Below are 288,358 nucleotides of genomic sequence, written 5' to 3'. Positions count from 1 at the left end.
CCAAATGGAGACTTTTAATTCCAAGCCCAAGTTAAAACAGTTCTGAAAATAGAAAAAAAGAGACAAACAACGGAGCAAAGTTTTCAAAAATTTTGGAGGAGAGACTTTCCAACATATCTCATAAGAACTAAGAGCAGTTGTTCTCTAAAACGACACCCAGAAGAGTAATTCAGAAACAACTACTTTCAGAAAAAGTCAAAAGATATATAGCTCTTGTTTTGTTAGAAATTCCATAGAGTCGTAACTTCCTAACAAAGAAGAAAATGCTTCATCAGAAAGCTAGCTCAAGATAAGCTGAGACTAGTCTTAAAAGAGCAAATGAAGTTTTTTTTCCCTTTTTCAAGACTTGTTTTGAAAATATAATGGAGAACTGTAGGTTTAACTGTTGGTCTTTTTAATTTGCCACGTGGATCCAAAAAAGCTATTACATTTGGCATACCCCTCCCCTTAATTAAGATTTGCGCAAGTCATTGAATTTTGGAATAGAAATATATCTGAAGAACGAAAAAGACGCAGATCAAAAAATTTTAGGAATTACTGACCATAATCGTGAAACACCAGCAATTTTTACAGTAACATCTATCTTATCTTAAAACTATCTTGCTTATCTTAAAAGATATCTATCTTAAAAACCACTAGATTTAATTGTATGAACTATGCACCAAAATGGATCAAAAGTATCTAAATACTATACTAAAGACATACTAGAATTTCGATTGAATTTTCTAAATTTAAATTCAAGACCAAATTACTGTAACAGCAAACATTACTTCGTTTATATTCAATGTTTATGACCCACAGGCATGAATGCAGAAATCTATTATTGGAAACAACCAATCTATTTCTAAGAGAGGATGGTGGTTAAAAAACGCAAGAACACCAAAACGTATAAGAAATTAGGGAAACTATTTTAAAGCCTTGAGATTTTGAAGGGAGGAATGAACTCAAATCTCCTTTTCCTCCTTGCACAAGGGCTCTATAACACAAGTGACACTGGTGATTACACCAGTACTACAAACAAAAAAAATCCTATCACATATTCATTGAGAAAACTTTATTGCTCCTATCTATTACTCCATCGCAAATACTTACTGGCCAATGGAAAATCTACTAGTTGCGTCAAAAATATTAGTGCATACTACCCGATAGTAACATTTAGAATAAAAAGAAAAGCAAGACTGGTTATCTATATTAAAAAAAAAAATCCAAAAAATAGATGTTAAACAAGTCGAAAGCAGGAGCCAAAAGGATATCATTCTGACGAGAATAGAACCAAATGATCTCTTTTTTTCGTAGAGTTTATTTTCTCCTCGCAATCAGATCGAATCGCTTATCTGAACATGCTAATTTCTCAGACATATTCGAGACTCTATTTAAACAACAAGTCCACAAAAGGTTTCGAGTCGTAAAATTCAAAATGAATCACGTTATTTCATTACAAAAAGCGTTTAATTGGTTAAGAGGAGGGAATCAGCACCAAGAATTAACAAAATGTCTTAATAATGTTCCAGATTCGTATATCCCTTTTAGAGAACGTCTTTGTGGATTCCAACTGGGTCTATATATCTTCACCATCATCACTGGTTACATAACAACTACTTAACTATTAACTTAACTGCCTAAATATCAATTTAGATGATCAAAGACAAATTTTCCAATGAACTTTAAAAAATCCATGTTCGTTTTATGAAAGCGAATTGGTACTTGTATGATATACCACCAATCTAATATTCTTCTAATACATTTCTCTGACGCTCAATCCTAATGAAATATACCTAAGTATGATAAAAATGTAATGCTTTAGGCTATATATTTGCAGATTAGATAGGGGGTAAATCATAGTGGGATCTATATGTCTAATGTGTTAGGTACAATTATTCTGCATCTTATGTAGTAGGAATTGTTTCCTTCACACTGTCCAACTACTTTACCTCCAACCCCCCTAATGTGCAAATACATAGCCCAAATTACATATTTTCCATCTATTCTGCCACTTCTCTTCGTCTTGTCTCACGCTAATGAAAGAAACTAACTAAAAAAGAAAACGGTTCTATAATGCATCAATGAATGAAAAACTTTAGCGGTAGTGGGTATATCACACAAGAACCAGCGAGATTTCTATTCATTAGTTGGCATTAATTTCATTAAGACATTGGAACAAAATGTTACAAGCTTGCATACCCATATGAGTCCAGAGTTATGGGCTGGATAGACGGAGCGTTTTTCAGGTTAACAGCCATAATTATCATTCAATATAGGCGTACTATATGCCAGCTTTTAAACAAAGATGTCAAAGATTTCTTTCTAGATTCGTGCTCATTTTCACCGTTTTAAGCTGACTTTTAAATCCAAGAAAGCTTTCCAGTACATTAAAATATTTCCAATATAAAATTTCTTGAGTTGCTTAGTAGCTCACTCAATATTCTTTTGATGGATTAGCCAAGCAAATCGTCTTCATTGAGTGTCTATAATTTAGATATTGTAAAATTATTTGCCAAGAACACCTATTTTTTCTGTGATAAAGCCAGTCGCATGTGTGCGTTCTTAAACGCTGGAACAAAACGCTATGTCTAACAAACCCTTAGCCGGTCTTTTCAAAAGCATCAAAGCCATAGACTAAATTTGAATTTTCAACGTCTAATTTATCCAATAGATTTTTTCGAGTGTAAGTGTGTTGAAATTTTGAGAATATAAATTATTCCTTTTTTTGTTTCCTTAATTTTCAGGTGATTACTTGAATAAATTAACTAAAGTTTAAGTGGGATAAAAGTTGAATCTGAAAATTACTTTACTCTATCTGGATATCTCAGTGGAAAAAAAAAAGGATCAAAAAGAGAATAATGGGTTGCAACCCAAAACATATACGTAAATATAAGAGCACGTTGTTTTTCAATCCTTCAAATGTATGAAATTTCTTCATTTTTGGAAAAAAAGAAGTCCAGCTGTAGACTGTAATGGATTTATAGTACATGATGTAGTTACAGAAAGTTTTGCGCAGGCGAAACAATCCAAAATTTAAGTAATATACTCAAAAAACACGAAACACTGTACATGCAGAAATAAAACGTGAAAAAAAGTCTTGTTTTCAACTCATCATGGTTGCAGTGGTAGCTGCAACCTAGTAATAGACGAACCACGACCCTTAGCAACCAAAAACCAAAAAATGTGTGTGAAAAAACAGGCAAGTGACAAAAAAAAAAATCCATTTCTAGCTAATTCAGGAATGGTAGCCAATATCTAAATAAGACTTAATAGTAGAATGTTATGTTAAAAAAGAAACTTAAGGAATTTCGGAAAATAGCCCGAAACCCCTTAAAATGGCGTCGGATCGAAACAAAAAGTACACCATTGGGATCACCATGGCCGAAAACCCAATTCAGGGAACAGTTCAACAAGGAAAAATACTTTTTAGCACGGGTGGCACTGATGTGTCTTTTTTGCTTCTCTTTTCCTTCTTCACTGCTAGCAGGCAACTGATGCATCATGTTCTTGTACTAAAAACTTGACTTAAGTAATGGTGAAGTCAGATTATGTTAATTTTAGGATATTAATAATGGTTATAAGACTGAAAATTGAAAATTGACGGTTCGGCTGCATCCATTCAAAAGGCGTTACATTACTAGATGTCAGTTTTGCAGGAGAGCACAGAAAGTTTTTAAGTTTTCCGTTATTATTAACAAGCATTCATTTGTACAGCAGCTTTTTTTTGTAAAAAATACGGCAAAACAACTTGATATCAAAAGCTTAATTTTTCAACTATTTCTATGAGTGAGAAAGGGGGATGAAATTTATTTTGGAAAAAACAAACTTCTAAGTATCTTTAGAACCGAATCAGTGAATTTTAAAATTGTAGGCTAGAATTCTAACCTATTATCAATTGAAGCTTTTGAATTATTGTAGCCGCACTGGCAAGCATACAATCAAAATTTTCAGAGGTTTGTTGGGGTTTTTTCCGTTCCCCTGTCTTGGAGATACTGACTCAGGTTCTTACTGCGTTTTCATTTCTTCAATTATAATTCTATACCAAAATTTTCAGATTTTTAATAGCAGTGAGAAAATGGGAGGAGGGGCAAATCTAAAAAAAAGAGCAAGCAGCAGGGATCTTGCCTGGAGTTACTTCATTCGTAATCGGGAAGAATTGTTTCCTAGTTTTTATAAATGCCGGCTCAGTGAGCGACGTCATATCTTGCACCACACCGATCGTATCCTGCAGTAGCTTTTGCAATTAAACATAAAAATACGACTGCTGAATCAGTTAAAAACGCTTTAAGTTGTTAGGTTATAACGTCATCGTTGCTTATAGTTACTGAGCAGTCCTTCTCCATTTTCGCTCTCTCAATTCTTTATACCAAATATCCTCTTTCCCAGATAAGAATTGGAATAAAAACAAACGCTAACTTATAACACAATGAAAAAGGGTTCACTCTCATCTGACAAAACAAAATAATTAGATAGATGGCAGTAAGAGCATACGTAACTTCTTAACTAATTCAAGATTCCTACGATACTTGGCCTTCATTTTATAACTTCACTTATATACTAAAGGAACACCAGAAAACAACAACAAAAACGATTTCCGATTAAAAAAGTAAGATAGCTTTCCGAAAAGCTGGTAAAAAAAAAAAACAATGAATCAAACAACGCTGAAATTAGACCTCAGACCAAGAAAAAACTTTAAAAAATCAGCTAATATCGAACCTTTCAATGATAGCCTTGTCTTCTGGTGTTCTAATCACGATTGAATCAATTCTTGTGGTTTTTATTGATTTTTATATGTCGTTGGATTACAACAAAGTTGTATCAATTCTATAGTACGAAGCTGAATAATCAGAACCAGGTACTGGAAAAAAGAATCCTTTCATTCGAAAATGCTTGCCATCGAAGAATCTTGAACATACAACACGTACAGAAGATGTAAATAACGACAGAGACTGCACTGCCTTCCCATAATACAAACACCAAAAGGTAAAACAAATAGGAATTATTCTAAGATAGAGGAAATTTTTTTTAAGTGAATACTTCGGCTCTTTCTAAAAGAGTCCTATTAAAAAAACTAAATCTTAAAATAAAGATTAGGAAAAATATTCACTAAACGCGTTATACGGAAATTTAATTAAAAATGATTATCAAATTACATTGCAAACCAATAGTTGATATCAATGAACCTGTATCAAAGAGACCTCTTGGGTTAGTTGCCTAATAGGCAAGGATCCCATTTTTTGAACAAGTTGCCAGGCTTGCTATTATTCCTTCAGTCCTTGTTGAATTTCTTTAAAGTGATGATTCTAGGACTGTTCTAATCTTTAATTCTAGCTCTAATAGTTAAGTATTGCAGTATAAGTCTCATTTTCTATTGATCTTTGCTGATAAAGGCTATTACATGTGGAGCCGAAATATTCGTTTAGAAAATTTTTCACTAGCTTAGAATAATTCCTCATTGTTTTACCTTTAGTTGTTCGTACAGGAGATAGTCGACCCAACCACCCGCGAGAAAATAGGCTAATCTCTAATGACATATATCACAGAAGACTGCCGATGGAAGTACTTGGGACATGTTCTAAGAATGGATGACCGCAGTCCCAAATGCAGCATTACATAGGCAATCACAAGGACTCTGTCGTATATGTAGACAGAGAAATCGGAACATCGATCACACTGGTTTGCAAAAACAAAAAACCATCCCTTTCAGTCTCAATGGGAAGACATTGTCGCAAAGGCAATCAGAAAATGATCGGTAGCTATTTCTTAATGCCCTGGGTGCCTCCAAAGGCACAGGTCGAACTAAGGTCTAACGAAGGCCATTACTTTTGCAGATCATCCAAGACTTTAGTATCATTTAAAGTATATTTGCTGTAGCATTAACAAGGAAGACAAAAGTCATTCCAGGTACAAGGATCTACTCGGAGGAAGGGGTCTGAGGGTAAAAAAGGGACATACAAAAAAAGCATATTACATGGAAAATATGAAATAAAATTCTACCCAAAATACATACTAAGCTCCTCCTTTGGCTCCTTTATTGATGAAATGTTCAACTTCTTTTTACTATTTCTTATTGCATTTTTTTTCAATCATCCTCTGATAATATACAAAAGCTTTATTTATTAATCTTCTTGCAATAGAGTATCCTAAGAAGCTTTCATATTTGAAGCAGTTAAAAGCTATATTAGTATGAGGATTGACTGCGATAACTTAAAAAGCTTTACGCTCCAGAATATAAATTTCACAGGAGCGGAGAATAGAAAAACCTGAACTAAGTATTCGACTGTTGCAGATGAATTTTGAGTACTGACGTACGTGTGATTACCAAATCAATCACAGAGGAACCGAAAGTCCGGAAGAGCCGGATATATATATATATATATATATATATATATATAATATATATATATATATATATATATATATATATATATATATATATATATATATATATATATATATATATATATATATATATATATATATATATATATATATATAATATATAGGAGTTTTTTGTCCCTCCACCTGAACAATTAAAAGTTGGTGGGGGCGCTTCGCGCCCCCCCCAAGCCCCCCCGCGCGCGTAAGTCGTTACGCGCCATAATAGTTACGCGCCATTGTAGTTGTGTCCCTATGTCCTACCTGTGAATATAGATATATATATATATATATGGTTTTAACTACGTAAAACTTGCGAATATACAACATTCTTTGCTGTCCCATTGTCTTTGCATATAAATAGATTGTCAGGTTTACCGACTCTTGAACATGCAACATATAATGGTCCATGGGAAAACAATCTGTATTCAGATCTATACCTCATGATTCTAATGATTGCCCTTGAGCTTTGTTGATGGTGATTGCTAATCGACCATTCCCTGTCCCGGTGTCCCGGTCGTCATTTACATCCCCCTGTTTCCCCCGGTGTCCCGTTGTAGTTGTGTCCCTGTGTCCCGGTCGTCATTTATATTCCCTGTGTCCCGGGTCCCGGTCATCATTTGTATCCCGGTGTCCCGGTCTGTATATACATTCGTTTTTTAGTTTTGTTTTTCTCCTTTATTTTTTTCCTTTTTTTTTCTTTTTTAGCTTATTTAGATTTTTAGATTTTTTAGTTTTTTTTATTAGTTTTTAGTTTTTATTTCTTTTTAGTTTTTTTGTCCCGGTCGTCATTTATATCCCCCTGTTTCCCCCGGTGTCCCCGTTGTAGTTGTGTCCCTGTGTCCCGGTCGTTATTTATATTCCCTGTGTCCCGGTCGTCATTTGTATCCCGGTGTACCGGTCTGTATATACATTCGTTTTTTAGTTTTGTTTTTCTCCTTTATTTTTTTCCTTTTTTTTTCTTTTTTAGTTTATTTAGATTTTTAGATTTTTTAGTTTTTTTATTAGTTTTTAGTTTTTTTTTCTTTTTAGTTTTTTTGTAGTTTTTACCTTCTTTTTAGTTTTGTTAATTTTTTTTTTACTTGTGTCCTGGTCGTCATTTATACTCCCTGTGTCCCGGTGCTTTGTTGATTGCTAATCGAACATTCCTTTTGTCCTGGTCGCTTTCTCTTTGAGTGTCGTCATTTATTTTTTCTTTTTTAGTTCTTTTAGTTTTTACCTTTTTTAGTTTTTTTTTAGTTTTTAGTTTTTTTAGTTTTTTACCTTTTTTTAGTTTTTTTAGTTTTTTTAGTTTTTTAGCTTTTTTTTTTTTTATTAGTTTTTAGTTTTTTTGTAGTTTTTGCCTTTTTTTAGTTTTTTTAGTTTTTTAGCTTTTTTATTAGTTTTTAGTTTTTTTTGTAGTTTTTTGCCTTTTTTTAGTTTTTTTAGTTTTTTAGCTTTTTTATTTTTTTTATTAGTTTTTAGTTTTTTTTGTAGTTTTTGCCTTTTTTTAGTTTTTTCAGTTTTGACGTCACCTGATCCAGTTTTTTCAGGTGACGTCACCTGATCCACGATCCACAGATCCACAGACAACTTATTTTTATATATATAGATAGTTTTTTTTTTTTACTTATGTCCTGGTCGTCATTTATACTCCCTGTGTCCCGGTGCTTTGTTGATTGCTAATCGAACATTCCTTTTGTCCTGGTCGCTTTCTCTTTGAGTGTCGTCATTTATTAGTTTTTTCCTTTTTTTTTAGTTTTTTATTGGTTTTTTACCTTTATTTTAGCTTATTTTTCAGTTTTTTCCTTTTTTTTAGTTTTTTTTTATTTTTTATTTTTTTTAGTTTTTTACCTTTTTTTAGTTTTTTTAGTTTTTTTAGTTTTTTAGCTTTTTTACTTTTTTTATTAGTTTTTAGTTTTTTTTTGTAGTTTTTTTGCCTTTTTTTAGTTTTTTCAGTTTTTTTTTTAGTTTTTTATTGGTTTTTACCTTTATAGTTTTTTTAGTTTTTTAGCTTTTTTATTTTTTTTATTAGTTTTTAGTTTTTTTTGTAGTTTTTGCCTTTTTTTAGTTTTTTCAGTTTTGACGTCACCTAATCCAGTTTTTTCAGGTGACGTCACCTGACACATCCATCCATCCATCCACAGACAGACAACTTATTTTTATATATATAGATATATATATATATATATATATATATATATATATATATATATATATATATATATATATAGGAGTTTTTGTCCCTCCACCTGAACAATTAAAAGAAACAAAGGTTGGGCGATATGCCTTCCACAATGACAAAGGATTACATCTGATATATATATACAGATTATATATATATATATATATATATATATATATAAGGGTTGTATCTGACACCTAGGAGCCTAGAAGTTCATTTGAAAATATATATATAAATATTCATATATATATATATATATATATATATATATATATATATATATATATATATATATATATATATATATATATATATATATATATATATATATATATATATATATATATATATATATATATATATATATATATATATATATATATATATATATATATATATATATATATATATATATATATATGTATATATATATCCAGAGTCTGAATCTGAATCTTTTTCCTACCCTATTTTCTATGAAACAAAAATATAGGGAATCAGCAGTCTTATGGACCTTGTCGCCTAAATTTTGGTAGTGGTTCATCTTATTGTAATAAGGACACTGGAGCGCAACCACTTTATAGTCAAGCAAAAAGTTGGTCGAACCACATGTTTGACTCAAAGCCAAATAGTTTTGCTCTTTTGTTTCATATTTAATGGAATGAATGTCCAATATGATTTGATATGTCTGTAAAAGGATGTATATTGAACTATCTGTTCATCCACCGTAATCCATGCCGAACTATAAAAGGTCGGTGATTTAACAAACAGATAAGGGAATGCAGTGATTTAATAGTTCCAAATAAAGAATGATATGCTCAAGAACATTCATCCTAAACAATTGAAGACATCTGTTATGTTTTCATTTAAATGGCAAGTTTCATCCTAATAAAAAAAAAACATTCAAAAGTGTGTGGCTTAATTTGTGTTTTTTCGTAGCCCATTTGCTGGCACTAAGTTGTGATACACTTTGTTCGTGTCGTCAAAGAGAAATTGCTTCAAAATTTCAATCAAAATTAGTCGAGTCTCCGTGGCAAAGAGCAACAAAACAGGGTGCCAAGAAAAAGGAAGTATTATTCTATTACCAGAATGACAATGACCAAGTTGTGACAATGACCACCCTCGACATGCACGCTTTAAAAGCAAAACCGTTATGTCATCTAAGAAAAGAAATTTTTTACCTAATTTTATCTTTGAGGCTTTAGGAAAAATAAATTAATTTCTTGTTTGTCAAATTTATGCATATTTTTGGCGCATTACATCATTTATGTATAATTTCTGCTATATCATTTATTTCCGTGGAAGAGGAAGGGAAGCAAGAGAACTTGCTCAAATTACAAAAGGATTACCCTCCCCTCAGTTGCTCGAAAAACTCCTAGAACTGACTTTCCGACGAAGGGAGAAGAATCCAACAGGCCGGACTTATACCTTAGAAGTTCAACAAATTTTTATAGTGTCGCATTTGGTGGACAATTCAAGAGATTTTCGAAAGAAAGCTTGTAGCCTCCGTGGACTGTGGACAAGACCGCCTTTGGTTCTGCCGACCGTAAATCCCTATGGCTCAAGCACCACTCCCTGGACTGACAGGCAAACACTGTCTACTGTTTGCAAAGCTGTACGAAGAAACCGAGAACGGTAAACGAAAAGCATAGCACTGCATTTGCTATCAAAGTTAATACGCAACAAGTTTGTGATATCACCCCTGAGCTGTGCAACTGCGTTACAGATCACGTTATAATATAAGAACATGGTTGCTTGCCTTTCGGCCTCCAATTTAGAGATCGAATCCAGACCAATACTGATTGTTGAATTTGTTGTCAACTACATACAACAGCTGACATATGCTCTCAATGTCCAGCAGGAAGAAGCTGCAAAAGTCAGCCTAAAATAAACTTGAAAAAGGAAAGATAATGGCAGTTAAACCACCATGATCGGTCATGTCCCATGACCCCATTACGGTTTGTGGAGCCCATGTTGAAGTTGTCTATCCTGGCTCAGTGATTTTTAATAATGGCTCCGTGGAAGCGGAATTGGTTAGCTGATCTGAAAAAGCTTCATCTGTTGTCAGAAGACTCAACACCGTTTGTAGAGTGCACCATATTTGTAGGTGCATGAGGATGCGCAAAAATAGCTCATCTGTGACCTCAGTCCTGTTCTACGTATCCTAGACAGCGCCCCACCATCGTTGGCATGATAGACGACAGTCAGAAAAGAAAACATAAATTGAATCTAAGGGATTTGGTGGGACGAATTTGTGAGTAACAGAAGGTTCTTGCCTTTACTCTACAAGTATCATGCTCAACTCGGATTGCCAAGCGAACCCTCAGGTGGTTCAGGCACCTTCTCCGGATACCAGGACAGCTTCTATTCGAATTATATACGGACCAACTTCAACCCTGCATCGCATAGTTAGTTGCGCCCGAGGGACAGACCTCGAAAAAGGAGAAGGTCACCAAAATAGTTATTATTACCGTTGACCGGGCCCTACTCAAAGCAGTAGATCGGTCCACCCGAAGGCTTAAAGTTGTGACTCTCTATGCCACCCACCATAAAGCAGGAATCTCAAGCTATGTAAGTTAAGTTGTTTGGAGGCAAATAGCGTAATTATTGGCAATGATATTTCTTTAACTATACTTGTTTAAAGGTTTTACCAATTTGAATTATAAAAGCGTTATTCGCTTTTACATTTCTGAACAGCAGAATCGTGTCTTGCAAAACACCGTTAATGTCGTGAAAATAATAGACACCGTACCACAATAGAATGCTATCACGCACTCTACTAAACTACTTAGATATTTTTTTTTTTGGGGGGGGGGCTAGTTGCCCTTGGATCTTTTTTTACTCTTAAAAAGTGAACTAGAACTTTCAATCTCCAATCAAATGAGCCCCTTCCGAAGTTTATATGAGCGTTCCTTCCGTAAGAGCCATATATGCTCACAGAGCATAACTTACAACGCCTGCCCCCGGGCCCTGAGGAGTTCCGTTGACACCGGAGTTTTTCTTATCTGACCTTCGAACTATTTTTAACAAAATGGCTATCTTAAAATCTTTATCGGATGGGTTTGTGGAAAACAGGGCTTGGAGGGGCTAGTTGCCCTTGGATATCTTTTGACTCTTAAAAGTGAACTAGAATTTTTAGTTTCCAATCAAATGAGCCCTCTCTGAGGTTTATATGAGTATCCCTTTCATAAGAACCATATATGCCCTATGGACATAATTTACCACTCCTACCCCGGAACCTGGGGGGTCGTGTCGACACCAGAGTTTTTGTTATCTGACCTTTGAACTATTTAAAAAAAAATGGTTATCTCAAAATTTGTATAAGATGTTCTTGGGGAAAAAAAGCATTGGGGGACTAGCTGCCCTACGATCTCTTTTTACTCTTAAAAAGTGAACTAGAAATTTCAATTTCCATTCGAATGAGCCCTCTATGAAGTTTATACGAGAATCCCTTCCGTAAGAACAATATATATCCCCAGGGCAAAACTTGCGACACATGCCCCCGGGTCCTGGAGGGTTGTATCAACACCGTAGTTTTTCCTATCTGCCCTTTGAACTATTTTTAACAAAACACCTATCTCAAAATTTTTATTGGATGGATTTGGGGGAAAAAGGGGTGGGGGGCTAGTCGCCATCTTATCTTTTTTGACTCTTAAAAAGTGAACTAGACTTTTCAATTTCCAATCCAATGAGCCCTCTCTGAAGTTTATACTAGAATACCTTCCATAAGAACAATATATGCCCCCAGGGCGTGACTTACAACGCCTGCCCCTGGACCCTGGGGGATTGTGTCGACACCGGAGTTTTTATTATCTGACCTTTGAACTGTTTTTTAACAAAAAGGGGTATGTCAAAATTATTATCGAATGTATTTGGAGAAAAGGGACGTGGGGGCGGGGCTAGTTGCCCTCCAATCTCTTTTGACTCTCAAAATTGAACTAGAACTTTCAATTTTCAATCAAATGAGCTCTCTTTGAAGTTTATACGAGCATCCCTTCTATAACAACCATATACGCCCCCAAGGCGTAACTTAAAACGCCTGCCCCCGGGCCCTGAGGGATTCTGTCGACCCTGAAGTTTTATTATACGATCTTTTTTATCGATTGGGTTTGAGAACAATAGGGCATTGAGGGACGAGGGGGGCTAATTGCCCTCCGATCTCTTTTGATTCTTAAAAAGTGAACTAAAACTTTCAATTTTCAATCAAATGAGCCTTCTCCAAAGTTTATAACCATATATGCTCCCAGAATATCACTTACAACGCCTGCCCTCGGGCCCTGGGGGGTCGAGTCGAAACAGGAATTTTTTTATATGACCTTTGAACTATTTTTAACAAAATGGCTATCTTAAAAATTTTATCTGATGCATTTGGGGGGGGGCGTTGAGGGGGGGGGGGCTAGTTACCCTTGAGTATGTTGACTCTTAAAATTAGATCTAGAACTTTCAATTTCCAATCAAACGAGGCCTCTATTAAGTTTATACGAGTATCTCTTTCATAAGAACCATATACACCCCAGGACATAACTTACAAGGCCTCTCCTCGAGGCATCTGGGGGTCGTGTCGACACCGGAGTTTTTATTATCTAATTTTTGAACTATTTTTTTTAAAAATGGCTATCGCAAAATTTGTATCGGATGGGTTCGGGGGGAAAAGGCGTGGGGGGGGCTAGTAGTTCTCCGATCTCTTTTGACTTTTAAAAAGTGAACTAGAACTTTCAATTTTAAATCAAATGAGCACTATGAATTTCATACTAGCATCTCTTCCATAAGAACTATATATACCCCCAGGGCATAACTTAGAACGCCTGTCCCAGGGTCTTGGGGGGTTGTATCGACACTGGGGTTTTATTTATCTGACCTTTGAACTATTTTTAACAAAATGGCTATCTCAAAATTTTTATCAAATGAATTCTTAGTCAACCTCCCTGAGACTAGGTGGTCGTGCGTTTCTAAAAAGTAACAAACAAGAATTTGTCCAATAAGTCATACTTACTCCCGCCGATTACCCATGCCACTTAACCAAACACTTGGAAAACTATAAATTTCACCATTCGCCTGCGAGTCAAGATGACTTGTTGGTCATGTGTTTTCCGCCTTTAGATTATCAGCGGCTAAGACAATTAGGCTTAGATTTCATTCGTTCACCTGTGAGTTAAAGCGAATTCAGTCCCAGACTTTGCATACAAGTCCAATGGACATTGCCTCTCACTCACTTGGACTATCTGTCTTGGCTTTTCTATAATTAGCCATGGTTTGATGCCCACAAATACTTGATTTTAATTCGAAATCCGTTGATTTTGAATGGGGGGGGGGTGTCTAGCTGCCCTTCGATCATTTTTGACTCTTAAAAAGGGCACCAGAACTTGCGATTTCCAATTGCAATAGCCCCCTTTGAAGTTTATACGACGACTTCCTCCACATGAAGTGCCTCTGGGAAAAAATAATAAATAATATGACATTGGAGTCGTATGGCCTTTACTATAGACAACGCTACAGCGATGCCTCTGATTACATCACAAAATTTTCAAAATATCCACAACTTCGCGGTAGATGCTTTGAAGTTTTCTATTGAATCATACATTCTCTGTTTCATTTTCAATCTAAATCCTTCGCCTCAGATAGTGTTTTTTGGCAGAAAGGATACAGCATATAATTCGACAAGAGTAGCAACCATGTCCCTCAACGAATAGCACTTTTTAGGGGATAGAAATCTCTAGGCCAGGGATAGCAGCATTGCTGAAATCAAAAGCAACATTTTCATCAAGATCGATACACTACAAGATTAAGATGCTTCCCTTCTTCCCTATGCTTCTTACATTTAGAATTGTCAAGGCCAACTTTGGAAAAGAATTCCCATTCTGCGTGAAAAACTAAGCATGTCTGGCAGCATACAACCTCTCCTTGGTTGCATCAATGCAAATTCTAACCGCTCGATCATGTGTATTCCTGCAAGTTAATAGAGTATGAGGATTAAATATACCCTCCCCCTGGACGGATCTGATTCTAAGATTTTCCCACAAAAGGCTAGGAAGTTCGAGGAAAGGGACAACGAGCTTTGCTTAAGAAGTAGACTTTTAAAACTTTAGACCATTAGCCCATCTACCTCGCCCAAAAATATCCTCTGTAACAAAACCTTTGTTATGAGGTCATGACGCAACTGTGATATAATTTTAGTCGAAATTGCGACCCTTTATGAGGATATTTTCCTTTTTTTCAAAAATTGTGCATAAAATCCCATAAGCTAAAAACTTTTTAAGCATAATCTGAGCATTAAAATAACAACACATTTGTAATCAATATATTTAGCAAACACTTTAATGTATATGTTGTTTCCAACTTTCAATTTTTTAGTTTTGCTTACTTAGGACAAGGGTCACTCTTTACAAAAAAGTCACTGTCATGGACAGTGCTTATCCTCCAATACTACGAACAGACCGATTAGTGTGAATTATAATAGAGCTAGTAATATTACATATAAAAAAAGAAACAAAGAATCAATTCTGACAGCTTAGCAATCCCATTAGCCAATCACGCAAGATTGGGCTAATTTTCACATTGTGTTAACGTAATGCTCTACCTTGGCTGCCAAACATGATAAAAATTCATCGTGTCAAAGCATTAGTTTGGTTTCGTAGTTTTGGACATAGCAACAGGCAAACACATGCCCAACCTTAGCTGCGGGAGAGGGGGTCCTTTGAACCAACCCAGTGGACAAATATAGATGCAACCTTATTCAAAATTCGCCAGCTAATATATATATATATATATATATATATATATATATATATATATATATATATATATATATATATATATATATATATATATATATATATATATATATATATATATATATATATATATATATATATATATATATATATATATATATATATATATATATATATATATATATATATTTGTATATATATATATATATATATATATATATATATATATATATATATATATATATTTGTATATGTATATATATATATATATATATATATATATATATATATATATATATATATATATATATATATATATATATATATATGCATATATATATATGCATATATATATGCATATATATACATGCTTATATATACATATATATATATATATATACATATATATATATATATATATATATATATATATATATATATATATATATATATATATATATATATATATATATATATATATTATATGTGGGCAAAGTTGATTTCGGATACGTTAGTTTTAGAGATTTTAGTTAGTAGTAAAAAGAATATTTGGTATTTTCCCCAAGGGTCATTACTTCTCGACAATGCCGTTAGGTTGAGAGAAAAACTACGGATGAAAATTCTTGTGCGTTAGTTTCCCGTCTCTCAACTCTTAAATTTAAAAAAAGAATCGGAATGCTGTTTCGTATGAAGGGATATTAAAACTATAAAAAAAACTTCCCTCAAGTAAATAGGATTCCCCTCGGGCCATCGCTGTTTATACCAAAGTTCAACCTGTACTTTATAGGAAAGAATGTACTTATTTAAAGGTTTATTATTCTTTAAATTATTTAAAAAAAAATTGAGACACCCATCAAACAGTAGAAAGTTAATCATCAACAGACAGCGGTTTGGAAAAAATAAGTCATGATCACTGTAGCAGAACACTTCAAAATCACATGACCAAACACAGTATTTAAATTTTGTTACATGAGAAAAACCCAACTGAGACGCCAAAATCTGAAATTTGTGGCTCATTGATAGACCCATAAGTGACAAAAATTGGAATTTTTTGACAAATTTTCTTCGCATAATAAGAGAAAATTTCCGCAGATAAAGATTAAATTGTTTTATCACGTTTTTCCAGTTCACATCGGAAGAAACTTAAGTTTTACTATTTTTGATGAATAGCAAAAATGTAATCCTGCATTTGGTTCAAACAAAACCTTGAAAGCGACTTTCATTTATTTGACTATGGTAACAGCGGATATAGGACATTTTGAACGTGGTAGTAAAAAATGACCTACGTTTCTGGGTAATAGTGGAGTCAGGTACGTCCGTAGGGGGGAGGGAGCTTTGGGCTCGTTCATCCTTAAAACTCCTTTGTGATGTTCCCCCTAATTATATCTTGCACAAAATTGGTGTTTTTAACATATTCTATAATTTGAGCCTCCTCCCAATCAAGTCTTTTTGGCCAAGACTTCAGTTTGAAGGAGGGCGGTAAGCATAAGAGACGTGGTTCGATTTTCTGTGAGGGTTAAAGCCCTCTTTACACCCATAATCGCGCCCTAAAGTTTTTGTCTTGCTTTTGTTTTTTATTTGTAAAAGGTTTCGGAGCATTAACGCATAGGTCAAAATTCAACGAGGTTAGAAGTCTTTTTAATGTTTATTATTTATTTTTTTTAACGACAGAGAGATGTCCATCAAAAAGAGTTTCAGCTTACCTGCAAAGCTTTTGAGTAATTTTTCTGAGAAAAGGGTATTAATACATTCATGAAAGAGATTATGCAGAAATCCCAAAGTGCTTAGATACTAAAATAACAAAAAAAAAACTGGATACAATAAATTTTGAGTCAGGGAGTGCAAAAAGAAATCGGTTTGGTTGTTTACAGTTCCTATTTTAAACTAATTCTATCTCCCTAACATCAAATGAGTTAGGTGGTTTTTGCACAGCACCAATCAATCCATTTAATATTTTTCTTCCGAGGATTGAAGAATATCCAAACGCATGAATAAAATTATTTTTTATGAATGAAAACCAAATGAAGAATTGTGCAATACTGAAAAAAAAGCCCATAAAAAAAAACAGCATAATAAAGCCATTAAAAATGAAGATGACCCAGAAGTCATTTCCATGTTTGCCCAGTTGTTCAAGGAGAGAAAACGACAGACAACCAGTTTTCTACTGAAACTGAAGCTGTAAAATGGCTAACCTGTTTTTGGCAGAAATACTTAAAAGTCAGAGAATGTCAGAGGATTCGGTACCTTTGAAGCGATTCTTGGAAAAGTAGGACTCCTGTGATAAGACATTCCATTCAAATGACTATACAAAGATTAAATAGGTCAATTCTATTGACTAAATTCTTAGAAGATAACCACATCAAGCTGTAGTTTTGACACGACCGTAAAGTGCAACGCAAGATTTTATAAAAGGGTAAAAAACAACGGGATATATGATTTTGATGGATGTCTAGTACTAGTTTGATCAGGGAAGTGTTGTCTAGTTGGTTTTATCATTATTATTATTATTAAAGGAACTTTTACTTTCTTGGGTTAATTTTTTAGTACTCATCCACAAGAGAGAAGACATTATATATTGTTGAAAAACCTCAAAGTAAATTGACAATCATGATAACCATAAAATGCTGAACAGGAAAACATCAGTTGATTTGGTTCATGGAGTAACTTTTAAGAAACAACAGTCTAGATTAACTCGAGCAATTGGTGTTCACTCGATTGAAAAATAAATGCCCAATATTTGTTCCATCAATGGACTCAGCCTTTTCAGTTAGGAGGGGGTGGGTCTAAATTTGACAAAATTTCTCCTAGTAATATCTGATATGGTGAGACCGATATTTACTCAGTCAACTCATATTTACTCACTCGGAATTTACTTAGCGAACGAAGCGGATTAATCAGCTCGATTTTTTTCAGTTAAGGGGTATGATATCATAAACTTAATTCCAAGAAATTTCACTGAACAGCTCTTGAAAAACTACGACCATTTTTACACTACCTTTTAAGAAGTCAAATAAAGGGGAAATGACAAGTTTCGCTTATATTCAATTTATGTGTTAGAAAATTATAATTCTTTATAATGATTGTTCGTTGAAACATATCTTCTTTTCGTATCTTTATCCAGTTAATGGCCAAAGATTACTTTGGCAGTATGACTGTAATGCTATCTATCGACATAACTTCCTGTAGTGCTTCAGTATTTTCAATAGCTTCAAAAGGTATGCTCGGTTATTTTCATAAAATATTGGGTCAAAAGGTTTAACGTGACAATCATTAGTTTCTTTTTTTATTTGCCATTATACATTCAGTCACCACAAATGCCCTTGCAACTACTTGAACCAAAAAAACCTTGAAAGACTTGAATTCATATATAAAATTTTATTTTGAATCCCTCGTCTACCTTACTTTTTCCGTTTGGAAAAGCTAGTCAAAATAAAAAGGAAGTGAAAAAACATGTAAAAACTTGCTTTATTCTACGAATGACTGGTCAAGAGTTTAAAACGAAATATACAACTATAATAATCACTGAGACCAGCAGGTGACGAAATATGCACTGATGAAATTAAATATTTGCAATAAATTAGGACAATTAAATAAGTCATGAATATGGTAAGACTCACGTTCACTGTTATACAGCACAGGTTTTTTCATCAAGTGAGCGTACCTAATATAGACGTGGCCTTTGGTTTAAAAGGGCCTCTGTTCATTCTATGGAAACTATTAATCATTAGTTTGGTAAAAAAAAGAGGATGTCAGTAGTCAAAAATCCGGCATGTCTAATGAGAGGGGCTAAATTAGCATTCCTCAGTAACACAAATTAAACCAATGCTAATTTTTAGTAATCCACGTTTCTCTTAATATATTATCTGGATGTAAATTTTATTGAATATCCTACATTTGACAGAAAAATGTCATCGTTTATTTTACCAGCCGGCTTTCCACGCACAACATCCACGTCTTCCAGAACTTTCCCTACAAATCGACCAGCTCCTTCGCCGATTCTGGGAATAGCGTGAGGCTTGTCTCTTTTCCACGCCACCGTTACAATATTATCCCCACTATTGCTTGTTTCTGCTGAAGAGCTAGGAGATGGGGTTGTTGTTGTACTTTTCTTTCTTTTGATCTTTGGATCAGTTTTGGAAGAGGATCTCAACTTTTTCACTTTTTCTCTTTTTGAAATGAGCCTAGGGTTTACACTTTCCTGAGATGAAACCATCGGACCAGCAGATGATCGTCCTTGAGCTGGTAGATCACCTTTCTCTAGGATAAAAATATCCCTTTTTCTTTCTGTCACTTTTTCACTTTTACTTTTTGACACTTTATTTGGATTTGTTTCTCTTTTTGATTCTGGAGAGAAATCAGCAACATTTCTATTGAGTTGACTCAGAGTAGATGGGCTGTATTGACCTCCATTAGATTGACTACTAAATGCAGCATGATCGACGTTGGACGGAATTTCAGGGATATCTGGGACAAGTCCACTAAAAACATCATTGAAGTTCAAATCCTGTAAATCTGCGTCAGATATTCCATCCGTCTGTGCGAAATTATCACTAGCATTAGGGGCAGATGTCTGTGTTTCAACAGGGCCTTTTGGAATAGGGGTCCATTCACTGTACTGTACCTTTTGTGGTGCTTCAGTTGGGCTATACTGTCTAACTGGATGCTCAATATTAAAAACTTGACCAGCGTGATAGACTGGATTTTGTGAAGCAACAGACTGAGGAGCATGTTTGGAATGATAATAATCTGAATTGAAATTAATATTTTTCACTTTTTGAACGTGCTGGTAGACTGGTTGTTTAGGCTGCTCATGATGCTGTTGTTGCGCAACTGGATAAGCTTTAGGCAATTGTTGGTAAGAATAGCTGGGAATGGAATGACTTGTTTGCTGGGAGGGGTAAGAAGACACTTCTGCTTGTTGTGCAGGTTGAGCAGGGGCACCACGATAAACATTTACATCCTGAGGAGTAGCTTGGGATTGGAAGCTTTGTTTTTGCAAAGAGTAGGCAGTAGGAAAATTAGACTGTAACTGAACAGGTGAGGTTTGCTGATACTCTGGTGTATTGATTAAAAAGCTTGTTCCTGCGAGAGGCACAGCATTTGGCAATTTCGCATATGCTGCTTGTGAATGGGGCAAAGCAGCGGATGTTTGAAACTGAGCTGGAGACTGTGCCTGGTATGTTTGCTGTTGTCCATAATTGTAAGCAGCTCCTTGCTGGATTGACAAGACTTGCTGACCTCCTTGGTTCGGCTGCAGAGGTTGGTATCTAAGAGAAGGCTTTTGTTGACTTCTATAACTTGCGTACTGCTGATGAGAGGGAAAGGAGCCAGACGAAGAATGTGGATAAGACTGTTGATTGAAAGGGGGAGCCTGTGCAGTAGGTCTTTGTTGATAGGCAGGCCTAGAAGGAAATGAAGATGAGGCGACACCAGGTGGCCGAGGAAGATTTTTCAATGGAACTGCGATGGGACCTGCAACAATTTGAGCACCAGAGTATCCAGCAGCAGCTAATTGAGGACCAAGAATTTGCTGGTGAAGCAAGGCATCAGGTAACAACTGTTCAGCAGTAACATAGTTTTGTCGATCATTGCTCATGAAAAAACCTTGATTACTGCTCGGGTTCCATCTAGCATAAAGTCCATTTAAACGATCAATAAATCCAGCACTAACAGTGCAGACAGTAGTCAATGTTAAAATCAGCTTCATTCTCATGCTATCGAAAACATAAAATGCTATGTACTTGCAAAATACTTAATAGCTGGCCTTAGGTTGTTTAAAGCTTAACTAGTTTGGCAAATCTATACTAATAGCTACCCCGATTAAAATCCTCAACATGTACTTAGAAGTATTGACCGAGCTTTCATACCAGGGATGTATTATGTATACAATCTAAGGTAAATATGATATAGATGAGAGAAATAACTGCCTATAATCAGACATAGTATATATGTCTATGCAAATTTCTGGGTATTGAAAATACAGATGCATCTAATTTATTCCATATTTAGTTTATATACTTTAAAATGCCATAATATTCCTTCAGTCGTAAACACTACTAATAGCACGTCGCTGGTTCATACCTCATGGTGAACAAAAACCAAGATCGGACATGGAAATATAACTAATTATATTACAGTTGATGGACAATACTACTTAAGACAAAATTGGTTTCATGGGTCTGAGAAGCACCAATTAACATTTTTGAGAAGCTGAATTATTCTTTGAGATGCTAAACTAGTATTTCAAAAATTTCGAGAAGAAGGAATTCTTATAATTCATACGAATTCCTATTATAATCTATCCCTATCATAATTCCTAATTATAACTTAATATTTAACCATTAGCTCTAAATTTAATGGAAATGTGTTTGAATAAAAAAAAAATGAACATTTTTGAGAAACTGAATTATTCTCAGGATAGCCGAATTATTCTCAGAATAGCCGAATTATTCTCATCATAAGCATGTTATAAAAACCAAATTTCAGAAGTGTACTAGGTTTCCGTTTTCTGTTTAAAAATGAAAACGTTAATTTCGTTTTTAAGAAACAAAATAAATGAACATATCGATAAATTTGAAATCTCGAATTTAATGCTCCAGCGATAATTACAATTGCTGAACTTTTTTTCTACTTTTTTAACTGAACTTTTTTTTAATTATGGAAAAGGATTATTAATTCAGCAGAACTTATAATTTCCAGTCATTACCATTAATATCACTTTGATACTTGGTCAGGGATATACATAGTTGGTTCCCAAATGTATTTGACCTGTTTCATTTTTACCCACAGAAAAGATCAAGTCCTGTTATTGAATTATCTGTCTTCACAAACGAAAAGACATAGAAACAGTTTTACCCCATCTTCAAAAATGAAATTGGTTGGCGAATTCATATGCCGGCCAGTTTGCAAATGGTTTTTTTTTACCCCTTTTAGTATTTATGATTTGATACGTATACATTTTTTTTTTTACTTTACTGATGTTTACAAAGATATTTTTAATTAGCCAATTGATATTCTTTTACTGTTCTTATTGAAATTATAAAGGTCAATAAGCATTTTACGAAAAATGCTAGCTCCACGAGGTTCTAACAATTTTAGGAGTAGAACTACCTTGCTACCTACCATTTCAGTAGTAGACCTCTAATACCGCTGGTTGGATTACGGGTAAATTTGTTTCTTGAGTTATATTCTTAGTGCAGGCAATTGGGAAACTATGGTGACGTAAAATATGATTTTCTAATTCTTTTATTATAATAGCAAAAAAAAATGCAAACTTTTCCTATTTGTTTTGTTTACTATTTTTCGATTTTGCTTGTAAATCACCACTTAAGTGCCCCTCTAGTACCGTTGGTTGGATTGTGGGTAAATCTTTTTTTTTTTTTTTTTTTTTTTGTAATTCTTAATATAAGCAATTGGGAACCTACGGTGTCCCGAAACCCTTTTTCTTATGCTTTCATAATAATTATCCAAATTTCCCAAAAAAATGTTTTTGCTTACTTTTCTCATTATTTCTTTACTATTTTCTATTTTGCTTGTAAAAACCATTTTAGGAGTAGCATAATGTTACTACCTACCATTTCAGGAGTAGTCCTCTACTACCGCTGGTTGTATTACAGGCAAATCTATTCTTGTGGGAATTTTTTATGTTAGCAATTGGAAAACTATGGGAGCAGAAAGCTACTTTTTTCTAATCTTTCATACCAAACTTTCAAAAAATTTGAACTTCTCATTTATTTCTTTACAATTTTTCAGGAAAGCCTTTATTTCCTGTAAGCAACCTCCTGTAAGCTAAATATCAATTCCTTAAGTCTTTAGGCTCTGGCACGTACGTGGAGGGGGGCTTTACTCGAGTTTCCGCCAAAAATATCACGATTTTAGGAACTCTTACTAAATTTACATTAAATCCGTCTAGGTTGTGCTCCACCTCCCTGAAATAAAACCCTATGTGTATGAATCCCGCACTGTGGCGTGAAAGATAGGGATGATATACACGTAGTTTGTTTATGAATTTCACTTAACTAATGGTTTTATATATAGAAAATTGTCAGAAAAAAGCCTGAAAATTTTCCAAACTTCTAGAGAATTTGGATTAGTGAACTGAGCGGAAAAAAGAAGGTTCCTTGCGTGACATGGATCGTAACTCGCGACAAATAGGGCATTGATGAGAAAATGACTCAGAGGTAGCTGTGTCCACTTTAAGAACAATAGACATGCATAGATATCCATTTAAAAATTCCCTTGCTTATTGAACACGGCATATTTACTGTCAAATTACGTCAATACCTAAGTCCCCAAATCCACTGAAGCATAATTTGAGAGACAAAGAACTAAGAGAGAACTATTGAACTATTCCCAAACAATCGCAAGTCATATCAATACAGAAACAAATGCAATTATTTAAGCAAGTTTCACCTTAATTTTGTACATTGGACAACCCGTATATTCTTCCAACATAGAGGAAAAGAGTAAAGACAAGCCTGAACGTCCAAGAATCTTGTGTGGGCGCTTTTACTCTTAGCCAAGTCAGCAACTTCAGCTATCTATGACAAATCGTAGCCATATTTGAATACGATAACAATTTTCAAGTTTCCTCTTGTTTAGTTACAAAAGCATATATAAACTAATCTCAAAAAGGATGATGGCCGACTTGGCAAAGGCAGTTCATCCGGCCCTTTACAATTATCTAAAAGCAATATATATATATATATATATATATATATATATATATAGTTACGAGATCCCAAAAGTTGCATCTTTGTTTAAATTATTCACATCATATCAGCGTACTTCATACATAGCGATGCTTATCCAGAGTTATGAAAACTACTTTTTACATGAAAACCCAAGTTAGCGTGTCATTCGTTTTTTTATTTGTTTTTTTTCGTGGGTTCACGCGTTGTTAAAGGTGGGTAAAATGATTTTTACAAAGTCATTAAAAAAAAAAGAATTCCAAAATCCGGTAGAGACTTAATGTCAGATCTTTGTATTCATTCTATGAATAAAGTTTCCGTGGCAAATTACAGAACAACCTGTTAAATACGCAATTTTCCTTTATTTATACGTTTGCAAAGTCAAATTTAAGCACTTTTTAAGCTCTTAAAAATGATGAATTTTCAATTAGAGTATGAGTTATTGGTCGTTTCCGACAAAATAATACTACATTTTCTTAGTGCTAAAATTATTTATAATAAGATTAGTTTAGTTTAGGTTAGGTTGAGTTATGCTAGGTCAAAAAGTGCTTAAATTTGAATTTGCAATAGAAGCGATTACTATATTCATAAAGAGCATAAAAAAGTCACCGAGTGGTATGTTCACTTTATTGGTAAGTCAATAATATGAACTGTGATATATTTACCGAAAAAATATGGTTGGACAACTTCAAAGACGCCGAAAAACTTCAAAAAAGACAGCTTGACACAAACGAATTGAATTATAATTGTTAGCTAGTTTCACTATCCGCTAGGAACGTAAGATGGTTCACTTCCCAAGCTTTTTTATACTTTTACCTTTTGTCCAACTTAACATTTCATAAATACGAACAGGATAATCTAAAACTGAAATACAGCTTTCAGATAATGTAATACTGGCTTGAATTTATAATGTTTTGAAAATAACTGAATAATAAAAATCAAGGATATTAAATACTGTTGAAACCATAAAAAATGTAATTGATAAAATAAAAATCAATTTTGCTTATTCATATACATGGTAGTTATTACGGTTTTTTTCTGCATGGTCCAGATTTTGGCTTTAGCCTTTTTTGCAATAATGTTTTGCTTGCGTCATAGTATGTTTTTCGAAATCCGGCATGTTGACTTTTCAAGCCACGATTAGGTCTTCTATTATAAGTAATGAAACCACAGTTCTAATAATGAAAATCACGGTGTTTACACCCACCAACAGGGGAGGGGAGATAACCGATGAAACTGATAGAAGTACATCCTCTTCCCCTCCCGAGGAAAATTTTATGAAAAAAGGTCAGTATATTCTAGGCTCTAGAATGCATTCAATCAGTAGGTCCATAATTTGGCCCTGAAAAATATCCTCAATAGCAGTCGACCAGGAAAGCCCGTCTCTGAAATACTAAAAACAATAATATAAAAACAAATTTAACCTTACAAAAAAAATAAGATTTGTGAGAGCCAAAGCATGACTGCACACAACAATCACATCCATTTTTTATTGTATCATAATAAGAATTGCCAAGTCGCTCCTTTGGGAAAAGGGGTCAGGTATTGCTTGTTCTACTTATGTCAAATTTTACCCCTTACCAAGATAATGCTTGTTCTAATAATATCCGAGAAGCATGACTTGTGGAGCCTGCGCACAGGATTTGGCCAAAATTTCATGACGTAAAAAACATTACTGAAAAAAGGGTTTAAATTTAAAATCCGACGATGCAAGAAAACCACAGTAACTACCATTCATAAGAATAGGCTAAATGGAATTAATTAGTGTTTCAATCACATTTTTTATGGTTTCAACTTCATTATACCAAATACCCTTGATTTTTTTTTTCTCAAGTTGTAGTGAAAATTTAAAATAATTACAGTTTAAAACAGTTATTTTAACATTGGTTTATCCTGGCTCATATCTATCAATTACTAAGTTAATAAAAGCCGAAATATAAGGAAATTCAAAAATAATCCCTCACTGATTAACTCATAATCAGTTCCAATCATAAAGAAATTCCAACATTAAAAATTCTCAACCGAATAAATATAATGTTATTTATGTAGACAGTTTGGCAAAAAGGAACCCCAAAAAAAGTAAGACCCGAAAGGCTATTCCAACTATTCATGTTTCTCTTTCACTAATATACACCTATGGATTAAGCCGAGTTTTCCCTGTTGGGAAGCTTGTTTCCCACATTGTCTTCGCCGGCTCCTTTTAAGCTGGAAAGATCATGTCAGCAGCGACAAAATGAAGACCCACAATGGCTAGCCAGCCATCGCCTCCGTTGTGGGACAACAGAAATGGCGATAACCTGGATATATCCTATATCGTCCCACGTCACAGAATTCAAAAAATGCTCCTCTACTGGGAACTAGAAGGCATCCATCACAGAAGAATACCAAAGAACACGCTCCGTAGGACGTACGAACATGATAAAAGAGCCCTTCAGACAAGCGTTGCCAGAAAGCGGTTTTGCCGAAAATAATAATTTTAGTCGAAAGTGAGTTACAAAAGTTATCTAGTGTATTAAAAAAAAAACTGTCTTGAATGGTCTAATTGACATTGTACTTCATTTGCGTAACGCTGATTGTACCAGAGGCTAGCCCAAGGAGGCCATTGGCCAATGTGTCAGCAGTGTGTCGTGGAAAGTTGTTGCCTCCTGTACCTTCTAGCACAGTAGTCAAGATGCCAAAAGCAAAAATAAAAGACGTAGAATCGCTTTCCCATTTCAGGCCAGCAGTAGATGTGGTATATGTGAAGTTTTATTAGAAGTTGCAAGAGCTGAGGTACCTAGTATTTAAGCTGAAGTCACAGCGTGTACCCGAAGCAGCTTCCGAAGGTTAAAACCTGAAATTCCCAGGACCTTCTAAAATTTCCAAGTGAGACATCCCACTGACATTTTGTTACATTTTATTGTAAACTCCCAGTTAATTGCCGAAACTAAAATTTGTCTATAAGATGAAATACGTTTTGCCGTTTGTTACATTTTATTGTAAACTCCCAGTTAATTGCCGAAACTAAAATTTGTCTATAAGATGAAATACGTTTTGCCGAAAGTCACATCTCTAATTCGTGTTGAGCCATTTCCTATATTCCGTTGGCGGTTTTGCCGAAATTGACATTCATTCCGTTTTATCTCAGGAACGGCTTACCTTAGGCCAATAAAAATGAGCATGACAATATAAGCGATTTTTCTTCTTGGTTTTGAAAGAAAATCAACGCTCCGGCTATAGCAGATTCTAAGGCACAAAACGTCAAAATTTTCAAACTAATTTTTCTTGGGTTTTTGGAAGAAGAGATTCGGCAAAACCGCTTTCAAGCGATGAGGTCTCATCCCAGAGTGGGAGAATAAGTTCTAATGTCAGTCTTCCATTGTGGATGTCTACGACAACAGTTACTGCTGCTTCTACCATATTAATAGGAATTGTTTTTATACAGCAGACCCTACCTCAAAGAAAATAAACCTAATTCAATTCAATATTATCGTGTTGTTTAAGCTAATTAAAACCAATATCGTCTATATAGAATTGAATTTTGTCATTCAGTATTTGAAATAGGTAAAAGTGGAAGAGAAAACCACGATATTCTCAAGAAGACCACAGCATAAAGAGTCCGTTAACTGGCATAGTAACTTCATTGTAATGCGGTTGTGATTGACAATTGATTTAGTAACAAGATGATCAGCCGACCATAGAAAAGTAGAAGCAGGTCAAGTATATTTTTTTCTCTTAAAAATGGGGAAAGTTTGGTTATTATCTTTACACAAGGTACGCAAAAGTAAGATTCATCAAGTTTACACAATTTCGCAAGACTTTATTTGACAGTTGTTGCAGAAACGTCATTTAGATGATGGCCCTAGGGCGCTGGCTCTACCCCCTCTCCCAACAAAAGAGATTTCCACGGGTTTTCCAATAATTTCTTCCTTTAACAAATAATCTTTCCAATAATCACATTTTTCTCAAATTGTTGCCCTCTCCCTCCCAAAAGGAACAAATGCATTCAGAAGTGACTGCCAAGAAGCCATGCCTTCATTTTGTAATGCAGAGAAGCATCAACAACTCAAATCTCAAAAGAGCTCGATATAAATATCGAGTGAACAAGTAATTCGATATTTCCGAACTTTGAATTACCCCGGCAATGTATCCAGCTACTCAAATATAGAAAAGCAAATCTTCCCTTACGCTATTTCAAGCTATTTGCAGATGAAAAAAAACTAATACTTTTCACCAACTAACACAAACACACAAACACACTTTTGTGGCTGCTAATTTTTCCTGATAACAGAAAACTAAAGGGAGGTTTTGTCAGTTGTTCCACTAGATTTGCAAAATTCAATATTTAAAAAAATAAAAAAAACATTCAATGCTTCCTTGTCATATAGCACACAATCATAATGAAATATACCAAAATATGATGAAAATGTAAGTTGAGAAACAAAATTATGGAAACTACAACAAAGAATTATGGAGGGGGCCGCCCAGACCGAATAATATTAAGTACGTAAGCTTAACTAATCCAGCCTAACCAAAATAACAACTAGATATTTAATTAAAATATAGCTAAAGTCTAGTTTCCCACCGAGCCGAAGCTAATTGTCTGGTATAAAGACCATGAAAAACCGGTTATTGTCTCATGTTCGCGATATAAATTCTCGAATATGTGCTATAAAACAAGTACCAAACATTCATATCAAAGGGATTTTCTGATGCCATAATAGTCTTACGATTACTGATACATATCCGTAACGTTAAAACGCCACATGAAATCTTTATTTTTGCCTTTTTTCCTTTTTTTAATTGACCATTATTTCTTTTTATTTAACCCCGAGTGTGCGAATCTATACAAACAAAACAATTCATCCGTCACTATTTGAACAGGCCATTAGACAAAGATGTAATAGCCTACGATAAAACTTGTAAATGACCCCACAATTGAATTCTCCATAGGCTATTGATGCTATCAGTAACAAATTCAAACAAAATTTTTATGATAAAACATTTAGGATTTTATTATACGGGGATGTTATGGGAAAAAAGTAATATACCATTAGATCCCCACTTCAATGCTCTTTACAGATATAACAATCGCTGTCGTCATAATTACGTACCAGCCCTTCCTAACTAGATCAGATATAGTCTAAGGCTATACACAAAAGTTTGCTGATTGTATAGCTACTTCTTTTCAAATTGGCTTTATTTTGGTATCAACCAAGTTGTGACGAGAAATAAGTGCAAATATAAGGGCAAGCCCATAAAATTAACATATTTTTGTAAAAAAGTCTAGGGCTATATCTAGCCACCATAAGGAGGGGCGATTGGCTCAGACTCAATTGCGACGGCAGCGATTACCAGATTTGAGAAGAGCATTAAATGGTGACCTAGTGATATATTCTTTTTTCTATCTAATTTCTTCCCTACAATAGCCTTCATCGTAAATCAGCCACTGCTAGAACAGAATTGGCGTAATCAGAGGGTATCAACTACTTTAGAAGTAAAACAAGTTGTTTTTCTTCCTGGAAAAATTCTGCTTACGAACTAATAGCCTTTGCCAAAAAAAACTTTTCATTTCGTTTCTAAGAACAAATTAGAATTATTAACGAGAAACAAGCTAGATCCAACATGTCTTAAAACCTAATTGGTGTTTTGCAAGTACATAGCCAAAGTTTTCTTATTCCTATTGGGAATGTATAATCACACCTGATGACAAACAATCCAAAAGTCAACAAACAATTTGCACTATGGGTATTTTCTTAACTTTGTCTTAAACTATCATCACAATTATTGAAACTGACTAAGGACTAATAATCAAGATTCTTCAGAAGAAATACCCGCGGCGAGACTGCCCGGATACTCATGACGTCTATACTATGGTTACTTTCATTCATGTTCATAGTATGCGTATAAACAATTAAAAAAAAAAAAAACTTTTCCTACAGACAGAATCCATAGACGTGAAGGAGCATAGCCCCCATCAGTCAAAGATTTCTGCTTCAATTTTTGTATTTTGTAGCAATTTAAATATTTCCACTAAATGGGAGAGGCGGGGAGGGTAGGAAGTTTATACAAGAATTGGGAAAAGTAGCATCAAGCAGTAGCTGTTTTTTTTTTTTTTTGTTACTATTAGATGAAGCCTTCCTAGTTAATTTTAATTTTGACTGAACAAAGTAGTATTATATAGTTATTTAATTTGAATCCCATTAGCAATGATGAATTTCAATTTGAGCAATGAATGAATTTCAATTTAGACTCATTAGCAATGAGTCCAAAGGCGCATTCAGGATTTTGTTCGCAACGGGATAACAATAAATCTTTTAAAAACGACAAAATTTTTTGTTTATATGCATTTTCTTACGTTTTAGGAGTTGGAAAAAACTTCGGAGGGAGGGGTTTAAACCCCGTAGCTCATTTCACCTGACTATGGTCTTGTTCCTGTTTTTACAGCCTACATAGTATTCCCAAAACGGGTGTAGATTCGCCAGGAGGATTTAATTAAGGGAGGAGGGTAGAAATTAAGAAAATATATATGATTTACAAGGTATTATTTCTATCTTTGACTACAACGCCTCGTACTGTTACCTTTTATCCTATGAAACACTTCCCAATCTTATGCAAGCTGCACTACAGAGATGGCTCGAGATGCAATAGTTTAAAGAGTTTCTTGGGCAAGTAACCTGAGAAGACAACCCCATACCCCCAAAAAATCTTGAGAATTTCGTCCTATAATTTCTTATATTATCCATTCAATTCCCCAGTACTTTACTCTTATTTTTAAGGCGTTTCCCCTAAAGCCAAATCTTGTGTACCCACCCCCTCCCAACCCATATTTCCATGAGCACCCAAGCCAGAAAGAACCTAAGAAGTTTCGACTAAATAGAAAGAAAGTCTCTTTACTAAATTCTTAAAATAAATAAATAACGAATTGTGATGAATCGTGAATTAAAGCGACAAGTGGTACCAAAAAATTGGAAATTGGGGGTTACCAAAGGTTTTATGAAGGTAGTACCGTTCTCTAAATGTGTTTTGTGAAAACAAAAAATGAGTTAAGCAGCCCATTCCTGGCCCCGCCACCAGATATTTAGGCATCTACTTTAGGGGGCGGGATATGACTTTACCAGAAAACTTCGGACACCATAGGAGGTCATATCACCTATATATTATCTCCTTTGATTGACTTGTCAGCGGTTAGTAGAATATCAACAGGAATGGATAAACTAGGTTCATACAGCCTTGGAATCAAACGTAGATCACAGGAAATATGCGCCTACTTTTCCAATTAGACCAATTATCCGACTTGCGCTATCTGAGTCGAGCCGCGCTTTCCCTGACCATACACCTGTCATTCCCATCCACAAAAGGAAATTCAGGATGACTCAAAAATAAACAACCATGAAATATAAGAGATGGCAAACTAGACTAAAAATCTCTCAAGGTTATGCTGTGACGGATGACGGATGGCATTCAAATCCATACCCCGGCGAAAATCATTAGCGCACAAGTAGAGTAGCGAGATGGTCACACTGCAAAAGATATGCCCAAATATGTTGCTAACAAATAAAAGCTATATTTCAGGATTTGTAGAATTGTATAATCCAAATTAACGTGCAAATGCAGGTGGACGGTGCCGTACCAAAAGATAGCAGGTGCGGAATAGTTCTTTCTCAGTTTTTGTTAATCAAATTCCTTTCACCTTCACTTGATGAACTCTGAGGTTTCGTGGGAATCTAGGCCGACATTGACACGTTAATGAAAGGAGGTAGCCCCACGCACTTAGAAAACCATTTGACTTTATTTTTTACGTATATAGGCTATATATTTTAGCCAAATCGCTTGATTAGACACTAAACCTTGCAATTTCAAATGGATATTCCCTAGACAAGGATCAATGCATAAGCGACAGAAGAAAGATTTGCCTACCGAATATTAAGTGTTTTCGGGAGATAATCGGACAATGTCATGGGCGTAGGCAGCATCTTGTCTAGGGAGGGGAGCCGATTCTGTGATGGAAGGGGGACAGAAGTTATATAGGCACTCCAAAAGACCTCACATCGCCAGCAAGTTCTATCTTACCTTTTGATACCTTTATTCGTCAAAAATCACCAAAATCCAAAATCATAAATAATGAATTAGCTTCGACATTAATCTTCTAGGATTAAAATAATTTTATTATTTTCTTGTAATACTATAACATAATACACCCACTATCCTACTTCCAATTTCCAGAACACCTAAACACGAAAAAAACGATTTGACATAAATCACAAAACGGTTAGATAACTGCTTCTTGTTCTAGGAATTCAATTCAAAAGTTTAAATTTGGACGATATAAAATTTCGAAATTGATGTGTCTATATATCGGATCAAAAATCAATATTAATTATCGAAACATAAATATTAATATCGGAAACGATATTTGGAAATTTCTGCTTATTTCAAGCTTTTTCAACCATCTAGCAGTGAACATCCAACAGAAAAATTCCAACATACGAAAAGTTCTCGTTAATATCTAATGCAAACTTGAAGTTCTAGGGAAGACAGCGGCCCCCGAACCCCCATTCCCTACGCCCATGGACAATATGCATAACAAAAAGGAAATGAAACCTATTATTCTATCATATCAGCCAACATCAAAGAATGCTGGAAACTTCCCAACGAAGGAACTGATACATAAAAATCAGAATTAGCAATCCATCTTATTTTATAACTTTCTGTCATTTTTCTCTTTTTACTTAATCAATTTCACCTATGATGTGACCATAGTATGATGAAATATTAACTGTTTACAGATTGAACAAAATCGAGACATCTTCAAGTAATGCCATTCTCTAACGTCTCTTACAGAACACTGAACAAGACAAAACAGTTTAATATCCCTAGGAAGACGATGGATTCTATTTTCTTGAAAATCTTGGGACATGTATATAAATATCAGCTTTTTTCCCCAAAGTAAGGCATTTTATTTTAAGCAAAAACTCCAAATCCAGCTGTTTGGTAGCCAGCTAACTGAATAGTGCTTCTTCCGCACATGATTCTGACCTAGAGTAAAGGATTTCTAGACAGCTAGAAAAGGACAGTCTTTACATGACAGATCCATCCCCGTATGAAAAATTATATAGAAAATGCTTCTTTTTTCTTCTTTTTTTGTGAAACTCTCCTAGTAATATAGTTTTGAAAGGAAAATTGATATATTTCATCAAAATAAACTTTAGAAATTCTCACTAAAATCATGTCCTTTCATCTTCCAGAAGCTCTATTTACACGAGTCTTATTCAAGGCCAGAAACTGGAATATAATGTGCCCGCGTCTTTACTTGACCAGCAGGAATATCAATTTTAAAAACAAACAAATTCCGTATCAGCAATAAGGAGCCATTGTTTCTTTTAAATAGGCAATTCTCTATGAATAGGCCTACTTTAAGATCTGGGTGTTATTATTTAAAGTAACCAAACGGATGAACTTATAGATAGATTCTTTTTAAGATAAAAAAAAAGTCCCGCTTTGAACATCAGATAAAGCAAGTTGTTAATCTTGCAAAAGCATTCTCCTTCTAAATTAGCAACAATAAAAACAAAACTTTGATCTTCAATAACTATTATTATTTTGGGACGGAATCGCTGAAATGAGTCGAAACTAAGACCGTAAACAGGATTTTTGCTCGGGGGGGGGGATAAAAGCTTTTAAAAAGCATCAATATTTGTTTATATGCATTTTTTTACGATTTTACAAGTCTGAGAAAATTTTCATGGGGGAGGGTCACTTCCCTCCGGATACAGCCTTGGTCAAATCACAGGTTAAAATGGTTCATTGCCTCCAATCTTGGATTATCAAACTAACTCCATTTAAAGATGCCCAGATAGTGCTTTGAGATTCAACTTTGTTTAGTTGTTTAAAAAATAGGTTTCAAAATTAATTTTTTAATTTACTTCCAGGTTTTCGTTTTCTGATGGACGTATATACGAGATTTTGCAGTAAAAATGTGTCCGAACTAGGTTTTGGCTGTGGATACCGGTGAAATCAGTTTTCACCATAGATCAGATACAAAATTCTGACAGCACAACTTGACCCACCATACAGAGATTAGGGGAGGTTCAGTAACTGATATGTGACAAAATATAATTCAAAAAAAAAATCGCATTAATGGTTACATTTTGAATGTTGACCCGATTTAGAACTATATAATAGTATCCTAATGGACACTTTTCTGTGTCATTAAAAATAAGACAAAAAAAGCTGAAAAATGAAGACTAACTTTCTCTTTTAAAGCCTCGCCAGTCATATCACTTAGACGCAAGATAAATCTCAAAGCTAGACTCTCAGAAGGTCTGCATTATAGTAGACCCTCATTAACTAAATAGTAGATCATTAACAATTCAAATCTGAAAAACTGAATGGCATACCAACCAACCTTGTAATGCCTCTGAGTCATTTCGGCAATCATGAATAAATTAATTAATGTAGAAGGATAACACAATAAATCATTTCGATAGAGCCATTCTTATTTGGTAGGTTTAATGTTGGTTGCTTTTATTTTGTTGAAGGCATTAATCAACATTTAATTCATGACAAAGCAATTTTCATCCACCACGTGTGCCCGCTTGGCGTTTATAGTCAAGTTCGAAAAGCTCTTGGCCCTTTTTAGGGAAAAAATTATTTTTTATGGCACACAGTGGCATTAGACGTCACTCTGTTGAGGTTTTTCAAGATGTAGGGCTCAAAATTTACCATATTAAGAGTTCGGTCCTAGAAATTCGATCGGCTTTCTTAGAATTTCCATCTTCCAGCAGATTGACCCTCTTTGGCCGAATTTTGATGTTTTGAGACACAAAATGGCAGTAAACACCACATTGTTGATGTTTTCAAGATGGGGGGAGGCTCAAAACTTCCCGTATAAAGTTAAGCCCTGAAAAATCGATTAGTTATCTTAAAATTTCAATCCTAAGCAGATTTACCCTCTTTGCCCCAATTTTGATATTTTGTGAAAAAAATGGCACAAAACGTCACGCAGCTGTGACACGATCTCTCGTTGTTTAAAAACGCACTAGATATTGCGATTTTCTTTTAAATGACCTCTCCTCCATCATTTTACGACCAACGGTTCGACATGATCACTTTGTGATTAAAAAAAAGAAAAAAAAAGGGAGACACGTCAGTGCTTCTAACGCAGGAAAGTGATCTTTATTATTGCTGAAGGTGGTGCGATTGCAGTTCCCCTCCATAAGATTTCTAGCCATGGTGGTCCCAATCGTGTACTTTTCACTGTGATCCGATGCTAATTTCGAGGGGTTTCAGGTTCATTTTAAAAATTTCAACAAAATCGTGTCACAATAAACTTTTACAACTGAAATCGATCGAAATAGTTGACTTCCTGAATCAGCTTCAAATTGCAATTTTTCTCACTATATTAATTTTTTTAGACCCATTTTTAAATTTTAGGCAACTATGGGCCGTGGCCCTTTACTAGGTTGCAGCTTCCGGTACAACCATGATTACGTCTGAGGCACATGTGGTAGGAAAAATTATAGGCTACATTCCCCACCCCAATGGTTAACCGACAATACCAGCAACCTATTTTCTGTTGGCCCATAGAAATAAGTGTTGAGAAACAAAAAATTTTAGCTAGCAACTCTCAAAACTGTACTAATCGAAGACACACACGCACACAAACTAAGATCGAAAAAAGCATAGCCAACAAGGCTAGCATGTTCCTGCATTAAAAATAAAATGACGAATGGACTCTATCAACATTTCTAGCATTGAAACTGGCAATGCTGCTTAGCTGGATTATAAGTTTGCAGAAAACTAACAGTGCAATGCAACTGAAATTTTGGATATAATAGATAGATATTTGAATGCAACGATGTATGAATTTTGTTGCTTAGTTAAAAAGGGATTATTGAATCAAGATCGACGAAAGTACTAAAGCAATTGCTGCAATAAACACGTATAATCTTCCTTTGTCAACAAACAAGGTATGTAAGACGAAAAGCCTGTCTCTTAAAAATGATACCACCCCCCCACTCATACCACCAACAAAAGTTGAAGAGATCTCTAGCTACAAATATGGTCAGAAGTTGAATTGAAAGAAAAACTAAACAACATTTTAAGAATAGCCCAACGTAAGAAATAAACATGGATAATCCTATGTGCATATAGAACGTCGGTTATAAATTTGGGTAGCATTATTTGTAATAGAGAGCTTGCAGAGAGAAGATAGCTTAAAGAACTTAGTCAAGGGCGCTAAGCTTCGTTTTATTTTGAAAGTTGGGATTTACATAAACATCAAGCTCGGAAAAAATCAACATCGTCTTTTAGGCTAGACTGTCTGTAGGTATTTTTAAGAAACCAAAAAAGGATTATGCCTTTAGCCATGCCTCTATTATTTTCCAGTAGCCTGCTAGTGCAACAAAACAAAAAAGCATAGAGCATTGCTATCCATGCAAAAACAACCGTCTTTATTTTTCATGGCGAGGGACAGTCAATGACTCATCAACGGGTTTACGATGATGGCGGATTAAATGCGGTACTTTTTAATTGGATTTGGCAACATCATATTTAAAGATTTTGGACTCTTTTTGAAATTCTCCAATTTTGTTTCCATAACTACAATCACTGTCCTGTTGAATGCCTGCAATAATCTTAGGCAGCGCTATTTATAGTGATCGTATAAACTTCGGAAGAGGATCTTTGGATAGGTAATCAAAATTTCTAGTGCCCTTCTTAAGATTCAGAATGAACAGAGGGCGGATACCCCCCCCCTCCATACTTCAAATTTTCCCGAAGTACATCTGATAAAAATTTTGAGATGGTCATTTGTTATCTTAGAAACTTCGAAAAAAGCTCATCCGATTGGAAATTGAAAGGGCTAGAGCCCTTTTTAATAGTCAAAAGTGATTGGAGGGCAAGTAACCCCCCTCTGACGCCAACCATTTCCTCAAACATATCCAATCCAAATTTTTAGATACCCATGTTGTTCAACGTAATTGAAAGGTCCGGAAATTATGTCTCAGGGCAAGGGTTGTAAGTTATGACCTGGGGCAAATAAGGTATATATATATATATATATATATATATGTATATATATATATATATATATATATATATATATATATATATATATATATATATATATATGTATATATGTATATATATATATATATATATATATATATATACATATAATATATATATACATATAATATATATATATATAATATATATAATATATATATATATAATATATATATATATATATATATATATATATATATATATATATATATATATATATATAGAAAAGGTGATCGTATAAACTTCGGAGAGGGCTTATTGGATTGGTAATCAGAAGTTCTAGTGCCCTTTTAAGATTCAAAGTGATCAGAGGGTTTATTGAATTGTGCGCTTTACTGAATGAAATACGTTTGGAATGTTTTCACCTTTCTTACTTTCACAAATGAAAAATTATCAAAAACTTAAGGAAGAAATTTCAGTATATGCCAATTAAACTGACAATCCATGGTAATTTGCTTGTTTTTTTCTTCAGTAAAGCGCAAATTGTGTTCTGGTCTTGAGAAGGCATAGGGGTTATCAGCCCTACTCATGTCAATTTTTGCTCTTTTTGAGTTTGAATCGGCTTTTTATTTTAATTTCTGTTCGTTTTGAGTCTCATTTATTTATTGATAGTGATTTGTGGTAGTTTTATGCTTGGACGATTATTTGACTTCACGTCTGCTCATTCTTGGCTTAATGGAGCTCTTTACTTTTCTTTGAAAAACTTGTATGTTGGAAAGAGTTTTCTAAATTAAATTCTACTAGAAATGACCGCCAATCGGATTTTTTTTTCTCAACAGCTTGTTGAAAATGCGTCTAAAAAATAATTCGGATATTATGGGTCACGGTTCACTTTTTACAAGACTGCTACTACTGCTACAACCATGAGGGAGACCATAAACCTCCAGTTATATTTTTTAACGATGGTATTAACAACTGAGCAATTTTTAGATATCCTAACCCTCTCCAGCCTGGAAATGGCAGCAAAAGTTTTTGGTGGGGTATGGCACTTCACATTAGTGCTATCGAATAATGAAAAACCCGTAGACACGATTATTAGCTTTCAAATGAACTATTATCTATCTCTCAATGGTCTTCTAGTAACATTGTAGTGTCGGCGGGAAAAGAGGACATATCAATGGTACTCAAGCAAAAAAAATGCGATTTTTGTTGTTTCTTACGATGAAGAACAGTTAGTCTATTTCCTAGGATTTCCAATGATAGTGAATTAGGCTGTAGTTTTTATTCCTGATTTGACGCCATGTTTGAGGGGTTTCGGATTCTTGTTTTTATTAATTCCGACGAAAATGTAACATTAATACTAATTATCATTACAAAATTTAAATAATAGTTAATATTTTCGAAGAAGTTTTAATCAGAAAATCTCTCTCACAAGCCAGTTTTCTTGAAATGTGTTATTCAGTTTTCTTTCACTAAGAGCCACGGTTCGCTCTTTTCTAATATCGTTCCCAACTAATAACTATATTTACAATTAACATAGTATAATTTTTAAAGTTATATAGGATGGAATTTAAAATCTATATTTTATTATCATATCATAAAATTTACACTTTAACGGTGAACAAAAAGTTATCAGTAATCGCATAAACCGACAAATAAATAGTTAAAAAGACAAAAATCCGTAAATTGGATGAAAATGGCCTTTACACTCGGCAATCCGAGCGAAGAAGAATATTATAGCCGAAATGGATGAGTTTGACCCATTCGAAGTCTAAAACCTATTCCTTATGTCGGATAAAACGAATTTGATTTATTTTCAGTCTGTCTTTTTTCTTGTGTTGAATTGAATATTATTGTTCAAATACAGTATAAACCAGTTTTAATATAACCCTGAGAATACTAGAACAATAATAAAAACAAAATCGGCACATGAAATCGATCATCCATAAATATGCTGGGCCCATTCAATTAAGTAACGTGTAAAACCCAACTGGGTCAAAACCCTTCTCGGCTGAATAGATTGAGCTAATCTGCGGTGGAAACGGTGGCGGCAATAAAAACACAACAATTGAATACCGCTCAATTCTATTTTTACCTATAAAGCCAATATAATGGATATTTATTCACATCAATGTTAACTTGATTTTTGTAAACTGGCGGTGTGCGCATGATTTGTTTTTTCTTTCAATGAAAACAAAAAATTACTTAAGAGACACGAAGCTATTTTGATTAAAAAAAAAAGATGAAGACATCGAGATAAAGATTTAACATTACTTGGTACAAAACTACTAAAAGTTGTAAATAGACATCCCCCACCTCTTGTACACTCCCCTTCCCGGCCGCTTTATTAAGTGAAAAGTAAAAAAAACGCAAAAAAAAACGAATAAAACAGTTATATTTTCATGCAAGTAATTGTTCTTTATTAAGTGTAACTTCTCAAAGATGGCGGTGATAATTTAGTTGCACAAATATCGTAGGATAGTTGAAGGCGGTAGGAAATAAAACCAATATTAAATGCTGTATCTTAACCAAAACTCAGGCTGACTTCTTCAGTTTCATCGCCTAAGTTACACTAAGATATTTTTGTAAGATTTACTATCTGTATAAAATAATAAAAAAAAACTAATTTGAAAAAGAAGGTTTTACTTATGGAAGTAAAGAAGCAAGTTGAAACTTAAAACAAAAAAAATTAGTACTCGGCAGAAAACACAAGAAACGTGTTCGAATAAACTGACGCCTGATACTTCCCAATTTTGTAGAATTCAAAAATTTAGCGCTTTACTGAAAACTGGGCTTGGTCGATTTTTTTTTTTTTTTTTTTTAAGAGAATTATATAACAAAATTCAAGGCTTCGCAGTCTATGCAACCTATTTTTGAAAAACATTTTCAAATAAATTGGGTCGTGATATTTCTCTATATTTTCAGGATTCTGATAAACTAGCGCTTTACTGAAATTTAAGTTTGCTGAGTTTTTCAGAGAATCAAAATTGTATAGCAAAATTTATTGACTTCGTGGTCGGTGTATAAGACTGTTGAGAGCTTTATAAATTGGTCTTTAATTTTCTGCAGGCTAGTGAAGGATTTTATACTTCTAACTCTGTTTTTCTGCGTCAGTTTTGTGTTTTCAGTAAAGCGCTGGTTTTTCAGACCTTTACAAATACAGGGGAATATCACGAACCAGTTTATCTGAAATAGTTTTTTTTTAAACATGTTGCATAAACTACATGGCGGCAATGTGTGTTCATTGTAAGTTTCAACTTCGCTCTTCACTTTTATCTGGAAGTTTTTTTAATTTATTATTTTTAAATGAATTTGGTCATTAGGATAGCTTTATTGTAGCAAAGCTGCAGTATCAGATTGGAACCTTATTGCCACTGAGCAGCAAACCGAAAAGTTCAGGAGTTCAACAGGTAACCTGGTTTTTCGCAGCACGTAAAAGAAGAAAATCTGGAACAGGAATTTTCCAAGCTTCAAGTAGTGAAACTACGATACAGGATTAGAAATTAATCGATATACAAAAACAGGAAAGATAAAAAAGTCTAGTTTTCATAATAAATTAAAGGCTTTTTTCTATTCCTTGTTTTTAACGTGAAAAATAAGGATAAAAGGAACCGATAGGAGATTCAAACGAAATAGGAAAACAATTACAAGATTTGGCAAAATTTAGAAGAAAGAGCTTTCTGACAAAAACACCTTTTTAGTCTTGTACGAAATTGCATTAAAATTGTTCTTCGAAGTACCAAGGCCATTAAAATAAAAAAATAATAATAAAAAAGACAAATAATAAAAAACAAAATAAAAATAAAATTATTTCTCGTCTATGGATGTATCTTTGGCCTATTCATCCCTGAAAGCCGTGATTTCTACGACTTTTCCTTTGCTTGTTTTAATATTGTAAAGTTTTAAGGGCAGTGCCATATTTTCCTCAGTGTTGCCACGTTAACCGTCAAAATAAATAAGCAATCTAATTAGTTAAATTTGACGTTCTTCGGTGTATAAAATTAAAACACCTACTGGTTCCCAAAGACATCTACACCTTCAAAGGAAAGCCCGACTTTCTTGGGCTGTTTGCTCAATATGGCCTTACCTTATTTGTCGCTGATTTTTCACCCATTGTTCTTTTCAAACTTCATGTCTGATATTACCAACAAAAGCTAAGAGCTCATATGGCACTTGTGACAGGGTCGGAAGAGCCAAAGAGCCAAGAGCACATATGGCATGAGCTCTAGCAAAATTCTAAGAATCAATAGATTAATTTAAAAGGAAAATCAGAGGCTTAATGCCGGTCAGGATTTAAAATGAGAGCTCTGAGACACGAGGTCCTTCTAAATATGAAATTTCATTAAGATCCGATCACTTCTTCGTAAGTTAAAAATACCTCATTTCTTCGAATTTTCAGAATTAACCCTCTCCCCAACTCCCCCAAAGAGAGGGAATCCGTTTCGGTTCTGTCTATTATGTATCTAGGACTTGTGTTTATTTTTCTCATCGAGTTTCATCCCGATCCCTCCACTCTAAGCGTTTTCCAAGATTTTGGGTTCCCCCCTCCAACCCCTCATTGTCACCGGATGCGGTCGGAATTTAAAATATGACCTCTGAGACACGATATACTTCTAAATATCAAATTTCATTAAGATCCGGTTATCCTTTCGTAAGTTAAAAATGCCTCATTTTTTTCTATTTTTCAGAATTAACATTACCCCCACTCCCCCCAGATGGTCCAATTGGGGAAATGACTATTTCTAATTTAATCTGGTCTGGTCCCTGATACGCCTGTCAAATTTCATCATCCTAGCTTATCTGGAAGTGCCTAAACTAGCAAAACCTGGACCGACAAACCGACAGAATTTGCAATCGCTATATGGCACTTGGTATTTACCAAGTGCCATAAAAACTGTAAAACTGCACGTAGATGCCTTTTCATTAAAAACTGATGTACCAATTTCTTCTTTTTTTAGATGTAAAGGGTCTTATAAGTTTTATATGTAACAAAAAAAAAAATAAATAAAAAAAAAATCAGATTTCATTTCCACTATCCTTGGTACTTCAAATATTTAGATTGTTTCTAACCAGTCTAGGTTCACAATTATGCGAAAATCAAATTTTAAAAATTACTACCCAAAACTCAGATTGTATTAAAAAACTTTGAATACATTTTCGGATTATGTGAATAGTTATGTTGTTTAGAATCATACAGTAACGTAATCAACAATACTTTCGAAGCCAGGCTCTGCTCCCCAATGCAAAAAACTTTTCTTTTCTAATATTATTCATGTAGCCTAACACGCCTTTTTCAACCATGATAATTTATTTCAGAAGGCTGGGGGACACAAAAAAAAGAAATATCGCAAATAATTCAGGAAACCCAAATCCACAAGTATTCCGGAAAGCAGGTTAAGGCTTCCCCTGACTTAAATTCCTTCTTTTTAACCCAAAAACTAGTTCAAGTATGGTAGAACAAAGCAAAAAAAAAATCAAGCCTGTTCTTTGGAAGATAACCTTAAGTAAGAAGCACAAACTATTTGCATTCCCTTCAGTAACCCAATGTTCAAAAATTCCTGAATTAATGAAGACACGAAAAAAGAGGGAAAACCTGATTTTAAAGCTTATGAGAGCATCTTTCCCCAAACTGGTTTCCAACTATGCAACCGTCTTTACAGACTATCTTTTTACTTTCATTTGAATAGTGAATTTTAATTAGACACAGCTCTTTTAAAACAATATAACCTACCAAATGGATTCAAAATTCTTTGCTTTTTTATTGTTTCTAGTTGGAGCATTATGGTTTTTTCTGGAGAAGAAGGGAAGGAGTCTTGAAAGGACAAGAAATATGATTTGGGCCGCAGTTCTTATAAGGGAGTTCCTTAAGACCAATCTTGAAATTTAGAATTTTCCCTTCCAAAAACGTCCGATTTCTTCAGGTGTAAGTTGCAGCCTCTGTTGCCACAAGAGTTTAGCTAAAACACTGTCTATCATCTAAATTCCAAAGCTTCAAAGAACACACATTTTTGGAGATAAGATTTAAATTACTAACAAATTTTAAAATATTAAAGCAAAGAAACCATTGATTTGAATCAGGACAAAATTAAATTTGATAAAACACGAAGTTTTATAATTTATGTTAGTGTCATAATGCTTTTGTGCTCCTTAACTAGCGCAAGCTCTCATATTTACTTATTTCTAATAGAATATATCTATATGCATGTTGGGTCAAAATTTTTAATCTGATAATCTTAATCAACATTTTGCCATATTCGTTTCGTAAGGAAAAAATTTTCATTTTCAACTTAAAATCAAACCCGCCTTAATTTGGCGTGTTACAACTGTTTTAGTATTATTCTTAGAGTCTTGATGTTATAAAAGCTTCCAGGGTTGATTCTAAGACAGAAGTGCTCTAAAGCATAAGCGGCGCTAATATCCATCAGCAATATTCAGTGATTTCACGTTGCCATTTGAGAAAATGAGCAGCCTAATGTACCCTCATTTATTAATGGTCGGCTCAAAAAGTCCACAAATCACAAACCAGTTTACATACAAGGAATTAGATAATACATAGCAATATAAAAGCCCTTTGTTTACAATTTCCTAGTCAAGATGCCGTGCATGTTAACGATTAAATAAAAAAAAACAAGTTTTTTTAACGGGAAGTAAGGAGCGACATTAAAACTTAAAAACGAACAGAAGAAGGGGCTGCTTCCTCATCAACGCCCCGCTCTTTACGCTAAAGTTTGACTCTTTCTCTTAACTCTACTTTTTAAAACAGTAAAAACTTTAGCATAAAGAGCGGGGCGTTGATAAGCACCTAAGGCACCCCCCCCCTTACCCCAGATCAAAACTAAGGAAATCAAAACTTAAAAAAAAAGAAGATTACTTAGCAGATTAAGCATACATTAAAAGACATTCTTGTATCAAAGAAACTTCATTAGAGCACTCAAACTTCATTAGAGCTCACGATTGAAGGCATTTTCCTCTTTTATTCTTCCCGTACATTGAATTCGCTCAATGATTGTAATTTGTACTCTTATTAAGTAATTATTAGCATGATTTTGTTTATCAACAAAAAATGAGTCTTACTGCAGATTAGTTCTTAAACAAGCAAAAGAAAAAAAAAATCATATCAGACAATAACAAGTCAAGAGTCTAAATGATTTGATAAGTTTCCAAAGGATTTACTTGTCAAGTGAATGTAACCACAAGAACAAATTAAATTACGTTCTCAGCAAGAATCCATCTTTAATCTTCTTTACTCATTACTTTTATTTTTACAAATCCTTCCACATCTTAACAGTGAAAGTGCCTTCCGGTGTAGACTAAAGTTCAAGAGTCATACAATACAGTAATTTTAAGGGTTGATGATGAATACGGCGGATTTTTAATCATTTATGACTAAATTAAATTTCACTCTCGTCGTCAGTATAATCTGCTGACGATAGGCGTTTTTGTAAAAAAAAAAAAAAAATAATGCGTGACCACTCTCGGGAGAATCTCTAAAAGTGAAAAACACACGACAAAAGGGCAGAGTTCAAGATCACAGGATTGTGTAGTTTCTTTAACAACGACGGCGTTTACGTAAAGCACCAATCTAAACACCGAAATCTATGCAATCACCATTCTCTTTATTCTCTTTTCCCATATGCTCTCTTTATTTTCCTTCAATTTAGCACAGCCTCGCTTATGTTGTGCTATTGATTAAGAAATGTATAAAATTGTTCTACTACTACTACAACAAAACTGGTCAACTTGGCTAATTAAAAAAAAAAAAGTCCTCTATGCTGCAACCACGAATTCCCAGCTAAGGTTACGTTTGCAAAAAAATTGTTGTAGTGAATTATAATCAGTTCAACCGACTCCTGTCCAGAGGAACTTCACAAACCCTTCCTCGCCAAATAAAATGACTAGCACGGTGTTCACCATAATGTCTTTCCTTTTTTTTTATGCAACCTACCCATCCTTCAAATCCCCCTCACTGGCAGAATAAGTTCCTGCATACCCGCAGGCACTTCTACGCCTGTTTTGAATTGTTTTCTTAGTTTATATACTTACTAACGATCGAAAAAAGTACTCCTTGTTTAAAAGGAATCGCATATAAAATACTTAAGAAACTTGAAATAAGCAGGAATCAGAGCTGGAAGATGTGCCAAACCAAGTAGACAGACAGTAAGAAATAAGGGGATGGATATGTACTCAATCTATCTATATATATAAAAATAAGTTGTCTGTCTGTGTGTCTGTCTGTCAGGTGACGTCATGTTTCTGTGTCGACTGACGTCATGAAGTTAGTTGTCGTCATTTTTGCTATGACGGTGACGTCATTAACGGTATTTAAGACATTTGTTCACGGAAAAATGTTTAATTGTAAAATGACTGAAGAACCTACAATGGCAACAGCCGAGGAAGCTTCTCAAAGAGTTTATGCCAAAAAACTTGCTGCTGATAGAGAAAGTAAGAAAAGAAAGCGTTCCGAGGAATCACAAGAACAGCAAGAAAACAGGCTTGTAGCTGATAGAAAAAGTAAGAAAAGAAAGCGTGCCGGGGAATCACAAGAACAGCAAGAAAACAGGCTTGCGGCTAAAGAACGCAAAACCGCGCAGTTAGATGAAAATCCACCTGGACAGCGAGAGTCAAAACATATCAAAACTGAAAATGATAGCGATGATGATTGGGTTTGGGATTTTGACTTGGATAAGGTCATCAATGCCTACCAGATTTAAGTTAAAAAAACCAAGGTTCGTCGATATGTACTTCATAGTGACGCTGAAAAATAAAGAAGAAAAAGAAAACTGAAAAAAGAAAAAAGGTAAAAAACTAAAAAAAAAACTAAAAAGAAAAAACACTCAAAGAGAAATTACAGACCGGGACACAAATGACGACCGAGACAGAGGGAATATAAGTGACGACCGGGAACCTCAAAGAGAAATTACAGACTGGAACACACGGACACAAATCACGACCGGGACACAGGGAATATAAATGACGACCGGGACACAGGGACACAACTACAACGGGGACGCCGGGGGCACAGGCGGGATATATAAATGACGACCGGGACACAGGGATTGTTCGAATAGAAATTACAGACCGGGACACCGGGACACAAATGACGACCGGGACACCGGGACACAGGGAATATCAATGACGACCGGGACACTCAAAGGGAAATTACAGACCGGGATACCAGGACACAAATTACGACCGGGACAGAGGGAATATAAATGAAGACCGGGACACAGGGACACATCATTAGAATAATGAGGTATAGATCTGAATACGGATTGTTTTTCCCATGGACAATTATAAGTTGCATGTTCAACAGTCAGTAAACCTGACAATCTATTTATATGCACAGACAATGGGACAGCGAAGAATGTTGTATATTCGCATGTTTTACGTAGTTAAAAACATATATTTATATCTATCTCTATTCACAGGTTGGACACAGGGACACAACTACAATGGCGCGTAACGACTTACGCGCGCGGGGGGGCTTGGGGGGCGCGAAGCGCCCCACCAACTAGGTGTTGGGGTGGCGCGAAGCGCCACCCCAACAGCTAGTAAAGAATAATAATATGTGAATACCATTAAAATGGGAAAGCAAATATGATCGAGACTTGCATTCAGACAAGAGATATTTTCAAAATAAAAGCCGTGAATACAAAAGCTAAAATAGGAACAGATGCTTCACAAACTAATTCAAATACGTTTTTATTATGCTACTTCCATAAACTTCGGCATACAAGTTTTTAAATAGGCAAAATAAACTAAAAAGAAAAGCTTATTAAATGCCTGGACGTATAGGGTACCTGTCTGGAGGCTCTATAAGCATAGAGGCCCATTAGAAACATAGAAAGAAATTATTTCTGCAGGGATCACATTTTGAGAGGAAGGGAAAAATTGGTAAAAACTACAAAAGTACATGCAAATTATAGAGGCAACCGTAAAAACAACGAATTTCGATGGTGGGCGTGTACCATGGGAGCATGCTAATTTGTGACACTTGAGTAACTTCAACAAGTACCTTGTCAACCGCCTTTCTTCAAATGTTTTATTTCAAGGATAAACTACATTTTCCCTCGGTAATTGTGCTATTTTCCAATATTGATAAATTAATTTCCTTTCAACTCTAAAGTCAATATAAAGCGCCAACAGAAATAGCCTATTGTGATGAAATTCGTACATATAATATATATATATATATATATATATATATATATATATATATATATATATATATATATATATATATATATAAATAAGTTGTCTGTGTGTGTGTGTGTGTGTCTGTCGAGTGACGTCATGTTTGTGTGTCGACTGACGTCATGTTTTCGACTGACGAAATTACAGACCGGGACATCGGGACACAAATGACGACCGGGACACTCAAAGAGAAAGCGACCGGGACACAAGGAATGTTCGATTAGCAATCACCATCAACAAAGTACCGGGACACAAATGACGACCAAGGGACACAGGGAGTATAAATGACGACCAGGACATAAGTAAAAAAAAAAACTAAAAAAAAACTTTAAAAAAAAGGTAAAAACTACAAAAAAATTAAAAACTAATAAAAAAACTAAAAAAGCTAAAAAACTAAAAAAAAAAAATGAAAAATAAAGTAGAAAAATAAAACTAAAAAAAATAAAAAAAACTAAAAAGAAAAAAGAAAAAAAAACTAAAAAAAAGTAAAAACCAAAAAAAAACTAAAAAGAAAAAAAAGGGGAAAAATACAAAAATTTATTTCATCATATACCATTTCAAAAACGAATGTATATACAGACCGGGACACAAATGACGACCGGGACACAGGGAATATAAGTGACGACCGGGACACAACTACAACGGGGATGCCGGGGGGCACAGGGGGATATATAAATGACGACGGGATACAGGGAATGTTCGATTAGCAATCACCATCAACAAAGCTCAAGGGCAATCATTAGAATCATAAGGTATAATTAAAAAAACTAAAAAAAGGTAAAAAACTAAAAACTAAAAAAAAAGACCAATTCAAAAACGAATGTATATACAGACCGGGACACCGGGACACAAATGACGACCGGGACACAAAGAATATAAATGACGCCCGGGACACTCAAAGAGAAATCACAGACTGGAACACCGGGACACAAATGACGACCGGGACACAGGGAATATAAATGACGACCGGGACACAATACAACGGGGACGCCGGGGGGCACAGGGGGATATATAAATGACGACGGCGACACAGGGAATGGTCGATTAGCAATCACCATCAACAAAGCTCAAGGGCAATCATTAGAATCATGAGGTATAGATCTGAATACGGATTGTTTTCCCATGGACCATTATATGTTGCATGTTCAAGAGTCGGTAAACCTGACAATCTATTTATATGCACAGACAATGGGACAGCAAAGAATGTTGTATATTCGCAAGCTTTACGTGGTTAAAAACATATATATACATATATATATATATATATATATATATATATATATATATATATATACATATATATATATATATATATATATATATATATATATATTCACAGGTGGGACATAGGGACACAACTACAATGGCGCGTAACTAATATGGCGCGTAACGACTTACGCGAGCGGGGGGGGGGGGCTTGAGGGGGCGCGAACTAGGTGTTGGGGTGGCGCGAAGCGCCACCCAAATAGCTAGTGTATATATATATATATATATATATATATATATATATATATATATATATATATATATATATATTCTCCTGAAAAAAAATTAATTCATGTGCATGTTCTTGATTATTCCCCTCGCCCTAATTAGTCGGTGATACCACACAAAACGTAGACCAAAATAAAACTAATCAGGAAGCATTGCAATCAACGCTAGGCTTCAAAAACGTCTACCTTCAATTTTTTAAATTAAGGTGTGGTATTCAAATGAAAGGATCAGTAATTTCCACCTCATCAATTATAGCGAAACTCGCACACAAATTTAATTACATAATCTGTCAGTCGTAGCCGGTTGACCCGCATCATGGCCCATTCTTTAATACGAATCGGATTAGTCAAACCCGACGGGATTTCAGGCGCGAAAACTCAAGGGACTTCCCATCTTCCGCGTAGGTGCACCCTATTTTCTAAGTCTGACCATGCCTTTAATCCTGCCTATAATCCTGTATGTGGTTTCAGCTTTTCCTGGTGTTGTAAACTGAACATCACGTCTATCAAGATAATATTTTTATTTGGGACATTTCTGCAAATCAAAATTTGCAGCTAGACTTGATTATACCAAAAAAACGTATAAATTTAACATAATTTAAAAATAGAGACTTATCTCAAAAACAAAACATTAATCATGTGTAAGTTTCACTGAAATATTCCTTTTTATATCTAACATATTGTCTTTTCCTCTGACGGACCTTTATTATGCCTTACATTAATTTCAGTTAAGTAAGCGAAAATCGTCTACAAGATCAGGAAACCAACAGCAACTATTCTAGCCGCGTTAGAAATAGTTTCCAAACATTTATGCAACCCTGTTCTTCACATAAATGCATATTGAGTCACCAAGTGCGCAGCCCCTTACGAGAACCATCATCTGTCATACCAGAAATCTTTTCAATCTCAAGCACCAATGGATAGAATGCTGGGAGATCTACCTGCTGAAGAACAGGTGATAAACCACCGGTCCTTGGCAAAGGAGAAAGTATTTAATGTCCATCTCTTGACGAATCTATTGACACAAACCCGTGAACCGAAATGGATGGATCTACAACAGAGAGATAACCTACAATTTACTGTGACGAAATCTACTTTTAATAATACTGTGGCATTATTCATACGCAGGTTACTTATTTAAACTTTTATTTTAGTTTTAAAGAAACATCGTGGGAAATTCACGTTTATGAGAAAAAAAATCTAAAAGTAGCATTTTCTAAATAGTTACCACCTTGCACTTTCAAAGACAAGTAATGACGATACTGAGAGGAAAGCAAATGATTAAATCTAAAATAATTCACAATTAGGGAAACTTGTTAAAGTTAAATTCATTTTATTCCAATAATTTATTTCCATCTTTATAGCTATTGGAGCCTTTTATTCTACAGACAAAACATGTTCTATCAAAATAATCGGCACAAAAATATGTGTTGCCTAACCTGTTGTTCGAGCTAAGAAAATACATTTGAACCTTTCAAATTAGAAAAAAATGTCTTCCAATAGGACAATAATCGATTCGCCATGTTCCTTTAGGAAACCCCTCTAAGTTAAGCTTTGCCAATACAACTTGAACGCTTATTTGGCAAACCTCTGTAAGATTCAACACTAGCCACACATTCATCTAAATTGAAAGCAGAGCGTGCAATCGCTCCAATGGAGTCAAACTATAAAAGGCTATTTTTGCCATTTATCCCTTAGAAGTTCGATAGAACAGTGGAAAGCTACAAGAGAGATTGGAACACACCTGCCGGGCTTTAAAAGCTAGTCCAAGTCGGTAGAAAAAACTTAGCTAGTGCCACATCATTCTTACCAGACGGATTCGCGTCCCGATTATACTTACATGGATTAATTTCTTACGAACTAAAAACGGGGTAACCCGCGAAAATTATCCTTAGTAACAAGTTCAGACATATTGGGAAAACGGTCTCGTGTTGTATAAGCGGATATTTTTCCTACAAAAATATTACTCTGAAATTTATAGACGCAGAAAGTAAATTTAAGAAAAAAGTTTTTTTTTCAACAGGAAGTAAGGAGCAACTTTAAAACTTAAAACGAACAGAAATTATTCCGTGTATGAAAGGAACTGACCCGTTCAAAAAGCTTCTCATTCTAATTAAATGGCCCTTGTGTTTCAGGGTCATTCTTTAAAGATTGGGACAAAAGGTAAAAAATTAACGTAAAGAGCGGGGTATTAAGGAGGGGCAGTTTTGATCGTTTCTCAAGTCATGTCAGAAACAACTCGTACGTGAAGAATTTTCCCTTAACCCCTCCCCCCAAAAAAAATTAAAAATTTCTTCCGTGGAAAAATTTCCCCAAACGAAATTCTGCTGGTGATAATTCCCCTATAAAGATTTCCTTCAGTGGACCCTCCGCCGCCCCATGGAAAAATTCCCAAGAGAATTCCAACCCCTCTGAAAATTTCCCTGGACAATTCCAGGAGCATATCCACATGTAAAATGAAATCACCAAAGAGAAAGTAAGACAAAACAAATTTCGAACATGAATTATGGCAAATTTAGTGGAAAAAAGCAGCTCAAACTAATAGAAACGAAAAGCACAACATAGTGCTATCAGAGGTCATATCTGCAGAACAAATGCGTTTATGATACTTCCCATTTTGATTTCAAATATCCCATCACTATAGCCTGAGAACGACATCGTTTTTCCATTATTCTTACAGGTTAAGAGACCGTTTCACAAGTATGTCTGAACTTACCAAGGGACAATTATTACCCCTTAATTTAAGTAGGTAGCACACATAATTTATGCATCAAATGGAAGAAAAGGAAATCCAGGAAACACAATAAAGGAAACACGAAAAACACAAATTCAGGAAATTCTATATGATAAAAATCATATTGGCATCACCTGATAATATAATGACTAAAGTTGAATGAATCCTGAAGCCCTTTATGCCCCCCCTCCCACAGCAACGCATTCCATGGGAATCAATAGTCCAATGAAAACTCAAAATGGAACTCAAAATAAAAATTCTCACAACCTAAACCTTTAACAAAAATAAATACTGAAAATAGAAATCTTGAAATAACAGGAAGTAAAACCTTGGTGTCTCTTCAAAAGACACCGTCATTGATCCTGAATTTACTTCAACTTTATGGGAATCCGGTTCATCCAGCTAATTAGCTTTAAAAATATCTAGTCATGGATTTGTTTCAAAACACAGTCGTTTTGAAAAATAAGCGAAGTAGTAAAAAAAGAAAAATATAAACTACAACTTCCCATACAATGGTCCACTGTAATTCCAATTATTATAATATGACAATGCATAAAAACAAATCTCTTTCCCTTTCCCCATTATTAGTTGCGCTAGAACAAGAAACCAAGACTTGTGGTTGTTACAAACTCACCATGCACAAGAAAGAACATTGTCGTTACTGCAGTTATTATGCACAAGACATACACGTATAATAAAAAATTGCATTTATGCATATAAAAATAACAAGTTATTTAATGAATGGGTTTTTAGAGTTAATGAGACCCCCTCCCACAGGACAAAGAGGTCCCTAGAGGCATTACATATCTTAAAGAGCACAAATGCGTTACATTATTAATTTTTGGAGGTGATTTTAGGATGTATAATATAATTTGCAGCAAATTAAAAACATAAGCATAAATTAGTGTTCAAGGTGAAATCCAATTTTGAAAACTTTTAAGTGGGTATAACATCCGAGTCCATATAGAAAGATTGAGTACAGAATTCATATATACGAAGAACTTTCCTCGAAGAGGCGATATACTCAAAATAAAAGAAAGAGCACACACAATAAACTGCAAGATAAAATTTCAGTTGCAGATAATTTGTCACTTATTCTTCCTCCAGCTCCTGATTGGGTATTCAATTAAAATAAATGCCAAAGTTAAGGGAAACGAGCTATTACCAATATGACTGAAAAGGTTAAGACATAAATGTAACTTTTAAATCCACCCGTCCCTCTCATACTTCAAGATTGGCCTCCTTGTCTAAGTCGCATTTTAACCTTAAAAGTGTAGAAACTTAAGTGCTTAGTACTTAAAAGAGACTTAGGACTTGAAAGTGTAGAGCTAAATGGGGTAATTAACCACAGAATACATCTCAAGCATCAGCTAGCCCACTTAACCTGCCAAAGGTTCCCCAATCTAGCTAACCTATGCCCAATTTGGTCAGATGGATTTGAATTCCTAACGGGATTTTATCTTCTTAAAAGAGAAGAAAAATCCTTTTACGTATTTACTGATAAATTTCAGTTTAATTCTATGAAAATGTTAATAATATTCTCGATGATTCAATTTCTCTTGAATTTCCGATTTTTTTAGCGATAGCGCTATACAGTTTTTTTTTTCAATATTTCCATGGTAAATCACCTACTTACCAGTTTGGCATACTCTTTAATCTGGTAAATGAACTAATTCAGACTGTTACTTCACTCAACCAACACTTAGACCCAGTGGTGCCAACTAGGGAAAGACATTCCCCCTCCCGTAGATTTTGAAAAATACCCTTTTTGGTATTCTCACTGAAGAATGTCTTTGATTATATTAGCATTTTCATTGAAGAAATTGAAAAACCAAAAGCTGAAAAACCTTGATTCTGAAAAATTCAGCCCCTCCCTTTACCTTAATTTTGAAAAACTGACGCTGCTGCTCAGATCCACCCCTTAGATGCTGCCACTGGGGGAAGGGACAAAGATCGACATTGTAAGGGATCCTCGTTGGAGTTTTTGGCAGACGTAAGAGAGCTGACCAAACCTTCAACAAATGCACTAAACAGCATGAATTGCAAGTGGCAAATGGGCAAAAAAAGGACTCAGTTGCTCATTCCAGATATATAAAAAAAACTCCTTCTCTTCAAATTTGTGTAGGCACTAAATCCGAAATGTATTCAAGCAATATTGTCCTATATAGATATATATATATATATATATATATATATATATATATATATATATATATATCATATATATATGTACATATATATACAAAATGATCAAGAGTTAGCAACCCCTTAATCTGACTCGAAACATCAGGAGAATTCGTTGATCAGAGAAGTAGGTCAAACAAGAAACCTTTTATCGCAACAATATATTTCAACAATCACTGTCAAAAGCAAGCCAAAGACAATCTTTTGTTTTGGATTATTTCATCGTTATAGTCATTGTCTAATATATTTAAACAAGTCAATGAAAGCTTTTGCTTGTTTATGGGATCATGATATCAACAACTTAAAAGCAATTACCCTTTATCTAAGCAGATAATAGGCTATATTTTAAATTCAGCCAATACTGATCGAGAACTAGTGTGATTCAAGCTAACGGAAAATAAATATTCTTTATAATAAACAAGATAAGGGGAAAGTAATAGTAAGAGCTGTTAATTCTTAAACTAACCTTTTCAAGTATTTTCTTGGATTAAAACTAGGTCTATCTTTTGTAGGCGGTGTCTAGTGATTAAGGAGTCGGGCTAAATCTTTCGAATTGGGCTAGTAAAATTATGCTTTGCCTGCTAAATTTGGCAAAACTGAACCAGACGAAAACACTATCATTTTCTTATTAATCAAACACATGTTGATTTTCAAAAAGTTATGTAGCAAAATTGGAATTTTGCTGACACAATTGGAAGAAAAGTGATAGATTTTTCCAGGGCTAGTGGCAAACCTGCCGTAGAGTGATTCGTCAGAAAACAGACGGTTTTTAAATACACCAACGTAAAAAAAACATTTGTTTTTACAATCATTCACTAATAATCATATAAAAACTCATAATAGAAACACCATCATTTGAACCCGAGCAAAAACAGCGCAAACATATTACGCAAATAAAACTTCGTTCATTCCTTAAATTTTCCCAAAATACTGATATATGTCTTGAAACGATTCCATTTTGAGTATTATAATACGAGAGGTCACCCTCTTTCCACCACCTGGCGTACACCTCGGAGCATCAGGTATGCCGCACAGTTCCGCCACGCTTAGCAGGAGCCACCTTGATAAGGTATTCTAATGATAGATAAACTGGTGTTGTTTTTCGCCTTGGAAAAATTGGTTCGGGACTCATTTCGCCCAGAACGTAAATAAGTCTTAGAGCAAATAGAAACTCCAGTATTATTATAATGCTACTTTAAAAGCCTGGAATCAATACAGGTTAAGTTCAAATGTAATGTTATTATTTAAAGTTGCGTTATTGTAGGTAGAATGAGGAGAAATATTGTCTTTTGGATCGGGACATAGAACGAAGAGAGATGTGTATCAGTCAAGAACCATATAAAAGAAGATGTTCCCATCCGGAGCACCTGGGTAGAATCCGATATAAGGGTACACAATAGTATGGATTTTTGCATCTAGACTTCCGCCCTACGTCTATTACCCATTATGTTCACATTTTGAACGAATTATCTACGTTATCGATAGTATAATATAGGACTTTGGCACACAGTCGAAAATCAATGGCGTTGTAGGTGTTCTATCGCAGAGCGCACATATGTTGTCTTTAGAAAAACCTACGTTTTCATTCCCAGTTCACCGATTTCAGCAATGAGAATCGAAATGAATAATTAACTAACTGTAAGAGGTCAATTTAAAACTAGCTTATTTTAACTATAAATAACTCACATGTTACCAGTTTCCTAAGAATACGTGTATTACGGCTCCAAAATTAACTGAAAACAGGTTCTTTTCTAAACGCGTAAAAGTGTACGGATTTTATACTATTAAAATAAGCCATTTGTTCTTGAACGATGAAAAGAATGGGGTTTTTTTTCTTATAAACTTTGATAGAAAAGATTAAACATAACTGATAATCAAGTTTATATAAGGAAGGTGGTACCACAATGCAAAGGAAAAACTCGTCGCCATATTAACCCCGTACAAACCCTAAAGAAACTGCCTTTCAGCATTTACTAATGTTAATTCAGAACCTGACTTGAGTTGAGAGCCATCAACGATATGACTGACAATTTTTGCATTACGTTCAATTCTTGTTGACGAAGAGATTCGAGAGTAAATGAATATGCAGTGAGCCAAATGAACCGGAATTCTTTTCGACACAATTTCCTCTTTTCTGACACCAACAAATTTAGAGTGTGTATCCTTTCAAGCAGCGACCAGGAAATGACTACTAGCTTAACCATCATAAATATACAAAATTCGATTTGACTTTGGGACAAGGACGGATAGAGACTGAGCTATTACAAAGCTCAAGGTACCTTCATTTATCCTTTTAGGGGGGTTGGTGGTGGATTTGATAAGCAACAAGAGTCAAAGATAGACTGAACTATAAAGCGATATAAACAAGAATGGCAGGAAGAACACGTAACCTAGCGAATATAGAAAGCAAAAATAGCCTCGCTAAGAAACAGTGGGCACTACTAGCATTGAAAAAGAAGAAAATTTACAAAATATTCAACATATACGATATGACACAAACTTTCTTACGCAATACTAAGTTCTATCTTAATGCAGGAAAGTTCAGAGAAGGACTCAATCGACTATATCCACTAGCTATTGACAGGAATGGTTCTTGGACATATTGTATTATAAATTCATTGTTCCCGTGTGGATAGTATAAGTAAAATTTGATTCTCCTTTAAACACATGGTGAATGATTCTAAGTTGCGCAAACATAGATGTCTCCCCTTGTCATCTAAAGAATCGAATTATTCCCAGCGCCGAAGGTGGCTAAGAAGCGTGTTCTTATTGGATTTTTCCACCGAGGAGGCTTCACCAAGAAAGAGTTAAGGCAACAGATGCTCTTGGAGAGAACCGAAGACTGCAAATTTTGCAGGGAAAAAATTTGCAAAAGTCAATAATTAATAACCACATATGGCTCAGTTCTCCATATTAAGAATATTCGACCTTTTGTATGTACTGGAATTACGACACGTTGCCATATAGTTCCTTTTGATATTCAGCTTTGCCCCTCCCCATGCCCAAATACCAAGTTCAGGGAGCTTGCAGTTTAAATAAATACTTAATTTACTTTTGGAAAGTGCTATCCTTCTCTGAGCTTTAGTGCACTAGTCTCCTTGACCGTCGATTTTCTGCCACTTAAAAGAAAAAGAAAAAAAGATAGAAAATTTACCTCGTTACCTTCCTCCTCTATATTTTCCGACTCTTATAAAGTTAAAAAAAAATTCCAAAAATATACCTTTTCAATTACCTCCAGTATTAATAAAACGTTGAAAAATTCAAACAATTAAGAAAACAAATTTTAAAAAGAATACCATATTTGTGGCTCAGCCACCAAAAGTGTCATCAAATGTCACAATTACCTCAGTCACTGACGAACATGTCATTGCGCGTCCAAGCTTTTGCAGCGGTTAAAAGTGATAAAAATACTCAAGAACAGCATAAATCTGAATGGTCCTTTCCGCCTATTCATAAACAAAAAAAAAATAAAGTTTAGAAAAATGGAACAGATTTTGAATAAGGGTCTGGCCCAAATACTCGCGTCAGTGAGTTCTGGGCTAAAGTAATGAAGCAACAAACCCCAAAGCTTATATAACTCCGCAACGAAGCCCCACTGAATATTCGTTTTGGTCTCTCCATTCGAGCCGGACCCCATCGACCCCCAATGGTTTCTACACGAATATCCCTTTTCCAGACTGTGCCAAAAATTTCGACTTGGGGGGGGGTTGAAAAAAGGCACCTAATTTAAATAAATTTTCACTTTCAGAAAGCGACTCGGATCCAGAATTCCTCTTCTGGTCTTCAAAGAAGTGATATTTTCTATGTAATAGAACTGCTATTCAAACGAGTTTCAACTAATTTTAGCAATATATTTTTCTTTTTAAATCAAAGGTTATATCTCTAGGCTACTTCCTTTTTTACTGTGTGGGTCGCCGTTCTATCTATTACCAACGTTTATTTCTAATCATTTTTTATCTTTTTTTCTGATTGCCGTTGCAAATCTTATTTTAATTACTCTCGAAGGCTTTTCCATGTCTGAATCCTTTTCAACATATATTTTCCAGTTACTTTTTATTTTAATCTATCTTTTCTAATCTTAAAATTAACATTCCATAGCATAGTAGTAAATGCTTGATCTTTTTTCTTAGCAATAATTTCCATCGAGACAAACAAACCAACATAATAAATATGCCACATGCAGCCATGATAGGCACTGTCTTTTGATGACACTTTTGATGGCTATTTCGACGCAATGTCCAGTACCGATTGGTGGATACACACAGACAAGGAGAATAGTGCACTAACCTGTCAGAGGCTTCGATGGTGACGAATTTCAACGGTCTATTCATCTCCAACTGGCGAATCCAAGATGGTGCTGATGACCAAGATGAAGTTCAAACCTATCAAAGCCTGCAACAATCTTTCCAAAAAAGTTAAGTTTAACAACTGATTTGTATTTACTATAAATGAGTCCGAAACTGGCAAGTTAGGGAAATCAATAAATTTTCTGTATGCTAAAACATAAATTGTGGAAGAAAATCATTCGGGCAAAAGGAAAACAAATATAAACCAGAATTTCGAACAATTCAGAAGAGAAGGACATTCCCCGTCTAAAATATACAGAAGCACCAAAGTATACTAAAGTCAGTATATCATTTTGTATGCTAAATGTTATAAAAAGTATATAAAAAATTACGAAATGCGCCAATATGAATAAAGCGGGTATTTGATTACATGTTATAAGTACAAGGAGTCTTGATCATGAACAGGAGCCATCTGCAGGATAAGTGGAATCTTCTAGAGAACCTCCTAATTTTCATTTTTCCAGAGAAAAGAGATTGTCGAAGATTTCTTTAGCGAAACTCAAAACTTTCAAAAGGAGGAAGCGAGATGGAAGCAACTGCTTGGAGCCCCATTACTCACAATTACTCACAATGCTATTCAGATATGTCTTCTTCTGGTGTTTTATCAATATTTTTAAGTTTCTAAGAGTAATCACTACTTTAGATATTTTCCTTACATTAATGTCAGAGCTTACGAAATAAAAATTGTTGATTTGCGTAATTGTTTTTTTTTTTTTTTTTTTGATATAAAATTACTCTGAAAAAACATAAAACGTATAAAAAGATTATGTACAATTATAAGAGCTACTCCTACCATAGTTGAGCCACAAATAAAGAAACTAACTTGAAAGGCTTCCCATTACACTGATAAAAAAAATATTTCAGATTTTGTTGTCAGTCTATATGGTCTTTCTTTACTTTAAGACTTTATAAAAATTCTAAGGACACAACTAATAAAAAAAAATATAGAAAGGACTTAAACCGAAATAAGAAATTAACACCACTTTTATTTATATTTCAAGATGACGATCATCATTTATCAAAAAAAGTAATTACGTTTCCAGGTCAAAAAAATATGTATACATCGATAAACATATAAAGTATTGGGGGGGGGGTGTATGCAGGACACTTAAAAACTAATCAGTGTTATTGTTTCAGAAAAACCGCTAAGAACTTGAACGAAAATCACTTATAAAGCTCATTACAAAATACTGTCTACAGAGCTGAGCGCCATCTAAACTAAGAAAAAGCATCAGCACGCTTAGCTATTTAGACCCCAAAATAAGCAACCCTCAAAATGAAATTCAAGCAAGAAAACATACACTTTTTACCATAATCTTTCGAATCAGGGGTAACTCGGACCTCCCTTAAAGAGGGGCGGGGGAGTCCCATCCTTATAATTTATTTGTTACCTGGGAGTAGTATTACATTCAACTGCCCTTCAGTGTTGATTTTGCTGTAGACTATGCTTTATCTACAGATTTATATTAATAGAAAATTTTACCAAGAAGGTTTTGCCAAGAACAGAATTTTTAGGCAAATCAATCTGCACACTTCTACTGACTAGATATACTTAGATGCAATGACTAGATATACTAACTTTTAATTAATTCAATTTTTAAAGATAGTGTGTCCTTTCTATTTCTTATGGGCCCCTTTCATTAGATTATACAGACATTAAAGGGAGATTTTCTGTGTGAAGCATGATAAGAGTAAAAAATGTTGGCATGAAACATTCAAAAATGTTCACATCAATAAAAGTTTTTGGACCAAAATTATTGGACCGTCATTGCACAAACACTAAGAAAGGAAGGTGACAACAGAGGGAAAACCTAAGCGACATTCAGGCACAAGCTAACAGTAATTGATTAGGACGGGCTCGAAAGATTTTAAGGGTTTTCTCCACCTATGCAAAAAGAATATGAGTGTATCTCCAAATCCAAGCACTATTTTTTTTTTCTAGTTCACATATGACCTGTGTCTTCAATCAATATTGAAGAACTATGGCTCCATGGACAGTTTCCAGTTTTATTCCTTTATCTTTCTAAAGTATACTTGATCACAAAAGAGGTCAATACCTGAATACCTAAAGATCTAAATTAAAAACATACCTCTTGAATAATCTTACATCCTTTAACAGGTCCAATCTGTCCAAATAGAACTAGAATCAGCTCTTCAGTCACACTTGGGTCAAGGTTTCCAACATACCTATAAACAAAAAGAGTAACATTGTGAAATCTGTAATATTGTGCAAAATTAAATAATATTATTCAAAATACCAAGAAAATTTTGTGGTGTCTAGAAGAAGGAAAACAAATATAGCAAGACAAAATTAAAAGCTTTATATAATTATTTAAAGAGCCAAAAGAAAATTTTCCCATCCTACCTGAAAAAGTTGATTTTTTTATTTTTCATACTAAAAATGAAAACATGTGGTGTCCATACTATATTTTGGAAATCGTAACCAGTTTTTACATCAAAAGTGCTCCTTGCTTTCACTTCTACTATGTAAATGTTCCATTTTTCTGTGAAGCATTGAAAAAAACATTTTCAATACATTTGTAGATTAAAGCATGTTTTGAAAGTTTTTTTATGTTATTTTACTAAAACTTAATCTTTTTCACCCTTCATACTCAAACAATCTTTTTTGGCAATTATGTAGAGCAAGATGAGATTGGTGATACAAGCCGTTTAATTTTACACCAATATTAGTTTTATACATTACACTATCTATGGTATGTTCTTTTAGAAGGGAGGGGGTGGCTGCTCCATCATATAAATGAAAATAATGTTTGTTTTAAGTTATAAAATAGTTCTATACTTAGATTTGAAAGTTTTGTTTTGTCTAATTTTCATCCTAAATTACAAACTTCATTAAAAACTGACAACCCAAAAACCAGCCTTATTGACATATGGCTTTTTGTTAAGTATAGTTGTAGAAGTAATAAAGAAACCTATTATGCTGGTTGATATTCAAGAAACAATATGTTGACTGAACCTACAAAACAAAAACTGATACTTACAAAGTACGAGGAGTGTCTTCACTTCCGGATAAATTCTGAAAAAAAGAAGGAAAAATTTACAAAAATAATTTAATATTGTTCTTTCAGCTGTTAATATATGTTAATATTTAAGTATATATATATATATATATATATATATATATATATATATATATATATATATATATATATATATATATATATATATATATATATATATATATATATATATATATATTCTCACCCAAAAGGCCAGCTATATGGGCCTCTTGATTAGAAAAAAGCTCACTCTGGAGTTTTTTGTCATATGAAGCTCTGCTTTGCTCAGGCAGGGTTTTAACAAGGAGCCTTGATTAGGTAGTGCTCCTACTTATTATCCTTGTAAATGAGGCTTTGCTTAACTAGGGTCTTTTGGCCTTTGCAAGAATTCTTTTTTTGTTATGCATTTTTGACATCAACTTTTCTTCCATTTTCCTTTGCAGTTTAAAAAAAAATAGTTTACATTATATATGCAACTTGTGTAAGGCGGTTTTAAGGGCACAGTAAAGCTGAACAAACAACCTAGAAAAACATTGCCAACTTTTCAAACTATAAAACATTAAGCTCTTCCTTTTTCTTTTTTTGTACAGCTTTTAGTTTGTTTTTTTTCCAAGAATTTACTGGTGTTCATTTTCCAATTTCTATGTTTGTATACTGTTACTTATCTTTAAGAGATTGTTTCTCACCAAACTACTTGCTGTAATCAGTGAGTGGGAGCTCAGAACCCAATAATCAGAAATGCATCAAATGTAATTGTATTAATTACACATTAAGGAATAATCCTTATTACCCTACATTTCACTTGCCAGTAATAAAGATATATGATTTTGATCACCTCTCTCTGATGATAAAGGCTCAGCTAAAATAATACATCCCAGGCTGTGACACACCCTTGTTGCATCACTACTTGCTGATGGATGACTTAAAAGCTTCAGCACTAGGAGATAAAACTGCTGTCACAATATAAAAAAAACTTCACAGGCCAACTTTACAGTATGAGAAGAATTTTTTATGCAGCCTAGTGTAGGAATGCTTCCATCAGAATCTCAGGGCCTATGTTCTAAAGGAGCAGTCAAACTGGAATAAATTTGAGATGATATTTTGAAAAAAATTCTCTTCTATTTCATCAAACAGGTTCTTTCCTCCTTAGATAAGACTAATTGGTTTATAGCTGCTTGCATGATCTCTATTCCCAACTTTGTGTATTGATTCATTGAAAATATAATCTTGATTCTTTTTAAACATTTTCATATCCTTTACCAGACAGAATACATGTAATTGGAAGCCTTTAAGGTGATTAAAGTAACGTGATTTGCTAGCTGCAAGAATTCAGAAGACTACAATTTTTACAACTTTTGATTCTTTGACAATATTTTCATATCCTTTGCCAGACAGAATATATATATAATAAATGTAATTGGAAGCCTTTAAGGTGAATAAAGTAACATGATTCACCAGCTTTGTATCAGCTGTGGCAATCCCAAAGGTATGGTTTGACATCTTTTTTAATATTTAGATTTACTGCCAATATCCTCTAATCAAGCAAGCTCTTTGAAAAGGTGTAGTCTGTTTTCTACTATTTCATGTAATTGTCAGTGTTTTCAAATAATTGATTGCTCTTTTCAAAAGCATGCTGTATCCCCTTCTCTCACTTAGATAAATGGCTAGGATATGAAGCTTTTGATATTAATTTTTTTTTGCTGTATCTTGGGTAGCTACACAATTCTTTAATGTACAAGCAATTGGTCCTTACAACAATCATAAAGCCCAGACCACATTTTTCAGATATTTTGCTCTCCTCTTAATTAGGGTCATATAAAATAATGTCTTTTGAGTTATAGCTGCCAAAATGCCAATCATTGGAGTTCATTATTAGTTCAGATTATTATGATAAACAGTACAAAATACTTGAGATCTGATCAATAATGATCTGCTTTATTTCTTCATTTTTCTTTTCCATATTTAAGCTTTTGCATCAAACTGTGAGTCTACTTTTACAGATAAAACTGGTAATCTACCTGATATTAAACAGGAATTTTTACAATACTTTATTAATTATATAAAACCCTATGCTACAGAACATTGTATAGATTTTGAACTGTCATATTTGCTAAACAGCAAAAATGATTGTTCTACAATTGGCTGGAAGGAAATGACAAACAAAAGGGGCAATATAATTAAGCATGCTTTTTCTTATGGTATTTTGTAAAGATGGCAATACTGTCACCTACTATCACACAGATCTTTGGGAGCCTCCCTACTGGATTGAGGCTAAAAAATGCAATATAATTGAAACTCCAGAATTAGATGAAAAAATCTCAGGGAATATACTTTCTCATGAATTTTACCAGTGAAAAAAAAAATGTGTAATACATTACCAACAGTTTCAAAATTTTATTAACTACCATGAGTATTCCTATTAAATACATTATCTTAACAACACTATATATTATTTTTCTGTACTTGTTCTATATCTCATCTGAAACTCAGTAAAAAAAAAAAAAGTAGAATGTAACCTATGTTAAGCCTTTTTTATGTCAAAATTTACTTCTTTAAGACTTATTCTTCTGTTAATAGTTGTCTTTGCACAGCTTTCTTTTGATGAAAAAAAATTGTAGCAGATTATTAATCACTTTAAGAGTTGTTGTGCTTCAAGGAATGTATCTACAGCCCAAACATGGGTTTGCAAAGGTGTTTTTAACCTTATGTGTCAGGTTTGCAAGGTTCTATGAAAATGGGGCCTGATTAAAAAAAAAAAAAAAAAAAAAAAAAAAAAAAAAAAAAAAAAAAAAAAAAAAAAAAAAAAAAACAACATACATTTGGTTTTGTATTTGACCAATGGGAACTACCTATTCAGTATAAAGAATTTCTGAGCCATAGGAAGTTGTGAGAGAGCAGGCATGAAAAAAAAACTTCCTGGACACCAATTAGATATTTACAGTAAATTACCTTTAATTGCATTACCAGCAAGATAAGTTGATAATCTAAATTACCAGTGTAATTGGCAAATTAACAATTTTTGCATGTCTGCATTCTGATGCAAGTACAACAACTCTAGACCACAATTAAAAGCTTTTTGGCAGGATTGGTAAAAATGATAAGACTACATTTGGTAAAATTCTACATGATGGGTTTTTTGCTATCTTATTGGTTGAGCCATGTAATAGATTCTATGTGACTTGCATTCAACACCTTCTAAAAAAACTGCATGGCAAAGTTGAGAGAGTCTATTTTTTATCAAATTTTGATTTGAGTATATTTGATGATTTTGGTTACTACCAAGATGTTTCTGAACTCAAACTGACTCCTTCAATTTCTCAGGCTTTTATCTCACTTCTTCAGGAATTTTTTTTTTTTTTATGCTCTATTTTTATAGACAAAAAACTTTAGAGTTACCAAAAAGGATGCAATGCCCTAATTTAATATCTCTCTTTTACTTGGAGAAACAAAGAGGAACAATTAGCAGGGAAATTTCATAGACTATCATAGGCTACACAAAAGAAATCAAGGTCAATAAATAAATAGGGGTATAGAGAGTAACAGAGCAGTTTATGCCCTTTTCTGATTAAGCTGAATTTCTAACTTTGTTTCTTGTTTCACTAGATCTCTACCCTCCCAATGCCTGGACATGGCCCAAGGCTATATCCTAATGTGCTGGTTTACTGAAACCATTAAACTTTTGGACATCATATATGGGTATATATACTTACAGAATACCATAAGCTACATAAAAGAAATCAGGGTTATCAAATGAAAAAAGTATAAAAAGTAACAGTGCAATTTACATCATCTTCTGGCAAAGTGGTCATAAGGGCCAGCTATCCTTCAGCTGGGATGAAACTGTATTGGTAGTGGATATCAACTTAACACTATGATTTTAATGCAACTAAACAAGGATTTTGTCATCTTCTAAGAACAAACCAAGTGGCAGATTTGGAAGAACAAACCACCTAAACTTCATTCTGTGAAATATGGGTAAATTGTCTTGTAACACAAATGCAAGATAGTCTAGCAAAAAAAGGAATTAAACTCCCTATTCAAAGCTCCTTTCAAATACGGCAAAATTCAAGCAGAAGAATTTTCCAAAATCTTAGAAAATAGTTGCATGAAGAAAATGACATGGATTAAATTATCACCAAGAAAGGCAAAAAGAATATATTCCTTCTCTATTTCAAAGTGTTAAAAGAAAGCACTGAATGACTAATCTAACAGCATTTATTTTCCTAGCTGATTTTTGTTCCATGAATAGCCTTAACCCCAAAAATTTTTCCTATGGCATGGTTTGGGTGCATAGGAAACATTACTGGAAGTTTTAGTCAGCTAAATCAACTACTTTCCCAGAAAGCAAGAAGCCCTTCACCTGGAATCTTACCCTAAATACGATGATTATTACTGTTGTGTCTATGTCCAAGCTTCCTCTTGCCCTTATGCCAAGAAATAGCCCAAGATTATACATAAGAAGTCCTGCTGATTTGCTTAAACCATGGTGTTGGTCTATTTCATTGCTACTTCTAAATGTAATGCTATAAAATTCTAAAAAACTACTTTAAGAACATTCAATTAATATTTAGAGGTTGGTCATTTCTAAAGGAAATATACTAAACAAATATAATTAGTAGCAATAGATTTCTTATTTTGACACTGTCAAATACCATGGTTACTTTTCTGATCAATAGAGACATCCTGCCTATTATACACCAAAGATTTTATTGTTTCCTTTTAGGTCTAGCTTTTTAAATATTCCTAGTGCTATATCTGAGTCCATCAGGGGGGGGGGGCTGTGCATTGTCAGAAAGATGGCCAACAGCTAAACATTTTTGGTAAGTTTTTTTTATTAATGGAATATTGAGATAGCTAAGAAATAGATATATCTTTAGAATCAGAATTTCATTTGGGATCCAACTTTAGCCTACTGTTCATTTGCATTGGAAATGGGTTTTATCTATAATGATTACCTATCCCCTAATTATGAAAAATACCATGAATTGTATATACCCTTTGCAATAAATTTTTCAATGCATCAACAAACAATTAAAAAGGTTTGAAGAAAAGACCAAACCTCCAGTACACAAATACAATTACCTTAATTTGCACTTTAGAGCAAATTTAATGTCTATAGGCCAACTGGATCTGTTGTCCTCCATGTTAAGGATGGTGAATCTTTGTCACTGTGGTAGGGCCCAGTGACATGTGGTAAGAGGTCTGCTAGAAGGATACAATTTAATCCTACTCAGTAAAGGTGAACACAGGGCAGGTATGGTCTTTCCCAGTTCCAAAAATTGTAGTGAGGTATATGGACTAACAACAAGTCCTTTCACCTCTTTGACTTCTTCTTCAGAAAAACTAGCCACTGGAAGCACTATTCTCCTCCAGTCAGAAAACAATGAATACATGCAATTATGTACAATAATACACTGTTATTGATTGTGGGAAGTGCAAGTACCTGAGCTACCTGTCCCCAGCAGTTTAAGGCCACTAGACTGGCTGGTACCAATATGGCTCTTCCTACTCATTCCCGCTCTATTCTGCACAATCAAAAACTATAGATAAATCACACCCTTTTAAAATTGACTTCTTCAAGCTTTAATTGCTACTAAACAATATTTCTCTTCTTTAAGATATCAATTGATACCTTAAATATCTTAGATCAATATCCCAGGACAGGTTAGAATCCAGGATAGCTGTATAAGCATTTGGAATCTTAGCCAAGGAGCAGAAACACTTTAGAGCAATAGTCTCCTCACTCTGAGCCTGGCAATCAAACAATACATGCTGGATTGTTTCATCTGCTGAAAAGCAGACTCGGCATAAAGGGGAATGATGTAGTTTCCAATTGAATAACAAGCTATTTAGAAGTAGGGCACCTGGTTTCAGTGAGTTATATAGCACTGTATTTAATCTTGTATGAAACGGAGATAAAATTAATTTACTGTGATTAACAATGGATCTTTGCCTGCTAATATCTTGTGAATTGAGGTCAGAGGAAGGACTAGGAATTAACATGGAAGCCTTTGCTGCTAGAGAATCAGCCATACCATTATATTTGATGTCTTTATGACTTGAAACATGTTGAAAATAAACCTCATTTCCTTTGATCTTAAGATTAAGAAGCTGTCTTCTAATATTTTGTAAATCCTTGTCATTAATATTTTGGATCAATAGTTATGCTGATTTGGAGTCAGAGAGACAGAGTATATTTTCAGATTCCATGTTATAATTTATAAATGCATCCAAGGCCAGGCAGATGGCACATAATTCAGCAGACAAGATAGAAGATCCCAATGGGAGAGGAGAATAGATGTTCAGATTCAGGGATGGGACACATGCTCCTGCTCCAGCTCTTTCCCTCTGGACAGATCCATCTGTATATATTTTCCTATAGTATATATTTTCATTGGAATAAACTGAAAGATTCAACTGTCAGCACTCCATCCAGTCCTTCCAAAACCAACTTGACAAAGGGTGGGAGAAGAAGCAGTAGAGGTTCAACTGCCAGTCATCAACTCAAGAGCACTACAGGTCTGGAAGACCTTAAAGCTCTCAGATGGATTAAGGTAAGGTAATAAGTTCTACTTGACAACCTGGTGGACTCATTTCCCATGGAGAGGACTCAGTAAAGGGATATGCATAAGGGGAGTGTTGATTCCAGTTTGGGACCTCCAATTGAAACTTATTCCATGATGAATGGGCACTGGGACAGGCTGATTTCCAAGCAAAGGTATGTGCATATACAGCATGCTTGGTTCCATAAGCCTGGATTTGCAAGAAATATTTAATCCTTAGACTGGATGCTCTTTCACTTAGAGATGCCAATCCCAACAGTATTTTTAACTTAGACAGAGGAGTATGCTTATGCACACCCAAAGCTATTTGAATAGCAGAATTTTGTAAAGATTCAAAGATTTTGAATGAGGATAGAGGACAAGCTGAAAAAATTTGAATCCCATATTCTATATTTGAATGAACATATAATTCGTAAAAATCCAAAATAATTTTTGGGTGACATTCCCATTTACTTCCAGCAAATCTCTTTAGAATACAAAGCCTCTGAATAATCAGATTTTAAAGAATCAATATGTTCATGCCACTGCATTTTAGAATCCATAAATAAACCAATTAACTTCACTGAATTGCAATATGGGATCTCCCTTGAGAAAATTGTTAGTGGATTAGGAGAATCTGTAGTACCATTAGTAAATATAATGACTTTAGTTTTACTGATTGAGATTGGGAAGCCAAATGCTAAAGAGAATCTCTGGACTAATCTTACATCCTGTGGAATAAGACTTTGAAGAAGGCCAATACCCCTTCCCAACTTCCAAATAATCAAATCATCTGCATAAAGGCAAAATGATGCATGAGATACTTGAAATTCACAAACATACAAGTTGAATAGAAGAGGGCTCAATATTGCACCTTGAGGAAGGCCTCTTCTAATGGAACATAACTCACCTCTAGAGTGATTTACTTGAACATAAAAACATCTATCAGTTAGAAAGGACTCCATAAAAGGTCTTTGATGACTGTTCTCTAGTTATTCAAAATCAACACCACCACACAACAACAACTTCAGATAACCTTAAATTGCACATAGGAGCAATCTAAGGATTTATCCTAATAGAGCTCCAGAATGATGACTAAAGTTGTATACAAAGCTCAGTAGTGACAAGGTGTTGTTCCATGTTTGGTAGCATCCCAATTGAGTGTTCACTCTCTGGAGGACCACCAATAGATTCAACAGCAACTGCTTCATTAGATAGTTTGATCCAACTGTTGACAATGCATGATGAAAAGAATTGAGTGCAGACTACACATAGTAGGCTGCTTGACAAGTTTCAGGTGATGATCTCTATCTCTAGAGTTGGCACCAATGGTAGGGAATAAGGGAATAATCCTGGGAGAGTATTAGCCCTTGATAGCTTGTAGGCTAAAATGGCATCCCCTCTATTTCTCCTGTAAACTAGTGTAAGGATATTCAGCTTTGATAGTCTAACAGGGCAGGAAAGCTCTCACATACCAGATATCATTTTAGTGGCATGTCCCTGCAAATCTTCAAGAGCTTTTTTGTCTCTTAAAATATGAGGAGGCAAAAACAATTCCAGCTTCAAGCTTAGAATGCACAAGTCTCTTATATGAAAGAAAGATGACTTTAGGGGAACAAGTGGAAATAGCATGCTTAATCAGTCCCATGGGTGAACTAGTTCATTATCAATAGTGACACCTAGATCCTGCTCATTATTTACAGAGGAGAGTGGGTGTCATAAGAAAAAATAGAGCAGCAGTTAAAGATTATTTTGTAGCAGGACATGATCTTCACCAGACAAAGCAGGTCCAAGATTCACTTTCAATGTGTCAAAATGTCATGTTTTACACTTTGGGCACAAGAATATCAATACAACTTACTCTCTTTACAGTCAGTCCCTTTCTCCAGTGTTGGAAGAATGTGACCTAGGAGTAATCGTTGACAATCATTTTGAATTTAGCACTCATGCAAAGAAGGCAGCAGCATCAGCTAGCTCATCATTAGGGCTCATAAAAAGAACAATTTCCTCCTGTTCTCCTAAAATTCTGAGCCTTTTGTATAAAGGACTTTTTGGCGAATGCTTGAGACAGGAATGGTCCTTGCATCCCTCTTTTTCAAAAAAGATGTTAGAATTCTTGAAGATGTCCATTGAAGAGCCACTAAGATGGTGAGTGGACTGCATGAGCTCCCTTACCCTACAAGGCTATGCAAGCTGAAACTCCTATAAACTCTGGTTAATAGAAGAAAACAGGGTGATGCCATTCTGGTTCATAAACTTATTAATTCAAAGGCACTTCCTGATCTTCTTCCTCTGATGTCTCAGGACTCTTATACAAGGGGACATAACTTCCAGTTATCCAGGCATTTCTTCTCAAAGCAGCAATGTGCCCATTTTCTTACCAACCTCTGAAACAAATTACTGCCAGATACCATTGCTGCCCAAACCACCAACAGCTTTAAGAACCATCTTGACAATGAATGGTCAACAAAAGAATGGAAGTATCACTGGGAAGCACTTGAATCAGCAACATCAAACCACTAGTCAAGTGTATGTATTCAACTACATGTCATGGATTATCAACTCTGGAGTTTCTACAAGGAAAAATCCTTAGATTGCTCCAAGCTGCCAATTAAGGTTAAGGTAAGAAGCTTCAGGTTGTCTGCATAAAGAGTTGATTTACTGATGATAATTGAAGGAGCATCATTGATGATGATATTAAATTGTTTAGGACCCAAAACACTTCCCTGAGAAACTCCACTCAGAACATGCATACAGGAAGAAAGAATACAATTACCAGAGTCATCAAATAACTGAACACATTGAGATCACAAATAAAGAAAATAAAGTATCCAGAGCAGGAATTTCTGTTCAAGGTTGACTGCACATAATTTAATTGCAAGTTGCCAGTGACACACTTTGTCAAAAGCTTTAGAAAAGTCAAGTAGAATCATGTCAGCAGGCACCCTCTTATCAAGCAACTTTGTGATGAGATCATAGAATTCAAGGAGATTTGAGTCAACAGATCTTCCTGAACAAAAGCCTCATTGTGAACTGTATAAAACATTAGTTGCTTCAAGGTGTTTAGCTACTACAGAATTAATTATTCTTTCAAGAACCTTAACAACAGCTGATGTCATGTCAATGGGTTGATAATTTTCAGCAAGGTTCTTTCTACCTTTTTTTAAACATAGAGATGATATGTGCAGTTTTCCAATTCAGAGATAATCTGGAAAGATTTAATGATAACTTGAACAGCAGGGAAAGAGGCTGACACAAAAACTGTACAAAATTCATATAGGATACATGGGTGAATGCCATCTGGACTGGCAGATTTATTCTGTTTGAGGGATGTAAGTCACTTAATGTAATTTCCAGATGAAGTCTGCAAGGTGATTGGGTATAAGAAGCAACTTCAGTGTCCTAGCAAGAGACTTGTATGATGAAGTTGGCATTGGTGGGTAATTGAACAGGACAGACAGTCCCACTCAAATTTTCACCAATTGTTAATACTATTTCTTGGCAAGTCTCTACTTAAAGGATACAGCTGTGGCATAATCAGAATTTTAGCTTGAACATTAAGGGGTGATTGGCATCCAATTATAATTATGGCAATTGAATCTACTAAATTTGGAGGACATTAGAAAAGGGAATTAAATCGCATGTGTTTCTTCTTTTGGGAAATATTTTGATTAATGAAGAAAGATAAAAAAACAGTATCCAACTGACCAAAATTATGTAAAACAGAAACCTTTATATCTTGTTACCAAAAAGGAATTGAGAAGAATTGAGTATATCTATGAATAGCTAAAAACCTAAGCTATGCATCAATATGATTGTTATTAAAATTATTTATGATCAAATAATTGAAATTATTAGTTTTTTGGCTTATCTGAAGGAACTCTTTTTGGAAATGTATCTTTTATTACTTGATATTTATTCTACAGATTGTAAATATTAAACATAGTTTTTCCTTTTCAATTGCTTGTCAAAACAGAGACCATGTTTTTAATTTATGCTGATAAATTATTGGTGAAAAATTCACCAAGAAGGAATAAGGATAAAAGGATTTTGTTACTACCCTCATTTTGCACCATAATTTAGTAAAATATGGGTGGTACAAAATTCATCTCAGTAAAATTCTAGTTAATTGACTTCTTGGTATCTCAGAAAGGGCTTAGGTTAGGAAAATGAAACTTTCAGGGATGGGTCTAAAGGCTAAAGTATGTCCCAGGAAGGTATTTTGAAGTACCTACCTCTACTTCTTCTCCCTCTAGAAGGCCCTGACCTTTAAAAATATGTGTGTCATAAAAGTGAAACCTTGCAAAATAGATCTTCTCCTTAAATGAAGTATATCAAAATATGAAGTATTGAAATTGAAATGAAGTATATCAAAATTATTTTCAGCTTCATAACTTTGCTCAATCCCAATTTATAAGGTTTTAAAGATATGCAAATACATTTCCTAAATTTAAAAAAAAACATTGATATGGCTCAGAATTTCACTCAAATAACAGGAATTGAATTTTTCAGAGCTAAAGGCAGAGAAAAAGCAACTGGTAACTGAAAATTAATGTAAAATGTTGTTTTATCAAAATTTTAATAGGTCATGTAGATAGGCTAGCTAAGAAACAAACTTACCTCTAGAATCAGAATTTCACCCAGAATCCAAATATGACATTTATTTCCTTTGCAAATTCAATTTTAAACCATTTCCAGGTCCAGAAATACCATACCTTTTCCTCTTACTTTTGATAGCCTACAGCTTATATACCTATGTTAGAATACATCTTGTTAAAACCAGTTTATCTATACATTGCAACAAAATCAACAATCAATAAATGCATGGGAAATATGTAACATAGGTTTAAAGTTGGGTGAGGCTAGAAAGGATATGTTGGGTTAAGTTACATTAAAATTGAACTTCCTATGGAAACAAACATCAAAATGTGATTCAGAATGAAATTATTATAGTAAAGGGTAATTTTACTTTTCAGCTAACAGTGCCCTTCTTTTTTTGCAGGCATAAGTAGGGTATCTCATTTATGTGATAGCCTAGGCTAGGCCTATAAAACAATAAAAAAGGGCTTAAAAAAAAAGGAAAAACAAGATAAAACCGGAAATAGTTTGCAATTTTGGTATCCAGGCGTCTACTTGAACACAAGGATTAACAGGCTGTAACTCAGGTGAGGTATCCTAACTTAGGTTAGTGCAACATAGATTCACTAGCCTAGGCAACAAGTTGAAAGCTCCTAAACAAGGAACTAAAGTTTTATATACTTACATGCATTCTAAAAAAAGCTTAAAATTGCTAATAAAACTTCGAATTTAGAGAGTAACTAGGAATATCTCCCTTAATTGTGTGAATAATAAATTCAAGCAATGCAACACCGGCTGTGGTCTTTTCTTCAGTAAACTCACATGTTGAGAAAGAGCACTAGCCACAGAGTAACTACGAAAGCCCGTTTTTAGTTTGAACCTAATTAGTTTCAATCTATCATCATTTGAGGATGGATGATTCATGGAAAACCTTGCCTTTAAATAAAAGACGTGAACTTTTAGATAAGTTCAAACTTTTAGAGAAGCATTCAAGTTTGGTAGGTATTCAATTTCTTACCATTCTAAACTTTTCGCTGCGACCATAGGTATTTGTTTACAAAGCCTTTTTCTCCCAAAAGCAGTGGAAGTCGTCGGTGGCTTTTGAGTCCTACCATATAATACCATACATACCATACCAACACCAAGTATTGGTAAGGTTCTTAAGTACATTTTCAAGTACTTAAATACACCGTTTTAAGAGTACCTTGAGTCCATATTTAACTACGTTTTTCGCATGCCTATTCAAGACCTTTCCACTAATTCCCGGATGTCTCTGAAATTCACTGTTAATCTTTGAGACAAAACGTAATTCGTCTTGATCTATAATTTGAAAATAACTACCTGTCAGTGATTAAGGAATATGACTATTATTCTTCCAAAAAAAAACTAAAGTTTGTTCAGTAAGATTCAATTTAATTAGAATCTAAATCGGAACTTTCCGGGCGTTTCGTAGCTAGATTTCAGTGTATTTTACATTCTGAAAAATCCTGATGAATGCCCTGACGAGGATGGGCCGGGTATAAAAGGTTGGAGCTGTTCTGGTGCTGTAAGATGGTTTGGGATCTCAGCTCCGGCATACCTTACTTTTTCCGTCCCTACACCTGACAGGGAAATTCTCTCTTGCGTGGCATCAAGGTGGTCCTTTCTCTAGTTTTCCTGATCAAAATTATGACTGCTAACGCTGCTGGGGGTGACCATGAGGAGCAACACCCTCGAGGAAATTATAGCCTAGTCAACGAAACAGTATTTGCACTGGACTCTGGCCAAAAGATAATTCTTCTAGGTTTGGTCTGTTTTGGTAGCCTTTTTTGGGCCGAAAAACCTCTTCCTAGCTAATTTCTCTATTATGGGCTGCCTCCCCGTAGTAGAATAACATTTATAGGTATGCATATATAATAAATAAGAGGTAATAGGCTTGGGATTATCTGTACACGATTTTGACTCTTGTTGATAGAAAAGCATCGCTAAGTGTGTAAAACCATTTTGTAACCAAGATTGGCCCAGAATTATACAAAGATCCCATTCAACTGTAGGTTCCGGGGACTTCTTGCTGTGCAGTTCCAAGTTTAAGGGCTTCTTGTAGACTTGAAAAAATGTGTTAGTATCCTTCCTGCACTGATTCTGGGACCATTAATGTTAAAAAATAACTATCTTATCAAAATCTGACTGACGAATTTAGACGTTTTGAACTAGGCTTAATATGAGTTTCGGAAACTCATATCCCAGGGGTAGGAATTAGGAAGCATGGAATTAAGTTATATAGACTTTATTTACTCAGTCAAGGAGGATGGGGTGCATAAACAGGGAATAGGACTCATGATGAATACGAAAGTTTCTAAGTCTTGTTTGGGTTGGGAAGGTATTAATAGTCGAATTCTAGTCGCTCACTTTATGACTAAAAAATGCAGGGTATCAGTCATAGTATTATACACCCGTGTAGAACATGACTCGCATGAATTTTACTTACAGCTACAGGAACAAATAGATAGTGTCTCAGATAGAAGTACGGCAATTTTATTAGAAGATTTTAACGCCCTGGTCGGTAGAAATATAAACAGATGGGATCCTAGCCTAGGTAAATTCGGGGCAGGAAAAGAAACAGCAATGGTTATGGACATGATGGAATTTTGAAGCTATAATAATCTAGTTATAACGAATATAGTATTTGGACGTAAAACGTCTATAATTTAGCATGGTATTTATGTGATGGGAAGACAGGTAATCTTATTGATTATATTATTGTAAGCCGAAGACTGGCAGGATCAATACAAGATGCTAGGGTACATAGGAGTGCTCTTATTGATGTTATTAGTAAAGGCTACCATCTAGTAGTGTCTAGGGTTAATTTGAAGCTGAAATTCAGGAAGGGTAACTAATTTCCGAGAAGCATTTACTTTGTTAGACTCTAGGATGTGAATTTGAAAGAAAGTCTCCAGGAACAGTTGAATACTAAACTGGAGAGTTTGAAATTTGATAATATAGAAGATGGATGGAATAATTTTAGAAAATACTTTGTAAAGTTTCTGATAGTGTCTTAGGGAAGAATGTTGGGAATGCAGCTAGGAATGTTAGTGAAAATGCTTTATGTTTGATAGAGAGGAGGAGGGGCTTATATAAGAGTTATTTACTTGAAGGGTCATATGAAAATAAGAGGAATGTAAAGAAAGTGGAGAAAGCACTACAATACGAACTAAAAAGGTGTGAAGTGGAGGATACGGATAAAATTGCCGAAGACCTGGAAGATGCAGCCAGACACCATAATTGTATAATATTGAATTAAAATAAATTTTATTAAAAACCCGTCTTACAATGAACAAGAAAAAACGGAACACAAACAAGAAAAAGAAAGAAAAGCAATTACAATTGCCACCAACACTAGAAAACTGCACAAAAAACCTACTTGAGAAGGTGGACCCAGTAATGGGGCGAAACTCTAGCCTTTCCCCATGAGTCGGGATGGCCTCTTCAACGGCTAAATAATACCGTACTTAGCGACAATATGGCGATTTCTAAAGTAAGGTGGTACTTGTAGCAGATTCCGCTCATACTTAAAATCAATGTCCTGATATCTTTCTTGCTACGGGAAATCAAAATCTTCCAAGAGGGAGAGAAAAACAATACGTTAGGCAAGGCAACTGCATTATAAAGATGAGCCATATACTTGCGGCTTAATTTTATCCGACTAGTAACAACTCAAGCACATTCAACGCGTACTTTTTTCGAAGTATGTTCAAGAAGCAAACTCTGAATCTCTCGAAGAATACGACCAATCGGTAGGTCAAGGTACATGATATAGTCAGATGGTGTTGAATTAATTTCACCTAGCCTCACTGTAGAAACTTTTTCTGAGCAATTAAAAAGCAAAACAGCTGACTTATCAATATTAAATTACAAACCAGTTTTTCAAGCCGGCAGAAATTATTTTCTAAGGGCTTCAGCAATCCAGACAAATTTAGCAGGTCATCCTCAAAACCTGGGAGTGACACATCAGTATGTTTAAAAGTGTAACTTGATGATACAAACTTCTGTGCATCATTGACTCTATTGTTATACGAAGTCGGAGAAGCTATAGCCCCCTGCTTAATTCTTACCTCGTCTCTTGCTTATAAGAGACGGTGAAAGTGAACAATCATCAAAATTATCAGACATTATTGAATCTAACTCTTCTTCATAACGTAACTCTAAGACTACGTCAGGTACTGTGAACTCTGAGCCAAAATAAGCAATCCACTCGCTAGTTGAAATATTAGAGGCATGCTCAATTCTTTCCCACTTAGACGGAAGTGACCAAATGAGGTTCTGATTTTTACCAAGGTTTTGGAGAACATATTCTTTGAGTGCTGCACAGTGGGCGTTTGACATTTTTTGAATCTCGGTTTACTATGGATTCTAATTTGTTTCACTATTCCATTTCAAAGCTTCCTATTTTCGTGCCATATTTTCAGCCACTTCATCATGGATGGACAAGCAGCCACTAGATCCGGTTTGCTAGAACACCCTTTCATCTGCAACTTATTGCACGTGCGCCTCACCGGAACTGCCACACTCAAGGCATGAGATATTTCAGCACAATACATATTTATTGGAGCCATGTTTTGTTCTCACTGCAAAAAGAATTTGCATTTCTCTAAAAACCCTTAAATACCAGCTTCTCTGAAAATAAAACAACAATCGTGAAATATACGCTTACTACGCCTTGTTTTGGATTTTTACATTGCAATTTTAGCCTCGTGAAATAGCAGATGGTGTATTAGGGAGAAGAGCTAGAAAAGCAGCTAGGAGTATAAGTGAAAACGCTTTAAAATGTAGCAGAAAAGAGGAGGAGGCTGCACAAGAAATATTTGAGTGGTAGATAAGGAAAATATAGAAAATATAAGGAAAAATGAGGAAGAAAAAGATGATTCAGAAAAAAATGAGGAATGTAAGGAAAGTAGAGAAAGTATTATGAATTAAGGAGGTGTGAAGTGGAGGCCATGGGTAAAATTGCTGAAGATATGGAAGATGCAGCCAAACGGTATAACAGTAAAATGCTGTACTGCCATGCTAAGAATTCAAAGGGAATAGTCAATCTGGACTTGACCCAGTGAAAGATATAACGGGGCCACAATTAGTGATGAGGAAAGAGTTAAATTTGCAGAACATTTCGAGAATGTGTTAAACCACGATAAAGTTACAGGAAATAATAAGGATAAGAATGAAAACATTCATAAAATTTGGAAATTGAAGGAAGGTTTATTTTGTAAGGAAGAATTAGAGGCAATACTAAAGAGACTAAAAAACAAAATTGCCCCAGGCTCTGAGAGTGTGGTAAATGAGTTTTTAAATATGATGGTTGTGAAGCTAGAGATAAATTCCTAAAGATTATGAAAATTTTTTGATAGAGGCGAAATATTTTCTAATCTAATCCCAATAAAAGAAAGATGATAAGAGTGATTGTGGTAATTATAGAGGCGTTAGCTTAGTTTCTCTAGGAAGCAAATTACTTAGTATGATTATAATTTTTAGACTGAGAGATGCTAATGGTAAAGTATTAAGAGAAGAACAGTGTGGTTTCGGGAAGGGAAGAAGATGGGTCGAACAAATTTTCACTCTTAGATTAATAACTAAGAAGTGCTTAGACCGTCAGACTGCTTTAGTCCTCAGTTTTATAGATTATGAGCAAGCTTTTGATTCAAGCCGATAGAAGAGCTTTAGCGAAGGTCTCATCCTTTTATAGTATACCAGATGTATATATTAAAATGATTTGTCCGAGAGTTACATTTTTCGATTAAGGTAGGAAATGAGGTTAGTAGCTGGTTTTGTATTCAATCAGGAGCAACTCAAGGCTGCGTTCTATGCTCATTTATATGAATCGTCTTAATGGACTTTATCCTAAGGAACATGGCAAAGGCCATGGGGGAGCATGGAATCAAATGAGTAAGTAGAACCCTGCTAGAAATAGACTATGATGTTGATATGTTTTAGGGGTTTTGAGAGTTTGGCGTGTAAGAATAGGTTTGAAAACTTATGTTAAGATGACTAAGTCGCTTAGACTGAGAATACGTAAAGGTGGAGAGGTTATGTTCGGTAACGAGAAGATCTACCAAGTGAATAACTTCACCTACAAAGATAGTGTTATTAGTACAGATGGTGGATGTGGTGATAAAGTTAAAAGTAGAGTAACCAAGGCCTGGAGTTTTTTTCTCACAGTTGAAAGAAGTTTGGAAGAATAGGAAGATAATTCTGCGAACCAAGATTAAAGAATTGGAAGCCACAGTGATGACAGTGCTCAAGTATGGTTTGAAATGTGGGCGTTCTGAAAGACAGAGGAGGACTTGTTAGATGTTTCCGAGAGGAACTGACTACGGATTCTTTTGGGCGCTTGTCTGACTGACCGTATTTATAACAATAAGCTGTAAGGGAAATGTGGTTCTATTCTGCTGTGTATGGCTGTAATGAGAAAAAAGTTGAGATAGTTAGGACACGTACTGCGGATGAAGGATGACAGATTGTCAAAAATATTCCTTTAAGATCAACCATCTAGGGCCAAGCGAAAAGCAGGTCGTGTCTGAATTGATTATGGAGAGGTCGTAAGGAAGGATTTAAGGGAAATTGAAACTTCTTGGGAGGGTGGTAAGAGGGGGGCTTTGGATATATTGGGATGAAGGAAGAGTATGCGTAGCTGTGTTTGCCTCATGCTGTAAGGTGAGATTTGTTTTGTTTTTAGAACGCTAATGTTGGAAATGTAATCTCAGATTTCGAAAACAGTGAGTTTAAATACCCCTTAATATCGTTTTTGTTGAAAATCAAACACTGTTTGTGAAATAGATTGAATTTGTTATTCCATATTTTAATGTTTGCTTTGGATTAAACAGCTGTGAAATTCTTGGTTAGAAACTGTGTTGGTAATAGAAAGCCATTTTGAAAAATTTGAGGAAGTATACACCTTTTGGTCGAACATGTATGCTGGGGAATGTGCTTTGATTTATGATACTTAAAGCGCAGTTTCAGTCATTTGTGAATCATGTAAGATTTATTCTGTGTGTCTTCTTTTTTTTTCTTTTTTTTTACTTCGGATGTTCTCATTGCAGTTTTAGATTCCTATTTACAGTTAGTGACTTCAACAGTTTTGTGAAAATCAAACTTCATTTTTACTTGCCAATCTTCGATTTTGAACATCCATTTTGAACACACATTCGATTTTGAACATCATACAAGCCTTGTAGTCGACCAATGTGCAGCATAGAAATCCTTGAATGCAAACTATGGGCATTTATTCGTTCTTTACTAAGTTTCTCCTAAGGAGGTAACCATGACGTAGTAGAAATATTCCTACTTCGTACTATGATAGGAAGTGGTTACTCCATACTGCCTTTTATTTTAGGATATTCATATTGAAATTGTAGCTTCATATTTGTATTTAATAAGTTAAAACCCTTAAGTATCAATTCTAGTGAAAGCCAAACGCCATTTGAGAAATATGAGCTTATAGTTTTTTGGGTTTTAGACTTTTATGTTGTGACATTAACCTCAGATTTGTAGTTAACAGGCTCAGATTTGTTCGATGAGAACAGTGTTGGAAATTGAAACGAAATCTTTGGTGGAAACATGTATTTCCCGTGGTTTGTTTTAGGGTAGAAATACTACTACTACTACTACTACTAATAACTCACTGCAGCACCAAGCCGCCTGAGGCCAACACATTCACGCACGCTCCCCCTCCAATCTAATCTATTTAAAGCCTCCCTCTTTACACCCTCCCAGGAAGTTCCCATTTCCTTTAAATATTTATTTATGACATCCTCCCAACCCAGACAAGGACGACCTGCTTTCCGTGTAGCCCTAGACGGTTGGCCAAGAAGGACAATCTTCGGTAATCTGTCATCCATCATCCGTAGAACGTGGCCTAGCCATCTCAACCTTTCTTTCATTATAGCCCCAGAAAGCGGGATTGAACCACACTTTTCGTACAACCTACTGTTTGAAATACGGTCAGTCAGCCGGGTACCCAGAACAATCCGTAGGCAATTTCTCTGGAAAACATCTAGTAAATTTTCATCTGCTTTTCGGAGTGCCCATGCTTCAGAGCCATATTTGACCACTGTCATCAATGTAGCTTCCAATATTCTAATCTTGGTATGTAGACTTATCTTTCTATTCTTCCAAACTTTTTTTAACTGTGAAAAAACACCCTGAGCTTTAGCTATTCTACTGTTAACATCTTCACTGCTCCCACCATCTTTACTAATAATACTACCAAGGTAACTGAAGCTCCCAACCTGATCAATCTTTTCGTTACCTAATGTCACCTGTTCATCTTCACTTATTACTAGCCTTAGTGACTTAGTCTTCTTAACATTAAATTTCAAGCCTATTTTAGCACCCTGAACTCGTAAAACCTCTAAAAATTCATTCATTTTGCTCACACTTTCATCTAATATGCTTAAATCATCAGCATAATCTAAGTCCAGGAGCGTTCTTCCTCCCCATTTGATTCCATGGTCTCCAATTGCCTTTCCTGTGCTCCTTAAGACGAAGTCCATCAAAATGATCCATATAAAGGGGGATAGAACACAACCCTGCTTAACTCCTGATTTAATACAAAACCAGTTGCTAACCTCATTTCCTACCTTAACCGCAGCAGTATTATTCTCGTACATAGCGCAAATCACTTTAATGTATTTTTCTGGTACACCATATAACGATAAGACCTTTGTTAACGCTGTTCTATCAACAGAATCGAAAGCTTGCTCATAATCGATAAAACTAAGGACCAAAGGTGTTTGACAACGAAGGGACTTCTCAATTATTAACCTAAGAGTGAAAACATGGTCGACACATCCTCTACCTTTTCTAAAACCGCATTGTTCTTCCCTTAAAACTTTGTCTACAGAATGTCTCAGTCTAAAAAGTATCATATTACTCAGTAATTTGCTACCTACAGAGACCAGACTAATGCCTCGATAATTACGACACTCACTCTTGTCACCTTTCTTATACAGTGGTTTAATTAAGGTTTTCCTAAAATAATTGGGTACTTCCCCTTTTTCAAAAATCATGTTCATAATCTTCAGTAGCTTATTCCTAACCTCAGAGCCACCATATTTAAGAAACTCATTAATCATACTATCAACACCTGGGGCCTTATTATTTTTTAATCCTTTTAGTACTGTCGCTAATTCTTCCTCACTAAACAAATCTTTCTTCACATTCAAGGTATCACAAACTTTTTCATTTTCATCTATATCTTTTCCTGCAACTGTATCTCGGTTTAGCAATGTTCCACCCATCTTTCTTTAACTTTTTCCTTATCACTAATTGTGACCCCATTTCTATCTTTAACTGGGACTAGTCCGGATTGACTACTCCCTTTCAATTTATTAACATGCCAGTATAATATTTTACTATTATGCCGTCTAGCCGCATCTTCCAGATCCTCAGCAATTTTATCCATATATGGCCGTTCCTGGATAGTTCCTGAATGATCACGGACTGAACAATGGTACAATATGCCTTCGTATGTGTATGAAATTGACACGAGGAGACTGGGGATTTTCTGATCAGGATCAGGCCCAAAGAGCCCATTCTGGGCTTTCTTATCATAGACATTCAACTATCATTTCATCTCTCTGATTTAAATAGGGTGTAACGTGTCCTCCATTCTAATTAAAGAATAAGACAATAAAGAACAATACAGAACGTAAAGAACAATATTTGAGTAGAATTTCAAAGTAAGTTCAACAAAAACCTAAAATTTACAGGGTTTTACAAGGTTGCCAGCCATATGAACATTTTACGCCACATGTATTTCTAATAGATCACTTATCATGCTATTTTCCTCTCTAAGAGAATAAAATTGCTTGCAAAATTGACTGTGTAATTACGTTCTATATAAAACACATCTTACCTGGTTTTAACTAATTTATAATTATGTAAAAAAAAGTATTAATTTCAATTCTCTGTCTAGCTATAAAAAAAATTGTCCCCCCACGTACCAAAAACAAAGAAAGTGAAACGATGACGTCTCTACGAAACAACCTTTGGTTCATATCGCTGTTTTTACAATTGTTAAAACCGACAAGAGAAATGGATTTTGTAACATAGCTAAAAAAAAAAAAAACACCTATCGACTAAAATCGTATTAGTGGTGCTCAAAAATGTGTCTTGCAGCGCAGTTTGCTTTCGAATTTCAATACTAATTCATAAGATATAGAGTTATTCCAGTTTTATTGGAATAAATCAGTGAAAACAACAAACAACGGGTCCATTGCTACAAAGAATTTTCACAGGTGCTTGTCAAAAGTCAGCGGGACTTGGGATTCGTAGTCAACTTCTTCCCTCAGTCCTGGCCATTTCTTGTAAAATAGGGGGCAGCAGATTTATTGGACCTGTGAGCACAGAAAGTGTAGTCCGGGCTATTTACAATGAAATAAAGATATGCAGCAGAATATAAACAGCATTTCTAAATGAAAAAAAAAACCTAAATTGAACGAGTCTTCTCTATGCTCTGCTTAGCTCATAATTGTCTTTTAAATGAATTTAAATTTAAAAGCAAAGATTTTCTGTTTGAAGTAAAGAGCGAAATTGAAACGTAAAATGAGCTGAAATTACTGCTTCACAGTTTACATAACCCATATTTATAAAGCTAGCTAAATTAAAATGTCCCGTGATAATGCCTATGTTTGTAAAATTCAGAAAAACGGGTACAATATCTCAGTAATTTCAGTAGCGCTTTACTGAAAACACAATACAATACACGGTTTTAGTGTAGTAGAAACATAAAGCGCGTCTGGATATATTTTACAGTAGAAAACAAGCAGTTTTAATAGGATTTGAAACCACTTAACTTGGCGTGACTTCTGCAAAATGTGTCCATGTAAATGATAGGGCTGTAGACTAACTTCAAAAATTCATATCACAGCTTAAAATTCTTTATACTCCAAGTAGGAATAACTGGATGTCTGGAGTTTATATTATTTTTTCTGGATTAAAAAAAAACCACTAAATCGTATTTTCAGAATTTTAAATGTTATTTTACCAGCTCATCACCTTATTATATTACCACAGTCCGCTTTTGACCTACGCATCTTCTACATTTTAGCACTTTGGTCCAGAAGAATAAAACATGCATGTAAAGTAGCAAAGTCAATTTTTTCATTCAAAGTGGTGAAGGAGGCTTTAATTTCCTTCTGAGGCGCTTGAATTTGACATTGCTCCACTATTTCCTGTTGTCAAATGGTATCAAGCTAGCGCCAAAAAGGGCTGAAGAGCACACGAGCATGGATCTGTAGCTGTTTTGTGTGTGTGGGGGGGTCCTTTTAAATAGCTAGAAATTTGTAAAACTATGAAAATAGACAAAGCATGTACAGTATTAAGAAATATAGGAAAAATCTCGAGATTTGACATTTATGCTCGATTGGTCTATACGCTTAACATACTCATTTTCTGTCATTAATTTCTTCTTTTTTTTAATTAATTTTTAATCCCACTTCCTCTCCTCCAAGTTGCATCAATATTTCAAAACAAAAAACGATTTTCACATTTTCAAATACTAAATGCCACCTATACTTTATTTACTTAAAGATAACAGCCGAAGAATGGTTTTTCGCATTGTTGTACTATTACCTATAGACAACATTATAAAAAATGCTTTCCCGCAGAGAAGACGTCCTCTCGGTACAGGAAGTCCCCGTTTACAGTGCCACCTTTAAAACATCAAACAACAAACTTTCTTTAATTCCAGTTCTGCGAAGAACTGGGATTAAACTTGTCCTTTTAGACTTAAAATCAAAAACCAAACTGAACCCTGATATTCCACTAGTCGGCTTCCGAATCAGTTGCTATAGAATGCTTAAGTTTTCAAGGATCTACTTATTGTTTCCGGCTGGCTAAATCACTAATTACTGAAATTCGTCAAGACAGCGGTAGATATTCTGCCAGTATTATCATCAATTTTTGTTAATTCTATCATTTGTTTATTTCATTCATTTTAACTAACTTAGAAATGGACGTGGTAAATAGCTGCATTTACCGACTGAGACTGAGATTGTGTAGTTGTCATCTCGGCATTTTATTTCCTTATTAATTTGATTAACTTATTAATTTTATTTATTATTTAAGAATTAAGAGAGAGAGAGAGAGAGAGAGAGAGAGAGAGAGAGAGAGAGAGAGAGAGAGAGAGAGAGAGAGAGAGAGAGAGAGAGAGAGAGATAGGTTTATTTAAACAACATCGTAGCTAACAGCTAATTTGCGTTGCTTCACTATGCTAAATAACAAACTAACACAAAAAAAACAGAAGAAAATATCACTCGGCTAGCGTGGCGGTTCGTGCGTAGAAGTAGCTCTACTGTGAACAGTGCTGACATCTAAAAAAAGGGACGGTAGCAGCATCTGGTGGCTTTGTCAGAAGATTAAAAGTCACCAAATTCGAAAAAGTAGATGGCGCCACCGTATATAGCGGTGAAGAAAGGTCAAATAAAGTATCTTTCCTGTACTTAATTTGCATATTGATGGCACAGAAAACTGTCAGGATAGTCACTGCTTTAACTGGTGACACCATTGACGAACCAGCACACATATATTGGGCACTATTGAGCTAAACTTGGTAGATGGGCTCTGCAGCTGTGCTAGCGCAACAATCTAACAAAAAAAAAAAAAAAAAAAAAAAAAAAAAAAAAAAAAAAAAAAAAAAAAAAACGCTTCTTGACTACTAAGGTCCCTGCGTCGGCCCTGCAGTGCATTCCTGCAGCGTGATTCGATCTCTGGGTCCCTTATTACCAAGCTAAGGTCAAATCCACTGCGCCACCACAGGACTTATTAATTTTATTCTTCTAATTTAATGGATTCAAATAATAAGCCAGTAAAACCACCACACTTCACAACAAGGTTTTAGCAACTCAGTCTCTTTTTACAAAATCACTAAAAAATTACGGGGGTGTGTAACCCTCTCCTTATACTTGATGCTTCTGTTCATAGAACGCTTTTCTTTATTTTACAGAAAGATACTCAAGGACTTGAAAAACTGACCAGCAAATGGAAAGAAGCATGTAAAGCGGCATTCGCGGATCTGTACACATTAGCAAAGGATAAGAATCCCGACCAAAAACTGTCAATGCCAGATTTAGCTCGACATCTTGGAATAGACAAAGATATACTTGACATTGAGGACAGCGATGAAGAATGAACCTGATTTTAAGTTTAAGTTACACGAGCTATGCAAAGTTGTTTCCTATTAAGGAAAAAATAAACACGTTCTTCAGTAAAAGTTTTTATTTCAGGGATACAAACGGAGTCACGAAGGAGATGGGTGTCAGTATCATTGTTTTATATAATTCGCTTTTTTGGATAAGTCTAAGCCTTCCCACTTAAATACGTTTCCAGATACGAGGCTTATTTATTTTATTAATAATTTTGATATGGACATTTAAAAGTAAAAAAAAAATCAGTCTGTGTCTTTTTTTTTCATTTTATCCAGGTCATTCTAATTTATTTTAGCCACATCGGCTCGCTTCTAAATCTTAATGGTTAATTATCCCTTGTATTTTTTTTTTTTTTATTGAATGACTTCACAAATAAAATTGATGAATAAAAGAGAATCTCTCTCTATTGTCATCACATAGTAATATGATACATTTTGTAAACCAATCATACACATAAAATAGGACTACAACGGCAAACTTTTTAAAAATGACACAATTATAAAAAAAAACACATTTTTCAAAAAGGTAGAAAACTATTTTGGCCAACAATGCAGAATTGGAATTACCAGATTAAAAAAAAAGAGAGACAAGTCTTATTAGATAGTTTAGAATCCTACTCGACCAAGCCTATAAAAAGATAATTTAAACACAAAATTCATTGCTGGTTTTCATGCAACGGTCATATGGATGACCCTCGACGTAACTACAGGTTGAACCAAAGACAAATCCATAAAGAAAAGTGCACAGTTCTCATAAGATACTTTTTCAATAAGAGAGTGGAAGAAAAAGCTCTGGGCTGACCTCCCCTTTGGTTCAGAATTTTTTTTAAGGTGCAATAAAGCAAACAGTTTTTTATTTGGCCTTGAAGATCGTCAAACGGGCCAGTATAATTTTCTCTTTTTTTAATAATTAAGATTTCAACGTTGAAAGAGGCTGTGAAGAAATATTACTCTCCATACTGTCGTGTTAAAAAGTGCACTTTCTTTGGTTTATTTTCGTGACGTATTTATGCAAGCCAATCACGTCATCTATTATTTCTGGAGAGACAAATAGCCCTAAATTACTCTTTTTGATACACCAGTCACACGGAAGTCAACGTGCTGGGAATTTTTACTTGACCCATCAATCAAAACAAATTGGATTGAAATCTAATAAGGGATACTTTTTCCTGAGATAATTCGCTCTTCAAAAGAATGAGTAAGCCCTAACGCAAAATATAATAAATTAAAACTTGGATAAATCAAGATTAATTTTTTTTTATCTCCATTGACAATCTTTAGCTCCATCTTTAATAGTTCCATTTGACAACATACTATCTGTGACAATATTAGTTTTAATTCTTAGGAATGTCATGTTACAACACCTTAGGACCAATTCATTTCAAAATCCTCCTATTAAAGTTCTTCCTTACAACTACTGTCTGCCTTTCGTTTCACAAATTCAAAATTCACACAGTTCTAAATATAAGAAGTGTGTCTTATATACACTTATCGTGATCAGATGAATAAACTGCATTAAATTGCAAAACTTTTCTCTTTGTGGCTTACTTGATAAAACTGGCACAACCCAAAACGTTGTATATTCTAAGATCGCAGTTCGTATCGCATCCTGAAATCGAAATTGTGTCGTATCTTTTCTATTTAATTACAAAATAATTTATAAAACCATGATAATATGAAGTTTTTGAAGTAAACCCGTTATTTTTGCTATTTTTCAGTAAGGCTTATCTGTTGTATATAATCGTAAAATATCCCTTTTTTCACCGGGGGTGATGAGATCAAGTCTGGGGTCTTAGACTATCAGAAAAGTTTTCCTTTAATCGGAAGGTTAAAGTATAAGTTAATTATAACTTAATTATAACTTTAGTATAATTAAAGTTAATTAAAATATTATACTATTATGCAAAGCCTCCTTTACTATCCACTGAGACAGAACCCCCTTCAGAAGGACAGAGTTTGACAGAGAATCAAAAGAGTAATCATTTCACAATAAAAATTTCCTCTGCTTGTTTAGATAACACAATGTCCTATTTAACTGAGAGAAACGAAATATAAAATCACAAAAATCAATACTTCTCGGAGCACGGGCTCTCAAAAGATGAAAGCTCAATCAAAATGAATTAGTTATAAAAAAAAACTTTAAACTTGATTTACACCATTACCTGAAATAATCCTATAGATATTATATAGAAAATCCGGATATATACAAATTTTGAGGATTTTCTGGTATGTTGAATATGATGGTGTGATCTTAATTACGATTCCTTGGATTTTAGGGGGTGTTTCCCGCTATTTCAAAAACAGGCAAAAATTCTCAGGCTCGTAACTTTTGATGGGTAACCCTAAACTTGATGAGACTCATATATTTGGAATCAGCATAATAAGCTGATTCTTTCGATATATATACTGATATTATTGCCATTGAAAGTACTAAACACACTAAAGTGCGTTTAGTACTTTCAAAAGTGCTATTTATTCTAATTAAACGGCCTTTGTAATTCAGGCGTCATTCTTAAAGAATTTGAACGAATTTCGAACTTTAGCGTAAAGAGCGAGGTATTGACGATGGAGCGAACCCCCTCATATAACGTAATAATATCTGTTCGTTATAAGTTTTAATGCTAATCCTTACTTTCAGTTGAAAAAACTTGTTTTTTTTTTTACTTTAATGCATAAAGACACGAAAACGCAGTTTAAAAGTCGCAGTCCTTCCAAAAACCTTAAACAATATAATTAGTGAAAACACCATAAATTTTATTTTTAGATTCAAAGTTAATAAAAACTTAATCTTCGTTTAGGATATAACACTTAAAGCTACTAGAACCTGTGAGGGCGAAGTGGTCTATTCACGTCAAAAAGTTGTGGATCTCTAATATATTCTGGGTGTTTTCGGTTCTCTGGCATCAACCCTGAAAAAAAGAATAATGTATAATGACTAGTATGTGTATTTTCCTGTACCTGACTGTGGGGATGATAATAACTTGATTCTCTAACATGACTGGCTAAGACAAACTGACCATGTACAAATTTTTACTGATGGCTCCAAGTCGGACAAGGGTGATGGCTGTGCAGTGGTGGTCCCCAGTATGTCAGTTTCATGTAACTTTAAGTTACCAGGCAGCCTGTCTATTTTTTCAATTGAGATCATTGCTATATATAAGGCATTGGAATTTATTAAGTCATATGGGTATGCCCGGAGTTGGATGATATACTCTGACTCAGCATCAGCCCTTAAGTACCTGATGAATGAATATGAACCTAGTTGCGAATTAGTTTGTAATATCCACCAAATAGTTAGGTCATTAGAGCTTGTGGGAAATCATAGACTTCTGGTCTGGGTCCCAGCACACATGGGAATTACTGGAAATGAATCTACTACAACTACTAATAATAATAATAACTCACTGCAGCACCAAGCCACCCGAGGCCAACACAACTACGCACGCTCCTCCTCCAACCTAACCTATTCAAGGCCTCCCTTTTTACATACTCCCAGGAAGTTCCCATTTCCTTTAAATCTTTATTTATCACATCCTCCCAAACCAGAACGGGATGAAATGCTTTCCGTTTAGCCCCAGACGGTTGGCCAAAAACGACAATCTTCGGCAATCTGTCATCCGCAGAACGTGGCCTAGCCATCTCAACCTTTCTTTCATTATATAGCCCTAAAAAGCGGGATTGAACCACATTTTTCGCACAACCTACTGTTTGAAATACGGTCAGTCAGCCGGGCACCCAGAACAATACGTAAGCAATTTCTCTGGAAAACAACTAGTAAATTTTCGTCTGCTTTTCGGAGCACCCATGCTTCAGAGCCATATTTGATCACTGTCATCACTGTAGCTGAAAAAACACTCTGAGTCTTAGCTATTTTACTTTTAACATCTTCACTGCTCCCACCGTCTTTACTAATAATACTACCAAGGTAAGTGAAGCTGCCAACCTGTTCAATCTTTTCATTAGCCAACGTCACCTTTTCATCTTCACTTATTCCTAGCCTTAATGACTTAGTCTTCTTAACATTAATTTTCAAGCCTATTCTAGCACCCTGAACTCGCAAAACCTCTAAAAATTCATTGATTTTGCTCACACTTTCATCTAATATGCTTAAATCATCGGCATAATCTAAGTCCAGGAGCGTCCAGGACTCCCCATTTGATTCCGTGGTCTCCAATTGCCTTTCCTGTGCTCCTTAAGAGGAAGTCCGTCAAAATGACCCATATAAAGGGGGATAGAACACAACCCTGCTTAACTCCTGATTTAATACAAAACCAGTTGCTAACCTCATTTCCTACCTTAACCGCAGCAGTATTATTCTCGTACATAGCACAAATCACTTTAATGTATTTTTTCTGGTATACCATATAAGGCTGAGACCTTTGCTATCGCTCTTCTATCAACAGAATCGAACGCTTGCTCATAATCGATAAAACTGAAGACCAAAGGTGTTTGACAAAGAGGGCACTTCTCAATTATTAACCTAAGAGTGAAAACTTGGTCGACACATCCTCTATCTTTTCTAAAACCACACTGCTCTTCCCTTAAAACTTTGTCTACAGCATCTCTCAGTCTACAAAGTATCATACTACTAAGTAATTTGCAACCTACAGAGACCAGACTAATGCCTCGATGATTACGACAGTCACTCTTGTCACCTTTCTTATACAGTGGTTTAATTAAGGTTTTCCTGCCAAAACCCGTTTAGTTTTACATAAATAGGGGAGAGTTAGCTCGCCCTTTTGTGATATTTGTAATGGGTATGATGATGCTAGACATATTCTCATGAAGTGCACAAAATATGAAGTACAAAGAAATGTGTTTAGAAACCAAATTATAAAGTATTTTGGTGCATTTACAATGAGAGCGGTCCTAGGTCAGGCATCCCCTAAGTGGGTCCATAGAAAGACTATGTTGTTGTTGACTAGGTATATAAAGAGATGTAATCCGCATAACATTCTCTGTTGTTTTTTTAAAAGTTATAATGTATTGACTTTTATATTCATTATATTGACCTTTTTATTTCGTATTTACGTTTCCTTCTATAGATGTTTTAATTGTAGTAACTGTATTAACTTCTATTTTTACTGTATTGACTTTTTATTTATTTATTTTTTTCTAGTATTTTAGCCTTATTTAAATCTGAGTAAAATCTTTTCGCAGATATTTTAAGCAATAATAGCAGAGTAGGGATGTGATATACATATTAGTGCCAGTGACTTGAGCAAGAACACTGTACAACGTCCTAGTACTCTCCCAAGATATCTTAAGTGTTAATGTGGCCCATGCCAAAATTTTATTTGTGTGTTTCTAAAAGTGACGTGGCCTCATAAGCCCAAGTTTTAAAAAGAGGATCGCACGTATACGAGTGGTTGATTCGCTCAAACTTCAACTAAACAACAACAACGACATGACCTGTAAAATTCAGCTTTAGATATGATTTACACCCAAACTAGTCTGTAATTTGCTACAGATAAACTCAAATTTGGCGGTCGAGTTTTGAAAATTCTACTGGTAAATATATTATTTCATGGTTGTTTACTTATGGCCATTAAGATTTTGAGAAATGTTACAGAATCAAAACCTTGCAAGTGAATTATGGAAATCTGCTCAACCTGACACACAGTATAACAAAATATGAACTGCGTTAGTGTTTAAAATTCATAAAAAAAATAAATGATACAACTAACTGTCTATTTGTTTGTTTTGACAGCATTTGATTGATAATTCAGGCTGCCGAATTATTATGGCAAACGATTCACTAAATCTGGGCAGTGTAACGGAAGCACCAAAACTCATAAAAGCAGTTGTTATCATTCTGATGAACCCCGTTTGATAGCTTATAATCATTTAAAGGTTTTTAATCCATTATTGTTTCGCTCAGTCTGTATAGATTTTTATTTGATAGACTAAAGTAATCCTCCTGTATGGGGTGTTATATGTTGTTTTCCGACATTACATAATCCTAATCACAGCCTAGTCACCCTTATGGGTTTCTAAAATCTTAGTTTGAATTTCGACTAATTTTGTCTGATGCTTGGCAATCGTGTAAGAGTATAACCTTATTCAGGCGCCAATTTATCGTAGCATCAATAAAGATCTTTTTCATGTCTTTTCTCCACTAATGACACTGTTTCACCCTTTTGATCTTTTTTCTCAATTTTAATGTCCACAATATATTTAATTGCTTTTCATATCTTGACAATCACTTTCAAATAAAATTGACTTTAATTCATGATCAGGCTGAAAATGATATTTGCCAAACTGCGAGTTTTTTGCTTTCCGATTTTTTCCATCCGTTTTAGCTAATTTTTCTTATTTGTTGTCTTTCTTTTTATGAATTTAATTCGATATTTTGAAAAAGATGAAGAAAAACGTGTGTGCTCTATCACATTCGTAATCAGCGTAAAAATTGATATGAAAAATATCATCAAATCATCAGGGTCCTATGCTAATTATGAATTTTATACATTCTTGTTTCTATTCTTGTTTATATTCTATGTTTCCTTTCGTCAACTTTCAAGAAGGAAGAAACCAGCTGCAAATGAATTGAGACCACATCATTTGTAGCCGTTTTCGTACCAAACCTGAAGCCCGATGATTTCCCAGTATTTGGTGACTTCAACACATTAGATCCGACACCACAGAATAGTCAGAAAGGACGCACAGATTCAACCATTAAGACGGAAGTGTGGAATTTTCCCTTAGAAAGGGAAAGGATGGATAAAAAGCAAATTTTTTAACATCATCATTTTTAATTTATTCAAAACTGAAATCTCCATATTTATGCGTGTGGATCACACCTCAAGAACTGGGTTTGTGGTTAAAATTAAATTTATAATAAAAAATCTCGAGAGGATATTGAAATGAACCCGATATTGAAAAGCAATGGCAAATGCGGTAAAAATATAATTTGTTAAGATGTTAAAGAGTCCTTTCATTATGGAAGAAGATTCCCAGATTTGTCGCAACTCTTTTTGTTCAACTTTCAGCAAAATAACGTTGAACAAGAAGTAACATGGATGTATATTAATTTTAAATGCTGCTAATAATACATATAAGCGTACTAAAGCATGTCTAACATTAAGACACTTGTTTTCTTTTCATAGCATATGAAAAGTAAATCCCAAGTCAAAACCTCAGTCATATCTGTTGATGAAAAAAAAACAACAACATTTAAGAATAAAGTACTTTTCTTTGATTCTAAGGTCACACATGCGCAACAGAATGGGGGAATTGAAATGCCAAGGAATCGACTATGCCAATCTATATTACCATTAATTTGTCCTCACATATCTTCTACCAATACTACCTCCTGGTATCTTCTTCCAGATTCATCATTTAGGTAAGCAAACCGTTGTTACAAGCCTCCATCTTTTCTAATTTCAAAGAAATTAGATCTTTACTCTGATTGGTCGATCATAAAAATTACGCTTGGAAGTTGAACATAACTCAGCTCAATAAAATATGAATGGGATACAATGTTGGGGATGTGCATAATTTTGATTTTATCCACAATTATACTAGGTCATTAAAGAATACAATATAATCCATACAGGCGTTACTGGCCTAAATTTCCAAGCCTTTTCCTTCTATATTCTCAATTTATCAGGTTTTACTTCGTCGTCCACATATTTTCCACAGAAAGCCTGGTTGACCAACTCTTTACTAAGAGCACTGAAGTCGAAGTATTCAACTTGATAATTCAGCGTCTAGAATCCAAAGAGCTAAAGATTTCTAAAACTGAAGCAATAAATTTTGCTATAACTCTCAACAGCAAGACAGACAAACAAAAAGAGAACTAGACAACTGCGACTGGAAAGCCCATAATTCCCAATACAATAAAAAAAAAAACTTCAGAAAAAGCACAACATAATAATAATGATACTTATGGCCATAATAGCACACAGCTAGCAGCGGATGTCTATAACGCACTACAAAATGATAAATATAAAAAATGAAGAATCCAAACTTTACACAACATTTTCAAGAAGTTCCTCACTGTAGTGCTTCACGGAATACGGAAGAACTTCCGTATTCCGGAATACGGAACAGAATACGGAATACGGACGATAGGTGCCGTTTCGATGCCTGGCGGGTGGAGGACAAAGGAATTGGCATGACGAAATGAGGACTCCTCTAAGTGTTCTTGGACGATTGTTTTGTGGTTCTCGAAAATCCGAAAAAGTTTCTTAATGGGCATCAGAGTTTAGGGATTTTTCTTCCGAAACGGATTTTAAGATGACTGCGCCTTTCAGACAGTTTTTGAATCCTCACTGTCTGTAGACTGTCCTCGTAGGAAGTTTCATTTGCCCTATGGCGCGCCAGCTTCTGAATCTTTTAAGCTTTTCAGTTTGGATAGCAGTTAGACCTGGATGCCAAACAGGACATATTTTTTGTACAAAACAAACTTGTATTTGATGTGAACTTTTCAAGAGAAAACTATATGCTGAAAAAAAATGTGTAATTATCCTATTTCTTCTGCGTTCCGTAGAACAACTTACTTTGTGAGAACTTGTAACAAAATTTTGGGCAATTCGCTCAAAAAATTCAATGAGTGTTTGCGACTGCTGCAAAAAAAGTTTCTCTAAAATAAGAATAACATAAATATAAAGCGGTTGACATTTAAAGATATAAAACAAAAATAGATCAAATGGGTTGAACTCAAAACCTGCTCTTTGTAAGAAATGTGTTTTAATTTTGCACAGCAATGCTATCCAATGAAGATATGGAGATATACACCATGAATGTTAATCAATGATCTTAAAAATAAGCAAATTTTAAACAAATAAGAGTCCATATTAATGTTCTTGCTTAGGAGGGGGGAGGGGGGGGGTCCAAAAAAACTGTCAAACAGATTGTTAACAAGAAAAATTTGGTCTTAGAAATGCACCTTTTGATGGATCAGACATGTTGCCTCCCTTTATGAATATTATCTTGACCCCTTAAATAGACAGGCATCAATTAAGTTGAAATATTTGTATCATAAAGAAAAATAAACATAATTAGTAGAACTTACGCATTCGTCTAGACTGTAAAATTGCTTTTTCCACGATAATTTGTTGTCTTTCACAAAGACCAGTGATATGGCGACCATAAATTCGTCCAGTAAAAGGCGATACAAATTGGGATAAGAACCTGACATTCTTGTAATCAACAGGTACGTCGTATTTACATAGTAAACACACAGGCTTCTCTACTTCATATGGATTTACATCCTCTGGCAACAACTAAAAAATATAATCTGTTTGCATCAAGACCATTTTCAAGGGGGGGATAGGGGTTTGATTTTTTTTGGGAAATAAATCTCAGAAATAAGACAAGGGTACTAGAGTACAGGGCGCATCAGGGAGGGAGGGGAAGGTGACATCAGCTAAAACTAAGAGTAGTTAAGAACTTGCTAGCGACAAAGCCAATTAATGTAACACTGCCTTTGTTTACGAGCATTTGGTCATAAAGTTGTTACAAAGCTTACTCAAGTTGTGTTTCCAGACCACCAGAGATTATATTCCCTTTTGGTCCACGCCTCCGTAGTGCCCTCCATAGCTGCAGGATATCCCCAAAGCAACATGCTTGGACATGACGAATGACCTGCAGCGCCAACTACTGAGGGCGACTCAATAGGTGGAATAGAAGGTGACTAAACACTAGATACTTTTATGTGCTACACACCGTAATCCAGTCACATTATTCAGTAATGCATGTATAATCTCTACAATTTTTTTTCTCCACAAAACCCTTATAAAAAAAACGTTCATATTTCCCAATACAATTTTGTTTTGTGGGCGTGCCTCTACAAATGCTAACACACAAGTATTTGTCCAATTTGAGAGTCATAGCTACTCCCGCCGTTTGTCCGTGCCGTTTCCCAAAACACTTGGAAAACTATAGGACTCCCCATTTGCCTGCCAGTCTAGGGGACTTGTCTGTCATATGTCAATCCTAAATTATGGTTGTCCACCTGAGACTTTCAGCGGGCAAGCCTATTAGGCTTAGGTCACTTGTTCGTCTGTGAGTCCAAGCAAATTCAACCCCCCTCCTTTTGCATACAAGTCCAGTTGACATTATTCGTTATGAGTCAAACCAAAAATCTCAATCATCCCTTAGTTCTATGGCTATCTACCCTAGTTCTGCCCTAGGATGGATGGATTAAAAACAATATCTAACAACAAGTGAAAATGACATCATTTTTATACAGTCCTGAAAAAGATTTATGCTAGCTCTGCTTCTCACTCAGGCCATCTGTCTTGGCTTTGTCTCCAATTGGTCAATGGCTTGATGGTGCCTTGATTTTAAATCAAAAATCAAGCCCAATACAATTTTGTTTTGGGATTTTGGGAATAGCACTGAATTTCAAAAGTCAGGACACCAATGCCCAGTTTTTGGTTCATCCTCTGCTTAAATGAATTAAAAAGTGGTATTTTATTTGAGCTGCATTTTACAGAAGAGTAGAGAAACTGGAAAACATGCATTAAGCCCATGCGATACCTTAAAACCATTTTCCAGGTCTTAGGCTTCCTGTCTAGTCGGCTGACCCTCTTAAAGACAAAGGGTTCATTATTGAATTCTACCAGCGGACTAGCCATCTTCGAGTGATATTGATAATCTGTGATTCGACTTCTGTGATGAAATTTGATTATAAAGACCTGCCGTGCAAAAACTGGGGAGCAAAGTAGCAATACTACTTGGCAGTTTTCATATTTGTTGGCAGATATTGTCTGAAAATACCATCTTTACATATAAAAATACTTTTTTCTCAAAGAAAAGCTGTCAAAACACTAGTTGTGTTGCTGAATTGTCGGCAGCTTTTGGACTTTTGAAATTCTGTTACTGGCAGCTTTGGAACTTTTTCCATACCTGGTAAAGACAATTCCTTTTGTCGGCAAGCTTGTCAATCAAAGCAGGTAGCACAACAATGAACTCCCAAAGCTGCGAAATTTCTCAAATGATATTTCCTTTGAGTTGATTTTTAGCGATTTCCAAGCCGGTATGCTCTATTATTTTTAGGGACTACCCTTTCCTAAGCTTCAAAAAGAAAATTCTGCTCCATTTAAGGAAAAACAAAAAATTCACACTTTCTGATGATAAAACTGAATATCTCTATTTGTAACACAAAATGAAATAAAATTATTTTTCAAAGAATTCCGGGATATTAGTTATCGGTTTTTAGTTTTCTGTCATTTATTTGGGTCTATTATCCAATCTCTACAAGTTATGGCAAGACTGCACATTCATTTCTAAATAGTTTGACCACACAAACTAAAAAAGTTTATAATAAACGAGATAGGGCGATCCTTAAAGGTACTGCATAACCTTGAGGATTTTGAAAGTTACTGAAAAAAATTTCTGTTTATCAACAGCTACTTAATTTTAATTTTACTTAACATTAATGCCAATAAGATACTTGAATACATTGGTAAACTTGGATCAGGTGGGAACTCATAAGGGATTATCTTGTTATAGGATGGTGCATTTCTTACGTTCAGTTTTATAAGAAATCCTTATTCAGTAAATTATTTTTTCTAGGCAAATGTTCGCTTCTGAAATACTATTTTTTGCAATATTACAATATCTGCATCACTACGCCTGTAATACTGCAAGACTATTTTCGAACTGATTTCTGCAAATACCACCGTTTCCTATATGCCTTTTTGCAAAATACAATGCAGATTTTACATATAATTTTATTTTAGGTTTTTGCAACTTCCGTTGCAACTGAATTCCAAATAAAAATTGTCTGCTAAAAAGGAAACCCTTATCAATTTGTAAGCAAGGTAGCAAGAAGACATGAAACGCTGAATGCAAAAGCTGGAAACAAAATAAACAAAAAAACAAAATAAACAAAATGAATTGCAGGTGAATATTCACCATATTAATATACAGTAATTTCGAGAAATAACTTTCAAATACAGTTTTTAATAGATAGGTCGTCAATACACAACACTCAATATTTATTTTTTACACCCCTGTATTCAACACTCAAGGACTCTGCAGGACAAATAGGTATAAAATGTCACAACAATTTTTCATTGGAAGCAAACTCATGTGTGCAGTCTTGTCTAAAGGCTCTTAATACAGTAAAAAATGTAAAATAAACTCACGTCTAGTTCATTATTCTTTCCAGAGGCTGCTACATCACTATTTAATCTTATGCCTTGTCCCTGAATAGGTACTCTTGGGATGGAAACAATTGCTCTAAGTGAATTACCTGGAATAATAGAAGAGCCTAGAAAAACTGTTCTGGCAATGACACATTGATATTCGTGTATTTTAATCGTAATTTTGTGCATTTGTATTCTTTTTCATGAATTTTATCCCCCTCCCCCATGAAATATAATATCCAAGAAAACTTACAATTCTCCGTATGAGCAGGACACACTGTGGTGTTGTTTTATTTCTTTCACTTTATTCCTGTTCATGAATAATGCATTGCTCCAATCAAATAGTAATTCTTTTTGATGACTTTATCTCTGGCCATTTCAAAGATACATTATTATAACGCGGTTTATGAAAAAGATTCCTTTCTTAAGGATCTTTAATTTCTCTGTTCAGTTAGTTCATCCTTTCATCTATTTGACCAGGTAAAAAAAAAAGATCCCAGATTATAACAGCAATGATGAATTTTTTCTTATGTGCTTGTAAGAAACACATAAATATTAATTATTTCATAGAACACTGCCAACGTAACCCTCAGTAGGGGACGGGGCCACGGGACACGCTTTAAACAATATTTAATTTAATTGTTTAAACAATATTAATTAAAACAATATTTAATTAATATTGTTAACTTTAAACAATATTCAATTTTCACTATCTTATAGTAGAATCGAGTGCACACATTTTTTTTTCTTTCTTCAAAAATGTTAATTTATAGAACCCTAAGTATATCCTTTGGCATTAAAAAAAAAAAAAAAAAAAAAAAAAAAAAAAAAGAAAGAAAAAAAAAAGAAAATAGACAGAAGCCAAACTTGCTTGTATTTTAATAAAATATCAGTAGCCTACATTCAAAGAGTCAAAAGTGATCAGAGGGTAACAAGCCCCTCAACGCCCTTTTTCCCCAACTAAATCCGATAAAAATTTTGAAATAGCCGTTTTGTTGAGAATAATTCAAAAATTATATAACAAAAACTCCAGGGTCGACACAGCCACCCAAGGCCCGGGGGTCAGGCGTTGTAAATTATGCCCTGGGGCATATATGGTTCTTATAGAAGGGATGCTCGTATAAACTTCAGAAAGGGCTCATTTGATTGGAAATTGAAAGTTCTAGTTCACTTTTTAAGAGTTAAAAGTGATCAGAGGGCAAATAGCCCTCCCCCTTCCATGCCGTTTTTCCCCAAATACATCCGATAAAAACTTAGAGATAGCCATTTTTCTAAAAATAGTTCAAAGATCATATAAAAAAAACTCCGGGGTAAACACAGCCCCCCAGGGCACAGAACCAAAAAAAGATCAGAGGGTAAATGGTATTTGATCAGAAATTGAAGTTCTAGTCCACTTTTAAAGAGTCAAAAGAGACCAAAGGGCAACTGCCCCCTACGCCCTTTTTCCCCAAACCCATCCAAAAAAAATTTGAGATAGTCATTTTGTTAAAAATAGTCCAAAGTCAGACAATAAAAACTCCAATGTCGACACAAACCCCCAGAGCCCAAGAGAAAGTGTTTTATAAGCTACGCCCCCAGGGCATATAAGGTTTTTATGTAAGGGGGTGGGGTCATACAAACCTCAGAGGTGGCTCATTTAATTGGAAATTGGAAGTTCTAGTTAACTTTTTGAGTCAAAAGAGATCGAACAATAGCTACCTCCCTTCCCCCCACATACCCTCTTTTCCGCAAATGCATCCAATCAAAAGTTTGAGATTGCCAGTTTGTTTGAAATAGTCCAGCTGTCAGATAACAAAACTTCGGGGTCAACATAACCCTCTTCTAGAGCCCGGGAGAAGGGTTTTAACTTATGCCCTGGGGGCATATAAAGTTTTTATAGAAGAGGTGGTCGTATAAACCTCGTAGAGGACTCAAATGGTTCGAAATTGAGTTCCAATTCCCTTTTTAAGAGTCAAAAGTGATCCAATTGCAACTAGCCCCCCCCCCCACCAACCCTCTTTCCCCAAATGCGCCCGATTGATTTTTTATATAGCCATTTTATTCAAAATTCGATCAAAGATCATATAACAAAGACTCCAAGGATAATATAGCCCACTAAAACCTGGGGGAAAGTGTTGTAAATTATGCCACGGAGACATAAAAAGTTTTTTATGGAAGGGATGGTAGTAGGCTAAACTTCCGGGGGAAGTGTTGTAAGTTATGTCCCGGGGGCAGTTAAGGTTTTTTGTGTAAGGAGTGGTCGTATAAACATCAAAGGTGGCTAATTTGATTGGAAACTGAAATTGCTATTTACTTTTTTAAGAGTTATCAAAAGTGATCAGCGAGCATATATCCCCCAACCCTCTTTTCCCCAAATCCATCAGATCAAATTTTGAGATAGCCATTTTATTTTAAATATTCCAATGATCAGACGACAAAATTTCGGTGTCCAAAAACCCCCCTTCCCTCAATCTCAGGCAAGGGTTGTAACTTATGCCCCAGGGGCACACACAGTTTTTAAAGAAAGGTGATCATAAAAATTTCAGAGGAGACTCAAATGATTAGAAATTGAAAGTTCTAGTTCCCTTTTGAACAGTCAAAAGTTATTCCCTCACCAATTCACCAACCCAAAGGCCATAAGGCTTCATTTTGTTTTCTCCAGAGGTACTTAATATACAGAAGGTGGTGCTATAAACTTCGGAGGGGGCTCGTTCAATTGGGAATAATAATTTCTAGTGCTCTTTTTAAGAGTCAAATGTGATTGGAGGGCGTTAAGCCTCCCCTTTCCATGCCCACTTTTTCCCAAACATATCCACTCAAAATTTTGAGATTGTCATTATGTAGTCAAAAATAGTCAAGAGGTAAAGTAATTAAAGTTATCATTCCTCGGGGGTTGCCAAAAGCTTCCACTGCCCCCAGGGCAAGGGCTGTATGTTATGCAAGCTGTTCATATATAAAGTTTTTATTGAAGGGGTAATCGTATAGACTTCGGAAAAAACTCATTCGATTTAAGTTGAAAGTTCTGGCTCCATTTTTAAAAGTCAAGAGTAATCAGACGGTATGCAATCCCCCCCCCCCTTCAAGCCTTTCTTTTCTAAATGCTGTTGATCAAAATTTTGAGTTAGCCATTTTTTTCAAAATTGTCCTTTTTAGGACAATATATTTCCCCTCACCAAAAATGGGGGGGCTGCAAGTTATACTAGCAGGAAGGGCTGCAAGTTATACTAGCAGCCCATCGTAAACATAAAAAGCTTCTATGGAAGGCGTGATCGTATAAACTTTGGAGGAAGTTCGTTCCATCGGAAATCAAAATTTATTGTGACCTTTTTAAGAATCGAAAATGATCAAAAAGTAACAAGCTTTTTGTAACAACCTTTGTTCCCTTTTCCCCCAAATGCATCTTAATAGTCCAAAATTCGAATTGCTATAACTTAGGGGTTGAGAAATCCTCCATAGCCGCCAGGGAAAGTATTGTAACTTATGTAAGTTGCTGATTATTAGAATGTAAGTTGCTCATTATTAGAATGTAAGTTTTTTGTGGAAGGGGTGGTTGTATCAATGTTGGAAGGGGCTCATTTGATCGGAAATTGAAACTTTTATTTCTTTGCTTAAGAGTCAAAAGTGATCAACGGGCAATTAGCCCACGCCTTTCCCAAAGGGCATCATGTCAAAATTGAGGTAACCATTTTAATCGAAGTAGTTCAAAGGCCAAATACATATGTTTCCAGGTTTGAACCCCCCCCCCCCCTCTTGAGCCTCGGGGAAATGACTCTGAGTTGCAAAACTTGCTTATTGTTACTTTGATACCTTGTTTACCTAGAAGTTTTCTTTACTTTGATACTTTGGTACTTAGTTTTGATACTTTAATGAAAGTTTGGTTTTGAGGAAAATATATATTTTGAAATAAAGCATTCTCTAAAAACTTGAAACTTTTTGCAATATAAAACGGACAAAATTTATTTAAAAAACTTTCCAAAAAAGAAGCTTTTCAAAGAAAACCAAAGGCAATATAAAACTTGAGATCAGAAGATAGTATACCTATCAAAATTCAAACTAGAAACGACAAGAACTTACTATTAAAGAATAAATGAAACCCAGAATGAACAGAAATTGAATAAACAATAATAGCAAAAAAACATTCAGCAAGTACTAATATAAATGAATAAATTACAAGAAATTACTATTATAAAGAACAATTGAAACTCAAAACGAACAGAAATAAAATAAACAATCATAGAAAACAAACATACAATAGGTACTAATATAAATGGAAAAATAAATCTTAAAGCAAGTGAAACTTAGATTGAATATGCAAATCAAGCTTGAAATGAACAAAATACCCACAAAGAAGAGTTTGGGCTTTGCCTCCTTTTCTCCCAGTAAAAATCCAAAACCTACTACATCATTGGCACTTTACTGAAACTATATGTATCTTGAACAGTCTTGGAAAGCACAAATAAAATCAAACTGAATATTTGATATATAACAATATCACTTGTTGAAAGATAGTCAGTTCAAGATTTAGTTCGCTGTAATTTTTATTTTCATTTTCAATGCTACAATAGCTAGAATAGATACTTGTAATATAATTCGTTTTCAGTAAAGCACCAATGATAGAGTAGCCTTTAGACTTTTACAGCTAAGGAAGGGGGCAGTATTGAACAGTCTTGGAAAGAACTAATAAAATTAAACTGAATATTTGATATATAATGATATTAATTACTGAAAGCTCATCACTCCCTAATTTAATTCTATTCTAATTTTTATGTTTATTTTCAATGTTGTGATAAGCAAATAATCACAAAAGAACATATTTGTAATATATTATATTTCGCAAATATATTACATATTTGTAATATATTATATTATAATATAAAATATTATATCATATTTATATTTTGTTTTCAGCAAAGCGCCAATGACACAGTAGGGTTTAGAATTTTACAGTGAGAGAAGGTGGCAAGACCCAAACTCTTGTTTGAAGTAATTTTTGTTTGTTTCAAGCTTGATTTACATATCCAATGTCAGTTTCACTCGTTTTAAGATTTATTTATTCGTTTATATTAGTAGGCTACCTATTGAATGTTTGTTTGCTATGATTGTTTATTTAATTTCTGTTCGTTTTGGGTTTCATTTATTCTTACACAGTAATTTCTTGCAATCTATTCATTTATATTAGTACTTGTATGTTTTTTTGCTATGATTGTTTATTTAATTTCTGATTTTTTTTTTTTTCATTTATTCTTTAATATTAAGTTCTTGTTGTTTCTAGTTTGAATTTTAACAGGTCTTTGTATCTGCTGATCCTAAGTTTTATATGGCCTTTGATTTTCTTTTAATAACTTCTTTTTCGGAAAGTTTTTTGCATGAATAGTTTAAAATATTAAAGTATGGAACTTTTATGGGCAGAGGAAAAAACAGCCTTAAAACCAATTTATTTTTACTAAGCGTTCTTATATGAGGAACTTCATCTGGCAACTTCACACACATGGAAAAAATCTAAATCTTTTAGGGGAGAGGTCTCCAAATTTCTCTGAAAGTCTGATGCCTTGATAAACACACTTTAAGCTCAGTATCGTTTAAGCTCAGTATCGATCTCAGGTTTTTTTTCTGGCTTGACTTGAGGAAATTCTAATTCCTATCACTAACCCTATATGTCTTTGGATCTGAGCTTCACAGGCCAAAAGACAACCAATAACAAAAAAAAAAAAATACTTGACAAACTAAGAAGCTATATCCTTCAAATGAAAGAAATATACTTACGCAACGGCCTCAAGAGAGACATAGGAAACAGCTTTGGGTAAACACAATCAAAATACAATCTTCAAAAACAACCTGCACTGAAAGTAGAAAAAAACTATCAGATATGTCAAGACAAGAAAGATTGCTCCTTAAAATGGTAGTATTTTAAGTTTTGTAAATATAGCTGTATAATTTATACTGAGTTTGAAAAAAATGGGAGGAGGGGAGGCAGATTGTATATTGTTCTTGGGCCCCACTATCTAAAAAGGAGCCCATGAAGAAAAACTTCTTCTGAATGTTTTTGTTTACAATTGCCAGGAGACAAGGCTGCTCTACTTATTGCTGGATCAAACAAAGGCTGATGCATCAGCTTATATTATTCTGCACTCATGACCTTACTTACACACATCTGAATTCTGGATATAAAACAAACTACTAAGCATCATGTCAGATGTTTATACTAACAATGATAAAATGTGGCTTATTTAACAAAAAACTAGAAAGGCTATGACTGTGAATGCTATGAAAAAAAAAAAAAAACTATTACAGAGATTTTGGATTTGACCAGCATCAATTTGAAAATCAATCTACACAGGGCTACAATGATGCTACCAATACAAAAGGGCAATAAAGTAGACTACAGGCAAAAGCTCTTGGATTTATTTAAATTCAATTATTATGAACTAAAATATTAACAAAGACTAACTTTGTCATAGCAGTGTTCTATGGTACTCCAAAAAAGGTTCCATTATTTAGAATATTATTTATTGAATTAAAAATTGCCCAAAAACTGGTACATCAAATGTAATTAAAGAATTTGCTAATAGAAAAACAACAATAGTAATTTCGAAATAACTGATATATAAGATTTCTTGATTAAAAATTGTTAATGTTTGTTTTTTCAGTGATATGGGGCCTGATACTCATTTTGGTCTCAAGGTCTTCCATAGCTATTGATGCCCCTACCTGGCCTAGTCCATATATCTTTTAGTTTCAAACCTATCAGAGACAAGACACATTTGGGGCTACTTTCAGGCATCATGAATGAATAGTTAATCAACATAATTTTTTCTGCCTATGAGTCCCAATGGCTCCTGAATTTATGAATGTAATTTTCATGCCAACTGTACAATACTCAATGGCAATGCCTTGGGGCAACATTAATCTTTTGGTTAGGGGTGTTAAATAACAAAACAAATTCCAGTACTATAGCTCCTTTTATTATTGGCTATGCAAAATTACTATTAGTCCTCAATAATAGCTGAATAATACAAAGCCTACATAGTTTTCAAGATTTTTGGGTGGATAGAGATCCCCTTAACCTGAGCTTTACAGAAAAATTATTGGTCTTTTTAGTAAAGCAATACTTTGGTAACAAAAAATTATGGTGCTCACATCCTCTCCCAATCCAAACATAACATCTTAAGTCTCTTTATCCAGCCCCAATCCTACTTCATGGTTTCAACTTAATCCACAAATCTGTTTTCTAAGATGGATTTCTAAAGCCATTTTTAAGTCAAACTTTAAGGTCTAATCCCCCCCTCCTAGGAGCTTTAACAACAAAAACTTTTAGGTGGAATGGATAAAACACATTGTTAGCTTCCCCCCTTAAAGCTTTTACTCAGAATTTTCTAATTTAGGGACACATCTTTAAATTCAGAGAATTTTTTAGGAAAAAAGATGAAATTCTATGATATTTTAAGGGATGGATAAAAAAAAACTCCTTCGCACATGTGAAGTTTGTAGCTTTGTTGTTAAAATGTTTCTGTTTGTAGCTTCAGCATTAGAATAGTCATCATAGGTTTGTATAATGCACAGCTTAAAACATAAACTATATCAAGTTTGAGGTAAAAAGCACATTTTGAAAGTAGTAGCATTATGCAGCAATAGCAGATAGGTTACCAGAAGATACCTCAAGAAAAAGCATTTGACTGGTTTGCAAGGTAGCTCAAATGGAGGCAAACTTGTGCAGCTACTCCCAAACTAGATTAAAATTATTTTTCTGTTGTTTGGTGATTTACAAGGTTCTAGTGCAGTAATATTCAAATATGCAGGAAGGTTCTGTTCCCAGTAGTAAAATGATAAAATCAGTAAAATGATAATTTAGACTTTGTGACCTAAGTAGTGTTTTGTTCTTAGCAACAGATTTCAAATAGTAAACACAGGTGGTTTCATCCATTTGCTTTTCTATTTTTTTTTTTTCAACCTTAGACCAACCTTAGATAGAACAATCTTTGGCCATATTTTCCAAAAATTATATTAAGTACATTGCCTTACACAATACTATAGTTGTGTTTCTTTTTACCAAAGAATTTGGATTTTAATTACAAAATAGTGTCATTTTCAATAGCCAGATTTTTTTTTTTGGGGGGGGGGGGAATTAGAGCAGGTAAATTGTATTGACAGTTTTTACTGATAAAAATCATATTTTCTTGTAATTTGTTTAAACGCCTGGTAATGTGTGAATATAGACATGAGAACTAAATTTATTTTCTCAGAATTCTCTATTACACACCCATATATCTACATATCACTGATTTTTCATACCGACAGGGATGTAATTTGCTATGAGTCAGAGGGACCACTACCCCCAGACCCCAGTTTACCCTCCAACCATAATTTAGATTCTTCAAAAATCTGATCAAAACTAAGACAAGTCTGCATAATTGAAGAACCCACAGAAACAGGTCAGTTTTCTTTCGTATATCTTTGCCTTTATGGTAATATATGGCTCATTTTTCAGTTTTCATTATACTATTCACTTGATTTGGAAAATTTTGATCTAATTTTGCCATTCCCAGCAAGATTTTGACAAAATTATGCCACTACCCTTCCCTCTTCTCAAATTTATATTTAGTAACCTGTAAAAACACATTTGGGTGGAAATCAAGGAAAACTTATGAAATAGTCTATGAATTTACAATTATTTGATTTTGTTTTCTATATTAAAATATTTGCCAAGGAATTAACTAGCTATGGAGAAACAACAAATATCACAGAAATTGAAAGCAAATTTAAAAGTAATTTAGGCTACAGGTTATGTGTTGGATAGAGATGCTAACATCAATATTTTATCTTCAAAACTAGAAAATCAAAAACTCGGATTCGGATACAAATTTGGTACTATTCAAAAGTTTGACTGATGATGAATTGTATGTTGGGGAGGCATAGAACAATAAGTTATGTAGATGGGAGGTTCAAAGGGAAAATTTTGGGTGTGGAAAGTTGTGCTGCCACTAGGTTTTGGTGCATTGAGCTAGAAAATCAAATATTGTTACAATTTTATCAATATTTCATTTTGCTTAGCTCTTAAAATATTAAAACATTTACATAGGACTTTTTTTTTGGTTACAATGCTTTCTAAAATAAAAATTAATAGTCAATCTTTTTGTTCATATGATTGTTCTAACATTTCTTCCAATATTCCAAGTCAATTTCTCATGAAAGTACTTTTTTATTTGAGCTAACTATAGTTATATGCAAAATATAAAAATCGATATAATAAGGCTGCTTACTGATGCAAATTAAGAAACAGATATAACCACCAGCATTTTACTTTCCCCCATCAACACATTTTTGTTTAATAAATTAACATTTTATTCATAATATTTTATTTATACAAAGTTGGCATAACATTTAGTAAGGAGAAACCAACAAAGCTCTAGACTTGATCTGAAGGATTTTTTTTTTTTTTTTTTTTAATTCAACAATGCCACTCAAAGGAGAAGAAAATGGGCATGAGAAATTTTAGTACAGGATGATTAACATCTGCTATATGGAATTAACTTTTAATTATCAATTTACTATTAAACAGTATAATGGTATTTTCCTGCTGAAAAACTTTGATTGTCACCTTGCTATTTTGATGGCAAGTAGTTCATTCAATTGTATGAACAGATTTTTGCAACAGAAGGATAAACATATAAACTAATTCAATTTTACAGGTCCAGAACTCAAACTAAGGGAAATGAAAATACAATCCTCCAAACTCTGATTTACATAAGAAATTATGTAACCTATATTCCATTTTCTTATACAAATATTATGTGTTTGGCTTGAGGATGGCTCTGAATTTATGAATACAGGAAGATTAATAGCATTCAGCATAGACCTATCCACAATCTGTTTCAACAGTTAATTTACAGTTGTTTTCATTCCTTTGACAGGTTATCTAACCACTCAATGCATCTTTTTATGCTCCTTTTAAATATACTAATCAATGGTAAAAAAAAAGGTAAAGGATACATCACAAGACCCTTAAAGCACAAAGTGGCATTGCTGATATCTGTTTTGAGGCCCTTCAGCCAGGAATTGCAAAGGGTGTTGGGGGCCAGCCATCCTGTGCTTTCACACACCTTTCCTGCTTACCTTCCCCAGGGCTCTCCAGGTACCCATTTAGAGTTAGATTGACTCTGACTAAGCTTACAGAGTCATGCCACTGACCCCTGTCTCAAACCAAATAACTGACCACACCAGGAATCAAACACCCCATCTTTTGGACAAAGGATTCCAAACCTAGTGCACCAACCACTTGGTTAGGACTGCCTAATTAATGCCTTTGAAAATTCCATTTGAGCCCTTAAAACAACACACTGTTCCTTATCTTTACAAATATAGAATGGAAGCTGATTTGGGATGCTGCCAAACCTTGGTGGAGCTCACACCCCCAGCAGTATTCTCTATGCAAGGTTCAGTTCAACCTTATCTTGCTGGCCAATGTAATTTAAGGTAAATAGAGAATTAGACATAAGTCAAGAATTGGGTCTGTTGAGACAGAAACTTATTCCATTATGTTCAAAACAAATGTAGTTAAGACATTGTGACTGTAGTTCTGCTATGCTTTATCACCAATGCCCTAATGTGCAACTTTATAGCCTAAATTATGCATTTCCCATGTGATTTTCTGGCTCTTGGTTTCATCACAGTTGATTCATTTATGGGAAGACATGTTGAAACAAAAGTGACAAATGACTAAATGCATGGAAAATATATAAATTGGGCTAAATATTTGTACATTAGAGGGGATTGAGGCTAAAGTATAGTGGAGCAGCAGTCAAAATGTTTTAACTATATTTATTCTGCAAATTATGAAGCAAGAATTGTTTTCTTAACATGCGCCTTTCTCAATGTGTCTCCTAATCAAGACCTTTACCTTGTTTTTACCCATACTAGAGAATTTGGTTTGCAAGGTAGCTCAAATGGAGGCAAACTTGTGCAGCTACTGTCAAACTAGATTAAAATTATTTTTCTGTTGTTTGGTGATTTACAAGGTTCTAGTGCAGTAATATTCAAATATGCAGGACAATTCTGTTCCCAGTAGTAAAATGATAATTTAGACTTTGTGACCTAAGTAGTGTTTTGTTCTTAACTACAGATTTCATAAGGATGATTATAACAGGTAGGTGTCCAGTAGTGATAGAAGCTACTAAGACAGGCCTATTAAATTAAATAATATACATTTCATTCAAAAGAAAAAAATTCAATCTGGTTAATTGTGGAAAAATAGCTTATCTAGAAGTTCTGTATCTGGTAGACACTTACTTGGCTCTAACAATTGCCAATTCAAGACTTTAGATGCATATCAAGTTTTTGATATGCATACCACTATTCAAGAGAAACCAAAAAGTATTCACAGAAATTCTAAACACTACCTTAGAACAGTCCTTAATAGTTACTTCTCTGATTTTTTAAAGATTTAATGGTTGACTCATATCTTCAGATTATATATTTATCCATCACCATTACATTTATCAATCATAATTATTTTAAATTAGTTTTTGGTAAGTATTTTCAGTTTAAAGTATCACTTTAAGGGCTAAAAATAAAACTTACAAAGGAAGTAATTAGTGAGCCTTTTTTTGAAAAGAACATAGTATTATGTATCAAGTGACATCATAAAAAAAAAAAAATTTCACCACCATCTTTAAGGCCTCAAAGTGAAGTTCAACAAGAAAACAATTAATATGTTTGGAAAGAGCCTAAATAGATGTACTAAGTTGTATATTCACTTTCTACTTAGAAAAGCAGTCAAAACAACTGTAAATTTATCATTTTTACTATAATCCACATAGATTCTAATTAATATTGGCCAAATGCTAGACAAGCTACTTTTGGCTATCTTGGAAAGGGGTTAGGCTGGAAAAATGAAACTTTCAACAATGAATCTAGGGCCAAAAACATACTCTGGGAAGGTATTGCCAAGCTACTTTGTCAACCCTCTTCTGATTTCTAAGTCTTGGAAATTTACCTAACCTACTTGACAGGTCTATACCTATTGGAATTTGACAAAATAATATTACACCTTAATTTTCTGTTTTAAGTTTCTTCTCTGGTTTTAGTTTAAAAATGTAATTCCTGATATTTTTAGTAAAATTCTGAGCCATATCAACAGTTTTCTTACAAATTTAGGAAATAGCCAATATCTGCAGATCTACAAAACCTCATAAATTGGGATTGAGGAATGTTATGAAGCTGAAAACACTTTTCATGTAGCCTCCTTCATTTAAGTCAAATATCTACTTTGCAAAGTTTCAATTTTGTAACACTAAGATTTTTAAATGTCATTGAAGACCAGTACCCTCAAGCAGGAGAAGGAGTGGAGATACATGCTTCAAATTATCTTCCCAGGGCATACTTTAGTCTATAGATCCATCTCTGAAAGTTTCATTTTCCTAACCTAACCCCTTACCAAGATGGCAAAAAGTAACTCGTCTAGAACTTTACCTTAGTTTTTCTGATTGTTCAATATACTTTTACTGCATAATCAAATGCAACAAACAATAGGCTATGCCTTTACATTTTTTCTAAGATTATTTTTAATTTTGCCTTCTTCTTCTTCTTCTTCTTGATTGGTTATCTGGAGACGCATATGCATAATCTCCATGCAATTCTTTATTTATTCCACTTAAATCCTAACTAAATCCATGCAAGGTTTGAAGCTGAAAGTACATTTCCTATTCTATTAATAAGAGTGGCATAATGGCTTGTACTTTTTGGGGGAAATAGTAATGGCACTTCACCATAACTGAAGTTCAATGAGTCGCATATTTGTTTCACTGCAGACCTTAGGTTTTTTGTGATATGGCACTCTTCCAATAGGTGTCGAATGGACTGTATATCACTTGCGCAATCACACATATTTGTTTCACTTAAATTTAATTTTTTCAAGTGTTCTTTTGTCGCGGCATGTTGGGTTCTCAATCGAAATATAATGTTTGCTGCTTTTCGTGTAATTGGTATATATTTTTTATTTGGAGTCTTTCCTTTAAAATATTCTACATAACGATTACTAGATTTTTCAAGGTTCCGATTTATTTCTGATTTCTTTAATAGCCAGGTAATCCTTCGATATTTTGAATAGAAATTCGTGCACTCTGAACTTATTGAGCCTAGCAAGGTAGCCTCCTTTGCTAGTTTGTCCGCTTTTTCATTTCCATCTATGTCACAATGGCTTGGACACCATTGTAATCCAACTGTTATAGCTTTTTCTTGACATTTTTTAAATTCGTCGTAGATTCCCATTACAGATTTATGACTATTTCCTTTTATTGCTGCAATCGCCGACCTGCTATCTGAAAGTACTACTGCTTTGCTATTTTGCGGGCATTCTCCATGAATCATTCTTAACGCTTTTTCTATTGCTGTCATTTCTGCATCAAAAACCGACACTCCTTCTTCAAGTCTTCCTGTTATTGTTTTGCCTGTTTCTTTTGATAATACAGAATATCCCACTTTCTCTCCTATTTTCGATCCATCTGTGTAATATTGTTGAAAAGATGGATATTTTTCACTTAATGTATTGAGCAAACAATTTCTTTTAACCTGCAATGAGTCTTCTTTCTTGCAAACTGGATAAGTATCTATATTGATAATAACATCTTTGAAATTTATTTCTGGAGATTCTAGTCTTATGTGTATGAGATCTTCATTAATTCCTAATTTGCTAATGATATTGGCCACAGCAGGTACCAGTGGCTTAGCATAGTTCCATGGAATAAATTTCCAAGCTTCCGAAGTGTGTAGTTGGATTACTTTTTGGTTAGGGTGGTTAACTTCATCTGATATTTTCAAAATGTATTTTATTGCAAGTTGTTGAATTCTTCCTTTAAGTGACATTATTCCCGTTTCCATCCTCAATGCTAGTATTGGTGTTGTTCTCATTCTGCCTGTAATTATTCTTAATGCTTGGTTTTGTATTTTTTCTAGTTGGTAATAATTATTGTCACACATTTCTGCCATCAATGGAGCCGCATACTCTATTTTTGACCGTATTGCAGCTGTATAAAAAAGTTTCAATATTGATCTGTCAGCTCCCCAGTTTTTGCCAGCTAAACATTTCATTAGATTAATACTATTGCTAGTTTCCCTTAAAATATTATTGATATGCAGCTTCATGTTGAGTTTCAGATCAATTGACAATCCTAAATATCTGGTATGGTTTACCAATGGGATATGTAAGCCATCCACATCAATCTCTAGTCGCTGAAGATCATTTCTTTTATTTGCATTAAAAATCATAGCTACAGTTTTATTTGAAAACACCAATTTATTTAAATTTGCCCAATTAACTGCCTCTATGACGGAAATCTTCATTGTTTTTTTAGCTTCTTCTGGAGTTCTCCCTTTTGCCCATGAGACAATATCGTCGGCAAATATTTGGCCGTCTACATTCTTAAAGGGGAAATCTGCCAATACTAAGTTAAAAAGAAGAGGACTTAGGACACCTCCCTGTGGCACACCTTTTGTGAATTGTATCTTGTCCGAGATTACATTTTTAATTGCAACATAAGATTCTTCAATCTTAGTTAAGCTGATTATTAGGTCGAGCATTTTCCCTTTAATATGCATTGAAAGCTTTTGTGCAACAAGTTGTAATGGGACTGAATCGAAAGCCGATGTTAGGTCGTAAAATATTGCATAAACTGAGTTCTTTTCCTGCATTCCAATTTTTATCTCATTTTCCAGTTTAACTACTGCATCTATTGTACTCCGTTTTTTTCTAAAACCAACTTGGCGTCTACTAAGAGCTTTATCTATTTTTTCTTCTATTCTGTGCTTTATTAAGTGTTCTAGAATTTTTCTGAACACACTTGTCAAAGATATTGGCCTATAAGTGTCGGGACTTAACGAGTTCCTACCCTGTTTGAGAATTGGCTAGTATCCCATGCTCTAGGCAATCTTGCTTTCGCTAAACACATATTATACAAATGACATAAAAAATCCTTACTCTTTGGCCCCATTTCTTTGATTACATCATTTGTAATTCCGTCCAAGCCAGGAGATTTATTCTTTGGTAGTTTATTTATGACATGATACAGTTCTTCTATCTCAAAGTCTTTGTCATAATCTCCCTTTTCTTTGACTGCAACCCCAATTTGTTTCTTCATAGTATTGTTTTCTTCCGTAGAGTAACTTGGTAATTGCTCCCTTTTATTGACAAGAACTGCCGCTAGGATATTTGCAATGGTTTTAGGGTCATTTGTGATTTGTCCAGTATGTGGGTCCTGTATTGGTTTGTTTGCTTTTTCTTTGAATTTCCTGGTTAAGGTATTAAATGTGGCCCACATCTTCTTAATAGGGGTATCTTTATTTAACTTTGATTCACAAAACTTTCTCCACGTGTCCCGTTTTAAGTTCATTATTCTATTTTTTACTTTTGCATCTAGCTCCTTTGTATTGGATGTATAACTGAGTGCTAAATTGACGCTGTAAGTATCTTTTGGCCTTTCTTCTCTCTTGCACCAGTTTCTGAATTTCGTCATTCCACCCGTGTAAATGCACCTTTTTCAACTTTCTTTGGCAATTTGCACTTATTTCCTTGATTGCGGATTCCATTATTGACATAAACGATTTAGTATCTGTTTCAAGACACTTTAGTTTTTCTGGTAAATTTTCTTCTAATTTTTTACATATATGACTAATTTCGACTTGATTAAATTTCCTCTTTTTATAGTACTGCATTTCCTTTTCCGGTAGTAGGTCAAAGCTTATTTGTATTAATGAATGCGGACTACCTATATCAAGATCTACCCTTGTTTTATATTCCGCTACTTGCATGATTTGGCAGGATGCAAATGTTAGGTCAATGGTGCTTGAATAATTAGTTTGAATATTCATATATGTTACTGTATCCGCTGGAGTTATCAATGCTAAATCAGATACATCATAGGCAAAATTTGTAATATCCTTTCCTGACCTATTTTGTCTACCATCAGATTCCCACAAAACAGAGTGGCCATTTAAATCTCCACATAGGATCTTGGTCCCCTCCATTTTCTGATAAATGAAGTCAAGATCATTTTTTATAGTGTTTTGGCCATTACTATTATAAATGTTTGCCACGGTATAAGCCGCACCATCTGTTCTTACACATTTTACTATAACAACTTCTAGATTTATCATATTATCACTCACATCTAATATTTCTGTTATTTGGAAATGGTTTTCATTTATTAAGATAGCTACTCCTCCTCCTTTTGATTGTTGGCTTCCTGTATTTTCTCGGTCTATTCTGGCTATTTCATACCCCTTAAAATTGGTGATAATTGGACTATGCCACCATGTCTCTTGCAAGCAAACTATTGTAGGGTTCTAATCCATTAATATTTTCTTAAATTCTACCAATTTCGATTTATTTAAGTTGTTGCAGTTTAATTGCCAAAACTTCATTTTACTATTTCTGGTTAATCTACTATCCTGAATACTCTTACTAGGTCCTGGATTCATGTTCAGTTACTGCTAAAAATCTTTCTTCCATTTCAGGTTCGTCAGAATTAATAATTCCGGGGAATATTGTTTCTGCCGCTCTTTTAATTTCTTGAATCATCTCGTTTCCATTTACTTTTGGTTTCGATACTATTTTTATAGTCTCTATAAGTAGTTTCAATACTTTCTGAATTTGCGCAGGTTCAATTGTTTCTACATGGGCTCTTTCTGAAAACGAATTATTGGTTTGGTTGTTGCTGTCGATAGGCATTTGTCTTTCAAGTCCTGTTTTTGTTTTTTCGGCATAAGTCATTTTTGCTTCTTTCCAAGGAATTTTGTTCTTTGATACAATTTTACTGATTTCCAGGATTTCCTTGTACTTTTGGCAATTTTTGTCCCCACTAATGTGATCTGTGCTTTGACAATTTCTGCACTTTATCTGACTTTCAGTACAATTTTCCGCAGAATGACCTCTGCGGGCACATTTTCCGCAAGTTTGCGTGTTGGTACGGCATACATCTTTTATATGGCCAAACAATTGACAGTTGGTACACCTTCTAGGTTTGGATGTCCATGGCCTAGCAGGAAAACTTAGTGGTCCAACTGTAACCTTATCTGGGATTGGAACATTTGAATATAATACTAAGGATTTAGTGGGCACCAAATCCTCCTCTATCTTTTTTAAAAGTTTCTCAATTTTTGAGATGCCGTATTTATTTTTCCATTCTATTTCTATTTGGTCCATTTCTTCAGGGTTGATATTTTCATATAATGTAACGACTTTCTTAAATTGGCTTAAGCTTTTTGGCAGTGATACCTCAATTGGGTAATCGTTAATATATTCGAGTGCCTTCAAATCTTCAAAATGAATTTTATTCGTTACCTTAACTAGAATATCTCCTCTAGCCATGATTTTCATTTCTTCCTGTACTTGGTAATTCCTTGAGAGCCATAGGCACGCAGTAACTTTGCTGATTTTGTGGCCTTGTTCATTTTCTTTGAGCTTCACTATTAGTGGGGCTATATCCACACTTTCAGCCTCTATTAGTTCAGTATGCAAAGAGCTTGCTGACTCTGGTCGATGCCTTTTGGTTTCAGGTCTCCTTTCTATAGAGCTATCACTCGTTTCACCTTTTTCAATATTTCTAGGGTTTCTTTCACTGTGCCCGTTCTTGTTCGTCCCGGCACCTTTTTTAGGTCGAGACATTTTTTTTTTTTTTAATTCACTACCCAACCTTATTTTTGTTTGAGAATACAATTTATAGTCAATGTTTTTGTTTCCCTTCACTTTGATGTTGTCACTATGAAACCAGAAAGTGAACTCTTAATTTTGCCTACATTTAGATGAGATTTTTTCTATTTGGTTAAATTTGCGTTTATACATAAAACAGGTAGCGCTGACGTACAATGTAAAACGCAACAAATGCGCTGCTTTAAGACCTACACTGGCCTGAGGCCTACACGGCTGCACTCGTCCCATCTCCAACGGGCGGACTCCGCCCCACCTGCTTGAATTTTCGCTGTTTATTCCCTCCCACGAAGTTTTTGATTTCCTTTAAGTCCTCTCTCATGACATATAGCCATCCCATTCGGGGGTGTCTTGGTTTTCGTGTAGCCCAAGTTAGATGGCCAAAAAGTACAATTTGTGATGCTACTTCTATCTACAGTGGATCACATCAACATTATTAGCTATTGGTTGCTAGAGAAAATTTTAGTCGATTATTCAGCACCTATAAAAATTTTGATCTTTGTAAATCAGTTTGAAAATCAATGTCAAAAAGACTAACTCGCGAAGATTAGCAATAATTGAAAGCAAAGAGGTGATGTTGAGTAACGAGAAGATTGATCAAGTGGATGACTTCATTTACTTAGGTAGTATTATTAGTAAAGACGGTGGGTGCATTGAAAGCGATAAAAGTAGAACAGCCGAGGTCAGGGTGTTTTTTTTTCAGAGTGAAAAAAAACTTTGGAAGAATGAGAAGATAATTCTTCGCACCAAAATTAGAATATCGGATTTTGCAGTGATGACAGTAGTCAAGTGTGGTTATGGAGCTTGGGCACTCTAAGAAACAGGGGTGGATTTACTAGGTGTTTTCCAGAGAAATTGCCCACGAACTGTTTGGGGTACTCACCTAACTGGCCGTATCTCAAACAGTAAGCTGTGTGAAAAATGAAGGTCTAGAGCTTTTTAGAGCTATAATTAGAGAAAGGTTGAAATAGCTAAGATACATTTTGTGGATAAAGAATGGCAGATTGCTCGAAATCTTCCTTGTCGGCCAATCGTCTGGGGCCGAGCGAAAAGCGGGTTGCCTTCGAGTGGGGTGGGGAGATGTTTGGGGGAAAATCGGAACTTCTTGGCAGGGTGTAAGGGAGGAGGCTTAAAATAGATTGGAACGGATTAGGAGCTTGCGTGGCTGTGTTGGTCTCGGGTGTCTTGGTGCTGCAGTGAGTTGTTGCTAGTAGTAATAGTAGCATAAAAAAGTAATCGATTACTAATACCTGGCCTTCCGAAATTTATACAACTTTTTCTATTGTTTATTTCCCGCACATTATAGTCAATTCAGCGTTGTTATAAACACAATAACATAATTTAATGAACTGGTAGTTAAAGAAAGATGCTTAAAAAACACTCTTACCTGGATGGTTGCATATACTTTACCATTTAGCTAATGCTAGCTAACTGCGAAAGAAAAATGCTGACAATAAAGAAAGTAAAGATGGAAAGAGTTTTTGTTTTGCTCATACCAAAGCGGAAGGGCAGTGTGATTAGGCCAAAGTGCTTTATTCATAACATACTTGGTACACACCTATGAGTGTGCAAAATCCGGCCCGCATCCAGGATTTTGGTTTAGGGGAGGGGGGGGGGGTCTTCAATCAATTTTTTTTTGGGGGGGGGGGGGAAGCTTTCCAAAAGAATGAAGAATGAGGGAATTGCCACACCTGGACTTTGTCTAACAGATTCGAATAATGATTTTTACGTGCATTGTTACCACCAACACCCCTCCCTCTCCTTTGCATATTGATCTTTTGGAAATGAATTGATTAGGAAAAGACCAAGTTTGTCTGTGCGAAGAAAAAATCTGGATATTTCGAATATATTTTCTTATCTCCCCCCCCATGTTTTTGTGTTTAAGTGTAGAGTCGACTGCGATGTTATTCCTTCTCATATATCATAAGTATTTAGGGGCCAAATTTATTGGATTTGAACTAAGTTAGGCTTGTCATAATAGATTTATGAGTTTACTGCTCGGTAGGGGCCTCTCCCAGGCCCCTCAGTGCGTCCCCAGGTGGCAATAGAGGGACGCCCTATAGATATGTAGGGTACCTCCACAGGAGCCACAGAACAAGGGGAGACCTTGTCCCTAGGGTCCATAATAGAAGCTAGGGTACCCTCGTCTGGGGTATAAATACAGGCAGAGGAGGAAGAAGGCTTCTCAAATGTAAACTCTGTGGGGCCCACCAGTGTGCGGACACGTTCTCTGGGCTACAAAAATTCTATGGGTTACAAGAATCTAAAGGATCTCATGGGGCAATACAATTTGTATAAGAAAACACTTTTCATAAAAGAAGAAAGAGCCTTCCATGGGCTTAGGGATGGAAGCAGGGGAAAACAGCTAACCCCCATATTAACGAGAACTTTTCTTTTGTTTGAATTTTTCTGTTGGATGTTACCTGGAAGATGGTTGAAAATTTCTTTCAAAGTCTCACCCCGGAATCTACCAACATCATAACTTCCCGGGAGGTAGTTACCCTTCCGAAATATCTGCTTTAAATTAACCCTAAACTCTACTAGATAGTGATCTTTACTTTTAACATTATTAATAGCACTCCTATGCACCCTAGAATCTTGTATTAATCCTGCCAGTCGTTGGCTTCCAATAACATAATCAATTAGGTTTTCTGTCTTACGATGACGTGAATACCATGTTAACTTATGGGTCATTTTGTGACTAAACACTGCATTTGTTATAACCAGATTATTGTACCTAAAGAATTGCAGCATTATCTAACCATTCCTGTTTTCCTTTCCTGCACCAAATTTACCTTAAGCTAGGATACCATCTATGCCTAATTTTTACCGACCGTGGAGTTAAATATCCTAACAAAAACACCACATTTCTGCAAAGGACCCTGTCTATTTGCTTTTGTAATTGTAGGTAAAATTCATGCGAGTCACTATTATCTCCGTCAGCTGGTTCTGCAGGGGTGTATACCTCTACAACTAATACACTGAACTTTTTAGTCATAAAATGAGCCATTTGTATTTTATTATTAATGCCTTCGTAGTCTAAACAAGACATAGCAGCTTCTTTATTCATCAAGAACCCTACTCCCTGTTTATGTACCCCATCCCTCCTGCCTGAATAAATAAATTCTATATCACCTAATTTCATGCTTTCTAACCCTGGGATATGAGATTTTAAAACTTCTGATAAGTCCAGTTTGAATCATCTGAATTTGTAAATCAAAATATCAATACGATAGTTATTTTTTATATTCTTCAAATCATTGAATTGCTTTGGCCTTAGGAAAAGCAGTGGTCCCGGATACCAGTACAAGAGGGGACCAAAAAATCCTTTCAATTCTACACCAAAGCGCTTAAGCCGGCTTAGAACAAGACAGCAAGAAGTCCCCGGTACCTCTAGAAGAACGGAGGTTTTGCGAAATCCTGGGCCTGTTTAGGCTACAATACGGTTTTTAGCACTTGGCAATGCTCTTCTATCAAAAGAGTTGAGATCCTGCAAAGATAATCTCAAGCTTATTACCTCTGAATCATTATATATTCATGCTTACAAATATTATACTATTACAGGGATGCAATCCATAGTAGATAAACTAGCTAGGAAGAGGTTTTTCAGCCCGAAAACGCCCACCCAAACAGGCCGAGATGAAATATCCATTTGTCAGAATCTGTGCAAAAGCTTTGTCGTTTACTAGGCTATAACTTCCTTAAGGTGTACCACTCCTCAAGTGAGAAGAGAGTTTACCACAAGGTCCTAAGTCTTGCAGGTACCCCCAAAGGGTTGAGGCAGCCCTTTACAGAGGGTTTTGCCCATAGATTTAGATCTTACACCCAGCCGTAGTTGTCGTCCTATAGAAGATCCTCTCACGATGGCATTCTGCGTCACCATGCAAATGCAATTTAATGCATTACTGGGAGACAAGATCCTTCAGATTTCCTTTCGGCGGGATTTTTTTTTCAAAAGTGTTTTTTTTTATCTTCAGTTGTTGAAGTTGAAGGAATTATGCTCTCCTCTGTTTGACACTTAAGATCCTTCTTTGTAAATTCTGGGACTCCAATAACTGATTTCAAGGTCTAAATCTTGGTGGATTTCTTCTAAGTACTTTGTAACAAGTTTAAGTATCTGCACTTTGTCTTCTAATGTAGTGAGACCATCCAGAATATGATATACACTTGGCTTAATGCTTCTTACACGAAAGAATTCCACTATTTCCTTCCTTTGACTCGCATATCCATCACACTCGAGAAATAAATGCTCAATAGTTTCTTCAACGTCACAAAATTCACATCTTTCTGAAGCCCCTTCAAACCTTGCTTTATAACTTCGAACCCCGGCATGACCGGATCTGAGTCTAAATATAATTCTTGATTGCCATCTATTCAAAAATTTATATATTACAACTCCTCTCTTGCGCCGCTCTGTTGTAGTTACAAATACAAACAAATTTCCTATCCTGACAAGTTCAGGAAACTTTGATGGCGGATTGTTTGAATCATTGGCTCATTTGAGTCGCAATTCTTGGAGTAGGAATTATTAGTTAAAAACCTTTTAATTAATTTTTCTTCTAAGATATTAGTTTTTGGTTTATAGTCTGTAAGAAAAATTTTAATGAGCAAGAAAATCTTTTCAGGGCAAAGCTATGTAGAGTAAATGCGAAGCGACCGACGCACAATTATTTGAAAATCACGAATGTGTAAGACGATAGTTTGGTAAAATTCTAGTTAATTGACTTCTTGCTATCTCAGGAAGGGCTTAGGCTAGGAAAATGAAAATTTCAGGGATTAATTTACAGACTAAAGTATGTCCTAGAAAGGTATTTTGAAGTACCTCCACTCCTTCTCCCTCTAGAGGGTCCTGACCTTTGATGACATTTAAAAATATGTGTGTTATAAAAGTGAAACCTTGCAGAATAGATCTTCTGCTCAATTGAATTACAACAAAATTGTTTTTAGCTTTGTAACTGCTCAATTCCATTTTCCAAGGTTTTAAAGATATGCAAATTTGTTTCCTAAATTTTGAAAAAAAACATAGATACGGCTCAAAATTCTACTCAAATAACAGGAATTGCATTTTCAGAACTAAAGGCAGAGAAAAATCAGCTATTAACTGAATATTAAGGTAAAATGTTGCTTTGTCAAATTTTCAAGAGGTATAGGACCTTCCATGTAGGCAAATTACAGGGCCCTCTAGAGGCAGAAGGAGTAGAGGTGGGTACTTTAAAATACCTTCCCGGGACATACTTTAGCCTGTAGACCCATCCCTGAAAGTTTCATTTTCCTAACCTAAACACTTTCAGAGATAGCAAGAAGTCAACAAACTAGAACTTTACCAATAATTTGCATAGGCCTATAGAAAAATAGTATTTGTTTCCTTTCATTATTCTCCACATTTTCAAATCATTTCAGAAATTTTATTCTTCTAAACAATTTCATTTCAATCACCTAGACTGAATAGATTTCACTAGGTCAAGAATGCAATTCTGTAATCTGGTTTATTGTAGGTAAAAGAATTATCAGTTAGGGTTATATCTAGAACCATCAAGGGAGAGGCATAGTAGGGTAAATTATCATAGATGTAAATAGGTTGTTTAGAAAAAGCATAAAATAAAGAATCTAATAGTTTTACTTTTGTTGTATCAATATACATTTTTCAATAGGGCCACTATTATAGAATATTAAGAAGACTTGTTCTGTGTACAATCTTCCAAGTCCTAGAAATAAGGAAAGGGTAAAGGTATGGCTCAGTAATATCTCCCCAGGCATATTTTAGGCCCTGGATACATGCCTGAAAGTTTTTGTCAGCTGGTTCAACTACTTCCTATGATAGCAGGAAGCCCCTGAACCAGAACTTTGCCTGGCCAAACAGCTTTCAGATTAGAGTCAAATTATATTCAAGTATTATAGAATCTGGCCCAAAGAATGTAACTCTTGCAAAAAAAAATATATATTGCAATAAATGCTATATATGATTGTGACAATAACTTTATTTCCCCCATGTCCATTTTTGCTATGTTGTCAGTTCTTACTGATCATTCTTACTGATTGTAGCATAATTAATAAATCAATCAAGGATATTAAAATTACGTTTGCAAAATCAGATTATTCAGCTCCCCTTATTTGATATCTAAGCTTAATATATTCATATAGATGAATAAAGTTCTAGAGCTGTATGTTTTCTATCAAATAGTTTAATTTGCAGCTTTGTTGTCACTTGATGGAAAGTCTTGTAGAATACTACTATCACTAGTAATGCTAACAACTCAGTGCACTAGCAACCTGACTAAGGCCAACACTTTAACCAATTCTTCTTAACATTGATTCTTAAACCCTCCTTTGCATCCTGAACTCCCAAAACCTCTAAAAAATAATTCATTTTGCTAACATATCCATCTAGGACATTCAGATCATTAACACAGTCTATTTTATTCTATGCTCTCCATTAACCTTTGCTGTGCTTCTGAAGACAAAAGCTACAAAATTATCCATATAATCAGGAATAGAATGTAACCCTGCTTAGCTCCTGATTCAATACAAAACCAGTTGCTAACCTCATTTCTTACCCTAACCACAGCAATGCTATTTTTGTACATATCACTGACTATTTTGATTTGTTTGTTTGGTATACCATACAACAATAGGATCATTGCTAAGTTCTTGTATTGGCTGAATACAACACTTGCTCATAATGCATAAAACTCTGATTAAAGGGGTCTGATGATTTTGACACTTTTTGATGATTAATGTATGAGTAACAATTTAGCTGATGCATCCTCTCCCTCTCCTGAAACTGCACTGTTCTCTTAACTTTATTTATAGCATCTCTAAGTCCAAAAATTATCACAATACAAAGTAATTTGCTTCCTACACAAACCAAGCTAATTGCTCAATAATTAGCACATTTACTCTTTTAACCTTTCTTATTGAGGGGTTTAATCAGAGTTTTCATAAAATTGATTTTTATTTCACTTTTTTCAGAAATTGTATTCTTAATCTTCAGTAATTTCTCTCTAACTTCACAACCATCAAATTTAAAAGACTCATTTACCCCACTATCAGCACATTGGGCCTTATTATTCTTTTATTTTTTTTTAAACTCTCTATTTCTCTCTTTAAAAATGACCCTTCCTTTGCTTCCACAATGTTGCACAAATCTGTGTTCTGAATTGTATCAAATCCTTTGATTTTATCATGGTTAGCATGTTCTCAGTATCTTCTGCCCATCATTATTTAACTCTTTTCTGATCACTAATTGCAGCCCTGTTCTTATCTTTAAGTGGGACAAGGTCAGATTGACCATTCCCTCTCAATTTTTTAACATGCCAATGCAATATTTTGTTATTATTTATTTGTTCATTAATACCAAATATGACATTTATCTATGACTTCCACTTTCTACTTTACACATCCTTAGTTTATATTTTAATGCTTTCTCTATTTTCCTCACATTTCTCTTGTTTTTATATGATTTATCACTGAAATGCTTTTTATACAAGCCCCTCCTCTTCTCTATTAGGCTTAAAGGATTTTCACTAGTATTCCTGACTGTGTTTCCAACTTGCCTCCTCAAGATACCATCTGCTACTTCACTAAGTATTCCTAAAATTATTCCATTCATCTTGTATATTGTTAAATTTTAGACTTGTCTATTTAATATTCAACTGGTCCTTGAATCTATCTCTCAAATTTTTGTCCTTCTTATTGCTAATAAATAGAAAACAAACGCAGCCAACTGCTGATATCTGTAGAGAATCTATTTGTAGTGATTTGCAGTAATAGTTGTTATCACAGTTTTATTAGAAGAAGTAGTGACAGTCACAATTGGGTGAAGTTGCAGCCATATTAGTTGTAGCAGTGGCTCTAAAAGTTTCAAGCTAATATCCTTTGTCTTTTCTAAGATATTCTGGATTCTTCCTTTTGAAGCTTGGATACAGGCAGTGTATTTTGATCAGAATTCCCCTCAAGATTCTCTGAAGTTTCACCTTAACACATTTAGCTCTTTCAGATGCACCCATTGTAAAATGCTCCCCCCCCCTTCCAAACAATAAATCCTGTGTGTAAACAATGGGTAAATTGCATAATTTATAGCCCTTGCCCTAGAGGCTGTGGAGAGCCTAGTATTCCTGGTAAAACAGTTATTAGACCTTTTGACTATTTTAAATAATTTGTTTTTTCATAATTTTATCAGTGCTAAGGAGAGCCATATTTAAAACCATATTTGTAAATAAAGGACAACTTGCATAACTTACAGCTCTTGCCCCAGGGGCTTTGGGGGTGATGTCAACCCTGGATTCATAGTTATTTGACCTTTTGACTTTTTGAGCAAAACAACCATCTTGAAATTTTGATATGAGTCTTTGGTGGAAAAAGCATGGAAGGGGGCTTGTTACCCTTTCATCACTTTTGACTTTTAAAAAAGGGTGTTAGAACTCCCAATTTCTTGTCAAATGACTCCTAAGTCAACAATCACCCCTTCCATGCAAAGTAGTTCTGGGGAAAAAACATAATACACTGAATCCTTATGGTTCTTTATTATAGTGCTTTTGCATATTTTTACTTCTATTTAGTGTAGTGTTTTTCAGAACCCAACATTATATTATCAAAGATCATTATTAAGCCCTTTGGGTTTTAGTTACAAGGACTTGTAATCCTACATTTAGAATGAATGGCGAGCCACTATGAGAAATTGATACCAGAGTCATCCAAGGCATATAAAGATAATGGTAATACTACTGGAAGCTATAGGTGGAAAGCAAATGTTTGGAAAGAAAGCCTAGACCAAACTGATAGTGATTCAGATAGTTCTTCCTCTGGACAGTATGGATCAACTGATGTAAAGAGCATAGATGAGTCAGATACATCATCAGAGAGGTTTGTAACTGCTACATTTTTTTGTTTATGCTGCGTTTGTGCATATATAACACCAGAGGGCTAGATATAGCACCAGAGGACTAAGCTCTACTTAGGAAGAAATAAGTTATTGTAGGAACTTTACTTTCATTTTATCAGGCAAACCTTTTTGCAGATTTATATCGATTAATTACTCTGTGCTATCAACAATCAAATGAAATTGTAATAACTTTGTAATGTTACAATTGCAATTAAATTATAATGACTTGGGTCAAATAACTTTTTTATGTTTGTAATAGTGTTTTAGTATTAATAAAATGATTGACTGATTGAAATATTTAACAGAGACACTAATCTTCAGCAAAATGTATTATAACTATTTCAAGTATCTGTGATGTCATTTAAGTGAAAAATCTTAGAAAATTCGTCTGTGGAGACAAACAAAATTCCAATGAACATTTCAATGACTGCATGAGTTGAATCCTTGTCCTTTGGATTAGAGGTTCTATGTGCTATTTACTGTACTAAGCAAATTGTAAATACTAATAGGAAAAAAAGAATGATAGGAAATGTATATGAACCTGATGTCATTCATATGGAAATTGTTTTTCCAAAATTGAGGTCGTAAACAAATTTTTCCAAATTCATAATCTATCTAGATCGTTTTTTTCACACTGGGAAATATTAGCGTGCCAATATTCGAAAAAAAAATGTTGTTTTAGAGAAAAAATGTATATACAGATGTATATATATATATATATATATATATATATATATATATATATATATATATATATATATATATATATATATATATATAATAATTATATATAATTATAACATAATACAATTATATACAATTGTTATAAATGTATAACAATTGTTGCTTGTTTAGAAATATTGAAAACTGTATGCATTTTTCAAAGTAGTGCGTTAGTTTTCAAAACATCAACAAGAAATAAAAGATAAACCACTATTATAAAGAAGGTCTAGAATAACTGGAAAGAGCCAATGAAAATGAACTGAATTATGGTTGCAGAAGTAGCTGAAGCATAGTAAAGTACAAACCTCTGCCCATAGTAACCAAACATTAAAAATTGTATTTTGAAAAAGACCAGCAAGCTAGAAAAAATTGTCATTTCTAGCTGAATCAAGAGCAATAACTATTATGTAAATTAGTCTTAATATTATAATTCTATTTTGGAAACTAATCTAAGGAAATTTTGAAAAATAGCCTGAAACCTCTTCACAATGGCGTTAGATCAAAACAAAAATACACCATTTCAATTGCCATTGCCAAAGCTTCATCTGGGAAACTTACATATCCCTGGCTTGAACAACAAGGAAAAACACTTTTGCATGGATATTACTGATGTGTCCCAATTTTTACTCCTTCTCCTCTGCTGGCAGAGCACTGGAACACCATAGTGAGCTGTTAAAGTGCTCATTTTAAAGGAATTACTATATATGGTGCCTTTTATTAGTACCAAACCATAATATTCAAAATAAGATAAAATTTTTAACAAAACCACATCTTTGTATCCAAGATGATGAATGCGATCATAATCATAAGTTACAACAATAAATGATGTGATAGCAAAACTGTGCGATGACGTCAGTTCTAAGTGGGGCTTGTTCTTTGATATATTCAGCTAAGAAAAAGCTGAAAGTCTTTTTCTTCTGTTTGTGATGTTATTTTAGGGCTACCTGTTCTTTTTTCTGCCAGACAACTTGTGAAAATCAGGTAATCAGTTCTGTAGGTATGTTAAAATTAACTGTGAACCTTTCAAGGTATTGAAACAATTGTCAACAATTGGCAAATTACTGAACTCATAATTATTGTCTTAGGGGTTGTGAGAGGTTTATGTCTTCCCTGGAGGCAGAGCTATATGACCTTTGGATTGTTTTGAACAAGATCACTATTTCAAAATTTTCTCATTGGATATCCTTGGAGAGGGCTGCCAAAAAGGGCATGGGAAGGACGCTGGTTGCCCTCCGACCACTTCAACATCTCCCTCAACATGTCCTGAAAGTTTTAACTTAATACCTTCAGTCTTTCTTAAGATATTGCAAATATGCCTTTTTGACAAACTGGATGTACATAGTGTCTTATGTTTTAGTTTAACATACCCCTCAGCAATTCCCGAAGCATCACCTTAATACCCTTAGCCTTTTCACAAACGGCCAGAATCAAATACTATCTCTTTTTCTAGTGACAAATCCAGTGTAATTAGGCATTTTGCATAATTTTTAATTTTTGCCCCGGGGCTGTAGGGAGCATGGCATCCCTGTAGGTATAGCTATTGACCTTTGACTATTGTTGACAAAATGGATCTTTCTAAATTTCGGTCAGTGTTAAGGGGACGGGGCATTTAAAAAGGGCAAGGGGACTGGTTGCTTTCCAATCACTCTTCAACATGCCCTGCATGTTACAACATAATACCCTCAGCCATTCCTTAGATATTGCTGATACGCCTTTTTGTCAACCACCATGCACATTGCGTGTTTTTATTTTGTTCGCCATCTCTTTAAAGTTTCACCTTAATATTCTGACCCTTTTCTGGAGATGCACAATAAAAAAAAACCCTTTTCCCAGTAAGACTCATATATGTCAACAATGGGCAGCTTGCATAACTTACGGCCCTTACCCTAGGGGTTGTTGTGGGTTATGTCAACTCCGGAGCCATAGTTACTTGACGTTTGAACTATTTTGAACAAAATGGCTATCTCAAAATTTTGACCGGAAGTCTTTGGGGAAAAACAGCATGGAATGGGGGCTGGTTGTCCTCCGATATTTTGATTCTTAAGGAGAGTGCTAGAACTTTCAATTTTCAATGACATGAGCCCCCTCCAAAGTTTATGGTTCTACTGTAGGCAACATTGGAGCTTTGTGGTGATTTGCTATCGAAAGAGCCTACAGCAGCAATAAAAAGTTGAAGTAACGTAGTATAAGACAGTTGGCGACGCCTCAGCTACCTTTTCAGGGATGTACGCAGAGGGGGGGGGGGTCTTTTGGCCATGACCCACCGGAAATCCTAACTTGTCTTGAGTTTCTGGGCACTTCATATTCCAGTTGTTGAACAGTTTTTTTATTATCCCCCTCCAAATTTTTTTCTTATTATTCCATCCTCCCCCCCCCAAAAAAAAATCTTGCTTACGTGCCTGTCCATGCTGATTGTGATTGAATGGGAATTACCAGCAGAACCAATTATATGAAAAACAGTAAGAAATACAGAAACACGAAACACAGTAGTCCTTTAGTTGATCCTTGTGTGTTTCGTGTACCCAAAGACGGAATATTCAACAAATGTAGCTGCACATGAAAGGGGGGATCTGATGCAACTTACTTTTCAATAAAAACGCAGATTGAAAATAGTGGTTCAACTTACATTCTATTTAAACTTGATCAGAATATATTCTTGTGATCTAGCTAACCCATTCCCTCCCCTTCCACTTCTGGCCGTTTGTACTTCTAAGACCTGTTAAAGTTTTGCATAGCGAGGCTAAGGGAAAAATGTTTTTATGCCGCTATCCCCCCCCACCCCTGCGTTTCAATATGCTATTCAGTTTTACTTATTCTTTTGACCGTAATAAGTGGTGATCAAAACACGCCTGTAAATGCAAAAATACTCCATATAAATACTAATTCCGTTGAATGGGTGAAATTTGTGTCGAAATTACAATACCTCTTGAGTATCAGAAAGTGAACACATGTATGCACAGTTCTAAAAGGAAAAAAACACAAAAACAAGTAGATTGGGTAACTCCTTAATTATTCCTATTTCCTGTGTACAAACATGAAAAATGTAAATATTTGCAAATAAATTTGAAATATTAAAAAAACTGATAAGGATAAAATACTGAATTTGTATAAAAGAAAAATCTGAGCACGTACAACACAAGTTGGTGGAGGGGGGAGGAATTTTGCAGTTAAAAACTTACCGCAAGTTTGCAAGAATGATAAGTTCTGGAAAGAGTACATAATAAAGGTTCTATTTAAATTACAAACAATAACGAACGTTTTACTTCAAATCTTGCTCAATTAATTAGTTTCAATTTTGAACGAGTGAAAGTTTTCTTTAAAGTCTTTATTTTGCTTTATAGTTCTGAAAGTTCAATCGTTTGGCTACCACACATTGAGCCTGATGGAAGGCTTTTCTACACAGATGTTGTTTCAGAAAGATATTTAACAAAAAAAGATGAAAAAGAAAGTGTCACAGCAAGAGGTAAGCCCGGAGCAGCAAAACAGACTTACTACTACTGTTGATAATTTGGCCCCACCATCAAACATTCTGATGCCAACACAACTGCGTACGCTCATCCACCTCACTACTCTGTTTAAAGCTTCATTCCTTATTCCCTCCCTCAAAATTCCTGATTTCTTTTGGACCTTTTCCTATGAATTCCTCATACCCCATTCGTGGATGTCCTATCTTTTGTTTGGCTCCATGAAGAACTACGAAAAGCTCAATTTTCGGTACTCTATCATCTTTCATTGATAAAACTTACCGTAACCGTCTTAGAGAGAAAGAATTTTATTAGAAAAAAAGAGTGAATAAGCTCCAAGGAGACTGTGCATGTAAAATGAGTAATAATAACCTTTATAAAACCACAGAAGGGCAAAACCCAAAGAAAAGGACAGGTATATAGAGATAACATGGACAAACACACACAGAGCTATATAGTCGTTAAAATTCTACAAAATCCGGTAAATACATTAACTACATCTACAAGAGGATATGAAAAAGTAAACAGAACATGTGATTTTACTCAATATCCAAAAGAGAAAAAACTGATCTGGTGAGCTACTAATGATCATAAAACACATAATAATTTTTCTTCATTAATCAAGTTGACCTTAATATGGTTCAACAATACGTTGAGCAACCTTCAGAACTTTGTGCCAGTTTTTTAGACCCGGGACTTGAAAAGAAAATTTCGAGTGTGATAACGATACTATTGGTATCTTAGGATTTTCTTTCGCTTTCTTTCTTTGCTTTCGAAAGCTTTCTTATGCCTTCTTTCATTATAGCGCTAGAGAGTGTTGGGCAATACCCTGACGAATGCCCTGACGAAGATAGGCTGGGTATTAATGGTTGGAGCGGATCCGGTGCTGTAACATGTTTTGGGGTCTCTGCTCTTTCATGAGTTCCTTTCTCTGTCCCTGTCCCCGACAGGGAAATTGTGCTTACGTTGCCTCATAGTGGCATCAGGGTAGACCTTTAACGAGTTTTGTAACCAAAACTGTGACTGCTAACAGTGCTGCAGGGCGACCTTTAGGAGTGGCGCCCCTAAAGATGTTACAGCCTAGTAAACGACACAGCATTTGCATTGGGTTCTGATGAATGGATACTTCTTTTGGGTTTGGTCTATTTTAGTGGGCTTTTTTTGGGCTGAAAAACTTCTTCCTAGCTAATTTATCTATTATAGGTTTCTTCCCCGTAGTAGCATAATATTTGTAGACATGAAAATATAATGAGTTGGAATTAATAGGCTTGAGATTGTCTGTGCATGATTTCGACTCTGGTTGATACAAGAGCATCGCCGAGTGTGGAAAATCATGTTGTGATCAAGAGGGACACAAGCTTGCACAAAGCCTTCGTGCAATCCTTTTCATGCAATTTTGTTTGGGGAGCGGGGGTGGCTATCAGAAGAGCTTTAGTTCGGTAGGAGTGGAGTTCGTTTTGAGAAACATATTTTTTACATATATTTTAAAGACTAGTTTGTGAGTCGGAGAAATAGTTCGTGTGGGGAGTCAAAACTGGTAACCAGCCCCCGAGGGTATGTCCCTGTCACCAGGTACTCACCCCTTTATTCAACCATATTCATAATGTCATTATACCATCTCTGCTATTGTAACCACCCTTTTAAGGTCACATTTACCATGCCGTCAGCACCTTCAACATTGATATTTTTTAACTCTTTAAATACTATTTCCAACTTATCCATACTGGATACATCGCCCTTCACTTTAAAATTATCGATGATTGTGTCTTTTGTTTTCTACTCCAGTTCCTTTAAATCTTTTTTATGCGGTTTAAACACGTCTTAAAAATACTCATCCTAGCCTATCTCTTTTTAGTACTCTCTCTATCACTAATTGAGCCCTAGCCCCTTCTTTATCTGATACTATTCCAGACTGACCACTTTCCGTAAAAGGTTTAAGACGTCAGTACAATATCTTACTGTTATTCAGTCTGGCCTCATCTTAGAGATCCTTAACAGTTTTATACATAGCTCACTGTTCACTTCTCCTTTAATCCATAATTTGCCTTCGGTTTAACTTCCTTATTCTAATTCTTGTTAAATATACATATAAAAAACTTTCTCTCTCTCTCTTCTACCTTTTTAGGTTGTGTTTCTTGGTACTTGTCTAGCTTTTCTCTCTAAAACGTGGTCTGCTGCTTCAAAGTTATATTCCTAACCACCACTAAATGACATCTTGCAATGGAGGTAAGGCAAATTAGGATTGTTAAGGCCATAAATCCTTCAAGGAAGGTACCAAAAAAGAAGGTTTTCAAATGACGTTCGAGAAATGTAAGGTATATATTTTCTCCATAACAGTCGATACTGCAGAGCATCAGAGCAGAACACCAGAATTGTAGGAAAAAAAATAATCCAAATTAAATTTCAATCGTAAAAACTATCCACTAATAATTCTAGGGCAATATTTCTCCATCTTCTTTTTGCCATTGCCCCATTTCCAGTATTTCTAGGGGAAACCATCGTCCATGTCGTATTATATTAGGAGAAATGACTACAATTGATCTTTCATTGCCCGATGTTCAAAACATTTTTGCATTCTAAAATGCTTTCAGTTAAGTACTTTGTAAATTTACGGCGGAGGGGGTGGACAGCCCCTCCCTCCCTTCTTGTTAACAAAAATTGCTCATCTCAAGCATTAGTGGTGTTTCTAATTTCATTTGAATAAAAAAAAGAGTTTCTTGAAAACTTAATTTCTTGAGGAAAAAGTGCTAAGATAACAATCAACTGTGGCTCTTTTTGCAATGTGGATTATGTAAATAGAGTGAATCCAATTTTAAGCCAATTAAAACAGTAATTCCAAATCGTTGAAGTCATGAAGTCTATAAAAAAGCTAAGTTCTATAAATAAAAGGCAATTTCAGGAATGTGATAATTGTATGGAGTGAAAGACGCCATTTTGTCACTGGAATTTTTGAGCAAATTACGAATGGATAATTCAGTTAAATAGATGTTTACTTCACGGGCCTACGCCGTCTCTCTCTCTCTATCTTCCTTTCTCTCCATCTTTCTCTCTTCCTCCCTCTATCTCCCTCCCCCACTCTCTCTTTTTCTCTATCGGTCTCTAAATCATTTCTATTTTTAAGGAGCGTTCAAGAAAAAAACGTAATAAATTCGTTTCTTTACTTTTCAGCACGGCTAAAGAAGCTCTTGAAACGAAGAAGGAAGAAGAAAAAGGTGAAATATGAAGATACAGAATTCTCAGTTCTCGTGGAAGTAATTCCGGTGCGAAATAGAAAGTTGTCCAACTACTGTCAAGAATATCTGGGAATTATATCGGAATTCATTTCATCTGGAATACCAAACACTAGATCTAGAATAACTGCTAGTGAGCCGGTTATTGTTAGTGATCTTGTTGTAGGATCCAAATTGGCTAAAGAAGGAAAAATTAGGCAAGGTACACAATTTCGAGTTTTGTGGTTCCCCGGGTGACTGTGTGACGTTTTAGCTGAAATCCACTTAAGATCTCTTCCTTCTTCAGTTTCCCCAGTAGACCCGAATCCCTAAGGAAATAGTTAAAAAGATATTCGTAAAAGCAATAACCCAGGTTTTTGTTGAAATTAAAAAAATACCTGTAAATGTCACGTGATATTCATTAAAAAAACATACTCTTTTCCAATAGCATTAAACTGACTTATTTTAGAACTTTTTTTTATTCTTCGTGCTTTATTTACATTCATGGCCAAAGTTGTACGCGCTAGTGCCGTATTTTGTTTTGTGACTATCTACTGAACAAGTTAATTTGTAACACCTCAATGACTGGAAAAATTTAAGCCCGACGACTAAACGAGGATTTTGACAAGTAGTAATGATGAAGATGCAAAAGGATGCCGATATTTCTGGATGAACTCCCGATGACCTCAGCGGGAAACAAAAGAATAAATGAAGGATCATGGCAACTAGCAATAAAGAAAATCGGGAATTGTGCTGAATATTCATACCCCACTTCCAAGGACCTTCCTCAGTAGGAGCAAAATAAGTGTATGAGGGCAGACAAAAAAAGAGATCATAAAATCTAAAAATCAAAAGAGAATTTATCAGATTGTCAAACATAGAAAGAAAATGTGTGCTAAAATATAGTGGACAGAGAAAGCAACAACCAAAAAAGAGAACAATATCCAAATAACATATAAAATTAAAAAGAGAACATACCTGAATCCTGAGAGTCAAAGCGCAGAAAAGACAACCATACACCATGAAACAAACACTGAGGGGACATCAACTCCTCAGAGGAAAAGAATTTTCAAATTTCTCTTCTCTCCTTCTCAATCTTTTTTCTCTCTATTCTTTCTCACTCACTCCCCTCGACCAAGCCCGGATCGAATAGGTACGAGAACCAATTGTCATGTTTTGCGAGGCCCTCTGTGTGTGTTAACAATTTAAGTAAAATATATCTGCATAGTAGTTTACGTACGGAAAGTAGTTCACGTACGTAGTGCAAAAATTTCTTTAATATAGGATTATCCCAATTAAAGTGAATAAACTTGACATGATCTTTTATGGGTATCAGTTTTCTTTATTATAAAGTGTGTATTATTATAATGAACCCATTAATAAATCTCACCCAGCAATGCAAACTTAAAATAAATATTTTTTAATTATTATTAAATATGTTTTAAATAAATATATTTTTATTTATATATTTTATTTTATATTTTATATAATATTTTGAATAAATATATTTTTATGGCACTTCTGAAAAATTAGAAAAAATGAGGTATTTTTAACTTACGAACGGGTGATCGGATCTCAATGAAATTTGATGTCTAGAAGGATATCGTGTCTTAGAGCTCTTATTTTAAATCCCGGCCGGATCTGGTGACATTGGGGGGGAGTTGGGAGGGGGAAACCTAAAACTTGGAAAACACTTGAATGGAGGGATCGAGATGAAACTTGGTGGGAAAAATAAACACAAGTGCTAGATACATGATTGACATAAACGGAACGGATCCGCTCTCTTTGGGATAGGTGGGTGGGGGGGGGGGGGGTTATTTCTGAAAAATTAGAAAAAATGAGGTATTTTTAACTTACGAACAGGTGATCGGATCTCAATGAAATTTGATATTTAGAAGGATATAGTGGCTCAGAGCTCTTATTTTAAACCCGACCAGATCTGGTGACATTGGGGGGGGGAGTTGGGAGGGGGAAACTAAAACTTGAAAAACACTTAGAATGGAGGGATCGGGATGAAACTTGGTGGAAAAAATAATCACGAGTCCTAGATACATGATTGGCATAACCGAAACGGTTCTGCTCTCTTTGGGGTAGTTGGGTGAGGGGTTAATTCTGAAAAATTAGAAAAAATGAGGTATTTTTAACTTACGAACGGGTTATCGGATCTCAATGAAATTTGATATTTAGAAGGATATCGTGTCTCAAAGCTCTTATTTTAAATCCTGACTGGATCTGGTGACGTTGGGGGAAGTTTGGGGTGGGGGAACCTAAAATCATGGAAAACGCTTAGATTGGAGGGATCAGGATGAAACTTGGTGGGAAAGATAAGCAGAAGTCCTACATACGTGATTTACATAATTGGAACGGAGCCGATCCATTGGGGGGGGGGTTAATTCTGAAAAATAAGAAAAAATGACGTATTTTTAACTTACGAAGGAGTGATCGGATCTTCATGAAACTTCATATTTAGAAGGACCTCGTAACTCAGATCTCTTATTTTAAATCTCAACCGGATCAAGCGTAATTGGGGGGGGGGGGGCGGAAATCTTAGAAAATACTTAAAGCGGTGATATCAGGATGAAACTGGATGGGAAGAATAAATACCTGTCTAAGATACGTGACTGACATAACCGAACCGGATCCGCTCTCTTTGGTGGAATTGGAGGGGGGGGGGTAATTTTGAAAATTGAGGTATTTGTAACTTACGAAAGGGTGACCAGATCTTAATGAAATTTGATATTTAGAAGGATCTTGTGCTTTAAAGTTTTTATTCAAATTCCGATCAGATCCTGTGACGTTTGGGGGAGTTGGAGGGGGAAACCGGAATTCTTGGAAAACGTGAAAATAGGGGTATTTTTATCTTACGAATAGATGATCGGATCTTAATGAAATTTGATTTTTAGAAAGAATTCATGTCTCAGAGCTCTTATTTCAAATCCCGACCAGATCGTTTGACATTGGGGGGAGTTGGAGGGGAAAATCTTGGAAAAACACTTGGAGTGTAGGAATCGGGATGAAGCTTGGTGGATAGAATAAACAAATGTCCTTGATACGTGATTGACAGAATCGTACTGCATTCGCTCTCTTTGGGGGAGTTGGGCGGAGGGGTTCAGTGATTTGGCGAGTTTGGCTTTTCTGGACGTGCTAGGACGATGAAAATTGATAGGCGTGTCAGGGAGCTGCACAATTTGACTTGATAAAGTCGTTTTCCCAGATTTGACCATCTGGGGGACTAAAGGGAGAGGAAAAATTAGGTATTTATAACTTACGAGTGGGTGATCGGATCTTAATTAATTTTGATAATTAGAAGGACATCGTGACTCAGAGCTCTTATTTCAAATCCTGACCGGCATTAAGCCTCTTATTTTCCTTTTTAAATCAATCTATTGATTCATAGAATTTTGTTAGAGCTTATACCATACGATCTCTTGGCTCTTAGCTCTTCTCGCCTCGTCACAAGTGCCATATGAGCTCTTAGCTCTGGTTATTTATATATTTTATTTTTTATTTTATGTAATATTTTAAATAAATACATTTTAATTATTCAAATAATTCATAATTTATCTCTTATCATCGAAAACAGTTTGCTTTAAATTTCAAAATCTTTTTTTTTTGTTTGGTAACAAAAAAAATTCTGATGGTAATGTGATTCTGATGGTAATGTGGGACCATTTCAAATGTGAGGCCCAATCGGGCCTATCACTCTCTCTGTGGAATTTTGATCGAGGATTTATTTCCAGGTGACATATTGAAGTCGATTGGGAAGTATCCAGTTGATCATAGCAACATAGAGCTGGTACTACAACAGCTTGTCGAACCCTGTGTTTTGCCTCTAAGCATCGTCCGCAAATCGGGTCTCATTCTCGATGTCTTCGACACTCAAACAATGCGTCGTTATACCGATGAGGGAATCCTAGGCTTTCTTGAGTTTTTAGAAAGTTGTGAAACCAGTTTGAATATCTTCATTGATTATTTAGAAAAATACTCTTGCGCCTGTTTGCTGCTAAGCGTAGATGATGTGACTGAACTTTCTCCTGAATATGCGGATATTTTTTACGAATTTGATTTGTACAAGTTCTTTGGTGGAAAGAAAAGGGAAACCGATGCCACTACTATAAGGGGAAGCGTTCTAACCGTTGGAAAGTCTTTTATGGAGTTATTTGGCGAAAAAGAGCAATGGTATACAATATTTAACTTTATTCTTGGCAGTTATAGGATTTTATTAATATTACTTTTTTTAATGTATTGTCTAACTTTTATGGCATGTACAAACTCATTGGAAGATAGATTGCCCAGAATGGTACTGGGATAGTAGTCAGGGGACTCGAAGAAGAGAACGATCGAAAAATACACTTCGTCGTACCTACCATTAGAACCTAAAAAACATCTATGCTGTAGTCCATCTCATTGAAAGATGTCTGGGTAGCAACTCATACAAGGGCTAATTGGCAGCTCTCTCTGGATGCCTCTGGGGTTACGGGAGGAGCAAAAGTCTTAAGAGTGTAAGGTCAAAGAAAAGTAATGGGAAGCATTTACCTACTCCTTAACACTATAGCTTCTAATATCCACTATAATGGATGATTATTACTTGGAACAATTAAAAGATTCAACAAATTTTTGTACAGAACAAAAAGAAAGAAAGAAAAAAAGAAAGAAAGAAAACAAAAAGCAAAGAAAGAAAAAACAAGGAGAAAAATTCTATAGGTGTATTTGAGACAAATAAGTTTTGGCACCTCAGATTCTGAAATCCTTAAAGAATAGTTTCTTCTTGCCAAAAACAAACAATGGAATAATTCAATTACTATGCTAGCATAAATTATATTTGTAGTGAAACTTCTCTATAAGAAGGAAATTATAACGAAAAGCACGCATTTTCGAATTTGAATTTTTGCATTCAGTAAATACTTGCATGTTCAAAGGTTTCTTTTTAACTCTTGCCTAAGTCTTAATGATCTTTGCCTGGTGCTAGTTTCTACCATTGTCCAATTTGATTCTTCACGAGTGTAATTTTAGTTTTCACTCAAATTACATGAAAAGCAGATATTTTTAGAACGATATGTATTAGTTTTGTTCATAGATAAATAACATACGTTAAGTATATATTCAGTATATATATGGCAAGTATAAATAACATATTAATCGAATACAAGCCAACCTAAAATGTCTGTCTGAATTATTAGAATATCATGCCTGAATTCACGGCTAGCGAGTACACAGTATGATAATTTTTTTTATAGCTATTGAAAAGTTATTTTTAATCTTTATGTTTTGTATGATCAAAGCACAAATTCTGTCGTTTGTGCTTCTTAGTATTTGTTTAAAATAAATTGTTTATATGTTGAGCAGCTCCCTCTAATAGCAGGAGTATAGCCTTTGGGGATCTGACTTGGAATAATCCCTGTTAATGATAAAGCTATCCCCGGGGTTTGCTGCTGCTGAATTATTGCAACACTGAATGATCTAATTCGAGTCGATTTTAATCAAGCTACATTGAATGATTTGAATAATCATTCAACTAATTAACAAGTACTTACTTAGAAATCATTCCAAAACTTGATTTTGATTTTGAAAAGTTTGAAAACCAATTAAGTTTGACTATCTTGTTAATTATATTTTACATGAATTTGCAAGTTAAGCGTTGCCAAGTACGGACAACCATACTGTTGTCTCGGATAGATCTTTAAAGGCATCAAACCTTCTGGTTATTTCAATGCAAGAGAATCCAAGGTGTCCAGTGGTAATACTCCTTAAGTATAATTTATAAACTGAATGAAGTCATAATCCAAAGCTAATACATGAATTATATTACATTGTAAACCTAACTTAAGCCTATAGACAATGAAAACATACAAATATTTACCTTACTTTGTAATATAGGTTCTCGAACAAAGGAGGTTTTCCTGTTATTTACATATTTCGGAGTTTCGTACCCTTGGGGTGGGTCTTGTAAAGACTACTGAATGTCCATGGGATTTGGAAGAACTTCAGAGATCTCAAATAATTTCAGAGATTTCTTTTAAAGAATGTTGGAAATTTAAGTATAAAAAAAGCACTAATAACTTAGAAAAGTATTCTTTTTGTCTTGAGTATTTAAAAAAAAAAAAAAATATAACGTATTTCATGAGTTTCAGTGGAACAGGCAGATCCCAAATAAAAAAAAGTTAGAAAATAGTCACTTCAACTTTGAAACAAAGAAACGAAAAACAACATTCTCAAAATGCGCTACAAGCTTTCAGAGGTCAAGCCTGTGCTTTAACTAATTTAAAAAAAAGTATTTGCGCACTCCTTATGATTTGTCTTGACTAATTCAGGATGATCACCCAAATTCCAAGGTCTTAGCCTCCCATGTCCTGGGGCTACTTTAAGGATAGGGTATCCTCAAGGAGTCTGTGGGCCATTACTGGACTCACAGAAGCAGTAACAACGAGTATTACATCCACTCTCCAGCTGTTTACAAGAAGCTGTGGGCAAATTTGTTGTTATACATCAGGAAATATCTGGGGATAAATTTGCTCATTTCGAACGCCTGTTCTTATGAAGAAAGCGAAACCCTAAGACTCTCAGGCTCTAGACTGGTGGTTTGATCCAGTCAATTACTTTTAGCAGAAATTGTTTTTAATGCCAATTAAAAAAAAAGAAAATATATCGAAAATCAAAACCTGTTTGGAGGAATGGGGTGGTCACCCACTATACTACAAAAATAAACTGAACTGATCATACTATTTGTAATAAAAAGCATTACAAGGGAGCTGAAAAAGTATCTAGTGCTTCAAATACTTAGCACTTGTATCTGCTTCGTAACCTCAATTGAAAATCTCTTCTTCCTTTTCAGTATCTCAATAAACATTAAGGATGTTCCTCATATAATAGTTCAGCAAGCATGGAAGACTCATACCTTTGTGATGGCTATGCCATCTAACTGGACTTCGGAGCATTATCTTCATTCAAAGCTTAGTCATATAAAGAAACTGTTGAAATTCATGTATGGATCAGCTGAATCGGCCCTACAATTTGAAAAAGAAGAATGCGACTGGCTTTTTACTGTTATGTTTTTATCAGTGGCCGCGGTTAAGTTCTGCAATGACTGTAATTTTTCTGTTTCCAAACTGCCTTGCTGCTTGTTAGATGATATGGAAGTGACGTTTTTAGAAGAGTCTTTCCCTGTGACGACGCCTATTCCGAAGCTACTTAAGGTAATCTTAGGTTCATGGTTGCCCCCTTAGGGGCAATCTAGTAAAGAACGAACTCTAGCCCTTTATAGCTCAGGATTTAAAAACTCGTTAAAAAAACTGTAAAGTAACTATTATTTCGGTTAATCTTAATGTTCGCTGCGAAAACAAATTCGTGAAAATTTCAGAAATTAGCCTGAGAGCCAAAAATGGGCTCGAACCAAAATGAAACTACACCATTTCAATCGTCATCGGAACCCGCATTTGGAGGAACTACAGTCTCCAATCTTGAGCAACAGGGAAAATCGCTTTTGCACATGGGATGCAGTGATGCATTTCCTCTTTTCTCTTTTTTTTCCTGTTGCTGCTATTGGGGCACTAAAAAAATATAATGGCATTTCGAAGGGTTTATTTGAAAGGAAATTACTATATATACGTGTTTTTGAAGCAATAAAACAACATTAGGTTAGGGTGCAATTTTTAACAAAATTAAAACTAAAGGATAGTTCTTGAATGCAGAAGTCAAGTTTTGCATAATACACAATTTTTAAAACTGTTAAAAATTTAGTTTTCTCCATATGCATAAATTTGTATATCTAAAATCTTATGTATTTTTGGTTTACTATTTGATAGCAACGAGAGTTTAACTGCATATTCTCAAAACGGCTAAATGGTGTTATCAAAAACTGATTTTTAGAAAAATTCGCGAGGATTAAAAAGACAATAGTTTATTATGGTAGGTTGATTGTTGGTGTCTTTTGTTCTTTTTTTATAATATTGATTGTTAGTTATTAATTATTAATTATGTTGATTATTCATTATGGAGTAGATTGATTGTTGGTGTAGCTACGTGAACTAGTAAATGGGAATTGTGCCAAATTGATTGTATCAGCATGAGTTTCTAAATTTGACATCGTTGATGCGCCCTCGCTACTGAAACATTTATCTAATGATATATCTCTTAAAACTCAGCAAATGATTGGTGTTTTTGACCCTCTTTGGCCATTTTTTGAATTGAGGTAATTTATTTATGTTGTATGCTGTTATGCTATTTATGTTGTTGTTTTTTTTTCTTTTTTTGTGTGTTTACTTCACAGTTTAATGTATTTTGCGGGTTATAAATAATTTATTATTATTTATTATTATATTACTGGGTAGAATTGCATTTTCTGAGTGTAATTCTCAGTTCAAATGTTTAATTTAGTGAAAATTAGATAAATAGTTAGAAAAATTAAATTAGTTAAATTATTGAATAATTTAAAGAATGAAAGCTTTAATAAATACATTAAGATTTTTTATTAATGATTTCACTTATTTTTTAAAGCTGTATTTAGGATTTTCCTCGGGGGGTGGGGTATTTTTGCTTGGGGGAGGGGTTACAAAAAAACTTTTACAGAACGCATCAAAAATTTCTTTAAATGGGTTCTGTCACTTTTTTATCAGTTGGACAAAATTTATTTATTTTTTTTTTTGGGGGGGGGGGGTATTAGCGCCTAAACCCGGTGAGCCGCCTCTCCCCTGGATACGGTCTTTCATGTCTGCCCTTCTTGTTTTTTGTTTCTTTTTGTAGAATATGTATCTTGTTGGCAATATGTTACATTTTGTGCAGTTGGTGTTTCTGGAAGCGCAATACAAAAGACACTCTTCTCTGAGCATTGGTTTATACGCAGAATATTTTATTGTTTCCGTATATAATGTCAATTTTGTATCAGAACAAAATTGACATTTTGACAAAATTGGCACAAAACTTTGACAAAATTGACGGAACAAATTTAACAATTTGTTAACTAAAAAAATAGTTGTCCGTAGACGTTTGAATTGGAAGGGTAAGATTTATAAAATAACTCTGCAAATTGATACTTAAATTTTTTTGGAAGGACATTCTTTAGCCTTTAAAAAGATGGCATAGAAAAAGAAAAAAAAAACAAATTTGTTACATAAACACAGCAAACAAGATTCTTATTTCAATTTTTTTCATTTATAGGCTCAGTTGGACGCGGTTCTTTGTAATCTTGAAGCCTGTGATGTTTCCCGAATGGTATGTTATATCAAGTCTGAATTTATAGTTCTTAGACGTAGTACTACCTATTTTATTGCCTGTATTTTAGGATGTAAGAAATGGAATAAATTTCTTTCAGGTTTTTCTTAATATTTTGTTTTTAAGTTATTGAATGATAATATTCTTTAAATTTTAGTTGATAAGAAAGGAAACTGTAATATAAAGTGAAGAATATTGCCGCTATTGATACTAAAATATTTGTTGAATTTTATTACTACCCTCTCCACTTTTACCTCTCCGTGCTAACCCCTGCTCACAAAAACTGATCATTGTCGCCAAAATTCAGAAAAAAGTCATTTGTATTCTTTTTGTACCTTTTGTTGTAAATAGCTTTAACAAGTAGTTATTCCGTATTCTATTTCTGGAAAATGGTTCCGTTAATTGTGGCCCCAGTCGGGGCCACAATTAATTGTGGCCAATTTTGCATCGGTATAAAAAAGAAAATTCAGAATCGGTAAAAATTCTGCATATTTGAAGTGCACAAGTCTATTTTTCAAATATCAAAATTTTAATTTAGCTATAAACTTAGATTTGTCCCTTATCTAGAAGCAAACGAAGCTAAACAAAAGTAACTGTCCCTTATTCTACTTTTAAGAAGCAATTCCGTTTAATCTGGCCTCAATGATGTCTATGATTGTTGTTTTTTTGTAATAAGTGATTCTGATTCTTAATTCTGAATCGGTAAGAAAAAGAGAGAAAAAAAGGAATCAGGATCGGTAAAATTTTCGTATATTTAAAAGTACGAATTTTCAAATATCAAAAATTTTAATATAGTTGTAAACTTAGACTTTTCCCTAAAATTATCTAGAAGCAAATGAAGTTAAACAAAAGTAATTATTCCTTATTCTATTTTTTAAAAAGCAATCAGTTTAGTCTGGACACGGTCGTAATTATGATTGTTGTTTTTGGTATTCTGATTCTGATTCTGAATTATGAAAATGATTCTGATTCTGAATTGTGATTACACGTTTATTAGTGTTGCTCAGTGTAACATCACTTCATATTATTTTCTATACAGAACAAAGAGCAATCATATGTAAGCCAATAAAGATTCATTACTTATTTATTGAATTTTATATTTACTCTAGAAAAGCAGGTATATTTCCACCATTGTCAAATTCTATAGCTTAAGATGTATACCTAATTGATTGGTATTATCTCTTTTTTAATTATCTAATCATTTCAGTAAAAATCTTTATAACATAATCATAGGTTTATTTTATTCCTTTATGAAATCTAAATTTCATAATCTTTTTTACGTGTTTATTTATATATAGAGTTGTCATAAATTGAACTGAATCTGTTTTTTTTTTATTCGAAGATTGGCATCTACGTATGTAATTGACTTTGTCTATAACTCTAGAGAAAGCCAGTTTATAGGACGCCCATTATTCTTTATATTCAAATGTACCAGTGGTGTAAAATGTCATAAAAGCCTCGCTAGCTTCATCGAAAATGCGGGTAACGATACGATTCTAACTGACAGAGTAATCCGTTTGAGCCACTCACTTAAAAATGTTTCCCTAAAAATAAGTTCCTTTTTTAGGTAGTTGCATGTATATCTTGCATTTTTTTTTGGGGTATTTGCATTTTTAAGTCGCATTTTTGAAGTGGAAATGATAGTAGACCAAAAGCGCGAATGTAAGTGGCAAAGAATTTTATTAAAGACGGGTAGGGGGAGTTTTTTTTTCTTTCATAGTGGGTATTCCAAAAGCGGTACCTTGTTTGTCTTATGGCTGAAACTATAGGGAGTTTCCTTGAAGGAAGGGACTAAGGAAAATTGAAACTTGTTATGCTGCAGTATGCCAATCTGGATGCTGACACATGCGCCGGGGAGGCCCAAAATGTCAATATTCTGGTGATTTCGTTAACTTACCTTCCCCCCGGACTAATTCCCTTGTGTTTTTCATCTCTTAAAAGTACCACTTTTATCTCTACTTTGTTTATCTTAATGACATTTTGTCAATTTTTATCAGAAGTTTAAACCCTTCTTGTGACCAATTTGTATGAGAAAAAGGAGACAGTGGGAGCTATTCACAAAGTAGTTTTCAAATACTAAAATACAACAGTTCAAAATAGGGATGAAACCTTTTTTTTACTGCTGATGGACACTGTATATGTGTCCGAAATATTCAGTTAAAATTTCATATATGTTTCACTGTCGATTAAAAGGTTTCATCCCTATTTTGAACTGTTATATTTTCGTCATGGAAAGGCAGTGTGGTCTTTGAAGTTATCTAAAATACTAAAATAATAACGATTAATCTTTCTAATTAATTTCATCCAAATATCTATTACTATCAGCAAAGCGTGTCAAAATTATTTTTTCGAGGGGATAATAATTTTTCCCAGATGCTCTCAGTAAATTATCTGAGGTTCTTTTCTTTTTTATGCTCTGCTGCTAGTTTTAAATATTTGTCTTTTACAGGTAACCTCAGACTTTGAAAATGATTACGTAATCATTCGTGGAGCCCTCATTATGTACAAGAACCACCTCCTATGCACTCACTTGCCTTTGTCTATTACTCAGGATATCTATAACTACTTGAATTTACACCGGATTCTTTCTGTTGTACGTCATTCTCAAGTTTTTCAAATTGTTGTTTGGTCAGAAGTGTTTTTGGGTGAAGAGCCGTTTCAGAACAAGGAGCCTACTGCAGATAACTTGAAATGGTCTCTTCTTGTCGTTGTCCAGGTTAGTTTTTTTTTGTATTTTAATTGGTGATACATTCTGGAAGTAAAAGGTTTTTGTAAATTTCCGAACGTCAACGATAAATTAAAACTGCAAAATTGTTGTTTGATCAGTTTTGGGCAAACAGCAGTTTTAGCATAAGGAGCCAACTACAGATAATTTGAACTTGTCTCTTACCATCGTTGTTCAGACTCGATTTTTTTAGTGGTAAACTGTAGAGCCAAGTGGAGATCTGAGTAATGGATCATATTCTCCTTAAACGTTCCAGATTTATAACTACAGAATGCGCGGTTTTAACGTAAATAAATATATTGATTCTAGGTGATCAGAACTTCTGCATTACTGTATTACAGCTATATTATATTCGATTTAATTTTGGAATATTCGTATTATTCAAAATAGTCTGAAGGCCAAACAAATACGCCCATGGGGATGAGACAAGCCCCCACAGTTTTGAAGAGAGTTGCCGAACACAATCAAAACATAGTATGTGCAAGCTGGTTGCCAAAAGGGCGTATCAGCAATATCTAAGGAACGGCTGAGTCTATTAAGTTGGAAATTGTAGGGTATGTCTAAGGAAATGTTGAAAAGTTATTGGAGTTATTGGAGAGCCACAAGCCCACCTTGTCTTTTTGAGGTGATCCCTTCCCTCAACACAGCTCATAATTTTGAAAAAAGTGATTTTGATCAAAATAGTCAAAAGGTCTAGTAACTACGCCTCCAGGGATGCCCCCCACAGCCCCCATGGCAAGAATATTTAATTATTCTTGCCCTTGGGTAACTAGTGGAAATTTGTGCAGCATATGTTGATTCTGGTAGCAAATCTTCCTGAGGATATTTGGTGAGGTTTACTGAAGCTTGCTTAAAAATAAGTAGAGGCATTCGCTACAAGGTCAACCCTAAAATGGACTGCAACTACGGCTGTTATCTATATATATAAAAATAAGTTGTTTGTCTGTTATGTCTGTTACACTTTGTCTGTTACGCCAGATTATATCTTCTATATATATAAAAATAAGTTGTATGTATTTTTGTGTTGAGGGTTTAAATGTAAAAACTGGGAATTGCATAAATATTTCGAAATATTTTGACAATAGATTAATGTAATTTGAAAACCTTAAAAAAGATACTTAAAATTTTAAGCTTTATTATAAATTGTTGAGCTTTAGCAAGCTTGGCACGTGAAGATTTTTCCAACTGTCAATGCTATAGAATGTTACCAAAAAGCAAAACTAGGCTTGCGGTTCAAAGAGAAAGGGCCAGATTAGAATGTGCAATTTACGTCAACGAAGGCGTGTCGAGGAACTACCAGAGCAACGCGAAACCAGACTTGCTGCTGAAAGAGAAAGTAAAAAAAGAAGGCGTGTCGAGGAATCACAAGAGCAACGTGAAAACAGGCTTGCGGCTTCAAGAGATAATGCCAAAAGAAAGCGTGCCGAGGAATCACATGAGCAACGTGAAAATTATCGGATGGCATTCAGGTACAGCCCAGTCGATGATTATAGTAGATGTGTTCAAATCGGGACTATGTCTAAAATTTGTCCCTACTGCAAGGCCTTGAAATTTAATGGTGAAACAATGGGAATGTGTTGCGCCTCAGGGAAAGTTATACATCCTCTACTGGCTGCACCCCCAGAGCCATTGAAGACTTTGCTTACTGGAACTACGTCAGAATCTAAGCGTTTTTTTTTTTATCAAACATCAGAAAATATAACTCATGTTTCCAAATGACGTCGTTTGGTGCCCAAATCGAAAATCAAGATCAATTTATGCCTACTTTCAAAGTAAAAGGGCAAATTTATCATAGAGCAGGGTCCCTTCTACCATTCTCAGGCGAGAATCATAAATTTTTACAATTGTACTTCATCAGTGATAGAAATTCTGAATTGAATACACGTTGCGAAATTTCTCCCAACGTTGAAAGGACAATCGTTTCCCAATTGCAACATCTTTTCCACGAAAATAATAATTTAGTGCGTCTGTTCAAAACAGCCATCGATTTGATGCCTACTGATACGCATAAAATTGTTATTTCCGCTGACAAAACGCCTCCTGGCCAACATGTGCGTAGATACAATGCTCCAACTATCGACGAAGTGGCAATCGTTATGGTCGGTGATCAGTTTTTACCTCGAGATATTATTCTTCATAAGCGAAACGCTCAGTTGGTAAGAATTGCTGAAACTCATCGATGCTACAATGCCCTACAATATCCTATCATTTTTTGGGATGGAGCCGACGGCTATCACTTTAATATTAAATTGATGAATCCAGCCACTAACAAAGAAATGAATAAGAAATGCAGTGCAATGCATTATTATTCCTATAGACTAATGATTCGGCAGGATGAAGACAATTATATTTTAAAATGCCGTCAATTGTTTCACCAATACGTCGTTGATATGTATGCAAAAATTGAATCAGAACGTTTGCTATATATCCGTCTGAATCAGACCAAGCTCCGCTCTGAACAATACATTCATTTGCGAGATGCAGTTGTAAATGACGGTAATACCACAAACGTTGGAAGATTAACGATTTTACCTTCGTCATATGCTGGCAGTCCCCGTCATATGCATGAATATGCTCAAGATGCTATTGCGTATGTTCGTCTCTATGGTCGTGCAGATTTATTTATTACATTTACATGTAATCAATCTTGGGACGAGATACAGCAGCTTTTATTTCAAGGACAATCGGCGGTTCATAGACATGACATTACGGCCCGTGTCTTCCGGCAAAAGTTGAAATCACTGATAAACTACATAGTAAAACTTGAAGTGTTTGGGTCAGTGCGATGCTGGATGTACTCAGTGGAATGGCAAAAACGAGGTTTGCCACACGCACATATACTAATCTGGCTACATAATAAAATTGCTTCTAACGAAATTGATGATGTGATTTCCGCTGAAATACCTGATGAAAATGTCGATAAGGGGTTATATGATATTGTTGTAAAAAATATGATACATGGACCTTGCGGTGCACTGAACGAAAATTCACCATGCATGGCCAAAGGAAGGTGCACGAAGCAATATCCTCGACTTTTAGTATCCAACACAATTACTGGCAATGATGGTTACCCACAATATAGAAGAAGATCTACTGAAGATGGCGGTAAAACAGCAATAATAAAGAAGCGTAACGGTACCACCATCGAAGTAGATAACCAGTGGGTTGTTCTATATTCCCCATTATTATCAAAAACATTGTGACTTCAGTGTCCGCATATGACGTCTGAATTATTTCATCACATACCAATTCAAAAACGAATTTATTCAGGCCGAAGTAGCTCAGTTATATAACTACCTGTGTTGGCGCAGTGGGTTTGACCTTAGCGTGGTAATAGGGGACCCAGAGATCGAACCATGCTGCAGGAATGCACTACAGGGCCGACGCAGGGACCTTAGTAGTCAAGAAGCGTCGTTAATCCGATAAAAATACAAATACAGTAGCTCAGTATGTAAAGCGTTATGTTCCAGGTTCTAGGTCCGAGAGGTTCCAGGTTCGAACCTTGGCTTTAGCATTAATACATCCAGGCTCGAACCTTGGCTTTAGCATTAATACAAAAGAAGAAAAAAAACTAAAAAAGATAAAAACTACAAAAAAAACTAAAAAGAAAATACTAAAAAAACTAAAAAAGCTAAAAAACTAAAAAAACTAAAAAACAGGTAAAAAAACTAAAAACTAAAAAAGAAAAAAAAACTAAAAAAAGGTAAAAACTACAAAAAAACTAAAAAGAAAAAAACTAAAAACTAATAAAAAAACTAAAAAAACTAAAAACTGAAAAAGAAAAAAACTAAAAAAAAGGAAAAAAACTGACAAATAAAGGAGAAATAAAGAAAACTAAAAAAAAAAAAAAAATAAAAATTAAAAAAAACTAAAAAAGGTAAATGTATTCAAGCCGAAGTAGCTGAGTTGGTAAAGCGTTATGTTCCAGGTTCTAGGTCCGAGAGGTTCCAGGTTCGAACCTTGGCTTTAGCATTAATACAAAAGAAGAAAAAAAACTAAAAAAGAAAAAAAACTAAAAAAGAAAAAAAACTAAAAAACAGGTAAAAACTACTAAAATAACTAAAAAAGCTAAAAAACTAAAAAAAAAACTAAAAAAAGGTAAAAAACTAAAAACTAAAAAAGAAAAAAAAGAAAAAAAGAAAAAAAGGGTAAAAACAGCAAAAAAACTAAAAAGAAAAAAAACCTAAAAACTAATAAAAAAACTAAAAACTGAAAAATAAAAAAAAAACTAAAAAAAGGAAAAAAACTGAAAAATAAAGGAGAAAAAGAAAACTAAAAATAATATAAATAAAAAAAAACTAAAAAAGGAAAAAAACTACAAAAAATACTAAAAAGAAAAAAGAAAAAAAAACTAAAAATCTAAAAAATAGGTAAAAACCAAAAAAAAACCTAAAAAGAAAAAAAAAGGAAAAAAACAAAAAAATTATTTCATCATATACCAATTCAAAAACGAATGTATATACAGACCGGGACACAGGGAATATAAATGACGACCGGGACACTCAAAGAGAAATTACAGACTGGGACACCGGGACACAAATGACGATTGGGACGTGTCTGTCGACTGACGTCATGTTTGTGTGTTTGTCGACTATAAATGACGACTGGGACACAGGGACACAACTACAACGGGGACGCCGGGGGGCACAGGGGGATATATAAATGACGATGGGGACACAGGGAATGTTTGATTAGCAATCACCATCAACAAAGCTCAAGGGCAATCATTAGAATAATGAGTTATAGATCTGAATACGGATTGTTTTTCCCATGGACAATTATATGTTGCATGTTCAAGAGTCGGTAAACCTGACAATCTATTTATATGTACGGACAATGGGACAGCGAAGAATGTTGTATATTCGCAAGTTTTACGTAGTTAAAAACATAAATATATATATCTATCTATATTCACAGGTGGGACACAGGGACACAACTACAATGAGGCGTAACTAATATGGCGCGTAACGACTTACGCGCGCGGGGGGGCTTGGGGGGGGCGAAGCGCCCCCACCAACTAAGTGTTGGGGTGGTGCGAAGCGTCACCCTAACAGCTAGTAATTTTATAACATATAACAGCCGTTATAAATTTTAGCATAAAAAAAGGAAGCGTGCTCAATTCCAGCTCAATAAAGTTAAGAATCTATGAAAATTGCATTAAATTACAAAAAAAGCTTATCTTGGAAGTTCCAGTTTTGTTTTCAAATTGTATTAAATTTTGTCGAAATCGTTCTGAATTATTCCTCGATTAAAAAGGACTATTTAGAGGATAATCTCTACGTCAGGGGATAACAGAAGTTTGGGGTGAGTGGTATTGGAGATAATATTAGTATTGAGGTGGTAGTGGATAGACTGCCTTTGTAGGTATTTAGCTGTAATTCTAGTAAGATCACGATCGTATTTAACCGTTTTTGATAAGATCATAATCAGTGATCTGCTAGGACCACTGGCAATTTTTTTTTTCTCGAGCTCTGTGTTTTGTTTGTCATGACATAAACAAGAAAAAGAAAAGAAAAATCATCATAATAAACAAGATTACTGAAAAGAACTAATGCATATAGATCGACAGTCTAATATATATGGATGTTCATTTGTGTAAGTTTCAGCAATACTGAATTTATTAACGTTATAAAATAGAAAATTGTTAAAACATACTTTATATTACGAATTGAACTAGGAAGTTTGATATACTTCTTACTCCACATATGTAAAGAATTTTATCCTAAAAGTTGCTCTCCTCCTATATCCTATAATCTCCCTATTATCTACAAAGATGGGGTCCCTTTACGTCCCGTTGTACCTTATTATAGCGCTTCAGATTCAAGATTTGGAAAATGGCTTTCCACAGTTTTTTGTCCTCTAATTCTGTGCAATTCATACATTAAAATTCAGTTCGCTTTGTTGAAAAATTAAAAGACCTTGATATAAAAAAGACACGATTTTGGCTACTCACGATACTATTTCTATGCATACATCCCATGATGTTAGAAAAATCGAACTTGCTCTTCAAATAAAAGTAGAATATACCAAATGGACCACAAAATAATAGACATCGAAACAATTTAGCGTGTTGTCCATATTTGCCTGTTTTATTTTATCTCTGTATCTCCGATACAGTAACCAAATTTTTATCTGAACTGTTGGTCTATCAATGGGAGCTAGCCTTTCACCTCTTTGGCCACATTTTACTTGGAATTTATTCAAACTTCTGCTTTGAAATGTTTTTCTCTGAGGCACAGTTCGTGGGGCTGGTTTGTTGATGATGTTATATCTGTGTGGGATCATAGAGAGACGTCACTTGACACCTTCTTTACGCATCTTAGCATGTTGGAGTCTATTTTATTTCAAATCACCTTAGAACTAGAAGATAACCATAAACCATGTTTTCTAGACGTTTTAGTTCGCAAAAAGCCCCACAATATTGAGTTTTCGACCTATAAAAAGCCTGCACATAACAACAGGTGTTTGCATTTTTCTTTACCCCCTCCCCTGTGCAAAAAGAGGAGTGGTAATATCCTTAGTTGATCGGGTGCTACAAACATGTTTTGAAACCCACATAGTCCCGGAACTGGAAGTTTTAATTTGCAATGGATATCCGAATTATTTACTGGAATTTATTACAGAAAGAAAGGTAAAGAAAAACACACAAAAAAAAAATGAATGAACAACCTAACCCCTAACTGAAAGCATTTTATTGATGGGTGATAAGAAGAACTTCAATCTTTTTTTTAGCTATATTCCAAAATTGAGTGATCCACTAGCAAGACTTAAACAACAAATGCGTTTTGGATTACTAATCATTACCAAAGTCTTGGTTGAACTCGAATCCATCCAGATAGAAGGACAGTATGTTAACCATTTTACTATGACAACTGATATATTAATAAAATCTTACACCCAATGATGGTTGTGATGATGAATTTGACAAGCAAAATTTATTTTTAGTTACATGATTTAGTACTAAAAATTATGTTAACTTACTTTACGGCAGTTCTTTTTGGAGAATTAGTTATTCTTCAAAACATATTTACGGTTCAGAAATGTGTAGGGTTGACAACTTCAGTAGTAAGGTACAAACTGAAACCAAAAATAGGCCGATACAAATTGTAAGACATATAGGGGAGTTTTAAGCAACAGTCGGCTGTTAGCTCATAATCATCTTCGACAATGAGGGGTTCGCAACTTTTGCTATTTGATGTACCTATCATTTGTTTCTGGTGTATTTGATGGTGAGACCAATTTGGTTCCAGAGGCAAGACATGTAGTGGACTTGTAAGTAATAATCGGCTGTTAGGCTACAATCATACGATGAGGGGTTTGCAACTTTTGCTAGTTTCAATGAGGGGTTTGCAACTTTTGCTAGTTTCAATGAGGGGTTTGCTACTTTTTCGAGTTGGTGTACCTAGTATTTATTTTAAGATCCTTACAGATTAACAACTTCAGCGTTTAATCGAAGCGAGAAAACGAAACCAAAGTGTTGCTTTCGCAACACTTTACTCGGCAAAGCCGAACAAAGGTTGCTGCAACGGCTCACCTTGCCCATGTAATGTAGATCTAGTTGGTATTATAAAGCTATCGTTTGCTTTTAATAAGGACAAATAAATAGAGCAGTCTGATAAATTACAATTTTAATGTTTTGTCAGGTTTTATTAATTATAGATGTTGAATACGGGGTTTCCAGCTCATCTAAAAAAAAAAAGTATCGATCTGTTAAGTGTATCGCAAAGTTGTTTCATGATTGTAGTTAAATAAAAAAACAAGTTTTTTCAATTGAAAGTAAGGAGCAACATTAAAACTCAGGAGTAAAAAAATTATTACGTATATGAGGGGGATCTGCTTGACCTCCAATCTCTTTTGACTCTTAAAAATGGTACTAAAAATTTTGATCTAGTAAATACCCGCCTAAATATTCCTTGAAAGCTTCACCTTACTACTCTTAGCTTGCATAATTGCAATAGCATTAGTAGCAGTATGCGCATAGCACCTTTGGTTTCTTCAATATCTTCTCCAACACACGCTGAAAGTTAATAATTAATATCATGAACCGTTCCCGAAGATACGTCCTCTTAACAACCTTTGTGGGGTGGGGATGTTGCGTTTCGATTTAGTTCTATACAGTTTCAGTATTTCCCAAATTTTTTGCGTTAATACCTTTAGTTTTAGTAGCAGCAGTCGTAGTAGTAGTAGCACAATTAATATTATTAGCCTTATCTTTAGTGGCAGTCTTTAGTATTTATCTTTAGTAGAACGCGGGTTCGAATCCCGGTGTACCCAATTCTTCAGTTTGGGACGGGGGTCAGTTGCGTGACTCTGTAAGCTTAGCCAGAGTCGACCCAGCTCTAAATGGGTACCTGAAGAAATCTGGGGAAGGTAAACAGGAAGGGTGTGCGAAAGCACAGGACGGCTGGCCCCCAACCCCCCTTTGCACTTCCTGGCTGAAGGGCCAAGAAACGGAGATCAGCACCGCCGGTACGGACTGTAAAGTCTAATGCCGTATCCTTTACCTTTACCTTTAGTGGCAGTAGCAATAGTAGAAGTGTAATAATAGTAGCAGTAGTAGTAGTAGTAGTATGGGTAGAAACAGTAGCAATAGGGTACAATTATATTCTTTTGGTTAGTTCAACTTCCAGCACAACAAGCCCTGTTAGTTTCAACTTCACACACCAAACTTTTCTTAAAATATCGTTGTTACGCCCTTTTGGCAACCTGCATACAGACGGTGTGTTGTGATTAAGTTCATTCCCCTTCCCCCCAAAAAATTCCTTGAAAATTTAACCTTCATACCCTTAGGCATAGTTGTAATAGTAGTCATAGTGGTAGTATGTGTATTACTAGTAGTAGTATTAATAGTAATAGCGGTAGTATCAGTAGCAGCAGCAGTATTAATGTATTAACTTTCCAAGTAGTTGCAATAGATGCAGTAGTTGAACTTGTAGCACTAATAGTAAATGTAGCAGTGATAGAAGTATAAGTAACAGCGTGCACATATTGCCTTTTGGTCAGATGATTTTCCCCTTTTAGCATTCCTTGAAAGTTCCAACTTAATAACCAAATCAATTATTGAAATGCTTTCTCTTGACAATGTGTATGCACATAGTGTCTTTCGATTTAGTTCAAACTTTCCCTCAATATTGTAAATGGAGTATTATGGTAGTAGTAATAGCAGTGGTAGCATTAGTAGTAGTGGTAGTTGTAGTGGTACGTGGTAGCATGCAAATATTCCCTTTTTAATCATCTCCCTTATCATTTTCTTAAAGTTCCAAATTAATATACCCTGTCATTCATGAGTTACGCCATTTTGACAATCCGTGTACACATTACGTATTTTGATATAGTTCAACACTCCCCTCAACAATCTCCGAAAGGCTCGCCTGAATTCTATTCGTCTTATTGGATATTAAAGTTCAAACATGCATACCTTTCTCAATATCATATACTATATGTAAACAATGAACGAATTGCCTAAGTTACAGGCCTTAACCCGAGGACTGTGGGAAGGTTTATATCCCCAAAGACATAATTACTGGACCTTTCAGCAATGCTGAACGAAATGGCTCTCTTGAAATTTTGATCAGATGTATTTTGGGGAATGATAGGCTTGTGGGAGAGGGCCTGGTTACCCTCCATTCACTTTTGACTCCTAAAAAGGGCACTAGATCTTCCGACTTCCAATCAAATGAGTCCCATCCGATCCGAAGTTTATACGACCATCGGTTCTATAAAAACCTAATGCGCCCTGGGTATAACTTATAACTCTTCCCCTTGGGCTCTGGAGGGTCGTGTCCAACCTGAAGGCATTGTTATATGCTCTTCGAATAATTGTAATCAAAATGGCGATCTCACAATTTCGATCAGATGCTGTTGAGGAAAAGAGGGTGTCACGAGGAAGCACTAGTTAAAAGGGAACCTTACATTTACAACCTTACAACCTTACATTTTGCAATCAAATGAGCCTCCTCCAAAATTCACACTACCACGCCTTACGTAAAAACCTTATATGCCGCCGAGGCATAACTTACAACTCTTTCCCCCGGACTGTGGGAGGCTGTGTCAACCCTGAAGGCCTTGTTATGAGAACTTTGGACGATTTTGAACAAATGGCTTTCTCAAAATTTCTGTCGGATGCATTTGGGGAAAATAGACCGTAAGGGGAGGGGGGGGGGTAGCTGCGCTCGAAGTACAAAATGGCTATCTCAGAATAGTGATTAGATTTGTTTGGATAAATTATGGGCGTGGGGTGGGGGCTGGTTGCCTTCCAATCACTTTTGACCGTTATAAGGGCAATAGCCCTTTCAATATCCAATTGATTAAGTCTCTTTTGAAGTTCCTACGAATACTCCTTCTATACGAAGTTCCTTGGTCTAAAAAAAATTGTGCCCACATCGCTCTTTACTTAGGCAGCGCTATTGCGCTGCCTATGATTGGGTTCGTCGCCGCTGTTCTAGATATTCACAGATTCTAAGCTTTCTTTCAGTTTAGTAAACGTTCTAATTTCTGATTGTAGGATCATATAACAGTGTGCGCCATTTTTGAAACTGGAAGTAATGATGAAAAAGTGGATAAGCTTTATTTGGAACCCGCAATGGTGGAAGAATTGGAACTTGTATTGAATGAAATTGAAAAAGCTGGAGTTATTAATTTCTTAGAAAAATGGTAGGTACCGTAGGCTACGTCTGCTTTATTTTATACTCAACTGGGAGAAATTTGTTAAAATCTTAAATTGACCGTCTTCATTGAAATTTGATCATTGGTACCCTGTTCGATGCTCCCTTGAAGCTCAAATCGGGGTAGCAGCTGGAAGCTAGAATCGGGGTAGCAGCTTGATAATGTTGGGACTCAAAGCCATCTAGAGCTAGGGTAGAAGGTTGTTGATTCTGGTACCCTAGGAAACGTAAAACATTAAATAGATTACATGATAGTACCTAATTGTATGTAAGGTACTGGAATAAAGTATATAAGAAGGGTAGTGTCTGTGGGAAGTTTTTCCGCAACAGTTTTTCGTCGGTTAGACCTACCGAATTATACTCTCGGCAAAAACAAATGTTTAATACTTATGGATTTGCATGTTTGGTTCTTGCGGGTGTTGAGATAGGACATAAATGAATATGTTTTCCGATATTCTTTTTTTTTATATTGGTGTCTGGTTTCCTTGGTTATCGGTTGTAGGATCCCACTGTATTCACTTGGTACTGTCATGCCATCTGCAATATGTTTCTGACTTTCCTGGACATCAAAATCCCCCCGGTTCCAGGTATTATGTACCGGTAATACTATACCACCTACACCAATGTATTTATTTTCCTTAACATGGAAATTCTCTTTTTTTAGTTTTTGAGCAGAAAATTTGAAAAAACATAACTTAAAAATACTCTTAAGTTAAACCACACTACAGCTAAACAAGCGAATGAGCATCTCCGATTTTCAATACCGTTGACTTCCCTGAGTGCCAAAATTAGTAAGCCACTATCCAGACTTCAGATTTGGCCCGAGCCGCTAACGACGAACCGTATTTAGCTTTACCGTGAATAGACAAAACCTGTGCATTATAGATGACGTTGTATGTTACCTATTTCTGTCGTTGCATCTTATTAATTTTGGAGAAACTTAGTTAAGGGAGATACTTTGTTTAGAATAAGCTGGTCCAACATAATTGGAAAAAAAATTAAAGAACACAGTGTTTGGGTGGCACCCCCGATAACCTTTCTTGAAGTAAGAAGGAAAGTTATAAAAAAACAAACAAGAAGATCAAACAAAACCAGAAATATTAAAAAAACATGAGGTTTTTTTTACTTTAAAATAAACATTTTGCACTGTTTTTAAGTTGAAATGAATTTTTTCTCTTATTAATTAATGGCCCTTTTTTGTTTTACGTGGTCTTGCAGTGCAAAATACTATATCGAAAAAACTAGCCTTTGGAAGTAACCCTAACGGAAGCAAAATAATTCGTTTCGTTATGTCTTATATTTTATATCCTTTTCTTTTTGGTCATTTTCACCGTCACTAACGAGCTAGACCCTCTGAAGAAAGCCTCGAAATTTTCAGGATCCTGTCGAGTTTTCTGAATTGTTGGGTTTTCAAAAATTCTCGCTTTCATCACTTGTTTTCTTTGAGATTTTCTTTACGTAAAATTTTAAAGTCGCTTCATTTGGAGCAGTCCAAAATTGTTATTTTTGGTAAAAAGGCATCAAAATATGTTTTTTTAAGTGAAGAAAGAAAATTAAGACGTAATGGAAAGGCTTTACCGAAGAAGAACTGATCAGTTTAATCGTTGACTTTTGGGCGGCAGCCCTGGATGAACATAAAACTAATAAACATTTTCCTTTGTAAAAGCTACCAAACATTGAGGCTGCGAAGAACGTTCTTAACGTTCAAGCGAAGAACATTCAGATGGAAAGAATGGTAAACCTACTTAAAAGAGAGGGTACCATCTTATAGAAGGTTGAATGAGCGAAAAAGTTGGTTTCTAGTTGTAATATTGTGAGGATGCAGTGAAGTAATTTAGGTTTTTCTTTTTAGTTTTCGTCAATCTTCTAGAGATGTTTATTACTGACAATTATTGAATTCCAACTGCTAATTATTGACTTAAATTCATCTTAATAGGTAAAAATCTATTTCAAACCGATACCTTGAGTTTATCACTTCAGCTGTTCAGTAACTCATGACTGCTACTGCTACTACTAACCACTCATTGCAGCAAAAAGCTGCCTGAGACCAACACAGCTACGCACACTTCTTCTCCATCCCATTCTATTTAAATTTGCAATCTTTGGCAATCTGTCATCCTTCCTACGCAGATAGTGTCTTAGCCACCTCAACCATCCCCTAATTATACCTCTTAGAAAGCGGGATTGAGCCACATTTTTCGTAGAGCTTACTGTTCGAGTATCTGAACTACTGCCAATACTTGAAACAAAATAATATGAAATTTAGATTATTTTTTACTCTAAGTCATTTAGTAAATTCCCAAAAAATTAATTAGTATAAATAAAATTGAATATGACATTTTTTTCTGGTCAACATACTTTACAAAAAAAAATTAATACCCAACATAGATAAAATAAAGCTAGTCCTATTTGTTTCTCGTGTATCTGAGCCGTCCTAGTCCGGTGGTTAGTGCTCCAGAATTGAAAGCCTGAGGTCAGGGGTTCGAGTCCTCATGTCGCTGGTTATTTGGTCTGGGTCAATGGTGTGACTCTGTAAGCTCTGCTGGGGTTGGCCCAGCTCTGAATGGATACCTTGAGAAACTAGAGGAAAAATAAGGGCAGTGTCGGATGATTTGCCCCCATTCACGCATTGCACTCCCGGTTGAAGGGATCGAAACTCGAGTTTGCTACCTGCGCAACGCAGACCCATTGGTCAGCATGCGGAAAAAGTTTAAATTAAAGTTTTTTATTTGTTTCTCAGCAAGCTATAGTCACTGTAATTGATTTCTCTGATCACATCGATTGCACTATAGATAAAGTGAACCATCGTCCTATTCTGATTGAACATCCAGTTTCCCAGTTTCCCTGAGGTATATCTAAATCATAAAATCTTAGCAACCATAGAAAAATGGGCGGCTGCTCAGGACAGGCTGTAAGCATTCATATTCGTGTGGCGTAAACCACGTTGCTTTAAATATGTATATTAAAAAATATTTGTTTTACTTTCGCAAATATTTATTCGTAGATTCAATGTTACTTCATTTTTTTTTTTTGCGTTTCCGTTGTACTAAGTCTAAATATAATTCTTTACAATGGGTGGGGGCGTTTAATTATTTTTGAACCTCAATCAGAATAGAAGATCAAGCTTTTACCTTTTTGTATGAAGTATAAGAGAAACAAAGGGTATTATAATAATGTTTCCTAGGGAGGGGAGCTAGCCTTCATTTTTGTAGGAGAGAGTGCAGAGGCTTAGAAACTATTTTATTCGAGAACTGTGTTATTTTACACACGTATTACACGACTTTTTCAGTTTCATATATTTTTGTCATCCAGAAAAAGAACATATTCTTAGTCTTCCTTTTCCTTGGGCAGCCAAGGTGGATACCAGCTTTTAAATAGCGGCAAGAATTACACTAAAACCAATTCAGAAAAGCCGACTCAGCATTTTACGTTATTTTGTATTTTGCTAGTATGCAGGAAAGACCGAGCTGAAATTTCACTATAATGCGATTCAAATACATTATCGGAGGGGGGAGGGGGTCTGAAAGTTGAATAAACTATAAGCTGCGATTTTAGCTGATATTTAAAATATGGAAAATTTTTTATGTTGGACAGAAAGTGAAAACTGTTCAAAATGAAAGTTTGCCCTAGCCAGGAAGGGGGACCATTAATGGGATTGACGTGCTTAAAGTTTGAATCTTAGTTTTTATATGTCTTTTATCTTAGTTTTTGATAAGCATTTGGTAAAATATTTACATAAAAAATTGTCACCTTAACAAGTAGAATCCGGAAAGGCAGACACAAAAGCCAAAAATATTTTGTGGGAAGAAAAACTCGGAATAAAGGGACTATTTGCTTTAAATTACTTGCAGATATCTTTTAGTGAAAATACGAATCAGGGAATGTTACGGTAATTTGGCCAAAAAAGAACAGAATTGACATTGAAAAATCGTAATGATACGCTGAATTTTCATAAAGAGGGCATATATATATATATATATATATATATATATATATATATATATATATATATATATATATATATATATATATATATATATATATATATATATATATATATATATATATATATATATATATATATATATATATATATATATATATATATATATATATATATATATAGATATATAAATAGAGATGAGAAGTAGAAAAGCTGTAAACATTCGAGGAGTGTATAAAATATTTTATCCTCCTCCCATTACTATAAATAGCGATGAGCTTGGTGATACCAATACTTCTGCTGTAAAATTGTCATAATGTAAAGGTGTTTGAAACTGATATATTGGCGAACCCTCCTTCTCCGCCCCACCTTGTTGAGCTTCCCTTGGACCACCTCACAAAAGATCCGCAGAAATGTATATGAAACGCAAGACTATAAAGAATTCGAATTGTCCAATTAGAGGGATAAGCTTGGATATAGAAATGCCAGATAAGATCTCTAGACGTGGTAGCAACGAAATGCACCAACCCTTTCCACAAACTAATACTGGGCATAACGCACAGGTTAAAAATAAATTTCATCTGGGTTCGAGTAAATACAATTAATTACTTGATTACCAATTAATTAATTGCTTGAAATTTGTAAACCTTAAAGCTCGACGGGACAATCCTAAATTGAAACAAATCGATGTAAAACAATTTATATGACTAAAATACGTACAGATGAACAACTTTTTGGTGCTAGGCATAAGTGGAGTGAGGCACAAAACAAACAGAAAAACGAATCATTTCGAGACGATTTTTACTAACCATACTTGTGACAAGGTTCAATGCCAAGCCCTTTTTAAAATAGTTTTTACATCTTCATCCCATTCAAATCGGGGGTGTCCAGCCTTTTTTATTTTCACCTTTTGGATCATGTTGGTCATATTAAGGGATAAGCTGTTAATATTTTCAAAATTTTTAATATGTTAATTTTTTCCTAATTTGTTATTTTTTTAGATTCTTAAAATGTTTCCTTACATATCCTAATATGTTTTTTTTTTTCAGGTTTCGAGAACCAGAATATTCTGGATGTGAATTTACTCAGAAGGATATGTTTGAGCCTTGTAAGTTCGCACAATCTCTTTTCTGTTTTGGTCCACTTGGTACCAAGAATACGTTTTCGTTGAAACCTAGGGGGGAGTTCAAGTCATATCTATAATATGACCAGAGACCAAATATCACTAGAATCCAAGTTTACCTAAATTACACCGAAAATACCTAGGTGATTTAGATTTCTAGTTACAGAGTTTGAATGATGGGTTGTTTTGACAACTAATGAGAATTCAGGAAACGACGATGCGCTGTTCAATATAAGCTCTGTCTGTCATTGCGCATATAGCCAGTGCCATAAGTACCATGGTGCCTATTTGGGCGGATTTTAAAGATGCCGCACCCTTTATGAGTCTGGTGAATAACCACCCCCTTCCGTGCCTTAAAATGGACTATTTTGGAAAATGGTGAGGATAACATCGGCATTTCAACTGTATAGATTTATTTTTGTGAGCACGATACTTACAACAGAGCCGAACAGTTATTTACACAAATAATAAAACATAATAAATGATTGGATTAAGTCTGCGATGCTTCAGAATGAAAATAAATTAATGTTGTGAACTCTAAGTTTGTGACCAACTGTGTGTAAGTTATGTAAGGTGATTTTCTTTCAAATGAGCCCTCTCTCAACATTTTACGACCACTGGATCAGTGTGTTCACCGTTAGAAAAAAGCAAAAAAGGAGACGGTCTAGCGCTTCCCATGAACAAAATTTATTTTCCTTGTCGTTCATCCTGGGGGACTGTAATTCTTATATACCGCAATTTAACCATGTTGATTCCAATGGTGCAACTTTTGTTTTGAACTGACACAACGAGACGTTTCAGATATTTTTTTGAAATTCCCATAAAGTTGATTTCGTAATAAGATTTCACTGTTAAGATTAGTTGAAATAAAAATTACTATTCCTGAATTAGCTTCAGTTTGCAAATCTTTCATTAAAAATTGTTTTTCAGAACGCCTTTTTAAACTCCCGGTTACATTGGCCGTGGGTCACTCTTTTAGGCTGCAGTTGAAGTTTTATAGAACATTATCCTTCAGGTCCTCAAGGTTTGACGTTCCTTCTACTTCGAACGTTGGAGCTGTATTGGGATTAGCTGGGGGGTTTAATTTTTTCAGTAGAGCTTTTCTTTGCAATAAAGCTTGGTCAGGAGAGCTGTAAGATTCAACAATTTCTACTCTTGAATCCAGTCCTACTACAACGTTTCTAATAGCTGTTTTGATGTCTTCACAAATCGGAGTTCAATCTTCCATGGTCGTTATAAACTTCAAGAGTGGCCTTCCCCTCATCTGGTTCTCTTCTTTGCCTCTATCCTTGTCGCCCCCTGGAAAGTGCCACTTGTGTGATCCGTACCCCCCACAGCTTATACTTCCGCCACTGCCTGCATCGTTTATAGAGCACTAGGATAAGAAGACATGTGGATGGTTTTCCGCTAGATTTCACAAGACAAAAAGGAAAATTTAGCAATAACAATTTACGAGTTTATAGGCAGAATATGATCAAACTAGATATGAATCATAATCTATATGCGCCATAAATCTTGTATACCTCCATGGCTAATTGCTCTAGAAATGATATATTACTGTTTTTATATGATAAAGACATTTAATAATTATTTTGAATTAATTTATCGATGGTCCCAATAATATAGCTAACACATGGTGCAGTCTATACCCTGAGGGCATTAAAGGAATTTAGCTTCTGGCAACTCAAGAATTGAAAAATTTTTCAAAGCCCTTTATCGATTTTTCCAAACAAAGGTTCAGTAAGAGCATTAGATCTGAGGATGAAACTAAGCAAAAAATGTAGTGCAATGCTATTTTTTTCTGGTAGGCCTAGTGTCAAGAATTAAGGTGGGGGGGGGGGGCTCAGAAAATCTTGGCTCGAATTTGAAGATGACTTAATTTCTTATTTTTTTGTTGAAATCGAGAGAAATTTTTGTTTTCTATAGATTTTTTATTTTGACGTTAAAATTTGATGGAATTTGGGTTTTTCCCCTAATTCGAGAGTAGATTTAACTTGAACCTACCGTTTTAGTCTTAGTCTATGTGCCTAAATCGCGTTTAAAATAATGGATATCGTTCGTAAATTTTATTTTAATGAGCTAAAAACGACATAAGATTCTATACAGTAAAAAGTTACGTATTAGGTGTCTTTAATTTGTGCTGATTTGTTTATGATGTTTGGTGTTGGACTCCTCCAGGAGTTTGACGGCGCGGACGACAGAAGGCCACACTTGGACGATGCCTACAAAAAGACGGAGCGCTCTCTAGAACAACCTTAATATTTTATAATCTTTGGCCAAAGAAGCTGGAGAGGTCATCCTGGAGAGGCATAGTTGCCACTTTATGTGCCGACCGGCGTGGTAAGTCCCAAGTAAGTAAGTGAATTTATGCCTTTGATATGTATATTTGTATTCCCAGTAATTTAATTTTGTTATCTTGTTCCTTTAGTGACTCGGAAAGGAAGCTCACATTCAGTGACCTCAATGGTCAGCACAGGTGAAATAATGAAGGATAGGAGGAACAGTGGAATTCCAAAAAAGGTTTTTGAAGAGGAGTCAAGCTTTAGCGACTTGAGTATTCTTAGTGATGCCTCTTCAAAGGTAACCGTTTTTTTTTACTGTTATTTTGATATATCGTTTATTTTATATACGTGTCCATTTGATAATCCGTGAAAGATAGAATGAAATACCATTTGACAGAGAAAGAGAATAATAAAGCAACCGGCTGAGAGAAAAAAAACAGGAGAGAGGAGAACAGCGTGAGATGGAAAGAGAAAGAGTGATTGAGAGAAAGAGCGGCTTAGGGAGAGATTAGTAGAGATATTATTACAAGGAGGGAAAAGAAGAGGGAAATGAAGTGAGAGGGAATAAACGGAAAAGATTTTATAATTAGAGTAATCCCTGTACTAACAAATAGTCTTGTTGTAATCATAGCAAGCTTACTAGGTTGTGACAAAATTTAATGCGAAAGTCGTTATAATCGTAACGTCTCTGAAGTATTTGAACTAGTTAAAAGACTCGTTTTACTACTACCAACGTTTGTCAGCACTAAACTACGTGAGGCCAACACGGAAACGGATTCTCTTTCTTCTTTCGAACATATTCGAAACTTCAGTTTATAGTTTCTTCCGCTAATCTGGTTATTATAAACTTCACAACACATTTGAGGATGATATCTTTCATATGACTGCGGCTGGATTACCAGAAGGTACAATTTTGGTTGCCTGCTATATGTAAAACCTAACCTAACCACCTTATCTTTCTTTGATTATTAACCTAAGCAGTGGGGTTCAACTACATCTTTCGTACAGCTAATTGTTTGATAATCATTCGCTAACCGAGCATCTCAAAATATTTTTTGACAACCTCTTTAAAACGCCCTACCTCCACCTGCCTCAACTTCTTGAAATGCCCATGTTTCAGAACCAAACTTAATTACTTGTTATGGCTTTTACTTCCGATCTCAGTTCGAAGACTGATTCTTCTGAACATTTTTCAAAAGTAATAAAATACTGTGCAACTTGGATATTCTATTTGTGCACCTAGCCTACATCCTCTGTCTGAACTAATAGAGCTATTGCAGTTCTTCAGGAATTGCTAATATACTTTTCACTTGATTCTCTTTTATAGGATGGTACAATAGGATCTTTGGCTGAAAGAAAAGCTCTGCAGATCATTATTGAGGAGAAGAAGAAATTATCGTAAGTTTTTTGCATTCTATTACAGAGGAGGGACTATTCACTGGGAAGGGACAGGGCTAGTATAAGGTTTAAAACCACTGAGATCGTGAGATCCTTATTTTCCTATATTAAGCTTGGTTTTGTACTTTCGGAATGAACATAAACTAGTTCAAATCTCTCCATTTTTTCTCGGTAACGATGGTGTATAAGGTAGGCTAATCAATTATAGTCCAAATGTTCTCGGTGATCTGACAAGGCAAAGGCGTGGCATGGTACGGCATGACACTTAGTATGGCAAAAGTTTTGGTCAAAGTTTGCATTATTTTTTTTTATTATAGTTGCTTGATTGAAATTTTAAGGGAACCAAGTGTTACATGGCCTGTGTAAATTCAAGTGTTTATGCTTGTTTTCCCAAAATAGGATATATCTCTTAACTTGTTCAATATAGTTCAATTCACCCGTCAGATACGTTTAACTAAAAAAAGACGATTTCTTGCTTGAAAGTAAAGGGGAAATTAAAATTTAAAACGAACAGAAAGTACTTTAGATGAAACCAAACATATATTTCTGCTGAGCGGAAATTACGTTGAATTAAGGCACTAAAATCCAGGATAAACTTGAACCGCAATGAACGATGAAGCAGAACTTAAAGCACCAAGTACATTAAGACAAAAACATTTTCCCCCTCTACCCGTCTTAGGTCTACTCATACCTAAATACCGCAAGTTTTTTTTTTTAGTTTTTCGAAAATTAAGTCCTAGGTCTATTCATACCTAAAACCCATGTTTCTTTTTTTTTGGTTTTTCCAAAATTATGAAGTTTTTCGGGTAGTGCCATATTTTTGGCAGTGTTAGTGCATTGAGCCATGCAAGTGATAAACAGAATTAATTATTAAAGAGCCACTGTAATAGGATCAAAGGACCTTGATCCTTTAATACGAACGAAAATTACCACGAATAAGTGTGCTGTTGCTGCTCCCTCTAACCCCTGAAAAAATAGAGTGTCGTTTGCTTTGCTGAGAACTAATTGGACTACTAAGCTTTTTATTCTAGTATGTTTTTCAGAAAAAGGAGATCTTCCTTCACCAGGAGGCTAGGAGTTATCCTAAAATGCAATAGTCTCCTCCCTGATGACTCCATCTCGCCTCTTTTCACGTTGTCTATCAGACTAGTCATGGAGTATACATGCTAAATGTATACTCTGGGGTTCTAAAAATCCATATTACTCCTCTTCAACGCGTTCAAAACCGAGCAGCTGGCGCAGCAACCGAGCAGCTGGCGCAGCAACTCCTGGATACACTGTGCCGATCCAATAGCGTTTCAACGTGGTAACTATGCCGGTCTTTTACAAATACTGAATGTAATGGTATTTACTAATACCTTTTGTGACTCTGTCGGTCTTCTTGTAGTTCACTTCCATCAAAGAAGGTATCGAAGCTCGTTCATGAAGAAGCAAAGCCTTTAAGGGTAACTTGTCAAACATAAAAACAACAACAAGTATAACAGTAAGGAATTGTTTCGTGTTGTTTTATATTCAGTCCTGGTTGAACTTCGCTAAAGTAATGATTTTGGGACTGTTTTAATTTGTAATTTTTGTTTTAAAGATCGAAGTATATTATAAGTCTTATTTTTTTTTGTATATGTGGTTTGCTGAGGATGTAGAGCCTAAATATTCTTTGAAAGTTTAAACGAATTACGGTGTCGTAGATAAATTCTTTATTTTTTTACATCCCTATTGATATCCAAAGGACAAACACTTGTTTTTCTCAGTTTTTCAATTCTTCTTTCTATCTCAGCCGGGGAAATAGTGGGAAAAGAGGATAAGGCTCCTGTTGGTAATTAAAATAAAAATCTTTGAAATTCCCTATTGTTTTACTTATTGTTCTTTTATGATAGAAAGCAGGTCTTCGTCATTATTTAATTCGTCAAACCACAGCTCAACAGGACTACCTTGGGCAGGGTAGACTCCTTCAGCAATATTTAAAAATGAGCTTCGCCCGGTGATCCTTCTCCTCCTAGAATAACCTCCTATTAGAGGTAATTACTGAGTTTTTCTCTAAACATTCAAGCAAAGATACAACAAATGCATCAAAATTGAAAGCAAAATGAGGAAATTACCAGGACTAGCAGCATATCATACTTAGTGATGGCTGCGAAGATTGTCATAAAAAAGAAAAAGATTTACATTTTTCGTTTTCTTATTTCGAACGTGAATGTTCAAACTTAAATGTTCTGTGTAACTTAAGCAGTTACACAGAAAGAGATATAATCTTCAACAAATTCACAAAGTTGTTACGATTTAACAGTCATTACCTTTCATTTAACCTTTACACAATAGCATTCAATTAGTATATTAGAAGAAAATTAGGTTATGTTCAAGCAACCTTTAGTCAAGAGTCTTAGAAATTGTTTTTTTTTTTGTGTGTGATGACGGAATTTAACAGTAGAATCATTATAAAAATTGGGGACAGTTTTGTAATTCAAATCGTGATTCCAATCTTTGCAGAACACTCGATTTTCACATTCTCGATTCTTGTGACTTTAAAAACCCTTAAATGTCTACTTTACTAATCAAACACTATTTTTAAATTTGAACTTATCGTTTTTGATTCAGGTTCTATTCTGCAAAATTAGTGTCAGATATGCAATCAACAAAATAAAAGACTCGCGATGCGAATTGCGGTGGATACTCAAAGCCCTAAAAATGCAAATGTAAAGAATGTAAGACTTTTTTTTACTTCTAACTTCTTTTACATTTTTACTTCTAAAAATGTAAGACTGTTTACGGTGTTGATGCTTAGGATAGTCATTGCGCAATTTAACCAATAATACTGTTGGGCGATATTGAATACCGATATCGGTATATCGCATCAAATATCGATATCGAATATCGGAACGTAAAATTTATATTAAAAACGATCTTATTTCGTTTTTTTTTGTATCTACCGTTGAATATCCAGCAGAAAAGATCCAACGGAGTAAATTTTTTCTTAAGTGGTCGAGAAGAAGAATAATGTATTCAATCCATTGACTCATCTATGCTAATACACAGCATGCACTCGTAACGATTGCCACATACTTCAATTCGCGTTTCAAGAAACTTTATGTTACCCCTGAAAATCTTCTCCGAATTGAGAGTAAAATAGCAAGAGACATTGATTTGGCCTTTTTAGAATCTGTACCAATAGATGCAAGTGCCATGACAGACTGCGATTCAGTCGCTTCAGAATCCAGCCAGTTTGTTGGGATTGCATGACGAAGTTTCAGTAATCAATGCAAGTCAAGCTCCGTCAGCAGTTGTATCAGTCACGGCTTTCCAGATTTTCAGTAGGGAGTCTTTAATTCCAAGAAAAATTTATCCACTTAAGTCATGGATGTATTGTAATATGGGTCTCAGAGGTACCTATATAAATTTGCCAAAAAATTAATGTCCGTGTCCGCCACTAATGCCCGTTCTGAGAGTGGATTCCAAGCCCGATAGATTAATCATATAGTTCGTGGCAACAAACTGAAAGTAAGTAGCAGCTCGGCCAAACATCAACCGAAACTCTAAACCACGGAATTTTGACAACAATAGGAACATCAAGTGAATTCGCTTTTACGCCGACTTCAGATATGTAATATTCATTAAGTCTCATGTACCCATTACAAAGCATGGAAGTCTGAGAGAATTTGTATAACTTTTGAGAAAGGGCGAAAACGCCCCTAAAAAGTCAAAGAATCTTAATGAAAATCACACATCAGATTTAGCATATTGGAGAATCTTTCTGCAAAGGTTTCTAGCTTCCATCTGAAAACATGTGAAATTTGTTATTTTTGCCAGAAGAAAGGTGATGTATGCGTTTTTTATGGCACTTGGTATTAACCAAGTGACATATAGCACTCGCAAATTCTGTCGGTCCTGGTTTTGCTACTTTAGGCACTTCCAGGTAAGCTAGGACAACGAAATTTGGCAGGCGTATCAGAGACCGAACCATATTAAATTAAAAATAGTCGTTTTCTCGATTTGACCATCTGGGGGGGGGAGTGGGGGGCCGGTTAATTCGGAAAAAATGGAAAAAAATGAAGTATTTTTAACTTACGAACGGCTGATCAGATCTTAATGAAATTTGATGTTTGGAAGGATATCGTGTCTCATAGCTCTTCCCGATGGATATGGTGACATTGGGGGGGGGGAGTCGGGAGGGGGGAACCTAAAATCTTGGAAAACACTTAGAGTGGAAGGATCGGGATGAAACTTGGTGAGAAAAATAGGCACAAGTCCTAGATACATGATTGAAATAACCGGAACGGATCCGCTCTCTTTGGGTAGATGGGGGGGGAGGTTCAATTCTGAAAAATTAGAAAAAATGAGGTATTTCTAACGGGTGATTGGATCTCAATGAAATTTGGTATTTAGAAGGATATTTTGTCTCAAAGTTATCATTTTAAATTCCGACCGGATCTGGTGACATTGGGGGGAGTTTGGAGGGGGACCTAAAATCATGGAAAGCGCTTAGAGTGGAGGGCTCGGGATGAAACTTGGTGGCAAAAATAAGCAGAAGTCTTCGATACGTGATTGACACAATTAGAACGGATCCGCTCTATGTGGGGGAATTGGAAGGGGAGGGCTAATTCTGAAAAATTAGAAAAATGACGTATTTCTAACTTACGATCCTTAATAGAAATTGATATATAGAAGAATCTTATGTCTCAGATGCTCCATTTTCGACTCGAATTGGATCCGGGGATATAAGGGGTTGGAGGAGGGAAACAGAAATCTTGGAAAACGCTTAGAGTGGAGAGATCGAGATGAAACTTGATGGGATAAATAAGCACAAGTTCTAGATACGTGATTGACATAATTGGAACGGATCCGTTCTCTTTGGAGGAGCTGGGGGGGGGGTGTTAATTTGGAAAAATTAGAAAAATTGAGGTATTTTTAACTTAAGAACGGATGACCGGATCTTAATGAAATTTGATATTTAGAAGGAGTTCATGTCTCAGAACTCTTATTTCAAATCCCGACCAGATCTGTTGACACTGGGGGGAGTTGGTGGGGAGGGAGAAATCGGAAATCTTGGAAAACGCTTAGAGTGGAGGAATCGGGATGAAGCTTGGTGGATAGAACAAGCAAATGTCGTAGATACGTGATTGACGTTACCGTACTAGATTCGCTTTCTTTGGGGGAGCTGGGGGGAGGGGTTCAGTGCTTTGGCGAGTATGGTGCTTCTGGACGTACTAGGACGATGAAAATCGATAGGCGTGTCAGGGAGCTGCAAAAATTGACTTGATAAAGTCGTTTTCCCAGATTCGACCATCTGGGGGGCTAAAGGGAGAGGAAAAATTAGAAAAAATCAGGTGTTTATAACTTACGAGTGGGTGATCGGATCCCAATGAATTTTGATATTTAGAAGGACATCGTGACTAAGAGCTCTTATTTTAAATCCCGACCGGCATTAAGCCTCTGATTTTCCTTTTGAATCAATATATTGATTCTTAGAATTTTGTTAGAGCTCATACATATGAGCTCTCGGCCTTTAGCTCTTCTGGCCTCGTCACAAGTGCCATATGAGCTCTTAGTTCTTGTTTTTCAAGGTGATCGTATCGAACAAATGGTCATATAAGATCGGGAGAGGGCTTGCTCAAAGGGAAGTTACAGTTCTAGTTCCCCATTTTGTGACTAAAACGATTGGGGGGCAGCTATATACCCCTCCCGCGCTCCTTTTTTCCCAAAGCCATCGATCAAAATTTTGAGACAGCTATATTAATCATCATAGTCGAAAAGTCAAGTAATCATGCCTTTAGGAGTGACACAACCCTGCAAGTCCCAGGGGAAAAGGTAGTAAGCTATGCAATAAGTGTCTACATTTATTATTTGTTTGTGGGAATTAATCAGACATTTTTTGAAAGGGGGAATTTTGTATGGGGGAACTTGCTGCAGTGGGGATTTTTCAAGAGGAGATTTATCCATGGAGAGGGAAGTTCTGGGATGAACTTTCAAAGGGAAACCATACAATACACTGGGAAATTCACCAGAATTATTATACTAAATTCTTTTTATTTGACTTACTTTCTCTTTGCCAATTTAATTTTACACGAGGAGATATAAAAGGGAAATTTCCCAGGAAAAATTTTCAAAGGAGTTAAAATTGTCTGAGGGATTTTTCCATGGGCGGGGGTATTTTTTACGGAAGAGATTCTCTATGGGGGAATTTTACGCGGGAGAAACTTTCCATTGAGACATTGAGGGGGGGGAGAATTCCTAGAAAAATATTTTCTACGGATGGAGGATTTCCAGTATGATTTGAAAAAAAGATTTTTTTCAGCTAAAAATAAGGAGCAACATCCGAAGTTAAAACGAACCGAAATCATCTCGTGTATGAGGAGTGATTTCCTCTCCTCAATGTCTCGTTTTTAACGTTTTTAACTTTTTTTCCCAATTATTTAAGAACAACTCCTGAAAAAAGATCCGTTTAATTGGAGTAAGGAGATTTTAAAAATAAAAAAACAAATTTTTGTGTGAAGAGCTAGGTATTGAGGAGATGTTATCCCCCTTATGCACGGAACAATTTCTGTGATTTTGAGTTTCAATGTTGTTCCGTACTTCCAGTGGGAAGAGAAAAATGATTTAATCGCTGAAAGGCAGAAGCAACTCTTTGGGGTAACTATTAACATGCGGCTGATTTTGGATAGCCGAAAATAGCCAGTATCTTATTTTTCTTTATCCTGAGTCCGAGTAATTCCAAATCGAGTTTTTTTGTAATATTCATTCATATAGTGGAAGCTTTTTGTGTTTTTTTTCAAAATTTGGAAACCATTGCGCGGAATACTCTTTAATTATAATTTTTGTTTTTGAATTTTGGCAAAACCTAAAGTTAACCTGAGCTGATCAGATCGTAGCAAACAAATGCAAGAGTACGACTGTTCCTCTCTAATAAGTGCCTGCGAAAAGCAACAAATAAATAAATAGAATCGATAGAAGCTAAGAACAGATGGACAGTATCTTAAGTTCTAAAAGGGGACGCTATCTCACCCACTACCCCTTCTTGTGGAGCATGGTTGAGTTAGTCAAGGAGTATTTGAGGTCTTTAACAAGGATTTTAAAACTAGAAAAAGCTTAAATATACTATTTTATTTAATTTACGATCCACTAATTATTAAGAATCTAATTTTTTTTTCAATTTTGTACACAATAAAAAAAAACTGATCAGAAATATCGACGTCGATATAACGATTACCGAATATTGAAAGTAAAAATATCGATATATCGTTTATTTGAATTATCGCCCAACACTCAATATCATTTAATCATGTTGGGTGATTCCCTAAATAATCCAGATCATGAGATGAAAAAGATAAAAATGTCTGTAGGTATGGAGTTTGGAAGATTGGGGCTGGACGGGGCACAAAATTGAAGTTCCTATTTAAGCCCTTCAAATATACAGAGATAAAATCATTGCATGGTTGTGATTTTGATACGGTGTAACATCTCCGCTCTTCTACTTAAATGTATCTATGAAGTCTGTTCTAAATGGGTTATTTGTGTAATTATTTGAAGACCTTGATTCTTTGTCCCCATTGATCCTGTTATCCCCAAAGGCGCATCGTTCCGATCTTTTAACCGTTTTCATTTGAATGGCTATACGGAAGTCTTAACCCTATGCAATGTGGGCTGTTGGAAAAAGGGCAGTGGAAAGTAGATGGTGACCTTTAAGTTGGTTTTTGGCCGTTTGAACAAACTTTCGAACAAAAAATCGAACAAACCTTTCCCCAATTTTCAACGATCATCTTTTTTACCCCACCTTAGAAATAACATTTATGACCTTTAGCCTACCTTTAAGCCCCATTTTTCGTTCGGTTTCTTGTTTCCCTATTTTATCCTTGGATTTTCAATTATTCATCTTTTGTTATATGAACTATTAAGATTTTTTTTTCAGGTATAGCGTTGGTCCATCCGTGTTTACTACATTCTTTGCCTTGGACTATGGACGTGGGATTGTTCTTGGTTCGAGTGAATATAGAAGTGAGCCTTTGAACTCATGCCTACTTGATAGAATAAAAGACGTTTGCTTTCTCATAAAAGAGGAATTTGACTCAGCGAATGAGCAGGTAATGAGCGGATGAGCTGCCTCCTGCATTGTTCCATCCACGGATGATTCAAGCTATTGAGATTTGGTTGCGGACTTTAATTTTATGCTTTGAGAAGTTAATTTAGCCATGTCTATTTTTGAAATATTTTTTATGTTTCAGCTTCTGTTATAAAATATTATAAAAAATAACTTTTTTGCCGTTCAACACTTAAGCATTTTTTCTCAATTTGGTCATTTCCATTCTTTGTTGCTTAAGCTCTTGATATTTTTCACTAGATATTTGATGCAATAATATCAAATCAGCAATTATTAAATGTTTTAAATTTTGTCCGTTGTTTATTCATGATTAGAGTAATTTGTTCTGCATCCAAAGTTGCTGTGAAACAGAAGTTTGTTAAAAGTTTATAAATCCAAATCTTACTTTTCTTCTTTTTGAAAAAAAAAATGAAAGGAAGACCGTAAAGAAGTTGAGATTTTGGTAAAACAAATTTAAATGTTTTATTTATTTATTTATTTATTTATTTTCACACTGTCGTTGGAATTTTGAACGTAAGAATATTCACATTCTCCTGACCTTTTGGTCTTGAGTTTTTTCTTTAGATTTATCATCTTTTTAGTATACTGGCCACACATAAATTTTCAATGAAAGCTAAGACCAATGCCAGTATGAAAAATGCCCTGGATTTTATTGTAGCTTGAAACGGCTGTTTTTTTCCATCTGTTCAAAAAAGAAGAACTTCGGCTATTGCATAGCCTTTATGATGTAGTTGATGCACAATTAGTCAATCGAGGGCTATTCGATCCATTACCATCTAAAACACCATTTGCAAGACTCTTCTTGTAGTAACATCGGGCTCAGAAGATATCCGACGTATGTAAATAATTCATAAAATGCACATAAATCTGCGAAGAAGTGGATAATAAAATGTAAATGAGGACTTAATTCCAATTGTTGGATCTCGATTCAAGTTGGAAAAGTCTCTAATCCGTAATGAACCCAACAACTATTATCGAGTATCCACTCCTATGGCATCAATCGATTTAGTATAGCTGGTAACCGTATATTTTTGCTTTTATCTCAAGGTGAAAACATTGATCTCAACCTTGAATGCTATGTATCTTTCAGAGTGATATTGCTCAAAGCACCTCTCCCCGGGAAATTGGAAGATTATTCACTATGTTGCTACCATCAGAAAAGAAGAAGAGTAAAAAAGAAGTTTCGTTCTGGGTTACTGGGTAAGCTGAAACTTTTTTACATCTTGTTTTTGCTCAGCTACAGTAAAATCTAGTAAACTAAAATGACCCTAGTATAACTCTAATAAAAAGTAGAGTCTTGTAACGCAAGTACATATCGATTTTACATAGTTTGATACTCTATATATCAAGAACAACGTTGGCAATTTAAGATTAGGATACTAGGTTAGATATCCTCTAGAGCCATTTTTTTCGGTTGTGTCTACATGTTTCTAAAATTTTGGTTCAGTACTCAAGTATTTACGAAACATTTCATTTATCAAACATTAATTTACAAAAAATCTAATTAACTCAGTTTCTTTATTTTTTCAGATGCCCCTCGTCTTCATTTGTGATTTTTGTGGAAGAGTAATCGCTGGAATTATACTAGGCAGAACGTGATTTCTTGTCCCTCCGAATACATTTTGAAAATACCTTTTTTGGTATTTTCGTTGGAAAAACAACGGAATTCTCTCTCCAAGATTTCGAAAAACACAATTACCTCATATTTTCCTGAATTTGTCGTCACTCCATAGCTTCATAACGAATCGACAATGCATGCATATAAAATTGAAAAAAAAAATTAGATTCTTAATAATTTGTGGATAATCTCACAGCTCTTGAGTTATCGTAAAGTAAGTAAAATAGTATATTTAAGCTGTTTTTAGTTTTAAAATGTTTGTTAAAGACCTCGAATACTCCTTTACTAGCTCAACCATGCCCCACCAGGAGGGGTAGGGGGACCTAAGATACTGTCCATCTGTTCTTGGCTAGTTAATCCTATTTATGTATTTGTTTTTATTCGCAGGCGCTTATTAAAGAGACAGTGTCGTACTCTGGCATTTGTTTGCTACGAAGATGGGACCCCAGAAGATATTGTCGAGGCTGGACTCAAATTAGCATTTGCTATGTAAAATCTCCGACTCATTTATGGAATCTCGTAAGCTGTTTTCTTAGTTTCTTTTGTATTCTTTTTTATTTCTATAAGAATAAATGTTAACTCGGATTGATTATTTAATTTTTTTTTATCTTTATGTTTTGAATACGAATATAGGGACGACTCTACATTTGTCTTTATCGAGCTCTGTTCCTGAGTTATTTGTTAATTTATCCTTCCAGAAATGTCTGTGTGGCTTGTAAAGACGGAAGACACTTTCAAACGTCTAAATGTATTCTTCAAATGTACTCGTAGGCTACACATTCTGACACTCTTATGATGTCCCTCTGCTCCACTGGCGCTGAAAAAAAAAAAATATCAGAATTTCTAGCTTTATTTCAAAATTTTTGAAAATGTGTTTTCGCATTTTACTTTTACTGTTAGGATAGACATAAATAGTATTTATTCTTCTTGATTAACCTTTGAATTTTAGTGAAAATATTTTCACTTGGCAGTTTTTTTTAAGCTTGCTTTTTGATTCTCACTTACTAAGGTGACTGGGAGGGGTAGCAATCAAAAGGGGTTTTAAGCATCCGGTTAAGGATTTGCGGGCTATGGAGATTTCGATGGCACACTGTATATGCTTCCAAGGCTATCCACTCCAAAGATGGCACAAAACTCACATTTTTGGTTCCATATGCTATCTGAAGATGGTGTCTTCTAGGCAAATTTATGTTAAGCATATAGGTGCAAACTTTAGCTTTCAAATTAGCTCTTAAACATTTTTTTTTACGAAGTTTCGGTGCTTCGCTAGTACACGAGAAATAAAAAGAATTAGAGTCAATGAACTAGCGTTGCCTCTAGTAAAGAGCCGTAAGGCTTCAATTTGTTATTTTGCCCCCAGAGCCCAATGGCCCATAAGTTGTAGAAACTTTGAAGGGGGCTCATTCAGTTGGAACTTGAAAGTTCTAGTGCCGTTTTGATGAATCAAAAGGAATTTGATGGCACCGATTCCCCTCCTACGCCCTTTCTAGCTGCCCTCTCCTCAAAGACATCTGATCTAAATTTGGAGATGTCTATTTTGTTCGAAATAATCTAGTCAAATAACTGCTTCCAGAGATGGCACCCCCCCCAGTACCTGGGGCAAGGGTTTTAAGCTATGAAAGCAATCCATTGTTTACAGATGGGAAAAAGCTACCCATTGCTATTGGGAAAGAGGTTCATGTTTGATCCAGGGTTACTACGAATGTGACTACTTTTGACTGCAAATGCGACTACTTGTGACTGCGAATGCTTGCACCTGCAACAACAACTGCTTGTGACACTAACTGCTTTTGCCTGCGACTACGACTACTTGAAACGAATACTTATGACTGCGAATTCTTGTGACTGCGACTAATTGTGAGCGATACTACTTGTATCTGCGACTACTTGCGACTGTGACTGCTTGCACCTGCACAACTGTTTGTGACTGTAACTATTCATAGTAACTGCGACAACTTGCCACTGCAACTACTTACGACTATGATTTCTTACGACTGTAACTACATGTAACTGCTACTCCTTGTAATTACGACTATTTGTGAATGCACCTGTAATTTCTTTTACTGTGACTGCGACTGAAAGTACTTGCGACTGCAACTACTTGCACATGTGACTACTTGCCGCTGTGACTAATTTAAACTGCGACTACTTGCGACCGCAACTACTTGTGACTGCAAAGAAGATACTTACAACTGCTAACGACTGCGACTGTGATTACACGTGACTGCTTCTGTGATTTCGACTATTTGCGGCAACATTAAAACTTAAAATGAACAGAAAATATTACGTATATAAGGGATTCGCTCCCTTGTCAACGCCTCACTCTTTACGCAAAAGTTTTTTAGTACTTTGAAAAGAGCTATTTATTCTAATTAAACAGCCTTTGTGATTCAGGGTTATTCTCAAAGAGTTTAAACAAAATTCGAACTTAAGCGTAGGAAGCGATGTTTTGACGAGGGGACGAACCCTGTAGCTCCTTACTTTCAGTTGAAAAAACCCATTTTTTATTTAATTGAAAACAGAAGCGAGCTGAATATTTGCCGACGTGAAGACAATTTTCGTTGGATGACATGAAATCGGCCATGTGAAGCAGAGCTTAGCTCGTGTTTGGAACCTAGCTTATAAGACCGGCCGGAATGTCTAATTAGTGTCCAATTACCCTTCCTCCTTACCCAAAAAGATAGTTAAAAAAGCGCCAATTAAGAGAAACTTTGCTGAATAATTCCTGCAACAACCATTCTATTGTGAATTTTGTTTCAACGCGAGTTTGTTTAGACAGCAATTAATTACCGTTAATTTTGATCATCAAAGATATTCATGGATGACTTCACAGATATTAACTATTGAATTTCCTTTGCTATTCTTAGTGTGAAACTACTTGGATTGAGTCTTGATAGAGAACTTATAAATCTTTGGTATGTTTGTTTTATTTTTCTAGTTTTGAAGCTTATTGCTAAGTAATAAAATATTTGAGCAAGAAGTCGGGTATTGTGAATAATGTCCCATATCTTTCGGTACTAAAATGTATCAAAATCCTTTACCTACGCTTATGAAACTGTCCCATATTAAGAGTAACCCGATTTCAGAAAGTCGTGATTTAGACCTGAACCCAAACTTTTCAACTAAGGGAAATGCGCTTAATTCCATGTGAAAAACCTTGCTTTTCAGTTATGTCCTTAAAGTACCAGAAAACGAGACAAAAAGTTAGCAAAAAGACAAAACAAAACGAAAGTAATTTTCAGCCATAATATATATATATATATATATATATATATATATATATATATATATATATATATATATATATATATATATGTATATATATATATATATCTGTTTAGAGATTGAGGAGGTCTTTACCGAAGTATGTGCTTTGCCTTTTTGTTTTATTTATTGGGTGAAAAATATTCTCGTTTGATTATTTTCAGAAAAAATTTGCTGAAAACAATTTTGCTGAATAGTAACTGAAACTCTGAAAAAAAAAGAATGGAACTTTATAACAGCTGATCAAACAGTTCGTGGTAAAGAACTATAAGTAAGGAGCGACTTGATCAAATAGAAACCGAAATTCGAAAAAAGAAAAAATGGTTTTTCATATTGATTCTAAACAAATAAAATTCATTAAGTTTAGAATTATCCATCAAAAGTTATGAAACTGAGAAAATTTACCTGATTTTTGAAAAATGGGGAAAACACCCCCAAAATGTCAAGGAATCTTAATGAAAATCACACCGTCAGATTAAGCCCTATTGCTAAACCCTACTGTAGAGGATTCAAGCTCCTACAGAAACATGGATGTTCGTTCTTTTTTTACTTTGCCTTTGGCTGCTCAATTTTGAATTGTGAGGATTTCTTAAGGGTAATTGTATGTGGGGAGAATTTTCTCCAGGGTCAACCTTATGGAGCCAATTGCCGGTGGGGAAAATATTCTGGGGGATTGTCCTAGGGAGAATGTTCAGAGGAGGGGAGGGAAATTTTTCATAAGGGGAACTTTCCTTGGGGAATTCTATGGGGAGGCATTGTCCGTGGAAAGGGGAATTTTCTTGGAAAAATAAGCCTAGAACCGATTTCTTAGTGTTTATAGAGAAACTTCAGCTTCAGGTCTATAAAAATACAGATTAATAATGTAAATTATCCAATTCCTTTTTAAATTTTCTGCTTTTTAAGGAGGGTCCAGACGTTCTAGTAAAAGGAGCGGTCCTCTTTTTCTTTTCCTTTTCTTTTTTTTAATGATATGTAGCTAGATGAATAAAATATTTAATGCTTTAATGCCACAAGGGCCATAAGTACAAAAAAGGACAAAAAAAAAGAAACAACTCGAACACATTCACAATTATTTCCGGCACTCCATTTCCTATTCCTTACAAAAATTGTTCTCTGTTTGTCATTCCTAATTTAATATATTTTACTATACATATATATATATATACATATATATATATATATATATATATATATATATATATATATATATATATATATATATATATATATATATATATATATATATATCCCTGAATCTTTTGATCTCATCACTGAAACAAACCACTTGCTACTTTAAAAAAAGAACTATTTCCTTCGTGTCATCGGGGACAAAGGACCATACACTGAAGCGTATCCTGGTATTCTTATCTAAACATGGGGTATCTGTAGAGCCGTTCCTAGGGTCGGTGTTCCTAGGGCAATTAATTATAGTGTTCCCCCTCCCGACTCAAATATAAGCAAAAAAAGCCAAATGAAAGAGGAAAAAGGATCAAAGTGAGTAATTCCCTAGATACGACGCCCCAAAGCCACAAGGCTCAGGGCAATTGCTGCAGCTGCCCATTCCCCCTAGGAATGGCTCTGGGCATCAGTGACGACTATCCATCATCCTTAATTACTTGGTATTTGCAACAGGGACGCGCGTTTCCTGCTTCACCTGACATCTGAAATTCAGATTCGTGGGATTTTTTTTTTCAAACGCAAGAGCCCCAGGCTCAAGTTTGCTGAGCTTGCAGAGCCACCCTATTAACCCCTACCTCAAGCCAAAAGAATTGCAAGAATTTGAACCCCGTCCCGTAGCACATTGGATTGCATCCACGCGACTAGGATTGCTCCATCCATCACCCTTACACTTCCTAATTTTTTTCTTCTATTACCGAGTACTAGGAAATTACCCTTCCCTTAAGCATGCCACTTAATGTCATCACTATTTAAGCCTACTTTAAAATAAATGTTATATTCCCAAACTTTCTTCCATTGCTGATAAACTCCAAGGGGCATCAAGGCTACGATTCTCTAGCGTATTTTCCGAGTGGTCTGATCCCCCAACACATCCTTTAGAAGCTTTGCTACATTTCCTATCTCCAATTCTAAAGAAGTGGTTTTAGGTGGGGAGGGGGGCAGAGGGGTCACTCGCCGCGTGTAAAGGAATTTTTGGAGCCCAAAATTTCAAATAAACAATCTAACATTTATAATCACTTTGTAATTTTTGAAATTGTATTTTTATTAAAATAAAGTAGAGAACACAGTTGGCACCAAGTATAAGCGAATTGGATCCTAAGTTTTAATTTTTTTTCTATATCTGTTCCCATATAAAGTAAGTAAAGTTAAAATTTAAATATATGAACACATGAAATTTGGGCTGAAATTTTTGGGAGACAGAGGACAGGGTAGTGCTATTCAATATTTTGCCCCCTGCGCAAAAACTTGTTAATGTGATTTTATTAGCAAAAGAACAAAGTCGAACAATTTGAAAACGTCTTAAGTAAAAATAATGTACAGTACAACTAGCCGTTCTCATAGGAGATAAAAATAAATAAGAATATGAAAAAATACAGAGCTCAAAACAAAAAATGAGTGACAGTTTTTTGAAAAAAAAAATTATTTTCAAATATTTGCCTGCCCCTTCCCCTTCTAATAGAATTCCCACACCCCTACAACCTCAGAGTAAGTTTGTTTACATGTGCCAATCTTTCAATCAAAAGTACTACATCACCGACCAATGTTTGGTCAATATAGTAAATGTGAGCCGCCTAGATAATTTTTACAGGCTTGCCTCCCACAAGCTATTTTCCTGCAGGTGCCAATTTCTTCGCAAAGATAGAATTTTGTGATTTTTTAAACCTTAAATGATTCTTATTGGTTTTTCTTTCAAGGCTAGAATAGGATAGGAAAACCCTCAGTAACTGACTACGTAGATGATCTATAGAACAAAAAAAGTTTGGCACTCAAACAGGAGCTGGTTGGAGCATATAGGGATAAGGATTTTCATTGAATGAAAAGGAATCTTTGAATCGAGTTGCCCCCGTAAGAACCGTCAGTACGTCTTCAGGAATCATTGATTTGGGAAAATTTTATAGCAATTTGTGTTTGATGCTACTCGATTGCACTGAAAATGATACTCCATGCTGTGTTTCAACAATTATTTGCTACTATTAACAAGTAACCACATATGAAAACTACCCGAGGCTGATTCAGTACAAAACCCGTGTCAGCTTTTTTTGCTATACTTACCTCAAGTATTGCTACGTATTATAATTTTAAAAATATTCTGGACGGATTATATCTTCATTTTGTATGTCTAAACTGTTAACTCGGTACGACTTTTTTCTAGGTGCTCAGATGTAGAAATAGGATTCATTTTCTCTGTTTTTTCAGATATTACCTCAGGAGAAACGGAAATATTAATGAAAATCAGTGAAGAAGCTGTTAAAATTAATTATTTTTAAAGAAGAAGATAATAATCTCAGTTTATAGGAGAGTAGCTCAAAGCTGATAGCAAGGCCATAGATTTTTAACGTATAAACATTAAGCAGTCTGATATGCGTAACCGAGCCCGAACTCTCATTCCAATATTGATAATTATTATTTTCTGTTACATGGGACTTCTAAATAGACATGAGCCTATCCGAATTATCATGCTAGGTCAACTGCTTGCCGACAAAACTGAGCTTTTAAGTGTTGTGCACCTTATGAAAAGCATCCTAGTTTATTCAGGAGACTGTAAGATGGAACTTCATATTATTTGTTCTCCTGAAGATATTACTTATTATAATGCGCCATTGGAAAAAGTGGTGGCACTCCATAGTGGCACTAACCAGGTCAGTTACTTGTGTTTTTCGTGTGTATATTGATAGTTTTTCTATTATTTTAGGGAACAACTTATTACAATCACTACATTTACGTTAATCGTGATTTTATAATTAAGTTCCGTCTCATTTCAGTTTTTGAATTAAGCGGAAATTCAGTTTTCCTTATAGGTTTTAAACATAGCCTGAGAGTCACATGCTGGTTCCAGAAGAATAAAAAAAATTCCAGCAATTAAAGCTGATGTCATAAAGTTCGAATAACAGTCCAGTAAAAGCCCAATAGTACACACTAATAAAAATAATACATCCCAAAAGCTGCTATTAAAAGTGTTTTCTAATATAGTCTTTTCCATTAAGTTAAAAAGACTACCTAGTCCTTCTGACAGTTCTTTCTAGCTAAATTAGTATTTTCAACGATTCTATCTGTAAAGCTGTTTGTCAAGTGAATTACAACAAGCATAATGTAGGTGATAATGCTCATCTCTGCCAAATGTTTAAGTATTAGCAATTTATAACGATTTAATTGGTCCTGGATTAGAGGTACATACTTCTTGTTTGAGTAAATACCATGTGGTGGCGTGAAGCTAAGCCATTTCAATTTTTAATGCATCAAGACCAAGAGTCCAATTAATGGTCCAACTTGGCTAGAATAATGATCAGCTCTGAAAATATGCCCAGCATGAGGTATATTGACGTATTCAATTGAAATCATTGAATTAATTTGTGTGTTCATGGTGCCAAGCCATGTAATGTAACATTCGTTGAATTTTCATGATAAATTTAAGTTGACATAGAATCAAGTAATACATCCAAAAGGCTCATTCTCAAACCATGTTATTAGTTCTGTTGATACCTTTATATTGCGTGCTAGAATCACACAGTACAATGATACAAAGATTTCGTGGTTTTCAGCTTTGAAAAAGTTCAGCACCACTATCTAAGGAGTGTGGCCTTTGTTTATGTAAGGATTTATGACATTTTTCAAATGGCAGATTATATAGGGGTTTTCCATTCACTTCACAAAGCGCACACGAGAGTCAAAAAATTAAATTTTTTTTTTGAATGCTCCTCTTCACTACCGAGCAGCGCTAGGGCTCTTAGCGAATGCTATAAAATAGCTTGAACGGAATTTCAATTATAGTCAAATGTACGTTCATACGTTTTGTTGACATATAGATGTCGTTTGTTGGTAATGCCACTGGACAATAATTTAAGTACTGTAACTGAAAAGGCATATTTTAGGCATTTTACTCCTGTACCGAATTGTTAACTTTACGTTTTTGTACATTGATATCCGCTTAAGTTAGGATGGCAATGTCGGCAACATGGCCTTGTCTAAAATAAACAGTTTGATGAATTTCCTTATATTACATAAGTACATGATTATAGCAGGCGGACTTAAGAAATGAACCGAGTTTCAGGCCACAAAAGCTCATTGCCCCACACATAAATAGCCAAAAGGCTATTGTTGCCTCCTTGGGCGTGGCAATTTGAGATAGGGCGGCTGCTTATTTTTCCCCCATTATCGAAGGGTGTTTCTTGGTAGAATCATAGCATCCACTATTGTTTTCTCCCATCCAAAGAGCTTCACTCACCAGCTTCTGATCGACTTGGGAAATCAACACTAGAGGGGACTAGTTAACCACCATTTATTAGTCATCAGCGAGAAGTGGCCTTTCATCCTCAGAGTCGGTACTAACAAAAGAGCCTATTTCATGCACCTTCGATTGCTCCTTGTGAATCTTTTCTTGTGCCAGGGTCAGTACTTCAGATGTCCAGGGGGTTAACCCCCATTACTTGATTTTGGCCCATTACTGGCCTTAGTGTATCCAATATTGGCAGAGTGTTTCTTATGATCCTTTGTACTGCGTCCCTATCACTCCATCTTTAAATATTATGTTCAGAAATGACTCGAATTCGGTTTGCCTATAAATTTGAGACGTCAGCAGAATCTATTATAATCGTAAGGCTAAATCCTAAAACGATCAGTAACTCTGGTTTGGCCATCTCTTCAATAACAATGCGATGTATCTGGATAATTATTTATACGGTTAGGTATCTCTTTATAATTTCATATATTTTATATTTTTCATCGATTCGTAGTTTATATTTTGTCAATCTCTGATATAAGAATTATTGCTCACTTTTCCGCATTGTAGGTTAAGGTAACTTATCATGGTCTTGGAGGAATAGTGACGCAACACTGGAAAACAATAAAAGAGATGAGAAAATATTTTGGTGCAGTGGATAAATCAAACAGAATGTACAAAGAAGATGTTTTCTTTATTCGGCCTCTTTATCATCGCATTTTCTCTTTTGATAAGGTAATATACCACTCTTTAAAAATCAAAAAGGATTAAATCAACTTTTAGTTGACTGAGAATATAGAATGAAAAACAAAGAAGAAAAAAGTATAGAATGAAAAACAAAGAAGAAAAAATGTAGAATTAAGAAAATAGAAAAGTCTACAAAACACAGAAAAAGAACGCAGAATGGAGAATATGGAATAAACAATTTAAAATAAAAAGAAGGAAAGTAAAGCCTACTAACAGAGACAACGCTTTCTCCTGTTTTGGCTTCTACAATATAAATCATGGAACACCCCCCGCCAGGTGCACAGTATTTATTTCAGGAAAGGTTCACTTTTGACGCGAGGGGGGGATAGGCGAACTCGCTAAACCCTCTAGGCCTTGACATAGTTTACAAACCACCAAGAAAAACCCTAATAAGCTACACGTCTCGGGGTGTAAGTGGGCCTGAAGGCTATTTCGTCTCCTAGGCCCATGCACGAGTCTTCCTTGGCCCCTCTCAAGATATTTTTATTTTCTTATTCCTTAACGGTGAACGGTAGGGACAACTGGAACCAACTTTATTCTCAGACTAAGTATTAGAATCGTGTTTGATTCTTAGGACTCCTATGAACAAAGAAAAAATTAGGGGGAAGATTAAGGATTGTTTAACAATTAATTATACTTCAGGTAAATATTATACTGATAAGCACACATTTTTACTTATTTCTGGCTCCTTTTTAATCATACCCGGAAATTCTCTTCTCTCTCTCTCCTGTTTGTTTTTCTGTGGAAAATTCCCTCCCAGAAACTTTCTTCCCCACAGAAGATTCTCTCTCCGGAATTCTTCCTTCTCCAGACAGCGTCCGTATATTTTTCAATAACAAGCACTATGTTTAAAAATTTCAAAACGTACAGCCCTTTGCCTAAGGGATGTGGGGAGTCGTTTCATCTCGAGAGACATAATTATTGGATCTTTTAATCTATACTGAAGAAAACGGCTGTTTTAAAATTGTAATCAGTTGTTTTGGAGAAAAGAGGGGGATGGGAGGGGGGCTAGTTACCCTTCGGTATTTTTGGTTGTTTGAAAACTAGAACTTTTGAAATCTATTCGTATGAGCCCTCTCCTAATGTTCTAGGACCATTGATTTGATAGGGTTTAGTCCTGGGAAAAAACCACAAAAACAAAAATAAAAGAAAAACAAATTAAATAAATATTCCTGATCTTTTATCTGAAAAAAAAAAAATGCAAAATTCGACATTTTTTTAGATATCAGCTAAAATTTCTAAAGTAAGGTTTTCTTATATGCAAAACCTGACACTGTGAATTTTGATCGCTGGGTGTTTTGGAAATGTTTCCCCTCTAATTTGAAAATCAGCCACATTTCCTCTGTGGGTACAACATTAAACTTATATATTTATACATTTGGAATCAGCATGAAATTCAATTCCTTTGATATGCCTAATGTTATCAAAATTCTGTTTTTTAGAGTTTCGGTTATTACTGGATCGAGCTCCTCCTCACTTACAGTTCGTTGCTACAAACTGTTTGAAATAGTATCTTTAGTAAATACTTTAAAAAACATAATATAAAAAAATAAATAAAAAGCGTGTGGTTTGTAAAGAATACTTTTCTTCTATAGGAAATTTTTATGTAGGGAGAAGACAAACAATTTAGAAAATAGGCTACATCAGCATAAAACAGTAATAGAATTCCCTAGAGTATATAAGGGGGTTAGCATTAACTGGGATAAGGGCGACTATATATTAAATAGGGTAAAATTACCTATTTAATGAAGTGGGTATGTATATTAAAAAAGAAGCCATAGCCTCGATATTGGAGAAGAAAATGAAACTAGGAAGAATCAAGAAGCATGAAGGTTGAATATGCTTATGTAGAGTCAATACTAGATTTCTTAGTATTTAGTTAGTTAGTTAGTAGTTAGTAGTAGATTAATAGTTAGTTTGTAGATTTCTAAGTTGGAAAGAGCCACAAGATTTCCAAATGGAAAAGACACGAAAATTTTCTTGAAAACACTCTCTTTCATACAACTGAAACCTAACTGATACATAGCTGAAACCTAAAGACCTTTGACTTGTTCTTACTTTAATCAGTTTTAAATGTATTAACCCCTGTTGCTTGCAATGTGTTTTAGTAAAAATAAGATTTTATACTATTAGTGTCTTATGTGCGTTATTAAGTCTTCAGTTTGTTTAGACTTGTAAAACGATTTTCTTATCACAGTGGAGTCTTTTGGAAATTATACAAAACAACCACTATACTTTTCTTGGATGTGATTATTTTTTTCTGTATTTTGCTATATATTGCTTTTTCCTCTCTTGATATTATGCTTTAGCTCTTTAGTCAATTCTATCTTTTTTGCTTTTTTTCCTGCTATTAAGGGCGACTAGAGGAAATACTGAAATACCTACACTTTATCCTATCACTTAACTTCCATTTTATTTATAATATTTTGGTGTTCATATTTTAGAATTTGGTTTCTCCTTTTATTGATTTAAGACTTAAGGTTCCTTCCTCATTCAAAATTGGCCTTCAATCTAGACTTGAAAAAAAATATAAAAAAGCAACAATTATGATTCAGAAGAAAACAAAAATGTAAAATATTACTCGGTTCACTTTTTACTCTGTTTTGCTTCCAAAATTAGACACACTGGCTGTAAGAATGTTATTTTTATTCTATGAAACCTGACTGGGGCATACAACCTCATTTCTATTTCTTCAATCAAAAGTTTTTTTTAAAGTGAATTTTCATGGTCTAATTAATTTGTTTTTGGCACCTCTTTCTTGTTGTTGTTGCTGTTGTTTGGGCTTGACACTTTCGACCAATAGGTTATGTGCTTTCGTATCACTTTATGTTTTTGTGCCTTATATAATCACTTGCTTGCTTGAGTGTCACTTCAGACAATTCTGAATTGGTATATGTATCACTTTTCTTGTTAAAGGTAGGATTTTTTCTCCTGCAGCAATCGCCTGCGCTGTAAAACAAAATCAAAATAATACATATAAACTTTGTTATGATGCAATTATTACACATATGTAACATATTTGTAATAAACAACATATTTATACTTTATTACATGCCACATAATTCCTGACATAAAAATACAAACAGGCCTCTGTCTTTGGTGCTCAGTTCATATTCTTCTGCTTCTCTCCTTCCAACAGTCTCCCTAGATGTTTGAAATTATGTATATAAAGCCAGAAACTAGATGTCTCTTCAGTTGCTTATGCCTTTCAAAACTGCTCTAATTTCTTTTACTATGAAATATCCAATAATTATACCACATAAAATCATATTGGTATTTGAATTTCTTTTATTTGTGTTGCTTTATTTTTTTTATCAGTCTCGAGTACAGAGTTCGTTTGTACAATATTACATTTACAACAAAAACATTTTCAACATGGTCTCTACCTTAAGACTTTATGGCAGGAAAGGATAAAGGAAAAAATAACCTACAAAAAAATAAAAATAAAATCAATCTCCCACCTCAAAAATAGCCAAAATAACAAGCTAGGCATGGGAGTAGAACCTATTTTGAAATGAAAAATTTAACAAGATTCATATAACTCGTGCTAAAAAAAAAAAAGAAAAAAAATCCAAACCCAATCCACAAACATCAACTCAAAGGGAAATTGGTTAGTTGGAAGTTATTTAGCATTCTTTTTAAGGCAAACAACTGGTAGCCCTCTGCAGACTCTTGGAGCATATATAAATTATATTACGAACTATCAGAGGGCTTTTGTCAGAGGGCTTGTTGTGGAGGTGTGAAAATGATAAGACGATTGTAAGATATTTAGAATAATATACCCTGTTCAAGGGAGCTGGCAGAAAATTTTCTAGGGGGGCCAGACGCCAAAATAGCAGTGGTGGTTGGGTGGGTGGCAGGGAATATACTTAAGGATATTATTTTCGCAGGAATAAGTTTGTTTTTAAACACTTTTAGGAAATAAATCTTAAATAAAAAGAGTAATTAAAATGCATGCAAAATGAAACAAAATACATGAAATTTTAGCACTTTACAGGAACAAAAACTTATCGCTTCAGTGGTCAAATATAGAAATTACCAGCACTCCGTTTAGTGGAAAAATTTCTGATTATAGTGGCTTAATATACCAGCTCATGGGTCCTATTGCAATACAAGCAAAAGTTGGCGGCATATTTTGCCAAAGTTGCCCTTTAATAAGTTGTTTTCCTGTTTTTTCTAGTATTATACGAACTTTCTTGCGTACTGATAACCGTACTAATTACTAATAAAAAAAACTTCACATTGAAGATAACCATAAAAAGGCAATTCTTTGATTCAATGCTATCAATAGTTAGGCCTTATACTTTCGTTATTGACAAGGATCGTTATTTACTTACCATCTATTCATGTTAAGAATTAGATTTTTTTGTTACTCCAACCAAATCTTGCGTGAGCTGACTGGCCAACACACCATGGCGTCCACAAGCCTGAAAGCAACGAATGGAGAAACCATATACGATCAGTCCCAATGTCTTGGTCTATGGAGGAAAAACTTCGACATACTGCTCAACTCAGATCGACCTGATTCCATTGACCCAGGGCTTGTTGCTGCTGCTGCAGAGGCTGCCGCTGCCCCCGACGGTGATGAATTTTCTCCTGAGGAGATCAGATCGGTCGTAAAGAAACTTAAGAACAATGAAGCAGCCGGCACTTGTGGCATCGCTTCTGACCTACTCACAACAGGCGGCCCTGCAATGATGCTCTGGCTGCAGATGGTATTCAGCATATTCTGGCGCACAGAAATTATACCATCAGACTGGAAGAAAGGAATCCTTGTGCCAATGTTTAAGCGCAAAGGCAGCAAGACGGACTGCAGCAACTACCGCGGTATCACCCTACTGTCTGTTCCTGGAAAGCTGTTTGCGATGCTAATGCTAAAACGTGCAACAAGTTTCCTACATGTGCAACAACCCCCAACAGGCCGGATTCATGCCAGGAAGATCGACAACTGAGCAGATTCACACGGTTAGACAGATCGCTGAGTAGACAGTGGAATTCAACAAAAAGCCTACATAGCTTTCATTGACTTTCGTTCAGCCTTTGACGCTGTTGACAGACCGTCCCTTTGGCTAATCCTGAAAGCTGCGGGCCTACCTGCAAAGATAGTCAGCCTATTCAAAGAACTTTACAGTATCTCAGAAAGCGCCGTCCTGGTTAACGGGAAGCTTTCTTCTTCCTTCCCAATACAAAATGGAGTACGGCAAGGATGGGTTGCTGCACCTGAGCTGTTTAACTGCGTCATAGACAACATCCTGAACGAACCGCACCGTGCGCACCCTTCCGGCATCAGATATGCCGAGAGGCTCTGTCCAATGTTGCCTTCACGGACGATGTAGCTGTCCTTAGTGACAATCTCAAATAAATTAAGTCTGCACTCGAGACGCTCTCCTCCACAGCATCTAGAATTGGGCTGCAAATCAACTGCAAGAAAACGAAGATCATGTCCATGGAAAAGATCGCATCAGCACCACTCTCAACTGTTGTGATTAACGGCCAAGCTGTCGATGTGGTAAGACCATTCACATATCTCGGATCAATTATATCCTCCAGTGGCAGACTTGACGCCGAAATATCAGCCAGATCAGCCAAGGCAAGCTTTGTGTTTGGACGACTCCTGGGAGCAGTCTTCCACAAAATGCAAATTAGCTGCCATACCAAAGCCCGAATTTACAACGCCACTGTCTCAAGCATCATGCTGTACTCATCTGAGACATAACCGATAACCCAGACACAGCTAAGAAGCATCGATACTGTTAAGGCTAGACACCTGCGTCGAGTCGAAGGCTTCAAACGGTATGACAAGATCCGCAACACTGAGATCCTGAAGACCTTCAAGCTGGCGAACCTCTCTACCCAAGTAGAAGCCCGCTCTCTAAGGTGGTACGGCCACCTACTTTGTCTCCCGCTAAGTACCCCCGCAAGGATCATCTCGGACTTGAATTCCTCGGAAAATGGCTGGAAACGCCCTCGAGGAAGGCCATGCACTAGATGGGCTGATGTAATAAACCAACGCCTGCTCAATCGCAACATCAAGGCCCCATCCTTAGCCCTGGACAGGGCTACTTAGAAAAAAAAACTGACGGCGTTGTCAACCAGTTCCCTCTACGCTGGCGACCCTGCTGAGCAAGAGAGTTAAGTCAAAGTAAATCAAAGTCAACCAAATAATTTAGAAAAATATTTGTGGAAAACTGGAACGGGGTCACAAATTAGAACTTATATTTTCCTTATTAAGGGTTAAAATCTATTGGTTTGCAGGCCTCCAACAATGGGGCAACACACAATTTTTCCCTATGGTTTTCCCCTATTCTTCTCTCTTTCCTTTGGTTTCCTTTTAATTACTTTATAGTCCCAAATTTCCAGGATGGCATGGCCCCTATCGGCGCCCATGACCCCTTTGTTCAGTTGATTTCCTTTCTAAAAAGTATTGTTAGTTGTTCTGTGTATTTTTTTCCCTTTATTTGTTCATGGCACAGTTCTTGTTTATATTATGAGCGATAAAAATGTAATTTTTTTTTATCCTACAAGCATAAAGTCCTGAATATCATTTGTATTTATTGATTTGAGATAAAAGAAAAATTGACTTTTTTCTTAGGTTATTGCCTTAGACACCGACCTAGAATTTCAAGTTAGTATCAGAAGCTTGTATGAAGGTTTTTCAGATATGGAGCCAAACGCACTGATTTCTGTGGCACATGATCTGGCACCACATTATAAAAATGCATTCAAAATGTATCGGGAAAAGAATCCTGGCACATCCGTTGGGGAGCCTAGACCTGGATTTCAGGTATTGTAAAGAGCTTACATGTAATAGTGCAGGGCCATTAACAATTTCTATTTAATTGAAGTGACATGTAATATGTATTGACATTAAAGAAGTTCACCTCGAATATGACACTGGATGTATTTCCACCTAAAATTTTTCATTTATTAAAATGTTTTATGATTTCCCCATTTTTGTATATAATTAGTCTATTTTAGGAGGGGGGCTCAATGAGTTCCCTCCAGAAAAAGATCTCACATATGTTCCTAGATCTGACATTTTTATCCTCTAAGGACTGCTGGCTGCTCAGTTTTCTGCTATTTATGCGCTGGAATTTCTCTTTCCAAGCATAATTGTTTAGCTCATAATGAACCTACGGGTACCCTTCAAATGTACCGGTATCTATCGGTACCTATCATGTTACCTGCGCTACTTTATTAATATTTGTGAACACCGAAATTAGCAAGTGAGTTTTTTGATTGAAAATATTAATTGATTAATTAATTGCTACCCTGGTTTTGAGAACTATTGATACCTGACCTGGAAACTGAGGCACCCTCTTTAGTTTTCCATTTGAGTATATAATAATTCACTTTAAATAATTGTTAGATTGTTGAAGAGGGCTGTACTTAGGATCTTGCAATTGTGTTTTCTATGGAAAAATTAGCTAATGTCCTCTATCCTTTTCATTTTCATATTTTTCCAGATTGCTGCAGATGACTTGTTGTCTTATATTTCACTATAATGAATTGCGTATTTCCTATGGCTAATCACTTGATTTTCAAACAAATCAGCAAACAAACTTTAATTGTACCCTATCCTGGGTCCCTGCAAAGTCCAGGGCCAAAAAGTAATATTATTATAGTTTGATACCGAATATCTTTAGAGTCTTATAAATATCATTTGATAATAAATGATAACCATGGGCACCGGAAATTTGGGACTATAAAGTAATTATAAGGAAACCAAAGGAAAAAAAGCTGAATAGTGAAAAACTACGGAAAAGATGTGTACTGCCCCATTGTTTGATTCCTTCCAATAGCTTTTTACCCTTAATAAGGAAAATATAAGTTCGAATTTGTGACTGGGTGACCACTTTCCAGTTTGGTGCGTGGAAGATGGCCTAGTTGCCCTGCAATTTTTGGTTACTTGAAAGGGCACTAGCAATTTTCATTCCCGTGAGAATGAGCCCTCTCTCAATATTTTAGACCCACTGGGTCGATACGATAACCCCTGAAAAAAACCCAACAAAACAACAAATAAACCAATAAACACGCATCCGTGATCTTTCGTCTGCCATCAATTACAAAATTCCACATTTTTGCATGTATGAGCTAGAAAACTCTACATTAAGCTCTTTGATACAATGAATCCGATGGTGTAGTTTCCATTAAAATTATATTACTTCGAGGGGGTCTTTCCCCCTATTTTTCGAAAATCAGACAAGTTTTCTCAGGCTCGTAACTTCTGATGGGTAAGATTAAACTCAATGAAACTTATATATTTGGAATCAGCATATTAAGCTAATTCTTTTGTTATATCTATTGGTATCAAAACTCCGTTTTAAAGTTTTGGTTACTATTAAGCTGGGTCGCTCCTTACAGTTCGTTATGACGAACTGTTTGATTACCATCAAGATCCAAACATAGATCATTGAAATATTGATCGTTTTTTCTGCGGTACTAAAAGTATTGTATTCATAAAACCTTACAGTTTCATGATATGTAATTAAACAAATAGAAAATACTTCAAATAAGGTAAGGAGCAAGTTTAGAACTTAAAATAAATTTAAATTATTCTGTATATAAGGGGGCCTGCTCCCTTCTCAACACCTTGCTCATTAAACAAAAGTTTTTTAGTGCTTCGAAAAATATTATCTTTCTAATTTCAAATTTCCTTAAAATATTTGAAAAAAGCCAAACTTCACGGTAAAGAGTTAGGAGCTAAGGAAGAGAGAGCCCCCTTCATATAAAGGAAAATCTGTTCAAATATGTTTTCAATCTGTTCCTGCTTTCATTTGAAAAGCTTATTTTTTATTTAATTACTGATTGTTTTCGATCTCTAAAATCCCTGATTAATTGCTTTTAAAATGTGTAAATCAGTAATTGTACGTTGATTAAAACCCCCCTACGCTTAAATTTGCAATATCATTTCGGATAAAATTTGAATATGCTTAAAAAATTGGCAGTGAATAGTAATTTTGGTAAAAATTCCTTGTTAATATTACTACTAAAGAATGTCAGTTGGATAAAAAGGAGTATTATTGTTAGTATGGATGGAAATTCTGTGATATTTTTTATCTTCTACATAAATGAAGTCACCACAATTTCTACAAGAAGATTTTCTTGTCGATAATTACATTAAATACATTTCAACACATAAAAGTCCTTCATACAAATAGAAAACGAAAATAACACCATTTAAAATTGCTGAAAACTAAATTACTTGCAGTATTTACCATCCCAAAAAAAAATGCCTTTTCTACCTCTGTGCTGGTAGATAAGAGAATTAAAATTTTAGCTGTACAGAGAAACGATTTAATTCATTCATGCTCCCGCCCTATCTCATTCAATGTTTAACTGAAACCTCATGAAGAGTAAGCAGTTTACCCATCAAAATTTTCTTTTTAGGAATCTATCCTACCCTTAACCTAAAAAATTGCTCACCCCCTCTCATTATAACTGATACTTTAGCTCATCGAAAATTGGGCTGAATTTTCTTTCTTTCAGGCTTGGTTTCCCCAGAAACAGAACCCGAAAACACTCCTGAGAACTATTTTTTTATTAGCTTGAAACTTGTTTGGTGGGTGCTAGGAGACCCAAAAAAGGGCCAAGAACTTGCCTTTATTGCCAGTCTAAAACCCAAAACCAGAAGTTCCTAAGCCAAGGGTAAAAACGGAATAGTTTTGTTGCATAATTACCCTAAAAACAGGGATTTAAAATGGCCATTTTTTTGGGGTTGGCTCAAAGCTTGTATCTTTCAGTCCTTGTCCCCAGAGGACCTCAATGCACGTGCACATGCAAGTAGAAAATGGAAACAAAACAAGGGGAATGAAATAACTCGTTTCCCCCGAAAAAGGGTAAAGAAACGTATTTCTCTGAACTCCTTGGATTTAAGGGTAAACATTTTGTCAGTATTTCAAGAGGTTCTCCCTCAATTGTTCTCTAGATTCTGTTGTCTCCCCATGGAGAAAAACGGACCCCCCCCCCAAGATTTTAAAAAATGTCACGTTTTTTATATTAATTATAAATTTTTTTTTTGGAGAATGCACTTATTATCTTCCCCTACATTTTGTGAATTGGTGACCTGTTCAATTTTTGATACGATACCACAAATAAAGAAAGTTTTGTCACTCCTCACCTTAAGTCTGAAAGGCATATTCCATAAACTTAACTTTTGAAGATGTTTATTCCAGTTAATGTCCTTATCGTATCCCCATAAGCCACATCTCACTTTGTTGCTGACTTTTGATTATTGTTCTTAGCTTTTAATTGTTATTCTAGATTTTTTTTATTATTTTTATATTATCTCCTGCGCATCAAAAACACATTTAAGAGATTCCACTTTGACGATGAGTAGTTGAAAAGATTCATCTTTGTGAGCTCTTTAAAATATATTTTTTTAAGTTACTAATTCATCAGTTTCCCTTTAATTTCACACTATTTTTCTGTATTACTGATCTGTTTTTCAGGGATATAATACTGGTGTCATGCTCATGGACTTAGAAAAACTAAGAAAAAGTGAAACATTCAATGTATACCTTGAGAACATGTCTGATTTAGCGGCAGAGTTCAATTTGACCCCGGCATTGGCTGATCAAGATTTTTTTACAGTCATGGGTGCAAAACACCCCAATATGTTTCGTGTTTTAAGTTGTGAGTGGAACTATCAGCTTGATGAAGCACAAAGGAATGAGGGAAATGGTGATATTTTTGTATTGTACCACAGTTGTAATAAAACTGCCAAAATTTATCATGCAAATGGTGGGAGCCGATTTCCAAGTGAAAGATTAGTAAAATAAGTTTTGGAGTAACGCTTATTCCAATTATGGGTTTAGTGAGCAACAAAGAAATTATTCTTAAATCCTGAATGAGCAGAAATGGTGAAATAATTCTGAAATAGAACAAAAAAGGAACATAAATTTTTCAAACAAGATTGTTTATATTTCAGAAAATTCATGCAAAGAGAATTCACGCGGAAAACGAAATTCCATTTTACCCTCTGGAAAAGGGAATTAGAGTCTGATAAATTAAGAAAGGGTGAGTGAAATTAGAGTCTGAGAAATTAAGAAAGGGTGAGTGAAATTATAACTTAATTAGATGCCCCTGTGAGATGGATGCTGGTGCGCCAAATCGGAATTTTAAATTAGCATTGTTTGTTTATTGAGTATGCACTTCCCTCTGGCTTGTTTCTAGGTGGGTAATCAGTGATGGCTGGCTATTTGTCATGTTCTTAATGTATGTGTCCATACTCTGGGCATTATTTGTCGTGTTCTTAGTGTATAGTGTACTGTAACTTTTTGTGTTTCTTTTTTGTTGTTGTTCTTTCTCCCTGTTTCCCTGTCATAAGGCGATGCAGGGAGAATATGAAAGCTTATTTGTATTTTTTTTTAACTTTTACTTTGGAGTTATATTCAGTTTTGAACTAATTGTTAACGCATTGTAGGCAAGCAGGCAGGCACCAGTTTCAAATTGAAGATGGACTAATATCTATAAATGTTAAATATATGCGGCAGTTACCCGGCCCCACAGCCAATATATCTTCTTTGAATGATAAATAGAAATAATTACAGAAATAAAAAAGTGGGGACAAAAAATGCTGCCATCTATTGATTCCACCCTTTCCTGTTCGTGATTTCACCTGAGTTTATCACTTGGTTTTTCCCACATGGGATTGCATTAGAGAAATGGTATCAGATGTACCCCCTAAACTTTAGAAGTTCTCTCGTTGCTAAAGAAATTAGAGTATATCGTTTGCTCCTTTCTAAGTGGTGACGTTAGAAACTTGGCCTACGGCAAACTTTTGAACTAAGACAGATCGATTTTTTTTCGACGTCAGTCGATAGCTCTTGATGAGCTAATCAAAGTATATATAATGCATTTTTTGGTATAAAAATTCCTTCATGAGTTATACCAGTTTGAAAGTTTAAAGGGTTTGACAACTTCAATAGTAAGGTACATGCTGAAACCAAATATAGGCTGATACAGAAATGGTATCAAATATACCTCTTAAACTTTAAAAGTTCTCCTATTGCTAAAGAAATTAGAGTTTATCCTTTGCTCTTTTCTAAGTGGTTTGTTGGAATTTGGAAACTCGGCCTACGGCAAAACAGTCAACTTTTGAACTAAAACCGATAGATTTTTTTTTCGACGGCAGTCGATAGCTCTTGATGAGATGATTATCCCTTTTTTGGTGGATAAATTCTTTCATGAGATATACCAGTTTGAAAGCTTAAAGGGGTGGACAACTTCAGTAGTAAGGTACACACTGAAACCAAAAATGGGCTGATACCAATTGTGAGACATATAGGGGAGTGTTGAGCAACAGTCGGCTGTTGGCTCATAACCATCTTCGGCAATGAGGGGTTCGCAACTTTTGCTAGTTGGTATACCTATTATTTATTTCCGGTGTATTTGATGGTACGACCAGTTTGGTTCCAGCGGTAAGACATGTAGGGGAATTGTAAGTAATAATCGACTGTTAGGCTACAATCATCTTTAACGATGAAAGGTTTACAACTTTTGCTAGTTGCAATGAGGGGTTGGCAGCTTTTGCGAGTTGATGTAAATAGTATTTTAAGATCCTTACAGATTAACAACTTAAGCGTTTAATCGAAGCGAGGAAACAAAACCAAAGTGATGCTCTCGCAAAACTTTACTCGGCGAAGTCGAACAAAGGTTGCCGCAGCACCTCACGTTGCCCATGCAACGTAGATCTAGTTTTCCTTATTATTCAGGGTAAGGAATTGTATGTTCCATATATAGGGACTTCAGACAAGGCGGTTCTAATTGTGTACTGCTCCTTTTTATCTAATACTATTTTCAGGAGTTATGGGCTATCATATTTTTAGTATTGGACGTGATCGTCTCTTCCTAGGCTGCTAGATGCCGCTGCAACGTTGATTTTGTATTTCTTGATATGGGACGTTATCGTCTCTTACTGGGCTGCTAGCTACCGCTGCAACCGGGATAATGACACTATAATTACTATATAGTTATATCATAACTTTAATAACTATAATAAGAAACAGGAAAAGCCTATGACTTTTCTTAATTGGAATAGTAAGAGACGATCTAGATTTAACCTACAATTATGACGCCATTCGTCAATCTTACTTTTTAATGACAGAAAGATTTTAACCATTGAATTTCCTTTAAAATGAGCCATTAAACAACTATCTACCATGTTCCAGTGCCAAGCTATCTGATGAGTAAAAAAAGAAAAAAAGATTCTGTATACGCAGAATATCGCGGTAGCAGTCAATTTTTTGATTTTTCAAGTCAGTATATTTCTCTTGTTGTTCAAGCTAGTGGATGGTAAGTTTCCTATATAGAGGTTTTAGATAAGGCAGTTCTAAATGCGTACTTCTTGTTCTGATCTGACTCTATTCTTAGGAGTTATGGGTTATTATATTTCTTAGTATTGGATGTGATTGTCTCTTACTAGGTTTCTAGCTACAACTGTAATCTAGATAACATATTTTTTTTAGTATGGGACGTGATCGTCTCTTACCAGGTTGCTAGTTCCCGCAGCAAGCCAGATTGTTTTTAATACTTCAGTTACTATGGGCTAAAGTTTGATTTTTAATAATTTATGTAAACCCTTATTACAATGGAAGTAATCGTCTCTTTCTAGGTCTCTGCAAAAGCCTGCTTGGTGCAATGGATAGCTTGTTTGACTTCTACTCCGAAGGTTGCAAGTTCTAATCCCACCGCAGGCAATTCTCAGAAAATTGTCAATTTAAATTCTAAACAAAACTGCTATTCATTCAATCCTAATGTAATCTTTGTAAATATATATATATATATATATATATATATATATATATATATATATATATATATATATATATATATATATATATATATATATGCATATATATATATATATATATATATATATATATATATCATGAAAAGAGAAATCACCAATGCAACAGCACAAACACAAAAAAAAGAAAAGAAAAAAAAAGAGAGACAGAAGGAGAAAAGGAAGACTGTTTTCCTAAATCATCCACACAATCACACAGGTCAAACAGCATAGCCACACACAATCAACCATAAAGAATAATCCATGGATTATACCCCAACACCTAGTTGGAGGGGGCGCTTCGCCCCCCCAAGCCCCCACGCGTGCGCAAGTCGTTACGCGCCATATTAGTTACGCGCCATTGTAGTTGTGTCCCTGTGTCCCACCTGTGAATATAGATAGATATATATATATTTTTAACTACGTAAAACTTGCGAATGTACAACATTCTTGGCTGTCCCATTGTCTGTACATATAAATAGATACTTGTCCATGGGAAAAACAATCTGTATTCAGATCTATACCTCATTATTCTAATGATTGCCCTTGAGCTTTGTTGATGGTGATTGCTAATCGAACATTCCCTGTGTCCCGGTCGTCATTTGTGTCCCGGTGTCCCAGTCTGTAATTTCTCTTTGAGTGTCGCGGTCGTCATTTGTATACCCTGTGTCCCGGCGGCCCGGTCGTCATTTTTGTCCCGGTCGTCATTTGTGTTCCGGTGTCCCGGTCTGTAATTTCTCTTTGAATGTCCTTGTCGTCATTTATATTCCCTGTGTCCCGGTCGTCATTTGTGTCCCGGTGGGACACAATATATGTTTTTAACTACGTAAAACATGCGAATATACAACATTCTTCGCTGTCCCATTGTCTGTGCATATAAATAGATTGTCAGGTTTACTGACTCTTGAACATGCAACATATAATTGTCCATGGGAAAAACAATCCGTATTCAGATCTATACCTCATTATTCTAATGATGTGTCCCTGTGTCCCGGTCGTCATTTATATTCCCTGTGTCCCGGTCGTCATTTGTGTCCCGGTGTCCCAGTTTGTAATTTCTCTTTGAGTGTCCCGGTCGTCATTTATATTCCCTGTTTCCCGGTGTCCCGGTCGTCATTTGTGTCCCGGTGTCCCGGTCTGTAATTTCTATTCGAACAATCCCTGTGTCCCGGTCGTCATTTATATATCCCGCCTGTGCCCCCGGCGTCCCCGTTGTAGTTGTGTCCCTGTGTCCCGGTCGTCATTTATATTCCCTGTGTCCCGGTCGTGATTTGTGTCCGGGTGTCCCAGTCTGTAATTTCTCTTTGAGGTTCCCGGTCGTCACTTATATTCCCTCTGTCTCGGTCGTCATTTGTGTCCCGGTCTGTAATTTCTCTTTGAGTGTTTTTTCTTTTTAGTTTTTTTTTAGTTTTTTACTTTTTTTCTTTTTTCAGTTTTCTTTTTCTTCTTTATTTTTCAGCGTCACTATGAAGTACATATCGACGAACCTTTGTTTTTTTAACTTAAATCTGGTAGGCATTGATGACCTTATCCAAGTCAAAATCCCAAACCCAATCATCATCGCTATCATTTTCAGTTTTGATATGTTTTGACTCTCGCTCTCCAGGTGGATTTTCATCTAACTGCGCGGTTTTGCGTTCAAATACCGTTAATGACGTCACCGTCAAAGCAAAAATGACGACAACTAATTTCATGACGTCAGTCAACACAGAAACATGACGTCACCTGATCCACAGACAGACAGACAGACAACTTATTTTAATATATAGATAGATTTATATATATAGATAGATAGATAAGATGTCCCGGTGTCCCGGTCGTCATTTGTGTCCCGATGTCCCGGTGTGTAATTTCGTCAATCAACAATCATGACGTCAGTCGACACACAAACATGACGTCACTCGACACACACACACAGACAACTTATTTATATATATACTAGCTGTTGGGGTGGCGCTTCGCGCCACCCCAACACCTAGTTGGTGGGGGCGCTTCGCGCCCCCCCAAGCCCCCCCGCGCGCGTAAGTCGTTACGCGCCATATTAGTTACGCGCCATTGTAGTTGTGTCCCTATGTCCCACCTGTGAATATAGATAGATATATATATATATATATATATATATATATATATATATATATATATATATATATATATATATATATATATATATATATATATATATATATATATATATATATATATATATATATATATATATATATATATATGTGTTTTTAACTACGTAAAACTTGCGAATATACAACATTCTTTGCTGTCCCATTGTCTGTGCATATAAATAGATTGTCAGGTTTACCGACAGGTTTACCGACTCTTGAACATGCAACATATAATGGTCCACGGGAAAACAATCCGTATTCAGATCTATACCTCATGATTCTAATGATTGCCCTTGAGCTTTGTTGATGGTGATTGCTAATCGACCATTCCCTGAGTCGCCATCGTCATTTATATATCCCCCTGTGCACCCCGGCGTCCCCTTTGTAGTTATGTCCCTGTGTCCCGGTCGTCGTCATTTATACTCCCTGTGTCCCGGTGCTTTGTTGATTGCTAATCGAACATTCCTTTTGTCCCGGTCGCTTTCTCTTTGAGTGTCGTCATTTATTTAGATTGTCAGGTTTACCGACTCTTGAACATGCAACATATAATTGTCCATGGGAAAAACAATCCATATTCAGATCTATACCTCATGATTCTAATGATTGCCCTTGAGATTTGTTGATGGTGATTGCTAATTGAACATTCCCTGTGTCCCGGTCGTCATTTATATTCCCAGTATTCCGGTCGTCATTTGTGTCCCAGTGTTCCCCTTTTAGTTTTTTTTTTATTGGTTTTGACCTTTTTTTAGGTTTTTTAGTTTTTTTCTTTTTTCTTTTTAGTTTTTTTTGAAGTTTTTATCTTTTTAGTTTTTTTATTTTTATTTATATTTTTTTAGTTTTCTTTTTCTCCTTTATTTTTCAGTTTTTTTCCTTTTTTTAGTTTTTTTTCTTTTTTAGTTCTTTTAGTTTTTACCTTTTTTAGTTTTTTTTAGTTTTTTAGATGAAAAATTTTTTTAGTTTTTTTCCTTTTTTTCTTTTTAGTTTTTTATTGGTTTTTACCTTTTTTTTAGCTTTTTTAGTTTTTTTCGTTTTTTCTTTTTACTCTTTTTTTAGTTTTTATCTTTTTTATTTTTTTTTGTTTTTATTCTTAATTTTATTAGTTTTCTTTTTCTCTTCTATTTTTCAGTTTTTTCCTTTTTTTAAGTTTTTTTTTAGTTTTAGTTTTTTTAGTTTTTTTTTCCTTTTTTTCTTTTTAGTTTTTTATTGGTTTTTACCTTTTTTTAGCTTTTTTAGTTTTTTTCGTTTTTTCTTTTTACTTTTTTTTTTAGTTTTTATCTTTTTTATTTTTTTTTATTTTATTCTTAATTTTATTAGTTTTCTTTTTCTCTTCTATTTTTCAGTTTTTTCCTTTTTTTAAGTTTTTTTTTAGTTTTTAGTTTTTTTAGTTTTTTAGTTTTTTTAGTTTTTTTAGTTTTTTAGCTTTTTTATTTTTTTTATTAGTTTTTAGTTTTTTTGTAGTTTTTGCCTTTTTTTAGTTTTTTCAGTTTTTTTTTAGTTTTTAGTTTTTTACCTTTTTTGTGGATCGTCACCTGATCCACAGATCCACAGATCCACAGATCCATTTTAAGTTTTTTTTTAGTTTTTAGTTTTTTTAGTTCTTTTTTTCTTTTTAGTTTTTTATTGGTTTTTACCTTTTTTTTAGCTTTTTTAGTTTTTTTCGTTTTTTCTTTTTACTTTTTTTTTAGTTTTTATCTTTTTTTTTTTTTTATTTTATTCTTAATTTTATTAGTTTTCTTTTTCTCTTCTATTTTTCAGTTTTTTCCTTTTTTTAAGTTTTTTTTTTAGTTTTTAGTTTTTTTAGTTTTTTAGTTTTTTTAGTTTTTTTAGTTTTTTAGCTTTTTTATTTTTTTTATTAGTTTTTAGTTTTTTTGTAGTTTTTGCCTTTTTTAGTTTTTTAAGTTTTTTTTTTAGTTTTTAGTTTTTTACCTTTTTTGTGGATCGTCACCTGATCCACAGATCCACAGATCCACAGACAACTTATTTTTATATATATAGATATATATATTTAGTTAATTACAAAAGCAATTTTTCGTAAAAAATTGATTTTATTTTAAAAATTACTTTTTAAAATTACAAAAAGTTTTTAACCACTTCAATTTATTTTAAAATGCGCCGTTAAACTTCTCTCTACGATGTTCTAGTCCCTACTATCTGAGGTAAAAAAGAAAGAAAAGAGAAAAACAAATGCCGTTTATGCAGATTATCATGTTTCAACCACTTCTCTTAATTTTCAAGTCAGTATATTTCATTTATTTCCCAAGCTAAGGGACGGTAAGTTTCCTCTACGGAGGGGGGTTGGACAAGGTGGTCCTAATAGTGTACCTCGTATTTTGATCTGGTTCAATTTTAGGAGTTATGGGCTATTTCATTTTTACTATGGGCGTGATCGTCTCTTACTAGGTTGCTAGCTACCGCAGCAACCCAGATATTCCATGAAAGCCTTATAGGCCACTGAGCATATTTTATAGCCTTTTCCCAAGGGACCTGGTGGATTGTGTCAATCTTGGAGGCATTGTTTTATGTCTTTTGGACTATTTAGACAAGATGGCCATGTCACAATTTTGTGCTGTCTCAAAATTTCTATCAGATGCATTTGGGGAAAAGAAGACGTGAAGAGAAGGTTTTTGCCCTCAGATCACTTTGAATCTAAAAACACCTTTAGAACTTCTGATTTCTAATCTAATAAGCCTCCTCTAAAGTTTAAACAACCACCCTTCCGAAAAAAAAACATTATTTGCCCCCGAGGCATAACTTACAACCCTTACCCCCAGGTTCTAAGGTGTTGTTTCAACCCCGAAGGCCTTGTTGTGTAATCTTTGAAACTATTTTGAATAAAGTGCTGTCTCAAAATTTCTATCAGATACATTTGGGGAAAAGAAGACGTGAAGAAGGGATTGTTGCCCTCAGATCACTTTGAATCTAAAAATACCTCTAGAACTTCTGATTTTTAATCTAATAAGCCTCCTCTAGAGTTTACACGACCACCCTGTCCATAAAAGCCGTATACACCCCTGGGGTACAGATTACAACCTATGCTCGGAGGGCTGTGGAGGGGTTGTCATCCTCAAAGACACAATTGCAGGACCTTTCAACTACACTGAACAAAATGAATACCAAAAAATTTAAATTGACTGTGTTTGAGGAAATGATGTGTGTGTGGGTGTGGGAGGGGGTCTTTTCCCCCTTCGGTCACTTTTGACTTCTAAAACGGGCAACAAATAGTACATTTTGGCCCAAATTGACTCTAGACGCTTGTTTGCCTGTAATTCCACGTAAATTAATGGTCCTCTTTCAATTCTAAATTCTTGGTTCAACCTGCCTAAGACCATAGGTAGGCGTGCCTTGCTTACCTCTCACTCCAGGTAATCTAATGGTCCTATATTATAAATTCTTGATCAAACTGCCTGAGACTAGGTTGGCGTGCCTTGCTAAAAGATAACAAACAAGAATTGATCCAATAAGAGAGGCATACTCACTCCCGTCGTTTACCCGTGCTATTTAACCAAACACTTGAAAACTATAGGTTCTTTGACTATCTAACTTAGTTCTTCTGCCCTAGGAATGACGCATGGACGGATTCAGTGTTGGGAAATACTTAAGTAAAAGTACTTAAGTAAAAGTGAATTCTTTGGTACTGGACTATATTGTGGATGAGATGCGACCCCTGTGCACTGTTGAGAAGCCGTCGTTCAAAAATCTGATAACAGGTCTTGCACCTTATTTAAAGGTTCGAGGAAGAAAAGCTTTAGCTGTGCAAATTGAAGCAAAATGAAGCAACATGTCGTTGACAGCAGACATTTGGTCTATCAACAACAAAAGCCACTTGGGAATGACTGCACCCTTGCTCAACGAAGACTCGAAATTGAAATCTTATGCTCTTGCTTGTTCCCAGTTCAAGGGCTCATACACTTATGACAGAATTGCTGAACAACTGAATGGCGGATTTTCCAGGTACAAAATTGCACTTGATAAAAAGGTACGAGGGGTTTTCACCGATAACGCCTCTAACTTTAGCAAGGTATTCAGGGAATACCCGATGGTTTCCGATACACTGTTGAGAAGGCGTCGTTCAAAAATCTGATGACAGGTCTTGCGCCTTATGCAAAGGTTCCAGGAAGAAAAGCTTTAGCTGTGCAAATTGAAGCAACATGTCGTTGACAGCAGACATTTGGTCTGCCAACAAAAAAAGATACTTGGGAATGACTGCAAACTTTCTCAACGAGGATTTGAAATGGAAATATGATGCCCTTACTTGTTCCCAGTTCAAGGGCTCATACACTTATGACAGAATTGCTGAACAACTGAATGGCGTATTTGCCAGGTACAAAATTGCAGTTGATAAAAAGGTACAAGGGGTTTCGACCGATAACGCCTCTAACTTTAGCAAGGCATTTAGGGAACATCCGATGGTTTCCGATGAAGATGTTCAAGTCAGTGATGAAGAAAATGAAGATGAAGTAGGTCAGAATGGCTCTTTCTCTTTTACAAACTTTGGAGAGATGCTCGATTCTCATGACGACCCTGGGTATTTCCAACTTCCTCCACACTTCAGGTGTGTCAGCAACACAATTAACATGCTTGAATCCACTGATGCTGATGAAGCCCTCTGTGATGTTGCATATAAGAGGCAGTACCATGCCACTTTTCCCAAGTGTATTGTTCTCTGGGATGTCATGAATAAGAGTTCAAAAGCTGCTGATGCTTTGAAAGTGGTATATGACAAACAGCTTGTAAGACTTGTGGTAACCAGGTGGAACTCGGAAGTACGACAGTGCCAAACGTTTGATGGATTGTCACAAAATTGGAAAGCTTGCTGACGCATGTGATACTTTGCAAAAACCAAGGCTAAATTCTCGTGATGTTGAAATTCTTAAGAATATATGAAAATTATTGAGCCAGTAGCAGTCGCATTGAACATTTTTCGGGGGGAGGAAAAATGCTACATCGGTACTATTTATCCTACAATCAAAGCGCTTGAAAGGAAACTAAAAAAGCTGAAAGATTGTCTATAGTCGGTACACGCTCTATTTGTGGGTCTCGAAAAAGATTCCCCACGATCCTGGACGAGCGAGTTCTTCATGCAAAAGACTGTTATTGCCACTACAAGTCATCCTTTCTTCAAATTGAAGTGGTTTTCTGGTAACCAGAAGGATGTAGCAGTTGAACTCTTGGTTGTCGAAGCGAAAAAGGTCGAAGATTTCAGAAGTACTGAGGAGGCTGATAAAGGTAGCTTTTTGTCTGGAGACGAATACTTTGACCTTAATGATGAAGAAACAACTCGTGATAATTCTGGCAACCGTGGCCGTGAAACCAATTCTGTGAAGATGGAGGTTTTGTCATAATTAAATGAGAGGCGAAAGGAATCATCTGGGCTCTCAAGGAGCTATCAAGGGCAATAAAGGTTTTCAGGAAGTACAACTGTATCATTCCTTCGTCTGCACCTGCAGAACGACTTTTTTCGGTAGGTGGTGGAAATTTTACTCCAAAAAGAAACATGCTCAGAGATGGTATGTTTGAAAACATTCTGCTGTTGAAAGGAGCAAGTAAGAAATTAAGTTAAGTTATGATGAAGCTGTAATGAATGTTCTTTGCAAATTCTTTTCTTTTTATATCTTAACTTAAGTAAAATTTGATTTTTCATGAACCCAGTTGATTTTTTCATGAAAACTGTCGGTTTTTCTGAAAAGTGGTCGATTTCTCGTCAGAATCTTGCTTATCTTGTCTACTCGGAAATTAACGGCTATCAAAGAAGTGTTTTGCGTGTTATTTACTGTAAGTAAAACATTAGTACTTGAGTGCATAAATACTGAGGTAAAATCAAAATACTTGAGTGCTTAAGTACTGAAGTACTTTTCAAAAGTACTTATTATTTAAATAGATTTTTAGAGAAGTACTTAATACTTGTAGTTAAGTAATAATTTCTCTGAGTACTTGGTACTTGTACTTAAATAAAAAAAGAAGTACTCGGCAAAACACTGGATGGATTATATATAGACTTATCTATTAGCAAATGAACTAATATCATTTTTATGCAATCCTAATAAGGGGGTTAATGCCTGATTTGCCTTTCAATCAATCGTACTATCCGTCTTAGCTTTTTCTACAATTAGCCATGGTTTGATGCCCACAATAGGTCTTTACTTTCGTAGGGTTGTTGCGTTGCCTATGATATAGTCCAAAGAGTGCTGATAGACAGAGAGTGTCAATAGACTGACAGACAGAGTAATATACAGAGTGATTTTTTTTTATTATTATTTAAGAATTAACGACGCTTCTTGACTACTAAGGTCCCTGCGTCGTATGCAGAGTGATGCTAAACTCGAAGCCAACATTTTGAATCCACACACACCTTCTGTAACGCTTTTACATTTACAAAATCTAGGGTTTCAAAACAGTACACATTTAGCCGTATATGAATCTTGCATTTATTAATATGTTCTTCCAACTGTGCAGATGTTTAAGAGACGTTAATTTCACTTACAATATCATCACTCACGTACTGATAAAGATCAAAAATAACATTTTCCACCGTTGCCTTAATAATTCATTGTGAGATATGACAAAAAGGGGAGGGGGAGGGCTCTTTGGATCGGTAATGACAGACAGTTGGGAATATGGTCACTATGCACAGCATCGTTCAATACAATAGTTTAGTAGCTTGAGCTAGTACCAAAGTAAAGAGCGTGATCAACCTTTAACACACCCAATGATTAAACAGCGAGAATTTTTCCGAATCGACTCCTTTGTACATCTGGCAAGCTGCTGAGCCACTGTCCTAAATTGAGGTTTTCCTGTAGTTTACCAAAGGAAACACATTTATCATCGTTGAATATTTAATTAGAACCACGACAAAATAGTATAGATCCTTTGGGTGGTTGCTAGGATGCTTCTAATAGCAGCAATGGGATTTTCATCGGTTTGCTGATTATAAAACTTCCAGTAGGGTTAAACACCATAACATACACTACGGGTCTTGGTTGTTACAGCTAAACAACTGTAGCCATTGGAAGGGATACGTGGGCAAACCAATTTAAGTGAACCAGTTCAATAGAAATAAAAAATATAAAATTCAATAAAAGTTGTAATAATTCCATAACGCTACTGATTTGAGTTTCCACTGTACAATAACACAGGTCCGGATATGAGTTGTTGTAAACTGAATACATTGTATAAAACTAAGTTCTGACAGAAAGCAACAAGTTTTTCAATAGGAAACGACCAAGCAACTTCAATATGTGTTTTCTACATCATCACATAGGCTATGTCATGTATCAAATATCTCTCCAGTCTAACCGGTAACATGGCACTATCTCTCAGGCTCATTTATTGGATTAGTTTGACGATGGGAACAGTTTGCGTGCCTAAACTACTTTAAAGAGCTATTTTCTCTATCTTCAAAAAAAAAAAGAACAAACAGCTATTATTGAAAGCCTTGCTTAGCGAAAATATATATTACACACCGGTAAAGAACTTTAACTTTTTCTTAGCAGGGACTAGCAAAGAGTGAACTACGTTATCGTCGGTATTACCCAAGATATCCTTTAAAGTATATTTGATACAGCCTCTCAGATCTCTTAACTATTTCTTGATGGCTTTTATGACTGACTTGACCTGTGAGCCTTTTACAATAGTACATACGTCATTGCAAATGACGTCATCAAACGTATTGTCTTATCGTAATGTTTTTTATTGGATAACCCACGATTATGATGTCGTTCATCATCTTGTATACGAAAATGCGTGTTTTTTTCAAAAATTTGATTTTATTGTAAATGTTGTGTTTTGCTAGTTATAAAAGTGAGTAGTGTGACAATTTCCTATTAAATGAGTCCTTAAAAGCTCTTTGTCATGGTTCAGTGCCCTGCTAGCAGGAGAAAAAAAATGAGGACGCTATAAAGGGGTGCTACACATGCATATTATGGCTGCAATTAACACACCTATGACGTTTGCTGAAGGGTCTGGTACCCTCATAAGGCTAGCTACGGACTGGACTCACTATTTTATCTCACCACACAATATTAGTATAATTAGTTTAACTTGATATCATCCTCATCAAAAGGTACATCCACTTTATAAAAAAGAAACTTTTACGATATTTGGCAAAACTAGAATAAACGACAAAACAATCACAGAAAATTATAGTCATCATGGACTTGGTCTTCTTTCTTCCCATGTAAGTACTTCTTCTGACTTAGCTGGATGAGAACCTAAAACATGAGACTGTTTAAGATATTTGATATCGCATTTTTTTTTCTTGTGAGGCTAACAGAGGAAGTTAAAATTGTTTTGGAAAGAAGAGTTGAAATTTAGTTCAATTTTTTTTTAGTTCTCGAAGTTAAAGTAGAAAATGTTTGTAATCTGTAAGGATATGCTGCATCGTATAATCTTTTAATACCGTATAAAGTTGACTGCCGTTCTGTGGTGATGCAGTGGGATTGATCTCTACTTGGTTCTATGGACCTGGAGTTCCTCAAGTTTACCCTGCAGCGGTGTTTGTAGTAATGGTTCTGGTTAGGCAAACTTGAAATAGGTTAGAAAATTTACTTTTACCTTAGAAGTGGCTTTTCAAAAAGCCTAACAACTATAGCGACATTAAGATTTTTCTCTCAAATAACCTAAACGATATTTAAAGAAAGTGGTAAAATCATCTATCACCAACCATGATATCCATAGCTTTAAGTACACAATTATAAATCTCAAAGAATGTCAAGTAACCTTAGTGCTCAGTGAAGCGCTAGTTTTTATTATTCTATAAGATAGATAGATAGATAGATAGGTGTATTTCAAAAACCCGTGGGCCATATACACACAAAAATATAAATAAATAACAAACAAGCAAGGAAATTAACAACAGTACGAACACGCACTCAAAAACAGAATTCAACGCAAAAAGTACCTAATGTAACTACAAAAGAAATTAATCATATAAAACTTTTTCTTTTTATTAAAGATTTATCTATATATTCTCCCACTCGATATATATAAGTTTTCGATATAAGTTGAACAAATAAAAAAAACTAGGCTAAATGAAACGAAAATAGTAAACATATTTTTTATCAAAAAGGTGTCCTATTTAAAATATATAGAGATTTTAGAAAAGAATATCAGATTAGTAGTTAATACGACTTAGAAAATTCATGATATTATTATTACATTTTCTCAGGTGCAAGTAATTTTGAACTTCTCATAAGAAAATATACTGTCGTCATATTTGCTCTCTTTGACTTTTGAGAAAACTGAACTTTAAAACAACTTGAGCTATCACTCCCTAGGCTACTAAGACACTGGGGCTGTTTAAAGTTTAATATGATTTTGCACTTGTCATTTAATGATAAAGACTAATACTCTGAAAACTGTTTTCTGACGACATTTCAAGTATTCTGACGACATTTTAGAGAATGAGGTAACGAAGTCACTCACATATGACTATATACATATGGTAGGGTCAAATATAACCCTTGTGTTACATCATGTCGTATATGAAGAGTTTCTCATTTATTTTTTCAAAAGACAAGCACTGTTTTTCCATGTTATCTTTTGTTACTTCAAAAAGGTATTAGACATGCTACTTTCGTTCCTAATGAGCCTTCCCTCTCTCCCGACACTCTATAGCCACCGGAGTCATCCCTAAAAAATAAAAACAGAGAAAAAGAGACTCATATCTGTTCCCTATTCGGAAAGATGCTTGTCGTTTTTGTTGAATATAGAGGACTATAATCTTCTATAAAATGGCCTTTGACCGAACATTTCATTCCGACACCATTTTGAGGGCTTTCAGGCTCTTTTTCAGAATTCCAATAAATTTGTTTTCGCAATAACCCTAACTATTACGAGTAGCCAAAATAACAGTTACCGTTCGTGAATCAGCTTCAAAGAGTGATATTTCTCCCTTTATAATTTTTACCAAATTATTTTGTGAAGGAGCTAGACGGGCAAGCTTTCAAATTCTTTTGAAAAAGTTTTCCTATATCATTCCTCTTTTGAAATAAACCATTTTTACCTTACACTCGATTTTACCTTTCAATTTTTCCTATCATATTTCAGTTTTTAAGCTACCTTATTTTTACGCGTTTGTCTAGCCTGTTGGTTTTCTTATATAACTTTCTGTATTGTTGTTTTCTGTTTGGCACCATGGGACTGAGGAAGGATGGTTTCCCAAATTATGAACAGCATAGGTTCAATTCAGTGTTATCAAACAGTTCTTTCTGAAAACGGTGTTTTCTTCAAAATCACTTTTCCTGCAGAGGTACTAACTATTTTATAATGCTGTCAGCAAGATTAATTCTGCTTCTTTATGTCACTCGCCTCGCACTTTTTAGTGCGAAAAACTTTTTTAGTGAGGAAAGTAGCACTCTGCATGAAACTGGAAAAATAGTCATTTAAAAATAAATTCCGAAAATTCAAAGAATCTAGAAGTGCAGATCAAATTATTACCTCATTAATAATTTGTTCAAATAGCCATCTAAAAACTTATATCAGGCATTCTTGAGAAATTAGAAAACTGTATAAAGAATGAATCACTAAACAAAGTTTTCAAATGCTTGTTAGAAGATTACAGACACAAAATGTTCAGCTCATCAAAAAACAATAAGGATGAAGACAATTTTGGGAAACAGAAATCCCTTTGGAAATTTTGATAAAAGTGCAGTAATGTTTGAAGCTGCATCATCTGAAAGCTGCATCATCTGCAAATATCAGAAAGTGCACTTCTTGTCTTGTAAAAATTATAATTCTTCTAAACCAGGATGAATCTTTGAGTGGGGCTGAAGCGACCAAATCGTTTTTCTCTGTTATAAAACTGTCTCAGTAAATAATTGAGAATTTGAGGAGGATGATGTATCGGTGATGAAAGAGCTTTCATGAAAAGCAGATGATATGAACGTCTGATATTCATTTCTGATGATGTTCCTATTCTTATTAAAGATGCTACTGGAAAAGAGGATAGCTACAGGGCTTCTGCTCCGGGCTGATAGTGACCCTTTCATAATTCAATCAACTGAACGAATTACTCGTGAGTTTTTACTGAATAAAAATACGCCTGTTCTGAGCAGTGCTTCTGAAAAGGGCTTAAGACTTTTGCTGAAACAGTTTCATGGTATTGTGGGGAGGTTGGCAAATGATGGAGTATTTTGAACTATAATGTAAGAGTTGGTTTTCAATCAATATGTAAAGAAAATGTTTGAAAAACTGTAAAATCGTCTTCATTCTCCTTACTCTCTTAGTTTCATGGTATATGGCTGCAAAACCTATTAAAGCAGGCAATGATTCCAAAAGTTTAACATGTTTCTAGCTAAACTATATCCATATAATCCTCTAAACTATTGATTTTTGAATTAAAATCAACTTGGTGGAGCTAATGAAAATCTTGAGAGCCATAGCTAATTGGAACAAAGCTAAGACAAGCATTCTCAGTGAGAGGCTTAGTTTTTAGAATTATATAAAAATGGTTCGTTTCAATCGTTGATAGATAGTCTATCATCTATCCCATATTAAATTTAAAGAATCGATCCGAAAATTTTGTTCTGGTAGCTTTTTCAAAATTAAAGCAATTTTTGAGTAGCTCTAAAGCTGTTTTGAAATATGTCGCTATTGGAACACTGAACAAGATATCAACAATATCAAACAGTTCGTGGTAACGAACTGTAGTAAGGAGCGATCCGGCTCAATAGTAACCAAAACTCTAAAAAATTGAATTTTGATATCAATAGCTACATCAAAAGAATCGCATTTTAATGCTGATTTTAAATATATAAGTCTCATCAAGTTTAGTCTTACCCATCAAAAGTTACGAGCCTGGGAAAATTTGCCTTATTTAGGAAAATAGGGGGAAACACCCCCTAAAAGTCATAGGATCTTAACGAAAATGACACGATCAGATTCAGCGTATCAGAGAACCCTACTGTAGAAGTTTCAAGCTCCTATCTACAAAAATGTGGAATTTTGCATTTTTTGCCAGAAGACAAATCACGGGTGCGTGTTTATTTGTTTGTTTTTTTTGTTTTTGTTTTTTTCCCAGGGGTCATCGTATCGACCAAGTGGTCCTAGAATGTCGCAAGAGGGCTCATTCTAACGGAAATGAAAAGTTCTAGTGCCTTTTTTAAGTGACCAAAAAATTGGAGGGCATCTAGGCCCCCTCCCACGCTCATTTTTGTCCCAAAGTCAACGGATCAAAATTTTGAGATAGCCATTTTGTTCAGCATAGTCGAAATCATAATAACAATGTATTTGGGGGTGACTTACTCCCCCACAGTTCCTGGGGGAGGGGCTGCAAGTTACAAACTTCAACCAGTTTTTACATATAATAATGGTTATTGGGAAGTGTACAGACGTTTTCAGGGGGATTTTTTTGGTTTTGGGGGTAGGGTTGAGGGAGGGGGCTATGTGGGAGGATCTTTCCTTGGAGAAATATGCCATGGAGGAAAAAATTCAATGAAAAGGGCGCAGGACGAATCTGGTCACGTTAGAAAAAAACGTCAAATTCAGAGCTTAATATACAATGCTGGGTGTTCGGAGCCTCTCTATTATGGAGTATAATTTGAAAATAACACAACTATACGAGCGATAAAACATATATAACACAACCATAACTCAACTAACGAAAGAACTGCTAAGAGATAACACAACTATAAAGCGAAAACAGGTGAAAACTAACGGGAAAATAAACGAACTAAGAGGTGGAAGGGGCCCAGAGAAAAAATATAATCCTTTTTCAATTTTGAGCCTAACTTCCGCAAAGGAGTAATAATGTCAGAAGCCCCGAAATACCGAATTATTTTCTTTTCAAACAGTTCGTGGTAAAGAACTGTAGTAAGGGGCGACCCGGCTCAATAGTAAACGGAACTCTAAAAAACGGAATTTTGATGCTAAAAGATACATCAAAAGAATCGAATTTTCACGCTGATTCTAAATATATAAGTTCCAATTAATTTAGTCTTTGTCATCAAAAGTTACGAGCCTGAGAAAATTTGCCCTATTTTGGAAAAAAGGGGGAAACATCCCCTAAAAGTCATAGAATCTTAACGAAAATCACACTATCGCATTCGGCATATCAGAGAACTCTATAGCAAAAATTTCAACCTCCTATCTAAAAAAATGTGGAATTTCATATTTTTTGCCAGAAGACAAATCACGGGTGCGTGTTTATTTGTTTGTTTGTTGTTGTTTTTTTTCTTTTCCCCAGGGGTCATCGTACCGACCAGGTGGTCTTAGAGTGTCGCAAGAGGGCTCATTCTTACGGAAATGAAAAGTTCTAGTGCCCTTTTAAGTGATAAAAAATTGGAGGGCAAATAGGCCCCCTCCCACGCTAATTTTTTTCCAAAAGTCAACAGATTAAAATTTTAAGATAGCCATTTTGTTCTGCATAGTCGAAAACCATAATAACTATGTCTTTGGGAATGACTTACTCCCCCACAATTCCTGGGGGAGGGGCTGCAAGTTTCAAACTTTGACCAGTGTTTACATATAGTAATGGTTATTGGGAAGTGTACAGACGTTTTAGCCAAAAAAAATTAATATACTAATTTCATTTCAATAATTTATGTGCGGAGAGCCAAAATCAAACATGCATTAATTCAAAAACGTTCAGAAATTAAATAAAAAAAACTAGTTTTTTTAACTGAAAGTAAGGAGCGACATTAAAACTTAAAACGAACAGAAATTACTCCGTATATGAAATGGGTTGTCCCCTCCGCAGTCCCTCGCTCTTTACGCTAAAGTTTGACTCTTTGCCACAATTCTACTTTTTAAAACAATTAAAAACTTTAGCGTAAAGAGCGAGGGACTGCGGAGGGGACAACCCATTTCATATACGGAGTAATTTCTGTTCGTTTTAAGTTTTAATGTCGCTCCTTACTTTCAGTTAAAAAAACTAGTTTTTTTTTATTTAATATCCAGAAAGAGTCGTCCTATGTAACCCATTTTTGGAAAAATCTGTGTACCAGCAGTGACTGTTTAGCAGCTGCTGTATCTAATTTGACTCTTTTAAAACATGTAATGAGTCATCTGGGTATAGATTATCTGACTAAATTTCAAAATTCGCCTCTGATCTGTTTGAAGAATCGAAAGTCGTAATCTAACAAGATGTTCGCAAGAATTCCATCGTTGCCCAAAGGAACAAATCTTTCTTTTGTCAACTTTCTTTGATCTCCTTGGAATTGGAAGTATCGAATATGAAACCCGTACGTCTGTTACAATTATTTCAATCAGAAAACGTGATCCGAAAATCACGGGAAAAGGGTTTAGCTTACCTGCTTGAGTTAACTGAAGGCTGCAAGTACGCTTCTTTACGTTTCTCGTTTACTGTACCTGCTAGGTGGAAAAAGTCCAAGAGTCAAAGACCCTCGTCAGTATATCCTTTATATCTTCAACCAAATTCAACTTGGGAATTCGGATATCCGTGCTGCTACTATTCTTCGCCCTAAATCGATTAGGACCACTATGCTAAGACACATTGCCAAATTTTAGTAAAGATTGGCACACATTTAAGGTCATGTTCTCGAAGAGGATGGAGTTGCTGGGTGTTAAAATTATTGAAATGGATTTTTTGGGCCTATAAATGATACACAAATTTGTATTTTTCTACTTTTCTGAGATATTTTGAGTCCTCCTCTCCTTGCTATTACCTTGCTATTACCAATAATTGCGACAGTTAAAATCTCTTTTTTCCCCGTTTGTTAGAACTGAAGTAAGTGAAGTTTAAGATCAGAATTTCAGAAAAAATAGGTAAAAAAAACAATAGAACAATTACATCCTCCTTAGAAAAGGATACTTTACTATTTTTTCTCAACTTCTCTAAGCTACAATAAAAAAAAAATACATTCAAAAAATAATAAATTAATGACGAGTATTTCTAATAACTTTGTGTTAAAAATTCCAGGTGTTTTGTTCTGTTTGCTGCAGTTTAAAGACGAAAATTGAGTACCTGGAAAATAGAGAAGAAAGAGTGTGTCAATCCTGTTTCTGTGCTTCCTAAATCGGTGCAAAATGAAACTCTAATGGTGAGCAACATGACACAGCAACCATCAATCACTGTCTTTTAACTCAACCCATGTTTTAAAATGATTATATGTTGAGAAAGCGCAAAATTTCTACTAGTATGCCTAATAAAACTCTTCAAGAGTATTTGAAGCTAGAGATTTCAATAGGGCCTTTGATCTTGGGATTAGGCTGTTGGAACAGTTCAAAGATCTCCTTGTCTCTAACAGATTTTGTCTGCTACAGCAGAACAAGTACAGACAGACTTTCTGCTGGAAATCTATATGGAGTGTCATAGTAACACTATAGTGAATGTGATGTCAGATTGCGATATTCCGGTTTAACCGAAGCTTGTTAAACACGTTTTCAGTGTGCTGTACATCAAGTTTTTTCTTAACAAAATGAAAAGCCAGATCGTTGAAAATTGCTTTGTTGAACTTACCTTCATAATGATTTTGAGGTGGATTCAACCATTCCATGCTCTTTCCTTGAGTAATATATGGAAGGAAGTGTTTTTGCGATTGGAAGGAAGTGTATGATATGGAAGGAAATGTGTGATTGTGTCGTCTTCTTCCCAATCAAATTATTGTTTCTACTAGAGGAAAATCTGCACAAAAAGCCTAATTACGATGCTCTAAAGGATGATTACAAAAATTCGTAATGTTTACATAGATGTGTCTGATCAATGTGTGGAGACCAAGCAATCCCGTTTTATGAACTATGGGAGAAGTTAGATGAAGACTTCGAACTTACCGTGACTTTCTCTCTCCAAGTCCTAACTCTAAAGGATGCAATCTGGAAAGTTGTCAATCACCTTAGTCTAAAGTAATGTATGAAAAATGGATGTGTGACCATCCCTGAACCTTCATGAAAAATCCTTTCGAGTGCAAGTGGCCAAATGAATCTCATCGAAAAGAGAATTGCTACTAAACATGTCCTACAATCATCCGAAACCATTGAATTCATTATCTCTTGTATTTTTCTTTAAAATGTTTTTTTTCACAGAAGATTTATGGATCGTTTTTGTTTTGAATATAGTTCACAAGTGTGCGTCTCCGTCTTTAATTGGCTCCTAGTAGACAAAAATAAACAATGATACACGGTATAAATTTCCTGTATTAAAATCGATCTGTAATCGCAAGAAAGAAAACAAAAAGCAATTTGTGATCCGATAGTTAGATTTGAAAATCATAATTGTGGCTGCAGCATAATAAGGAGCGATAAAGTCCCAGGGTAACAAAAAATTTACAAATGTATCTTAAAGAAACTCCGTAGTTGGAACAATCTACCGCTTCAAAGTGATTCTGGAATGATGAATACTAAATAGGATTATCCGACTAGTAAAAGTTTATTGTGAGAAAAAATCTTGAAAACTTTTCGAAAATGGCAAATGAAAATTCCAATGTTATCGGAAGCAATATGGTCAAAAACTTATCTGAAAGTTCTGAGCCCCAACCTTAGAAATCGGTACGATAACTTTTTTTGCAAGGGGCAGTAGTGACGTTTCTCTTTTTTGCCAAGGCTATCAGGCAACCCGCAAAGTCTTAGAGAGAGAGAACAAAAAGACACATCAGTTATACGAAGGCTAAAATTGGATTTTTGGGGGGTTTTCAAAATGGAAGGTGGGCTGAAAGCCTCTGGTCAAAATTTTTGCGTCATAGTGAATAGATCAAGAAATAGAAATAGTCTGAAATAGACATAGCGAAGTAGACTGAGACGTAAGTAAACGAGACAAGAGAGTAATTGGTTGGTTGGACTCAGAAGGCGTCCTATCACATAGGCTAATATGAATTTTGTTTTGTTTTGAAAGACTAACTAATGCACTTCGGTTCTTTTACTGTTATTCAAAACTATTGATTGTTAAAGATAGTTTTCTAAGTTTCCAAGACAAAGAAAAAATTAATGAATTTTGGAATCTCAGGCTTCCAACTACTCCTGCAAGTGATTTGAAAGAGGCTGAAAATGCCTTGAAAACAAAATAGAAGAAAACTCAATGCATCAAACAATTGTTTGTAATGAATTTAAGCGGATGGCCTACAATAATCAGTTTGATTAAAAACGCAATAATATACAATATATTTTATTTTACTTCAGGAAAAGCTTGCTTGTATTTTTATTGAGTTGTGAAGGATGATATATCTTACTTGATTGCGCTGGTGAGACTGGCTGAGAGCAGCTCTGTAGCTCTGTTGAAAAGATAGTTCCTTTAGCCATAACTTCTGCTTGTAGTGAAATCATTAGCCTGTTAGCAGCTTGCCGTTCTGCTTCTCTTTCTTCTGATGTCTGTCTCCTAAAAAATAACTGCTGCAACTAATGGAATTACTTTTGAAAAATTAGGCTAGCAGCGGTCCTAGGACCGCTTTATCAGCTAAAGTTTGCTTCTGTACCCTTATAACGAATAAAAGTATTACTATAACAGCCATCATTTTCTGATATTTAATATTGGCGGGTCCGAAACACAAGAGCTGCTTTGTTTTTATCCACTGATCGAAATATTAAACGTTGTTAATTGTGATATTGTGATCAGTAATAAAATGTGATCTGTGATCAGTTAATTGTGATGCAGTAAAAATAAAAGTGAAGTGCAATGGAGTGTAGTAAAACATAACAAAAATCATAATTTTTGTTATGTTCCTCAAAAAGATTGCAAAAAACTACAGATGGTTTAAGAATCTATAACGATTGTTAAAGTGTATGATTCTGAGATTCGGTGCAGAGGAGAAAGACAAGATGTAAGATAGACGAATTCGAATTGAATGCACGGGTATAACTCCCCCAAATTGTCCAGCCCACGAATTTCTTGGAGAACTGGGCCATATTTTCCCCAGATTTTAGAACTGATACTTTTTTGTTCTTTCATCAACCAATCGGAAAAACTACTACTACTACTAATAACTGATTGCATCATAAACTCGCCCGAGGTCAGCACAGCTACACACGCTCTTCCTTCACCCCAAATATCCCCGTCTCTCTATCGGAAGAACAGGAATCCCAAACTTGAATATGAGAATGTCAAATTTGACCATACATAATCAGTTTAATCACACAAAAAAAATCACACCAAATCCCCCTTGCATAAGTATCCCAAATTTGCCCTTGAAGGGGAAAGATGAGGGGAAAAGTCCGACTTTTGTGTTTATAAACATTTTTGAGTTTAAATAGTCGTTTCCTATCAAATCAAGCATGCCGACTCCAAATCTGAATTCAGATTTTCCTTTTTTCCGTACCCTAATGCCTATTTCCACCTTTAAAGGGCAGGGGGGGGGGGCAAAACTCGAAATTAAGAGCTTGTTGCATTATTTGGCCTTTCATTTGGAATCAATGGCGGTGAATTCGAAAATGAAGTTAAAAACTCGACTTTACGTGGTCAAGTACCTCATCTTACCTAAATCGGCTGTGAAAGTTGACCTACGTGAACTAGTTATTTTAATCATTTGTCGGTTGATTCACCATTTTCTATCAAGCTAGGAATGGCGCCTTAGAATATGAGTCTCAAACAGTCTAATTTCAAACCAGCATTCCAGACTCCCCCTCCAGTTTGTGGTTTCCATTCCTTAGTGTCATTCTTTAGGTGGTCTAATCAGTGGAGACATCTACCATAGTACTTTCTAGATGATTGGCGTGTTCAAGGCTATATACAAGGTTTGTGCCGTTTTATTTACTTCCGCGAAGAAAAGACAAAAAAAAATAAACTGGGATCTGCGAGCGTTGATTAGAAGTATTTAGTTACATAGTGCTTGAGATTATGCTTCTGATTTTAGATTTCTGCTGTTCAACTTCATTTGTGCAATGTTATCTACTGTGTATCATTCAACCTGAATTTGTTCTTCTAGGTGGCGATGGTTTGGATTCTGATTGGATTGTGCCTGGAATTACTGAAAAAGCAAGTTGTATGAAATAATCAGTCTCTTTTCTTCTAGAACCGTGAATGAAGAGAACATGGTCTGCCCGATATGCCAAAGCAGCATCAAACCCGGTGAAAACACTGACATATTATCAAACAGTTCGTGGTAACGAACTGTAGTAAGGAGCGACCCGGCTCAATAGTAACCAAAATCCGAGAAAGGAGCCGATGCCGTGAATAACGCAAGCAAAGAAAGAGGTAGTAGCATAGCTCTGACGACTGGAAATGAAGTCCACACCTCGTGTCGTCGTAACTTCTGTGAGAGACGACGGATCGACAGAGAAAAGAACGCTCAAAGGAAACTTGAGCAGAAATAACCGGTCGCAGCCCCCCCCCCCCCCGACCAGATCTTCAGCTCCACGCTTCGATTTTTCGAAGAACCGACTATTATGTGGTCAAGCAGTGAAATTATGCAAGATCACAAGTCGTGAATTCGCTTAAGCTTATGCAGTACGAACTCATAGCTTCGAATACGCGATTAGTGAAATGTGTAAGAGCAGAAAAGATCAGTGTGCCATGACAGTGCTTGGTCGGATAAATTCGAAGACTTCTGACCTTTCAGTGACCCGCAGTATCTAGCACCAGTGGTTCTGACTTGAACGAGGTTCTGTCGTTCGAGCTCTGTAGTTTTCCAGCATCGCTCTTTAGTTCGTTCAAGGTGATAAGGACAGCCGACAAAGCTTCTCTAACAAATACACTGATGAAAATTGTGGGGCTCAATGGTCCAATGACATTGCCAACCTCCCAGAGAGTCTTGGACGGTGGCTGGCTATTCCACAAAATCCCGTGGACTGCCGGATCCACATACTCTGAGGTGGCAGGATCTTACGTAGATTATGTCACAAGACATTTCGGCCAGGCAGTGGTAGTTTTTGACTCTTACACTGATACACCAATGACAAAAAACTGCACACAACTGAAGAGAACCAAAGGCTTGTCGTGTCCAACGATTCACTTCTCTCCTAACATGAAGATTATCAAAAGTAAGGAAGAATTTCTGAGAAATCACACAAACAAACAACGCTTCATCATCCTTCTTGCTCAGAGACTGGCGAACTCAGGATGCAAAGTTCTACTTGCTCAGGATGATGCCGATGTCTTAGTTGTACAAACTGCAGTCAGTTGCGCTGAAACTTCGTCGACCACTTTGATTGGGAATGATACCGACCTATCAGTCCTTCTACTGTACCATGCTAAGCTTGATGCATGTGATACCTTTATGCAGACAGACACACATGGAAATAACCGACGAGTGTACGACATAAAAAGGATCAAGAACAAACTAGGAACCGAAGCAGCAGAGAATCTACTCGTTTGCCACGCAATGTCTGGCTGCGATACGACATCTAGACTTCACGGTGTAGGGGAACCAGCAGTGGTTTCCTTGTCACTTAAAGATGGGATTTTTAAGATGCTTGCAAGACCTTCATGACACCAGGATCCAACCACCAGGAGATCGCAGAAGCTGGAGAGAAAGCTTTGCTCCGCATCTACATAGGGAAAAGCAATGAGAAGACCCTGAAGGATGTTCGGGTGCGAGCATTTACAATGCGGGTTGCAAGTGCAATTGCTTTCGTTCAGGCAGAGTGGCTTCCGCCGACTTTGGCTCCCGCAAAGTACCACTTTTACATGTGCTATTAGCAAATAATGAAGCGGCAAGACACGTCCGATTCGCTAAGTTCTAAACGTTCCTTTTTATAACTGATTGATCAGAAGTTTTGATCTCGATTAAAGAAGTGGTTTTTCAAGATGTTATACTTAGCAACCCCTCATATTACAGGCCCTTTAGAGGTGAAAATGAGGTAAATAGTTAAAAAACCTGCTTTTTGACCTCATATCTGGCAATAAGGTACTTTATTTGATATAAAATGATCCTTTACCCGCAGGAATCCGGGAAATAATGACCTGCGTACTTTACCACCCCCACCCCCCCTGTTCTATGAAGGTGAAAATTGATACTGGGGTACGAAAAACTTGATTTCTGACGTCGGATTCGGATTCGTCATGCTTGATTTGATAGAAAACGACCACTTAAACCCAAAAATACGTCCAAATAGAAATTTCGATTTCCCCCCTTCAAGGGGGGGGGGTTTGGGTAGTTGTGCAAGGGGGATTCGGGGGAATTTTTTGTGTGATTAAGCTGATTTCTCAAAAGAAATCAATTTAATTTTTACAATGGTCTTTAAGATTTGGAGATGCTGTAGATAAAAGTAAAAAAAAAAGAATAGTGTGTTTTTAGGAAGGTAAGCTGATTCGTCGAACAAGTCTCTCTGGTAAACTTTTACCACGTAAACATTCAAAACCTATATATTTTCCCCAGAAGATGATTGGTACAGTAAAACACAAAGCTAAATATGCAGTTAAAAACAAAATGTCATTTATTTCGTATACACGGCTAACTTTTTACTCTGAACAGTACACCTAGTGCATAACACCACAAGAATTTACCATATTTTTAACGCCTCCTGGCAAAGCCGACAGGGAAGTGAGGATGATATAGCCAGAATTTCGCCTCACAGATCCTTATTTAACTCGGTACATGTTTTTTTTTTTTAAATAGTGTACATAGTAGGCACATATGCTGTTTTCGGAGGAGGGATGAGGGATATGTAAAAATAATGTAAGACATGGGGAACTATATAAAATCCCAGAAAATGTGCAAATAAATCATAAGTAATTCGATAATTTTTGGTGGGGCGTAGTCATTAATTACACCCCTCTCACCACTCATCTGTAAATGAAAACCCTTTTTACATATATTTGCATTTGTTGATCATGTGATTACTAATTAAAATTTTACTTACTTAAAATTTTACTTACTAATTAAAATTTTACTCTCAACCTCTTCGCCTAAAGAGTGGATCCCTCCAAAATGGAATTCTACTACCGTCCCTCACTATATGGAATTCACACTGTGACACGTAAACCTGTGCAATCCAAAATAGTGAGCCCATTAGACAATTTTTAACGTAGTCTTCGATTTAATCAATTGCAGTAGATAATGTCCCATTTAAAATTCACAAGTCATACCCCAATTCTCAACGCTTAATATTCACACCATCACATAGAAAGAGAGAAACTTCTGATAAATTGATGGGAAACCAATGCTTAGACCACGCGCAGCTATTAACATGATAACGTAGAAGGATGTTATCGAATGATAACGCCTAACACAGAGGACAAACAGCAATTAAATGTCTCTGGTTTGTATCTAAAAGATATAACAGCCATTAATAAGAACATCTGGCTCTTATTTTTCTTTTTGTTAAGGAAGGATAACAACTAGTAAAAAGCTCTGGTATATATTTAATGAAATAATTGAATTTATAGGTGGGTTTTCAATTAACTTTTGTCGTTGAAGTGGTGTCCAAACGATGCCTCAAAGTATTCCATCTGCTAAGACGATAAATAAATAAAGCAGTGTTTTTGTGATATTTAATTGAATTAAATGACAGATCCCGAAATTATTGCTTGATGTAATTGATAAGTGTTTGTAATTCCTAGCCAATCACTTTTTAAACTCTTGTGGGATGTTTTACGGGTGGTATGTGAAGCCTAAATGCAAGCGAGTTTCTCATTACAGAGGCATATTTTTTTTTAATCTAGGGAAGGTGTGGGTAGTAAGGAGGCTTAGATTCTTTTGGGAAATATAGGGGGGGGGGGTATTTTGTCGTCACAAAATACTCTATGCTTCAGCTTTTCTTATGCTTGGTCCTCAAATAGGCTCTTTTATAATTCAAATATATTTAATTAGTTCCATCTTTGATTTGTACATTCCTTGTGTGAAATGAAGACTCTGGATTCATTTTCCTTCGATATTAGCCTAAATATCTTTACTTCGTTTGCAACTCAATAAAAATCAAGCGGTTACAAATTCAAACAATCTTTCTTTGGACTATTTTCTCGTGCTTTTGGCTCGTAAGATTTATTAATGATAAAAGATTTATTCAATACTAATTCAACATACAGTGTTTGCAAAGCAATATTTAGGAAGAAAATGTGTTATTTTCTTGGCACTTAATTGTATCCATTGACACCATGGTCCTTTTTTTCCCGGCATATCTGCTTTTTGCGACTAAAGATCTAAAACTTGATAGCCCATTTCCGATAAATTAAGATTTTGAGTCAATTGTCCTTTGATTTGGGACAGGTAAAGAGCCGGTGACTCGCAAAAGCATTTTCAAAACCTACTTTCCCAAATCAGTATATATCTGTGCTAAGTTATATAACCTAAATACTTCATTCCGATTGAATGGGGAACTCATAATAAAATAGTACAACAAGAAGATGTTTATCAGCAAAACAAACTGCGAAAAATCTACATTCAAAATCTTGTATTCAAAATCTACTGTAATAGCCTATAGTTAACTAGGCCAGAATTCCTTGTGATTAGACATCAGCTCTTGGAACTATCCTACAAATCCTTAGTCACAGTTCTGGTCAGGCACTGGTGCCACATTGGCGTATTTCACGTCTAACTGGTTTATTTCGATAGCAAATATCGTAATTTATTTTTTCAACTGGCTTGTGGCTTAAACCGGGTTATTCTTATTCTTATTTTTATTGATTTTTTTTGTGTGACCGGCTGATTTGGGCAGAAGTTTAGTAATCCAGACATCATTTGAATTCGATCTTTTTGCTCATTCAACAAAGTTTTAATCTCTATGCGGTCGAAAAGTCGGAATCATTCACCTTACAATCCAAATTCTATGCCCAAAATACCAAATCATTAGCAGCAGATTTCCAAATTTTCAGAGACATGCGCTTTGAGCTTATCATCTTTTAGTAAATCTTCATTGAGAGACTCAATCATAAACTGAGTTATGTTGTTAACTCAAGGTGCACCATGGTGTTACAGATTAAAAAATAAAGACTTGTCTCTTTAATTGTCCGTCCGTCTGTCCGTTACATTACCATTACTACCGTTACAAGAGCTCAAAAAATTGAGGCTCTTTTTAAATTTTATTAAATTGCTTAAAATGTAAGAAAATGGTGATTGCACAAATATTTCTATATATTTTGACAATGGATTCAAGCAATTTGAAAACCTTAAAACAGAAAACCAAACCAATTTACGTCATCATTTCGATCCAAAAATGACATAGCGTTGCCGGGACCCAGAACACAAGGGACAATGAGAATCCATATACAGAAGCCTGCCACGTGCCTTGGTGAGGCCCGCTGCGAAGCCGCCGACCCGGCTAGTATATATATATATATATATATATATATATATATATATATATATATATATATATATATATATATATATATATATATATCCTACACTTTCCTTACAAATGTTTTGCATTCCTCTCCTAGTCCCTGACTAAGCTAGAGCTTGCAGTGTTTGACTTTGATTGCCATAGATCTTTCAGCATTGAGGATAAAATATTGTCGATTACTTTTGTAAATAAAGCAGGGTTAGTTTTTATTGTAACGTTATTATGAGAACGGTAAGAAATAAATATAGGCCTAACATTTTATTCATCAGCCTATCCTCTATCTGAAATCAAACGACTTCTTGTGCAAATTCATTTAAGAAATTTAGAAAATCCTGGATATTCTAAGTTAAAAAACTTGAAATATCTAGGTTTTGTTTAGTTTTTGGCTGGCTCAGGATTCGGAATATAGACACCGATTCAGAATCTAGAAATCTCAGTGTGTAAAGTCAAAGCTTCATAACGAATTGCCTTATCAATACAAAACGCTATGCTGGGACTCGTGGCAGTTCTGGCCTCTCTTGCGCCCGGGGTAAAATCTTAACTCACGACCTCCCTCCTGTCACTAAAAAATTTCAGGCATAATCTTAACAAAATTTTCATTTGAAAAAAAATTGAATATTAAATATCTAAAAAAACATTAAAATTGCTTAAATTTGGTCTACTTAATTTATTTTCAAGAAATAATGATACATAGTGATATATATATATATATATATATATATATATATATATATATATATATATATATATATATATATATATATATATATATATATATATATATATCATGAAAAGAGAAATCACCAATGCAACAGCACAAACACATAAAAAAAAAAAAAAAAAAAAAAAAAAAAAAAAAAAAAAAAAAAAAAAAAAAATATATATATATATATATATATATATATATATATATATATATATATATATATATATATATATATATATATATATATATATATATATATATATATATATATATATATATATATATATATATATATATATATATATATATATATATCACTATGTATCATTATTTCTTGAAAATAAATTAAGTAGACCAAATTTAAGCAAAAAAAAAAAAAAAAAAAACATAAAACACATGAAAGAGACAGAAGGAGAAAAGGAAAACTGTTTTCCTAAATTAGTGACTAATATAGACCAGTACTTGAATGAGGTCTTAACCCTACTCATCCATACAATCACATAGGTCAAACAGCATAGCCATACACAATCAACCATAAAGAATAATCCATGGACAGGCAGTCATGTCGTCAATAAGTATAATTCGTCATTTACCAAACAATAGAAACAATAAAGACAAATAATTCAGAGGCAACAACCCAACACAAGGGCTCATCAGGAGAATACACTTGCCTATAGGGTTTCGCCACATTAAATTCTCTACCCAGCCAAGTGTTGTGGCTACCACAGAATATCCATGGCATCCCCGTGTCAGGTATCACCCCCAAAATACATGCCTATGAAAAAAAAACGGAAATGTAAAACAACCAAGTAACACCAAAACAAGCTTATCCTGTTAATATATCCCTCTTTTTAGCAACAATAGGTAAACTAAATATGATAAATTTTACCAAATCACAAATATTAACACATTGCAAAAAACCTGAATGAACTAAACAATTATAGAACTCATCTTTACCATGTGGCTATTTTTTTTAAAAAAATCCGCTCTATTAGAAACACAATTCAAAATAAATGGCGCTGCGTCATCATTTCTCGAACCTCCGAAATTAGTTGAACCAAAACTCTAAGAAATAGTCTTGATAAAAAAAAAAAATACATCAAACAAATTGAATTTTGATGCTTAGTCAAAATATATCGAATTCATCAAGTTTAATGTTACTCATCAAAAGTTTCGAACCTGAGAAAATTTGCCCAATTTTGAAGAAGGGGAGGGACCACCACCAAAACATCAATTGAAACATCTTAATGAAAATTACACAATTAGATTCATTATATAAGAGAACCCTATCGTAGTTGTTTTAAGCTTCTAAATACAAAATTTGGAATTTTGTGTTTTGGTCGGATGAAAACTCATGGATGCCTAAGTATTGTTTTTTTTTGTTGTTTTTTTTTCAGTTTTTTTTTCCAGGGGTGACCGTATTGAATCAGTGATCCTAGGAGATCGGAAGAGGGCTCATTTTATATAAAATCGAAAGTTCTAGTGCCATTTTTGAGTGACAAAAATATTTTAGGGCAGCTATCCCCCCTCCTGCACCCCCTGTTTCCCGAAAGTCGTCTGATCAAAATTTTAAGATATCCATTTTGTTCAAAATAGTCAGAAGATCTAAAAACTATGTCTTTGAGGAAGACTTAATCCCCCACAGGCCTTCGGGGAAGGGCTGCAAGATATGAACTTTTCCCATTGGTTATATGTAGCATTGGTTATTGGGATGTATACAGATATTTTCGGGCGGATTTTTCTGATGGGGGTCTGTTACGTGGAAGGATCTTCAGTGGAGAAATTTTTCTTAAGAATAAGGTTTTTTCCATGGAGGGAAAGCCAGATTACCTGGCAATACCTTAAGAAACGATTGAAAAAAAAACAACAATATTTTTCAACTGAAAGTAAGATGCAGCATAAAAACTTAAAACTAACATATATTATTACGTATATGAGGGGAGTTACCTCTTCCCTCCTTTTCCCCCGCTTTTTACGCCAATTTTTTTTAGAACTTTTAAAAAGCTTACTGTTCTAATTAAATGGCCCTTGTGTTTCAGGAGTTATTCTTAAATAATTGGAAAAAGAAGTCGACCTTTAGCGTAAAGAATGAGGTATTGAGGAAGGGATAGCCCCCCTCATAACGTAATAATTTCTGTTCGTCTTAAGTTTTAATTCTGCTCCTTACTTCCAGTTGAAAATCTTGTTATTTATTTAATATCGTATCTAGGATGTCTGAAAAGTCTTCTTTGTACATTAGTCCTTAGGAAAAGAAAAAACACGTTTGTCCGACTTTCCATTGTCCTGCAAATTTAGATTATACAAAATACCGCCTTTTGAGCCGAAAATATTATTTTTGGATTAGGCCCTGTTTAAACTTAATTATGAATTAGTGCTGTTTGGACCCTTTTCCTTCTTAGAAGAATGTTTCCTCATCTGTAACAATGGAATAAAGCTTCGACCATCTTCACCACATTTAAAATTGGAATCCCTTCTCATTCCAACATCTCTTTGTCCTTTTTGTGGAAGTCGTTTGACAAGAATTTCGATAATTTCGATTTCAAACTTTCCCCAAAACGAATGAATTAGTTAATAGATCCCAGTCGGGAAAGGGTTTCTACTAAACCTCCCAATGTCTAGTTTCTAAGACAAACTTCTTAATTGCCCTCTGAATGATTCAGTTAAAGGATAAAGACATAATTAGGGTTTTAAGATAGCTTTTTGGTTTTATGCTTAATTATTCAGTTTTCCATGCTGAAATTAATCGAAATCTTCTTTTGTTCAACTGTGAAACAAAGTCAAACTTTATAAAGGGGTGTAAATTATAAATTAAGGAATTAACAAAAGGAAATGAGCCTACGACAAAGTTACCAGCTCTTGTTGTTTTTTTGACTGGTTTGACTCCTGAGTGCAGACGTATGATTGTTATCTGGGAAGAGTTGCAAGAGAAGTTATATATACACTTATGAGAAAATTGGAGCGTAAATGTAGATGAAGTAGTATCCTACCCCTACCCTGCTACGACTATCAAAACGATGCTATAAAATAAATAGTTTAGCAGTTTAGTTGGGTGCCTCACAATGGGTGTAGAAGAAAAAGTCATTTTTGGAATTAGACATGCCAGTGCAGGCAGTTCATTGAAACTTTGTGCCCGAAATCGAAGAATGTATATAATATTTTACATGATATTCAGAATAGTAAAACTAAGGTTCTTTAGCTTTCCGAGGAAAGAGCCTTTCTAAATACATTCCAAGACCACACTGGCTATACATGACGTATGAAACCAAGAAAGGAAAGGATATAATAAATGAAAAATGAAAGGTGAAAAAACGAGAATTTTGTCAGCCAGTGAAAAATATGAAGATGAAATACAAGCAAATATTTTGACAAGGACCTGCGCCAAGTTGTCCTCAGTGCTCATAAGAAAAAAAAATCTGCCTTTCGAAGTGAACTTGACAAGAAGAGAAAAGATAATTACTGTATCTTTTCTCCTCTTGTCAATTTCACTTCGACAGTTTTTTTTTTTTTTTTTTTTTTTTTTTTTTTTTTTTTTTTATGATCACTGAGAAAGAGTTGGCGAAGGTCCTTATCGAAATATTTGCTTGTTTATTGTCTCAATATTTTTCTACTGGCTGAAAAATCCTCGGTTTTTCACCTATTTGATTTTATTTTTCATTTATTATATTCTTTCCTTTCTTGGTTTGATAAGCCTTTCTAAAAGGCTTAGGTATAAAAAAATTTATGTAAATTACATGGTTTCAGACATACTAGGGAGCGGACCCTTTTATACAGTATTGCTTAAATTTATTGCTTTGACCAACTGCTATTTTCATTATAGCTATCTTGGTTTTTCATGTAATTAAAAATTGTTTTCTGAAAATGATTTTATTGAGAAAAGTAAAGATTAATATTAAACATAAGCTAGCAGAAACAGAGCAGTATGCAAAGTTAAATTTTAAAAGAAAATAAGTAATTGTAAATGAACAAAATAAATTGAATTTTAAATAAATAAATAAAATGAAAATAAAAACAGAAAATGAAATGTATAGTCAAACCAGGCACAAAACAAACAAACGTTACCATGAAATTGAGTGTTACAACAACCATTGATTGACTTCACTAACAAAATTGGTGCGAAAGCAATACTTTGGTTGTGTTTCTTCGTTATTGATTAACCCGCAATCGGTAGTTGAGAAAATTGGTATGTCTCAAGAACAATTTTTTTGGAAATAAAAAAATGACGACACGATTCTTAAAAACAACTTCCATATAGTCTATTCTGTTTCTACCAAATTTAACTTTATTCCCTATTTCCTGACGCCCAACAGATGTGGTTACTTTTCAAATACGGTATATGTATAAGCTAATGCCTAATTACTATGCCTAAAAACCTAAACCTTTTAGCTTCTTCAAAAACTCAACATGCGCATGGCAAGGAAACACTGATTGGCCTAAAACACCCATTATTTGTCTGGAATACATTTGAAAGTAAGAACAGTCTGATCCTAAATCTATCCTAAAGTGATTGCCACATAAATACTGGGCGCCTATAAAGGGGACAGGGGGTGCCAACCCCTCCTTGGATGAATGACGCTACCTAATATTTCCGTTTTGAGATTTCTATTATACAACATTGGAAGTGCCAATTAGACCAGGTAAGCCCACCTCCTAAAAGTTTGCTTATGGGCGCTCATGACTGCCCTGCATTATTTGTGTTGCATCTCCATGATAGTTACGTAAGCAAATACATGATTGAAGACAAATTTCACAATCCTTACCAGTTAGCACGAGTACGTGAGCCCTTGGCCCTTGAAGATGCATTTACGCTTTAAGTTTTATTTTCAACAAATTCTTCTCTGTGAAAGAGGAGAAATTCCCAGCAATAATACTTTGAAGCCTGCTAGCACCTGTGCTAAAATTTCTTGATTAAAATATCATTGGGTGTAAAGAAGCGTTCAAATGCATCTTCAATTACATTTGCATGTCTAGACACGTGTCGGTCCAGATGTTAATATCTGGTGAATGCCCGTTCGCATGAAAAGTTGGTGCTTAGCAGCGACATGTTGCAGCTAAGCATGCAGTTTTATCTAAAACTATGTGTCTTGCATGTCAAGTTCTACGGTTTAGGAGGCTTCTCATGCACTATATTTATTATATGTTCGGCTAGACTTCCCTGTTTAAGCAATGGCCAGACATACATGGCTCGGCATGGAAGTCTTAGTGAACTTGCATATGAACGCTGCTTAAGTACCTGCAAACCAAATATTAATTGAATCCCTACATCTTAATATGGAAAGTAGTTGGGCTCAAATGTGGTACACACCTCTGTAAATTTTTTACTCTGTCCTCTTGAGCTGCATTACTTGCCACACAAGTCTGAGAAGGGGAGTAAGGTTCCGAAAATTGTCATTCTCGTATCCTATTATCCTGAGGTACTTGTCCCACAGATTTCAAGCCAATCATGGAGGAAAAGCTCACTTAACTTTCTGCAGAAGCGTGGCTAGCGCAGGGTGGTGTTCAAGAAGTTTTGGGTCCATTTTGAACCTCTGTTAACACAAATTGAAAAGCTATGTGCATTTCTGCTTTTAACTAAATACAACTCCTCTTCTCTGCTAAGAAGTTAGCAGGGAATGGAGGAGTTGAAGGTGTGTAGGGGTACCTTTTTGTCTTAAACCATACAGATTATAAAACATTCTACGATTTCAATTTTCAAAAAGGTGCAAAATGCTTGTCTTTTCACTAAAAATCTGGAATTAGAGGGAGGAGGCCATCGGGGCTGCATAACGTTCTTGGTCCTTCAACCATACGTTTCGCAAAATCTTGCATTATTTTGGTTCTTTCCTCTTTGATTACCTCGGCCCTCTTTGATTCTCTTATGATACTGATTGAAAATTCTTGTCCAATTGTGGTTCAATTAAAATCTAACATTCCTACCTTTTTACTAGAAAGCTGCAACAAATATTAGAGGGGCCTTGGGCCTACTTCCTACCTTCCAAAACATGGATTGAAAATCCTTTCGTCATTTGGTTCCACATAAAGTGCAATATGCCTACATTTTTACACTAAAAAGCTGACAGGTGAGGGAAGACATGAAGAAGCAGGACGTAGATAATTTTTGCATTGACTGAGTGTTTAGTTTATTTCCGAATTATGTCACTGAAATTCTGATTCTGCAGCTTGGACTTAGATGGTGGTTTCTGCATCATCAAAACTTCTTTTTTCTCGAGAATGGACTTGGATTGTTTTGATCTGAGTCAATTGGTAGTTTAGACTGTTTCGTTTTTGCACAGAGTCAGGAAATAGCTTTTTTTTCTGAATTAGTCAGTGGCTTGGATTTAGTTCGTTTTTGTGCTAAGTCAGTTCACAGTTTAGGTTTAACTTGTTTTTGGGTTGATTCAGACCTTAGCTCTTTTTGGCGTCGATTCAGTAATTGGCTCGTTTTTGTATATTGTCAGGACATTGCTCATTTTTGCAATTGGTCAGAACTGAGCTCATTTCTGGATCACATCACTGAAATTCTGCAGCTTGTCCCTTAATGGTTACAACATCAGCACCTAAGTAGTTTCTATTCCAAGATTGGGCTTTTCGATTTTGCTCTGAGTCAATCTTTAGCACCGACTGTGCTCGTTTTGTATTGACTCAGAGCTCAACTCGTTTTTAATCCAAGATAATCTGTAGGTTAGATTTACCTCCTATTGGACTAGCTCCAAGACTTGGCTCGTTTTGCGTTACGTTAGATGTAAGTCAATGCTGCATTGACTCTGATACGCATTTTTTTAATTTTTCCTATTAACACCCCCCTCCTTCTCACCAAAAAAGCATACCTACGTGCTAGGAAGCTGAGGAAGAGTTTTTTTTTGGTATGCGAAACCAAGAAAATAATGTCAGTAAGTCTTTGACAAGGAGTTACTGGAGTGTTTTTATCCCAATTATGGTTAGTCTTCTGAACTTGACACAGTGTAAATACGCCGCGCCAAATCTAACAAGTTGAATTAGACATATCGGATTTCTTTCGGTGCTAGTTTTGAGAAAATATTTCATGTTCGGAATAACATGGGGTGTAACAATCTATTGTCTTGCCCATCTTCTTGTCTCTGACATTCTGTACTTGTATATTATAGCGACCCCACTGCTGTTCTTGATTTGTTTTAAAACCGGTTTCTCTGAGTGCACTTGGAGGTAATTAGTTTATGAAATACCGTAAAAAATGATGAAAATATTATATTTTATTTACACTAACTACCTACAACATAGATTATTTATGGTAACTAACTACAACATAGAATTATGGAAAGCAGGCCACCCAGAACGCATTATATTAAGTACCTAACATAACTACTGCTGTTAACAACTCACCACAACACCAAGCCGCCTAAGGCCGACACAGCTACGCACGTTTCTTCTACATCCCCGATCTATTAAAAGCCTCCCTCCTTACACCCTCCTAGGAAGTTCTCACATTCCTTAAATCTTCCTTTATGACATCCTGTCACCCCAGCCGAAGGCGACCTGCTTTCCGTTTAGACGTTGACGGTTGGCCGAAAAGAACAATCTTTGGCAATCTGTCATCCTTTTTCTGCAAAATGTGTCCGAGCCATTCCAACTTTTTCCTCAATATAGCCCTAAAAAGAGGGATTGAACCGCACTTTTCGCATAGCCTACTGTTTGAAATACGGCCAGTCAGCCGGGTACACAGAACACCGTAGGCAATTTCTTTGCAAAACGTCTAGCAAATCCGAACCTAACCAACTCTATATACTAAATATTTAGGTAAAATATACCTGCATAGTAATTTATCTCACTCAGACTAAGCAAATTATATCCGAGTACACACAGAGAAACCGGTTTTACAACAGCTCAATAACAACAGTTTGGTTACTATAATGTACAAGTACCAAAAAATTGCTGTTTAAAAACGGAAAACAATAATAATCCGTAATACAATGACATAAGTCTTTTCTTTCGGATATTAAAATGATAGCTATTGCAGGCCTTGCCATGTCATGTAGATTAAAAGGGCGGTTGACAGGTTGATAAAAGTTTGATGATCGTGTAATGGCAAGTTACAATGGCACACAATCTAAAACGCACATTAGAGAACATATATTTCCGTTTTCTTACAATTAAGCCTGAGTTCCCTGAGTTCTAAGACACAGTTACAAGAGGTTAAAGAAGAGAGAAGAAAAAAAATATCTACTTGCTCACCAATGACCCATAAGAAAATAATTAAAAAAAAACATTTTTAATGTAAAAAAGTTTTGCAGAGAGAAGTAAAGAGTGAAGCTGAAACTTAAAACGAACAAAAATTATTACTTCCTAGCCTATCCAACATATATCAATAAAACTAGTGCAAATAAATCCCTATTTATCTAGTAATCCATATTAAACTAGTAATGTTTCCCTACGTCTGTACATTACAGAAAATTGGTGCTTTTCTGAAATGGCTTGATGGCAAACTCAAAGTTTGCATAATTTGAATTAGTAAGTATAATAATAAATAATTCTTCTTTTAATATACAACATTGATTTGTTCTATTACCACATGCCTACACTTATCCAACCACTAATTGGCATAGGGTTGGGGTCAGGGGTGTAAATTGCTATGGGGAAGAGGGGGTAAATACCCCTCGAAGACCTCATTTTGCTCCCCTCCTCCTGCTGAAATATAGTTTTTTCCAAAAATCTTGTCAAAACTAAGATAAGCCTCCATAATTCAAGCATCCACTGAAACAGGTCAGTTTTTGTTAGTACATCTTTACCTTTTTTAGTACTACATGACTCGTTTTTTAGTTTTCCCTGTCATTTTCGCTTGATTTGAGAAAATTGGCTCCAACTTTGACCCCTCCATCCTTAGGATTTGATAAGCATTACGCCGTTCGTTTTTGGTAGGGATCTAGTGATCTACTAGGAATGTTGTTGCAAACCATGAACTGGATGACCTCTCTTTCCTTTTGAATCAAAGTACTAGACAAAATACCTTCCCAGGATATGCTTTTAAAAATGATGTATCATACCGATACACGAGATATCGATACGTCCAACACCGATACAGAGTAGAGCCCTTTCCTAAGGAACTATTGAGGGCCATATCCTAACAACAATAGATAATGAACCTTTGAACCATGTTGGACAAAACGGATATCTCAAATTTTGATAGGATAATTTTTGGGGGACGGAGTCCTTAGGGAGGGGGATAGTTGCCCTCCAATCTTCTCGGTCACTTAAAAAAACACTAAAAAATTTTTTTATCTCCGTTCAAATGAGCAATTAAACATATCTCTATAATGTTTTGGTCATTTGCTAGCCCTGGTGGAAAAAAAAGAATAAAAGGAAACACATAAGTGCTACCTATGCAAAAAAGTGATTTTCCTTGGTTTTGAAGGTGGAGGACTGTAATTGTTCTAAACAAAGGTTTTCGACCATGCTGATTCCAATAGAGCCCTTTTTATTTCGATCTGACACCCTTTTCAAGGGATTTCAGGCTCTTTTCGAAATCAACATAAATATATTTTCGTAATAAACTTTTCCTTGTCGGTGCATTGCTTTCCCATAAGGAAAACTACGGCACTATGACACGAGAATCTTCTTGTCATACGGATAAACACGAGGATGCTTATCACAGGTTTTAGGAATATCTTAGGATATTCCATCCCTGGTATGGTTTGTGGATACTGGATTGACTGATTTCCCACCGACTCTAAATTTCTACCTTTACTAAGTAATTTTATAAAAGAGACAAAACAAGGGGGCAAAACAGATATTTCATTTTTCTTGGTAGTGGTGGGGAAATTAACATTGGTGAATACTGATAACACATGATCATGGTCTCTAAAATTGTTTTCTATTTAAAGACCTTTTTTCTTGTCTAACCGAGAATTGGGCTTAGTTAGACCTCTGGGTCAGAAAAACAAAGATTGTGCATGGTATTTTTGTAAAGATTGCCCAGTATGGCGCATCTTTTATAACCAATTAAAGCTAAGGTAAGCTAGGTTTTTGATTAGACGGGTATGTTCAGTCCAGTGTAGGTCTCATAATGCTCAGTAGAAGGGGAAGGTGAAGAGGGCTGCTTCCCCTTGATTTTTTGCCACCTCTTAGATTACAAAAAACTTTTTTGGGGATACCTTGAATGAAAAATGTCTCTTTTTGCTATCTTCATGCCCCCCCCGCTACAATACTGAAAATACGCCTCTTTCTCCCAAGGATTTTTGTTAATCAACGCCAATGATAACACTGCCTTATATGCTAAAAACTCCTGTATTTGTGGGTACCAATTCATGATTGTTACTTCAGTCACTATTTTATTAGAGGCAAATCTCGTTCCCTACCTAGTTTGGATCAAAATGTCTATCTGAAACAGAACCAAGATATACATTCTTAAAAAAAAGGAAACAGAGTATTGAATTGCTGATATTCAGGTTTAAGCTTGAATATAAAACTTCTAAAAAGAGCCATAATATACTGAGGCATTATACACTGAGGTTTTGAATATTCTCTATGAATGTACTGAGATATTAAACATCACTTATCTCAGTTCACAAGTAATACTGTCATTCAGAAACACTTCCGAGAACCCCTTACTCCGTATTTTTGAATGAAAGATTTAATCAGCAATTACGTGACATATATCTTCATAAACACATGTCAAATACAATAAGTTGACCACCCTTAACAAAGGTCCTTATTGAGATGCAAAAGCCAATTATTCATTAGTCAATATTTCCCCTCCAAACATCCCTAGTTTAGCATTCAAAAGCCTGAGTATGAGATATGTTTTTGCAAACACGTTCCTTCGATGTGGTAGGTAGATTTATATCTGAAGCATTATAAAATCAATTAATTCTCTTAAATTGACTATGTATAGAGCACGGGTTCGATTCCTAGCGTGGCCGGTTATTTGGTTTGGGACAGGGGTCAGACATTTACATCAGCCCAGGAAGGGGATAGTGCGACATAACCCAGAAAAAATTAAACGACAGAATGATAATACTAGGATAATTCGGGCGTTTTTTTGACGGTCCGAGCTGGAAACAGAACCCAGCATATGTTGTTTTTTTTTTTTGCCGTCTCGTGAAAATAACAGAGATATAATAATAATAGACTTGATTAGAGTGATGATGCACATGAAGAAAATAAGTAAAAATTGAAGAATTGGACTCAGAAACTTAGAAGTATTGCTTAAATGAACATTAATGTTCAGATCTCAGAATCGTAACTGGCATTAAAGTGTTGAAAATTTTCAGGTTCTCAAGACTCTTCCATTGCCAAAACTTATTTTTAAGATAAAAGATAATTATTTTTATTTATCATCTATAAAGCAAATATAACACTTAAATGGAAGGGCAGGTGCCCACTTTTTGTGGAATTTTGCTCTTTTAGAATTTTAAAGGCACATTTTGCCCCTTCCCCTTGTGTATGAAAGCCCTCTCTTAAAACCGCCATCATCTAGAATCCTTAATTGGAAGTCTGTAGTTTCCATTTTGAACAAGAAGGAAAGTCATATTTTCCTTTTTGTCTTCTTTCTTTTTCTTTTTTTTTCTCCAGGTGTGGTCTTACTGAACCAAGGGTTGTAGAATGCTAGGAGAGGGCTCACTTGAATGCAAATAAAAATATTTAGTTATGTTCTTAAGGAACAGAATATAATAGAACTATAAAATTATAGAAAAACAAAAGGAAAGAGAGCAGAATAGGGGAAAACTATGGAAAAATGTGTGCTGCTTCATTGTTGGCTGCCTGCCAATAGATTTTGACCATTAAATGAAAGGAGAATAAAAGTTCTAATTTGTAGCCCCTTTGGAGTTTTCCTTGAAAATGCTGGGAGTTTATATTTACATTTTGTAAGTAGGCTTTTGCTTTGTGTATTTTTTTAATTACTCTTTTTTACACACTTTTACTTTAATTGACATACTTTTTCCATTTGCCTTTAGAAAAATTTTAGTCTCTAAGCTCCATGAAAAAAAAACAAACAACAAGCTGTTTCAACTGAAAATAAGGAGCAACATTAAAACTTAAAACGGACAGAAATTATTACTTATATGAGGGGGTTGCCCCCTCATCAACACTTCGCTCTTTACGCTATGGTTTTTCGGTAATTTAAATTTTTTTTTGCTTATTTTTCTAAATAAACAACCCTTGTGTTTCAGGAGTCGTTTTTAAAGAATTCGGACAAAACTTTAACTTTAGTTTAAAGAGCGAGGTGTTTAGGAGGGGACAACCCCCTCATATACGTAATAATTTCTGTTTGTTTTAGGTTTTAATGTTGCTCCTTACTTTCAGTTGAAAATGCTCGTTTTTTATTTAATTTCTGATCGTTTTTTAAATAAAGCCAGGATACTTGGCTCCACCTCCACGTAAAAAACCCCTCCCAATAGAAATATATTCTGGACAATTCAATTTCCGCGACTATTTACCCTGGACATTTACACTTAACATTTCCAGGCGTAAAATTGAATCGGTGAAGAGAAAGCAAGATATATAAAGAAATTTCGCACAGCAATCCTAGCAGATTCACTCAGTGTAAAATTCCCCCTGAAAAGTTCACCCCCTGGAAACTTCCCTCTCCATGGAAAATCCTCCCAGCAGAAAAGTCGTCCTCTCCTTCCACCCAAAAAATATATACATACTTCCAAATAAAAAATAAAACAATGAAAAATTTTTATAACTTAAGCTTTCTCCAGGGGCTTTAGTGGGTCATTTTATGTCCAAAGACATAGTTATTGGGCCTTTTAACTATGCTAAAAAAAAGCAATCTCAAAATTTTGATTGGACGATTTTGGGGAAAAAAGTGGCGCAGGAGGGGGTTTAGTTACCCTCCAATTGTTTTGGTCAATCAAAAAGGGCATTAGAACTAGAATGAACCATCTCCTGACGTTTAGGTCTACTGGGTCGATAAGATCACCCCTGAAAAAAAAACAACAACAACAAATAAACACACATTCGTGATCTTTCTTCTGTCAAAAATTAAAAAGTGCTACATTTTTGCAGATATGGGCTTATAAGCTCTACAGTAGTGTTCTTTGATACGATGAATCTGATGATGTATTTTTCATTAAAATTCTTATGACTTCTAGGGTTTTTAAAGCCAGGCAATTTTTCTCAGACTCGTAACTTTTGATGGTAAGACTAAACTTGATGCAACTTACATATTTGGAATCAGCGTAATAAGCCAATTCTTTGGGTATATCTTTTTTAGAGTTTCGGTTACTATTGAGCCGGCTCGCTCCTTACTTAAAGTCCGTTACCACGAACTGTTTGATAACCCATCAACATCTAAACAGAGACTACTGAAATATTGATAGTTTCTTTTTGCGCTACCAAAAGCATTGTATTCATAAGACCTTACAGTTTCATGAAATGTAATTTAACAAATAGAAAAGGTTTTTCAGCTAAAGTAAGGAGCAAGTTTAAAACTTAAAGTAAATACAAATTACTCTGTATATGAGGGGGACTGCCCCCTTCTCAACATTTTGTTCGTTAACAAAAGTTGTTAGTGCTTTGAAAAATTTTAAAAGGCCAAACTTCATAAAAAAGAGTAGGGAGCTAAGGAGTCGACAGCCCCCGTCATACAAAGAATATTCTGTTCAAATACGTTCCAAATCTGATCCTTGCTTTCAGTTGAAAAGCTCTTTTTTCTTATTTAATTTCTGATTGTTTTCCAAATCATATCCAGGCCTAATCAAGATATAATTTGAGGTACCAATCCCTACAATCCCTGATTAATTGCTTTTAAAATTTGTAAATCAATAATTGAACGTCCATTAGTACATTGGCGTACAGAAAAATTGGGTATGAATAGTAATTTTGGTGAAAAGTCATTGTTAATATTACTACTGAAGAATTCGGTTGGATGAAAAGGAGTAGTATTGTTTGCACGGATGGAAAATATGTGAGACATTTGATCTTCTACATAATTAAATAAAAAAAAACAAATTTTTTCGACTGAAAGCAAGGAGCGACATTAAAACTTAAAACGAACAGAAATTATTCCGTATATGAAGAGGGCTGTTCCTTCCTCAACTCCCCGCTCTTTACGCTAAAGTTCAATTCTTTCTCAAAACTCTGCTTTTCAAAACAATAAAAAAGCTGTAGCGTAAAGAGCGGGGCGTTGAGGAACGAACAACCCTTTTCATATACGGAATAATTCCTGTTCGTTTTAAGTTTTAATGTCATTAAACTTTATGACATTAAAATAAAGTTTTTATAACCTTAAAACTTTATTGACGAGGGGGCGAAACCCCTCATATACGTAATAAAAATATACGAATATAGTAAGTAAGCAATATAGCAATATGTAAGTATAGTAAGTAATATAGTATAGTAAGCTTTTTTTATTTTTTTAAAAAGCAGAGTTTTGAGAAAGAGTTAAACTTTAGCGTAAAGAGTGGGGTGTTGAGGAAGGAACAACCCTTTTCATATACGGAGTAATTTCTGTTCGTTTTAAGTTTTAATGTCACTGCTTACTTTCAGTCGAAAAAACTTGTTTTTTTATTTAATTTCCCAACATTTTTGAATTAATGCGTGTTTTGATTTTTGCTTTCCGTAGATGAATAATAAAAACAAATTTACATAATAATTTTATTTTTGAAAAATAAGGTTTCGAATGAAAATTTTGACTCGATGACTTTGGGGGGAAATGTGAGCGGGAGGGGACCTAGCTGCCCTCCAGTTTTTTGGTCACTTAAGAAGGCACTAGAAATTTTATTTCCGTTAGAATGATTCCTCTCGCGACATTCTAGGACCAGTGGGTCGACACGATCACTCCTGAAAAAACAAACAAACAAACAAATAAACACGCATCCGTGATCTGTCTTCTTGCAAAAAAAAAAAAATGCAGATTTTTGTAGATAGGAGCTTGAAACTTCTAAAAAAGGATTCTCTGATACGCTGAATCTGATGGTGTGATTTTCGTTAAGATTTTATGACTTTTAGGGGGTATTTCCCCCTATTTTCTAAAATAAGGTGAATTTTTCCAGGCTCGTAACTTTTGATGGGTATGACTAGACTTGATGAAACTTATATATTTAAAATCAGGATTAAAATGTGATTCTTTTGATGTAACTTTTGGTATCAAAATTCAGTTTTTTAGAGTTTCGGTTACTATTGAGCCGGGTTGCTCCCTACTGCAGTTCGTTACCACGAACTGTTTGACAATGGTCAAAGTTTGTAACTTACAGCCCCTCCCCGGAGACTGTGGGGGAGTAAATCGTCCACAAAGACATAGTTATTAAGTTTTTCGACTAAGCTGAACAGAATGGCTACCTTAAAATTTTGATCCGGTGACTTTCGAGAAAAAATGAGGGCCTAAGTGCCCTCCATTTATTTTGGTCACTTCAAAAGGACAATAGAACTTTTGATTCCAGTTAGAATGAGTCCTCTCGCGACATTTTAGGACCACTGGGTCGATACGATCACCCTTGAAAAAAAAAAAAACAACAACAAACAAACAAATAAACACTCACCCGTGATCGGTCTTCTGGCAAAAAATACGAAATTCCATATTTTTGTAAATAGAGGCTTGAAACTTCTACAGCAGGGTTCTTTGATACACTGAATGCGATGGTGTGATTTTCGTTAAGATTCTAAGATTTTAGTGGGTCTTTCCCCCTATTTTCCAAAAGAAGGCAAATTTTCTCAGGCTCTTAACTTTTGATGGGTAAGAATAAATTTGATTAAACTTATATATTTTAAATCAGCATAAAAATTTGATTCTTTTGATGTATCTATTAGTATCAAAATTCCGTTTCATTATATCCCCCTTCATTATAGCTGAATTCATTATAGCAAAATCCCCCTTCATTATTGCTGATATGCAATTTCAGATCAAAAATGCAGCCTAATTCCATTACAAATAAAGCGAATCAACTAGATTGAATCCAGTAATGCCACCGTTTGATATTACTTCTTTTGCTACTCGGAAGCCTAAAATGTAGTTATTGGTACTTTTAAATCAATTAGTTTCCCATAATTTTAAATTAATTGCAAATTCGTCCTCTTCGGAGACGTCCCCTAAACCACCAAAGCTGTCACCCAACTACAACTGCTGTTTTGGTGCCTGTCCCCCTGAAAAATTTTCTGCCGGCGTCCTTGTTTCCAATGAGGTTCCTATTTGTGTCGCGAGAGCAACACTTTGGTTTTGTCCCCCTTTTTCTTTCTCCTGTGCCGCCGATCTCAGGTTATTCCTGGAAACTGGTAAGGGTCTAACCTTTGAGGTTTTTACGGAAAGTGTGGACCTCAGGCCGGATTGATGAATATGACAATACACTCCTCAGAACTCTTGCCTGGGGCCAAAAAGGATGGTTTTTGCTTGTCCACGAGCCAGAGCCTATGGTGTGCGAAGTGAAGTGGAGTTATGTAGCCTATGTCAGAGAGGAGCATCTGAAGTTGTGCAGCCAAGCTTTCGTTTCATCAAACCATGTTTCTGCTTTCGAGTGGAAAGCTCCGTTCTAGCAGGCAAGCAGGCAGGCACCACTTTCATATTGACGATGGACTAAAATCTATAAGCGTTAAATATATGCGGCAGTTACTCGGCCCCACAGCCAATATATCTTCTTTGAATGATAAATAGAAAAATTTACAGACGCAAAAATGTGGCATTTTCCCACGGGTCCAAAAGTGCTGCCATCTATTTGTTTCTACCCATTTCTGTTCGTGATTTCAGCTGAGTTTATCATTCGGACTTGGGATTGCGGTAGAGAAATAGTATCAGACGTGCCTAATAAACTTTAAAAGTTCTCTCATTGCTAAAGAAATTGCAGCTTATCCTTTGCTCCTTTCTAAGTGGTGACGTTGGAAAGTTGGCCTACGGCTAAAAAAAAAAATAACTTTTGAACTAAGACAGATATAATTTTTTTTTCGACGGCAATCGATAGCTCTTGATGAGCTCATCAAGTATATGACATCCATTTTGTGGTACAAAAATTTTTTCATGAGGTATACCAGTTTGAAAGTTTCAAGGGGTTGACAACTTCAGTAGTAAGGTACACACTGAAACGAAATCTAGACCGATACAAATTGTGAGACTTATAGAGGACTTGTAAGCAACAGTTGGCTGTTAGGTAATAATTAAATAAAAAAAACAAGTTTTTTTAACTGAAAGTAAGGAGCGACATTAAAACTGAAAACGAACAGAAATTACTTCGTATATGAAAGAGGCTGCTTCCTCATCAACGCCCCGCTCTTTGCGCTAAAGTTTGACTCTGTCTCTCAATTCTTCTTTTTAAAACAGTAAAAAACTTTAGCGTAAAGAGCGGGGCGTTGATGAGGAAGCAGCCTCTTTCATATACGAAGTAATTTCTGTTCGTTTTCAGTTTGAATGTCGCTCCTTACTTTCAGTTAAAAAAAACTTGTTTTTTTTTTAATTTCTGAACGTTTTGAATCAATGCATGTTTTGATTTTGGCTCTCCGCAGAGGAATAATTAAAACGAAATTTGCATTTTTTTTTTTTTTTTGGCTAAATGGCTTTCTCATAATTTTGATCGAATGATTTTGAGAAAAAAAGAGCGGGGGAGGAAGCCTAGTTGCCCTCCGATTTTTTGGTCAATTAAAAAGGCAACTAACTTTTAATTTTTTACGAATATTTTTATTAGTAAAAGATTTACGTAACTTATAAATTAGCTTACGTAAAGAACTTTTGTATTCTCATATTTTTATTACATATATGAGGGGGTTCGCCCCCTTGTCAGATCCTCGCTCTTTACACTAAAGCTTAAATTTTGTCCCAATTCATTAAGAATGACCCCAGAATCACAAAAGCCGTAGAATAAATAGTTGAAATTACTAAAAATACTTTAACGTAAAGAGCGAGGTATTAGGAGGAGGTGAGCCCCTCAAATGGGTAATAATTTCTGTTTGTTTTAAGTTTTAATGCTGTTCCTTACTTCCAGCTGAAAGAACTTTTCATATTTATTTTTGCATTGTGTTTTTAAATAATGCTAGTGAATCCTGCACTCCCTTCATGGAGATTTTCTTCCCCCATGACAAATTATCGATGGAAAGTTCCCCCAGCATATCCCTCTCTTCTCAACCCTCCCCCAACCAAAAAAATCCTCCTAAAAACGCTGTACACTTCCCAATAACCATTACTATATGTAAGCATTGGTCAAAGTTTGTAACTTGTTGCCCCTCCCATGGGGACTGTGGGGGAGTAATTCGTCCCCAAAGACATAGTTATAAGGTTTTTTGACTACGCTGAATAAAATGGCTATCTCAGAATTTTGATCCGTTGACTTTGGTAAAATAATTAGCGTGGGAGGGGGCCTAGGTGCCCTCCAATTTTTTGGTCACTTAAAAAGGGCACTAGAACTTTTCATTTCCGTTAGAATGAGCCCTCTTGCAACATTCTAGGACAACTGGGTCGATACGATCACCCCTGGGGAAAAAAAAACAAATAAACACGCATGCGTGATCTGCCTTCTGGCAAAAAATACAAAATTCCGCATTTTTGTAGATAGGAGCTTGAAACTTCTACAGTAGGGTTCTCTGATACGCTGAATCTGATGGTGTGATTTTCGTTAAGATTCTATGACTTCTAGGGGGCTTTTACCCCTATTTTCTAAAATAACGCAAATTTTCTCAGGCTCGTAACTTTTGATGGGTACGACTAAACTTGATGAAACTTATATATTTAAAATCAGCATTAAAATGCAATTCTTTTGATGTAGGTATTGGTATCAAAATTCCGTTTTTTAGAGTTTTGGTTACTATTTAGCCGGGTCGCTCCTTACTACAGTTCGTTACCACGAACTGTTTGATCACATTCGGCAATGAGGGGTTAGCAACCTTTGCTAGTTGGTGTATCTATTATTTGTTTCCAGTGTATTTGATGGTAAAACCGATTTGGTTTCAGTGGTAAGACATGTAGGGGACTTGTAAGTAATAATCTACTGCTGGGCTACAGTCAACTTCAGCGATGAGGGGTTTGCAACTATGCTAGTTGGTGTACCCATTTATTTGTTTCCGGTGAACTTGATGCCTATCACGGGAGAGGGACTTATGAGTAAGAATCGGTTCACTTTGGGCGAGAAACGGCTATTAGCACATAATCATCTTCAGAAATGAGGGGTTTATCACTTTTGCTAGCTGGTGTACCTATTATTTGTTTCCGGTGTATTTAATGGTTAAACCAATTTGGTTCCAGTGGTAAGATATGTAGGGGACTTGTAAGCAATAATCGGCTGTTGGGCTACAATCATCTTCAGCGAGGAGGGGTTTGCAACTTTTGCTAGTTGTTGTACCCATTTATTTGTTTCCGGTGAACTTGATGTCTATCACCGGAGAGGGACTTGTAAGTAAGAATCGGCTCACTTTGGGCTAAAAATTTTTGCAACTTGGTGCACATCGTATTTGATCTCTTTAAATCTGACAGACTTAAGTGTTTACGCAACGGGTACAAACGATAACGTAAAACAATGAGGTAGATTCGTAATAATTAGTGTCACCTATGGTATTTTAATCCTGAAAAGTTATGGATAGTTTTATAATACCAACTAGATTATATAAGATATTTTTCCAAGTTTTCATCCGTCACGATGTCAGCGATTGAAAAGGACAAAATTCAGCTGGCTGCAAAGTCAATTTAGTCCCTTCTTTCGATGTTATTTTGTGGTTGTTGTTTTTCCAACACTGAGGAATAGCCTTTGGTCATGTGATAACTGATTGAGTTCCTTTTTGAACATCCCGTTTTAAAAACTTCGATAGGCTGACAACTTCATCATTTAACCGCTAGTGAAGAAACAAGCACAAACGAGAATGTAAAACAATGAGATAGTTTCGCAATAATTAATAGAATGTCATCTATGGTATTTTGATCCTCAAAAGTTAGGGATAGCTTTATAATACCAACTAGATTATATAAGATATTGTTCCGAGTTTTCATCCGTCACGATGTCTATGATTGAAAAGGATAAATTTCAACTGGCTGCAAAATCATTTTAGTCCCTTCTTTCGATACTATTTTGCTGTTGTTTCTTCAACGCTGAGGAATAGCCTTTGATCATATGATTACTGATCGATAGCGAAGAAGCAAAACCAAAGTGTTGCTCTCGCAACATTTTAGTCGGCGAAGCCGGACAAAAGTTGCCGCAACACTTCACGTTGCCCGGGCAACGTAGGTCTAGTTCTAATTGCTCTAATTTTGACGAGGTACGTTTGACAAGGGTACGCTCTAACTTACTTCCATATTTAATTTAAGCCAGTCTTAATCTTGGAGGTAATTAAATTAAAAATGTGTTCTTCGACAAAAAAAGCGATGTTAAGCCTTAAAACGAACAGAAATTATCCTTTAAGTAAAGGGATACCCCTCCCTTCATCCTCCCATTAACTATGTTGCTATAACAGTTACTAAGCAACGAACCACGGCCCATAGTAGCCAAAAATTAAAAATGTGATTTAAAATAAATTGGTAAGTAAGAAAAAAATTTCCATTTGTAGCTGATTCGGGAATGGTAACTATCATCTCGACTAGTCTTAATGGTAGGATATTATTTTAAAACAAATCTATGGGAATTTTAAAATACTGCATGGAATTACCAAAAATCTTGCCATGAGAATCACCATTGCTGAAAACCATATTCAGGAAACTTGCAGCCCCGTGGCCTGAACAACAAGGGAAATCACATTTTGTTGCATGGGAAGCACTTTTGCAGCCCCTTTTTTCGTTTCTTTCCTTCTCCACTGTTAACTGGGCATTAGAATATCATAGAAACCTGTTTAAGGGTTCCTTTGAAAGCAAATTGTTTTATCTAGTGCTTTTTTAATTAGCTAAACATTAAATTTAAAATAAACTACAATTTTTACAAAAACTGCATCTTATACAAATACAACTGGGTAATTTTCTAATACAAAAGGGTAATTTTATGGGTTTTATCTACTGTTTGCCTCTTGGAACCATCTGAAAAAGACTTCACTGCTTAATGCAAATTTTATCTCAGAAAAACTTTTTCCGAAAAAAACTTTCAAACAAAAGTAAAGAACGATAGTAAAACCAAGAACGAGTGGAAATAAAGTTAAATGATAAGTCATAAAGTAAAAAAACGAACAGAAACTAGTATAATCGAACTAAAAATGACCCAAAACCAGAAATTAAAATGAACGACCAAATAAACGCGTTATAACCCCTTAAGGGGCTTGTAGGGAAAATAATGATCATTTCAGGGTTACTGAAAATTATAATCGCCTATAAAAAAGCAAGCCTCCTAAAGTATTACCCGATGGGTTCTTAAATATCAGAAATGAATTTTAGAGCAAAAATGAATAAAAAATGTTAAGGGAAAGTGTCCGGACAATCTATCCACTATGGGCACCCACCCACTCTCTCACTTTTTGCATGTGAGCTTTTCCGCTCAAACTATTTCAAGAATTAAACGGAATTCATCTCCTTCAAGCACCTACATAATAGGCGAAGTCAAAAGATATTTCTCAGGAGGCAGGTTGAGAATAAATCCTACAGCAGGTTTTGAGGGCTCAATATGTGACAAGAGATTTGCAAATTTATGTTAAAAAGAATAAACCACATAAATTAGGAATAAAGCGAACAGCGCAACCCAAGCCAATGGTGAACAAAACTAAAAAAGCAAAGAATAATAAAAGATCCATATTGTGATTCTCACTGGTTTTAAACGCGTAAAATTCATTGATTTTAAACTAAAAACATTATTTCATTTGTGTAGTAAAAGATGGGAAAATATGAAAATGAGGGAGGTGAACCTTGCGAAAGTTATGTCATCAGATTTAGCATATTTAAGAATTGTAGATCAGAGACTTCAAGCCCTATTATGTATTTTTTTTTCCGAGAAGTATATTGTATTTTAACTTGTTATGACTTTTTTTGCGTATTTGTTGCGCAATTTTTGGGTTTATTTTTATCTGATGCGTCTTTATTTGTTTTTTTCTTCTTTTTAAGCAAAGAATGGCACCCTTTGTTTAATGAAGATTAAGAAGCAATTTTAGATACCAAGAAGATTTTCCAAGTTGACAACCTAACTCTCCTAGGTAGTGTTGTCAATAGGGATGATGGATGAAATGAAGCAGGAACGTCCACAGTCTTTGTTTTCGGGGGAACGAAAATAAAAGGACACATTTTATTTGATAATTTTAATATGAAGTGCCTAGAACAAGGCCGTATCCAGGATTTTGTGTTGAGGGAGGTAAATAAATGTAAAAAAAATCATCAATAGTTTGTAGGGATTTTTACCTTTTTACGAGTCGGACAAAATTTCGGGGTGGGGGGGGTTCAACCCCTCCTTCTAAATCCCCCCTGGATACAGCCTTGGCTCAAAACCTTAAACTTTAAAAGCAACTTTATTTTTATCCATTAGTCATAGTAATAAAAAGAAAAAAAATAAGAGAAATCAATCCGTCCAGTGACCTTGAACCAAAGTAAGGCCCTTACACATAATTTTTCTTTTCAAAACAAAAGCTGTCAGAATTAAAAGGCTTGAACAAGAGTAACATTATTGATTAACACTTATAAGGTCGTGTTAAAATCATTAGATCATGAAAATGGACATTTGGACGCCACTGTGATTGTTTTTTAAAAGCGTTGCTATTTTATCTTGTCATCATTAACTGAATGGTCAACTGAATGGGCGCGATACACCAGTCTAGACCAATATATTAAATGCACAGTGTAAATTCTTTAATAGCCTCTTAAGTTTAAAGTCGTGTTTGTTGGGCATTTAAGCAGCGAATCTGCATAGCAGATTCACCTGACGTAAAGTCTCTTTGATATTGTTCTAAAGCTTCCCAATGAAATCCTTCACATTGAACTTTGGCGTTCTGTTATTTTTCATCCCCTTTGAAATCTCCAGTTCTTGGCAATCCAATGGAAGACCTCGTCAACCTAACTGCTACCCGTAGTTATTACATACTGCGTTTTTTTTTCAAAAATCGCAACGATTTACGGATCACGGACGATTTTTTTTGCCAGCTCTAAGCGGAAAAAAAACGCAAATCCTATGCTTTGAAATCTTCCAGCACATGCGAAAAAACGTACTCAAAAATTAAATGGATAGTTGATTTTTCAATTATTTAAGTGGTGTAATCAGAAAATTGCGGTAATAATAGAAGCTCAACAGTAGCAAGTGGATCAAAAATCGTTAACTGTAGGATAGGTCGAAAGTAGTTTTCATTATCATGTCTGGGATTTTCCAAATATTTTTAAGTGTTTCTTCCGCAAAATAAATAGGTTATTCATATTGTAGTATTCCGAAAATCGCAACATGTGGAAACCAAGCGTAAAATGGAATGGGACGCAACCAATTTGACGGACGAAGTGTCGCCAATCTCCACTTTTATCTGTAATCTCCATAAATAGTGCTCGCAATATGTGTGAACCAAGGGTAAGACGGAATGGAACGCAACGACTTTGACGGAAGAAGTAGGACCTATTTCAAATTTTACCAGTAATCTATATAAATAGGGCTCGGAACATGTGGGAACTAAGGGTAAGACAGAATGGAACGCAACAATTTTGAAGGAAGAAGTAGGACCAATTTCAAATTTTACCAGTAATCTTTGTAAATAGTCCTGGATAAGTTATCTATAATAAATTGTGAATTATTAATAATTTCCGAGATCACACCGGCTAAGCACAACAAACTGTGAAAAGATATGCGCAAAGAAGAAGAAACGAAGACATTTCGAGCTGGTGGAACTACCCCCAAACTTATCAGGAGCTTATCTGAGCCCCATTCACAATGAACTTATTAATTCAGAAGTTCTTTTTTACACTATAACAACTTAAAACCTAAAAAAAGATCAGACGATTTCGAACCTGATAAGCGATTAGCTTTAAAAAACATTAAATAAAATGATTTAGCATCTTGAATATCAGATTTTTTTAAAATTAAGCTCACATTCACTGTTGCGTGGAAAAGGTCTTCCTTTATTTTAGTGGTTGTTTTCTACAGTTTCTATAAACTTATTTTAGTGGTTGTTTTTTACGGTTTGTTTTTATTTGTTTCAATGGCTGTTTTTAACGGTTGTTTTTTTCTTCTATTTCTGGACAGAGTGGAGATCTTTGCCGAAATACTTGCACTCTTTTATTCATATTCACTGACTGGAACTATCCTCTTTACGCATTTCTTTTTCTCCTCTTATTGTGAATTATAGTGCAAATTTTTTTAATATATATCTAGCGAATATTGTGACTATTAAATTTCACGCTCATAAGGCGGTACTAGCAATTTTCTCTCCGACATACCTCTTCTCAAAGAAGTAACGTATATAGTTTCTAGTGAACAAGTCTTATTGTAAAAACCTTGAGGACCAATGGCGTAAGTAGGCTATAGTCTTTGATAGTCTTATTTTTGATCGCAATATTATGTTTTTCACCTACAGAATATCCTTTACATTGCCTATACTCAGCTTTTTGGTATGTAAGAAAGGGTAATCACCCCAGCCCCAATGGTGTCCTCGGACTCTACCTTGTCCAACTTCCATAAAAGCCACAAGCCATATAGTGCCCTTTCTTAATGAAGGTAAAGATGTTCACACAACTTCTTTCAATACCCCTTAGTTATTTAATAGCTATTGCATTCAGCAAAATTAAGGGTCGAATTAAAACAGGCTATGAAGGTTTTCTGTTTATAATATATATGCTATTTATATTTTGAACTTCAATTAACCCATTTGGTTTCTTTATTAGATTAAATAAAAAAAACAAGTATTTTCATCCAAAAATAAGGAGTAACATTAAAACTTGAAACGAATAGAAATTCCTCCGTATATGAAAGGGCTGTCCCCTCCTCAAAGTTCCGCATTTTATGCTAAAGTTTGGCTCTTTCTCACAACTCTACTTTTTAAAACAATAGAAAAAACTTCAGCGTAAAGAGCGGGACGTTGAGAAGGGGACAGCCCCTTTCATATACGGTGGAATTTCTGTTCGTTTCAAGTTTTAATGTCGCTCCTTACTTTCAGTTGAAAAACTTGTCTTTTCGTTTAATTCCTGAACGTTTTTGATTTAATGTATGATTTGATTTTGGCTCACCGCACCTGAATAATTAAAACGAAATTGAAATAATATTTTTTTTGGCCAAGTGGCCTTCTCATAGTTTTGATCGGACGATTTTGGTAAAAGAAAGGGTAGGGGAGAAGGCCTAGTTGCCCTCCGATTTTCGGTTACTTAAAAGTGCAACTAGAACTTTTAATTTTTCTACGAACATTCTTATTAGTAATAAATATACGCAACTTACTAATTAACTTAGGTAACGAATTCTGTATTTGTATATTTTTATTATGTATATGAAGGGGTTCGCCCCCTCGTCAGTACCTTGCTCTTTACACTAAAGCTTGAATTTGTCACAATTCTTTAAGAATGACCCCTGAATGACAAAGGCCGTAGAATAAATAGTTGGAATTATAAACATACTTGAAATACCCTTATATACGTAATTATATAATTCTTATATAATTTCTGTTCGTTTTAAGTTTTAATGCTGCTCCAACCTTCCAGCTGAAGAAAGTTTTATTTTAATTATTTTCTTATTAAAAACAAAATTAATGCTAGAAAATCCTGCCCCCTTTTCTTGGAAATTCTCTTCCCTCATGATAAATTCCTCCGTTCGAAGATCCTCAAACATAACCCCCTCCCCCTGATCCACCCCCAACCCTCCAACGCGAAACCCCCCCCCCCTGAAAACGTCTGTACACTTCCCAATAACCATCTCAAAATTCTGATCCGGTGACTTTGGGAAAAATGAGCGTGGGAGGGGGTCTAGGTACCCTCCAATTTTTTTGGTCACTTAAAAAGGGCACTAGAACTTTTAATTTCCGTTAGAATGAGCCTCCCATGACATTCAAGGACCACTGGGTTAATACGATCACCCCTGAAAAAAAAACAAATAAACACGCAAAAAATACAAAATTCCACATTTTTGTTGATAGGAGCTTGAAGGCACATTTTCTCAGGCTCATAACCTTTGATGGATAAGACTGAACTTGGCGAAACTTATATATTTAAAATCAGCATAAAAACACAATTCCTTTGTTGTAACTACTGGCATCAAACTTCCGTCTTTTAGTGTTTCGATTACTATTGAGCCGGGTCATTCCTTACGACAGTTCGTTACTACGAACTGTTTGATTCCTGCAGTCACTTTCTTTCCTATTAAATATTGAATGGGGTGGTTTTGTGAATCTGAAAAAATTGTCATCTGGGGAGTTGGCCTATACATTTTCATGAAGTCTGGTCAACATGACATTTTACTCTAATACCCGACTAAAACTGAAAACATTGAAACGTCACATAAGATAAAAAGAGATCTCTATTTTTTTTGTTGCTTGCGCTGTGTAAGAAACTCTACAGTATTTTCATGTACGTACTTAGGGTACAACTCTTCTCCCCCTCGAAAAATCCAACTTTTTTCAAATCTCATTGCACTTCGAATTATCAAATAAAATACTTTTTATTAGTGTTCCCCCTTAAAGAAATACTGCGTGCATCCCAGATTATTTTGACTGCAAAAACGACTGCACAGGTTTTTGATGCGGCAGAGTACATAGAGTGGCGTGAAAGACTTGGCACTGGAATGTAAGAGCACCTGTAAGATGAAATATTCAAGTTACCTCCACTTTGTCCTTCGATTCTGGAACCAAGTTTTCACCTGGGCATCAGTCATCTTTAAAATCTTTGCCAGAGCAGCACGTTCAGCTGACGCAAGGTACTTCTGTTTGTGGAATCTTTTTTCTAGCTCACATACCTAAACAAGAAAAGTTTTTAGCAGCCAGCATTAGTTGAAAATTATTGTCAATCAATTTTTTAGATTAACAATCAATTTTGTCAATCAATTTTTGATCAAATCAATTGTCAATAAATTTTTTAGATTGACTAGTTTACAATATTTGTGGGAATATTATTTCAGTGGGCAGTAATTAAAGTAAGAAAAAAAAATCAATACACCAAACGAGTGTTTTGCGAGTATGAGCCAAAAAAGACAAACGAAAAAGTAAAAGAATAGACGGAAATCTTGAAATTGGACTTAAAGGCTAATTCTAGGGGGTAGATTCCCTGGGGCAGGCTAATTCTAAGGGGGCAAGCTAATTCTAAAGGGGAGGCTAATTCTAAGAGGGTGGATTACCTGACGATTCTAAATCTGTTGACGATTCCTGAGTCACACCAAAATTAACATTTTATGTTAATTAGTTACGTTATTAGTTACGTTAATTAGTTAATTAGTAATTAGTTAGCTACACTAGTTACGTTGCTTGGTTTCAAATTGAAATTGATTTCCCGTGCCGCACTAGGCGAAGTATTTAGCTATGGATTTAGATTTTAAAGGTGATGGAATAAATCCTTAGTTCAGCTCAATTAAATTGGATTAGTTTATTATCCTCATTGATTGACTATTTGCATCAATTGTTCCATGTACATTAGAATTCCGAAGTAGGATGTAAGATTTGTGGCACCCTCCTCAAAGTTATTCTATATGCTAAGTTTTTTAAATGACTTATTTTTAATTACCTGAAGTCTCGTAAATGATGTTCTCGGCTTTTTCCGCTTTGGAGGGGTTCTTTGCTGATAAGGGTGTCCAACTCGACGAACTATAGGGTAGCCTAAAACATAAATGGCAAATTTTATTACCCCAAATTTGGATACAAATCAGTTATTATACTCAGGATGAAAAATATGACGTTTAATTTATGATAACAAGCTTGATTTTATTTTAAATGTAATTTCTAAGAACAATCATAATTTCTAAAAGCAAAGTGAGAAGGAAAGGGTGTTGTCTTATACTTCCTTGTTAAATAGTTTGCTCCAGACCCACTGGTTTATTTTTGTAGCGTAGTTTCATATGCCAATAGCATTATATTATAAGAAAAAAACAACAACTGAACTTTGTGAAAGACCTAGAGCGGCAAACTTGTTGGATCCGGAGTCAGCCTATGGCTTTTGGTCGTGTAATTAAAAGAACCATTTGTCGACCAATTCGTTTGAGGTTGACCCTTTTTTTCACAATTTTCTTAGAACCTCTCCTCCAACCTCACTCTCTCTCAAAGTCTTAAGCCCCAAACAATTTTTTTGACTTTAAACATTTATTTTCATGTTCATCAGTAAAACAGAGCGTAGAAATGACATATCTAATCACCTTTGCTGGTATTTACTCAATCGACATTTTTTGCCTCACCCTCAAAATCAACCTAAAAAAACTGAAATTTGTGAAAGTTAGAGCAGCAAACTTTTGGGGTTCGGAATTAGCACATTTTTTTTACTATTTTTTTTGGTCGGGTAGTTAAAAGAATCATTTGTATAGCAATTTGTTTGAGGTCGACCCCTTTTTTTCAAATTTTTCATAGAACCTCTCCCCCAACCTTAGTCTCTCTGAAAGCTTTAAGCCCCAAATAATTTTTTGACTTTGAACATTTAGTTTTATGTTCATCAGCGAAAAAAGAGTATAGAAATGACATATTTAATCACATTTCCTGGTATTTACTCAATCAACATTTTTTGCCTCAGCCTCAAAATTGACCTAAAAAAACAACTCAAATTTGTGAGAGAGCTAGAACTGTAAACTTTCCCGATTCGGAATCAGCACATATATTTGGGTCAGGTAATAAAAAAACCATTTATATAGCAATTTGTTTGAGGTTGACCCCTTGTTTCACAATTTTTCTGGAATCTCTCCCCAACCTTAGTCTCTTTCAAAGGTTTAAGTCCCAAAAAATTCTTTTGACTTTAAATATTCAGTTTCATGTCCATCAGCAAAAAAGAGCATAGAAGTGACATATCTAATCACATTTCCTGGTATTTACTCAATCAAAATTTTTTGCCTCAGCCTCAAATTTGACCTAAAAAAAATCAAGTTTGTGAAAGAGCTAGAACAGTTAACTCTTCGGATTCGAAAACAGCACATTTTTATTCGGTTGGGTAGCGAAATAATCATTTTTACTGCAGTGAACCCTTTTTTTACAATTTTGCTAGACCAATAGACCAGAAAAGCAAAGTCTTTTTTTTTTTTTTAACCGTTTCGAACCGAAGCCTACTTAGCCTAGGATAAAAATGGAGTAGTCTTCATTTTTGAAGCTCTTGCGCTTAAGAATATCTTGGTGGTTGTCTATTTTGAGTACCTCCTATGATACCTCCTAAAAAATATCCAAAAGCACTAATAAGACCGATACACACGTAAAGCAGTTATTAAGAGTTACTACAGTAAGTATTGTATGTTAATGTAGTAGTTTGTAGTTGTACCGAAGAATTCAGTGGATTATAATGCTTTCATATAGGAGAAATACTCAGGGAGCAAATGCGAACTTATCAGAACTTTTAATATTCATATAAATGCAAAATAGAAAACATGCTATAAGAAAGAAAATACAGGTGTGCTAGATAGTTTCAGTAGGTGTGCTACAGTAAGTTTCTCTGATACGCTAAATCTGATGGACATACAACAACACACTATAGTTATCCCCCAAAGGCTGCTTGGCCTGTAAAGTAAGGGGAAGACATGCGAGTCACTTACTCAGAGAAAAAAAAAATCCCTTACACAGAGCAGAGAAGAAAAAATTGTGGCAAACAAAAATTAAAATTAAGTAGATAAATTAAACAGATTAAGCAGACTGCAATTAATCCTGCACGAAAAAAAAGAAACAAAATTCTGGAAAGCCCCTATTCTGGAAAGCCGAATCCTATTCTTAGAAAAAAAAAAACATTCACAAATGTTCTTTTGAGTTTGGTCACAATTCTTATCCAGTAATGTTCCAAATATGTCAGTTTATAGGTGTGAAACCCAAGACGCTCGTTTTTTGCTTGGTATAAATCTCCATAATTAAAAATTATGATTATTTTGCATTCAGTTTTAATTGGATACATAAAATAACAGGGGGCTCTTTTTTACTATTCCATCCCCTTTTTTAAGACAATTCAGCCCTGTAACTCCTGGGAAAAGAACTACATATGGGGATGGGAAACCTCTGATTCGTCAAAAAGAAGCCCAATTAAAAAAAAATCAAGAAAGCGGAGTAGTTAGGCCCTTCCACTCTAAATCTATACTTGGATAATAGCCAAAACGCTAGGCACATATTTAAAGCAGGAAATGCTGGTGATACCTAAATATTCTGACTTAGTTTCTGTGATTTCGAAATTCTCTTTTAATGAAGTTTGATATTTGCATGTTTTACGATCTTTCGAACCTGACAGCTCATTGCTCACCAGAAATTTACCCAAGCTTACTCTTATTCTGTCCTATTGACTTTCATCTCCGTCAAAAAGAGACACAAATTCAAAAAGACCATTTAAAGTTCATCAAAAATGTAAAAAGGGGGGATATTATCCATCTTTTGTCATACGGTTGTCAAAACGACAGTCATATATTCTACAGTAATAGCATTTATATCAAAATTTATTGGAATAGACTCAAGATTCAAAACTTTTCTAATCCCTCTTCGTCGATTTCTAAGAATAATTCACGAAAGAGACAAAAGTTCCTTATGCCATGTAGACCTGGAAACAAGAAAATGGACCCAGAGGGGACCTATTACTTGTAATTTAAGTGATACAGCCTGAACAAGTGCTCGTAGAACTTTAAATAAGCATCATTTGAAATATTTGGGAAATCGCACCTAGTTCCAATTGCTTTCAAGTATGTTCGCTCTCAGATGTTGAAAAGTTTACTGTTGAAGTTCTTCAAATAAAAGAATATTGGCAACTTTATTATTTGTTGCGTTCTATCAAAATGGGTTAAGTAAACACAAAGGATACATAAGGAGTCTAAGTAAAGTCACAACGCTCGAGTGACTCAATAATAATTTACTAACTTGTTTTTAAGGCTGGTCATAAGTACTTCAAAACAAAAATATAAAAAAATTTTGGGTTCTTTGCTGCAATTAAATAAAAAAAAACTAGTTTTTTTAACTGAAAGTAAGGAGCGACATTAAAACTTAAAACGAACAGAAATTACTCCGTATATGAAATGGGTTGTCCCCTCCGCAGTCCCTCGCTCTTTACGCTAAGGTTTGACTCTTTGCCACAATTCTACTTTTTAAAACAACTAAAAACTTTAGCGTAAAGAGCGTGGGACTGCGGAGGGGACAACCCATTTCATATACGGAGTAATTTCTGTTCGTTTTAAGTTTTAATGTCGCTCCTTACTTTCAGTTAAAAAAACTAGTTTTTTTTTATTTAATTTCTGAACGTTTTTGAATTAATGCATGTTTGATTTTGGCTCTCGGCACATAAATTATTGAAATGAAATTAGTATATTAATTTTTTTTTGGCTAAATGGCTTTCTCTTAGTTTTGATCAGACGATTTTGAGAAATAAGGGGTGGGGAAGGAGGCCTAGCTGCCCTCCAATTTTTCGGTTACTTAAAAAGGCTACTAGAACTTTTAATATTCAACGAACGTTTTTATTAGTAAAAAATATACGTAACTTAAGAATTAACTTACGTAACAAACTTTTATATTCTTATATTTTTATTATGTATACGAGGGGGTTTGTACCCTCGTTAATACCTCGCTCTTTACACTAAATCGTAAGTTTTGTTCCAATTCTTTAAGAATGACCCCTGAATCAAATAGACCGTAGAATAAATAGTTGAAATCACTAAAAATATTTTAGCATAAAGAGCGAGGTATTTATCTCCTCCTAAATACCTCGCTCTTTATGCTAAAGTATTTTTAGAACCTTTCATATGCGTAATAATCTCTGTTTGTTTTAAATTTCAATGCTATTCCTTACTTTCATTTGAAAAAACGTTTTCATGTTTATTTTTTCATTTTTTTTTTTTTTTTTATAGTAATGCTAGAAAATCCTGCGCCCTTTTCATTGAATTTTTTTCCCCCATGGCATATTTCTCCAAGGAAAGATCCTCCCACATAGCCCCCTCCCTCAACCCTACCCCAAAACCAAAAAAATCCCCCTGAAAACGTCTGTACACTTCCCAATAACCATTATTATATGTAAACACTGGTTGAAGTTTGTAACTTGCAACCCCTCCCCCAGGGACTGTGGGGGAGTAAGTCATCCCCAAAAACATAGTTATTAAGATTTTCGACTATGCCAAACAAAATGGCTATCTCAAAATTTTGATCCGTTGACTTTGGGAAAAAAATGAGCGTGGGAGGGGGCCTAGATGCCCTCCAATTTTTTTGGTCAATTAAAAAGGGCACTAGAACTTTTCATTTCCGTTAGAATGAGCCCTCTTGCGACATTCTAGGACCACTTGGTCGATACGATGACCCCTGGGAAAAAAAAAAAAAAAAAAAAAACAAACAAATAAACACGCACCCGTGATTTGTCTTCTGGCAAAAAATGCAAAATTCCACATTTTTGTAGATAGGAGCTTGAAACTTCTACAGTAGGGTTCTCTGATACGCTGAATCTGATGGTGTCATTTTCGTTAAGATCCTACGACTTTTAGGGGGTGTTTCCCCCTATTTTCCTAAATAAGGCAAATTTTCTCAGGCTCGTAACTTTTGATGGGTAAAACTAAACTTGATGAAACTTATATATTTAAAATCAGCATTAAAATGCGATTCTTTTGATGTAGCTATTTATATCAAAATTCAATTTTTTAGAGTTTTGGTTACTATTGAGCCGGATCGCTCCTTACTACAGTTCGTTACCACGAACTGTTTGATCTAGTAAAGAGTGAATCACGGCTCATAGCAGTTAAATAATAGTGTAGTGAGAAAAAATTCCCATTTAAAGTTGAATCAGAAATTATGACTGTTAATTTGATTAATAATTGAAGTAAAAGTGTATTATGAAAAAAAATTATGTGAATTTCAAAAGTCTGAAACCCCTTAAAAATGGCGCCGAAAACAAATGAAAGGTCAATCAATGGAATTACCATGGTCGAAAATAGTCGAAATTATGGTTGAACTTTACAGTCCCCAACCTTGAACTGCAAGGGAAATCATTTTTTTGCATGAGAAGCCCTGATGCGTCCCGTTTGTTTTCCTTTGTCGCTACTGGTGCAATGGGATAATACAAGGAACTGCTTTATTTAAAAGTTATATTTTATGCTAATGTTCTTTTCATAAATTTGTCTTGATACCGGTGTCCTAAAGTTTAGTATTGCACCAAAAACACATTTTTGGTGCTATTTCTAAAGTGGGAAGGAGGGAAAGCATGGAAAAGCAAACATTATAATGTAAGTAGTCGAAAACGCTATAGCTGATGTTTACAATGCTTACGTAGAATGACTCGTATATCTTCCCGTATTTTACAGGCCAAGGAGCCTTTGGAGGAGGGATTAGTAGAGTATATTTTCTTTGTAAATTACATGGCAAATAAATGTTATATTGTGATTACGCATATTCTATAAGCTAAAGAATCAGCAAATTTTAAACTACTTTTTTGTTTTATTTTTTCCTTGTATTTCTTTTCAGTAAAAATATAGACCTAAAAATTCAGTTTCTTAGATTTTTAGTTCATACACCATTGATCTTGTGATCTATTTCTATGAGAAAATCTCTAACAATAACAAGCTATATTTATAGCTTATTATTGTGCATAATCGATTCTTTGCGTAGTCACTTTAAATATGTTTATAGGAACGAAAACGCCACCACGTGAAAATGTGGTGTTTGAAAGTAGAATTCTGCATAAATAACTTTTGGATAGTTTTGAGTTGATGACTATCTCTGAGTTTCTGATCGTTAAAAATTTGGCTATAATCAAGCCAAGCATGTTGCTCTGCTCCCCAAAATGTAGAATAGGTACTTCTGTGTTGAGTTATCAGTTTAGTTGCCTAAAAAAAACACCAAAACTTAAAACTTCTGGTCGAGTGAGCCTTTCTTCTGATATTCTATGACCATTGGCTTGACAAGATCACCCCTAGGAAAAAAAAAATACATCTGACCATTCTTCTAGGGGAAAATATGATACTTCATCCTTAGTAGATAAGAGCCTGAAACTCATGCTCAGGAGTCTCCATATGTGTTAAACTGACAGTTTAAATTTCATCAAAATTACACCCTGTTTTAGGCATATTTTCCTTCTATTTCTGGAATTATGCCAATCTACGATTATGAAGTCGTCAGCTATTTATTTTGAAAATCAAACACAATTGGATCAGTCCGCTTTCTCGTAGGATTGTTTCAAAAAAATTTAATTTACTCTGCTGAAAATAACTGGGTCTAAAAAGGTTTACATCCCCTTGCCCTTCATATTCAGGACAACCCTGGACAAGATGTTAAAACACACATAAGGTAAATTAAAAAAAGGTTTTCAAGTGAAAGCAAAGTTCAAGATTAAAACCAAAAACGAGCGAAAACTTTTCTACATGTAAGGGGAACTGCCTTCCCCTCAATCCCCTACACTTTTCACCAATGTTTTACTTATGATATACTTAAAACCCTTTAGAGATCAAAAATTATGACCAATCTGTAATTAAAAGTTTTCCATGAAAACTATATTTCATATAATTTTATATATTAATATATTTCATAAATACAAACATATTTTTTAATTTAAACAAAATACAAATAGCCTAAATAAGCGCATTCATTTTCAAAATAGTGATATGCTTTTTTTCTCGACCTTCTTATCTCATTAACATTATTTTCATTTTAATTTTACAATATTCATTCCAGGGGTTCCAGTTCATGAAATCGTTCGGGGGGCACTGTTTATTTCTTCTTTTTTTTTAAATGAAGGTGAAAAAAAAAAAATCAAAATGTAACAGAAGAGTGATTTTTGCTATCTTCGACTTTTTCAATGAAAATAACAAAAATAGAATTTTCAAAATCTAGTGGAGGGGGATTCCCACCCATTTCTTGCCTGAGATTCATTCTTGGGGCACTGAGTGACATTTTAGGGGATATTAGACACTAGTATAGTGAAGAGTGGGTGGCCGAGAGGGTGGTAGCCCCCTGATTCAAAGGGTAATCTTTGCTCGTTTTGAGCTTTAATGTCGCTCCTGACATCCATTTCAATAAACTTGTTTTTCGAACAGTTCGTGGCAACGAACCATAGTAAGGAGCGATCCGGCTCAATAGTAATCGAAGCTCTAAAAAATGGAATTTTGATCCCGAAAGTTACATCAAAAGAATTGACTTTTTCAAGTTTGGTTTTACCCATCAAAAGTTACGAGCCTGAGAAAATTTGCCTTATTATAGAAAATAGGGGGAAACACCCCCTAAAAGTTATATAATCTTAATAAAAATCCCACTGTCAGATTCAACGTATCAGAGAACCATACTGTAGAAGTTTCAAGCTCCTATCTACAAAAATGTGGAATTTTGTATTTTTTGCCAGAAGACAGATGACGGATGCGTGGTTATCTGTTGTTGTTTTTTCTAGGGGTGGTCGTATCGACCCACTGGTCCTGGAATATCGAAAGAGGAATCATTCAAACGGAAATTAAAAGTTCTAGTGCTCTTTTTAAGTGACAAAAAATTAGAGGGCACCTAGACCCCCTCCCACGCTCATTTTTACCTCAAAGTCACCGGGTCAAAATTTTCAGATAGCCATTTTTTCAGCATAGTAAAAAACCTAATAACTATATTTTTGGGGACGATTTAGTCCCCACAGTCTCCGGGGGAGGGGCTGCAAGTTACAAACTTTTTGTTTCAATATAGCAATAGTTACGGGGAAGTGTACAGACGTTTTCAGGGGTCTTTTTCACATTGTGGTAGGAGTTGTTCGAGGGAGGGGGTTACCTGGGAGGATCTTTCCACGGAGGAGCATATCATGAGGGAAGAGAATTTCCATGAAGGGGGCATAGGATTTTCTAGCATTATTAAAAAAAAAAACAATGAGAAAGTAAATAAAAAGAAAAAAAATTTCAACTGGAAGTAAGGAGCAGCATTAAAACTTAAAACGAAGAGAAATTATTCCGTATATAAGGGGGTTCCTCTCTCCACATTACTTTGCTCTTCACGCTAAAGTATTTGTTTTTATCAATTTCAACTATTTATTCTACGGCCTTTGTGATTCAGGGGGTCATTCTTAAGGAATTGGAACACAATTCAAGCTTTAGTGTAAAGAGTGAGGTATTGACGAGGGTGCAAACCACCTCATTTACGTAATAAAAATATACAAACATAGAAGTTTAGTATGTCAGTTACGTATATTTATTACTATTAAAAACACTAGTAAAAAAAGTTCTAGTTGCATTTTTAAGTAGTCAAAAATGGGATGGCAACTAGGCCTCCTCAGCAACCTCTTTTTTATCAAAATTAAATAAAAAAAAACTAGGTTTTTTAACTGAAAGTAAGGAGCGACATTAAAACTTAAAACGAACAGAAATTACTCCGTATATGAAATGGGTTGTCCCCTCAGCAATCCCTCGCTCTTTACGCTAAAATTTTTAATTGTTTTAAAAAGTAGAACTGTGGCAAAGAGTCAAACTTTAGCGTAAAGAGCGAGGGATTGCGGAGGGGACAACCCATTTCATATACGGAGTAATCTCTGTTCGTTTTAAGTTTTAATGTCACTCCTTACTTTCAGTTAAAAAAACTAGTTTTTTATTTAATTTCTGAACGTTTTTGAATTAATGCATGTTTGATTTTGGCTCTCCGCACATAAATTATTAAAATGAAATGTGCATATTAATTCTTTTTTTGGCTAAATGGCTTTAGTTTTGATCAGACGATTTTGAGAAATAAGGGGTGGTGAAGGAGCCCTGTGGCCCTCCAATTTTTCGGTTACTTGAAAAGGCAACTAGAACTTTTAATTTTTAACGAACATTTTTATTATTAAAAAATATACGTAAATTAAGAATTAACTTACGTAACAAACTTTTATATTCTTATACTTTTATTATGTATATGAGGGGGTTTGTCCCCTCGTTAATACCTCGCTCTTTACGCTAAATCTTAAGTTTTGTCCCAATTCTTTAAGAATAACCCCTGAATTCAGAAAGGCCGTAGAATAAATAGTTTAAATTACTAAAAATACTTCAGCATAAAGAGCGAGGTATTTATCTTCTCCTAAATACCTCGCTCTTTATGCTATAATATTTTTAGAGCCCCTCATATGCGTAATAATCTCTGTTCGTTTTAAGTTTTAATGCTACCCCTTACTTTCAATTAAAAAGCTTTTTCATGTTTATTTTTTCATTGTTTCTTTTTATAGTAATGCTAGAAAATCCCGCGCCCTTTTCATTGAATCTCTCTTCCCCCCTGACATATTCCTCCAAGGAAAGATCCTCCCACATAGCCCCCTCTCCTCAACCCCACCCCAAACCAAAAAAATCCCACTGAAAACGTCTGTACGCTTCCCAATAACCATTACCGTATGTAAACACTGGTCAAAGTTTGTAACTTGCAGCCCCTCCCCCAGGGACTGTGGGGGAGTAAATCATCCCCAAAGACATAGTTATTATGGTTTTCAACTATGCGGAACAAAATGGCTATCTCAAAATTTTCATCCGTTGACTTTGGGAAAAATGAGCGTGGGAGGGGGCCTAGGTGCCCTCCAATTTTTTTGATCACTTAAAAAGGGCACCATAACTTTTCATTCCGTTAGAATGAGCCCTCTTGCGACATTCTAGGACCACTTGGTCGATACGATGACCCCTGGGAAAAAAAACAACAAATAAACACGCACCCGTGACCTGTCTTCTGGCAAAAAATACGAAATTCCACATTTTTTTTAGATAGGAGCTTGAAATTTTTACCATAAAGTTCTCTGATACGCTGAATGCGATGGTGTGATTTTCATTAAGATTCTATGACTTTTAGTGGGTGTTTCCCCCTATTTTCCAAAATGATGCAAATTTTCTCAGGCTCGTAACTTTTGATGACAAAGACTAAATTTGATGAAACCTATATATTTAAAATCAGCATAAAAATCCAATTCTTTTGATGTATCTTCTAGCATCCAAATTCCGTTTTTTAGAGTTTCGTTTACTATTGAGCCGGGTCGCTCCTTACTACAGTTCGTTACCACGAACTGTTTGATAGTCAGATCAAAACTATGAGAAAGCCATTTAGCCAAAAAAAACTTAATATGCAAATTTTGTTTTAATTATTCATGTGCGGTGAGCAAAATCAAAACATGCATTAATTCAAAAACCTTCAGAAATTAAATACAAAAAACTGTAAGTATGAAAGGGGTTGTCCCCTACTCAACGGCTCGCTCTTTACGCTAAAGTTTTTTATTGTTTTAAAAAATAAAACTGGGACAAAGAATCAAACTTTAGTGTAAAGAGCGAGCCGTTGAGGAGGGGACAACCCCTTTCATATACGAAATAATTTCTGCTCGTTTTAAGTTTTAATATCGCTCCTTACTTGCAGTTTAAAATTTTTTTTAATTAGTATAATAAATCAAAGGGATGGCAAAAAAATACCTTGGTTAAATCGCTCTTTTAGCATAGGTTCCAGGATTGTTGGAAAAGTCCCAGACATAAGGCCAAAATGATGACTAGGTAGTGACCAAGGGTGGAGTAATGGATACCGTATTGCAGGTACTTTAACCGGTAAATGTCCCACTGAAGGGTAAGCTGATTGTGAGATGCTAAACTGGTGTCCGTAGGAAAATAGGTCTGGTCGAAGTTGCTGCAATGATTCATACTGAGTCATTACTGGCTGGGATGGTGACTCATCTCTTAATTCATTTGTGTCTGATTCACTATTCACTGAAATTGAAGCATCTGATTCATACCCTGATTGTTCATCTGTTTCTTCCAGAAAACGTGATATTCCAAAACTAAGCGACTTTTTATCTGTAGTGGATTTTGCTTTATCAGCAGGATCCATTTCAACCATTTTTATCTAACTTAGAATAATCATAAGCACATAACAACAATAGTTGTTGTTTGAAAGGCCCCTTCTTTGACACCCTCAAATGTTTCAAATAATTGGCTACTCGAAAAATTGCTAGTTCAAAATCGTGAATAAATATTACCACTTTCGCAAATTCAGGAGAGCACCCTCGCTATTTCATAACTAATGTTTCCAGTGAGGGCTTTCAGGAAAACAAATGCTGTAAGTGCAACAAAATAAGTAAGATCACTATTATTACAAGTCCAGGAGAAAAGCCTCACTGTTTTAAAACCTTGAATGTTGCAAATGAGAATTTAGTGGAAAAATGAACTACAAAACCTCTTTACAAAATCCACCAATAATATCTTGTTTTTAAAACAGGAACGCCTTCCTTGAATCTGATTGGTTATTTGGTTCACGCATCGACAGTGGGAAATGAATTGCCTTTTAGGGCAAACTGAAAATTGAAGCAACTATACTAGGGAAAAATTTATCATTATGTAGACAGCAACGGGCTCTAATGTTTATACACGGGTAAGTACACAAAGATTTAAATTCAGAAAAACTGGCATAAAATCATGCTGTTTCCAAATATGGAGCGGGGCAACTTTCAAAATTACGTACATTAGATGGCGCGTTCCAAGCTTGGCGAAGACGTGGGAGAAATATTTCACATTGGGTGGCACTATGAGGTGTACACCAGGTGGTGGAATATGGGCAACCCCTCTAAACGTATATGAGTAATTAATTTCAATTTATTAAGCCTAACTAGCATAAATACATTGATGTCGTATTAGATAAAGGAGAAAAGTGCCGCTACAAAGGGTTATGATATTGATGGAAATGACACAGTAGGCTATTTCGAAATATATAAGAGTTCTAAAATGTAGTTTTCAAGACCCTACCCATAAACATATGAAACATGGTATTTTTCCTTGGCGCAATTTTTTATCACTGGGCGATTGCGGCAACATCTTTTCGTATGATATCTGAAAAGGGCTAAAGGAAAGGGCGTTTAAGTAGCTAAGGAGATAGTTCCGCAATAAAACGACTATTTCTGCCTTATTGTGGTGCAAAACAACAAAGTCTGGCTAAAGGGGGGGGGGCAAAAATACTATCGTGTTGACTCTTAGGTATCCAATTGAAGGTTTTGAGACGGCAAATTTATACAGCCACGTAGCTTTTGAGGCCATAATGTCGCGTGGTGGTCCACTCGTCTCTAAATATATATAAAATCGTACAAAGTACAGATTAATTATTTCTAAGCCTCACTTGACTATATTTTTTATAACCTCATTATGAAAAACGACAATTTTGAAAGCCTATAACTTCAAAAATAAGTTCAAGGACAAGATTTACCAAAATGCCCCCTCTTGAAAAACATGACTAACGAAAATTCATTTTGACATTTCCTACCTCATTCTCCCAGTAAATGTTTTAATGGATACGCTTTTTCATTTTTGAGAGGTTAGAAGTCCCACCAGAATTAAGATAGCCTTGGATAAATATCAAATTAATATAATAAAAAACAAATCTTTCAAATGGAAATAATGAGCGAAATTAAGACTTGAAATAAAGAGAGAATATTCTCTACATGAGTTGGGTCGTGGTTTTACTCTTTGGCAAAAGCGAAAACATAAGTAATATAGTGCTTACATAATTTATACTAGTCGGGAGAGGTCCAGTGTTAACATTCTGGTCCTCGCCTAAAATATCCAGTTGAGCTAGGACTAGAGACAAAAGCTACCGCAAGAAAACCAACCATAAGCGAACCTTGAGCTATCCTAGCAGAAAGCAAAGCAGAGGCTACTCTCGAGCCATCAATGAATCCTGGTACACAAAGTACAAACTTGAATACAAATGGCAGTCCCTCCGGAATATTGATATGACCCCCCCCCGTAATTTTTTGACGTGTGATACGTGGTTTATGATATTTATAGGCTACTCAACTTTTTGCCAAGTAATTTTAGTTAAATTCTAGAGTACAGGTTTTTTGCAACCAATGGGTCCAACTTAAGGAAATGTTAGGGGGAGGGCGAAAAGTACTTTCCAAAATGGAAGGGGGCAGCTTTCTTTTTTTTTCAGTGACTTTCAACATAATTACCAAAATCAGGTATTTTTCAACGGAAGTACCAAAATAAGGTGTTCTTTGACAACTAGGGCAAAAAACCTAGGGAGCCTCATCCCCTGTCTGCCCTCGTATTGGTGACGCTTTTCTATACTTTGGAAAGCAGTTGGAATAAGAGCAAGAAGCTTAAAGTAATGGGTCCAAAGCTAAAATTATACCCCAAAAAGGAGATTCTAAGTTTCTTTACGCAGTCCTTCCTTATTTCTAGGTCTTAGAAGATGACATGGAAGACTTTTCAAAGGAAGAGCCTTTACTCTAATTTGGGTCTGATATTGATCTGCCTTGATCATATATCCACCTTTTTATTTACATATAATTGCTGTATTACATATACCCCCCCCCCCCCGCAAAGGATCGGGGAAAATTTCAGGTATTCCATCCACATTCGGGTGGACGTTGTCTATGAGAAACTTTAGTTTTGGTTATACTTTAATCTGCACATCCGTAATGGTTAGAATTTTATTACTTTTAAATAGATAGAAATCCCGCCCAAATACAGGCATAAAAAAGAAAAAGCATAGCACATATCATCATCTGAAGACAGCAGTACTACTACTTGGCCCTTTCTCTCTAACACAAAATATTAAGTTTCAAGACTCGTGGTTGTGAAAGCACATTTTCACTTGAGTAGGATTTTAAGCCGTATCACTTTTTTTTATTTAAGATTCACCTTTTAAAAATGAACTGTGAAATCCTTAAGAACCTTAGCTTCATTTGGACATTAAACCTATTTCTAAAAATTTCGCTTTTACAGCACAGAGTTTTCTAAAGACATTAAAGGTCATTGCCGTTTGAAAAGGGTAAGGTCACTTCTTGAAGTACTTTTTCGGGAAATGATTTAGGCTATGAATCTATTCCTAGCAGTTTTATTAGAATGCCCCAGCTACTTTATAAGATAACAAAAATCCAATGAACTAGGATTTTGTTGAAATTTTTCTATTGTGCATGCAAGAATAAAATAATATGTATAAACTAATTAATGGCCTAAATAGTAGAACATTTAAACAATCAAAAACTTTATTTGTACTTATATTTACAAATGAAAACGGGATAAGCAAGTAATAAGTTTTATTAATTCACTAACCAAAAGATTGTCGGTAATACAATTTATGGGTTTCCCTTAAGTGGATGTCTGCCGGAAAGAAGCCAGGGGCCAAACGTTCCTCCCCACCGTGTTAAGTTGAAGGGCATTGAATTAATTTTGAGGTCCACGTCCCCTTGTAATTCCCCCTCCTTCTCCTCTCATCTTTTAAAAAGCAAGTTTTTTTTCATTTCAACGGATATTTCACTACCAATTAACACACTTAAAATGATCTTGTTTGTTACTATCGCAATTGTTAATTAAAAATTTTCCGAGATAAGATAGGCTAGAGATAAATTGACTAAAAATGAAAGCTAGCCTACTACCGTATATTTTTTTAGAATTGATTTAGTTTTAGGTTTCAGATTATTTCAGATTTTATCTTTGTTATTAGAGTTGAAGATGCCTTGTATTGTAGAGATGAAATATCCGAGTTGTTTTGTCTTATCCTTCTACTGGACGTAGTTCTGTTTGCTTTCCTTCATCTCCAGATTTTTTTCTCTATGTTTCTAGCCTTCATGTATTGGAATGTTTATAAAAGATTTTTAAAAAATGGTATAAGAGGGCACTGGCAGAGATCATGCTCCAGACACCAATGAAAGGCTGCAAGCTACACAAACAAAGTCACTAAGTATTGTGAAAAAAATGTGCTATACTTTTCCCTCCTGAGTTCCAACTTAACCGACTCCTCATAGCCAAATTTTTAAGTTTGGTCAATTTAATGGATTTTAAGAAAAAAATATTTACTACTAAATTTTCCAAAGATAAATAAGGCTCCAAACAAATTACAAAAACGATGAGTAACTTGAGTCCAAATTTGAATCATCTTTTGTCTAGAACTAGCTTAATTTTTCATTGCCTGCAGTGCGCTCTTTTAACGAAATTGCAATTTATGTTGGCTCAAATATACCAATCAGCTCCTAACCAAGTACATCCCCCATTAAATTCATTTCGTCAGCCTCAAAACGAGACCGAGACACAACTTCAAAGGGACTTGAACACATCCCGCAGTTAGGTTTCTTTAAATAGTTTAAATAATGCTAAATGGTTAAAAAAAAAAAACATCTTTTTAGCTGCAACTGAAAAAACGCTGTCTTTTCTAGGGTTGTGAGTCATAGGCTAAAACAAACAGAAGTTATTCCATATAAGCATGAGGAAGGCTGTCACCACTTCAAACCCCACTCTTTGCGCTAAATCTTCGGCATGCTATGATATTGACCGTTATAAACTTTCAATGAAGGGCTTGAGGGGGCAGCAGCCTCCCTCATATTTATGAAAATTTTGGTTTGTTTTAAATTTTAATGCTGCTCTTGGATTTCCTATGGATTCTTTTTTAATATCCCTTTCTTTTCAATATCATGCCGAGAGCCCTTCAAATTGACCGATATACGGTCCCAAAGGCTTTTAGATGCCATAGCTTGGCAAATAATAAACTAAATTAATACCTTTTTTTGTATTCAAAAGTTACATAAATCTGCTGTGAGTATCCTAATATGAACATAGATACTTTGTGTATTTGAAACAAGTCTAGAAAAATATATTCATTGCGCCACTAATGACTGTTTTACGAAAAATTATGGAACAACCAACACGTTTGTAACGACCAGAAATTACCGATCTGTTTTTGAAATATCTCTTTTAAATGGCTTTTCTGGTAGTTTTTGAAAATATTTTGACCATCCTTTGGTGCACAAATAAGGTACAGAATGTGCCAATTTAGAATAAATATTTTCATTCGGAAACACCACTTCTTCTTAGAAATATAATTGATCATTTAAAAAAATTGAGTTTGATAGCGACGCGTTAAACTAATCTTTAAAGCAAAATATATGTATAGTCTAAATCTGTCAAAACACCAGGATGCCGTCATTTTTGATTATCCTTATATGGTTTCTAAGCACAAACCTCAGGGAGGGGAGTGGGCTCAGGAGTCAAATCTACCTTCAAGGTTCTTATCGTCCTCATAGAAGAAAACGCTTGCAAGGAAGAAATAGAAGAAATTTGTCTAAAATTTGTCTTGCAAGAGATATTTCTTGCTAGGAAGAAATAGAAGAAAGTTGCTGAACATAAAAATCGTCACCTTCTATATAAATGAGCCTAATACAACTCGAAACATGAAATAAAATTCCCCTTCAGGAAAAATGAAAATTCTGAACCCTTGCGTGCCGTCGAAATTATATGAAAATTGACGTAGTTAGAAAATGTACTTTTCCCATCTTCGTCATTTTTAGCAAAACTAGGTTTCTATCCCCCACTCAATTATGTAGTTTTATATAAACCTGAAGTTACTCAACAAATTTACGACCTCATTGACCTGGAGTGCCATACCGACTGCAATTTTAGCTGGGAGAAACTTAGTAAAATAATACCATACAAAGCTTCCAGAGGTCTAGGAATAATCCGAAAACTGAAACATTTATTTCCAGTCTCAACCCTCAAATTTATATATAGCTCCATTCTTAGACCCTTTATTGGGTACGGGTGCTCGATATAGGCTAGTAATTTCATAAGTATCTACAAAAGGATAAAAACAGTGCAAAAAAAAGAAATGAGAGTAGTCGCTGAGTTGCACCAGCGTGAAAATACTGTTGCATGTTACAAAAAGCTAGGGGTCTGAATATTTGACAACAGTGTGACTACGAGCTATCGGTTTTTGTATTTCACTGTCTAAATACGTTGGCCCCTGACTAATTCAAGAACATGTTTTCCAGGAATTATGCATACAATGAACATACTACTGGAAATGTTGATCATCTGATTCATGAAATCCAACACTAAATGAGGTCGTATTTGACTATGAGAAACAATGCTGTTTTAGTGTGGAATTATCTCCTGGACAGTATTAGAGGGACGGTAATTTAATTTTTTTTAAGGTTTTGTTGAAAAAGTTGGTTGAAATTTGTGGATTTTTGGGAGGGTTTGCAGTGATTTGGGGTGTTGGGAGGGTGTGACAAGTGTTTTAATTGTTTTACATTTTAAATGATTAAATACCTTTTTGTGTGTGAAAAAGTAATAAATTAATTTTTGTGTTATAATTTATTCAGATTATTGAGATACGGAGATTATTTTTTTTAGATATTTATATAGGATGAGTTTTGTTATAATGTAGGTATATTCTTTTTTTTGTGAAGTAGCGAAAATCTGAATCCCAATGAAAATTTACATGAATTTCACTGGTCCCTAAAAAGTAATTTTTCCCATGAAAGATATGATTTTATTGTTCCTTTTTTGGAGAGTTAAGATTTGCCTCAATTTTTCGTATTTTTATAAACTATATTTTATAAACTGTATTGAAAATTAAGGAAAATGTAGGGGATGTTTAAGGATTATTGTTCCATTTCTTTAATGAAAGGGATTTTTCAAAGCTAAAGGTGATGCGAAAGGGGTACCAAAAAATATATTTTACAAAGCCACCGGATGAAGCAATCTCAAGATAGCACAGTACTGGCTTAATAATAAACAAAAGCATTGGCCTAGAAACAAGTGGTCACAATTCAATGTAAAAGTTGCGTCCGCAGATCTGACGAATACCAGAGAGGGGGGGGGAGAACTGCTCCCCTCATCATTTCGCAAATGTGTTTTCGCTCATTTTGCCCCTTCTAACTAGCTCAGTTGTTCCCTTGACAAAGTTAAATGTTCTGAGATCCGATTTGTACTATGCAGAAAACTCAATGTCTACAGGAACGTTCACTAGAAATTATATGTGTTCAGATTATATATATATATATATATATATATATATATATATATATATATATATATATATATATATATATATATATATATATATATATATATATATATATATATATATATATATGTTTGATGGTGCAAAGAGTCAAGTTTTGTCGAAGAACACCCCCGAATATGGGAGAGACTTTAAGCAACAAAGGAGGTAACACGTCTTGTTATTAACTAGAGGGTTAATGGAGAGAGGAAGCATCGGCCCAAGGTCCCGACCCACTTTCTTTTACGTGAATGTAAGTAGTAACACTTCGTTAAATTTAATTTTGTTATATATTTTTCCGTGACCTTCTCAACCTTCTCTATGTACATATCAATCAATGTCTGTTTATCAGAGTTTGGCCCCGTGAAAAACCCTTCCACTAACGGACATTTGATCAACTTTGTGTAATTGTTTTCCCTTTACAATTTGCCAAGGCTGACTCTGGCTAATAAATTGATTCAGGCGATTACACAAGCAGCATAAGTCAGTGTCTCGCTTAAGGGGTTATAATTGAATCAAGCCCTTGTCTCCAGAGCCAATTGCCCTCGGTCTGAAAAATAGACTCCAACAGTATTAATTGACTTAAGTGCATTAACTTGGCTGGCAAAATGGTTTGTTCGGTCATTCTGGAGTTTTCATTTATAGTTTATGTGATTAACAGTAATGCAGCAGAATAAAACCAAAACGCATTATGTGCAAAAATAAATTCTGAGCACTTGCAGTTTGATGCTAATATGCTATGCTAAAATAGTGAATAAAAAAGGAACAATAAAAATTGGAAACAAAGAACGAAAGTGTTAATACGATAAGGATAACTTTTCATAGTAAATGGGAAAAGCCTAATAAAGTAAATTATTCAACAAGGACCTCTGTCAAGGCCTTTTTTGGCGTCTAGAGAATGAAAACAAAAATTAGACAAAATAACATTTTGATGTATATAAAAGGAAACAGGGAATAAAATTCATTTATCAATAGGATTCGACTTAAAAACAAAAGGAATTACATTTTCTCATTTTTAAAATTTTGTAATGTTAATTTTTTGTACTTCAAAGATTTTTTTTTGGCTTTTCTTTACATTTCTTGAAGTACTGAAGACGGCTTGGCGGGAACCATACGGAAATATCTGCTTTGTGTTGTATTTTGATTTGCTTGCTGAAAATCATCCTGATTTTTCATTTTTTTTTCTTAAAGCCTATTTACTGAAAATACTTTCTCGTATTTTTTTTTGAAGTGAACAAAACAAAAGAATCCATCAAATTATTTATCAGTCATCAACAATTCGACAATGCTTTAATCAGTCCCAATAAAGGCCTATTTACTGTGAGATTTTACTAGCACAGCACTAATCTTGCTGCAGCACTAATTACAACACGAAGAATTTATCTGCAAAAAAAGCACACATATAGGCAGATAAATCATGCGTAAGTTAGTTGAACATAAATATTTAGTCAATCATAAAGCTGGGTCGATTTCAACCCCCCCCCCCCGATAAAAAGCCTTCAAGCTCATTTCCTGTCCTTCTATGGGGAAAAGGTAATTCAATTGCTAGGTACATCCTGAATCAGACAGACCAATGTCGCATTTCTTAGAATTGGGTTAGCAAATGCGGATACAAATCCGCTATCAATATTAAAAACCAAAATTAAAGAACGATTTCTAGGAATATTAGACGGAACTTAAATATAGTTTTACTTAACAGCACGCAATCCGTTGAGATTTTAGTTCGTGTTTTTAACAAGGCATTGGACACTATTTGTAATAGTTTTAAGCACACTTTCATCTCCAGCCATATCTTCAACATTACTCCCGTACCCTCCTACTTACCCTCCTGACATGCTGAGCCTCCGCTAGCCATAGTGGTCTTGCTCCCGTCTCACCCTATCTCAACCTCAGGTGTATATAAAGCAAAGAAGTACGCAACCCTTTGGTGTTTAAGTATCGATGTCAGGATTTATTAAGCTTATATGAAACAGCTACCCTTGGGTAGAAGCAGTAAATTGTAAATTATATATCTTTCTTGTAACTTCTCTACTATCAATATCACGCAAGGAGCATTTTTAACATGCAATAGCTTTGTTCTGTAATATCAGTTAAAGTAGTTTGTTATAATGGCTAATTGGATGTGGTATCTATATCTAAACTACCTTTTTATTGCCTGTTCAGTTGTATTTTTTTACATAGTATTAAGTTAGAGGAGTTAAAGCATGTTTGCTAAGTTTGTTAAGCCTGTTACTACATAAAGCTAACTCATTTGTTGAGGGGGAGAAAATGAAACATGCTGATCGGAAAAAATGAAAACAAAGCAGAAATGGCTATATGTGGAGGAGCTTAAAGAGTTTGACACCCAATTCTTCTCATACAACATCAGAAGACTAGATGGACCACAGCTATTGTTGTTCTGACAAAAGTCATGGCAGATGTGTCATACACGATGAAGGAACACACTTTCATCCCAAAACTAATATCAAAAATCTTTCAGTAAATCCATGGATACTGCCAAGAAAGAAGATGCCTTACTGCCGAAGATTAAAGCAAGCAAAATAATAATATCTTCAAATGGCTTTTCGATCAGGAGAGGACTTCTACGAAAATTTTATGAAAAATTGACTATAGAACTGCTACCATTACCAACGATCTTAACAGGGGGGAGGGACATATAGGCTTTTCAGACTCTTTAATTCCAGAAAGTCCAAAAATGTACAAACCATGCAAATTTGAAACACTTGGAAAAATATTACACTTTCTGGCAAGAACAAAACGTTCCAAACTTTAGCTTCCCTATTCCTAAAAACGAAAGTTTTACAATCTTCCCCTTAAAAGAAGCTTAAGTGAGTGCCTTTGACCACCACAAATAATGACCCATCTCAGTGATAGGCCGTTTGAGACTACCTATCTGTTACTACTCCTAATTCACCCCCTCCCCTTGTTTTGATCTTCTGATTTTGCCACCTTTTTAAAGAAGACCAAAAGCTTTGAGTTGATTTTTAAAATCCCAATCCAGCTTTACCAGATGAACGATCTTTCACAATCCCATTATGAGCTATTTGTGAATTAAATAAAAAAAAACAAGTTTTTTCAAATGAAAGTAAGGAGTGACATCAAAACTTAAAACGCACAGAAATTACTTCATATATGAAAGAGGCTGCTTCCTCATCAACGCCCCGCTCTTTACGCTAAAGTTTGACTCTTTCTCTCAATTCTTCTTTCTAAAACAGTAAAAAACTTTAGCGTAAAGAGCGGGGCGTTGATGAGGAAGCAGCCTCTTTCATATACGAAGTAATTTCTGTGCGTTTTAAGTTTTGATGTCACTCCTTACTTTCAGTTGAAAAAACTTGTTTTTTTTATTTAATTTCTGAACGTTTTTGAATCAATGCATGTTTTGATTTTGGCTCTCCGCAGAGGAATAATCAAAACAAAATTTGCATATTTTTTTTTTGGCTCAATGGCTTTCTCATAATTTTGATCGAATGATTTTGAGAAAAAAAGAGCGGGGGACGAAGCCTAGTTGCCCCCCGATTTTTTGGTTAATTAAAAAGGCAACTAGAACTTTTAATTTTTTACGAATCTTTTTATTGGTAAAAGATTTACGTAACTTATAAATTAGCTTACGTAAAGAACTTTTGTATTCTCATGTTTTTATTACATATATGACAGGATTCGCCCCATCGTCAGTACCTCGCTCTTTACACTAAAGCTTAAATTTTATCCCAATTCATTAAGAATGACCCCCTGAATCACAAAAGCCGTAGAATAAGTAGTTGAAATTACCGAAAATACTTTAGCGTAAAGAGCGAGGTATTAGAAGGAGGTGAGCCCCTCATATGGGTAATAATTTCTGTTTGTTTTAAGTCTTATTGCTGTTCCTTACTTCCAGCTGAAAAAGCTTTTTCACTTTTATTTTTTAATTGTTTTTTTTTTAAATAATGCTAGTAAATCCTGCTCTCCCTTCATGGAAATTTTCTTCTCCCATTACAAATTCTCGAAGGAAAGTTCCCCCAGCATATCCCCCTCTTCTCAACCCCTCCCCCAAACCAAAAAATCCTCCTGAAAACGCCTGTATACTTCCCAATAACCATTACTATATGTAAGCACAGGTCAAAGTTTGTAACTTGTTGCCCCTCCCACGGGGACTGTGGGGGAGTAAGTCGTCCCCAAAGACATAGATATAAGGTTTTTTGACTACGTTGAATAAAATGGCTATCTCAGAATTTTGATCCGTTGACTTTGGGAAAATAATTAGCGTGGGAGGGGGCCTAGGTGCCCTCCAATTTTTTTGGTCACTTAAAAAGGGCACTAGAACTTTTCATTTCCGTTAGAATGAGCCCTCTTGCAACATTCTAGGACAACTGGGTCGATACGATCACCCCTGGGAAAGAAAACAAACAAAAAAACAAATAAACACGCATCCGTGATCTGCCTTCTGGCAAAAAATGCAAAATTCCACATTTTTGTAGATAGGAGCTCGAAACTTCTACAGTAGAGTTCTCTGATACGCTGAATCTGATGGTGTGATTTTCGTTAAGATTCTATGACTTTTAGGGGGCGTTTCCCCCTATTTTCTAAAATAACGCAACTTTTCTCAGGCTCGTAACTTTTGATGGGTAAGACTAAAATTGATGAAACTTATATATTTAAAACCAGCATTAAAATGCGATTCTTTTGATGTAGCTATTGGTATCAAAATTCCATTTTTTAGAGTTTTGGTTACTATTGAGCCGGGTCGCTCCTTACTACAGTTCGTTACCACGAACTGTTTGACTGAGTTTTAAACAAAGTAAAATAAGTTAAGAACAAAGACAAGTCTCATAAAGTACCAGTTCACAAATGTTAATCAACAGGAAAAGCTTCTAAAAGCCTGGAAACCAATTGAAAGCAAAATAATATAGGCGCATAATAAGCTAATCAATTTTTTTGTAAGTAATGTTACTGCTGCTGCGGTAAAATAATTAAATACTCCCCCGTCGCCATCTACAATATGACTCTTTCTCTCAATTCTTCTTTCTAAAACAGTAAAAAACTTTAGCGTAAAGAGCGGGGCGTTGATGAGGAAGCAGCCTTTTTCATATACGAAGTAATTTCTTGCGTTTTAAGTTTTGATGTCACTCCTTACTTTCAGTTGAAAAAACTTGTTTTTTTTTATTTAATTTCTGAACGTTTTTGAATCAATGCATGTTTTGATTTTGGCTCTCCGCAGAGGAATAATCAAAACGAAATTTGCATATTTTTTTTTTTGGCTCAATGGCTTTCTCATAGTTTTGATCGAATGATTTTGAGAAAAAAAGAGCGGGGGACGAAGCCTAGTTGCCCCCCGATTTTTTGGTTAATTAAAAAGGCAACTAGAACTTTTAATTTTTTACGAATCTTTTTATTGGTAAAAGATTTACGTAACTTATAAATTAGCTTACGTAAAGAACTTTTGTATTCTCATGTTTTTATTACATATATGAGGGGATTCGCCCCATCGTCAGTACCTCGCTCTTTACACTAAAGCTTAAATTTTATCCCAATTCATTAAGAATGACCCCCTGAATCACAAAAGCCGTAGAATAAGTAGTTGAAATTACCGAAAATACTTTAGCGTAAAGAGCGAGGTATTAGAAGGAGGTGAGCCCCTCATATGGGTAATAATTTCTGTTTGTTTTAAGTTTTATTGCTGTTCCTTACTTCCAGCTGAAAAAGCTTTTTCACTTTTATTTTTTAATTGTTTTTTTTAAATAATGCTAGTAAATCCTGCTCTCCCTTCATGGAAATTTTCTTCTCCCATTACAAATTCTCGAAGGAAAGTTCCCCCAGCATATCCCCCTCTTCTCAACCCCTCCCTCAAACCAAAAAAATCCTCCTGAAAACGCCTGTATACTTCCCAATAGCCATTACTATATGTAAGCACAGGTCAAAGTTTGTAACTTGTTGCCCCTCCCACGGGGACTGTGGGGGAGTAAGTCGTCCCCAAAGACATAGTTATAAGGTTTTTCGACTACGTTGAATAAAATGGCTATCTCAGAACTTTTCATTTCCGTTAGAATGAGCCCTCTTGCAACATTCTAGGACAACTGGGTCGATACGATCACCCCTGGGAAAAAAAAAAAAACAAAAAAACAAATAAACACGCATCCGTGATCTGCCTTCTGGCAAAAAATGCAAAATTCCACATTTTTGTAGATAGGAGCTCGAAACTTCTACAGTAGGGTTCTCTGATACGCTGAATCTGATGGTGTGATTTTCGTTAAGATTCTATGACTTTTAGGGGGCGTTTCCCCCTATTTTCTAAAATAACGCAAATTTTCTCAGGCTCGTAACTTTTGATGGGTAAGACTAAACTTGATGAAACTTATATATTTAAAACCAGCATTAAAATTCGATTCTTTTGATGTAGCTATTGGTATCAAAATTCCATTTTTTTAGAGTTTTGGTTACTATTGAGCCGGGTCGCTCCTTACTACAGTTCGTTACCACGAACTGTTTGACTGAGTTTTAAACAAAGTAAAATAAGTTAAGAACAAAGACAAGTCTCATAAAGTACCAGTTCACAAATGTTAATCAACAGGAAAAGCTTCTAAAAGCCTGGAAACCAATTGAAAGGAAAATAATATAGGCGCATAATAAGCTAATCAATTTTTTTGTAAGTAATGTTACTGCTGCTGCGGTAAAAAAATTAAATACTCCCCCGTCGCCATCTACAATAGGAATAAAATATAACTGTTATTTATTTATTTGTTTTGTATTATTTTATGTTAAACTTCAATATCATAACTGTTTCTTTTTTTATTTCTACTAAAATCAAAGAATGTGTTGGAATCGACGATCTTTCAATCCGATGTTGAGTGGTCTACCTTTAGCTATAAATTCTGTCACCATTTCAAAAACGAAAAGTACGTTTAAACAATAGGGTCAAGTTGCACAGTTTTATCCTTTTCTGATATATGAAGGGTGTTTCCCCCTCTCCTAAACACTTCACTCTTCTATAGCTTGTTAGACACCAGCAAACACTTCTAAACACCTCTCTCTTCACGATGAATTGCTATTTAGTAGTTTAAAAGAACTTTGTAATGTTTTAACTAAGTGACCCTTGTGTTTTGGGAGTCGTTATCAATGAAACGGGATAAAATTGAAACATTAGTGAAAAGATTGCGATGTTGATGAAGGTATAATTTTCTGCTTTTACGATATGAATTATGTGTCTTTTAAATTTATATGACCCTTTTTGCTTTCTGCTTTACAAATTGGAAAAAAATCATGTAATTTCTGATGTTTGTTTTAATTCTGTAAAATCCGGCTCGCAGCTCAACGGAAAAATACTCCCTCCCACTGACCATTCTTTTCCTCCTGGACCCAGTATAGGTTTTTTATAACCGTAACGGAAATTTCTCTCGGAATTTGCTTTTGGCTGTTATTACGTATATGAGTGGGTTGACCCCACCTTGGTACCTCGCAATTTATGCTAAAGTGTTGTGAATTTTTAAAAAGCTTCTTATCCTAATTAAAAGGTCCTTGCGTGCCAAAATTCATTCTTAAATAATTGGAACAAAAAGTCAAACATTAGCTTAAATAATGATATACTGAGAAGGGGGCAACCCCTTTTGTTAATTATTTCAAATTTATTATTTCTGATCAATATTCCGTATATGAAAGGGGCTGTCCCCCTTCAAAGTCCCTCTCTTTAAGCTAAGGTTTGACTCTTTGTCAAAAGCCTACTTCTTAAAACAATAGAAACTTAAGCGTAAAGAGCAATATATTTACGAGTGGGCAACCCCTTTCATATATGGAATAATTTATGTTCTTTTCAAGTTTTAACGTCGCTCATTACTTGTAGTTAAAGAAAAAAGTATTTAGTTTCTGAACGTTTTTGAAATAATGCATGTTTTGATTTTGACTCATCGCACAAGAATATTTAAAACGAAATTTGCATAATAATTTTTTACTTCGTAAATAAAAAGGGGCTGCTTCCTCATCAACGCCTCGCTCTTTACGCTAAAGTTTGACTCTTTCTCTCTATTCTTCTTTTTAAAACAGTAAAAAACTTTAGCGTAAAGAGCGGGGCGTTGATGAGGAAGCAGGCTCTTTCATATACGAAGTAATTTCTGTGCGTTTTAAGTTTTAATATCGCTCCTTACTTTCAGTTAAAAAAACTCGTTTTTTTTATTTAATTTCTGAACGTTTTTGAATCAATGCATGTTTTGATTTTGGCTCTCCGCAGAGGAATAATCAAAACGAAATTTGAATTTTTTTGGGTGGGGGGGCTAAATGGCTTTCTCATAATTTTGATCGAATGATTTTGAGAAAAAAAGAGCGGGGGCGAAGCTTAGTTGCCCTCCGATTTTTTGGTTAATTAAAAAGGCAACTAGAACTTTTAATTTTTTACGAATCTTTTATTGGTAAAAGATTTACGTAACTTATAAATTAGCTTACGTAAAGAACTTTTGTATTCTCATGTTTTTATTACATATATGAGGGGATTCGCCCCATCGTCAGTACCTTGCTCTTTACACTAAAGCTTAAAAGTTATCCCAATTCATTAAGGATGACCCCTGAATCACAAACGCCGTAGAATAAATAGTTGAAATTACTAAAAATACTTTAGCGTAAAGAGCTAGGTATTATAAGGAGGTGAGCCCCTCATATGGGTAATAATTTCTGTTTTTTTTTTTTTAAGTTTTATTGCTGTTCCTTACTTCCAGCTGAAAAAGCTTTTTCACATTTATTTTTTAATTCTTTTTTTAAAAAATGCTAGTAAATCCTGCTCTCCCTTCATGGAAGTTTTCTTCTCCCATGACAAATTCCCGATGGAAAGTTCCCCCAGCATATCCCCCTCTTCTCAACCCCTCCCCCCAACCAAAAAAATCCTCCTGAAAATGCCTGTATACTTCCCAATAACCATTACTATATGTAAGCACAGGTCAAAGTTTGTAACTTGTTGCCCCTCCCACGGGGACTGTGGGGGAGTAAGTCGTCCCCAAAGACATAGTTATAAGGTTTTTCGACTACGTTGAATAAAATGGCTATCTCAGAATTTTGATCCGTTGACTTTGGGAAAATAATTAGCGTGGGAGGGGGCCTAGGTGCCCTCCAATTTTTTTGGTCACTTAAAAAGGGCACTAGAACTTTTCATTTCCGTTAGAACGAGCCCTCTTGCAACATTCTAGGACAACTGGGTCGATACGATCACACCTGGGAAAAAGAAAAAAAAAACAAAAAAAAAACAAAAAAACAAAAAAACAAATAAACACGCATCCGTGATCTGCCTTCTGGCAAAAAATGCAAAATTCCACATTTTTGTAGATAGGAGCTCAAAACTTCTACAATAGGGTTCTCTGATACGCTGAATCTGATGGTGTGATTTTCGTTAGGATTATATGACTTTTAGGGGGTGTTTCCCCCTATTTTCTAAAATAACGCAAATTTTCTCAGGCTCGTAACTTTTGATGGGTAGGACTAAACTTGATGAAACTTATATATTTAAAACCAGCATTAAAATGTGATTCTTTTGTTATAGCTATTGGTATCAAAATTCCATTTTTTAGAGTTTTGGTTACTATTGAGCCGGGTCGCTCCTTACTACAGTTCGTTACCACGAACTGTTTGATACAAATATTTTTGGAATACGGTATTTTTCGATATTGGGGACTATTGCAGCCAGTTAAGCCACTCTTTAATTAAAATATACTGATTGGGATCAAACCGCTCCTTACTACAGTTCGTTACCACGAACTGTTTGATACAAATATTTTTGGAATACGGTATTTTTCGATATTGGGGACTATTGCAGCCAGTTAAGCCACTCTTTAATTAAAATATACTGATTGGGATCAAACCGTTTAGAATAAAAATAGATCAAATAATTCATGGTCGCAAATGTAAGCAAGGGGTAAATAATACTAACAGTAACAAGATCTCTGAAAAAAGGAGTTTTGATAACAACATATACATCATTATAGGAGTCGAATTCTAATGTTGATTTTAAATATAAAAATTCATTCAACTTAAAGCCTTCCAGCGAAAATTGTAAGCCTAGGAATAATTTGGTCGTCTTCGAAAAGGGGACAAACCGCACATAAAAGAGCAAATAACTTTTATGAAAAGTATACCATTGAATTCAGTGTATCAAAGAAACCTTTCACAGAGGTTAAAATCCCCTATCGGCAAAAATGCAAATTTTTGGCAGCTTTCTAAAAAGAATAATAAGGGATGTGTGTTTACCTGTGTATTTGATTTTCCTTTTTTTTCCTTTCCATGGACTATCCCATCGAACTATGAATCCAATAAAATCAGGAGGGGTCTCATTCGAACGGAAAATAAGAGTTCTAGTGCCCTTTTTAAGCAGCACGATAAGCCAAAATGAAGCATATCAAAGTGTCGTTATTAAACCATTATGTGGCACAAAACAAAAATTTTGCCTATGAGAAGGAGAGGAAGATATTTATTGAAAATTCCGAGATAGCAAATCGATTTAAAATAGCTGAAAAGTTACACGTTGATCATTTCAGACTTGGAGGCAGTTGTGGTGCGCAGTGGCACATTCGTCCGCAAAGATGTGCGTAATCCATACAAAATAATTGGTGAATATTGAGATTCATTTTAAAGCCCTACTTGACTAAGTTGATTCATTTGAGGCTTGATAAGACTGTGCACAGTGACGCATAGACACTTGCACTCTAGCTACTAGAGAGGAGGGTGGGTGTTTTTTTTTAGATAGGGGGTAGATTAATGTACCTAAATCCTTAAAGAGTTCACCTTTTTTTGGTGAACAGTTTTTATATCTCCGTGGGTCTTGAGATTAATATAGAAAGAGGTTTGGAGAGGGTATTACTTGATCCTAAAGTTTCCATCATTCCTGGAAATATTTTTGGACCAAGCCCGGAGTACAGATGCTGCGTAATAATAGCTCAATTCTTCTTCCAGAAACAATTTTTGTGTGATATAAAAGATTGCATTTATATACTAACCGACACATATGGTGGAAAGACAAGAGGCCTTATGAGTGCCATCAGGAAATTTTTAAGTTAGGAAGCAGGTTAGGTTAGGGAAGTGCTACAAGGAGCTTTACTTGTACAAAAATTGAAATAAGAATACTAATGATTTTCCTATTTCTATAAATTTTCTAACGGCTTCTGGTTTCATAGAGGTAATCGTCTAACTGGTTTTCTCGCCAGTGTCCATGGGAGAGATCCCTAAAAAAGAAAAAAGAAAAAAAGATAATCATTTGAAAAACTTACTTTGAAAACCGTGAGAATGACAATCTTACAATTCAATTTTGGTATTTTGCATCCCTCCACTCCTGATAAATAGTAGGAATACTGTACTTTTTGAGGGATGATTCTCGTTTCCGAACCATTTTTATACGATTAAAGTTGAATGTAAAAAATGAGGGTTGAATGAGAGAGTAGTAACCTCTCTCGTATTTAACAGAGTTTTGGATCAAGCAGTTCTTCGTAATAAAATGTAAGTCAACAACCACCCTTTCCAGCAGAAACCGAAGCCCTATAAAATGAGCTTCTTGTTAAAATATGTTCCACAAAATCTGATGTATAAGCTGATCCTAAATGTGTAAAACGTATTAACTTTAAAGCGGTTCATCAAAAGCTATTCGTAACACAAATTTACGTAATCGGACACACAGGATTTGAACTCCCTCAAAAAGTGGTGTGGTCCTGATGGAAGTTATGCGCTGAAATTCAACATGTATGAGAACTTTAAAGGCAATGTCGTCAAAAAATAAAGTTTCTCACTTTCCCAGACAAGGATGGTCACACACGTAACCCTCCAGAGTCCCTAGTCCTCAATTGCATAAAAGAAGGTTAATTCGAATGAGCGTTCAAAGATATAGTACCCTTTCTTAGTTACCGAAACAGATCAATCCCCAAAGTATATTTCCACATTTCCACATTCTGGTCTGTAAAACTGTAGTTTTGGCCAGAGCAATGCTAATTGTAATCGAGCAAAAAGTCTGAGAGCTATGAGGGTATTCATACCGAATGCCGGTCTCAGAGGTCCTGTTGATGTGCAGTATACCATTCTTACCTGAGTAAAAATGTAGTCCATTAAACTAAACCGATATTACAGACCATTTATCAAATAAACTTTTAGTATAGCTTTAGAGTATAGTTGCACATTATGTGTTAGAGTATTGGTCAAAGGTTTCTATCCTGGGTATATAATGGCTAATCCCCCAAAAAGTGCTCAGAGGCACTTCAGATGGTTCGGATAAATATTCAGATAATTATTATTTAACCTCTGACAGAAAGTAAAGCTCTGACGAAACATTTTTCTGTGAAAATTAAAGTTGAATTTAAACAATCGGGTTTGTGAAGGCTATCCTTACGTTTAGAGCAACCCTGAGTAAGTTTAGGGTAATCTATTAAATAAATATTGAATAATAAACTAGTGCTTTTTGAAGAAAGTAAAGAGAGACACCATGACTTAAACCAGTTGAAGGTGCATACCTCTCTTTACCTCCTTGCTCTTTATGCTAAAGTTTGACCTTTTGTCCCCGATACTTAAAACGACTGTCCTAGCACAAGGGCAATTGGAATTGTGTAAATAGTATTTTTCACAATATTCCAAGAAAGGATGAGCTAGTCGCTGTGCATTTCCTTTAAACAGTACTACTATCAGTTCGAATATTGTAAAAGACCAATTCGTCACTATTTGATGCATTCATAAATGCTTTCACTTCAGCATCATAAGACTTCAGTGTCAAGGGGGAGCTTGAGTAAGAGATATTAACCTCGTATAGGTACTCTTTGTTTTAAAGTTTTATGTCAATCTTTACTTCTATTTGAAAAAGCTCATTTTTTTCCTTTATCAAACATTTCGTGGTAACAAATTGTAAGTAAGAAGCTACCCGGCTTAATAGTAACCGAAACTCTAAAAAAGTTTTTAAAAACAAATGATTTTGATACCAATAGATATCAAACAGTTCGTGGTAACGAACTGTAGTAAGGAGCGACCCGGCTCAATAGTAACCAAAACTCTAAAAAATTGAATTTTGATATCAATAGCTACATCAAAAGAATCGCATTTTAATGCTGATTTTAAATATATAAGTTTCATCAAGTTTAGTCTTACCCATCAAAAGTTACGAGCCTGAGAAAATTTGCCCTATTTAGGAAAATAGGGGGAAACACCCCCTAAAAGTCGTAGGATCTTAGCGAAAATGACACCATCAGATTAAGCGTATCAGAGAACCCTACTGGAGAAGTTTCAAGCTCCTATCTACAAAAATGTGGAATTTTGTATTTTTTGCCAGAAGACAAATCACGGGTGCGTGTTTATTTGTTTGTTTTTTTTTTTGTTTTTTTTTTTTTTTTCTTTTCCCCAGGGGTCATCGTATCGACCAAGTGGTCCTAGAATGTCGCAAGAGGGCTCATTCTAACGGAAATGAAAAGTTCTAGTGCCCTTTTTAAGTGACCAAAAATTGGAGGGCATCTAGGCCCCCTCCCACGCTCATTTTTTTCCCAAAGTCAACGGATCAAAATTTTGAGATAGCCATTTTGTTCAGCATAGTTGAAAACCTTAATAACTATGTCTTTGGGGATGACTTACTCCCCAACAATCCCTGGGGGAGGGGCTGCAAGTTACAAACTTTGACCAGTGTTTACATATAGTAATGGTTATTGGGAAGTGTACAGACGTTTTCAGGGGGATTTTATTTTGTTTGGGGGTGGGGCTGAGGAGAGGGGGCTATGTTGGAGGATCTTTTTTTGGAGGAATCTGTCATGGGGGAAGAAAAATTCAATGAAAAAAGCGCAGGATTCTCTAGCATTACAATAAGAAAACAATGAAAAATAAACATGAAAACGTTTTTTCAAATGAAAGGAAGAAGCAGCATTGAAATTTAAAACGAACAGAGATTATTACGCATATGAGGGGTTCTAAAAATACTTTAGCATAAAGAGCGAGGTATTTAGGAGGAGATAAATACCTCGCTCTTTATGCTAAAGTATTTTTAGTAATTTCAACTATTTATTCTACGGCCTTTCTGATTCAGGGGTCATTCTTAAAAAATTGGGACAAAACTTACGATTTAGTGTAAAGAACGAGGTATTAACGAGGGTACAAACCCCCTCATATACATAATAATAATTAAAGAATATAAAAGTTTGTTACGTAAGTTAATTCTAAAGTTACGTATATTTTTTGCTAATAAAAAAATTCGTTAAAATTAAAATTAATAGTTGCCTTTTTATGTAACGGAAAAATTGCATGGCAACTAGGCCTCCTTCCCCATCCCATATTTCTCAAAATCGTATGATCAAAACTAAGAGAAAGCCATTTAGCCAAAAAAGGAATTAATATGCAAATTTCATTTGAATAGTTTACGTGTGGAGAGTCAAAATCAAACATGAATTAATTCAAAAACGTTCAGAAATTACATAAAAAAAACTAGTTTTTTTAACTGAAAGTAAGGAGCGACATTAAAACTTAAAACGAACAGAAATTACTCCGTATATGAAATAGATTGTTCCCTCCGCAATCCCTCGCTCTTTACGCTAAAGTTTGACTCTTTGCCACAATTCTGCTTTTTAAAACAATTAAAAGCTTTAGCGTAAAGAAAGAGGGATTGCGGAGGGAACAATCTATTTCATATACGGAGTAATTTCTGTTCGTTTTAAGTTTTAATGTCGCTCCTTACTTTCAGTTAAAAAAACTAGTTTTTTTTATGTAATACTAAAAGAATTGGCTTTTTATGCTGATTTCAAATATATAAGTTTCATTAAGTTTAGTTTTACTCATCAAAGGTTACGAGCCCTAGAAAATTTTTACAGACTTCACAAAAAGGAGGAAAAATCCCCTAACAGTTAAGTAATCGCAAGGAAAATCACACCATCAGATTCAGCTTATCAGAAAACCCTATTGTAAAGGTTTCAATATCCCATCTGCAAAAATGTGGAATTTCGTATTTTTGGCAGAAGAAAGATCACAGATGTGTGTTTTTTTTTTGTGTGTTTGATTTTACCAGTGGTGATCGTATCAACTTAGTGGTCCTAGAATATCAGAAGAGGGCTCATTCGAGCGGAAATTAAAAGTTCTAATTCTCTTTTTAAGTGACCAAAAACACTCTAGGGCAACTAAGCCATTTTCTTCCTAAAATTGAACAATCAAAATTTTGAGAGAGCCATTTTGTTCATCATAGTTGAAAGGCCCAATAACTATGCCTATGGGTATAACACAAAACCCCCTCCCCCCATAGCCCCAGGGGAAAGGTCTTAAAATTATAAAATTTGCCCTTTTTTGCATAGTATTTGTTATTGGGATGCATGCATACATTTTCGGGGGGGGGGGAATTTTCTGCTGGGGGTTTTTCACAACGGAATTTCCCATGGTAAGGGAAGTTTCTAGGGAGTGAACTCGTCAGGGGAAGATACACACACTGGGAATTTACCAAAATTCTTACACTAAACTCTTTTTATTTGTCTTGGTTTCTCTTTTCCGTCTCGATTTTACGCGCAGAGTGGTTAAGAGTAATTGTCTGGGGTAGATTTTCACTGGGAATTAATTTTCTCTAGGATATTTCCATGGTGAGGGAGTTCTCCTTGGAAGTGGGGTCAAATTTCCTGGCATTATTTAAAAAACAATAAGAAATTAAATAGATAGAAAAAAATAGAAAAAGTTTTTTCTACTGAAAGTAAGGAGCGATATCAAAACTTACAACGAGCAGATATTATTCCGTATATGAAAGTGAATGTCCCCTGCTCAAAGCCTCACTCTTTACGCTAAAGGTTTTTATTGTTTTTAAAAATAGAGCTGTGAGAAAGTGTCAAACTTTAGCGTAAAGAGCAAGGTGTTGAGGAGGGAACATTCCCTTTCATATATGGAACAATTTCTGTTCGTTTTAAGTTTTAATCACGCTCCATATTTTAAGTAGAAGTTTTTTTTATTTAATTAGAATTAAAATATTCAATAAAATATATAATTTCAAAGAAAGGAAACGAAGAAGACGCCAGAAGAACCTTGGATGGTAGCATAATTTCATGCAAATTGAAAGCAGACCCCATTTGTTGTTCCATTTTATTAAAATATTTTACTGTTTTCTATTTTTAATTACTCAATTAAATGACATATTTGTGAAATTTCGAATACTGTCTTTAAAATGACAAAATAGTCGCAATTGATAATTATGCTTGACCTTTTTTGAGAGGCAAGAAGGCGATCTGAAGAAGCAGGTACGGGATCCATGACTAGTTGACATTTTTAACCTCAAAGGCTTGATTTTTATTTTCCTTTTTTCCTCCTAGTCCCTCAATTTATTGTCTCCGGACTTAATTTTCTCCTTCTTTTATCACTTTACTTATTTCGCAAACATTATTCAGAAAATTTTTGCTCTCTAGCCAGAATCTTATGTTTCCAGAAAAAAAAACTTTTAGACAGTAGAATAGATATTTGAATACGACACTTACTTATTAATTCTAAAAGCGGCTATAAAGGAAAAAAGGCGCAAATTTGAGTTGAGTTGAATTCCCTTACCATTACTAAGATGCATTGTGGCTCTAATAGCAGAAGTAAATGTTAAGAAAGGGGGACCATTAGTTCTCGTTAAAGATCGAAAGAGCTGTTTTACAGAACTGCTAGCTCATAAGAAAATAATCTTTTATGGTTCCCCTTAGATTTACTCCTAGAAGATAGAATTTCTTCTCTTGACAGTCGTTTTGTTTCTATTATACTTTTACTGAATCTTGAGACATGATCAGAAGCCTTGCATAAGAAACAGAGGTGTGGGATGCTAAAAGATAATTGTCTAAATATACTGATCCATCCAATAGACAGCACATAGGATATATGATCCTTCAATGGTTGTTTTCTGTAAGAAAGATGTTTTAGTACGAGTCCAGAACATAATCAAATACACATCGTGTAATGAAGGAAAATTAAATTTTGGAATGAAAATAAACAGAGTCTTTATATATATATATATATATATATATATATATATATATATATATATATATATATATATATATATATATATATATATATATATATATATATATATACATATATATACATATATATATATATATATATATATATATATATATATATATATATATATATATATATATATATATATATATATATATATATATATATATATATATATATATATATATATATATATTATAATATATATATATATATATATATATATATATATATATATATATATATATATATATATATATATATATATATATATATATATATATATATATTAATATATATTATTAAAATATATATTAATAAATTTATATATATATTAATATATATATTATATATTATATGTAGGCTATATAATCTATACATATATTAACCAAAAAGGCAACTTTCAGCGGGGTTTGGGCTGGTGAAAACCCCTCTCCATAAGATTTTTGTTACTTTTGTACCTCTGATTCCCTCACTACTGTCAACAGCATTTTTTAATCTGGCGGATCTTGTACCTTCAACTGTAGCAATCCTCCAATAGCGTTCCTTCAAAGTGCAAGATGTTACGCCTCTATCATCTTACTTTGCTTAAACATAACAAGTAAAAGTAGCCTAGTATGTAGTAAGCATCACACAGGAACCCCTCACATTGAGTTTTGGCGTTTGTTTTTAACCCTTGCATCAAATTCCACAATAATTAGTAACCCTACGTCAGACCTTGACGGGAGAAGTTGAACAATTTTCAACTTGCTTACGTTTATGTTTACAATTTCAAAATGGATGTCTTCGCAAAAAAATTATTGAGTTTGTAGAAGCTAGAAAATATGTGTATAGTCCAAAGGACCCTACTTTCAAAGAAAAAATATGTAAAAATTAAGACAAACTCTTAAAAGTAAATTGACTCAAAAACAGAAGAAAAATTTTTCACTTGGGAATTATGTATGGATAACTTACTCTCCTTGTTTATTAGAATCCTCAAGGATAGCTTCAGCAGCAGGCACTAAATCATCTTCACTGTCCCTGTTCTTAAAATCCAAGGTTTCCACGAATGATGATTATGATAATAACATATGGTGATGTTCAAGTTGCGGTCTGACGAAATAATGTTCCAATAAGAAGGAACAGTTCCAATATGAAAGGAGATAAACGTAAGAATGGTAACGCGAAACGTAACAATCTTAGTACTAAACTTACTATGAAGTCCTAAGTTTTCAATATAAAGGGTCTTTTAAAATCATGAAATTATCAAAAGGAGTTCTGGTTCATTGGTACTTTCTTCCTAAAGTTATACAGCCTGAGAATTCAAAAATTCTAAGGCCCAAGTTTCAAATTATATTTCTGCGTATACACCTGGACTCGATGATTTTATATAAAAAAAAGTTAGTTTTTCGGCCAACAGATTTTAACAATTTCTACTTTTCCTTGTTGTTTCGGTGCTTTATTATTTATTTGTTGTTGTTTTTTTTGCATGTACTCCGTCATAAGTTAATTACCATTACCATAGGGAATTTATTATTTTTGTTATTAATTTCGAAAATTTTCAATACGTTCTTTCAATTATTAAGCTGATTACCGTTTAAAACGAAAAGTAAATTTAAAAATTATTTGTATTCCAGCTTTTTCTATACAATTATTGAACTTAAAGTTGATTCCAAGAAAGAATTATCGTAAAATAGAGACTATACCATCCTAAATTTAGTGAACAGCATAATGTTTGATATATTTAGAAGAAGAAAAAACGAAAGAGACAAAAGATTTTTATAGTTTTATAGCCATCAATTTAGCTAAAGCTGATCAAATGTTTTTAAGACCTAATTACACGTAGACAAGGTTGTATCCAGGATGTTATTTCGTGAGAGGGAGAGGTATTTTTTTCTTTTTCTTTTGGGGGGGGGGTAGGGGGTACAAAAACCTTAGAAAACACACCAAAAATTAGTTTATATTCTTTTTTGTTACGTTTTTACGAGTCAGACAAACATTTGGGAGAGGGGAAGAGTAAAACCCCTGATCCCCTGGATACGGCCTTGAACGTAGAGCAGAGGGTTATTATTAAGTTTATATTTTAAAGTTTGTTTTGTTATATGTTGTATTTTGTTTGCAGCTTTTTACGCTTATATTTATTATTTATGTTTTGTGTTTATATTTTAATTTATAATGTAATTTATATTTTGCTGTTCACTTAATTATTTTATTTGTAGTTTTTATTTGACTATAATTGTTATAGAGCTTTTACTGAAATAAAATTGCACTTTCAAATTTTACGATGTCTAATATGAGCTCGCATGCAAAATCTATGGAACACGCAATGCTTATTATGGGCAATTCACAATATGGTTTTAAGTCTTCAACTTTTGTTCTTAAGCATATGTCAATTGCTTGAGTCAAAACACGGTTTATATACTATTATAGACCAATAGTCTATTTAGCATGTGTTTCATAAATAGCGGCATCTAACTGCTATTAATTAAAAAAAAAAAGTTTTTTCCGAGGGAATTAAAGAGCGAAGTTGAAACTCAAAACGGACAAAAATTGTTACTTCACAGCCTATCTAATATATTTATAAAATTAGTACAAACGAATCGACTAATTATGTTTCCTTTTGCTTTTAGGATTATAGAAAATTAGCGCTTTACTAAAAACACAAAAGTCAAGTATAAAAAAACAGGAATATTGATTTGGGAGTGAAAAGTGAGTATGTAGCCTGACAACAATAAATGAATATATAAAGCTTTTCGTAGTCTCATACCAGTTCAGTGTACAATCAAAATTATCTTAAAAACATAAGTGTAAAATTAAATTACAATCAAAATTGATTCGAGGTTAATATTTTTTTAATAACCTCGAAGTAATTGAACAGCATACACAAATATCGGATCGGTTTTATCAGGTGTCATTTTGGTCTCGCCAGCTATAATACCAATAGTTAGTAATATATAGTCTAAATTGTAACAAATGTAATTTAGTATTACTCGAAATGAAGATCAAATAAGACATAATATGAACTCTGGAAACCTGATTACTTCTCTCTATTCTAAACACATTCTAAAACTAGTCTACAGTCCTAATACTCTCAAGATGGCTTTACTTGGAACATGTGTACATACTAATCATGACATGTCCTTTTCAGAAACAAAACGAGAGCCAGTCATTGAACTGAGCCATTGTGTAGAAGTGACACCAAATTAAACTTACAAAAATAAAGCAACAATCCTAATTGATTGTTGCTTTATCTTAAAAGGGATTGATCCTAAAAGGGATGGATAATATTTTTATTCTGTAAAAATTTTCCTTGATCGGTTTGCTTTGATGTACCAAAACTCCTGTATTATTTTGTGTTTTCAGTAAAGCCCTAGTTTTTTATAATCCTAAAAGCATAGGGAAACATAATTAGTAGGTTTATTTGTGCTAGTTTTATTGATATATATTAGATAGGCTGTGAAGTAATAATCTTTGACGGTTTTAAATTTC

At 34.9% G+C, this 288,358-nt stretch overlaps 6 protein-coding genes across 12 annotated transcripts in view; 2 read left to right on the top strand and 4 right to left on the bottom strand.

Moving 5' to 3' along the window:
- LOC136024979 (nucleolysin TIAR-like) overlaps window positions 1–72,864 on the bottom strand; it is a gene marked incomplete in the record, with an annotated part of 241,291 nt that extends 168,427 nt beyond the window's left edge. Inside the window, 3 exon segments of the mRNA XM_065700589.1 lie at window positions 59,974–60,070; window positions 60,886–60,920; window positions 72,709–72,864. Of these exon segments, the coding sequence (XP_065556661.1) occupies window positions 59,974–60,070; window positions 60,886–60,920; window positions 72,709–72,714 (138 nt within the window).
- LOC136024978 (AP2-associated protein kinase 1-like) lies at window positions 18,700–29,755 on the bottom strand. 3 transcript variants are annotated; one of them, XM_065700585.1, is made up of 2 exons: window positions 29,625–29,755; window positions 18,700–20,966 (listed from the first exon to the last, which is right to left on the bottom strand). In XM_065700585.1, the coding sequence occupies exon 2, from the start codon at window positions 20,963–20,965 to the stop codon at window positions 19,112–19,114; it is 1,854 nt and encodes a 617-aa protein (XP_065556657.1). In that variant the 5' UTR covers window position 20,966; window positions 29,625–29,755; the 3' UTR covers window positions 18,700–19,111. The 3 variants fall into 3 exon arrangements, with proteins under 3 accessions (XP_065556657.1, XP_065556658.1, XP_065556659.1); XM_065700586.1 differs by having other exon boundaries at window positions 29,581–29,723; XM_065700587.1 differs by having other exon boundaries at window positions 29,559–29,709.
- Window positions 72,865–87,933: 15,069 nt separating the features above from the next.
- On the bottom strand, window positions 87,934–115,094 carry LOC136024976 (small ribosomal subunit protein bS18m-like). 4 transcript variants are annotated; one of them, XM_065700581.1, is made up of 6 exons: window positions 115,058–115,074; window positions 109,743–109,844; window positions 103,041–103,117; window positions 97,299–97,405; window positions 94,217–94,427; window positions 87,934–88,109 (listed from the first exon to the last, which is right to left on the bottom strand). In XM_065700581.1, the coding sequence occupies exons 3-6, from the start codon at window positions 103,060–103,062 to the stop codon at window positions 88,018–88,020; spliced, it is 432 nt and encodes a 143-aa protein (XP_065556653.1). In that variant the 5' UTR covers window positions 103,063–103,117; window positions 109,743–109,844; window positions 115,058–115,074; the 3' UTR covers window positions 87,934–88,017. The 4 variants fall into 4 exon arrangements, with proteins under 4 accessions (XP_065556653.1, XP_065556654.1, XP_065556655.1 ...); XM_065700582.1 differs by lacking the exon at window positions 109,743–109,844 and having other exon boundaries at window positions 115,062–115,094; XM_065700583.1 differs by lacking the exon at window positions 115,058–115,074 and having other exon boundaries at window positions 103,041–103,112; window positions 109,743–109,842.
- A 4,276-nt stretch (window positions 115,095–119,370) lies between these two features.
- LOC136024974 (protein inturned-like) lies at window positions 119,371–172,887 on the top strand. Of its 2 annotated transcripts, none has more exons than XM_065700578.1 (15): window positions 119,371–119,490; window positions 123,596–123,834; window positions 127,918–128,039; window positions 131,209–131,472; window positions 134,990–135,428; window positions 138,082–138,442; window positions 140,403–140,456; window positions 142,906–143,172; window positions 153,686–153,834; window positions 158,838–158,896; window positions 161,340–161,491; window positions 162,521–162,591; window positions 170,489–170,660; window positions 171,768–171,877; window positions 172,683–172,887. In XM_065700578.1, the coding sequence occupies exons 2-15, from the start codon at window positions 123,629–123,631 to the stop codon at window positions 172,786–172,788; spliced, it is 2,532 nt and encodes an 843-aa protein (XP_065556650.1). In that variant the 5' UTR covers window positions 119,371–119,490; window positions 123,596–123,628; the 3' UTR covers window positions 172,789–172,887. The 2 variants fall into 2 exon arrangements, with proteins under 2 accessions (XP_065556650.1, XP_065556651.1); XM_065700579.1 differs by lacking the exon at window positions 119,371–119,490 and adding an exon at window positions 119,581–119,660.
- A 982-nt stretch (window positions 172,888–173,869) lies between these two features.
- Window positions 173,870–195,621, top strand: LOC136024975 (xyloside xylosyltransferase 1-like). The gene is made up of 5 exons (XM_065700580.1): window positions 173,870–175,210; window positions 178,935–179,377; window positions 181,525–181,689; window positions 188,294–188,485; window positions 192,153–195,621. Exons 2-5 carry the CDS (start codon window positions 179,099–179,101, stop codon window positions 192,480–192,482), a joined length of 966 nt encoding a protein of 321 aa, XP_065556652.1. The 5' UTR covers window positions 173,870–175,210; window positions 178,935–179,098; the 3' UTR covers window positions 192,483–195,621.
- Window positions 195,622–205,659: 10,038 nt separating this feature from the next.
- LOC136024980 (T-cell leukemia homeobox protein 3-like) lies at window positions 205,660–261,318 on the bottom strand. Its single transcript, XM_065700590.1, has 5 exons — window positions 260,623–261,318; window positions 249,849–249,940; window positions 248,954–249,087; window positions 214,725–214,870; window positions 205,660–205,814 (listed from the first exon to the last, which is right to left on the bottom strand). Exons 1-5 carry the CDS (start codon window positions 261,038–261,040, stop codon window positions 205,753–205,755), a joined length of 852 nt encoding a protein of 283 aa, XP_065556662.1. The 5' UTR covers window positions 261,041–261,318; the 3' UTR covers window positions 205,660–205,752.
- Window positions 261,319–288,358: the final 27,040 nt, after the last annotated feature.

Source organism: Artemia franciscana, chromosome 3 (genome assembly GCF_032884065.1).
Source record: "Artemia franciscana chromosome 3, ASM3288406v1, whole genome shotgun sequence".
NCBI classification, from domain to species: domain Eukaryota; kingdom Metazoa; phylum Arthropoda; class Branchiopoda; order Anostraca; family Artemiidae; genus Artemia; species Artemia franciscana.
This window is presented reverse-complemented; position numbering and strand designations above follow the sequence as displayed.

Excerpts from the sequence above, each read along its gene's own strand:
- LOC136024980 (XM_065700590.1), bottom strand. The coding sequence starts at position 261,040 with ATGGTTGAAATGGATCCTGCTGATAAAGCAAAATCCACTACAGATAAA. Across the intron at positions 249,941-260,622 it reads AAAAGAGCGATTTAACCAAG|GCTACCCTATAGTTCGTCGA; the intron begins GTATTTTTTTGC and ends TTTATGTTTTAG. Across the intron at positions 214,871-248,953 it reads AATCGAAGGACAAAGTGGAG|GAGACAGACATCAGAAGAAA; the intron begins GTAACTTGAATA and ends GTTATTTTTTAG.
- LOC136024975 (XM_065700580.1), top strand. The coding sequence starts at position 179,099 with ATGCGTAACCGAGCCCGAACTCTCATTCCAATATTGATAATTATTATT. Across the intron at positions 179,378-181,524 it reads TCCATAGTGGCACTAACCAG|GTTAAGGTAACTTATCATGG; the intron begins GTCAGTTACTTG and ends TCCGCATTGTAG. Across the intron at positions 181,690-188,293 it reads GCATTTTCTCTTTTGATAAG|GTTATTGCCTTAGACACCGA; the intron begins GTAATATACCAC and ends CTTTTTTCTTAG.
- LOC136024974 (XM_065700578.1), top strand. The coding sequence starts at position 123,629 with ATGGCGAGCCACTATGAGAAATTGATACCAGAGTCATCCAAGGCATAT. Across the intron at positions 123,835-127,917 it reads TCAGATACATCATCAGAGAG|TTCTGAAAGTTCAATCGTTT; the intron begins GTTTGTAACTGC and ends TTTGCTTTATAG. Across the intron at positions 140,457-142,905 it reads CCTGTGATGTTTCCCGAATG|GTAACCTCAGACTTTGAAAA; the intron begins GTATGTTATATC and ends TGTCTTTTACAG.
- LOC136024978 (XM_065700585.1), bottom strand. The coding sequence starts at position 20,965 with ATGAGAATGAAGCTGATTTTAACATTGACTACTGTCTGCACTGTTAGT.
- LOC136024976 (XM_065700582.1), bottom strand. The coding sequence starts at position 103,062 with ATGTCTCTCTTGAGGCCGTTGC. Across the intron at positions 94,428-97,298 it reads GAAAGAATAATGAACTAGAC|TTGTTGCCAGAGGATGTAAA; the intron begins GTGAGTTTATTT and ends TATATTTTTTAG. Across the intron at positions 88,110-94,216 it reads TTTACAGTCTAGACGAATGC|GGTTGATGCCAGAGAACCGA; the intron begins GTAAGTTCTACT and ends TCTTTTTTTCAG.